Genomic DNA, 231,345 nt, shown 5'->3' on the forward strand with positions numbered 1-231,345 from the left:
CAGCGCCATGGCATAGCATAGTGGGTAAAGCTGCAGTGCCAACATCCCATATGGGCGCTGGTTCGAGTCCCGGCTGCTCTACTTCCAATCCAGCTCTCTGCTGTGGCCTGGGAAAGCAGAAGATAGCCGCCCCCCCCCCCAATTTAAAAATAAATTAAAAGAAAAAGATGGCTCAAAGGCTTGGGCCCCCGCACCTATGTGGGAAACCAAAAAGAAGCTCCTGGCTTTGGATTGGCCCATTGGCCATTGCAGCCATCTGGGGAGTAAACCAGCAGATGGAAGACCTCTCTGCCTCTGCCTCTCTGTACCTCTTTTAAGTAAATAAGTAAGTCTGTTAGGTAGGAAGTCAGAATTGAGCTTATGTGTGTGTGACAAAGGCCTAAGGAGTTGACATCCAGGTCCAGCATCCGCATCTCAAAGTCATCCTGATAACCTTCCAGGTGCAGCCCAGCATCTGCACTTCAAACGCCCTGCCCCTTCCACCCGATAACCATCCTTCCTCCAAGGCTCCTCTAAGGCCGGGGGAAGCCAGCCAGGCTTCCCGCTGTCTGATAACTTCAGGGGGAAAGCTCAGATAGGAACTTTTCATATTTACATCCAGAAAGACCTTTGTTCCAGGAGGAGCAGAGGTGGGGAGGCAAGACCCATCCCCTTAAAAACCCCCGGCCTCAACCGGACTGCACGCCCAGCCCTCTGCCTCTGTGCTGAGCGGCCCACCTGGCCTGCCCAGGCGTACTCTCTCCACTCAACCATGTAACCCCGCTCTCCCCCAGTCTGAGTGGGCACTCTCTCAGGTTCTGTCTGGAGAGGTGCCCATCCGTTCCTACGGATGTCCCTACCCTAGTAAACCTGGCTATTTTGCTTTCCACTACTGTCTCACGCCTGAATTCTTTCTTGCATGAAGACAAGAACCCTGCCTTGTCTGATAACAAGTAGTTTCACAGTTTCAAGTCTTACATTTAGGAAAATCAATTAAAGTTGATCACAGATCTAAGAGTTAGGGGGGGAGGGGACAAATGCCACTAGTCTGCATATGGACATCTAGTTTTTCCAGGACGAGTAAAATTGTATTTTTATTTGTTTGAAAGGCAGAGAAACAGATCGACAAAAACAAATCTTCCATCTGCTGGTTCCTCTTTCAAATGCCTGTAGCAGCTAGGGCTGGGCCAGACTGAAGCCAGGAGCCTGAAACGCAATCCAGCCCTCCCACTCCGGAGGCAGGGACCCATGGACTTGAGCTCCTGCCTGCTGCATCTCAGGGCGCATGTTAACATACAGCTGAACTTGGAGGCAGAGCCAGTAGGCAAACCCAGGCCCTCCACTGAGGGATGCAGGCGTCCCAAGCAGTGTCCCAACCCCGATGCTACATGCCCCTCCTCCCCGTGTCCCGCACTATCTGTGAAGGAGGCTGGCATCTGTCAAACATGAGCTGGCTGCGAATGTGTCGATCCATCTCTGGGATCCCTGTTCTGTTCCACTGTCCTGTGTCTGTCACTGTGTGTCGGTTACAATAGTTCCGCAGAGCATCTTTAATCGGGCTTTGTGAGGGCTCCAGTTTGTTCTGTAAAGCATTACCATGATGCTTTGAGGTCTTTTGGGCTTCCGTATGAGTTTTAGGTGCTGTGGCTTAACAGGCTAGTCCTCCGCCTTGCGGCGCCGGCACACCAGGTTCTAGTCCCGGTAGGGGCGCCAGATTCTGTCCCGGTTGCCCCTCTTCCAGGCCAGCTCTCTGCTATGGCCCGGGAAGGCAGTGGAGGATGGCCCAAGTGCTTGGGCCCTGCACCCCATGGGAGACCAGGAGAAGCACCTGGCTCCTGGCTTCGGATCAGCGAGATGCGCCGGCCACAGCGGCCATTGGAGGGTGAACCAATGGCAAAAAGGAAGACCTTTCTCTGTCTCTCTCACTATCCACTCTGTCAAAAAAAATAAACTCAAAAAATTAGGATTGTTTTTGCTAGTTCTGTGAAGACTCGTGTGTTGTGACAAGGAGTGCATTGAATCCACACATTCACTTTGAATAATGTTAATATTAATTCTTCCAAACCATTTCCTCTAGGCTTTCAAATTTTTTTTTTTATCATTATAGCCCTAGTGATCCTTCAGATTTCTGTGGGGCAAGTTTTAATAGCCTCTTTTTCATCTGATTTTATTTGATTCTCCTTTTTTCTTAATTAGTGTAGCTAAAGGTTTATCAATTTTTTTAAAAAATACTTCCTTTCATTGATTTTTTTGTATTTATTGTTTCAACCAATTTTTGGCTTTTTAAAAATTTGAGATAGAGAAGCAGACAGAGTTCCTAGACACTGATTCACTCCACAAACGCCTACAACACGTGGTGCTGGGCTAGGCTGCAGCCAGAAGCCGGGAACCCAATCCTGGTCTCCCACGTGGGTGGCAGGAACCCACCTACTTGAGCCAACACCTGCTGTCTCCCAGGGTGTGCATTAATAAAGGCTGCAATCAGCAGCAGAGCCAAGACTTAAGCCCAGGCGCTCTGAGACAGCATCTGGGTATCTCAAGCAGCATCTTTACTGCCCTACCAGACACCTGCTCCCAGTCTTTATTTTCCTTCTACTGACTCTGAATTTTGTCTGTCCTCCCTTTTCTGCTGATAGCCTGGGAAAGCCCAAGTCCTTTGGCCCTTGCACCCACGTGGAAGACCCAGAAGAAGCTCCTGACTCCAGATTGGTGCAGCTTTGGTTGCTGCGGCCATTTGGGGAGTGAACCAGCGCATGGAAGACCTTTCTGTCTCTACCTCTTTCAAATAAATAAATGTTGGGGCTGGCGCGGTGGCGCAGTGGGTTAATGCCCTGGCCTGAAACACCAGAATCCCATACAGGCGCCAGTTGGAGACCTGGCTGCTCCACTTCTGATCCAGCTCTCTGCTTTGGCCTGGGAAAACAGTAGAAGATGGCCCAAGTCCTTGGGCCCCTGCACCCATGTGGGAGACCCAGAGGAAGCTCCTGGCTCCTGGCTTTGGATCAGTGCAGCTCGGGCTGTTGTGGCCAACTGGGGAGTGAACCAATGGATGGAAGACCTCCCCCCACCCAACTCTGATTTGCAAATAAATAAATCTTTTAAAAAATTAAAGTAAGGCTGGCGCCGCGGCTCACTTGGCTAATCCTCTGCCTGCAGCGCCAGTACCCCGGGTTCTAGTCCCCATTGCTCCTCTTCCAATCCAGCTCTCTGCTGTGGCCCAGGAAGGCAGTGGAGGATGGCCCAAGGGCTTGGGCCCTGCACCTGCATGGGAGACCAGGAGGAAGCACCTGGCTCCTGGCTTTGGATTGGCACAGCATGCCAGCCATAGTGGCCATTTGAGGGGGTGAACCAACGGAAGGAAGACCTTTCTCTCTCTAACTCTGCCTGTCAAAAAATGAAATAAAAAAAGAGGTGTTGATGCCATAGCACAGTAGGTTAATCTTCCACCTGTGGCTCCAGCATCCCGTGTGGGCACTAGTTCTAGTCCCGGCTGCTCCTCTTCTGATCCAGCTCTCTGCTGTGGCCTGGGAAAGCAGTAGAAGATGGCCCAAGTGCTTGGGACCCTGCACCCATACGGGAGACTGGGAGGAAGCTCCTGGCTCCTGGCTCCGGATCAGCCCAGCTCCAGCCATTGCGGCCATCTGGGGAGTGAACCAGCGGATGGAAGACCTCTGTCTTTCCCTCTCACTGTCTGTAACTCTACTTCTCAAATAAAATAAAAATGATATTGATCTGATTTGAATGTTTGAATTTGAGACTGCTTTGTGGCCCCATCCCAAAAACGTATGTGGTCTATCCCACAGAACATCCTCAGTGCTGATGCAAAGTATGTTTGCAGCTGTTGGGTGGACTGTCCCGTGAGTGTCTGTTGGGTCCGTTTGGTCTATGATGTGGTTTAACTCTGAAGTTTCTCTGCTGATATTTTGTCTAGAGGATCTCAAAGTGGGGTGTCAAAGTCCACTATAATCATTGCATGAGATGATCTCTTCCCCTTAGATCTAATGCTTTACAAGATTGGGTACTGCAGCGTTAGGCGTTTACAATCATCACACCTTCTCCGAGTTGACCCCTTGCTTATTACACAGGACCTCTCTCTCCTTTACTACTTTTATCTCACAGTTTATGTCGTCTGGTGTAAGTACAGCAACTCTGGCTCACTTGCGGTTTTGTTTGCATGAAGCATCTTTTGTTATCCGTTCACTTTTAGTTTGTGTCTTTACTGCTAGACAGTTTCTTGAAGACAGCTCGCTGCTGGGTCTTGTTTTCCTATCCATTCTACCTGGTCTATTATCTTTTAATTAGGGAACTCAGTTCATTTACATAAGTTATTAATAGGTAATGGTTTAGTCCTGTCATTAAAACTTTTTTCTTAGGGCTGCCAATGCTGTGTAGTGGGTAGAGCCACTGCCTGCAAGCTGGCATCCCATATAAGCACCGGTTTGCATCTTGGCTGCTCCACCTGCAACCCAGCTCTCTGGTATGACCTGGGAAGGCAGTAGAAGATGGCCTAAGTCTTTGGGCCCCAGCACCCTTGAGACCTGGAAGAAGCTTCTGGCTTTGGATTGGCCCAGCTCCAGCTGCTGTGGCCAACTGGGGAGTGAACCAGCAGATGCAAGACCTCTTTATCTCTATGCCTCTGTCTCTCAAGTTTAAAAATTTTCTATTTATTTTGACAGGCAGAGTGGACAGAGAGAGAGAGAGAGAGAAAGGTCTTCCTTTTTGCCGTTAGTTCACTCTCCTATGGCCTCCGCGGTTGGCACGCTACGGCCGGCGCACCGCACTGATCCGAAGGCAGGAGCCAGGTGCTTCTCCTGGTCTCCCATGGGGTGCAGGGCCTAAGCACTTGGGCCATCCTCCACTGCACTCCCGGGCCACAGCAGAGAGCTGGCCTGGAAGAGGGGCAACCGGGACAGAATCAGGAGCCCCGACCGGGACTAGAACCCGGTGTGCCGGCGCCGCAAGGCAGAGGATTAGCCTATTGAGCCACGGTGCCAGCCTTCTGTTTATTTTTAGTATCCTTTTATCTTTGTCTACTGGATTTTACTTTCGCATGTTTTCATAATGACAGTTTGATTTGTTTCTCCCTTAGCATCCTCTGTAAGGCCAATCTGGTGGGGATGAATTCAGGTTTTGCTTGTTTTGCAAAGTCTATTTCTCATTCACTTAGGAAAGATAACCAAAAATACTTTACCCAATAAAGCTAACACTTTTTTCCTTTCTGAACTTGGAATGTATCATTCCATTCACTCCTGGCCTAGAAGGTTTCTGCTGAGAAGTTTGCTATAAATACAGCAGAAGTTCCTCTAAAATGATGTTTTCCTCTTTGCTTTTAGACATTTTGAGATCTGATTGTAACATGCTAGAGCGAGGGTCTTTTTTGGGTCGCCTGGGCCTCTGCATTTGGGCATGCTCTTTCTGCAGTCTGGCGTTTCAGCTCCTAGTTCACGAACCAGGATTCCTCCACTCTACTCTTCTCTCCCTCGGACCCCCCACGTGACTGTATGCTCCTGTCACGTGTCCCAAGTCTCAGAGGCTTTTTTCTCTTTTCCTTTCATTCTTATTTTTTGTCTGACCAGGGCATTTCAAAAGCTCTACCTCCGGGTTTGGATATTCTTAGTTCTGTTTGAAATAGTCCGTTGAGGATGCTTTGAATTGTGTGTTTGTGTGTGTGTGTGTGTTTTTAAGATTTATTTGAAAGGCAGAGTTAGAGAGGAGACAGTTCATTCCCCAAATGGCTGTAATAGCTGGGACTGGGCCAGGCCAAAGCCAGGAGCTTCTTCCAGATCTCCCACGTGGATGCAAGGGCCCACGCACTTGGGCTATCTTCTGCTTTCCCAGGAATATTAGTAGGGAGCTGGATTGGAAGTGGAGTGGCCAGGTCTTGAACAGATGCCCATATGGGATGCTGGCACTGCAGACAACAGCTTCACCAGCAATGCTGCAGCACCAGCCCCAAGCAGACATTTTTAGAAGCAAAAATGAAGTGGATTTCAGAAGGCATTTTGAAAAAATAATCCATGGCCAAAGTTGAGGCCAGTCCATGTTTGAACAGAAAGTTGCTGGGCAGATATTCTGGAAAAAAATATTTTTGAATAAGATGTGGTGGGGTCAGCATTATGGCGTAGCGGGTTAAAGCCCTAGCCTGAAGCTCCGGCATCCCACATGGGTGCCAGTTCATGTTCCGGCTGCTTCTCTCCCAATCCAGCTCCCTGCTATGGTCTGGGATAGCAGTGGAAGATGGCACAAGTCCTTAGGCCCCTGCACCCACGTGGGAGACCCAGAAGAAACTCCTGGCTTCGGATCGGCACAGCTCCAGCCATTGTGGCCACCTGGGGAGTGAATCAGCAGATGGAAGACCTCTCTGCCTCTACCTATCTCTAACTCTTTCAAATAAAATCAATCTTTTATAAAAAAAGTGTGGTGATCTCTGTGCAAAGTCGTAGACCAGGCAAAATCTTTTGGGATAGCATTAGGCCATCAAACCTAACACTTCAAAATCTTCCTTCAGGGCTGCCATGATGGTGCAGCACACTAAGCCTCTACCTAAGACGCCAGCATCCTCTATGGGTGCCAGTTTGAGTCCCGGCTGCTCCACTTCCAATCCAGCTCCCTGCTAATGTGCCTGGGAAAGCAGAAGAGGGTGGCCCAAGTGCTTGGGCACCCACGTGGGAGACCTGGCTCCTGGCTTTGGCCTGGCTCATGCCAGGCTGTTGTAGCCATCTGGGGAGTCAACCAGTGAAGATCTCTCTGTATTTCTTTCTCTCACTCTGTAAATCTGCCTTTCAAATAAACAAAAATGCATCTTTAAAAACACCTTTCTTTGGAACTTCAGGCCTTATGAATTAATTTCTTTGTTAGGTTGGATAAGAGACTTTATTTTGACTGACAACTTGCACAACACCCTCATACCCCTTACCCAGATTCATCAATTCTAGCATGCTGTTATATTTGCTTTGCACACAACATACACATGCATTTATGTGTATTTAAATTAGCATACAGTCATGTCCACATAAAGACTTTTTTCTTTGACAGGCAGAGTGGACAGTGAGAGAGAGACAAAGAGAAAGGTCTTCCTTTGCTGTTGGTTCACCCTCCAATGGCCACTGCGGCCGGCGCACCGCGCTGATCTGAAGCCAGGAGCCAGGTACTTTTCCTGGTCTCCCATGGGGTGCAGGGCCCAAGCACTTGGGCCATCCTCCACTGCCTTCCTGGGCCATAGCAGAGAGCTGGCCTGGAAGAGGAGCAACCGGGACAGAATCCGGCGCCCCGACCGGGACTAGAATCCGGTGTGCCAGCACCACAGGCGGAGGATTAGCCTAGTGAGCCGCGGCACTGGCCCACATAAAGATACTTCAGTCAATGACAGACCACACATGACAATGATCTCATAAGCTACTAACGGAACTGAAAGAAATCCTATCTGCTAATGACGTAGCTGTCACGCCTCAACGCACTGCTCCCGTGTGTGTGATGAAGCCGAGCTGCCAGCTGCACAACAGGAGAGCACATACAGCTACATACTGTGCGTACACTCAATACCGTATGACTCCATTACTGATTAGTGTGTTCACTACGCCAGATCGGCTGTGATTATTTCGGAGTACATTCTTCCTACTTAAAAACATTTTAATTTATTCATTTTCATTTGAAAGGCAGAGAAACGTAGATGCAGAGAGATCCACCTACTGGCTCACTTCCCAAATGGGACTGAGCCAGGCTGAGGCCAAGAACCCAAATCTCAATCCAGGTCTCTCACGTTGGTGGTAGACATCTAAGCACTTGAGCCATCACCTGCTGCCTTCCAGGGTGTGCATTAGCAGGACATTGAAACTGGGAGCAGGGGCCGGCGCTGTGGCACAGTGGGTTAAAGCCCTGGCCTGAAGCGCTGGCATCCCATATGGGTGCCAGTTCTAGTCCCGGCTGCTCCTCTTCTGATCCAGCCCTCTGTTATGGCCTGGGGTAACAGTAGAAGATGGCCCAAGTCCTTGGGCTCCTGCACCCACATGGGAGGCCCGGAAGAAGCTCCTGGCTTCAGATTGGCACAGCTCCAGCCGTTGCAGCCATCTGGGGGAGTGAAACCAGCGGATGGAAGACCTTTCTCTGTAACTCTTTCAAATAAACAAAATTAATCTTTCTAAGAAAGAAAGACTGGGAGCAGAGCCAGGACTTGAATCCAGGCACTCCACTAATGAGATGCGGGTGCCGCATCAGCATCTCAGCCACCACCCCAATTGCTTGCCCCCTTCCTGCTTACAAAACCAGCAGAGCTGGCGCCAGCAGCAGCCTCCCAGGTTTCGAGTTTACTGCATCTCTTGTTGGCACCATTTTCTCTTGTGCTTGCAGAATGTTCCCCAGTCTTAGTTTGGCTGATTGTTTCCTTGTTTTTTAAATTCAGGTGAGGGGCCAGTGTCGTGGTATGGTGGGCTAAGCAGCTGCCTGCAACAATGGTATCCCTTATAGGGGCCGGCTCGAGTCCTGGCTGCTCTGCCTCCTGTCCAGCTCCCTGCTAATGGCCTGGGAAAGCAGTGGAGGATGACCAAGTGCTTGGGCCCCTGCACCCACGTGGGAGATCGATGGAGTTCCTGCTCCTGGCTTTGCTGGCCCAACCCTGGCCATTGTGGCCATGTGGGGAGTGAACCAGCAGATGGAAAAACCTCTCTCTCTCTGCCTCTACCTCTAACTCTTTCAAATGAATAAATTTTATAATAAAATATAAATATTCTTATTTATTCATTTGAAAGGCAGAGTTACAGAGAGGATGAGACAAAGACTCGGAGGCTGCTGCCTACAGTGCCAGCATCCCAGGTGGACACTGGTTTAAGTCCCAGCTGCTCCACTTCCAATCCAGCTCTCTGCTATGGCCTGGGAAAGCAGTGGAAGATGGCCCATGTCCTTGGGCTCCCCTCTGTGGAGACCCAGAAGAAGCTCCTGGCTCCTGACTTCAGATCAGCACAGCTCCGGCCGTTGTGGCCATCTGGGGAGTGAACCAGCAGATGGAAGACATACCTCTCTCTCTGCAACTCTGTCTCGCAAATAAATAAGTTAAAAAAAAAACACAAAAACAAAAACAAAAAAACCACTTAAAGAAAAATCTTTCATCTGCTGGTTCACTCCCCAGATAGCTACAATGGCCAGGACTGGACCAAGCAAAAGCCAGGAATCAAGAGATTCATTCTTGTCTCCCATGTAGGGGACAAGCACCCAAGCACGTGGATCATTTCCACGGTTTTTCCCAGACCATGAGCAGGAAGCTGGATCGGAAGTAGAGCAGTTGGGGGGCCAGTGCTGTGGTATAGTGGGCTAAACCTCCACCTGCAGTGCCAGCATCCCATTTAGGCACTGGTTCAAGTCCCAGCTGCTCCTCTTCCTATCCACTCTCTGCTATGGCCTGGGAAAGCAGATGGCCCGAGGACTTGGGAGACCCGGAAGAAGCTCCTGGCTCCTGGCTTCGGATTGGCCCAGCTCTAGTCATTGTAGCCATTTGGGGAGTGAACCAGTAGATGGAAGACCTCTCTGTCTCTACTTCTAACTCTACCCCTCAAATAAGTATATTATATATATATATATATATAAAAAGAACAGCTGGGATCCTAGCTGGCACCCATATGAATTACCAGTGTCACAAGCCATGGTTTTACCCACTACACCACAATGGCAGCCCCAGTAATTTTTTTAAAGCTTTTAATGAATATGAATTTCATAGTTACAACTTTGGGAATATAATGCTAATAACTTTTAAAAAAATAAAGTGGGGCTAGCACTGTGGCATAGCAGGTAAAGCTGCTGCCTGCAGCTCCACCATCCCATGTGGGTGCTGGTTCAAGTCCTGGCTGCTCCACTTCTGATCCAGCTCTCTGCTATGGCCTGGGAAAGCAGAAGATGGCCCAAGTCCTTGGGCCCCTGCACCCACGTGGGAGACCCGGAAGAAGTTCCTGGCTTCGGATTGGCATAGCTCTGGCTGTTGCGGCCACTTGGGGAGTGAACCATAGGATAAAAGACCTCTCTCTGCCTCTCCTGTGTGTAACTCCAACATTCAAATAAATACATAAATCTTAAATTTAAAAAGCACCTTTCCTTTTTCCTTCTTTACATTATTTGTACTAGTATTCATACAAATATGAAATCATATTCTAGTTTTTAATTGAATAACTTAAAGCCATTTATTTTACAACATTCATCTGATATTCAAACTGTACCAAGTTTTACCAATGGCAGCCTCTCAAGCTTACTCCTGGGACCTGTAACATACCATTTTCCACATGCTTTCTTGTTTTCTGTCACAAGATAGATTCCTAGATTCCTTCTTACCTTCCCTGTCCCCATTCTGGACCCCTTTTTTCAAGATCTAGTTCTTCCCATTAACATTTTATTTTAATTTCCCAAAGTGTACACTAGCAGGAAGCTGCATCGGAAGTCGAGGAGCCGAGACTCAAACCAGACACCGGTGTCCCAAGCAACAGCCACTTTACCACACTCACACCCGGACCTGGGACTGCCTAAGTGAAAAACATTCAGAAAGCAGAACCTGGAAGTTAGACAAGTTCAATGCCATTAGAGTATTTTTTCTAGACCCTTTTGGTGGGCAGACTGAAGAGCAAAAAACATGCAATAAGAATTACCAATTTAGAGTGAAGGCTCTAATTCCAGTCGAACACCACAGGGCACCTCCTTGGCGGTATAGGGAATTTCCTTCTGCCAAAGCCACCAGGGAGACTGCTGCAGCTGAGCGCAGGTGGAGGCTTAGCCTATTGCATCACAGTGCTGGCCCCTTGAGCTTTCTTTAAGGTTTTTGTTTATTTGAAAGTTACAGAGCGGGGTAGAGACAGAAAGAGGCCTTCCACCTGACGGTTCACTCCCCAGATGGGGCAATGGTTGGAGCTGCACCAACCCAAAGCCAGGAGCTTCTTCACATGGGTGCAGGGGCCCAAGGACTTGGGCCATCTTCCACTGCTTTCCCAGGCCACAGCAGAGAGCTGGATTGGAAGAGGAGCAGCCGGGACTAGAACTGGTGCCCATGTAGGATGCTGGCTCTTCAGGCCAGGGCGTTAACCCACTGCACCACAGTGCCGGCCCCACTTTGAGCTTTTTTAAAGTCAGGAATGGATGTTAAATTTTGTTGAAAGGACTTTTCCACATACATTTAAAAAACATGAATTATACCAACGGATTTTAAAATATGAGCCCTATCTTTTTTCTCCTACAATCACAAGGTCATGATGATTCATTTCCTTAATTAGTTATTGAATGAGAAGAGCAATATTTTAATTGAGACCAATTTATTGTTTTCATTTTTGTACTAGCTACATTCATATTTAATTATTAGTTTTATATTTACAAAATGTTTTTGCAGTTTTTCTTGCTTCCTTTTTTATCTGAAAGAGAAAGATCTTCCATGCACTGGTTCACTTTTTGGTGAACTTTTTATCCTTTTCTTAAAGGTAGTTTTTTTTCCTCCTTTTTAAAGATTTATTTGAAAGGCAGAGTTACAGAAAGGCAAAGGCAGAGAGAGAATCCACTGGTTCACTCTCCAAATAGCCACAACAGCTGGAGCTGGGCTGATCTGAAGCCAGGAGCCTCTTCCAGGTATCCCATGCGGGTGCAGGGGCCCAAGGACTTGGGCCATCTTCTACTGCTTTCCAGGCCCTAGCAGAGAGCTGGATCGAAAGTGGAGCAGCTGGGACTTGAACCGGCGCCCACATGGGATGCTGGCACTGCAGGTGGCGGCCCAGCCCACTATGCCGCGTCACTGGTCCCATGGTTCACTCCTTAAATGCCTTCAATGGCCCGGGGTGGGCCAGGTCAAAGCTAGAGGCCAGGAACTCCATTCAGGTCTCCCACGTGGAGAGCAGGGGCCCGAGCGCTCGAGTCATCACCAGATGCTCCCCAGGTTACGTGTTAGCAAGAAGCCGGATAAGTGAAGCCAGGATTTGCATCAAGCACTCCGACATGTGACGTGGGAGTCCCAAGTGGCAGCTTCACTGCTGCTCCGAACACCCACCCCGGGTTCCCTCAGTTTTTAATTTCTGGAAAACTTTACAAGTATTAGAATTCCTGGATACTTAGAGTTTTCACGGATTCTCCATAAACACACACACACAGTATATATGTGTATACTTGGAGATGGGTCTGCTAATGCTTTTTATCTCTACGGGTCAATAATTTTGGTAAATTGAGTTTTCCTCTGAAATTATTCTTTTCAAATTTCTTTGTAGAAACATATCAAATAGCTGCATATATTAAATTTTTCTGTTCTAATTCTTATCTCCCCTTTGCCACTTACTTTGTATTTTTCTGCTTTCTTCCCTTTTTAAAATTCAGCTATTGGTCTTAGTTTTTCCCAAAGAGTCTACATTTTGATGTCTTATTACTACCTTTTGACTTCTGCTTCAATTCTTACTTTCCTGCCTTGTAATTTTCATAATTCATACTTTTCCTTCCTTACACTTTTGTTGGTTAACTCGTTGGCCTTTCTCTAGCATTTGGATGGGGCTAAAAATGTACATGAGCAAAGGATAGCCACAGTCTGGCAACTGCTTTTGCGTGAAAACAATGGTTTTCACCTCCATTCAAACCATGGATCCTCAGAGCAAAGTTCTCTCTAGAAAATTTTGCTGCAAACTCTGCTTCCTGAGCTAAAGCTAATGATATCCTTAAATACACCTTGTGAACCTGAGTGTTTCACATGGCAAGTGTGTAGCACTGACCGACCCCAGCAGCCGTCTGTACCCCACACTCCTGACAATCTGTCTGCCCAATTTTTACACTGATTTGAAAGACAGAGCAATAGAGATGAGGCATAGCGGGTGGAGAAACCTCTTGGATCCTCTGGTTCACTCCCCAATGGCCCCAGCGGTGGGGACTGGTCCAGGCAGAAGCCAAGAGCCAGGGACTCCATCAGGGTCTCCCACGTGGGTGGCAAGGACCCAAGCACCCTGGGCCATCACCTGCTGCCTTCCCAGGTGCATCAACAGGGAGCTGGATGGGAAGTGGAGCAGCTGGGACTTGGGGACTCCAACTGGTGCTCAGATATACTGGGTTAACCAGCTCTACGACAATGCCACCCCCTAGCCAATACACTGTAACATTCCAGTTAACAATTTTTAATATAAAATTTCAGAGGGGCCGGTGCTGTGGCAGAGTGGGCTAAGCCTCTGCCTGTGGCACCAGCATCCCATATGGGTGCTGGTTGGAGTCTCAGCTGCTCCTCTTCCAATCCAGCTCTCTGCTATGGCCTGGGAAGGCAGTAGAAGATGCCTTCTACTTGGGCCCCTGCATTCATGTGGGAGACCTCAAAGAAGCTCCCGGCTCCTGATTGGCTCAGCTCCGGCCATCGCATACATTTGGGGAGTGAACCATCAGATGGAAGACCTCTCTCTCTCTCCCTCCGATTCTCTAACTCTGCTTTACAGATAAAATAAATAAATCTTTAAAAAAAAAAAAGTTTCAGGCTGGCACCGTGGCTTAACAGGCTAATCCTCCACCTTGTAGTGCCAGCACACCGGGTTCTAGCCCCAGTTGGGGCACCGGATTCTGTCCCGGTTGCCCCTCTTCCAGGCCAGCTCTCTGCTATGGCCCGGGAAGGCAGTGGAGGATGGCCCAAGTGCTTGGGCCCTGCACCCCATGGGAGACCAGGAGAAGCACCTGGCTCCTGGCTTCGGATCAGCACGGTGTGCTGGCCACAGTGCGCTGGCCACAGTAGCCACTGGAGGGTGAACCAATGGCAAAAAGGAAGACCTTTCTCTCTGTCTCTCTCACTATCCACTCTGCCTGTCAAAAAAAAAAAAAAAGTTTCAGATGATATCTTTAAAGTTAATTCCCTGATCATGGTGTTCCATTTCACGCTCAGAGTTGGCTTAATGATTATCTTGCCATATGGCCTCAGTGGGTCTGGTCCACTCCTGCCAGGAAGGGGAGCGGGAAGCAGGCGGCCAAGGGAGACCTGAGATGCCAGCAGGGAAGACCCCTGGTGGCATGGCCTGTGCTAATGCATCCAGCTTAGGTTGGGGCTGGCCCTGGTGCTGGCTGGCTGCAGGCTCTCCCTGTAGGATTAGAGGCTATTGCCCCAAACAGGTGGAGGTGGGACGAGCAGGTGAATTACCGGATGTGCAGTAGCTCCACAGGGAAAGGGGGCGCTGTGGTGGGTGGGCCAGGAAGGTCCTCTCTCATGGGATCTACAGAGTCTAGGGGGTGCCCATCAAGATTCTCCCTTTAGGCTGGCGCCACGGCTCACTAGGCTAATCCTCCACCTGCAGCGCTGGTACTCCGGGTTCTAGTCCCAGTTGGGGTGCCGGTTCTGTCCCGGTTGCTCCTCTTCCAGTCCAGCTCTCTGCTGTGGCCCAGGAGTGCAGTGGAGGATGGCCCAAGTGCTTGGGCCCTGCACCCGCATGGGAGACCAGGAGAAGCACCTGGCTCCCAGCTTCGGATTGGCACAACGCAATGGCCGTAGCAGCCATAGGGGGTGAACCAACGGAAGGAAGACCTTTCTCTCTGTCAAGGAAAAAAAAAGATTCTCCCTTTATTGTGACTGTGTCACTGTCCACCGCTCCCCTCCCTAACCGGCCCCTCAGACTGGCCAGGGACTCTGGTGTGGGTGTGTTTACATTTTTATTTCATCTCCCACTCACTGGTTCACTCCCTAAATGCCTGCAATAGCTGGGGCTGGGCCAGGCCGGAACCAAGAGACAGGAACTCAATCCAGGTCTCCCATGTGGGTAGCAAGGACCCAAGTACTTGAGCCATCACCACTCCCTCCCAGCATGGCATTAGCAGGAAGCTAGAATAAGGAATGGAGCCTGGACTTGACCCCAGGCGCTCCGATATCAGACGTGGGTGTCTCCAACAATGGTGCAGCTGCTTGCCAAACACCCACCCCAGGTGTGAGCATTTCAAAGTATCCCCAGGGTTCCAATTTGCAGCCTGATGGGGGATCACTGTTGCTAGTTTCATGGCGTCTGCCTCCTCCTGCCGGGGGGCTTGCCGTGGCCGTCACTCGTGACATTGCTTGGTTTGCTTTTTCCACCTGCAGCTTCTCCTTACGCAATGGAGTCTCTCCCCACTGCTCAGTGCAGAGTTCCAGATCGGTCTGCCCCAAGCTTTCCACAGGCCACTGGCCAGTCTGTGGCGCGGCTGTTCTTGGCTCATCCACCTCTCCCAGTTTGGATTGCTTACCCCCGTCTGTCTGGGTGGGGCTCTGCGGCCCTGGGTGTCACCCAGGTGCTGGCCGTCCCTCAGCACAGCTAGCTGGGGGGAGGGGAGGTTCATCAGGAATGGGGTGGCCCTGCAGGAAGCTGGGAACAACGTGCCCCAGGGAGGACTGCAACGGGCAGAGCTACTGCGTGTTTTCCACTGGAAAAGGGAACAGTTTTTAAAGGGAAATCCAGCTCTGAAACATTATCGTCATTCAGCAGTTCCCACAAGTAGCACCCAGAGGAGTGGTTGGCTATCAGGCTCAATGTTACACTATGGACAGTGGATCCATTTCTTCTCCCTTTTAAATCGGCTAAAAAGAAACTTTGCAATCCTCTCCCAACTTGCCTCTTAATTTGAGGGGAAGAATAATCTGGGGTGGGGGAGGAGGTATTTTTTAAAAAGTTCTTATTGGGGCTGGCACTGTGGTGTGATAGGTAAAGCTCCCACCTGCAGCTCCGGAATCCCACATGGGTGCTGGTTCGAGTCCTGGCTGCTCCAGTCTTATCCAGCTCCCCACTAATGCCCCTAGGAAAGCAGTGGAAGATGGCCCCAGTGTTTGGGCCCCTGCCACCCACATGAAGGACCCAGAAGCTCGTGGTTCCTGCCTGGCCCAGCCCTGACCATTGCAGCCACATGGGGAGTGAGCCAGCAGATGGAAGATCTGTGTGTCTCTCCCTGTCTCTGAAACTCTTGACTTTCAAGTTATTTATTCATTCATTTGAAAGGTGATCTGTCCAGGCAGGCTCCTGATCCAGGTGAGCCCATCAGAGGCCTGCCCTTCATATGGCCTGGCCATGGTGACTTGCCACTCTTCAGTGGATGCCAGTCTAGAGGCAGATAGTAGCACTGACCTGCAGGGAGAAACAGCAGATGAAGACGTGACAGAGGCACAGCTGAGCCCCCATCCAACTGTAAGACCCCTGCTAAAAGTAAATATTAAAATAATTTTAGCAAGGGTTTAAAAGTTTGGCTGACAGTAGCCATTCCTTAAGATAACTGTGTCTCCATCTGCCTACAGAATAACCTTGGGAAACTGCCTTGTGAAACTGCTCTAACTGTCATGCGATAACACTTGCAGGAGTCCGGAAAAGAGTTGCAATAAGGTTCTGTGACCATTGTATAAACTTACCCCTTCCCTCACTAAAATCGCAACAAGAGTTTGCCCTTCAAAATAGCCAATCACCAAACGCCCCGCATACATATGTTAATCAGGTGGCTATTGTCTTTAGAAACTGCTGTAACCCCTGCTCGGGGCTCTCTCGCTCTCTGGACTGCCTGAGGTGCTGGGGAGCCCATTTGTGCAAACGTATTAATAAATATCCTCTTGCTTTTGCATCTACTGGGCTGGAGTTTTGGGTCTTTGGGCGACCACCCGAGCGTGTTGGATTCCCAGATTTGGGGTCTTTCACAACCTGCAGCCTGGCTCTTCAACCCTTCCATCCGTAGCTGAGGTGCCCCAGTGTCTGTCCTAATAGTGCATGAACAAGTTATCCACTGCTACTTAAGCATTTGCCCCTGAGGGGGGCCGGTGCTGTGGTGTAGTGGGTAAGGCCTCTGCCTGTAGTGCCAGCATCCCACATGGGCACCGGTTCAAGTCCCAGATGCTCCACTTCCGATCCAGCTGTCTGCTTTGGCCTGGGAAAGCAGTGGAAAATGGCCCAAGTCCTCCTGCTTGGGAGACCCGGAAGCTCCTGGCTCCTGGCTGGTGCAGCTCCAGCCATTGCAGCCAACTGGGGAGTGCACCAGTGGATGGTAGACTCCCCCCCCCCCTTCTGTGTGGCTCTGACTTTCAAATAAATAAATCTTAAAAAAAGAAAACTTCCCCTCCAGGGCTGGTGTTTGGCACAGCAGTTAAGACACTGCTCAGGACGCCTGGAGTGCCTGGGTTACGTCCTACTCTGCCCGCCCGATTCTAGCAGTCTTGCTAATGCGCATCCTGGGAAGCACCGGGTGATGGCTCAAGTAGTTGGACCCTTGGTGCCTACGTAGGAGACCCGAGTTGGGCTCCCAGGTCCTGGCTTTGAGTGGGCCCACCCCTGGCCACTGTGGGCATCTGGAGAGTGGACAGCAGATGAGAACTCTGCCTCCCAGATAAATCTTTAAACTTTTTGCTTCAAAACTTAGTGACTCCAAACACTGAAACGACGAACATTTCAATTTTACGGCTGCCGTTGCTCAGGAACTAGAGAATGGCGGTGGTAGCTCTGGCTCAAGCTGTGGCGGGAGACGCCAGCAGGGCCGCGACTTCCGCGGGCCTGACCCCGGGGGGCTTTCCCACACGCCCCTCGCTGCCGGCTGCGGGTCCGCCTTTCCCACGGACCTCACGCCAGACTGCTGGGTGGCCTCGCAAGGGGGAAGCTGCACACGCGGCCCCTGCCTCCCTCCATTCCTTAGAAGTGGGTGAAGGTGTCAAGCCACCATACAAGGGCCGGAGTCCCTGTGCCAAGCGCGGGGCATCTACCTAACCCTGCGCTCTCTCTGCTCTCAGGGCGCCGCCTTCTCCTCCCTGCCCCTGGGACTCCAGCCTTGGGCGCCTCCTCACTGCCACCCCCTGCGGGCGGGCGCTTGGCACCGCGGTTAAGATGTTTTTTTTTTTGACAGGCAGAGTGGATAGTGAGAGAGAGAGAGAAAGGTCTTCCTTTTTGCCATTGGTTCACCCTCCAATGGCCGCTGCAGCCAGCGCATCTCGCTGATCCGAAGCCAGGAGCCAGGAGCTTCTCCTGGTCTCCCATGCGGGTGCAGGGCCCAAGGACTTGGGCCATCCTCCACTGCCTTCCCGGGCCATAGCAGAGAGCTGGCCTGGAAGAGGGGCAACCGGGATAGAATCCGGCGCCCCAACCAGGACTAGAACCCGATGTGCCGGCGCCACAAGGCGGAGGATTAGCCTGTTAAGCCACGGTGCCGGCCAAGATGCCATTTTTTGATGTTTGTGTTCCAAGTCAGGAGGCCTGGCTCCTGGCTCCAGCTTCCTGCTAATGCACACCCTGGGAATCAGCAATGATGGCTCAAGTCCTTGGGTCCCCGCCCACCATCCATGTGGGAGACCCGGATGGAGTTCCCGGCTCCCAGCTTCAGCCTCTCCCACCCCTTCCTGTTGTGGGAATCTGGGGAGTGAGCCAGTGGATGGGAACGCACGCTCTCCAATAAATCAACAGCAGGGCTGTCCTGGGGGGACGGGGGAGGGGGTGGGGTGTGGGCATGGCGCGGCTCTCTGGGTTTTGCCCCGTCTTCTCAGCTCTGATGGAGAGCAGCTCTACTCCCACAAAGAGGCAGTCTGCCCATACGGGATACCAACCCCTCCAAACTCTACTGTGTAGACAGAATATTCACGGACCACAACACGGGCACAACACGTGCATGGAACATCTGCCACTCTTGCTGCCCCCAAATCGGCCCAGAGCTGCTCTGGCTGCAGACCCTCACTCAGGAGTGACTGGGACCACGGGAGTGGGCGGCCCACCTCCCGCCACCCGACAGGCAGGAGCCACGCAGCCGGAAGCTGGCAAACCCGTCAGGGCGCTCGGCTGCAGGAGGCAGGCTGTGAGCAGGCCATCATGACGGGTTTCTCCTGGGAACAGGGAGGACTCAGGCCCCAGGACTCAGGAGCCCAAACCACGCCCACCCTCCGGCAAACACTGAGCCTGCTGCCACCCACGCCACCAGCCGGCGAGGCCCCAGCTGCCCACGCGGACACCCCACCCCCTCTTCTCCAAGTCCAGGGCAGAACCATCTCGTCGGCCGCGACAAGGCTGGGAAAGCCTCTGCAGCTCCCATCGTGGGAAGCGGGTGCTGCCCCCCAGCAGGACAGAGGGTGGGGGAGCCAGGCAGCCCCAAGTCCTCGGTCTATGCAGAGAAATAGAGGGTCCAGGGAGTCTGCACGGGACAGGAGCGAGCGACCACAGCGACAGCAAAGGGGACCTTTCCTTTCTTGGGCGGGGGGGGGGAGCGGGAGAAATGGGACAAGAGGCGGGCTCTCCCTACTGTCCCCGCAGCAACAGCACACAACTGTGAAGCACGAGACCGCCTGGGCAGAAGGAGGCAGCTCCTCCATCGGAGCACCTGCCACGTCACCGAGGACCCCTCAGGAGCTTCCGACGTCTGTGGCCTTTAATTGACATCTACATAGGGAGCACATCTCCTATAATGATCATCCGGAAAGTCTGAGCAAAACAGATCAACTCCTTGTTTAGGCAGCGGTGGCCGGCGGGGTCAGCGTCTGGGGACCGAGGTGAATATCCGCAAGCCGTGCATCTCCTTGATTTCTTCTTTGAGCGCCTGCAGAGACAAGAGGGCGTCAGGACCGTCACTGCCTGCGTACTCTCACATCGCTTTATAGCAGCCCACACTCGCTGTGTGGAAGCCATCTTCCCTTTCATTGTTGATGCTGGCATCCCATATGGGCATCAGCTCCACTTCTGATCCAGCTTCCCTGTTGATGTGCCTGGGGAAGCAGTGGAAGATGACCTGAGTACCTGGGCCCCTGCACCCACATGGGAGACCTGGAAGAAACTCCTGGCTTCAGCCTGGCTCAGCCCTCGCTGTTATGGCCATTTGGGGAGTGAACTGATGGATGGAATGTCTCTTCCTCTCTAACTCTGCCTTTCAAATAAATAACTATTTTTCCAAACTGAAGAGGTGGGGCCAGCACTGTGGCATAGTGGATAAAGCCACCGCCTACAGTGCCAGCATCTCATATGGGTGCCGGTACAAGTCCCAGCTGCTCCACTTCTGATCCAGCTCTCTGCTATGGCCTAGGAAAGCAGCAGCAGATGGCCCAAGTGCTTGGGCCCCTGAACCCACATGGGAGACCAGGAGGAAGCTCCTGGCTTCGGATCAATTGGGGAACGAACCAGCAGATAGAAGACCTCTCTTTCTCTGCCTCTCTTCTATGTAACTTCTTCAAATAAATAAATCTTAAACTGAAAAGGTATAAAAAGGCATACAGCGAAGTCTCCCCACACCTCCCCTCCATGTCCCCTGTTTCCACGCCGATCCCCAATAGACAACCATTGTGAGTTTCCTGTTTACCTCTGCAGCAATATAAACACACATATCCAAGCTAATATGCATACACAGCCACCCTACCAACCATCGACCTCGGAGACCTTCCCACGAGGGCACACAGGGTGGCCTCACTAGTTTCTGGCACTGTATTCCATTGTATTATTTAAGATTCTATTTATTTGAGGGGTAGAGTTACAGGCAGTGAGAGGGAGAGAGAGAGAAAGGTCTTCCATCCACTGGTTCACTCCCCACATGGCCGCAATGGCTGGAGCTGCGCTGATCCGAAGCCAGGAGCCAGGTGCTTCCTCCTGGTCTCCCATGCGGGTGCAGGGCCCAAGCACTTGGGCCATCCTCCACTGCCTTCCCGGGCCACAGCAGAGAGCTGGCCTGGAAGAGGGGCAACCAGGACTAGAACCGGCACCCATAAGGGATGTCGGTGCCACAGGCAGGGGATTAACCTAGTGCGCCATGGCACCGCCCCCCCCCCCATTATATTATTAAAACTTTCCAGCCTGTCTCTGAATGATGAGCTTTTGGGCTGTTTCAACCACACCAACGAACACAGATTTCCCACATTTCAGTTGTGAGCAGGAAATACAAAGTATTTGCGAGACCTGAGATTGCGACAGTGCCAGGCCCAAGGTGAAAGGGCCATCACAAAGGGACGCTTAGCTCCTGCAGTGCCACGCAGAGGGGGTGCAGACAGCAGGCGCATACTCTGTGCAGAGCAGGAGGCAGAGTCCTTCCAGGCTAAACCCAAATCCAACGGCCGGGACTGGGGCAGACTCGTGTTCCTCCTCCTGGCTGCCACAACAACAGATAGGCCTGACGCTGAGGGAGTGACGCCGAGCTCACGGGGGACCCGGGGCGGCACGTGACCACAGACGGGCCAATCAGAACCACCCCTAGGGGTTCTCAGAGTGGAGCCGTCCCAGTCTCTCAGGTCGCTGTGCTGGAATCGTCAGCTGGAGGTGGCTGGGACCATGTGCCCATAAGGAGAGAAAGCCCGTCTACCTCTTGTAGGAGGAAATGAAGCCAGCGCACAGGAGCTGAAGGCAGAGAGAGACGCAGAGAATGAGCGCAAGCCAGTGAACTTGTTGAAGACCTCGAATCTAGTTACGCCAGAAACCGGATGAGCGCACTCACGGCCCGTTCACTCCCTGTGCCTTGAACTGTCACAACCAGAAGCCAAATCATGTGGTCAGGTGTACAGAGGCAGAAGGAAGGATCCTTAGAGACAGTCCATGCCTATTCTCATTTTATAAAAAGAGTATCTCGTCCAAAGTCAGCACGCAAGTAACAGAACTGAGACCTGGACACGGGTACGCCGAGGTGGGCCACACCGGCTTCCACTGAGCTCCTGACTGGTCCTGGTGCCAGGGGCTGCCCCACCTGGTCTGCATGGCACCCCCAACTCCACCCTCGTGAGCGAGATGTCAGCGTGTCATCACCACCCAAGGAGCACGTAGCCCGGGGTCACCTGCTCTCTGCCTCCTGCCGGGGGCACAGTGCTCCCCCAGAGGCTGTCCCCGCCTCTGTGCCTGGGCCACGGCCAGCCTCCCTGCTGGGCGAGGGCCCGGTCACACCCTCAGGTGTAGGCCCTCGACGGGGGACCCTTCTATGCCTCGGCCCCTTCCCAGCGCGTTCTCCCGGCTCACCATGCACACGTCACAGCATCTCCTAGTTACACAGGACCCGAGACATCACCCAGGCCGCTTTATAGCTGAGGAAACCGAGGCCTTGGTGAGGGAAGGGAATTGGCCAAAGCCCCATGGGTGAGAAGATGTGGCTTGGTGGGGCCGGTGCTGTGGCGTAGCAGGTAAAGCTGCCGCCTACAGTGCCAGCATCCCATGTGGGTGCCAGTTTGAGACCCAACTGCTCCACTTTCGATCCAGCTCCCTTCTAATGTAACAGTGGAAGATGGACCAAGTGCTTGGGCTCCTGCACCCACGTGGGAAGAAGCTCCAGGCTCAGATTGGCCTAGCTCTGGCCATCGCCAACATTTGGCGAGCGAACCAGCAGATGGAAGACCTCTGTCTCTAACTCTGCCTTTCAAATAAATAAATCTTTAAGAAAACAATGATTCATAAAAAAAAAAAAAAAAAGGATGGAGCTTGGATAAACTTATTTTAGAGCGTGGCCGTGCTCACAGCAGTGTCCGGGGCACAGAGGCCTGCAGTGATGGGTGCTGGCACACTGCCAGCCAGCCTGGTCCTTGAACCCTGGAGCCAGCCAGCGGGGGACTATGCACCAGCCCGGTGAGCAAGGTGTGGAAGGACTGGCCTTGAGTCAGGCGCACACAGGGGACGGTAAGCACCAGGCTAGGAAGGGTGGGCCGGACTCGGTGGCAACCAGGGGCCCTAAGGACAAGCTCTGAGCAGGGGAAAGGCAGGGCAGAGGTGTCTGTAGGGGAGAGCGATCAGGCAGCAGATGGAAAGGGGCCGGGGGGAGGGGGGAGGGAGGAGGGAGAGGTAACAGCCGTTCACCAGGCGCCTTCCTGCCCCTGCCGTGCCAGGAGCTGGCGAGACGTCTCTGCCAGGGAGGAAAGTGAGGCTCGGATCCCACCAGGGGAACTTGGCCCTCATGCTACCCCCTCGTCTACACGCGCTGGTGCCTCCCCGGGGGCTGGACCCTAAGCAGCTGTTCAGCGAGTACTGCCAAGGACAAGGCCAGTGAACCGTGAAGCGAGGCAGAGGCTGAGCCCCCGGTCACAGGCTGGCAGGTCCCAGGCGCCCTCTCCTCCAGCCAGCAGGAGGCGCCCCTCCCTAGGGAATCAAGAGGGACTCCAGCCTGAGGGGTTTTCAGGGCCTGATTCTACGGCACAAGGGGGACCAGGCAAGATCAAGGAGGGAAGTGTGACCCTGGCTCAGGCCCCTGGGTGTCCATGCACCTACCAGGGCACCTGTTCCTACTCACCCACTCCCAGGACAGTGCAGGCGACAGTCCCCACCCTACTCCCATCCCGTGGGACTGCAGCATGAGGCTGGCAATGGCTTCCCACATTGTGTGGGGTTAACTGCGCATCCGACGCTGTTCTCGGGGGCCCCTTGCTCTTTATCACTAATTCTTAGAACCCTTTGGGTCAAGCGGGTTACAAATTAGGAAAATGGGTACAGGTTAAGGTCACGCAGCCAGAAAGCAGCAGAGGCCGGAATGGGAACACGGCCGCTGGGCTCTAGAACCTGCGCCCTTAACCTCCTGGAGCTGTGGCTTCAGGCCAAGGGCTGCACCTCGGGATCTGAGCTGCACCAGGTGGCCCGTGTCACTTTGAGGACAAACCCAAAGTCCCATGGGCTAGGGACTGTCTGGGCCAGGTCTGAGATCCCGTGGGGCTGCTGTCCCAGCCCAGCCTCACCCTTCAAACCACCAACTGCGGGTGCCACATCCAAGGTGAAGGGTGAGGACCCGTGAGAAATCCAGTCCACAAAGGGCTAACAGGTCACAAGGGACATGGGGCCGGGGCTGAAGTGTCCGGGACACCAGCAGCCAAAAGAGGGAGTCAGAGTGGAGGGTGCCCTGGCAGGGGCGGGGGGAGTGGGCAAGGCAGCATCTGGGCTGGTGCAGGAGCCTGGAGCTGGGCAAAGGTGCAGGTGCAGAGGGGTCATCGGGCAGCGGCCAGGCGCAAGGCATGCAGAGAAGGGGGGGGGGTCCTGAACAGCAGCTGGGGACACCCAAGTGCCGGGGCCACGGCAGAGACCCTGACAGCCAGAGCAGAGCTTTGCAGGGACCACGCCAGTTCACAACGTGCAGGGGCGTGCAGCAGGGCCCTGGCTAGACACAGGCCCAGGAGTCAAAGCGGTACAGGTTCTGACTAAAATAAGCAAGGAGGAGGAGACAGTATAAACTGGGCCCCGGTCCGGTTAAAGGGGATGTCGCAGGCCGCAGTTGTTCCGCCCTGGGTTTGGGGCAGCTGGTACCACGTTCAGTCACTGCATGGATCGTCTACCCATCGGCCAAGCAGCCCTCCCCCGAAACCTCCTCCAGTCTACGCAAGGGCATCTTTTGGCACTGCCTATGTCTGCAAATACTCTTCCACGTGTGACAGTGATGGCACACACAGGGAATGCGAGACACCCACTGCGGGGCTTGTTTTCGATTTGCAACACAACTCCTGTTTGCCCAGTCTGGTCCTGACCTGGGCTGTACGTGGCTCAGGTCTTGGGTCCGGGTGGCATGAGCATGATGTCGCGTTGCTGTCCCTGCTCAGCGGGCCCTGGGCCCAGGGGCACGGTGACCCCCACTGACCTGATTAACCATCTGGTGCTGCTGGACAGTTCTCTTCTCCTTGAAGTCTTCCGACTCGATTTTGATCTCGTACATGGCCCCACAGCCCCCTAAAACAAACACACGTCACAGGCATATCCGTTCCAGCCGCCACCCTCCAAGGCAGCGGACCGTGGAAAGGAAAGCTGCTGAGAGGGTTAGGAGAGGAGCACAGCTTCCGTTCCTCCCAGGAGGCCGCCGCGGGCCAGAACGTGCTCGGCCCTTCTCCGGGCAGCGGCGCTGACCACGGCTATTGCCTGCGGGCGGGAAAGATGCCGCGCAAAGCAAGGGAAACCTGGGGGACGCACAGTTCGCTCAGCGCTTGGTGTCCATGGGAGACTGGTTCCAGGACCACCCGCCGCCCCTCCACCATCAAGGATACCACGATCCAAGGATGTTTAAACCCCTTGGATAAACCGCCTAACATCTGCAAATAACCCACGCACAGCCTCCTGCACACCTGCCGTCAACTTTCGGAGCAGGTAGCAGTTAAGACATTGGCATCCCGTATCAGAGACCCTGGGTTCAATTCCTGGCTCCGCCTCCCGACTCCAGCTTCCCACCAGGGCTCGAGTAATTGGGTCCCTGCCGCCCACCCACATGGGAGACTTGGACTGAATGCCTGGCTCCCGGCTTCAGCCCCAGCCCTGCCCTACCCACTGCAGGCGTCTGAGAAGTGAATCAGGGAACAGGAGCTCCCCTTCTGTCTGTCTCTGCCCCTCAAATGGATGATAAAGATACTTTAAAGACTCGCCTCTAGCTTACTTAGAACGCCTGGTACTCCGTAAGTGCTACATAAAGAGGAGTCTTATTTAGGGAGTAATGACAAGACAACAAAGCCTGCACACATGCAGCACAGACACTGATTTTACAGGCTTGTTTCGGGGCCCGGGCTGGTTGAATCCAGACGTGGGGCCCTGGATAAGGACGGCTGAGCGTGTGCCCTGCCCTAGGAAGAGGGAGGGCACCGAGCTCCGGCGTTCCAGCTTCCCGAGGCCCAGCCCTGCGCTCATCAACAGGCTAAACTGCTCTCCAGTCTGAGGCTAAGCACAGCCACAGGGAAGGAAAGCAAGGAACAAGGAAGCCTGGGACCCAGGGAGGCTGAGACCGGGCTGGGTGCTCTCTGGCGCCCCCTGTCCACGGTGCAGCATCCAGCATTTAACCCTGGGCCTCGCCAGGCCGGAGCTTTAGAGCTAAGCCCTCAAGGCAGAGCTCCTGGGGAACCCCACACGCTGCCTCCCAGTGGTGGGCGCTGGCAATGACGCCTGGGGCTAAACATGCTGCTTCAGCCTGAACCTACACGGGCAGGAAATGTGCTTTGGGTTGCTCAGAGGGCTCTAGCGCCCAGGCCTCCAGTTCCCTTCTGCACCCCAGCAGAGCCAGGCAGAGCCAGACTGAGGGTCCAAGTTCAGTCCTGCCCAGGGGCCCCTGCAGAGCCCTCTCCTGAGGGTGGATCTGTGTCCAGGATAGAGTCTACTTCCTCCGTGTTCTCCCGCGTCTCCGTCAATGCTATGCTCTCAGCGGAGTCGCTGGGTGCTTATGGCAATGCTGAGTGGCCCACGGGTGTCTGCTGCGGAGCTGGGAGTGGTTCAGGCCCACACCTATCAGCTGCCCCTGGCTGGGCTGGGCCACGCATGAGCGTCTGGATAAAGGGCCTATCTCCCCCCCCGCCTGTGGGTACAGCACCCGGACACAGCCAGCTTGAGCTGTCAGCACCACATGAGACAGGCAGGGCCCAGCACAGAGCCTGTCCCAAGTCCCCGCTCGCAGTCTATTGCTTCCTCCCGGGACGGGATGGGCAGCTCCGCTGGCCTCTCTGGGTCTGGCTCCTCGTGGGGACAACGACAGTGTAGCGCTGACATCCCAGGCCATCAGGAGGGTATGGGGGAGTCGGGGGAGGGCCCACCTCCCAGTCAAGTGAGTGACTGTGCACCTGAACCCTGGCGTGACTGAGCTGGGTGGGAGCCTTCCCAGCTGACCCATTGAAACCTCCTTTCCATCAGAGGGAGGGCTGGGTGCCCGGTGCCCTGTGCCCGAGAGAAGCCCGCCGTGGGAGACGCGGGCAACCAGCCCCCCCCCCACTCCTCGCCCTCTGCCGCAACCCAGGGCAGGACCCGGGCGGGGAGCAGGAGAGGAGCCTTACCGGAGATGTCGGTGACTTTGATAGCTGTGGCTCGAGGGAACTTCTCTCTCAGAATCTGGGTCACCCTGAGCTCCCCCTCAGTCTGCGAAGCAAACGTGCGACGGGCACAGCGAAGCGGAAGCTGCCAGAGAACAGAGGGGAGGGTCACGGCTCAGCGAGGCCGGGCCACGGCCACGGTGCTGGGTGGTGCCAGGCAAGCAGGGACGCAGACTGGACTGTGGAGTGGAAGAGGGATGGCAGCTCCCGGGAAGCATCTGCCCTCGAGTCTAGAAGCAGTGAGGCCCCTGACAAACACAATGGATACCCGACTCTACATGACGAAGCTATGCGAGGCCCTATGCTCCAGGGGAGGAAACTGAGGCGCCGAGGAGTGGCCCAGAGCTGGACCCACCAGGAGGCTGCAGGGCCAGGATGGTGGCCGGGCAGCCTGTCCTCAGTCTGTCCCGCCAGGCGCTCCCGGAGGCCAAATCCCACCCAGCCTTAAGGAACAGGCCGCACACGGCCCAGCCGTGCCCCTGCCCCATGCACTGGTCCTCCCCAGCCGGGAGACGCGGAGTTCTACTAAGCCACCTGAACAGGGTACACCTCCGGCCCCTTCACCACTGGCAAGCCCACCTCTCTCCCACCCCCGCCTACCGTGGGGCATCAGTACTGCTGACAGAACAGGTGCCAACCCTCGGGAGTCAAGGCGCAGGAAGCTGGGCCGGCAGCCACACGGCTGGGTTGCACACATAACTAAAAAGTGAGACCAGCAGGGGCCGTGACAGGTGAGGTCACAGAACCCAGATGGAGCTCGCGGCTCCTGGCTTCAGCCTGGCCCAGCCCCGGCCATTTAGGGAGTGAACCAGCAGATGGCAGATCTCATTCTGTCTCTCCCTGTCGCTCTACTTTAAGTGAATAACAAGTCTTTAAGAAAAAAAGGACACGTGAGGTGATCTCAGGTGACGTGGCCCAGGCTCTTGGTAGCAAACGAAGTGACAGAACACAGTGCCGGGGCCGGAGCCATGGTGTAGCAGGTAAAGCTGCCACCTGCAGTGCCAGCATCCCGGTTCTAGCCCCAGCTGCTCCACTTCCAATCTGGCTCTCTGCTATGGCCTGGGAAAGCAGAAGATGGTCCAAGTCCTTGGGCCCCTGCACCCACGTGGGAGACCTGGAAGAAGCTCCTGGCTCCTGGGTTCAGATTGGCCCAGCCCCGGCCGAAAAAAAGGAACACAGTGCCTTGGGAAGCCAGATGGGACAGAGGGAAGCGGTGCGGGATGCCGACCCCTGACCACACGTGGTCGGCCGCTGACCCCAGGGCCGCCCACCCTTGCAGTGCCATGTGACAGCGTCTCAGAGCTCCTTCTTTAAAACCAGCGGTACGCTGGCCTTCTCCGCACCCAGGCTGAAAGGGGAAGCCAGGCTGACTGTTCCAGCGGCCCCCAGCACTCGGCGACGGCAGACGAACGGAGCACTCGGGGGAAGCTTGGCAGGCAGCCGACGGCAGGCCAGGGGGAAGGCCGGAGTCAGGTTTTCTGTGAGCTACAAACACGGACAGAAACTCGCCATCGTGAGCCCAGGGGGACTGCTGGGGTGAGGTGGGAGTGGGGGGGCAGGGGTAGGGCTACGCTGGGATCAGAGGGCAAAGGAAGACAGGAACCAGGGCAGATGTTTGGCCCAGCAGTTAAGACGCCCGTGTCCTGGGGTCGATTCCTGGCCCTGGCTCCCGACTCCAGCTTCCTGCTACGGCAGACCCTGGGAGGTGGCAGTGACCGCGCAAGTAATGGGTTCCTGCCACCCACGTGGCAGGCCTGGGCCGAGTTCCCAGCTCTGAGTCCCGACCAGGCCCAGAGTGGCCATTACTGTCATTCTGGCTGGAGCAAGGGCGAGTCAGCAGGTGGGGGATCGCTCTCTTAGATACATTAACAACAGCAGCAAAAAACTGAAAAAAAAAGTAGAAGGTGGCCAGATGGCAGGCAGAACTGACACCTTCTAGGGCAGACTCCTCAGGGGAAGCCACGCCTTCCTCTCGCATCGACGGCATCGCCCCCTAACCCAAGAACCGCCTGACAAAAGCCGCAGGTGACCAAAGTCGCCAGCACGGCAGAGCGCCCCTACCCCGCGGGGGACGCAGGTTCCAGACCAGCGAAGGAAAAGGACTGCAGCAAGGGGTCAGGGGGGTCGAGGAGCGCGCCCTCTGCTGAGCGGTCAAGGTCAGAGCCCGCCGGCGTTCCCGAGGACCGGACCCCTGCGCAGCCCCGGCACCCACGCCTCGACTCCGAACCACGACTCCTAGGTCTTCGGGCGCCCCTGTGCCCGCCGTATTTGACTTGTGTCGCGTCTGTGCCCCTGCCCCCGACCTCCGCCCAGCCCCGGAGCGCCCCCCCGCCCCGATCGCCCCGGCTGTCCGAACGCCCGTAGCCAAGAGTGAACGAATGAGTTGAACGAATGAGTGAGTGCATGAGACAGCAAGCGGGGAACTCCGGCCCGGCGCCGTGCACTCCGAAGCCGGCTCCTGAACCCCGACATCGGCCGGCCCCGCGGCCCCTCCGCAGCTCCCGCCCGGGAGGAGCCGCCCGTCCCGCCTGCGCTCACCCCGCGGATCCCGCGGAGCAGACCCGTTGCTGCGGCCGGGCCCCACGCCGCCATGCCCGGCCGACGCCACCCGCGGCCCGAGGTCGCCGAGGTCGCCCGGCAGGCGCAGAGCCGGGGGCCGCGAGCGGCGGCCGCGAGCGAGGTCGCCCCCTGCTGCCCGGAGGCCGCGGGCCCGCTGGTCCAGGACCGGGGATAACTGCACCCCGGAGGCTGTGCACCTGCGGCCTCCGCACCCTGCCCTCCCGGGGAGACCCTCGTTCCCACGCCTCTGCCCCGGCAGCCCGGCTTCCCACCAGAGGGGCTTGGGGAGGACGGGTTAGGGAGGGGAGGCACTTTCCGGTTTGCGAATCAGAAGGCTCGGCCTGGTCCTGCAAGGAGAGAATGCAGGGTCTGACAGCGGAGACAAGAGAAGTTCAGAGACGGCTGCATGGTCCGGGTGAGAACGGAGGAGTGGGTTGGGACACTTGGGAGGTAGCAGCATGGAGTGACTGGATCCGGAGGACGACGATGGGGAAGGCATGAGGTCACTCCTGCAGCTTTGACTTCGACAATGAAACGGACAGAGGGCTAGGTAGGGAGTGACTTTAAGGTGACACAGGATGCGACTCGGAGGCCTAAGTTGAGGGATGGGCCCCCTGCCACCCACGTGGGAGACTGGGATGAAGCTCCTGGCTCCTGAAGTGGCTTGTCAAGATTCAGTATGGTCTTAATCTACATGAAGATTTTTGGGACTGGTGCTGTGATGCAGTGAATTAAGCTGTATGGGCACCAGTTTGTGTCCCAGCTGCTCCACTTCTGATCTAGCTCCCTGATAGTGTGCCTGGGAAAGCAGCAGAGATGGCCTAAGTGCTTTGACCCTTTCCCCATTGTGGGAGATCTGGAAGAAACTCCTGGCTTCAGCCTGGCCCAGCCCTGGTCATTGTGGCCATCTGGGGAGTGAAATCAGCAGATAGAAGACCTCTATCTCTGCCTCCCTCCCTCTTCCTCTCTACCTCTGCTTTTCAAAAAAAAAAAAAAAAGTGACTAAAAATATGCTCATTCACTCCAGTGTGACTTGAATGACCCCTTTGTTCTGACTTTAAAATATTTTGAAAGGCAAAGTTAGAGAGGCAGAGGTTGAGAGTGAGAGAGGTCTCCTATCCTCTGGTTCACTCCCCAAATGGCTGCAATGGCCGGCGCCCATGAAGGATACCAGCACTGCAGGCAGCAGCTTTACCTGCTATGCCACAGCGCCAGCCCCACTGACCACAACTTTTAAGGAATCAGAAAACACAAGAGAGGCTATGAACAGTAACCCAAGAAATCGGAAAGCCAGAACAGACGCCAGCGCTGTGGCGTAGTAGGTAAAGCTGCCGCCTGTGGCACCGGCATCCCATAAGGATACCGGTTCGAGTCTTGGCTGCTCCACCTCCGATCCAGCTCTCTGCTGCGGCCTGGGAAAGCAGTGGAAGATGACCCAAGCCCTTGGGCCCCTGCACTCACGTGGAAGACCCAAAGAAGCTCCTGGCTTCAGATTGGTGCTATTCCAGCTGTTGTGGCCAATTGAAGAGTGAACCAGTGGATGGAAGACCTCTCTGCTTCTCGTTCTCTGTGTAACTGACTTTCAAATAAATAAGTCTTAAATAGTGGCCAGTGTGATTTGGAGTAATTTGTGAACTTTTACATTGTCTGATGTCAACTACAGAATTAAAATTGCCCCAAATATTTTTTCTAGGGATGTAGTGGCGAGCCACTCCTCTGCTGTTCAGACCACATGGGTCCCATGAAGCAGACCCACGCCGCTGACTGTAGGAGTGGACACATGACCCAGGTCTGACCAATCAGGCGTTGGTTTAGGATTGGTCATGTGATCCCAGTCTAACCAATGAGTTGACCCAGGGTCTTAAACTAGAGAATAGTGATCTTTGTCAGTTGGGTCGCCGAGCTGACAATACTGGTGCAGCTGGTCCCGGAACCGCTGCAGACCATCTTTGCCACAGGTGGCCAGAGTTGCTTTAATGAAGCGGATGCCAAGGAAAGGCAAGCTAAGAGGAGAGAAACGCTCGACTTCGCTCGTACAACTGGAAGCTGGCAGTGCTGGAAACAAATGCTAATGCCGGTTTCATTGGGTTCCTCGTTTGTAAACTGAGCGGCCCGCGTTAAACGCGCAGGTTTGTACGTGCAGGATCCCCGCTCTGCTAACACCTGCACTTTGGCTTCTCCCAAGCTTCCTCCTCCCGTACTGACAACTGCCCACACGCCCTGTTGCTGTGAAGCGCAGTCGCTCGGCCCCACAGTCCTCGCGTTGCCTTCTGCTCCCACTCCGCTCAGAGCCATCTGCAGTGCAAGCACGTCCCACCTCAAGGCCTCCAGACCCCCCTCCCCTACAGGCAGAGCCCCAAGCCCTCTGACATGAGTTAACCCTACCTACCTCTCCAACCGTGTCGGACCCTCGCCAGCAAGGGCCCAACAGTCACGACACGGGCACTGTTCATCGCTTCTCAAGGAACTTTTACTTGTGGGGGCAGAAGGAAAGCGGGGAGAGGAGAAAATAGGGACCACGGCGGCGGCCGTGCCGGCCCGCCCAGATCCCAGTGTCCCTTTATGCTGATATCGTCCAGTCAGATGAAAGGGCGCGTATAGCCTCAGGTCATCTGTTTCACCTGGTTCTTCCTAGTTTATGCAGTCCATTCTGTTTCATCCGTTGCACCTGGTTGTTTTCGTAGGCCTTGTGGTCGACTGATTGCTGCAAACTATGTAGATGAGGTTCTCACAGGTGACCAGCCTGCGGTTACCCACAGCTCCCTTTTTTGTTATTTATGGCGCGTAGTTGTGCCCGTCTTAGGTTCCCAGCGACGCTCCACTTGCTTCTTAAGTTGCTAGGGGCACTCGCCAGTGATTACCCGTCTTTGGCTACCGCTCCATCATGCCAAGCCATATCTGTTGCTGAGGGTCAGAGCGATACATGACAAGCATAGCCCGTCGGACCACTACAGATATGATTCTTGTATGAAAAGTGTAAGGAAATTTGAAATTCAAGTCCTCAGGACAACAAAAGTTGTCTTCAGCAAGACCTCAAGTAACAATGTTAATACCACTTACAAAGGAAAAAACTGATACAAAAACAATCTTATTTACATTACACAAAGCTTAGGTGTTAGCCTTGAATGTAACTTTCAAAATACCTTCGATATATCTCAGATCACTCTGCTGATTTGCTGCAGTACAAGTCACGTGCAACGTCTTTTCCTTAAGACAAAATTCTTCAAACAATACTGCAAGTACGCCACTAGACACCATGAACTCAGGAGTTTTGCCACACTTTTTCCTATTCAAAAAACTTATAGTATATAGAGCTATAGCCAATGCAGCGCGATTAGCTACCGTATATTCTCCTATTCCCCCTTTATTAAGGTTTTTAAGTACAGGTGAGTGTTCAATTATTGCCTGCCCTTGGGGATTGTAGGGCACACCTGTAACGTGCTTTATGCTGAGTTCTTTTAAGAATGTAGCAAAACAGGCCGAAGTGTATGCCAGCCAATTATCTGTTTTGATAATTTTGGGCACCCCCAAGCGGCAAAGAACTGTAGACAGTGTTGAATAACCTGTTGAGTTCCTTCTTTTAGAGCCGTGGCTGACAATTCGAGTGTGTCCACCGACATGTGCAAACTGCTCTGGCATTTTTGAATCTGCGTGATTTTAAGGCGTTCTTCAACCTTCTGTAAGATTGCAACTGCCTCTGGGGTCAACGTATGAGGTGAGGCGAGCTGTGAATCGCCTTCCAAGATGTCATCATTGGTTAGTTTACAATAAGGCCGTTACCACATAATTTTTGGAAGTCATTTAAGGTCTTAGGTCCTGCGGTGGATATGACAAAATCTAAAGGGGCCACAGTAGTTGGTGTTAACCTTAGCCCTAGGTACTGGACCACCGTGCCCTTTTGAATCTTTTCTGGTGCAATTTGTAACCCCGCCGTCTGCAAGCATGAGGTTAGCATGGTAAACGCTCTTTCTAGGGTGTCCTCTCACAGCTGCCAACAACAGGTCTGCAAATGAAGTTGCTCTAAGACATCCTTCTCCCATAAAGTTACAGGGATAGCACACACACAAGGTTGTACTTTGCCTGTGGTGCCTTCTTGATCTTTCCAATCTAGCACTTGCTCGCTTCGGGATGGGGCAACAGCAATGCCTAATCCTACCAAGGTGTTATCTCCTTCCTGGAGGGGCCATGAAGGAGGCCAGTCTTGTTTGGAGATAATACTAACATCTGCACCTGTATCTAACAGCCCCTTGATTGCCTTTCTTTTGATAAGAGTCCATAGTGGGCGCTGGCCAAGAGTCATAGTGAGCTGCAAAATGCTTTCCTTGATTACCTCTAGTATCCTTTACAAGGCCTATTATTAGCAGCTGAGCAATGGGCTGTAATGACAACAGCTGCACTATCCCCTTAGATTGGAACATTACTTTGAGCAAGGCAACTGGATAAGCCCCGTTAATGAATTTGTAGCCCTTCCTATAGTAAAACCTAAACCGTTGATATCGTCCATGGGCTCCTGAGGTTCCACATTTATTGCCTGGATTCCCATTTGAGGTGTTCATACTAAATAGTTGGTGGCTCGCAGCTCTGTGCAGTAGACGCTTGCCGGTCCTTTTGAGACGGTCCTACTCCTCACATGGTTTGTTCTCTCATCGAGTTTTCGGGCCCCTGGGTGTGGGGGCTCGCCACTTTTTTGGAGTGTACTATTCTGGCCTTTTAATCTGGTGAGTGATAGAAGCGAATTGCCTGCCTTATCTTGCTTGGAATAGCACTCATTTGCCCAATGGTTGCCTTTACCACCTCGAGGACACAGTCCCGATTGGCGTCCCAATTGTTCTGTACATTCCCTTTTCATGTGATCTTTTCCACACTTAAAACATTTTTATCCTAGCCCGTTCCTTGGAATGGCCTTCCATGCCCTCCGGGCTAGTTCTCTCACTTGCATCAAAACCTCGTTAGGGCAAATAGCCTGAGCCTGTTTGTCATTAAAAGCTCCTAATCCTTGTTCCAGGCTGGCTGACCGTTCCTAGCGTTAGCACGGGCCTGAGCTCTCGAGAGCTCTCTGTAAGCCTAGGACTAGATGAGGAAGTCTCCCCCACCAAGCACTGCCTTAGCTAGGTTCCTCCAGTCCTCTGGGACTAGTCCATTGGTCCATGCCCGGTTGCCCTGCGCGTCCACTATCACAGGGAAAGCCTGGTTTATACGGTGATATTCTTCCCACTTAGGGGGAGTGCCTCGTCCTCCTGCCCGTTTTTCTCGAGGAGGTTCTGGGGAAAGCCCCCGCCTTTTGCCTCTGGTAATAGGGGGCTGCAGAAGGAAGGGGTCTCTCACCCTATCTACCTCTGTCCCAACCCATGTTGGTCCTCTGTCTCCATCCTCTTTGTCTCCGTCTAGGCTCCCAGATTGAGCTTCTGTTTCCTCTAGTAAATCAGCCCCTTCATCTAAGAGGGCTGCTATTTCCTTTGAGTCATTACCGAGAGCTTGGTCGATCAGTTGCCATAACCTAAGGACTACAGGCGATTTCTCTGCTACCCTCAGTTGTCCTAACTCACCGCTTTACAGCGGCCACTTTCACAGGCATCCCCGCTACTTTAAAAGACAACTTGGTTGTCGAGGAATTCCTTTTCTCTGCGGTACCAACCCTAGACTTTACCGCCTAGATTCCCATGTTTTCCACACGTTCTGTTTTTCCCCCCGGTACCAACCCTAGACTTCACCGCCTAGATTCCCATGTTTTCCACACGTTCTAGTTTTTTCCCCCCGGTACCGACCCTAGACTTTACCGCCTAGATTCCCGTGTTTTCCACACGTTCTAGTTTTTTCCCCCCGGTACCGACCCTAGACTTTACTGCCTAGATTCCTGTGTTTTCCACACGTTCTACTTTTTTTTCCCCCAGTACCAGCCCTAGACTTTACCGCCTAGATTCCCGTGTTTTCCACACGTTCTAGTTTTTTTTCCCGCTTCCAGTGACCGGTCCGACTATCCGAGTCACAGCACCATGTCGGACCCTCGCCAGCGAGGGTCCAACGCAGTCACGGCACGGTCACTGTTCATCGGTTCTCAAGGAACTTTTACTTGTGGGGGCAGAAGGAAAGCGAGGAGAGGAGAAAAGAAGAGGGGCCGCAGCGGCGGCCGCCAGCAGCAGCGGCGGCGCCGGCCCGCCCAAATCCCAATGTCCCTTTATGCTGATATCGTCCAATCAGATGAAAGGGCGCGTATAGCCTCAGGTCATCTGTTTCACCTGGTTCTTCCTAGTTTATGCAGAGTCCATTCTGTTTCATCCGTTTCACCTGGTTGTTTTTGTAGGCCTTGTGGTCGACTGATTGCTGCAAACTATGTAGATGAGGAGGTTCTCACAGGTGGCCAGCCTGCGGTTCCCCACACAACCGAAAGCCACTCATCAATAACACTGACCTACCTGAACTTCCCTGCACAACCTCCAAAACTGCACACACATCTATAGAAAAAAGTGTATTATATTTATTTGAGAGGCAGAGCGAGCGTAAAACAGCTTCCATCTGCTGGTTCACTCCCCCAATACTGCAGTGGGGTAGAAGCAGGGAACTGGGAAGGCAATCCAGGTCTCTCATGTGGGTGGCAGGAACCCAAACGCTTGGGTCATCCCATTTGCAGGAAGCTGGAACTAAGAACCAGAGCCAGGAACTCAGGTACTCCGTGATGGGATATGGACGTCCCAACCAGCATCTTCATCACTAATTTAAATGCGCACCTCAGTTACCTATTTTTTAAGCCAGTTCAAGTTGTGTCTTCTCCAGGGAGCTACCTCTGACCACCCCACAGCAAGCTTATGGCCCCAAACTTGTGCTTAACTTTCACTGCACTCATGGGCCTCTGTGGTGCAGTGGGTGAAGCCACCACCTGCAACGCCAGCATCCCATGTCGGATGCTGACGTCGCTTCTGATCCAACTCCCTGCTAATGCACCTGAGAAAGCAGTGCAAGGTGGCCCAAGTGCTTGAGCCCCTGCCATCCATGTAGGAGACCTGGATGGAGACCCAGGCTCCTGGCTTTGGCCTGGCCCAGCCCCGGCTGTTGTGGCCATTTGGCGAGTGAATAACAGATGGAAGATCTTTTTCTTCCTCTGTCCCTCCCTGACTTTTAAGTAAATCTTTTTTTAAAAAAAAAAGTGCATGCACTGAAATTACTGAGCACAACACGACAGAGGTTTAGCAACGTCAGTTTCACAAGTCTACATTCGAACCATTTTAGAAAAAGATTTGCGTGTTCTCACCAGTCTTGGGCTTCCAGATCAATTCCACATAATAGCTGAGGTGTAATATTTTTTACGACAGAAGCAAACAATAGGCAAGTTTTGCTTTATGATTAAAAGTGAAACGTCTTTGGCCTCAGAAATGGTCAATTCTTTCTGCATTTTATTATTTGCTGCAAACCTGAGATTCTCCTATTGTCGTTCCTGTGGATCACTCCATCTTCATATGTGTAACAGATCTGACACAGCTGCAGACGACTCTGAAGGCAGGCTCTCTCTGGGTGTCTCTCTCTTTTTACCACATTGGAACGACTTTTAATTGCACAGTCATTTTCATTTTAGAGCCTGCTAGCACTCGACCATACAGAATTCTTGCAAATGCAACTGATTAGTGTGCCATGTGTTAGCTGTCTGAACTTGTCTGAGCTTTTGTGACATGGTCTAAAAAACACTGAAAAATGCCCAGTGAACTGTGGCCACTTCACCAGGCTGCTGCAAGGATGAGACAAGATAAGCTGAAGAACTCCCCTAAAAAGGTAGGTTCCCCAAGGACGTCATATTCAACGTGTTGGCTGGCCACAAAGTAAGGAGCTTGGCCAGAGTCTAACTCAATAACCTATTTCCTTGAGTTGGCAACGCTGCTACAAAAAGAAAAGAATAATCAGCTGAGCTAAACCCGTGCACCTCATTACCAGCACTCCTGTGAAAACCCCACATCTTCTCAGTGCAAGAACAGAAGCCCACCCGGCAGCACGTGCCGTCTAGCTTCTGGGTTTTTTAAAAAACAAGCTTGCTCCACACCCCCAAGGGAAGCGGAGTCTTTGTTCCTCTTTCTTGTAGCCAGGACAGAAGTGTATGACCTAGGATCTGCCAATAAAAGGCACCCATGCAACTTACCAAGAAGACACACCAGAGGTGGTGCTGGATAAAACCCTTCTCTCCACAGGGCAGAAGCTGCTAGGGAGGCATCGTGGCAGACACTGACATCTAGTGGGCAACAATAACAGTGCAGGCTGCAGTGTCTGTCTCCCTAGATTTGGTCAAGGTTCTGGCTGTGAAGGTTTTGAAGCCTGACCCTGGCCCTCTCAGAGACTGACTGGACTACTGTTTTTGTAAGTTAGAAATAGCTTTCAGGAGCAGATGTTTGGTGGTGCGGTTAAGCCGCCAGCTACAAGGTACACCTCCATTCAGTATCAGAGGGCCTGGGGTCTGGTCCAGCCTGCTTGCACTTCCAGCTGGCACACTCCCTGGAGGCAGATGATGATGGCTCCTGTACTTGGGTCCCTGGCACCCATGTGGGAGACCCAATAGGAGTTCTAGGCTTCTGCTTTCAGCCTGGCCCAGCCTGTTGTTGAGCATTTGAGTAAATCAGCAGGTGAAAGATGTCTCAGATAAATAGTTAACTTAAAAACAGCTGTCAAAGACAGCCATTAGATACCTCTAGAAACCTACCACTTTTGCCATCTCTTTTAAGCCTGAAATTGCAAACAAGCTGAATGATAGCTGACCCATGTCTGACACAAAATGAGTGTCAATCCGGGACTGTTTATCTACATGCATCATTTTAAAACTCTGAACAATTGTCTAAACAATTCTAGCATTATTTTAAATAGACCTAAAATGCATCTGTAATGTGGACCTTTTCTAAAAAGACTTAATATTTCTCCTACTGTAATGACAAAATGCCATTTGAGGAGAGGGCTGTTTTAAGGTTATGTGCTTGAGTAATCAGTTTCAAGGGCAAAAAATTTGTGACTCTTCCCTTTACAACCAGCAATGTTCAAAAAAGGCCAAGAGCTTGGTTGGCGGCATTTTTGTCAAGATGGGTTTCCACCACTACGATCAGAATAACAGTCTGTTCCTTGGGAGATGGGGCCCTAGTATTCTATTTAGTTTATTTAGGAACTTCCCTTTCTACAAGGGTTTTCTTTAAGAAAATGTTAGCTACTAAATGATACACAAAGATAATTTTCCACATTTAAAATGGACTGGAGAACCACAGAACCTACCAAACCTCAAGTTCCATATTTAAATAGAAGATTGATTGTAGAGGGGCAGGTGCTGTGGTACAGCAGGCTCAGCTGCTGCCTGGGATGCCTGGGACAGCTGCATCCTCCATCAGAGGACAAGTTTGAGTTCCAGCTACTCTACTTCTGATCCAGCTCCCTGCTAGTAATGTGCCTGGGCAAGCAGAAGACAGCCCAAGTGCTCAAGTCCTTGCTGCCCACACAGGAGACCAGGGTGGCGTTCCTGGCTCCTGACTCTGGTCTGGCCTAGCCCCAGCTGTTGCAAACATTTAGGGAGTGAACCAGTGGATGGGAGATTCTGTCAAGTCTGACTTTCAATTAAATAAATAAACCTTTAAAAAACAAGGGTGTTGAGACACATACATATTTTTTGCTTCAATATATTTTATTTTGATGAAGTTACAAAAGTAGATACAAAATACTTTTTCAAAAAGTACAGTTAACTGACTTAGAAAAATAGATAAAGCCCCCTAAAAGTTTAAAAATACAACATAACTTTTTATGTAAGGAACATTTAAAAATATTTTAAATGGTAACCAAGACTAACTTATGCAAACTATTTTCAATGCACACCAAATACAGAATGCTGTTCCATAAGTCTATAGCACACTGGTAATCCATTTGGATTTACAGAACACTTGTTTGGAATAGAATCTGATAATGGAGAGAATGTCCAAATGAATTTCAATGCAGTTGCTTCAATAAAATTACAGTTACCACATCTAATATCACCCCCCCAAAGTCTTTTACAGCAATATATCAAACTCAAATGCAAAAACATGAAGATGAGAGGATTACTCTTCTGCTTTGCCAGAATTCTAGGACAGAAACCAAACGCACTTCCTGCAATGGTATCAGGAGAAGTAACAGGCCTGCTGGCAGTGCTCAGTGTTTGCGGTCTGGGCCAGCACTTCTCGCTGACAGGTGGCCGCGCCCCACAGCAAGGCATGGCAGCCCTGGCACCAAGACTGAGGCTGCTGAGGAACAGTGTCTAGGCCTGGCTTGTTTACATTTACGAGGTGATGATGATGCTCCTGAGAGGCTCTACTTCTGGCCTAACTTCACTGCTCGGAGAGAAGCCAACAGTATAATGGAAACCTCAACAATGTTTGCAAAAGTTACTATCACCACCAGGATTGTTCCTCTGGCTTCCACACTAGTAAAAGAACCACCTTTGCTAACAAAGTCATAGCGAACACCGATTTGTATTTCTCAAGTATGCAGCTACAAAGAAAATACTTTTGTTAGTTGGCAGCCCTATAAATCACTTTATTCACAATCTGAAGAAAGGATGCATATGCCCATCACTATGAAAACTGGAGTACAAGAAAGTTTGAATAAACAAAAATTATTGCCCGAGTTGTTTAAGAGGCCCGAAGACTACAGCACCAGAAGATTAGCCACATAATGTAGCTAGTCCTCTCCACCCCATGACTGTAGTAATCACCTCCGAGAAGCAGAGTTCATATACCAACAGCTGACTTCTGACAGGAGTGGGGTAAGGGAGTGCGTGTGGCACAGGCAGATTGAGGGCACGGGGATGAACATCACAAATGAGAGGAGTCCAAGACAGACTGATTTCTTTAGACTCCTATCAAACCTTGACCCTGTGGCCAGGTCCGGAAGGTCCCACCCACTTCCCTGCCTCCAGTCCTCCTCTTGCCCTGGACTCCCTGGCCTTGGAAGTAAACAAATAATGTAAACAGCCACAGTCAGGTGCCCTGCTGGTTATGCCAGTGGCTTGGGAACTTGAGAACGTCTTTATTAAGAGGGAAAAAGGACATTCTGAGTCTCAAATTACCAAAAAGTTTTGATTTATGTCTCATTAATAAGCTGCCTTTATTACTGCCCTAGAACATGCCTGACCGACTTTGGTTTGTTTGGGGCTTTAGTCATGAAGAAAGGGAGGATACCTACCACTGGAAACGAATGGAGAAAAGTGAGGCTGCTGTTGTTTGAGGATGTGAAAATGAAAGCACAACTCTGGTTGAGAGACACCGCTTAACACAGTCCTTGCGACACAAACAGCTGCAGTCACAGGTTTACAGTCAAGGGCAGTTGCATCGAGGCGGCATCCCCAGACCAGATGCCTGCTTCCATCTGCCAGCGGTCAAAGGAGCATGCAGTGTGGCCGACCTCTGCACCTTCCAGCAAGCCCGAGTGCCTCAGGCAGGGTTTTCTCTTTTTATCCTAAGTGACCATCCCATTCTTCAGTTCCTCAAACATTGTATGGTTTCAGCATAATTAGAGCAAATGAAAAATTCTGTATATATTTAAGAATTTATTGAAATTGAATTATTAAAAGGGATGTTTCTAAGTAATTCTTTATGCTCTCGAGAGACTGTAAAAATAAACAATCAAACCTACCCCTTATCAACACATAAAAGAGGTGCTATTTTGGTAAGAATTACAGCTCTGAGACACAGCATGTGACCACTGAAAGCTCTGCCGGTCTGGCAGCTTCCAGCACTCTTGCTACTCCTCAGTACATTTTAAATAGTCAGCTGGAGTTGACTAAATCCTAGGGACCAACTGAAAAATAGATGTTTTCTTCACTCAAGGGGAAGATTCTTTTACCCTAATAGAAACAGAATTTCGAGTTTTGAGACAGACACAATTCAAACTAGATAAAACCCCTGTGGTGGGCTCAATTCAACCTTTGAATAACAATAGGACAAAGTAAATTTTTTTAAAAAATTATTTCTCCCATTTTGTTTCCTTTAGATACACACACACACACACACCCTTGAACACAAACAAGTAGTACACCAAACTAGCTATTATAAAATGTGTACACCTTCAAAGTTTTTTACTGTGGTTTTGCTTAAGTCTTATCCTTATCAGGATAAACTTTGTGTACTTCTGTACTATTCTAAACTAAGTCTCAAGTCACAATAAAAACATAGAATTAAAGAAAAAAAAATAATTAAGCACTGAGTACTTCTTCCACTCTCTTATCCAGAATTACATGGCCTCTGAAAAATAATGTGAATGAAAATAATGGCTTTGAGACCTAAGTCTGCCATAATTTCTTGGAAGTTCTCTTTTTCTCAGCCAAAAGCTACATATTAAACTAACTTTAGTGAAGCATTTCAAAATAAAACCTCAAGACTATCCTTAGAAGTTGTAAAAAAATTATTTAATAAACACACTCCTAATAATTTAGATAGATATGAATAAAATTCCAAATAAAGATTAAAAAATAGTCACTTTAAAATAATTTGGTTAATCCCATTCCATATTTGCCATGTGATTTAAACTGCAATCACAGATTTTGAAAAAATACATATATTCTTATCTATAAAAACACTAGCATACAGATTGAAACTAAAGGATTATTGAAAGTGATGCAAATGTTCTATATCTTAAAAAAAACTTAAAAATATCTTTTCTATTCAAAAACTAAAAGCAGAATAAAATCAATCTGATTGTGCTATTTGGAAATTTGTTCTGGAAACTTACTAATAAATTACTGTGGAATACACTATGCTACCACCTGAAATAGACTCAATCATTTTCCTGAATAAAATAATAAGTAAACTAAATGCGCTACAGATTAGTCACATGTATGTCTCTGACAGTAACAGGAATGGTCATCACACAGTAACTCAGGTTTGGCTGTGTCCTGTGGGTATCACTTTGAAGCTATCAGGCAAACCTACCTTTGGGACAATTTTATCTGTAGACACACAGACAATGGGTGTCTTTTTATTCTGTTCTCTTAAAGTTTGTATCACTAGTCTATAACAGATAGCACTCAGACAGCTCTAGCAGTAGAGGAAGCAGGAAGGTAAATGTGGTCTAAAAGAACCATTTATCTGTCTTTTGATCCAAGCTTCTCAATTAATTCCTGAAGAGGTGCCAACTCACGTCTATCAATCAGGTTAAACTCCTAAAAAGAGAAGAAAAAAATTTTAAATATGTCTACAATTAAACTCTTCAAATATATTTTAGAGAAGGTATTCCCAGCTGTAGTTTTCTGGAAGGATCAAATGATCTCTGTGAACATGTTAAAATAGGACTGTCTCCACTTCCTTTTAGAGAACATAGGCATGATGCTGTGAGAGATACTTGGTCTTCAGTTCTGTTTCCGGGATCCCTGTAGAAATGCAGGATGTGGCATGGTCAGTGAAGAGACCACAGCAGGCTTGATTACAGGGCTGCAATTTTCAGTCCCACCCCGACTCCCTGAGGAGAGGAGTGTGGTGAAATGTGCAGCAGAGCTCCAGTGGCCAAGGACGTAATCAATCACAGACAAGTAATGAAGCCCCAACAAAAACCCAAAAGGATGTAGCCCACGAGAGCGTCTGGAGATCTACCACGTGCTGGTTCTTGCAGAATGTCATGTTTGGTGAAGGCACTGAAGCTCCTTACCTTTTATCCCACACATGGCCCTGAGCATCTCTTCTGTCTGGCTGTTCATCTGTATCCTCTGCAATATCCTTTATACTAACCTGGCAAACACTGTTCCTCTGCGTTCCATGAGCCACTCTAGCAAATTAACCAATAAAAGGCAGGGGTCATGGGAACTTTACAGAGGACAGCTAGGTGGCGTCCACTGTAGAACTGACTGCTTGCTTGGTATGTGGGCAAACCCCTCACATTTGACTGCAGCAAAGCAAAGTGATTTGCTTATATATCCTTACAACAGGGGACTTACTAAGTCAGCAACAGTATGTTTTAGATATGATTCTGTGTTTTCAAACATTAAAATCAAAATTGAATGCATATTTGGGGCCGGCACTGTGGCATAGTGGGTAAAGCCATCACCTGCAGTGCCAGCATACCATATGAGGGCCAGTTCCAAGTCCCAGCTGCTCTACTTCCGATCAGCTCCCTGCTATGGCCTGGGAAAGCAATAGAAGATGGCCCAGGTCCTTGGCCCCCTGCACATGCACGGGAGACCCAGAGGAAGCTCCTGGCTTCGGATCAGCCTGGCTCTGGCCGTTGCAGCCATCTGGGGAGTAAACCAGCAAATGGAAGACCTTTCTCTCTCTCTCTGCTTCTACCTCTCTGTAACTCTGCCTTTCAAATATAATAAATAAATCTTAAATCACCTCAAACTACAAACTGCACCTGCGACTGTGGCCATCTCTGGGGCAGTGGAGATTTTACTCATGCATACATGTACCCATCACGCAGTAACTCATAAGGAGGACCAGTAAGAGTGTAGCACATTCTACTTTGTGTAGTACACAGAACTTTAATACACAATATCTACTACCAATAGCTACCAAATTTTTCTACCATAAAATGATATCTAGAAAGACATTTATATTTTCCATACAAAATTATGTATCTCTAAAGTCAGGCTTTAGGAGTCCTGATTCTTTGATATCCTCCTCAAACAATATGAATATTTTCAAAAGTTCCAAGTCTAACTAAGGGCGCATAAGGCAATAGGCCATATCCCTAAATGATACATCCTAACCAGAGACCCATGGAAGCCACAGGCAGAGGGATCTAAACCAGGGTGATGCCTTTTTACATTTCAATACATCAGTGTAGTTGAAGAGACTCCTGCCTGAACTTAGCTCCAGGTCTATAAATAAGAGTTTCCAATCCAAGAAAGTCCAAGTCACAGGACACAGAAATTAATCTGGTTCAACTCACCTGAACAAAGAAAATAAAGTGCTTAAAGGAGGTGTTGAGGTGGGCCTCCTCTTGCAGCTGCATTACAGAATCAAAGTGCTGGTGGTAAATATGGGCGTAGACCCTGAACAGGCGCTTTAGAATGGTCTTTGCCACAGACATGAAGTTTTTGGGAAACGGGACACCTGTAATCAAATATTCACAGGTATTACTTAGTCTTTTCTCTGACTGAACAGAATGCTTGGATACTGCCATTGGCAATTATAACACATAAATGCACACATGTACAAATACACAAGCCTATTCCTCTGTGTTTTTTAAAAGACAAGGGAAAATAAATCCAAACCGAACTATACCCGTACATACTTTTTTCATTGCCTTAAGACAGGCACAGGCATTAAACTACACAGGACATTGCTAAGTCAAAGTTCAAATAAGCACATTTTTAGTTGTTTCAGTGTTCAGTGTATCCCTAAGAATAAATGCAACAAGAATTTGAGTATTTTAATTATAAATAGAAAATTTTTTGTCATTTGTAACTTAAAAGAAATCACACACTTAATTAGGAAAAGACAAAAGAAAAGGCAAGCACAGCACACTCAGGCATTATAATCTATCAATACAAAAAGTATTTTATCTTCCAAATCACCCTGGAAAGCCAGTTTTCTTTCTGAAAGTAGGAGTCCTAACTTTTTTAAAAAGCTATTTTCATATTCTTCTAGCCTAAAAAGGGAGTATTAAGGGGCCGGTGCTGTGGCTCAGGGGGTTAAAGCCACAGCCTATAGCACCAGCATCCCATATGGGCACCAGTTCGAGTCCCAGCTGCTCCACGTCTTATCCAGCTCCCTGCTAATGCACCTGGGAAAGCAGCAGGTCCTTCCTCCCAGAGGAAGTTCCTGGTTCATGGCTTTGGCCTGGCCCAGCCCTGGTGGTTGTGTCCACGTGGGGAGTAAACAAGCAGATGGAAGAGCTCCCTCTGTCTCTCTCTTTCCCTATATAACTCTGCCTCTCAAATAAATAAAATAAAAAAATTTTTTTAAAAGGGCAGGGATATGATTCTTGGAAAAGCAAGGGGGTAAATGTCTATATCTTTAAAAGAAAATAAACACCTGTTTAGAAAAGAACTGTGGAGGGGCTGACGCTGTGGCGTAGCGGGTAAAACCGCCATCTGCAGTACCAGCATCCCATATGGGCAACAGTTCAAGTCCTGGCTGCTCCACTTCTGATAGAGCTCCCTGCTAACATGCCTGGGAAAGCGGTGGAAGATGGTCCAAGTCCTTGGGCCCCTGTACCCACGCAGGAGACCTGGAAGAAGCTCCTGGCTCCTAGCTTTGGATCAGCCCAGCTCTAGTTGTTGCAACCATCTGGGGAGTAACCAGTGGATGGAAGATCTCTCTTTCTGCCTCTGTTTCTCTGTAATTCTGCCTTTCAAATACATAAGTAAATGTTACAAACCAAAAACAAACAAAAGAAGAACAAAACTGTGGAAGGAAGGGTTCATGACCTCTCTTCAAGGTGTGGAGAATAGAACTGTGGTTGACAGTATCAGTCTCTTAGAAAACAAGGACAGAAAAGGACAATATAACTGGCAAACACATAAAGAGTATCTGTTTTGAAAATAACCTAGATAGGCTGGCCTTAGTCTGTTCCGCAACACTACTCTTGAAACACTTTCTTTTCTGCAATCTTTTAGAAAACAAAGGCTTAAAACACACTTTCCTAGTAACTTGAAATTCAGTGTATTTTGCTATTTAGAGGTTATCTCTCAAGTCCCCCAATCTTGGCTCACTTGTTTTTTTAAACATTATATAGAGTTTATCGGTATGTTCTCCTGGGCAAAATCTGGTATTACCATATTTTAAAATGTAGATTTTGGAATCAAACCCCTTTTCCCTGAGAATGTACAAACGGGTGCCTTGTTAATAGAAGAAACAATAATTCGCGTTAAAAAAAAAAAACAAAACAAAAAACAAAAAAAAAACCAGTTCTAATAAGATTAAGTAACTGGGAAAAGATTTCACTAATGACCTTGTGAGGGGAGAGACAAAGATTCCAGAACATCAGAATAAGTTACTGAAGGATGGGAAGCTGAGAAAGAGGATAAAGTCAAAAGAATTCTTTATCTTCCATAAGAGGGAGACTTCAATGAGTAAAGAAATAATTTGCTTTAATCAATGTATCTTCCAAGCTGGATTGATCAGATATATTTAAGCATAATCAATACATAATAAAGGATCTGAGAAAGGAAATAAAAAGTTTAATAACAATGAAAAAACTGACCAACATCAAACAGATCAAATATAATTCCCAGATATAAATTTTTCTTTCCAAAGAGCCTCTAATCAGGATCTTTCAAAAAGGAATCCAATAACACAATGATCACAAGACATCCTGAATTGAAAAAGACAAAGGCATGCATCAACACTGATGCCAAAATCTCAAAGTATTAGCAAATAAAAAAAGTACTATTTGAGCAGAACACTTTTTTTTTTTTTTTTTGGACAGGCAGTGGATAGTGAGAGAGACAGAGAGAAAGGTCTTCCTTTTTGCTGTTGGTTCACCCTCCAATGGCCGCTGCAGCCAGCGCATCTTGCCAATCCGAAGCCAGGTGCTTCTCCTGGTCTCCCATGCGGGTGCAGGGCCCAAGCACCTGGGCCATCCTCCACTGCCTTCCCGGGCCATAGCAGAGAGCTGGCCTGGAAGAGGGGCAACCAGGATAGAATCCGACGCCCCAACCAGGACTAGAACCCAGTGTGCCGGCGCCGCAAGGTGGAGGATTAGCCTGTTAAGCCACGGCACCGGCCGAGCAGAACACTTTTAAATGAAGAAAATCTTGAGGTCATCAGGACCAGCACTGTGGCGCAGCAGGTTAATGCCTTGGCCTAGGGCGCCGGCATCCCATATGGGTGCCGGTTCTAGTCCCGGCTGCTCCACTTCCGATCCAGCTGTGGCCTCTGTGGATCTCTGCTGTGGCCTAGGAAAGCAGTAGAGGATGGCCCAGCTTTTTGGGCCCCTGCACCCGTGTGGGAGACTCAGAAGAAGCTCCTGGCTTCGGATCAGCTTAGCTCCGGCTGTCGCGGCCAACTGGGGAGTGAACCAGCAGATGCAAGACCTTCCTTTCTCTCTCTCTCTCTCCCCCTCCCTCCCTCCCTCCCTCCCTCTCCTCTCTCTGTGTAACTCTGACTTTAAAATAAAAATAAATAAATCTTTAAAAAAAAAAAATAAAAAGAAAAGAAAGGAAAATCTTGAGGTCAGCAACAGATATTGGAATAGTATCTGATAAAACTCTACGACCATTCCTGATGTTTAAAAAACTTTGCTGGCCGGCGCCGTGGCTCAATAGGCTAATTCTCTGCCTAGCGGCGCCGGCACACCAGGTTCTAGTCCCAGTCAGGGCCCCAGATTCTATCCCGGTTGCCACTCTTCCAGGCCAGCTCTCTGCTATGGCCCAGGAGTGCAGTGGGGGATGGCCCAAGTGCTTGGGCCCTGCACCCCATGGGAGACCAGGAGAAGCACCTGGTTCCTGCCTTTGGATCAGCGCGGTGCACCAGCCGCAACGCGCCAGCCACGGCGGCCATTGGAGGGGGAACCAACCGCAAAGGAAGACCTTTCTCTCTGTCTCTCTCTCTCATTGTCCTCTCTGCCTGTCAAAAAAAAAAAAAAAAAAAAAAAAAAAACAACAACAACAAACAAACAACCTTTGCTTAATAGAAATGGATGGATATTTCATTAATACGTTTTTTAAAAAATCCATAAGCCTCTAACCACAATCAGATTCCTGCTTAATGCTGAAATATGAACTAGGGTACATGCATAAAACAAGAGACAAAAAAGAACATTACTCAGCAATATCTGAAAGCACAAGTTAGTGCGATTAGGTAAGTTTAAAACAAGAAGAAAATGTATCAGAAAAAGAAGAAGCAGGGCTGGCGTGACGGGTTAAGCCGCAACCAACAATGCAAGCATCCCATTTGAGAACCAGCTCATGTCCCGGCTGCTCCATTTTTTTAGGGGCTGGCGCTGTGGCACAGCGGGTTAACACCCTGGCCAGAAGCACCAGCATCCTATATGCATGCCGGTTCGAAACCCGGCTGCTCCACTTCCAATCCAGCTCTCTGCTATGGCCTGGGAAAGCAGTAGAAGATGGCCCAAGTCCTAGGGCCCCTGCACCCATATGGGAGACCCGGAAGAAGCTCCTGGCTCCTGGTTTCAGATCAGCGCAGCTCCAGCCATTGTGGCCAACTGGGGAGTGAACCATCGGATGTAAGACCTCTCTCTCTCTCTGCCTCTTCTCCTCTCCTCTCTCTGACTTTCAAATAAATTAATAAAATCTTTAAAAAAATTTAAAAAATTTTTTAAATGTTTTTTTTTTCTATTTGTTTGAAAGGTATAGCAAGAAGAGAAAGACAGAGAGATATCACTTTCATCTGCTGGTTCACTTAAATGTCTACAACAGCCAGGGCTGGACCAGGCTGAAGGCAGGAGCTCAGAACTCCTTCTGGGTCTCCCATGTGGATGGCAGGCCCCAAGCATTTGATTCAGCTCCCTGCTAATGACCTGGGAAATGCAGCAGAGGATGGCCCAAGTGTTCCAGCCCCTGCCACCCATGAGAGACCAGAATGAAGTTCTTGGCTCCTGCCTTCAGACTGGCCCAGAATTGACCCTAGTACCCATCTGGGCAGTGAACCAGTGAAGGGAAGATCTCTCTCTCTCTCCCCCTCTCTCTGCAACTCTGTAGCTTTCAAATAAATAAATAAATAAATCTTTAAAAAAAATGTAACAGTCATATCACAATGAGGCCATACACTTAAAATACTCAATAAACTGATGCAAAACTAGGACTAAACTTAAGAAACTTGAAGGACTAATATAAAGCAAACTATAGGATTTTACAAGAGGAAATTAGAATAAATAAAAGACATGAATAAATGAAGAACAATATATTTTGTTCTTGCGTAGAAAGACTCAGCAGGAAGAACAAGAATCCTTACGTAATCAACAAAAACTGAATGGAAGCATAATTAACATCTGATTTTTTTCTTTTTAATCTTGAGAATATACTGCTTAGGTGCTGTAGGAGAACAAATATACCAGAATAGATGTGAATACTCTGAAAATGAAGAGATACTAGCCCTACAAGATAATGAAAGATACAGAGCCACAGTTTAAAGAAAAAAAAAGTGCAAAATTTCTACATGAACAGATAGAGATTAAAAAAATCCCAATACATACAACAATTTGTTGAGCCAAACAAGCCTGCATTCAGATTTGGAGAGAATTAAGGTAGCATACAGAAAAACACAGGCCAGGGGCCGGCACTGTGGCGCAGTGGGTTAACGCCCTGACCTGAAGCGCTGGCATCCCACATAGGCACCAGTTCTAGTCCTGGCTGTTCCTCTTCTGATCCAGCTCTCTGCTGTGGCCTGGAAAAGCAGTAGAAGATGGCCCCCAAGTCCTTGGGCCCCTGCACCCGCATGAGAGACCCAGAAGAAGCTCCTGGCTCCTGGCTTCGGGTCAGCACGGCTCTGGCCGTTCTGCCAATTGGGGAGTGACCCAGCGGATGGAAGACCTCTCTCTCTCTCTGCCTCTCCTTTCTCTGTGTAACTCTGACTTTGAAATAAATGAATAAATCTTTAAAAAAAAAAAAAAAAACAAAGAAAGAAAGAAAGAAAAAAAAAAAACACAGACCAAAAAATTAAATGATGTAAAAACAAAACTACAGAAGAATTAAATGATGAAAACATATATTCTATGCCGGCACTGTGGCTCAACAGGCTAATCCTCCGCCTTGCGGCGCCAGCACACAGGGTTCCAGTCCCATTCGCGGCGCCGGATTCTATCCCGGTTGCCCCTCTTCCAGGCCAGCTCTCTACTATGGCCCGGGAAGGCAGTGGAGGATGGCCCAAGTCCTTGGGCCCTGCACCCGCATGGGAGACCAAGAGAAGCACCTGGCTCCTGCCTTCGAATCAGCGCGGTGCGCCAGCTGCAGCGCACCAGCCATTGGAGGGTGAACCAACGGCAAAAGGAAGACCTTTCTCTCTGTCTCTCTCTCTCACTGTCCACTCTGCCTGTGAAAGACAGACAGAAAGAAAGACAGACAGAAAGAAAGACAGACAGACAGAAAGAAAGAAAACATATATTCTTATTTTATTTTTTTAATATTTATTTACTTATTTGAAAGGCAGAGCTAGAGAGAGGAGAGGGGAGGGGAGGGGAGAGACAGTGACAGAGACAGAGACAGAGACAGAGAGAGGTCTTCATCTGTTGGTTCATCCCCAAAATGGCCTCAAAGGCCAGAGCTGGGCCAGTCCAAAGCCAGGCATCAGGAGCTTCCTCTGGGTCTACCATGTGGGTACAAAGGCCAAAGCACGTGGGCCATCTTCCACTTCTTTCCCAGGCACATTAGCTGGATCAAAAGTGGAGCAGCTGGAACCCGGACTGGCGCCCATATGGGATGCTGGTGCTGCAGGCAGTGGGTTTACCTGCTATGCCACAGCACCAGCCCCCAAAACATACATTTTTAAAAAACACTTGAAGCAAAAAGCCACTTTTCTAACCATCATATTGAAACCACAAGGCATGAAAGGAGATGATTAATGGGACAAAATAAGAAAGACGGATATAGTAAAAAATACCATGAACAAAAAAATAAAGCTAAAGGCAACCTGGGGAAAAATACGTAGATGTATGACAAACAGCTAATATCCCCACCATAGACATGAACAAAGGAAATAAACAGAAAACATACATGATTAACAAATCAAAAAATGCTCAATCTCAATATTTTCAAAGTGTACATTAAAACAGAAATATATTTAACTAAATTAGAAAAAAGAAAATGAGTAATAACCAGCATGGGTAAAGAAATTCAAGCAGAGACCACATGGCGGCACAGTGATTAAGTCGCTGTTTGCAATGCTGGCATCCCATATTGGAGTTCTGGTGGTCCCATATATTCCGCTTCAGATCCAGCTTCTTGTTAATGTGTCCGGGAAGACAGCAAAAATGGCCTAAGTGCTTGGGCCCCTGCCATCCAAGTGGGAAACCAGGATGGAGCTCCTGGCTCCTTGCTTTGGCCTGGCCTAGACTTGGCTGTTGTGGCCCTTTGGGAGTGAACCAGTAGAAGATCTGTCTCTCTCATTCTTACCTTGCCTCTCAAATAAATAAATATTTAAAAAAAACAAAGATGGCCGGCACTGAGGCATAGTAGGTTAAGCCTCAGCCTGCAGCACTGACATCCCATATAGGTTCTGGTTCAAGTCCCGCCCGCTCCTTTTCCTATCTAGTTCTCTGACAGTGGCCTAGGAAAGCAGCAGAAGATAATCCAAGTGCTTGGACCCTCCCCCACCTCCACCTGCATGGGAGAACTGGAAGAAGCTCCTAGCTCTTGGCTTTGGATTGGCTAAGCTCTGGCCTTTGCAGCCATCTGGGGAGTGAACCAGCAGATCAAAGACATATCTCCCTGTCTCTCCCTCTCTCCGTCTGTAACTCTGCCTCTTAAATAAATAAAATCTTTAAAAAAAGAAAGAAAGAAAGAAAGAAAGAAAGAAAGAAAGAAAGAAAGAAAGAAAGAAAGAAAAAAAGAAATTCAGGCAGACTCAAACATGACTAGAAGGAGTATATACTGGTATATATTTTTGGACAAGAACTTGGCAGTCTATATCACAGTTTTTTTAAAGTAACAGAATGTCAAAAGTATCATCATTCAAAAAGAAAAATAGTTCTACATTAACTCACCAATCTTAGAAGGAAAGAGAGTTTCATCATCAAGCTGATCCTGAACCCAAGTCATCAAATAGTCAATGTACTTTGGTGCAGAACATTTGATTGGCTTTTTAATATTAGTACCATCTGCCCAGTGATATTCATATCTGGAGAGAAAAATATTTTACCGATGGTCTTCAAAAACATTAACAAATCTACAACTTGTAATCAAAGCAGGTTCATGTTCTGTCAATGAACCTTGTATGTGTCTTCAAGAATTATCTAAAGTTCTGCTGAAGATTACTAAAAATTCCCTATAGAACATTTCTACAACGAGATGGTTACAATCAGCAGAGGAAAGGGGAATTATGTGGCAGCCGGCAGTGCCAGACTGGATGTTTTGTAACAAAGCCCTGGGAAAGATTAAAGATCTGTACTCCTATCTAAGGCAGAAAGTTGCTGAAGACAAGGTAAAAAGCTGACAGATCCACCTCACTCGCAGATCTCTGGCCATCAAGTTACTATCATCAGTGGTGCCAACATTATAAACCTGATGCTTAAAGAGGGTGGTTAGAGAAATACTCTTAGGCATTCATACCTTCCTTGCCCCTTCACCTTTGTTCAGCTGGGACAATTAACATGTACAAAGCATTTAATCCATAAATGAGTTTAATTTTCCTATTTACTTTTATTTATTTTAAAGTTTGAGGAACAAAAATTGAACACAAAATAAAAACATTCCTCCTGAAATACGGTAACAAAAAAAGGACTACGAACAAATTGTGGATCTTTTTTCTTTTATACCTTTAGCAGTGTCAAGAGGACAAACTTTTCTAAGAGGCAAACACCTCGGGAAATCACCTATCATCAAAAAATACTACTCATTTATTAGAAGACAAGACAGGAGGGAAACACATCAAACAGTAATTCCACCATACACTGACTTACAACTGTAGGTGATAAGTTTCATCTCTTTTTCAGTGCTTTCTTTGAAATAACACCTTTTTAGTCAGATAATTACTTCTAAATTGTGCTGCCTTATCAACACTGAATAAGCACACAGAATTAAATGAAGTGTTAAATGGTCAACAAACTCTTCCAAGAAATTGACTTATAAACTAGAAACAAGAACTATAAATGTCAATGAAATTCCAAAAACAGAATTTTTGCTACACAAGATAAACAGACCTCAAATTTCTATACTTTTACTCCTATAACCTAACAGTCAGACTTACTTTGATGCACTAAACATCAAAGCACCTAAGAACTCACATACCAAGGTATTTCATAATTACAGTTTATAGGTGAGTATTCAAAAACTATCAGACTGAATCATTGGCATAAACAAACAGATAATAAAAACAAAAAGACTTTGTTAATCAACTTACTATAAATTAGTGATAAAGCAAAAGTCATCCAAACACCTATGTAACAGGCAATATTTGTACCTTGGCCCAGCAGACATGACTGGACAGCTTGCTTCAGTGCAGAATTCTGTAATAGTTCCATATAACATGTTGATCTGGTTGAAAAAATCCACAGCTGCAGAGAGACCAGAATTGTGTTATATCTGTATAATATGCCAAAACACCAGACTCAGTTGAGGAAAAATTAGATAATACACTTCAATTATTGGCTGAAACCTTAGGAAATCCACTAATTCAATGACACTATAAATTCTCTTAAGTTGTTACACCTAACAAAAGTCAACTTTTTATATACTAAGCTTTTATCCAGCGTGTAACAATAGGAAAGTAAAATAATGGCAATAATTCTAACTTAATGGTAGCTATTACATCTCAGAATATACAATTTGATTATATCCAAGGGAATGAAAAATGCATAGCTCCTTGTCACTGTGGACCAAATAATAGCACCTATGTTAGGAAAGAAAAAAAAAATGTGTTGTGGAATATACTGTGAGGGAGGAAGATGTTATCAGGTGCATTAAGAGGCATTAAAAAATCGAATTCAGCATAAATATTTGACGCCCACAGCACATTGAGGACATAAAAAAAATTTTGGTATAAGGTGCCTTCCCTGGTGTCTCTAGCTAACAGAAGGGTCAAAATTGAGACAGAAACAATACAAGATATAGTAAGACAGGACTCAAAGACCAGCAGTAAGTATGAGAGAGTTCAGGGACAAGACATGAAAAGTGAGGCAGTGAGGGACTACTTCCTAGAGGAGCTTCAGCTAGGCTCGGAGGAAAATGGAAGAGGAGCAGGGTGAGTCATAACTGAGTGAAGTACAATTACTTTGTGCAAAGAGAACCACATAAGCCTCGAGAAGCTTTAAAAAATGCTTTGGTTCCTGCCTAAAGGAGTACCTAAAAAAAAAAAAAAAAAAAAAAAATCAATGATGGCTTTTCCAAGTTTCTTAAAAAACAAGTAGATAAAAAAAATCCCATTGTCAAAAGGAGTTTTATACAAAACTCCCTCAGATATAAAGCTTCCTCTTAATTAGTCATATTTCTAGGAAAGTTAACACTTGGGCCCTCAAACTCACTCGAAACATACAAAGTGCCCAGGTGGTAGGTAGTTTGGTCTCAAAATGCAGTCCAGGAATCCCCGTCTCAGGGTAGATCTATGAGGTCAAAACTATTTCAACTACTGTTTTTCTCTCATTCTCTTAAAAGGGCACAGTGGGGTTTTCCAGAGTCTCTATGATGTGTGATATAACAGCAGATCACATGCAGCCACCAACAGGAGAACCCAACTGTCCATTAAGCTGGTTTGCAAAAACATGAAACAGTGCCATATGTCTCACTAAAATTTATTTTGGAAAATAAGTCATTTGGGGGCTGGCACTGTGGCATAGCAGGGAAAGCTGCCGCCTGCAGTGCTGGGATCCAATATAAGCGCTGGTTTGAGTCCCGCCTGTTCCACCTCCGATCCAACTCTCTGCTATGGCCTGAGAAAGCAGTGGAAGATGGCCCAAGTGCTTGGGCCCCTGAACCTGTGTGGGAGACCTGGAAGAAGCTCCTGGCTCCTGGCTTTGAATCGGCGCAGCTTTGGCCACTGTGGCCAACTGGGGGGCTGAACCAATGGAAGACCTATCTCTCTCTCTCTGCCTCTCTTTCTCTCTGTGTGTAACTCTGACTTTCAAATAAATGAATCTTAAAATTAAAAAAAAGATCCTGGGTGCAAAGTTCACCTCATGCCTCCAGGGGCTAAAACTGAAGAACTCCATGAGAAAAAAAAAATCATTTTGTCACAGTCATGTAATGTGTTTATTACTGCTATTTTTAAATGAATTTTTAAAATAGGCATTTAGAATTTCCTTTAGAAACTGAAACATAGGGCCGGTGCCGTGCCTCAATAGGCTAATCCTCCGCCTTGCGGCGCCGGCACACCATGTTCTAGTCCTGGTCGGGGCGCCAGATTCTGTCCTGGTTGCCCCTCTTCCAGGCCAGCTCTCTGCTATGGCCCAGGAGTGCAGTGGAGGATGGCCCAAGTGCTTGGGCCCTGCACCCCACGGGAGACCAGGAGAAGCACCTGGCTCCTGCCTTTGGATCAGCGCGTGCGCCAGCCGCAGCGCGCCGGCCATGGCGGCCACTGGAGGGTGAACCAACGGCAAAGGAAGACCTTTCTCTCTGTCTCTCTCTCTCACTGTCCACTCTGTCCAAAAAAAAAAAAAACTAAAAAATAGGGCATATTAAAATTTATATAGGATATATCTAGTGATACTACATCATACTGCATCTCTAGACATACCCTATATTAATTCAAAGCTCTTTGGAGGTCTTAATTTTTTAAAAGATTTATTAATTTATTTTGAAAGGCAGAGTTAGAGAGAGAGAGACAAGATATCTTCCATCTGCTGGTTCACTTGCCAGATGGCTGCAATGGCCAGTGCTTGGCCAGGTCAAAGCCAGGAGCTTCATTTGGTTCTCCCACGCAGGTGGCATGGGCCAAATACTTGGGCCAACCTCCACTGCTTTTCCCAGGCCATTAGCAGGGAACTGGATCAGAAGTGGAGCAGCCAGGACATGAATTGGCACCCATATGGGATGTCAGCGTTTCAGGAAGTGACTTTACCCACTACTCTACAATGCTGGCCCTGAAGTTCTCAATTTTTAAGAGAATAATGGGATCCTCGGCCAGCGCCGTGGCTTAACAGGCTAATCCTCCGCCTTGCGGCGCTGGCACACCGGGTTCTAGTCCCGGTTGGGGCGCCGGATTCTATCCCGGTTGCCCCTCTTCCAGGCCAGCTCTCTGCTATGGCCCGGGAAGGCAGTGGAGGATGGCCCAAGTCCTTGGGCCCTGCACCCGCATGGGAGACCAGGAGAAGCACCTGGCTCCTGCCTTCAGATCAGCGAGATGTGCCAGCCGCAGTGGCCATTGGAGGGTGAACCAACGGCAAAAAGGAAGACCTTTCTCTCTATCTCTCTCTCTCTCACTATCCACTCTGCCTGTCCAAAAAAAAAAAAAAAAGAGAGAATAATGGGATCCTAAGACCAAAAAGTTTGAGAACTATTGATCTAGAGCAGTTAAATATTAAAGAAAAAAAAATCTAAGGTTAAAGAAGGACAACAAATGCCTTCAGATAACAAGATAATTTGATAATTTCAGTAAGGTTAATAAAAGGTTTTTTGATTTTGGAATAACTTGTATTTCACATAGATCAAATATCAAAACAATATATATAGAGTGACAACTCTAAATGGCAACCACTCTACCTTCCCCTGCCACACACACTGGTAACCACTTTATTAATCTTCTGCCTCCCAGTTTCTTTACTTTTTCTTACACAAAAGATAATATACTACAGTTTCATACTTTCCTTTTAGCAACATAAATATGGTTTTTTAATGAGTTAAACAAATTTGGCCGGCGCCATGGCTCACTTGGCTAATCCTCCAACTGCAGTGCCAGCACCCCAGATTCTAGTTCTGGCTGGGGCGCCTGATTCTGTCCTGGTTGCTCCTCTTACAGTTCAGCTCTCTGCTGTGGCCCTAGAAGGCAGTGGAGGATGGCCCAAGTGCTTGGGTCCCTGCACCTGCATGGGTGACCGGGAGGAAGCACCTGGCTCCTGGCTTCGGATCGGTGCAGCACCGGCTAGGGGAGTGAACCAACGGAAGGAAGTCCTTTCTCTCTGTCTCTGTCTATAACTCTCTCCCTGTCTCTTTTTTTAATTTATTCTTTTATTTTCTGCCAGGCAGAGTTAGACAGTGAGAGAGAGAGAGAGAGAGAGAGAGAGAGAGAAAGGCCTTCCTTTGTTGGTTCACTCCCCTAATGGCTGCCACAGCCGGTGCTGCGCTGATCTGAAGCCAGGAGCTGGGTGCTTCCTCCTGGTCTCCCATGCGGGTGCAGGGCCCAAGCACTTGGGCCATCCTCCACTGCACTCCCGGGCCACAGCAGAGAGCTAGAATGGAAGAGGAGCAACTGGGACTAGGACCTGGGGTGCTGGCGCCACAGGTGGAGGATTAGCCAAGTGAGCCATGGCACCGGCCCTCTCCCTGTCTCTCTCAACTCTGCCTGTCAAAAAAAAAAAAAAAAAAAAAAAAAAAAGAATAACAAATTTTTAGGGGCCAGTACTGTGGTGTAGCAAGTTGTGCCACTGCCAAATGGGTGCCACTTCATGTGGTTCACGGCCCAAGTGCTCAGGCCCCTGCCACCTATATGGGAGACCAAAAAGCTCCTGGCTTCATCCTGGCCCAGTCCTGGCTGTTGTGGCCATTTGAGGAGTGAACCAACAGATGGAAGAGCTCTCTCTTTTTATCCCTGACTTTCAAATAAATAAATCATAAAAAAAAAAAAAAATGTTTTTTAAATGTGACTACCAGAAAACTTATATTATATATATAGCTCACATTCAATTTCTATCAAACTGTATTGATTAAAGCAATGATTATAGCCAATTTAAAAAAAGACACAAAAGACAACTAAACAAGTGGATGTTAGCAGTCGAGATGCCTGCATTTCATATCCAAGAGTCTGGGTTTGAGTCCTAGTTCTGCTTCTGACCCAGCTTTCTGCCAATGCACACTATGGCAGCAGATGATGGCTCAAATACTTGGGTCCCTGCCACCCACTTGGGCGATCCGAAGTGAGTTTTAGGTCCAGCTCTAGTTGTTGAAGGCATTCGGAGAGTGAACCAGGGGTAGGAAGATCCTTCTCCCTGTGTATCGCTTTCAAATAAATTTTTTTTAAAAAAAGGAAAAAATTTTAAAAAGATACAACACAGACACAAGAGAGAATATATCACTTACATTATTTAAAAAAAACAAAAAAGCTAGAGACAATCAAAATCCCAAGCATGTTAATTGTAGTTATTGACAAACTGGTTTTAAATTTTATATGGAGAAACCAAAAACCCAGAGTAGTGGCCGGCACCGTGGCTTAACAGGCTAATCCTCCGCCTTGCGGCGCTGGCACACCGGGTTCTAGTCCCGGTCGGGGCACCGATCCTGTCCCGGTTGCCCCTCTTCCAGGCCAGCTCTCTGCTGTGGCCAGGGAGTGCAGTGGAGGATGGCCCAAGTCCTTGGGCCCTGCACCCCATGGGAGACCAGGGTAAGCACCTGGCTCCTGCCATCGGATCAGCGCGGTGCACCGGCCACAGCGTGCTACCGCGGCGGCCATTGGAGGGTGAACCAACGGCAAAAAGGAAGACTTTTCTCTCTGTCTCCCTCTACTGTCCACTCTGCCTGTCAAAAATAAAAAATAATAATAATAATAATAAAAAAAACCCAGAGTAGCTACCTCAACACTGAATGAAGAACTAAGTTGGGAGAACTAATACTACTCAATTTCAAGATTTACTCTAAAGCTACATTAATCAAGATAGTATTATATTGGTGAAAGAACAAATTGATCAATAGAACAGAATAATAAGCCCATAAACAGACCCACATAAATACAGTCAACTGATCTTTGACAAAGGAGCAAAGGAAATCTGAGGCAAAGACAGTCTTTTCAACAAATGGTGCTGGAACAATTGAGATATCCATAGACAAAAAAACTCAAAATGGATCACAGACCTAAATGTAGAATGTAGAAGTATAAACATGAGAATGTATAGGAGAAACTTAAGAGAAAATCTAGATGGGGCCGGCACTGTGGTACAGTGGGTTAAGCTGCTGTCTGCAGTGCCTACATCCCATATAGGCACTGGTTGAAGTCTTGGATGCTCCACTTCCAATCCAGCTCCCTACTAATGTGCCTGGGAAAGCAGCGAAGGTGGCCCAAGTCCTTGGCCCTTGCACCCACGTGGGAAAACCCGAAGAAGCTCCTGGCTTCAGCTTAGCCCAGCCCTGGCTGATGTGGTTATTTGAGGAGTGAACTAGCAGATGGATGATTGCTTTCTCCCTCCTCTCTCTGTAACTCTTTTAAATAAATAATCTTAAAAAAATTTACATGACCTTGGGTTTGGCAATGACTTTGATACATCACCAAAGGCCTAATTCATAAAAAATACTGATAAGCTGAACTTTATTAATATACAGTTTTGTTCTGCAAAAGACATGTCAAGAGAAAAAAAAAACTATATGCTGAGAGTAAATATTTTTTAGATTTTATTTATATGAAAGAGTTAGAGAGAGAGAGAGGTCTTCTATCCACTGATTCACTCCCCAATTGGCCGCAACAGCTGGCGCTATGCCGATCTGAAACCAGGAGCCAGGTGCTTCTCCTGGTCTCCCATGGGGTGCAGGGACCCAAGCACTTGGGCCATCCTCCACTGCAGTCCCGGGCCATCACAGAGAGCTGAACTAGAAGAGGAGCAAACGGGACAAGAATCCAGCGCTCCAACCGGGACTAGAACCCAGGGTGCCAGCGCCGCAGGCGGAGGATTAGCCAAGTGAGCCACTGCGCCGGCCTAGACATTTTTCAAAAGAGGAAATCCAAATGGCCAAGAGACACATGAAAAAATGCTCAGGATCACTAGCCATCAGGGAAATGCAAATCAAAACCACAATGAGGTTTTACCTCACCCCAGTTAGAATGGCCTTCATACAGAAATCAATAAACAACAAATGCTGGCAAGGATGTAGGGAAAAAGGTACCCTAATCCACTGTTAGTGGGAACATAAATTGGTAAAGCCACTATGGAAGACAGTGTGGAGATACTTCAGACATCTGAATATAGACCTACCATATGACCCAGCCATCCCACTCCTGGGAGTTTAATCAAGGGAAATGAAATCAGTAAACAAAGAGTTATCTGTAGGGTCCCGTGCTGTGGCATAGTGGATAAAGCCACTGCCTGCAGTGCTGGCATCCCATATGGGCACTAGTTCGCATCCGGCTGCTCCACTTATCATCCAGCTCTCTGCTATGGTCTGGGAAAGCAGTATAAGACGCCCCAAGTCCTTGGGCCCCTGCACCCACATAGGGGATCCGGAAGAAACTTGTGGCTCCTGGCTTCAGATCGGCGCAGCTCTGGCTGTTGCAGCCAATTGGGGAGTAAACCAGCAGATGAAAGACCTCTCTCTCTCTGTGTAACTCTTTCAAATAAATAAATCTTTTTTTTTTTTTTTTTTTTTTTTGACAGGCAGAGTGGATAGTGAGAGAGAGAGAGACAGAGAGAAAGGTCTTCCTTTTTGCCGTTGGTTAACCATCCAATGGCCGCTGTGGCCAGCGCATCTCGCCGATCTGAAGCCAGGAGCCAGGCGCTTCTCCCAGTCTCCCATGCGGGTGCAGGGCCCAAGGACTTGGGCCATCCTCCACTGCCTTCCCAGGCCATAGCAGAGAGCTGGCCTGGAAGAGGGGCAACCGGGATAGAATCCGGCGCCCCAACCAGGACTAGAACCTGGTGTGCCGGCGCCGCAAGGCGGAGGATTAGCCTGTTAAGCCACAGCGCCGGCCATAAATAAATCTTAAAAAAAGAGTTATCTGCACCCCATGTTTATTGCAGCTCAATTCACAATAGCTAAGACACAGAATCAACCCAAATGCCCATCAACTGAAGACAGAATAAAGAAATTATGGGAGGGGCTGGCACTGTGGCATAGTGGGTAAAGCCGCTGCCTGCTGTACAGGCATCCCTTATGGGTGCCAGTTTGAGACCCAGCTGCTCCTCTTCTGATCTCTGCTGTAGCCTGGGAAAGCAGTAGAAGATGGCCCAAGTCTTTGAGCCCCTGCACCTGCATGGGAAGACCTGGAGGAAGCTCCTGGCTCCTGGTTCCTGGCTCTGGCCATTGTGGCCAATTGGGGAGTGAACCAGCAAATGGAAGACCTTTCTCTCTCTCTCTTTCTGCCTCTCCTCTGTGTAACTCTTTCAAATAAATAAATAAAAAAGGCTCACATGAGCCACTTTTTCGAGGGTTAAATGGCCACAGTAATGGTGCCGGTGCCGCGGCTCAATGGGCTAATCCTCCACCTTGTGGCGCCGGCACACAGGGTTCTAGTCCCGGTCGGGGCACCGGATTCTGTCCCGGTTGCCCCTCTTCCAGGCCAGCTCTCTGCTGTGGCTCGGGAGTGCAGTGGAGGATGGCCCAAGTGCTTGGGCCCTGCACCCCAAGGGAGACCAGGAGAAGCACCTGGCTCCTGCCATCGGATCAGCGCGGTGTGCCAGCCACACCAGTGTGGCGGCCATTGGAGGGTGAACCAACGGCAAAGGAAGACCTTTCTCTCTGTCTCTCTCACTATCCACTCTGCCTGTCAAAAAAATAAATAAATAAAAATATTTTTAAAAAATTAAAAATTAAAAAAAAATGGCCACAGTAATGATAAAGAACATTTTCCCGCTGGCACCGCGGCTCACTAGGCTAATCCTCCGCCTTGCAGCGCCGGCACACCGGGTTCTAGTCCCGGTCGGGGCACCGATCCTGTCCCGGTTGCCCCTCTTCCAGGCCAGCTCTCTGCTGTGGCCAGGGAGTGCAGTGGAGGATGGCCCAAGTCCTTGGGCCCTGCACCCCATGGGAGACCAGGAGAAGCACCTGGCTCCTGCCATCGGATCAGCGTGGTGCGCCGGCTGCAGCGCGCTTACCGCGGCGGCCATTGGAGGGTGAACCAACGGCAAAAGGAAGACCTTTCTCTCTGTCTCTCTCTCACTGTCCACTCTGCCTGTCAAAAATTTAAAAAAAAAAAAAAGAACATTTTCATCATTGCATAAAGCTCTGGATCTAGCATTTATAGAAAACAAATGAAGGAACAGAACACGATCATGATGTCTTGGGGGACATAAACAGCAAAATTCACTGGATGGAGCCGACACTGTGGTGCAGAGGGTAAAACTTCTGCCTGCAGTGCTGGCATCCCATATGGGCACCAGTTTGAGTCCTGGCTGCTCAACTTCTGTCCAGCTCTCTGTTATGGCCTGGGAAAGCAATAGAAGATGGCCCAAGTCCTTGGGCCCCTGCGTCTGTGTGGGAGACCTAGAAGAAGCTCTTGGCTCCTGGTTTTGGATCTGCTCAGCTCTGGCCGTTGTGGATATTTGGGGAGTGAACCAGAGATGGAAGATCTCTCTCGGTCTCTCCCTCTCTCTTTCAAATAAATAAAAAACAATGGGAGGGGCAGGCAGTGTGGTGCAGTGGATTAAGCTGCTTACCTGCAGCCCACATTTTGTAGCGGAGTGCCTATTTGAGTCCTGGCTACTCTGCTTCTGATCCGGCTTCCTGCTAATGTGTGGGAAACCAGCAGATGATGATTCAAGTACTTGAGTCCCTGCCACCTTTGTGGGAGACCTAGATGGAGTACTTGGCTTCAACTTGACCCAATCCCATTGTTGTGGGAGATCTGTTTGTCTTTCCCTCTCTTCTCTGACTCTAAATATATTTTTAAAAGATTTATTTATTTATTTGAAAGGAGAGTTATAGACGGCAAGGCTGAGTCAGAGAGAGAGGTCTTCTCTCTGCTGGTTCACTCCTCAAATGGCAGCAAGGCCAAAGCTGGGCTGATCGGAAGCCAGAAGCTTCTTCTGGGTCTCCCATATGGGTGCAGGGGCCCAAGCACTTGTGCCATCTTCCACTGCTTTCCCAGGCCATCAGCAAGGAGCTGGATCATAAGAGGAGCAGTCAGGAAAAGAACCAGCACATATATGGGCTGCCAGCACTGCAGGTGGAGGCTTAACCTACCACGCCACATCATCAGCCCCTCTAAATATTTAAAAAAGATCACAGATTTTGTCTTTTAAAAGATACTAACTGATTTACAAATTAATTAATATGTCAGAAATTTGCTTCAGAATAATCAAGTTGGGATATAGAAGAAGCACAATTGGTCACAAATTGATACTGGCTGAAAGAGGATGACAGATACCGGGAAATTCACTGTACTAGTTTGTCTACTTTTACATTTATAATTTTCCAGTAAAAAGTTTTAAAATCTCCTAGAATATCTGAAATTTCTTTTTTTTTCTTTTTTTTTTTTTTTTTTGACAGGCAGAGTGGATAGTGAGAGAGAGAGACAGAGAGAAAGGTCTTCCTTTTTGCTGTTGGTTCACCCTCCAATGGCAGCTGAGGACGGCACATCGTGCTGATCCGAAGGCAGGAGCCAGGTGCTTCTCCTGGTCTCCCATGCGGGTGCAGGGCCCAAGGACTTGGGCCATCCTCCACTGCCTTCCCGGGCCATAGCAGAGAGCTGGCCTGGAAGAGGGGCAACTGGGACAGAATCCGGTGCCCGAACCAGAAGTAGAACCTGGTGTACTGGCGCCGCAAGGTGGAGGATTAGCCTGTTAAGCCACGGCGCCGGCCTAAATTTCTTTTTTTTTTTTTTAAAGATTTATTTTTTACTTGAGAGTCAGAGTTACACAGAGAGAGGAGAGGCAGGCAGAGAGAGAGAGAGGTCTTCCATCCGCTGGGTCACTCCCCAATTGGCCGCAACAGCCTAAACTGCGCCAATCTGAAGCCAGGAGCTTCTTCCGGGTCTCCCACGTGGGTGCAGTGGCCCAAGGACTTGGGTCATCTTCTACTGCTTTCCCAGGCCACAGAAGAGAGCTGGATTGGAAGTGGAGCAGCCGGGACTAGAATCGGCGCCCATATGGGACGCTGGTGCTTCAGGCCAGGGCGTTAACCCACTGCGAAAAAGTGCCAGCCCCCGAACATCTGAAATTTCTAATAGAGTTAAATTTTATCACCCAGAACCAGTCTCATCTCAGAAATGAGAGACTTGGGGCCAGCACTGTGGTGTAGTGGGTAAAACCACCGCCTGCAGCGCCAGCATCCCATATGGGTGCCGGTTCAAGTCCCAGCTGCTCCATTTCCAATCCAGCTCTCAGCTATGGCCTGGGAAAGCAGCAGAAGATGGCCTAAGTGAGAGACCTGGAAGAAGCTACAGGCTCCTGATCGGACAGTTCTAGCCATTGCACCCATTTGGGGAGTGAACCAGAGGATGAAAGACCTCTGTCTCTCTGCCTCTGCAACTCTGCCTTTCAAATAAATAAATAAACCTAGAAAAAAAAAAAAAGAAAGAAAGAAAGAAAAAAGAAATGACTCACATTGAAATCTCTAGCAGGACTGTGCCATGTCCTGCCCTTGTTCTCTTGGACTCAGCGACTTTCAGCCCACTATTCCTCCATTTTCTCTCAGGTTCTCAATTTCCTTCTGACTTCGCAAGTCACAACAATCAACCATATAAACTACAACTGACTTTTCTGATGAATAGGCCAATGAGTGCAGCTGGGCTTAGGGGCAAAAGAATTCGAATGGATTTTGTATTGTCAGTCTCTCAGGTGACTTTACTCTGCAGTCTCGTCTCCTCAGAAACTTCTAACCCATAGGACTCACCATTTCTCCTCAGGTCTCTACTCAGCACAAGTTACTACCAAGTATTCTGAAGAGAACATTATTGGATTTATTTGTACTTATGTGTTTCTTTACAGATAATCTGCTGTATTACAATAATTATACCTGTAAAAGAAAATTAACAAAAAGATTTTGGCAAAATCTTTTATAAACCAACTGTATGTCATCAAAAACTTAATGTTGGGGTCAGCACTATGGTACAGTGGGTTAAGCAGCTGCTCGCAATGCAGGTTTCCCTTATCAGACCAGGAGTCTCAGCTGCTCCACTTCTGATACAGCTTTCTGCCAAGGAAGCAGATGGTGGCCCATGTACTTGGGCCCCTGCAACCCACACGGGAGACCAGGATGGACTTTCCATCTGCTAGCTTCAGCCTGGACCAGATTTGGCCATTGAGAGTGAACCAGTAGATGGAAGATAGATCTCTCTGTAGTTCTGGCTTTCAAATAAATAAAAAAATCTTAAAAAAAAAAACAAAAAAACAAAAAACACAACTTACTGTTAACAGCAATCCATTCATTGAGGTCCTCTCCCTCTGGCAACATAACAGCTTGTCTCAGATTCCCACTTCCTAGAGTTGCTTCTGCGTGTTTCAAGAGTTCATACTGATGAGACCCTTCTGGGATATTCTTCTTTGGTTTGAATGTCTTCGAAGAACGGCTGCTGCTGTTAGGTTAAAAGTAAAAGCATATGAGTTTTTAGGAATATACCAAAATGACATTATTTTAGGCATAGAAATTGCTCTATAAAACAATTACTCCCCACCCTCAAATGCCAGAATTGGAGAGGGAAAGTGGAAGGATAATGATCACAATAAAAGAATGTTCCAGTATGTTTTTCCCACAACACATAAAAGCAAGTTTAGCAGCACAATTCCACAAATAAGGCAATTTTACTATGTCCTGCTAATAAATTCAGTGTAAAACACTTTAACCAAAGAAAAAAACATAGAGTCTACGCTTTGATCTGCCACTCACTCTGACTGCCTAAGAAATGTATCCTTTTAATCTCAATTTCTACCTATAAGAAATGTTACAGGGAAGGGAGGTAGGCTTAAGGTTCTCATAGTTCAAAAACATCCAGTTTTCTATATCAAAATATTTGGAATGTCATCAAAGCGAACCACAGTAAAATAACTACTACTAACATTGTAGAAGTTTTTAGCAGGGAAAATATATGAGACAGACATAATTATTTAGGGTGGGAGACTAATCTTTATTCCCAAATTACACCATCCATGAGGTCTTCCCAAAATCCAGAAACCTTAAAAGAAAAAAAAAAGCTTGAGGTGGTTAAAGATTGTTTGGGAGAGTTTGTTGTAATGGTTTTGCTGTAAAAGTGTTGCTGACAAGCATGGTGCTGGTAACAGTTCAACAATCCGTGGCTGCTCATTCTTGCCTACTTTTCTCTCCCTCTGAAGCAGGTTAGCATTGAAGGTGGTATGGAAAAGCCTGCATGCGTGTTCAATTCCAAATCATAACACAGCAAAGAAATAAGTAGCAAAAAAAGTACTTAAAACATATAGTACAAAGGATTAGCTGGAGTTTGTTTAACCAGGAAACTTACGCACAACCATATAAAATGTTTTTAGTTTCTTTCTACCAACAAGTTTAAAACATATGATGCAGAGATTCAGGTCACACGAATTAAAATATATCTTTGATTAATTTTAGCAGTTTAAATTTATGGACAATCTTATCTATAAGCCAATTAAAATAAAATTCTTAATAAAATTTTCCCATGTGGACATATAATATGTACACACATATAACATAACATAATAGACCAATATAGCAATTTTAATAATAGCTTTTAAAATCTTTAACTCTTTTTATAGATTGCCAATTGATTTGAATTGCTTTTTGTTTTTAGTAACCTCAGTTAACCATACTTTCTCTCAGTTGGTACTGTTAATACATTATTGGCTTCATCTGTTCACAGAGCCATCCCAAAGTACTGAATACAATAGAGGTGCCTGGAAAAAGTCCATAGGAACCTATAGGAGGACAGCTAAACACAGAACCAACAATGCTTTAGTTTTATGAGCAGCAAATCATATATAACTGTGGATGACAAAAGACTTTAAGTTGCCATGTTTAAAATTATAAACTCATCAACCAACAAGAGGCACTTGCTTACTTCACAGTATTTTTGAAAGCACCTGTAGGATTTTACAAGTATTTAACCCTCTAGTCCTCTGGGGCTTTTTCATTAAGATAACTATCATGTCTAGTAACACAAGATCATTTGACTTTTTCATTCTCAAACATTTGTATTAATAGCATTTTCCATTATAGAAACTTAAAATTTAGTACCACGTCACATCTTGACAGGACTTCTAATATAATCCAAATAGCCTGATTAGTTGGTGTTTCTATAAGATGAGAGACATAGGTCCTTCGATTTTTTCAGTTGGGCCCAAACTGGAAAAACTAAAGTCCAAGATTTACTGGAAATTTTAGAGTCCAGATTGTTTGAAACTTTGATTTTTTGAATGCCTGTCAAGAATGGCAAGAAGGCTCAAAATCCAAAATATCTGGTTGAAATAAGATTCCTTAAAATCATGACATAACATAGACCAAATTTGATCGTTGTTACAAGGTAATTATTCAAATCTTTGAAAATAAGCAAATATTTAAATAACCCATAGCTCTTAATAAAAATTCAGCTGTTTTTGAACAATTAGAATTTAACAGATATCAAGAGAACATAATAGATTACTTTAACACATTGCTTTAACAGAGAATCAGATATTTAAGAGGTGTTCTCAAATACTTAAAATTCTTAAAATTTATAGAAGGCATTGGACCTTCTGGTAAATGTTTTCTTAAGTTGTTATCTAATGGTTGAAACGGTTTGCTAAGTATTCATGTAATATTGCTATTGTCAGCAAGCGATCTAGGACTTGCTCCCTCATTTCTCTATTCTAAGCCCAACTTGTTCTTTCATTTCTCTATTCTCCTCAAGGTAGGAAACTAATTCTATTATGAAGGAATCTGTAGGACGCACAATTTAATCTTTAGACCTTATAAAAGAGATGGCTAATATTTTTCTGTAATAGCATAGCCAAAATAAGAACTTAAATTATAATCTCATAGCTAGATTTACTTCGCCATCATCGAAGTAAACAGGAAGTAGAAAAAACCTCCCTTTCAGACCAAAGGGAAAGAAAGTTTTAAAGTGAGAATATAATTTTCCTCATGGGCATTGTCTACTTTAGAAAAACTACTACAGAACACGCCTGTGACTATAGACTTGTAGTTCAGGCCACTGAAGATTAGAGATGGGACTTGGACACTCCCTTGACTTGCATCCTCTGGTCTGCTTTAACAAAAACCAGGAGGAAAAGAAAGCTAGGCATCAGAAGCAATGGGTGGCAGGCCTACTAATGGCTGATCCGTACAGTGATCTGCCCTCAAGGAGACCCAACAGGCCAGTCCACTGCAGTGGCTTTCAGTGTGGTAAGCCTGGGCTTCAGCAGAAGTCAGCTTGTGAAGAGCCCTGGCAGCTCTGCCAAGAGTTGGATCACTGGAAATGGACCTGCCCTGGAGTCGAAGGATGCCCAGGTCAGAGCCACAGATCTTATTGGCTCTAAGCTGAAAAGCCCTTCACTCAGCCCAGCTTCCAAAGTGACCACCGCAGCTGAGGGGACAGCCAAGTAGGGTCAGCAACATTGAAGGCAGAGCTGTAAATTTCTTGTTAGAGATGCCACCTGCCTTTACCTGGCCAGCTCTCCTCCCAGGCCAGCCAAGTAATGAAAGTCAACAGAGTGCCTTCCCCTAGGAGGTTCACACCTCCCTTAGGATATACCCCATGTGAAGAGATAGATAGGTCTGGGCCTCTTAGAAGGCCTAAAGCCCAACAGATTATTATCAAGCCCCTTCTGTCAGGTTCTATTTGCCTCTCAATCAGAAAACTTAATTGTAGCTTAGACAGCACCTTTCTTAGCTCCTCTAATAATGACTCTGTCCTTTGTTCTAGACCCTGTCTAGTGCACTTGGGCCTCATTCCTTTGTAATCATAACCTCTACTCTACCTCCAATGGCTCTATTCCCAACCTGTGTGTACTGACGGTCCTCTTCCCCACTTAATGCTGTATTATTGTTCAGACCTGGTTAATGCCACTCTTAGGATCATTGGTTACTATCCTCACCCTGTCTTTTATGACCTTGTCTAAATATGATCAGAGTTGGCGAACTTGGAAGGCTTCCATAGCCTTGGCAACTCATGACGACAGCCTAGGGTGGTTACTGGCGCCATAAACTAGAGTGTCAATTTGTTGGGTCAACAACAGGAGTCACTGTGCACTTGCTCCTCATGTAGGATCTCTGTCCTTAATGTGCTGTACATTGTGATTTAATGCTATAACTAGTACTCAAACAGTATGTTTCACTTTGTGTTTCTATGTGGGTGCAAACTGTTGAAATCTTTACTTAATATATACTATAATTGATCTTCTGTATATAGAAAAAATTGAAAATGAATCTTGATGTAAATGGTAGGGGAGAGGGAGCGGGAGAGGGGAGGGTTGTGGGTGGGACGGAAGTTATGGGAAACCATTGTAATCCATAAGCTGTACTTTGGAAATTTATATCCATTAAATAAAAGTTAAAAAAACAAAAGGATTAGCTGGATACTAAAGGACTTCAGCAACTTAGTAAGAATATAAGGAACTCTTAGAAAAGTGGGCTAATGAGATGAATAGCAATTCAGAAGTGCTACAGTCAACAAAGATGTGAAAAACTGTTCAACCGAAGAAAGATATATTTTTACCCTAATCTGAATGTCAAAGATTACATTATTAACTGTGGACTAAGGTATAGAGATTAGTACTCTGATACACTCTCAGTGGAAGTGTAAAGCCATATAATATATTGGTAGAACAATATGGCAGTATCTGCTAACACCAACAACCCCGCCATCTATCCTCCATTCCACTTCTCAGTATCTCGCCTAAAGAGGTTAAAAAAAAACTAGAAATAATCCTAAAGTTTATCAGTAGAGAAATAACTACTTAACATACAAAGTTTGTAATATTGCAGACTCACAGACTATTCATATATAAAGATCTCAAAACATAAATACACTCAGAACCAAATGAACAGTAACAGCCCATTTTGTAAATGACAGAAAGTACACAACAAACTAATGATTACCCTAGGAAGGGAAGGGAACAGAACTGTAGCTATTATTTTACCTGAGTAAAATGACTTTTAAATAAGACTGATTAAAGTAGAAAATTATGAAAACACTAAAAATCAAATGTGAAAGTTTTTAATAGGATAAAGAACTACATTTAACAGGGAAGTAACAAATTAGAAGGAATGGACCTTCACAAATAGCAGTAACGGGTAGGCATGTGGCACAGCAGGTTAAAGCTGTTGCTTGGAATACCCAAATCCCATCTACAGTGCTGGTTCGAGTCCTGGCTACTCTGCTTCTGATCCAGCTTCCTGCTAATGCACCTGGGAAGCAGCAGATGATGGCTCAAGTACGTTAGTTCCTGCCATCCAGGTGGGAAAACCAGACAGATGGAGTTCCTGCCGCTTTGCTTCAGCCTGGATCAGCCCTGGCTGTTGCAAACACTGGTGGAGTGAACCAGCAGAGGGAAGATTTCTCTGTCGAGCTGCTGTTCAAATAAATAAATCTTAAAAGAAGGAAAAAAAAAAAAAAGCTGTGACTGGCAAGAAACTAAATATGGAAAACTAGTACGAAGTGATTTGTCAAGATTCAGTGTAGTCTTCATGCAGATTAAGATTTTGGGGGCCGGCACTGTGATGCAGTGGATTAAGTAATATGGGGGCCAGTTCAAGTCCCAGCTGCTCCACTTCCAATCCAGCTCCCTGTTAATGCACCTAGGAAAACAGCAGAGGATGGTCCACGTCCTTGGACCCCTACCCCACGCCGGAGACCTAGAGGAAGCTCCTAGCTTTGGCCTGGCCCAGCCCTGGCTGTTGTGGTCATCTGGGGAGTGAAACAGCAGATGGAAGACCTCTCCTTTTCTCTCCTTCTCTCTCTGAAACTGTGTCTTTCAAGTAAATAAACTTTAAAGAAAAAAAAATTTTTGTGCTTCAAATGACACCATGAAGACAGTGAAAACAACCCACAAAATGCAGGAAACTACTTGCAGATCATGGATTTGATAATGGACTTGTATCCTGAATGTATAAAAGTCTTATAAATGAAAAAGACAACAGTTTAAAAATGGGTGAAGGATCTGCATAGACCTTACTCCGAAGAAGATAAACAAATGCCAATAAGCAAGGGAAAAGATGCACAGCATAAGTCATCACGGAAATGCAATGCAAAGTGAGAAGATGCCACTTCATGCTGACTTAAGATGGCTGTAATAAAAAAGTCAGATAATTAATAAATGCTAGAGTGGATGTGGGGAAATTGGAACCACCACACAGTGCAGGTGGAGATGCAAAATGATGCTGCGTTTTGAAAAAGTTTGGCAGTTTTTCAAAAGATCAAACACAGTTACCATACCAATCAGCAATTCTGGTCCTTGGTGTCTGAGGATACCCATGCATGAATACATGAGATCCTCCACACAAATGTCAAGTCTCATTTTTGGGTTCAAAAAGCAACTGAGGGGGCCGGCACTGTGGTGTAACAGGTAAAGCTGCCGCCTGCAGTGCCAGCATCCCATATGGGCACTGGTTCAAGTCCTGGCTGCTCCACTTCCGATCCAGTTCTTTGCTATGGCCTGGGAAAGCAGTAGAAGATGGCCCAAGTCCTTGGACTCCTGCACCCACATGGGAGACCTGGAAGAAGCTCCTGGCTTTGGATCGGCACAGCTCCAGCAGTTGTGGCCAGTTGGGGAGTGAACCAGCTAATGGAAGACCTCTCTCTCTCTGTCTCTCCTTCTCTCCCTGTGTAACCCTTTCAAATGTATAAATAAATCTAAAAAAAAAAAAAAGCAACTGAGCACTCGAGCATCCACAAACTAAAAACCATTAATTAAACATCAGCTCAGGGTCCGGCGCTGTGGCACAGTGAGTTAATGCCCTGGCCTGAAGTGCCGGCATCCCTTGTGGACGTCAGTTTGAGATCTGAGACCCGGCTGCTCCACTTCCAGTCCAGCTCTCTGCTGTGGCCTGGGAAAGCAGTAGAGGATGGCCCAAGTCCTTGGGCCCCCCGCACCCGCGTGGGAGACCAGGAGGAGGCTCCTGGCTTCAGATCAGTGCAGCTCTGGCCATTGTGGCCAGTTGGGGAGTGACCCCAGCAGATGGAAGACACCCCCCCCCCGCCTCTCCTTTCTCTGTGTAGCTCTTTCAAATAAATAAATCTTTTTAAAAAAAATAAACATCAACTCATAAGCCTTCCACACAACTCTGGTGGAAATCTCTAATTAAATCTAAACCTTACAGACTTTTTAACATGGTAATCGTACTTTGGAGACTATATATACCCTTAAGAAAATAACCCAAAGGAGAGAAAAATCTAGGCGGGGAGACCCCACCGGGACAGCAAAGGCATTTTCAGTAGTGCTATATTATAACAGCACAATACTGGACAGAATTCGAAATTTCCACAATAAAGGAGTAAACAAAGTCTGGATATGAATTACTGAATTTAATTTAATAAAAGTGTAAGGCACGCTATGTCCATAATCAAAAGTGGGTATTTATTCAGCCGTGCACCACACATGTAAGCGATACACAGGCAGAGGAAGCCACTTGAACAATAAACACGCTGCCAGAGCTATGCTTCTCAAACCTTAAGCATCTAAGGACAGTTAATTCGCAAGCTTTTCCACTGAAGCCTCATTTGGGTCCAGGCGTTCTCTCCGTAACTGGATTCCACAGACAAGAGACATTAGCCAACTTAAAGCCACAGTACAGGACAGAACAGAACAGGAGAGAAGGCTCCGCGGCCAGGCCCAGGTCAGCTCCAAGCTGCTCAAACCACGTTTGCCCGGCGCGGCAGTCTTCCGCGGGGGCCATTTAATACAAAACCCGACAACGCGTGGAGTAAAAGGCTAAGTCAGCAGCGGGTCACGACCGCTACAGGCTCCAGATCAGCGACGCCGCGGCCGCGCTCCGCCCCCGGGGGCGCCGGGGCGGAAAAGTTTGCAGGCGCCGCCGGCCTCGGGGCCTCTCTAGTCCCCGGCTTCCTGCGCCTCGACCTTCAGCTCCCTGGTCTCCACCCACCTCCCCGCCTCCGCAGCGGACCAGGGCAGCGGGAAAGCCGCCGCCAGCCACCTGCCCCCAGGGCCTAGCCCTCGCCTCGGGCGCCCTCCCTGACCTCGGCCCTCGGCCCCGCCGCCCCCGGCCCGGCCTCACTCACAAGAGGAAGCTCATCTTCGGTCGCCGGAGGGGAGGGGAGGGGCCGCTGGCCCCCGCCCCGGTCAGTCCTCGGAGCCGGCTCCGGCAGCGCGAGGGAGCGGACGGTGCTCAGCTCGCGGACAGCGGAAGCAGGGCCGCGGTGGCTCCGAGCCGCTTCGAGCCGCTGCAATCCCTTGAAACCGCGGCGCCTGCCTCGCCTGCCTCCCCCACCTCACAGACCCGAAATGCGGAACCGGCCAAGTCTCGCGAGCCGAGGCTTGCGCCCGCCCCGCGACACAGGACTCGACGCGCCCCTTCTCGCCCCGCCCCTCCCAGAGCTCGGCCAATGAGCGTTCTGCAGGCCGGGGAGGCGGGTCGAGGTGAGGGGGTCCGCCGGAAGGAAGAGGGGCACCCGCGCCGGTCAAGCCTTGATCCGCTGGGCTCCTCTCCTGATTCCCAGGTGGCAGGGGGCGCTTACGAGCGTTGCGTACCCCTGCCGTGTTGTTTTTTTTATGTATTTAATTTTAAATTGAGATAAAAACATATAGTCTCAAATTCACTCTTTGGAAAGCGGCTTTTTCCTGTGTATTCTTAGAGTTGTCCAGTCACCACTGTTAATCTAATTCTGGAAAGTTCCCATGACCCCATTAGCACTGGGTAATTCGTTTCTTTCTGCGGACCGCTATTCTTTCTAGTTCTCCCGACTTGCCTACGCTGCACGTTTCCTGTGCATGGCTGTAGTCCTTACTGACTCGCTTCCTTCGCCTAGCACAGTGTCTTACCCAGGCTGCAGCATGTATCAGACCTCATTTGTTCCTTGGATGATGGGGTTCTGGGTTGCTTTCACCTCTTGGTTTTCTGGAATAACGCTGCTGTGCTGAGCTATGTGTGGATGAGTGGGTCGTGACTACCAGATGACGCTGTGGGGGAGTAAAGGAGGAAGAGGAAGGCCGTGGAGGCTTGCGGCGCAGCAAATGGCTGAGCAGGATGCCCGGTGTGAGGAGCAGGCGTTGCGATGCTGGGCCTCTCCCCGCCTATTCACCTTGTTCCTGATTTCATTCATGCGTCGCTGGTCACATTGGGTCAACGATGTTCGCTTTATTAACTTTGTCATTTTGTTGGCATTTAAGTTATTCATGTGTGATCTGATAAAGCTATACAGAAACGATAGACACGTAGACTTTCATAAAACTGTATATTTTAATAATGTTGGTTGTATTTCCACACTATCATAAGAAAGGAATTCATACACACACACCCTTTTGAGGATATGAAAGCCCAGCCATTTATTAGTAAAACCTTTCGGGACGGGTAGATTTAGGTAGAGTGGCAGGGGGGTTAGGATTAGAAGATTGTAGGTGGCCGGCGCGGTGGCTCAACAGGCTAATCCTCCACCTTGCGGCGCCAGCACACCAGGTTCTAGTCCCGGTCGGGGTGCCGGATTCTATCCCTGTTGCCCCTCTTCCAGGCCAGCTCTCTGCTATGGCCCGGGAAGTCAGTGGAGGATGGCCCAAGTCCTTGGGCCCTGCACCTGCATGGGAGACCGGGAGAAGCACCTGGCTCCTGGCTTCGGATCAGCGAGATGCGCCGGCCGCAGCGGCCATTGGAGGGTGAACCAACGGCAAAAAGGAAGACTTTTCTCTCTGTCTCTCTCTCTCACTATCCACTCTGCCTGTCAAAAAAAAAAAAAAATTTTAGGTGAGTATTTGACCAAGGTGTCAACGTCATCTACTTAGGGATCAAAGATTAGATCTGGTAGTAAGAGAGACAATGTTCATTGCTGCAGGGCAGTTGGTCTCCCCTCCACCCCACCCCAGTAGGGGCTACACAAAGATTGGGGAAGTTTCAGTCCCTTCTTGACTCAGCAGGCCAGAGAGATCACCGCACACCATCTGGTCACAGCAGGTGTGGGAAACAGAAGCCAAGCGACATGTTTTAAAGCTGCCAGTTAATCACTCTCTCTTCTGAAACTCTCCCCACCCGCAGTCACGCAGTCACCCAGTTCCGCTTCTGAGCTCCCTGGGGCAGGATTTGCGACCCTGCATTTTTGCTTTGTGTAAGTAGTGGTGCCATCATTTGCAAAGCTCCTGCTCTCCCCTGACAACCTCACCCGGGGCCCCTGTGGACGGTGGGTTCCTGGCCCTCCCACGTGGTTAGTCCTCGGGTGCTTGTGTTTTAGCCCTTGTCACAAGTGGGTGAAGAAGTGAGCTGCTGAGATGTCCCTGCCCATTGTCTCTGGACTCGGGTCACACGCTGTGAAAGAGAAATCCCAGTTTTTCAGGCACTGAAGTCTCACGTGGCACAAAGTCATGCGAGAGTTTCCACTTGGAAAGTGGTTTTAGGGGCAGGTGGTTCGGGTGTCCACACTCACATCTGAGAGCCTGGGTTCTATTCCTACTTCTGGCTCCTGATCCCAACTTCCCACCAATGTAGACCCTTGGGAGTTAGCAGTGATGGCTCAACTAATTGGGTTTCTGCCACCGGATTAAACTCCTGGCTCCCACCTTTGGCCCAGCTGAGCCCAGCTGTTGCAGGTATCTGGGGAGTGAACCAGAATCTGGGAACGCTCTCTCTACCTCTACCTCAGATGTCTAAAGCCCAAAATCAGACCTCTGTGTCAGCCATATACATTGGTGAATAAAATGTATAGCCTTGACCTTCCAGGAGTTTATATTCATTTGGAGAAGATAATTAATGATTACATCAATAGATGATGTACAGTTACAAACTGTGGTAAGTACTATGAGGAAATGCATGGAACTCATTAAGATTGTGTGACTGCTGGCGGTCTGCCACCTGCAATGCAATGCCATCATCCCATATCTGTTCAAGTGCCGGCTGCTCCACTTCCTATCCAGCTCCCTAATGCACCTGGGAAAGCAGCAGATGATGGCTTAAATACTTGGGCCCCTGCCACCCATGTGGGAGAACCAGATGGAATTCCAGGCTCCTGGGTTTGTCCTGGCCCAGCCCTGGTTCTTGCAGTCATTTAGAGAGTGAAAACTCTCTCTCTGTCTCCCTCTCTCCCTGTCACAGTGCCTTAAAAAAAAACCAGTGTGTCTGACAGGAGAGACCTAAAAAAGACTAGAGTTTTAGAGAGCTCAGTTAAGCCAAGTCCTCAGGAGACAAATTTGCCATGTGAGAGAGAGAAGTGGTCTGCATAGAAAATAGCATATGCAAAGCTTTGAAGCCAGTGAGCCTTTGTGGTGATCAAGGAACTGAAAGAAGCCAATGTGATGGAGGAAGCCAATGTGGTAGGCAAAGGGGGAAAGTAAAGGAGGTGAAGCCAGCCGTCAAGAACCTTCGAAGCAGGGTGACCAGCTGTGAACAGATCTCCAGGAGCTGTGTGACACCAACTCCTGTATAAAAAGTGAAGACAGTTAAGAAGTTACTATACTTGTCTGGGCAGGAGAGGAAGTTGACCTGCACTGAGTCAATGGAGAGAGGTAGAGGGAAGTGAGACATACTACGAGCAGCCAATAGCTGATTGTCCCCATGGACTGAGATGGAAAACACAGGAAGGAAATGCAGCTTTTGGGCATAGAACAGAAGTCTGTTCTGATTGCATTAACTCTGAAATGTCAGCTAGACAGGTACCCACAGGTCTGGAACTCAATAAAGAGACCCAAGTGGAGATGAACTCGCGAGTTAACAACATAGAGGTTTACAGCCATGACAGTGGTTAAAATAGCTGAGGGCAGGGTGGAGAGTAAGAAAGGCCAAGACAGAACCTCGGAACTCTGATATATACACATTTTATTTTACTATTTTCCCCCTGTAATTATGATAGTGTATTTTTTTGGGGGGGAGATTATTTGTTTTAAAGATTTATTTATTTACTTGAGCGGCGGAGTTACAGACAGAGGGAGAGACAGGTCTATCATTGCTGGTTCATTCCTCAAATGGCCACAACAGCTGGAGCTGAGCTTATCTGAAGCCAGAAACCAGAAGCTTCCTCTGGGTCTCCTACGTGGGTACAGGGGCCCAAGCACTTGGGCCATCTTCTACTGCTTTCCTAGGCTACCAGGAGGGTGCTAGTTCGGAAGAGGAGCAGCTGGGACTCGAACCGGTGTCCATATGGGATGTTGTCACCGCAGGTGGATGCTTAACATACAGCGCTGGCCATGGAGCTCTGATATTTAAAGGCCATGTAGAGAAGAAACTTGCAAAGGAGTTTGAGGAGGAGCAGTCAGAGAAGTAGGTGCCAAACAAGAAGGGAGTGTTAATGATATAGGCAGGCAGACAGGATAAAATGGATTAGATTTGTTGGGGCGCGTGGCCTTCGTTTCGGGCCGCCCGCGCTCTCTCGCTCTCTCCATCTTTGCTTTGCTGCTTCTGCTAAGCTGCGTGTGGCTGCTCATAACTAACTGCTCACTGCACCTGGTTCCTGGCCTGCTCTCTGCTTGTTGCATCCACTTGTCAGCTAAAGTAGAATATTACAAAGACCAGTGACAGTCACACATGAACTTTATTGCAAATGAGAGGCAAGAGCCAGCGACCAATCGGGACCAACACTCCTTACCAGAATGCGGCCCCAACAGCGAGTTACACAGTTTTTTATAAGTATTCTGTTCACTAGGGCTCACAATCTCGAAACCCTGGTATGCGGTGAACAATAAAAAATCCAGAATATGGTTGTAAGATAACAGTTAACAATAACAAACCCAGGAACAATAATAAATCCAAGATATGGTTGTAAGATAATAGTGCAGGGTGCATTTCTGTCAAGTTAATTCCTTGGAATTTGGGCCCACATAGTTTCAGAAGATACACCCTTAGCCTTTAGCAAGCAAAGCTGATATGTACAGAAGCAAGAGATCTGCAATTAGCTTTTAGCTACACTCACTCCATTCTGATATTGACTCTACACCCCAACTTAATTTCCGGACTTTTATTTCTCCTTTAAAGCCCTCACTCCCTGATACATCTCTCTCACTAAATAAAAGGCTTAAAAAAACTGACCCGACCATGCTGCCTGGTCTATTTGAGCCAGTACGCAGAATTCTCTGAATTTGTGGCAAGAACTCACACAGCTTATTAATTTCAGAAATATGGATAAGCAGATCGGTTTCATTATAAAGGCAAAAATCTGTTTAAGAAGAGAGCAGATCAGCTCTACCAAACGACCTTGAGCGTCCTGGAAGACACAAACTATCCATGTGGTTGTTACGGGTGAAACCACGGCGGCGGCATCGGAGACACCGTTATTACCTCAGATCTTTGTCTCACATGGACGACAAGCGAGAGATTTACGAGCAAGATTTATTAGAGTCAAAGACCCCCACCCAGAGCAGCACCGAGGGGAGCTCCAAGAGGAAAAGACCCGGAGGGCCGGTGATGCTGGGGTTTTTAAGAACAATTTGGGGGAAGAGAAAAAAAAAAAAAAACCTTGACATTCAGTTACAAGGCAGGGACAAAACCCATGGAAAGACCTGATTTACAATCCCATCTGGCTCGCTCCTGATAAAACAGCCAGAGTGGGATGGGTAACTTGTTTCTACAATAAACTGTGAGCTCAAGAGGGTGGAATCTCCACTCTTTTTTGCTATTCTCATGGTAAAATGGGAAACTTTCAAGGAGTAGGCAGGCAGTTTTGATTTTGCAAACGACAACCCCTGGGGGAAAGCAAGCACTCTGCACCCCTGTTAACCTGTTAACCTGTTAACCTGCCTGACGCCTCACAGGGTGACCTTGGGAAGGGCTTCTGACTGTTCTCGTTTTCAGGCTCTCCACAGCCTCCTTCAGTGCTGTCAGGGTGGAGCCGGTTTGGCAGGAGCCAGATGAACTGGTGAAAACCCACTATCTCTGCAGAGCCTCCCCCTGAGGTGTAGTGACAACAGATGGCCATAATAACAGGTGTAGATCCATTGGCTGCAATTGGGATTTTCTTGTTTTCTTTATGTTTCTCCTCGCAGCCCCCTCCCATCCCCTCTCTCAGAAACCCAGCCCCATCCCCTACCCTATTGTTAGTTTCAGAAATGGACTTTTGCACTGTTGACTTCTTTCCTTTTCTCTTAAAGTTAAAAACTAATGTTTTGGTGTCTTAAAAAAGGAAGGAAGTTGATTTGAAAATTACATTTGCCATTTACTAGCCTGAGATCCTGGGGAGGTTGCTAACCTATGTCAATTTTTTTTTTTTTTTTTTTTTTTTTTGACAAGCAGAGTGAACAGTGAGAGAGAGAGACAGAGAGAAAGGTCTTCCTTTTGCAGGGTTCACCCTCCAATGGCCGCCGCGGCAGGCGCACCGCGCTGATCCGAAGGCAGGAGCCAGGTGCTTCTCCTGGTCTCCCATGCGGGTGCAGGACCCAAGCACTTGGGCCATCCTCCACTGCCTTCCCTGGCCACAGCAGAGAGCTGGCCTGGAAGAGGGGCAACCGGGACGGAATCCGGCACCCTGACGGGGACTAGAACCCGGTGTGCCGGCGCCGCATGGCGGAGGATTAGCCTATTGAGCAGCGCCGGCCCTAACCTATGTCTTAATGAGGATCATAGTAGTATCCTTCTTTATAGGATTATTGTGAGGATAAAATCAGTTATTAAGCATAAAACACTGGGGCTGGCGCTATGGCATAGCGGGTAGAACTGCCGTCTGCAGTGCTGGCATCCCATATGGATGCTGGTTCAAGTCCCAGCTGCTCCACTTCTGATCTAGCTCTTTGCTAGATGGGAAAGCAGTAGAAGATGGCCCAAGTCCTTGGGCCCCTGCACCTGTGTGGGAGACCTGCAGGAAGCTCCTGGCTTCAGATCAGCTCAGCTCTGGCTGTTGCGGTCATTTGGGGAGTGAACCAGCGGAATGGAAGACCTCTCTCTCTGGCTCTACTTCTCTCTGTAACTCTGTCATTCAAATAAATAAAATAAGGAAAAAAAAAAAAAAAGGATGACAATCAGTGTTTTCCACAACAGTTTTTTGGTGCTTCTGTCAATCATTTATTCATTTATCTTTAAACTCTTTGGTAAAACAGCATCTCTTATATTTAAAACAATCACCACAAATTTTTTTAAATGGTAAACATTTAATAAGAGCTTTTTAAAAAAATATCTTATTTATTTTATTTGAGACGTACAGTTACAGAGAGTGAAAGGTAGAGACAGGCTGGCGCCGTGGCTCAACAGGCTAATCCTCCGCCTTGCGGCGCCGGCACACCGGGTTCTAGTCCCGGTCAGGGCACCGATCCTGTCCCGGTTGCCCCTCTTCCAGGCCAGCTCTCTGCTGTGGCCAGGGAGTGCAGTGGAGGATGGCCCAAGTGTTTGGGCTCTGCACCCCATGGGAGACCAGGATAAGCACCTGGCTCCTGCCATCGGAATAGCGCGGTGCGCCGGCCGCAGTGCACTACCGTGGCGGCCATTAGAGGGTGAACCAACGGCAAAAGGAAGACCTTTCTCTCTGTCTCTCTCTCTCTCACTGTCCACTCTGCCTGTCAAAAATAAAAAAAAATAATAATAATTAAAAAAAAAAGGTAGAGACAGAGAAAGATCTTCCTTCCATTGGTTCACTCCCCAATTGGCCGCAACCATCAGAGCTGGGCCGATCTGAAGCCAGGAACCAGGAGCATCTTCCAGGTCTCCCATGTGGGTGCAGGAGCCCAAGGATCTGGGCCATCTTCTACTGCTTTCCTGGGCCATAGCAGAGAGCTGGATTAGAAATGGAGCAGCCGGGACTAGAATCGGTGCCTATATGGGATGCCAGTGCCGCAGGTGGAGCATTAACCTAGTGCACTTCTGCGCTGGACCCTAATAAGAGTTCTTTTTAGAAAGCATACCAAAAGAGGAGGAAAAAGAAGAAAAGGAAGGAAGATGAGGCTGTCCAGTGGGGCTCGGGGTCTGTGGGCCCCTTCAGACAGAGGCAGAATGTCCTTCACAAACAGGCTGCCAGCTGTGGCGGGAAAGCCTGTCTCCAGACCAACTGGCGTCTCCCCCACTAACAGCATCTTGTGCCTCATGTGTGACCTTGCAGTTTTAACTCACACCTTCAGGTTGGGTGCCAGCTTTCACCCACAGCTGGCAAGGGAAGGGGCTGAGCCCCTATGGAGACAGTCTCCAGGAGACCCCCGCTATCTCCATAAGCCCCAAGCCAATCAACATAGGTATGTGAAGCCCCCTATCCAATGGGCACCCCCAGTAGGATAACTCAATGAACAGCCTTAAAACCCGGCCCTTCCTCAAAGCCAGTGTCTGCTCGGGCACTCCGCCTGCTCTCCTCTCGGACCAAACGCTTTCTCTGTCGCTTGCCAATCAAAGTTTCTGCCTCTTTGCAAATTGTTTCTGGGCTTTTTATTTCTATCCTAAGCTAAGGAAAAGAACCCACGGGACTCGCTTCGGCGACTGGTAATAGAAAAGTTAGGTTGGTTGGAGGGCGAGGGAGGCAAGCAGGGAGGGATGCAGGGGAGGAAAGGAAGGCTTGTTAGAGCGGAACCTTCAGGAAGCACTCTTTCCTCAAGTGTTCCGTGGCCTTGGCAGGGGTTCCTTGTGCTGCACCCTGGCCAACACACTCTGCCAAACACCCTGTCTTCAGTCACAATGCGGTCATGTAAGCGAATGTACAGTACTTGCTGTTAGAGAGAAAGGGACATTGTGTCTGTGACTTACATTCAAACGGTTCAGAAACAAATAACAATACACACTTGTAGGCATGAGCTTCCTAGGGCTGCCCTGACGAGACACCACAGGCCGTGTGGATTAAACAACAGAGATTCATTTCCTCACTGTGCTAGAGGCTGAAGTACCAGGTCAAGGTGCTAGCGGGATTGGTTTCTCGAGTCCCTGTCCTTGGCCTGCTTTCTGTGTCATGACCTTCCCTCTCTATCCTTTTTCATATCCTTTATAATAAACTGATTACAAGTGTTTTCCTGGTTTTCACCAGCCATCACAGCCAATGTAAGTGAACCCAAAGAGACAGTGTGTGCCTTGACTTATAGACCATTGATTAGAGGTATAGGTGACATCTTTGTGATTGGCATCCAAAGGAGGGGGCAGCCTTGTGAGACTGAGACCTTAAGCAGTAGGATGTGATGCTATCTCCAGGTGGCCCTGTTGGAATTGTCTGGGGGAGAATTGCTCGGTGGGGGAGCGTGTGGGTAGGGAGTAGACAATTTTGTCCTCTTATAAGCATTTGTGTGTACGTGTTCCTGTTTAATTCTTGTCACAACTCCATGAAGTAAGTTCTGTTATCATCACCATCTCACAGATGGCGGAACATTGGCACAAGAGATTTAAGGAACACGGGAAGTGGAAGAATGGCGCCTGGACTCAGTCTGGCAGGAGAGCCGTGTGTTAATATGAGCCGCCATCCATTGGCAGACACGGGATCAGCACCATCTCCTCTAACCCAGTAGTGCTGTGAGGTAGCTATTACATCCCCAGCTTGAGAGGCACGAACAGACTCAGAGAGACTTGGCCATCTGCCCAAGCTGGATGAGGCAGGCTTCACCTTGGCTTACAAGTCAGCGTCTCTAACCCAGACATCAGGAGGGATTGGGACCTCACGGGTGCAATAACTTACACATGCGAATGGCTGAGAGCGAGCAGCTGGGCAGAGGAGTTGGCAGCTAAACTGTGAGAGCATTCTATATTTGGAAAGAGCCATTCTATATTTGGAGGAGCCACAAAGCTATGAACTGCAGCTCATCCCATGACTGGTAGAAATGCTGTCGTGAATGACTTACCCCAAGAATCAAGGGTGCCTTTGGGGCCGGAGCTGTGGCGAGTTGTGTAAGGCTGCTGCCTGCAGTTCTGGCATCCCATATGGCCACCAGTTAAGCTGCTCCACTTCCGATCCAGCTCTCTGCTATGGCCTGGGAAAGCAGTGGAAGGCAGCCCAAGTCCTTGGACCCCTGCACTCGGTGTGGGAGACCTGGAAGAAGCTCCTGGCTCCTGGCTTCAGATCGGCACAGCTCAGGCCGTTGTGGCCATCTGGGGAGTGAACCAGCGGATGGAAGACCTTTCTCCCTCTGCCTCTCTGTAACTCTGCCTTTCAAATAAATAAATAAATCTTAAAGAATAATAAAGGGGCCGGCGCTGTGGCTCAATAGGCTAATCCTCCGCCTAGTGGCGCTGGCACACCGGGTTCTAGTCCCGTTTGGGGCGCTGGATTCTGTCCCGGTTGCCCCTCTTCCAGGCCAGCTCTCTGCTGTGGCCCAGGAGTGCAGTGGAGGATGGCCCAAGTGCTTGGGCCCTGCACCCCATGGGAGACCAGGAGAAGCACCTGGCTCCTGCGCCGGCCGCGGCGGCCATTGGAGGGTGAACCAACGGCAAAGGATGACCTTTCTCTCTGTCTCTCTCTCTCACTGTCCACTCTGTCAAAAATAAATAAATAAACAAATAATCAAGGGCCCTTTATCATCTCAGAGCATTTTCTAAGTAAGGATTATATTTTTTTTTGCTTGTTTCCCACCCAACTTTCACCCAATTATTTTGACACCCATTGATGATCCTGAATCAATTTCTACTATGATTTGGCCAAGTGATGATTTTATTTTATTCCCGTCATTGTACATATTCATAAGGTGTAATGTGTTAATCTGACGTTTGTATACAGTGTGCCAAATAACTAACTCCATTCTCCATCCACTGGATATTTATGTATTTGTCGGTATCCTACCTGGTTCTTATCCTCTCCTCACGGTGCCTGGCACACTGCCTGGCTCGCAGGAGGCGCTCAGATGTCTGTTCAGAGAATGAATGAACCACCTCTTGCTCCTGCGGACCCAGCTCCGGTGACGTCAGCTGCATCAGGCAGGGGCTTGACTTCCTCAGCCAATCACCGCATGCTACTGGGTCTTCCGCGCCTCCCGGAGCCTTGCTCCTGGCTCTTCTTGCTCCAATCACGAGCAAGGCCCTACGGGGCGTTGCTTACGTTCGATGAAGATAACCGATTGGCTCTTTCTGCGCCATCGAGGCCAATGACAGCCAGCGAAGCCGGGCAAGGAACCAACGGGTGCTGGCAGAGGGCGGGGCTTGCCACGCGGCGCCGGTATAACCGAGCGACCCGCGCGCGCGCGCGCTTCCTCCCGGCCTAGGCACCGGTGCGGGCCATGGCTGCGGGTTCTCTGTGGTGCGTGCTGGCCGCCCGGCTGCTCCGGCCCGCGCAGAGCCGCCACCTCCGCCATCGCCCCTTCCACCTCGCGGCAGTTCGGTGAGTGGGTCCGGGGCTGGGTCCGCGCGGAAAGGCGGGAGGGGCGGCGGCCGCCCGGGCTCCGCGGAGCGCCGAGGGATGTCCTTGCTGAGCATCCCGGCCCGGCGGTGCGGCGCCCGAGGGGGTGTGGCGGGGGGCGACGCTCGCTCTGCGGCCGCGGGCCCGGGGTTCCGAGGGTCTCCCGCGGGCTCGGGGCGGCGCCCGGGCTCGGGGCCAGTTCGCCGGCGGGCAGGGGCCGGGGGGCGCTGGGACGCCCCGGGGGGCGTGGGAACTTAACGAAGGGAGCCCACCGGAACCCGCCGGCCGAGCCGGGGTGTGCAGCCGAGCGTCGTCCCAGGGGAAGCAGGAGAGCCTGCTGGGCGAGCGCGGGCGCGGGTTCCCCCGAGCAGCCTCGGGCGAGCCGCCCCTGGCCGGGACCCTAGCGGCCGCCGCGGTCGGTGCAGTCTGATGAAATCCCCGGGCCCGCTTGCTCGCCGGCACCCGCGCTCCCTCCCCCGGGGGCGTGGCTCGCGCTGCTCGCCCTCTGGCCACCCGGGCGTTGACTGCAGCCCACCCCGAGCTGGCCAGTGCCAGGCTGAGGTAGCCAGGGCCTGGGGGAGGGGAGAAGAATGGGGGCGTTATTGTGCCGTAAGAGTTTCAGGTTTACCAGACGCAGGGTTCTGCAGAGGGTCAGTGATGCTGGTGGCATGCTTTTATGAATATGTGCAGCTGAAAGTGGTTAGGATGGCAAATTTTATGTTATTTGTACTATAATAAACAACAAAAAAAAAGTCTAGGAGGAGATGACTGAAAGCTTTCTTTGCATTTCTTTGGACGGGGTTGGGATGGGGGGTGGAATCTTTAGGTTTTCCTGAACTTTCTGGTCCTCAAACTCCCTTCTATTTTTTTTCTCTTTCCTTTCCATCTTATTTGAAAGGCAGAGAGGCCGAGAGGAACACAGAGATTTTCCGTCTGCCGGTTCACTCCCCACAGGGCAGTGATAGGGCTGGATCAGATGGTGGAAGCCAGGAGCTGGGAATGAAATTTGGGCCGGCGGCAGGGGCCCAGGTACTTCTGCATTAGCAGGAAGTGGGCTGGATCGGAAGCAGAGCAGCTAGAACTTGAACCAGACACTTAGCGCTGGGATGCAGGCGTCACAGATTGCTGTGTCGGACGCTCACCCCTCACCCCTCACACTCTTCGTTTTTGTTTTGTTTTGTTTTTAAGATTTATTATTTGAAAGGCAGAGTTACAGAGAGAGCAAGGGAGAGATCTTCCATCTGCTGTTTCATTCCCTGATAGGCCACAATAGCCAGGGCTGGGCTGGTCTGAAGCCAGGAGCTTCTTTCAGGTCTCCCATGCCCATGCAGGGTCCCAAGCACTTGGGCCATCTTCACTGCTTTCCCAGGCCACAGCAGAGAGCTGGATTCAAACCAGTGCCCATATGGGAGGCTGGCATGGCCTGCTGCGCCACAGTGCCGGCCCCTATCCTCAGTTCTGTCTTCTGTACAACAGTTATTATCGTAGCTTACAGGTAGCCTTGAGAATAATGCGGCTAAAATTCTTAGCAAGATACCTGGTGTTTACTAGATGTTAGTGCTATTCCCCTTTGTGTCTTTATTCAACATATCAGAACTCTTGCCAAGATAACTTGAGTTGTGAAATACTAACTTTCTCCATGGAAAACGACAGTACTGAAAGCTACTGAATTAGGAAAATGAAGATGCTACTGACTTAGATTTTCATCTTGAGTTTTATTTAAGTAGTCCTCTTCTTCCTAGTCTGTTGATTCATTATTTTAATTCAAAATTTTCCAAGTGCATCTATGAAAGCATTTAATTCCTAAATAAATGCTAGCTAGTAGAATTACAGTTTTACTGGTCTCTCTCCCAGTTTATTTGGGGGCAGAAGAGGTGATGGGAAATTAGTGACTCAGTTGTGGGCTGTGTGGTTTTGGAGAGTTCTGGGGAGCAGAGGAGGGCTGGGCCACAGTTACACTATGAAATCTGGTCATTGCATTGTGGCTTTGTTTTTGGCTTGTGTTACTCTTGGATACTTTTTTTTTTTTTTTTTAAAGTAAATTGGCATAACATCCAGAACTTGCCTTTGGTAGCAAAGATTGGGGCTTGGAACATTGGCTTCTTCCAGAACCCTGTGTCCTTAACTTTAGTGTATCACTTTTAGTCCAAATGTGCTGCTACCATTTTCCTTAAGTTTACTGCTTCCAAAGCAACTTTGCAAGAGGGGCCAGCTGAGTCCTGCTCACTGAATATTTTACATATACACACAGTCTGTCTTCTTGTGAGTATGTATAAATGTATCTCTTGTGTGTTAAGGATATGTGTATGTGCATCTATGTGTGTATGTGTGTGTGCATCTTGTGAATGTATGCAGTTGTCCCTTAATATCCATGGGGGATTGAAATCAAAAACCCTCAGATGCCCAAGTCCCTTGTAAACAATGACAGTAATATTTGCGTATATGTACGCACATCCTTTCGTACACTTTAAATCATCCCTAGGTTACTTATAAACCCTAATACAGTGTAAGTAGTCCTCTTGCTGTATTATAGGGACTAATCCTAAGAGAGAAGGGCTGTATGTGTTGAGTACAGTTATGTACATAAAGGACATGGCAGCAACAAGGTAACATTTTTTTCCAAAAATTCTTGACCCCCGGATGGTCGGGTCTGCAGAGGGGAAGCCCTGACCGCAGCCAGGAGGAGCTGGTTTTATTGAACGGACGTGCCTGACCCTCTTGAGTTCCATTCCATTCAGGGAGATTGGCTGCCCGAGCCCTCTCCGAGTAATCCTGCACTCCATGGTGCTCCGGGGCGAAACATGTTTCTGACCTGGGCAGAGTATTCTGGGTACTAATAGATCGGCAATGTTGCCAGGGTTACTTATACAGGCAAAGGCTTTTTAACTCTGAAATGGATTTGTAAATACTAATATGTTTTCAGTTTTTTTTTTTTTTTTTAGGATTTTTTATTTATTTGAGTCAAGTTAGAGAGAGGGAGGGAGAGAGAGAGAAGTCTTCATCCGCTGGTTTACTTCCCAAATGGCCATTATACCCAGGGCTGGGCCAGGCCAAAGCCAGGAGCCTCGAGCCTCCTCCAGGTCTCCCACATGGGTTCAGGGGCCCAAGGACTTGGACCATCCTCTGTTTTCCCAGGAGCATTAGCAGGGAGCTGGATGGGAAGTGGAGCAGCCGGAACACAAACTGGCGCCCATATGGGATGCCAGCGTCAGAGGTGGTGGCTTGACGCACTATGCCACAATGCTGGCTCCTCAATTTCTCACTACCATTTCTTGTCATTATTCCCGAAACAACACAAAGCAACAAGCATTTGTATAGCATTGACATTGTATTAGGTGTTGTAAGTAATTTAGAAATGAGGAGGATGTGTCTAAGTTATATGCACATTTTATAGAAGGGACCTGAGCATCCGGGGATTTTAATAACCATGGTGGGGTGGGGAGAGTCTGGAACCCTGGTGTCTGTTCCTGGAGATATCGAGGGACAGCGGGTCTCGTAGGGGCAGGTGTTTGTTTGGCCCAGTGGTTAAGTAGTTGCTTTGGACTCCCGCATCCAGGAATGCCCGGTTTGAGTCCCTGCTCCTCCATGCCTACCCAGCCTCCTGCTAATGTGTGCCTTGGAAGGCAGCAAGTGATGGCTCCTGTACTGGCGTTCTTGCCACCCACACAAGAGATCTACATTGATTTCCAGGCCTCTGGCTTCTGCCTGGCCCAACCCTGGCTGTTGCAGGCTTTTAGGGAATAGACCTGTGCATGGAAGACTCTCTCTGTTTCTGTCAGTCTGCTTTTGAAGTAAAATGAAAAAAATAATAATAGAATTAAAAACTCTAGGGGCCGGCACTGTGGTGTAGTGGGTGAAGCCGCCACCTGCGGCGCTGGCATCCCATATGGGCACCGGTTCGAGACCCAGCTGCTCCACTTCTGATCCAGCTCTCTGTTATGGCCTGGGAAAGCAGTAGCAGATGGCCCAAGTCCTCGGGCCCCTGCTGTCATGTGGGAGACCCACAGGAAGCTGCTGGCTCCTGGCTTCCGGTCAGTCCAGCTCTGGCTGTTGCAGCCATTTGGGGACTGAACAGCGGTTGGAAACCTTTCTTTCTGCCTCTGCCTTTTTAACTCTGCCATTCAAATAAATAAATAAATATTTAAAAATAAAATAAAAACTCCATTAGAAATATAAAATAAAAAAGTCAAAGCACCCTAAAAACTAAGAGGCAGTCAGCTAGCTGAGAAATGACTGGAAACACAACTGAATGCTGATGGCATGAGCAAAATTAAAGTGCAAATGAATATAAGAGAAACTCAAACATCGTATCGGCCTGGTGACTGGGAGACAGTGGTGTAGAAGGTGGCGCGTAGACGCTGCCGCGAGAGCCAGCTTGGCCACGCACGAGCCGGCAGGAACTTAAACTCCTGCGCTTTGGATTCCAGATACTGTCTATTTCCATCAACTCTGTCCCACTCAACATGAGGCTGGACACAGACTGGCCCCTTGGAATCTGCCCTTCCGATTTCAGCTGTACTCAGATTGGGCACCAGGAATTTTAATCCAAGTGTTAAGTGTTGGCTATTCAATAACAGCTTCTTGTAGTCTTTGCTTGGCCTTTTACAAAACTTCCGGTTATTTGGTTTTGTGACTCCGTCATTGCCTTCTGCAGAAATGAAGCTGTGGTCATTTCTGGGAGGAAGCTGGCCCAGCAGATCAAGCAGGAAGTGCGGCAGGAGGTGGAAGAATGGGTGGCCTCGGGCAACAAGCGGCCACACCTGAGTGTGGTCCTGGTGGGCGAGAATCCTGCCAGCCACTCCTACGTCCTCAACAAAACCAGGGCAGCTGCTGACGTGGGTAGGTGTCACTGTTAGACCCTGACTGCTGTCCATCCAGGTTTGCCTGAGCCCAATGCCATTGCCATGTGCGGTTCCTTTTCCTAATTTGAAAACCTGAGTGGAGGCGGCCCGTGGGGTTGGAGTTGATGCACCGTTTGCCGGGAGGAAGCGCGCTGGCTCTGCCGGGGCTGCTGGCCTGCGCTGGGAGGAATGTGCTTGGTATCCGGGAGGTCTCCCGGGTATAAGCTCAGTTCTGGGTCTTAACACTGAACAGGGGGCCTTGCACCGATTGCCACCTGCCTGCCTTGAGCAGTACTGAGCGACTGCGACGTGGGGACGTCTGCAGTGTGACGGGCTGGGGGCGGGGTGGTGAAGCTTGCACAACAGGCTGCTGGGAGGCCTCCGAGACGGCTGACACCACAGACAGATGTGAAGGAAATGACTGAGACGTCTGGGAAATAGCTGTCTCTCTCTTCGCTGCTTCCAAAGCCAGGCGTGCAGGTGGGCGGTTTGTGGTGCCCGATTGCTGGGACTGCAGACCGGAGGTGGGTAGGTCGGGTGTGCCTCTGCCCGCTCCTCCCTGGGCCGGTGGGCTGAGCCCCCGGTGCCTCCCCTCTCCGCGGAGCTGGGCAGAGCTGTGGATTGAGGCATCACTGAACACCGTAAAGACCTCTAGACCAATAGGAAGCCGTGCCTTTTTTAAAAGACACTGGGAGGTGGCATGGTGGAACCAGAAAGCCTGGCCGTGTCAGCACTGGCTGGGGGCCCTGTCACCTGTAAGATGTGGTCAATGACTGAGGATTGCGTGGAACCGTGTGCAGCCGGTATTTTCTAGGGGATACATTTGTGCAGTTCCTTTTAAGCTATTTGTGGGCCGGTTCGGCTTTTTAGCAACCAGGGCGGGGATGATAAGAAGCCTGTCTGAGCAAAAGCATGACCAGCACCATAGCAGTGCTCATGGGATGCCCTAGTGTTTAAAACCTCGACATTGTCGTAGGAATCAACAGCGAGACGATTGTGAAGCCAGCTTCCATCTCAGAGGAAGAACTGTTGAACTTAATCAACAAGCTCAATAACGATGATAATGTAGACGGCCTCCTGGTTCAGCTGCCTCTTCCAGGTGGGTTGTGGGTTTGGGGTCCTAATGATTTCTGAGCAGTGGAGAGGCTTCGTTACATGCAGCCCCTCATGTGGGGTTCATCCAAGGCAAGGCCAACTCGGGCGAGTGAATATTTTTTAAGAAATGAGATGGGGGCCAGTGCCTGCGGTGCCAGCATCCCACGTGGGCGCAGGTTCAAGTCCCGGCTGCTCCACTTCTGATTCAGCTCCCTTCTATGGCCTGGGAAAGCCGTAGAAGATGGCCCAAGTCCTTGGGCCTCTGTGCCTGTGTGGGCGACCCACAGAAGGCTTCTGGTTCCTGGCTCTTGGCTCCAGATCAGCTCAGCTCCCTGCCTCTGTGGCCATCTGGGGAGTGAACCAGCGGATGGGAGACCTCTCTGCTTCTGCCTCTGTGGCTTGGCCTTTCAAATAAATAAATAAATGGGATGGACTCATTCTCCACTGAGATCTTGAGACAAAAGGGCAGTGGGGGGAGCCAGCTGTGAGAGAGGATCTCGCTGGGTCTTGCAGGGTGTGGGTTCCTTCTGCACAGTGAAGAGACAAATCAGGGTGGTGCCCGGAGGCAGGGGCGTGGATTTGCGCGGGAACCCAGGCAGGCTGGGGTCGCAGTGCCGAGTCGGCATACTGACGGCGGGCCCCTGCCTTGTGTTTCAGAGCACATCGACGAGAGGAAGGTCTGTAACGCCGTGTCCCCCGACAAGGACGTGGACGGCTTCCATGTGATCAACGTAGGGCGCATGTGTCTGGACCAGGATTCCATGTTACCCGCCACCCCCTGGGGGGTGTGGGAAATAATTAAGCGAACGGGTAGGTACGGCCCAGAACTGTATGTCTGGGTTAGAGTTAGAACAGATGCTCTTGCAGGCGGTAAGAATGCCTGTGGTCCGGGAGTGGAAACCCGCCCCTCCTCCGATCCCACTCCCGGCAGCGGACCTCTCCTAGCAGCTCCCTGGACAGGTTTCGCCCTTCAGTCCAGAGCCTCAGTGAAGGAGACTCGAGTCGCAGAACGTTTCGTAGCTGACACGGTGCTTACTCCTGCTCTCTGTGCCCTCGCCATGCGTAGAAGTGCTAGCCCAGGTGACCGGGCAGGCAGGAAGCGCAGTAGCTCCTCCACTGGCACCTGGGGCCGGGGGTTTGGCACCGTTGCTGGGATGTCGCATGCCACTTGGGGTGTCTGGGCTCAAGCCCCGGCTCTGCTCTGCAGGCCAGCTTCCTGCGCATGCACATCTCGGGAGGCAGCAGGTGCTGGCTTAGGTGCTTGGGTCCCTGCCACCCATGCGAGAGGCCCAGATTGTGTTCCCAGCTCCTGGCTTCAGCCTGTGCCAGGTCTGGCTGTTGAACAAATTAAATAAAGGAAAGTTAAGTTCCCTGTCCTTGTGTCCTCGCTACAGGACGGCTGGTCCCTAGCCCAATGCCCATATACTTAAAAAAAAACAACCCTGAATTTATATCCTGGGCCACCTTCCTCTTCCTTTAGTGCGCATCCTAAGACAGGCTGGCACTGTTGCTAATGGACATATTTGAATATTTTCGTAGGCATCCCTACCCTGGGGAAGAATGTGGTTGTGGCTGGAAGGTCGAAAAATGTGGGCATGCCCATTGCAATGCTGCTGCACACGGACGGGGCGCACGAACGGCCCGGCGGTAAGGAGCCTGGCCCCGCAGCGCAGTCTTCGCGTCCCTCCTGGGAGAGCCTCTGTGGCCTTCCCGGGCAGGTCTGGATGTTTTAACCTGGCTGTGCTTTGTGTTTGCTGTGATTTCTTAACAGATACCTAGACAGTAACCTCTGGGGAGAAGCGTTTCTTTATTCTTCATTGGTTGTGGAACTAGCCTGAGAAATAAATTTCGAATATAAGTGTGGTTGTACATGATTAGACTTTTTCAGTTAATGACTTTGGTAGTTGGAGCTAAGAAACAGTTCTCAATTTGAAGTTAGTATTTAGTAGCAAAAACATCTTGGGCCATTGCAGAGGAGTAATTGATGATTGTAATATGTAGGTCATATTTTTCTAATTTTAGCTGAAAGAAAGCCTCGTAAGTCAGTTATTACATGTGACTACTGTAATTATGACCTTACATGATTATGTTGGAAATAAAACTATTTTCCAGAAATCTTTTACTATACTTAAAAAAAAAAAAAAAAAAAAAAAACTTGAGTGATTCTAAAGATATTAGAAAGGTAAAATTCTTGAAAGTCTGCTTAACAGGAAGACTGTTAAAAGTTACGTATGTTTCCAGAGGCCAGAGCTAGCTAGGACCAGTGGGTGAGAGCTATAAGAAACCGGGTATTAACTTTAAGATGTAAAGGACATTCCGCTGTCCAGAAACTGCAGCGCAAGCTTTATCTCAGTTTTGAGAGATGCGGAATTTCGGCAGGGATTTGACCATCTTGATTCAGCAGTCAAGACGACTATTTTTTCCTTCCTAGGCGATGCCACTGTTACAATATCTCACCGGTACACTCCCAAAGAGCAGCTGAAGAAGCACACCATTCTTGCAGATATTGTAGTAGCTGCTGCAGGTAGGAACGCCGGGTGAGGGGAGGAAGGGCTTCGCCTCGGACGACTGAGGTCCCACCTCTTGTCTCAGAGCTGCCCGCTGCCATTCCATCCTCACTCCCCTGCTATTTACAAAGCCGCTCCCGGCTGCTCCACTTCCCATTCAGCTCCATGCTAATGTGCCTGGGAAAGCAGCCTAGGATGGGCCCCTGCCACCCGTGTGGGAGACACGGAAGAAGCTCCTGGCTTTGGCCTGACCGAGCCCTGGCCATTGCAGCCTTTTGGGGAGTGAACCAGAGGATGGAAGATTGATGTCTCTCTGTTAACTCTGACTTTCAAATAAATAAATCTTTAAAAAAAGATGCGCCTAGAATAGAGGCTGGAATACTGGTTTCTGGCATTCCACTGTGGACTGGGTGTTAATAACTGACCTCACAATATTTTATGCACCGTGTGAAGTTTCAGTGGTTTCTTGGTGAACAGTTTCCATAGGTTTTTAATAAAATTACGCTAGTTCGTCCAGGTCTGTTGAAATTGATGTAAGGAAGCACATGGCAGGTGGGATCTCCTTCCCAGCCCAGTCTCCCACCCTCTCTATCTCCAGGCATCCCGAACCTCATCACCGCAGATATGATTAAGGAGGGAGCAGCAGTGATTGACGTGGGAATAAACAGAGTTCAAGACCCCGTAACCGCAAAACCCAAGTTAGTTGGAGATGTGGATTTTGAAGGTAAATGGCTTCATTTTTAAAAATATAAAACTAATACATGCTGTTTTTAATGGACACTTAGGACATTTTTTTGTATTTAACTTTTAAACTTAGGTTATCCCGGTAATACCACTGAAAATGTTTAAAGTTTTTCATAAGAATTGAGAGAAATCCTTTTAAAATTTTAGCCATTCTAGGATCATTTAGGTATATCATAAAATTATTGAGAGCAGGGATAAACTTTTTGGGAGCTTTTTTCCTAGGCTTATGCCCTAATTGAAATGGATTTGTTAGTTCTGACAATTCCGAATGCTTCATGAAGTGATCTTCTGTTTTAAACCACCAAGTCTCCTAGAAAGTGTTACAGATCTCTCATTTTCATTTAGAGGAGAGATCACAAACCTGGAATGTTAAAATGGTCCAAGAAAAAGCCATATTTCCGTCATTTAGAACATGTTAGATTCCTCCTTTCTGTTCGTCAGACGTTTGTATGAATTTTATGCTGACAGTCCTATTTCTAGCTTTTTGTTTCTGTTAGAGCAGGGAGACTCAAGTCTAGGTATCTAAATGTTTTCCCGTTCAGATCTGGCTTTAAAAAAATGTGACTTCACACTCAGTGTCCAGAAAATCACTTTGCTTGCTGCTTCGGGCAGATTATTTTTTAAGATTAAGCAAATGTAGGCAGGTGTAATGTTCATTATTATAGTTATACCTCCCACGCAGTTAACCTACCAAGATGATTCTTTTAAAATCTATTTCAGATGGAGGGAAATATGACTAACAATTTACAGGTTATTTAGATTTACAAATATTCATTCAGCAGTCACATATTATGTGCATGTTATTTCTTCGTGCGTTCAAAAACCGTTACTCCTGGGGGTGGTGGGCATTCGGCCTAGCAGTTCAGATGCCACCTGGACTGCCCGCATCCCGTACTGTGGTCCCTGAGGTCAAGCCCGGCTTCCTGTTAGTGCACACTGTGGAAGCAGCCGTTGCTGAGTCCTTGTCACCCATGAGGGAGACCTGGGTTGAGTTCCTCCCAGATTTGGCCTGGCCTAGCTCCAGCTGTTGTAAGAATTTGGGGAGTGGACCAGTACAGGGAAATCTCTGTCTTCCTGGCTGTTTGTGTGTCTGTCAAAATAAATAAAAATTTAGAAGTAACAAATTCTTACCCTTGAGTAATGTGAATGTGATTTTTTAAAATGAATTTGAAGTTTCTGAAGGTGCTTGTGCACACTGTTGCTCTTTCTCCGCACACGTCTTTCATCTTATGTCAAAGCACACTCATGCCCTTTGCCGTAAGCAGACTGCCTGTCTTTGTTTCTGCGCAGGCGTCAAGAAGAAAGCCGGTTACATCACCCCAGTCCCTGGGGGTGTTGGTCCCATGACTGTGGCCATGCTGATGAAGAACACCATTATTGCTGCAAAGAAAGTACTGAGGTCTGCAGAGCAGGAAGTGCTGAAGTCTAAAGAGCGGGGAGTGGCCACCAATTAACTGTTGAATCTGCGCGCTGGCGAAGCACTCCAAGCCAACCCAGGGAGCAAGCGGGCCAGCAGAAAATGCAATACTTTTATTTATTCTCCTGAGATGGTTTAAAATGATGCTGTGTATTTATTCAAGGCTCAAGTGGGTGGATGTTTGCGCATATGGCTCTACAAAACCTCACCGGGGAGCGTTCCAGTGTCCCGCTGGGTCGTGTGCTCCAGCCCAGAGAAGCCAGTGACCTCGTGATTAGCTTGGGAGACCCTGTCACACTGATAATGGATGCCCGACTCTGTCAAGCCACTACAGTTGAAAATTTGCCTTTTCTTGGATTGCATTTCCTAAGTGCTATTCCAGTAAGAGCTGATCTCATTTTAGGTTCCAAACCTTTTGAGTTCAGCTGGTCAAACCAAAGGAAAAGTGCTGCTACGGAGAATTAGGGCAAAGGCGAAATTTAGGAAGTCATGGCAATTAAGTCTAAAACACCCACATTTCTGTACACGTTGACTGATCACTAGATTTGTGTAAAGAGAACCAAATTGGATGGGGAAGAAGACTACACGTTGGTGCTCCTGAGCTGTCTCTGTGGCCTGGTCAGACCCTGGGGAAGCGGGTAGTGTTGCTCTGTTTGCTGTCAGCCCTCCTCCTGCGTATGTTATCCTTCTGCGCCCCTCCTCCCCGTTTTTGTTTTCTAGGTTGAAAGGCTTGTTTTATAAATTATTCACGTTTCTTCTCATATCTGGATTGGCTGTGTCCTTTGGTAATTCTTGAAACTGACTTTTGGAAAACAAAACTTGGGCTTGATAATCATGAGGGCAGCTTGTACAAGTATGCAACTTCCTTGTCCACCAAAGACACGCCAGCAGCGGCCTGCTTCTTCGCATGTACCCTGTTGGCTTTCCCAAAAGATTTTTAAGAGCTCGAGTTAATACTGAATTTAATCAGACTTTCTGATTAGAGGGTGTTTTTTTGTGTGTTTTCAATAAAACACATCTGTGGTGTGGAATGTTTCTGAAATCCTGCGTCTTCCTCCTGCTGTACCTAACCAGATACAATTTTTCCCACTGGATATAATGAATCTAGATATTTGGTAATACCCATTCCTACAACAGATTGGTTTATTTTATTTTTTATCTTGGCATGAATTTTTTTTTTTTAAGATTTTGACAGGTAGAGTTAACAGACAGTGAGAGGGAGAGACAGAGAGAAAGGTCTTCCATCTGCTGGTTCACTCCCCAGTTGGCTGCAATGGCCAGAGTTGGTCCGATCCAAAGCCAGGAGCTGGGAGCTTCCTCCAGGTCTCCCACATAGGTACAGGGGCCCAAGGACTTGGGCCACCATATACTGCTTTCCCAGGCTGTAGCAGAGAGCTGGACTGAAAGACGAGCAGCCGGCCAGCGCCATGGCTCACTTGGTTAATCCTCCACCTGTGGCACTGGCATCCCACATGGGCGCCGGGTTCTGGTACAGTTGCTCCTCTTCCAGTCCAGATCTCTTCTGTGGCCTGGGAGTGCAGTGGAGGATGGCCCAAGTGTTTGGGCCCCTGCACTCACATGGGAGACCAGGAGGAAGCACCTGGCTCCTGGCTTCGGATCAGTGCAGCACCGGCTGTAGCGGCCATTTGGGGAGTAAACCAATGGAAGGTAGACCTTTCTGTCTATAACTCTGTCAAAAAAAAAAAAAAAAAAAAAAGAGCAGCCTGGACTAGAACCGGCGCCCATGTGGGATGCCAGTGCCACAGGCGGAGGATTAACCCATTGCGCCACAGTACGGCCCCCCAAATTGCTTTAAAGACCTATGAAGAAACCAGCATAGTCCTTTCAGTCTTACATTCCAGCAGGAGCTAGGAATTTGGTCAGGAAGATTCATCTAAGGGATTACGCTTGTTCTGAGGGCTTGCTAAACCATGAGTTCAAGCTACACGTTGCTACCAAGGATTCCTGATGTGCTTGCCAAGTTCACACCCTCATGTCCTGGTGTGTCAGCGTTAGTCTGACATTAGGTGTCTGCTGTGCATATTTTGAGACTGGGATGGGTCCTCCCCAGGTTCTTAACCAGAGCTGTGTATCTGGGCTTCTGTGTGGGCTGAGGTGGCTCCAGCTCTAGGCAGCTTGAGGCAGAAAGAACAAGAACCATCCAGAACTGACCCACTGCCTCCTTCCTTGCTCTAGCTGGTTTATCCTTTCTGGGAGATGAAGGACAGTGTGCTGGGATATTTTTGTAGGTGAGCTACAGCTCACATCTATGAGCCAGGCTTGCTCACTCACCTCAATTACTAAGCATGGGGTGCGAGTGGCAGACAGGACGAAGTTTTATTGAATGAGTTATATCACAGGTGGAAAAAAATTACCTACTTCCAGTATGTCTACCTCTTAAAAACTATGGAAATTAAAATGTTTGTGTATATACAAAATATAAATGCCGTTTAAGGTAAAAATTACAGTGATCAATTTACATCAACAAATTAACATGGTAGTTTTACAGTTTGATTAATCACGCACATTTACTCCTGAATCCGTAACACTTCTACAGTTTGGACAAAATGCTATTCCCAGTCAGTCAGGCTCTACAACAGATGTTCCAGGTAGATCGTTAGCTCTCCCAGGATTGGTGCAGAGGAAGGCAGAGAATTTAGACATAAGCTCAGGTGAAGTTCCTGGGTTCACGAACAGCTAAGTAAACCTGCTGCTATCGCGGAGGGGCGGAGGTTTAGAGCCATGGCTCTTGGCAGTATCCCTCGGGAGGGCGCTCCGAGAGGAATTGAAGTCAAGACCACTCAAGGACTTTATGAACTGAGCACTCTACTAGGCTCTGAGGATTACACAGATGACTATTTACCTGTTCTGCTACTCAAGGAATTCATGATCCAGGGTCATCTGTCTTTGAAAACAAAAAGCACCTGCATTTGTCGTCTTGAATAAATGCGGTGATCAAAATGATTTACTCAAAACTCAAATCCATAGTTGTTTTGGAGATGCCTGCTGCTCATTAAAATATAGATTGAAGCTAAAATGACTGATGTTAAGTTTCGTGGGAAAAGAGTTTGTTTCTATAATGACTGGCTTTGGTGTACCTGAATTGCATTTAATTATTCTTTTAAAGTACTGGTTTGGTTATTGTTGCAAAGTTATAATCTTCTAAAATAAGACATTAGCTTTACCTAATGTGGGATGTTCATGTGAATGGAAGTTTAACTTTGAGAATCAGCCCTTGAAAATTTGTAGCAAGGACCCATCCAAATGCCAAAAGAAACTTGACTTCAGGTTTGCAAAACCAGTCATGCGGATTTAAAGAATCATATTGTTGGTCCAACAAGTGCTTTGAGATTTCTTAAGAACTGTTCTATTTTAAAAACGCTGATTCACTTAGATGTGTTGGTTCTCCCACTAAGAGACTTTGGGACTGTTTTTTCAACCTGGGAAAGCCTCCATCACCCATCATGTTTCTGGAACAAGGCCCACAATACAGGTGGTTCACACTTAGAAAACCCGGTGAGACGGACAGAAAAGACAGGACCTTTCAAATACATAAGAGTGTTCTAAGAATTCTTTCAAACCATCTAGATTTAAATCTAACCTTTTTTAGAAAATTGATATTTCAAATACAAATGGGCTACTGCTCCTTTAGTCTTAGCTACAGTGTTGGGAGACAAGCATTTTTTCATTTCAAAAGAATGTAGCTTCTACACTGGACTTCATTTTAAAATAAGATATAGTATCTAGGTATTTTAATAACTACAATGGGGGAGAGGGGGACGTTGCACCTAAGGAGAACGCACAGACAGACCTCCAGCTTTCTAGCAGGTACGAGTCCCTCTGGTACATGGGAGACAGGCACAGAGAAGTTGGGGGTTCACCCAGGCCCTCACTCTTCCCAGTCTGGGAGCTGCTGTGTCATCCTAGAGCGTGGTCTCACCGTCAGCCTCTCTGCCATATTTGTCCACGTCTGTGAAGTCATAGTCTGACTCCATCTCTATCTTCACCTGTGGCACCATGAAGACAGGGTTCCGGGAGTAGTTGAAAGCAGGTGAAGCTGGACAGGAAATTTTGAAGTGCAAGGTGATGCTGGACGAGAGGTGGGAAGGAAGAATGATTTATCTGGTTTTGGACTCTTCCCCCCAGCAGGGCTCTGATGACAGTAGTCCTCGCTATGCCTTATGAGAACTGTCTTAAGTGACTTCACATTCCGCCACGGAACTGGTCTCGCCCCGCCTCAGCCTATCTTCACATACTGCCAGGGCGTACTCTGTCACACTTCTGAATCCAGCTCTAGTGGGTGACCCAACAGGACCTTCTGTGGTTGGCCTCTACTGAAGTTTGATTACCCTGTTCTTGTGTTTGATCCCCATCTTCTTGGCTGTCCTGTGTGTGTGCAAATGGTCCTCAAGCCTGTTCACACCCCTTTCTCCCCCCTTCTGGGCCGATTCTCACTGATGTTCCCTAGATTCTCCAGAAGGCTAGTCCTGTGCAAGCCCTGGCCTTTCCCTCCCACGTGCTCCGTGCTGTTTCACTCGCAATGCAGCCTTGGTTGACATGTCTTCATCCCCAGGGCTTAAGCACCGTGCCTGGGAGTTCTCTGATGCTTAACCTTCATTAAACTGGGTCCTGTTGCTGGCCTTTTCTTTACTAAAATGGAATCTTGGCTACTTAGTGATCTTTCCATCCATAGATTTGGTAAAACACCAGTGTAGTTGGGCGGTGCCATCTCCACTGCTAAATTATCTGCACTTCTGATCTTGTCACATGGCCTTATATAATTTTAATGGGTTTTGGGAAATGCCACGTCCTGGGGTCCAAATTCTCTTTCCAGTGCCCGAAATTGGGGGATTAAAATTTGATTTGGTGTAAATTATTTTTAAATGAAAATAATTCAGGATAGCTGCTTTCCCCTCGTGTATGTAAAGCTCAGTGGCAATGAGGGCATGGGAGCCCTGGCTGTGGATGTGGGATGGGAAGGAAGCAGAAATGTAATTCAGCCACCTGACTCCCGGGCTGCGGCATCTTTGGGGGGAGGGTTGCCTCTGTGCTGTCTCCTCCTCTTGGCATTGTGATGTCAGCTTTGCCTCGTCAGATGATCTCATAAGTGTTTCCTTAGACACTTGGGTGAGCGTCATCTAAGTCAAGGTTTCCTGCCTCTAGACGCAGGATGCCCGTGCTCTTGTGCCTGTTCCAGCTCAGAGCGAGTCCTGTCGGTTCTAGGGCACAGGGAGGAATGGGGCTGCCTCTGCCATCTTCCCGATTTTCTTTTCTCTGAGCTCCCCTTTCCTGTGTTTGAGCCCGTGTGTGTGTAATCATCAAGTAGTCCCATTTTGTTCACAAGGCTTCTCATTCAGAACACCTAGAGTCCCAGTGGGCCTGGGGTTCCTGGCATCTGGGCCTTCAGTCTTGACTCTTGCTCCTACTTCTACCCAATCTTTGCTATTCAGTTAGCTTTCTGGATGCCTGGCTGACCTTCCCTGGGATTTATTCACAGATCCTTAAGTATCTTGAGCCTTAGTGTTCATCCTGGCTTCAATAGATCTTTAAGCCATGTCTAGTTTTGTTTTTTTTTTTTTTCCCAACATTTACTTTCAATTGTTGTCCTACCTGGTATCTTGTAGTAACTTCCTTTTCTAGAGTTGAGTACTTTGTGGGCTATACCCTCATTGTTCCATATCAGAAAGACGACACTTTGTACTGGGCCCCTCAGCCCTCATCTCTCAGCAAAGGCCTTTTACTGCGACATGGGCCAGCCTGGGACATCCCAGTGCCTCGCCATCCTGGCTAGTGCCGAGTCTAATCCCCAAGGAATCTATCCAGTGGCTTTTACCTGCGATCGAGTTCTGAGCCAGTGAAGGAAGCATCAGAGTGAGTAACTCCAACTGGAAGATCTCTTTCCTGGCGTGAGAATCAAAGTGTCAGATGGGGAGCAGGCCCGGACAGCGCACTGGAGGACGTCCTGCCTCCCTGGGGCTTCCTCTACCATCTCTGCTTTCCTCTTCTGGGACCCTAGGGCCAACACTGCTGCCTCCCAGAGACAACCAGGTAGGGAGGGTGTGAGGCAGGAGGAGGACCAAGGAAGGAAGACAAAGAAGCTGTGGGAAGTACACACCTGGGGTGCGAGAGCCAGAGAACCTGTGCTGGGGAGTGGTGATGGGAAGCCCTCAGGGCCTGGGAGGGTGCTGGCGGGCTCCCCTGGCCACCTGCCCCGATCTGCCTCTTTGAGGAACATGGCAAGGCCTATAATAAAAGCACCAGGGCCAGGCTGGGATCCTCAGGAGACTCCCAGGGTGGACTGTGGTCACCAATAGGGAGCTGAAGCTGGGAGGGGTTAAATAGAGGCAGAGGCAGAGGCTCCCGCGATGATAAGCAGAGCCCAATCCCGCCCAGGCAGCCACCCTCCCCGTGATGGAAGGGACTTTGTGATTCATACAGAATCACAGCACAACCACTGGGCCCCTCAGTTCCAACATATTTACCTGCAGGTGCCCTCCTGTTTCTCTAAACGGGAAAACTAGGCTCTGATTTGCACTCCATCATCTCAACCACAACTGAGAAACACCACGTCTGGACTGACGTGTTCTCAAAGAGCACAGGAGAGGACCAGGCAGTGCCATGGGCCTCTGGGAGCAGCAAGGAGAGAAAGGAGGGGCTTGGCCTGAACGCAGGTAAAGACTGGCCACTGGAGTCTGCAGGGTTTGCTCTGGGGTCTCCGGGGGGAGTCCAGGGCTCGTGGCTCAGTTCTCTTCGCGCCCTGCCTAGCACAGGAGTCCCCTCACATGCACAACGCTGCAGATGGAAGTTCCTTAGAGGAAGAGCTGCAGGATTAGCAGAAAGCAGAAAGGAGAGAAACCCACGTATTTTACTTACTGGCAATGCAGTGGATACCGTTTTGGGGATCTGACTGGACACTTTCCATGGGAATCTTTATAACTGAGGGAGGAGGGAACTGGGGCTGGAGAGAGACAGTAGGAAACGCTGATAAACACCACCAGTCAACAGCTTTGGCTTTCCTGCCAAGATGGGAGGTGCACGCTCTGCAGTGCAAACCACCATCCTCTTCCACACAGCCTGGACAGCGAGGGATGCACGAAGTGCCCTGGGATGCAGGGGGGGAGGGGGCCATGGGCACAGGTAGGTGCTGTTCTAAACATGCCGCGGACAGGATGGAACTCTCTCAAGAGTGCTACTCCTCGGAACAGTTCCATCTCCCATAACCAGTCGCTGGGGACTGAATCCACACAGTAGCCATGCAGCTGTAGATGTGTAAAGTGAATTTGTGCAAACCAAGTCCTGTTTCCCATCGAATAGGTCACAGTTCAGAGATGCTTTTTCCCAGCCCTGGAACAGTTCCTGGCACACAGAAGTCACTCAGATATTCACTGGATGAACCAATGCTCTTGGCTCCTGGCTTTGGCCTGGCTCGCCCTGACTGCAGCTATTTGGGGAGTGAATCAGCAGATGGAAGATCTGGGTCTCTCCCTCACTCCCTGTAACTCTGCCTTTCAACTAAATAAATAAGTCTTCTCAAAAATTGTCCTTTAAAAGCCCTTAAACTGTGGTCAGCAGCTATCTTCACAAGTCACCTAGAAGAAACGGATGCACAGTGATGGGCTCTCTCCTCCCGGGAAGCAGGAAGTAGTTAGGGCTGCTCGCTACCCTCAAAAGCCAGCAAGGATCTGCACAGCAGGGCAGGGGGGACGCGGGGTGCCGGAGATGGTCTGGGCAGCTCGGTACACTGGAAACCAACAGGGTCCAAGTCAGGAACGGTTTTCTTAATTCCCTCAGAGACATGGAGCGCTATGCCAAGCTGGAGCACATCGCTTCCCTATGGGGGACAGTTTCATCCTCTGTTATGAGCACCTGAACTAGACAATCTCTCCACTTAACACTTTGCTGTAATTTCCAGACTGGCTCCTTGTCTGTGGGTCTTGGAGAGCTTTGGGGGTGGGACGGGAAGGAAGCACAGAGGGGAAAGAGGCAAATGGGGCCAGTGATGGGAATGTGCCCAGTGTCAGGAGGACTCCTCCCCCGCCCACCCCTCGTCCCTAACATCTCCCTGGCAGGCCAAGCCAAGCCTGTCCCCAGCCCCTCCTCACTGTCCCGGAGCCCAGGGAGCTTATGCATTCCCATCAGAGCTTTCCCCCAGGCCTGCTCCATCCTCTGGAGGTCACTCCTCATGAGCTCCTGGCAAGCTGGAGCCATTTCCCAACCGACTCCCTCAAGCACCTGACTGCTGTTGACGGCCGCCCAGCCATGAAAGAGGGGGGCCCAGCCAACTGGCTTCTACCTGGGCAGAGAGCCCTTCACTCTGGCCCACCTGGAGGGTGGTCCAACCAAGGGATAAGCCCTCGGCTGGACTGGCCCCAGGCGTGGGCCACCGGAGAAGCCACCCCTGCTCCCTGGCCCCCGTGGAAGTGGAGGGAGGGGCTCTCAATGTCTCCCCACCGTCCAGGCCTCACATCTCCCCCACCTCCTCGTCACTGTCCTCGTGGGCCCCCTTCTTTTTCTTCTTCTTGTCTGTCTCCTTCTTCTCCTTCTCGGGCAGGATGTTGTCAATCCAGGCCAGATCGTGCTGGGAGAAGATGAAGTCCAGGAGCCTTCGGACGATGATGAGGCCCAGGATCTGAGGAGGGGGAGGGAAGCGCAGCTCTCGCAACAGCCGTGGGCTCAGCGCCCCAGAGTCTCCCTCAGCCAGCGTGACCGGGGGACTTTGCGGGGCCAGTGTTTCAGAGCCATCCCAAAGCTCCCACAAACCTTTAGTCCCCACCCTGGTTTCCCTCAGCTGGCCTTTACTTCAGGCGAGTGACCACGCTTACCAGCGACCAAGAGGGAGGGAGCTCGTGACAGTCAGGAGGGGAGCCGGGGGTGGGAGAGGAGAGATCACGGGCCAGAAACTGCAGTTATCCTTTAAATCAGTGCTTCCCAAACTCCAGCGGCCATGAGAAGCACCTGGGAGGCTTGAGCGGGGCTTCACCTGGAGTCTGATTCAGCAGGTGGGGGAGGGGGCTGGGGATCTGAGGCCCTAACAAGTTCCTCAGGTGCTGCTGCTGCCACCAGCCCAGGACCACGCTTGGAGACTCACCGTAAGCCCTCATTTCTGAGAGCTTCCGATCTGTGTACGAAAGCTGGATATCGTATAGTGAGATAGTTGGAATTTTAAAGGGCAGTTTAGACAATTTGCTTTTGTTCACGATGAACAAACTCAAGGAGAAAACAAGTGCTCTTTGGGGGAGAGTAAAAGCTGACCTCTTGGAAGTTCAGCAGGCCCAGGTGGCATTACATGTACTGCCCTTTCACCACCGAGAACTGGCCCATACAGGTCGGCAGGAGCCGCGCAGTGTTTGGAGCACAGGTGCTTCACTACCACTGCTTCTTGGAAGCAAGCAGAGATGGAGACAAATCTGAGTTTTAAAAATGCTGGCTCCAGGGGCTGGCGCTGTGGCACAGCAGGTAAAGCCACTGCCTGCAGTGCTGGCATCCCATATGGGCACTGGTTTGAGTCGGCTGTTCCATTTCTGATCCAGCTCTCTGCTATGGCCTGGAAAAGCAGAGATGGCCCAAGTCCTTGGTGTCTCCACCCTTGTGGGAGACCGGGATAAAGCTCCTGGCTTTGGATCGGCGCAGCTCCAGCCGTTGTGGCCATTTGGGGAGTGAACCAGCAAATAGAAGACCTCTCTCTCTCTCTGCCTCTATGTAACTTTGTCTTTCAAGTAAATAAATCAATCTTAAAAAAAAAAAAAAATCCTGGCTCTGAAAACAGAGCAGTAGTTGCTAGGGGTAGAGGTGGGGAGAGGCACTGCTCACCCAGGGTTGGTGGCAAGAGGGACTTTTTGGGGATGACAGAGCCGTTCCGTATCCTGACTAAGGTGGTGGAATCACCATTCTGTATAGTTGTCAAAACTTAGAACTGCAGAGGGAATGTCACTGTGTGCCGTTACAGGCTGACAGGGATTCTGATCTCGCTCTTCCCACCCTGGCACGCCCTCATGCTGTCTCATCTGCTCATCGGTGAGGCAGGTTACCAGTAGTGCTGCCGGGCTGCTGCGGCCTCGAGGGAGCAGCTCAGTAAACAGGGAGCGGCCTCCCCGGTCAGCGCTGAAGTCGGGGTGGGGCTGCCAGAGAGGCCCCACTGCCCTGGCTCCAAGAGGTGCTTCCCAACCCTGGCCGCACACCTCGGCGCACCTGCGGCTTCACTAACAAGAGCCCAGCTTCCCTCAGATTCTGATTTAATTCATCTGGCTTGAGCTTAATCAGCTGCCAAGGTCAGGAGGCCCCTGCTGGAGCCCTCCCGGGAGCACACAGGTCAAGTCTCACCTGTGCCTACGTGGGCCCCTGCCCCAGGCCTCCAGGTGCCTCCACCCTCAGTTCGGTGCTCCAGTCCTGCAGCAGGGCTGCATGGTGGTCTTATCTAGGGGGCTGCATTGAGGGCTTATAACTTTATTTTGAAGTAATTTCACACTTAGGTGAAACTGGCAAGAGCAGTCCAAGAAGCGCTGCACACCTTTCTGCGGCCCAAACTTCCTGCCCTCGCTGGGTTCCGCAGTTCCTGATCTGATCTTGGCTCGTTCCCTCACCAGTTCCTTGTCTGACTCTGTTCTTTGGGGCTGGCGAGATTTATACTTCCTTATTTTTTTTTTCCCAAGTTAAACAACAATTTTAACCAAAACTTTAACCCCAAGGACTCTCACAAAAACATATTACAAATGACAGCATGAAAAAATAATCTTGCACAGTAACTCAAAGTTTCTGAAATCTCAAGTTAGACCAACTAGACAACCTCTGCCCAGGGTAAGACTAGCTGGGTTTTTCCAAAAACCTCTCACCTAGGCAAAGGTAAACTTTTTTTTTTTTTTCTTTTGAGATTTACACTTCCTTGAGATCTGCTTCTGAACCTGAAGTGCCAGCGTCTGGTAGCTGGGAAGGGCTTCTCCAGGCCCCCCAGAGCCTGGGGGCTGCAGGCTTTCATGGGCTCCTGGGCCCGCCCACCACACCCACGTCCTCCCACCCGGCCCCTCCTGCTCTGGGCCTGTCTCTGTGGCCCGCCCGCCCGAGGGAGCCAGGCCACAGGTGAGAAGGCGGAAGGCAGGTGGGGAGGTGGGTGCTCCCAGCTGAGGAGGGCCGGGAGCCCACGGCAGCCTTACCATGACCGGGAAGATGATGGCGGCCACCGTGGACTTGAGGATCCAGAGCACGGCCAGGCAGAGGACCTGCACCAGCGTGAAGAGGTGGATCCGGCGCAGGGGCACGTGCCGCAGGAAGGCGTGGTCCGGCTGGTGCTTGGCCGGCATCAGGAAGAGCTTGCAGCGCTCCCAGAACTGGCGAGGACAGCGCGGGGCTCAGCCAGGCAGCCGGGCCCTGGGCCCTGCTGGGGCTGGCATGGGGAGAAGGGATCCCGCTACGGTTCTTAGAGCGGGGATGCCCTGGTCAGAACTTGAGGACACGCAGGAGCGGGTGGAGATGTCTAGGCAGATACTTAACGGGGGTCTCAGGGAAAGGTCCAGAGCCCTGGGTGAGGACCATGGCTCTGGAGTTGACCACAAGATGAACAGTGTACCTATCCGAGGGAAATGCAACTTACATACAAAACAAGCTATCTACGACATAGGGTAGGTAGAACAAAATGTGTTCTGTGGAGTTGCCTTAGGGAAGAGAGAGGAGGGGTAGCAAAAAGCTCACTGGAGTTAGTTTGACCTAGGTTTGACTTCAGTCTCAGTTTCTCCATCTGTAAAATGGGGACCAGAGGAGCTAATTATAGAGGTTAAATCAGATGCACCCGTAAAGCACTTACGATAGCTATGTTGCCTGGCCCATGGTACAAGTAAACAACAGCATCATTACTAACACTTCCAGTGCACTGGGGCAGCAAGCATTTGGGGGTTTGATGACACGGGACCAAGTGGGGAATGTTGACTCCAAGCCCTATCAGCCTGGGCTGGGAGAGCCTTACCTGGATGCCATTCAGGGAGGCCACGCCCATGTAGAGGAAGACTCCGTAGAGCACCGGCATGGGGATGTACTGAAACGAGAGCACAGCTCTAGACTGCGCCTCTGCCTGGGGTGGGCCCTTGGCCACCCTGTTCTGGATGGCAGCGTCTGCCAGCAACAGAGGTGGCTGAGGGGCTCTGTGTTTGGAGGAAGGGAAGGCCTCAGCAGGGAGGAAGTGGGGGTGCTGGGGTGCTGCTGTTCCCTTCTCGCCCAGCCTGTGGCTCCTCTCCTGGCCCAGCCCCTCTTTGGGCTCTGCAGAAGCTATGGGTCTAGTTGGAGTGGATTTCTGGAAAGTGGGAATGGCTCCATAGACTGCCCTCTGCTCCTGCCAGCCCCTTCCCACCCCCAGCCTCAGCTGAGGGCCCCCCACCAAAGCTGCTCAGCCTGCAGGATGCTGGGGACCTCTTGTGAGCTAAACTACACCACCAGGGAATACCAAGGTCACTTAACAAAATGCATGCATCATACATAGATAAGAAAAAACAGACGTGTAGAAGATAACCCCCACTAATCAACGCGCCATGAATGAACTGGTGGGTACCCTGTCTTCCAAATGTGCACGCAGGTAGTTTGCTGCTTTAGGTCAGATAATTCATGCTGCTCTGCCATTGATTAGTCCAGATCTTTGAAAGCCTTTCAAGACATTTCTCCGCCATCTAAGTCATGGGTTTTTTCTTTTCTTTTCTTTTCTTTTTAAGATTTATCTATTTGAAAGGCAGAGTTGGGGGGGGGTGTCTTCCTTCTGCTGGTTCAGCCCCCAAATGGCCCCAACAGCCAGAGCTGGACCAGTAGGAAGCCAAGAGCTCCTTCCAGCTCTCCCACGTGGGTGCAGGGGCCCAAACACTTTGCCCATCCTCTGCTGCCTTCCTGGGTACATTAGCAGGGAGCTAATCAGAAGTAGAGCAGCCGGGACTCAAACCAGCACCCATTCGGGACTCTGGCGCTGAAGGTGGCAGCCTTACCTGCTAAGCCACAACACCGGCCCCAACTTCTGCTCCTTTTATTCTCACTGTCATCTGCACCTGTGGCTCCCTGCTGTCCCCAGCGGCTCTGCCTTGGTCTCAGGGTGGTCATGTTGGGGCACTCTGGCCAGGATGAAACACTACCCCAACATGGGCTGTCCAACTCAGAGACCCCACTTAGAATGTCAATCAAGTCAATCAAATAAACCTTTTTAAAATACCTAGGCCGTTTATTTCTAAATACAAAGCATGATGTGGACCCGTATGTTGTGCACTTCGAGATATTTGAACTAAATGTAAAGAAAAGAAACAGAGGGCCATTGCATCATTCCATTAGTGTGCGGCTTAGGAGATTTTTGCCCACTTTTGGCACATGCTAAAAATGTCAGTGAACAACACTGTCCTAATCACCCTTAATTGTAGGAGCAATGGGTGTGAAAACCACATCAAAGGGGAGAACTGGGGTAAGTCTTAGATAATTTCTGGTTAGCCTGGCTGATCACAAAGTCACTTCTTTATCCAGCTGAAGACATTGTCTCCAGTCTAGCCACTTTCAGGCTCCAGCAGATTTCCCAACAAATCACAAAGCCTAAGACATCGCCTCCTACTGGTGATAGATAGGGCTGTGACCTAGGATTCTGTTCATCAGTACCACGATTCCTCGGGTCCCCAGGAGGAGGCCCTTCCCAAACAGCAGTGAAATGAAGTGGCGCAGCTCTATACCACCAGTTAAAGCTCTCAACAGTGAGCACAGCCACAGCCGGCAGGACAGTATGGTCCTCAGACCAGCATCATTGGCATCACCTGTGGGCTTGTTAAAATTGCAGCCTTCCTATGTAACTTGAGACTGAAAGCATGAGAACAACACAGAACCCAGAGTGGGGTGTCTGACAGTCCTAACAAGACATGGGACAGTGTGAGCAAAAGACAAAACAACACTTTGGGGAGGCATTCGGTGCAGTGGGTGAGAGGCCACTTTTTACCCCCACATCCCACATCCGAGAGCCTTCATTCAGATGCTGGCTTTGTTTCCAATTCCAGCTTCCTGCTAATGTGCACTCTTGGAGGCAGCAGGTGATGGCCTAAGTGTCTGCGCCCCTGCTGCCCACTGCCCACGTGGGAGGCCTGGGTTGAGTTTCTGACTCCTGGCTTTGGTATGACCCAGCCCTGACTGTTGTAGGGATCTGGGGAGTGAACCAGTGGATGGAAGATCTCCCTCTGGCTCAGTACTGTACAAAACAAAACACAAACACAAACCAAGAGCAAACTTCACAGCCTTGGGATAGATGGGAATCTGCAGGGCTAAGTGTGGGAGTGTTGGCTGCCCACCGAATGCATGCCCTCAAGCTCCCCGACTTCCCTCACACTTGACAAGAGGAACAGATATTTGCAAGTTGGTGATGGAAGGACTGAAGACAATCACTGATCTTCTAAGAATAAACAGTGCTGTATCTAATCATTCATTGATAACACGAGAGGGGAGGGAAAGAGAGGAAAACAGAGAGAAGAGAAAGTGGGGGAGGGAAAGAGAAAATTTAGTTCTTTGCTGCTCAAAGTATGGTCCTCTGACCAGCATCATTGGCATCACCTGTGAGCTTGTTAAAACTGCAGAATGTTGTCCCCTAGTAGAATTGGTACCTGCTTTTAACAAGATGCCCAGGTGACTTTTATTTACATTAAAATTTGAGACACCCTGGAGCAAAATTCTATTGGAGGAACTGGTTAAAACCAGATGTAGTTGTTAATAAGTAATACATACATTAGTAAAAATAGAAACACTAGCAAGTAGTTTTCAATTTACAGCCTCTAAAATTGGCAGCCTCAGGGAGACCTTCCCTCTGTGGGCTACAGAAACAAGAGTTAGATTTCAGCTAAAGTGCAGTCTTGGATAGACAATCTCCAGAATAAATTCCCTATACGCCTAATTCTGAGCATGCCTAAATTGACAGGAACAAACGTAGAGATGCAGAAAGTTAAACAAATTTTATGGAAAAATTCTCTTGATTGGAAATAAATGGTGAGTTTACATCTAGGATCTCCAATTTTGATTATTTTTCTTGAACTGGCTATACCACCTATCTTTTCTCTAACTTAAGATCAATCCCAGGGCTAGCACTGTGGCGTAGCAGGTAAGGCCACTGCCTGCGGTGTCAACATCCCATAAGGGCACCAGTTTGAATTCCGTCTGCTCCACTTCCCATCCAGCTCCCTGCTAATGTGCCTGGGAAAGCAGCAGCAGATGGTGCACATGCTGGGGCCCCTGTCTCATGTAGGAGACCTGGAAGAAGTGCCTGGCTACTGCCTTTAGATCGAATCAACTGTGTCCATTGCAGCCATCTGGGGAGTGAACCAGCAGATGGAAGATCTCTCTTCCTCTGTCCCCCCACCCCCATAACTCTGCCTTCCAAATAAATAAATAAATCTTTAAAAAATCAATCCAGCACTTACTGATAATGCTTTAATCATTTAATAATTTTGAAGGCCTATCATCATGAAAACATATATACTTTCATACAATCAACTCAAACTCTCAATCTTAGGATCAATTAAAAAAATCTAGATAAGTCTGAACCTGCTACAACATTTATCAAATACATTCTTGCTTAAATAAAATGTATTTCTTTCCACTCTCATTGTAAAAGAACATGGGCAGGTAGATTTTTCTAATCCCTTTATGATCAAATGCAAGGACAATATCATAGCATTTGGAGCTCTGTAGACCCATGAAAACTTTCCATGATCGCAGAGCAGTAGTTAACATTTCCCCATATCTGGCATCTTTCCCTATTATACAGCCCATTTATTTGTTTCAGATGAATGCATTAATACTGAAATACAATCCACAGCATAGAAGGGTTATAATTCAATCTTTGAGCCAAGAACTGCAGTAGAAGGAAGTTTCCATTATTGCTCAAAGTCTGGGGCTCACACATCTCATCCAAGAGCAGGCAATGCAATGGCACCACATTTAAAGGACAGCTACCACAGGCTTTGCCAATGTCAAATCCAATGCACAGAACTCCTTCCATTTTAATTGTTTTAAGTATCGTGGGCTTGCTACCTATATTAAGTATATAATATTAGTGGGCCGGCGCCGTGGCTCACTTGGTTAATTCTCCACCTGTGGCGCTGGCATCCCATATGGGCTCCGGGTTCTAGTCCCGGTTGCTCCTTTTCCAGTCCAGCTCTCTGCTGTGGCTCGGGAAGGCAGTGGAGGATGGCCCAAGTGCTTGGGCGCCTGCACCCGCATGGGAGACCAGGAGGAAGCACCTGGCTCCTGGCTTCAGATCAGCGCAGCACTGGCCATAGTCCATTTTGGGGATGAACCAATGGAAGGAAGACCTTTCTCTCTGTCTCTCTCTCTCATTGTCTAACTCTATCTGTCAAATAAAAAAAAAGTATATGATATTAGTACAAAAGCAAGAATTTACTAAAATCAGAGGCCAGAGCTGTGGCAAAGTAGGTTAAGCCTCCGCTTTCAGCATCCACATAGGCGACGGTTCCTGTCCCAGCTGCTCCTCTTCCGATCCAGTTCTACTCCGATCCTGCTCTCTGCTAATGACCTGGGAAGTCAGTGGAAATGCTCCAAATGCTTGGGCCCCTGCACCCATGTGGGAGACCCGGAAGAAGCTCCTGGCTGCAGGCTTCGGATCAGCTGAGCTTTGGCCACTGCAGCCATTTGGGGGAGTAAACCAGAAGATGGAAAGCCTCTCTCTCTCTGTCTCTCCCTCTGTCTATAACTCTGCCTCTCAAACAAATAAACACATTTTAAAAAAGAGTACTAAAATCAGATGTAAAAAATGAATGTAAAAACCTAGAAGATATGTACGCATTATATAACAAATGTGTCCATAAAATAACTGATCACACTGTTCAGTGGAACGAAAGACCCTGTAGTGGAGTTCTCTAGCTGCTTTGTGTTCCATTCACATATAAATGAGAGTTGGTGTGAAATGACTGCATCGCTGAATGGGCTCCACAGCTGGGGCAGCCCTGGGATTGCCTGAGACTGGCTTCCATATCACAAGGATGCAGACTGCTGCTGGCAAAGCGGTTGTAGGAACTTTTGGCCCCTCAAGCACGCAGCTCTTAGATTTGAGCTTTTTCTTTTTTGGAAGATTTATTTCCTTATTTATTTGAAAGATAAAGAGAAGGAGAGACTATCTATCTAGATATCTATGTAGATGGAAGATTCTCTATATATAGATATATCTATATATATAGATATGTATATTAGCTATATCTAGATATATATCTAGATATCTAGATGTATATATATATATATCTCTCTCTCTCTCTCTATATATATATATATTATCTCTCTCTATATATATATATCTATATATATATATATAGAGAGAGAGAATCTTCCATCTTCAGGTTCACCCCCTCAGATGGCCACAGTAGCTAGGTCTGGGTCAGGCTACAGCCAGAGACAGGAACTCCACCTGGGTCTCCCACATGGGTGCAGAAGCCCAAGTACTTGGGTCATCTGCTGCTGCTTTTCCAGGTGCATTAGTAGGAGTGCCGTATTGGAAGTGGAGCAGTCAGGACTTGAACCAATGTTCGATATGGGATGCTGGTGTCACAAGCTGAGGCTTAACCCACTGCACCACAATGCTGGCCCCAAATTTGACAGGCAAATTAACGGACAAATCATTGTCTGTTAAATAGTTATCAGGACTCACATACACAACGGTTCTTTGGAATCCTCTTTCCACAGAAATAAAAGATTCTTTGGCCACTTAAAATACACTTCAAAAAAATAAGGTGCCTGCCCACCTGTGTGCAGTCTGTTTCCTGCAGGATGCAAACATCTGTTAAAGAATGGCCAACCTCAAACCCACTGCTCAGGTTTGCCCAGCACCTGATTCTCAAGCCAGAAATATTTACCGTTGTAAATAAATCAATTAGCATCATGGTTCCTTAGCCTCTGTTTTATACAAGGCCACCTCTGAATGAGCTGTCCTGAGCTATTCAGAGGGAAAACATCTGCAGAAGTTTAGGGTAATTTTGGGCAAGCTTAGTTCAAGAAGGAAAGTCTTGTGGGTGCTGATCAGGCAAATGGGTGAGCAGCTTCAGCAGAGAAAGCTGGGAGGAACATCTGTTCCTGGCCAGAAACCACTCTGGGGGACACCTGTCTCCAGTGGACCCTGTTGGATTGTGTATCTTCCAGCTGGCCTGGAGGGACATGAACAAGAGGAGCTTCAACCTGTGTGGGTAGAGGCCCTTCTGTGTCCAAGACATGGAGGAGCAGATAACAGGCCTGGAGAATGGTGGGGGAAGATTCCCCCTGCAAGTTTGAAACTTCAGGAGATGGGAGAGCAAGGAGGCCTGAACAAGGCCCAGACCCACAACAACATGGACACGCCTGGCTCTGGAGCTGCTGATCCAAGTAGGGCTAGCTAGAACTCGGCAGGACTTTTGTCCTCCAGAAAGGGGATCCTGGGCCCTGGGAGGGGCGGGAGAGAGCAGTGAGGATTGGAGACAGTGACAAACGGTGCACTGTTACAGAAAACAATGACAGTGTTGAGACACCACTGTGACCTAATAAAGTCCTGCATTTGGGGAGGCCCATGCACCAGAGATTCCCAGGGCTTGTGGGGGATCCCATCCCCTCCCTGGCTCTCAGGCCGCAGCTCCATGCTTTCTCAGGCGGGGAGCCCCTGGGTGGGGTGCAGAGCCTCACCTTCAGGATGGGAGCCAGGAAGACGGAGATGCCCGTCAGGATGAATACGATGATGCCGGTCACTCTCTGTTCCCTGGAGAAGAGCAAAAGTCAGGGTGTCCGGGAAGATGCTCAGGGACCACTCCCCATCCTCCTGCCCTCTCTGTGGGCCCTGAAGACCGTCCAAGGCCATGGCCTTGTTGCCTGAGGCCCAGGGAGAACAGGGAGCCCCTGGCTGAAGTGAGGGCATCTAGTTGGGGCCTCGGGGAGGAGTCCTGGGCAGTGGCTAACTGCTAGGTTGCTTGAGCCACATGGACTTGGGCTGAGTCCCAGCTCTGCCCTGACTACCTGTGGGTATCAGGTGTGGCCCCAGGCATCCTGGGCCTGAGCAGAATGAAGGTGACAGTGGCGTGCCCCTGGGGAGGGTCTTGAGAGGATGCAATGTGATATGAAGAGTTATACACCCTCACTGGTGCGAAGCATGGCAAACAGGGATGCCAAAGAAGGTGGCCTGCTTGCCAGCACAGCCGGTGTAAGGGGCTGGAGGGCAAGCAGGTTTCCCTGAGTGCCCAGGCCCAGTCCCAGCTTGGGCGGAGTCTGGGCTTGGAAGCAGAGGACTCAGGGGTCCAGGAGGAGATACCGCTGAGGCCAAGCATCCAAGGCAGTGAGAGAAGCTCTCAGGACGATCCCTAGGAGAAGGCCAGGGCCTAATGCAGGCTCTCCTGGGCCCTAAGGGGTACAACACGCGCTTTTCTACCAGAAACTGTTCAGGAATCTTCCTCGAGACCTGAGAGGAGGGGCAGGGGAAGAGAGAGTGACAGGCCAGGGCTACAGCCCAGGGAGGGGGTGATGGAGAGTTGGGACTGCAAGCACAGGTGGGGTTGGGGCATGGCAGGAGCAGGGCCCTGGGCGCTCTTGAGGAAGAGACAAAGGCAGGGCAGGAAGAGGTCCTGTGGCATCTACAGAGACCCATGTGGCGAGAGCCAATGGCCTGCCTGCATGTGCCTGGGTGCGGGTGTGGAGCGTGTACTCCTTTAGATGACCAAGGAGAAAGTGCCTCTTAAAACTGCATGTTCATCTCTCTCCTTCTCTCCCTTCCTTATACTTGTAGTCCCTGGGCTCTTGCCAACATTCCTTGATGAAAAGCAAGCTCACCCCACCCCCACCCCAAGCCAGCCACTCCCATTCAGGTGATCTGGGCCCTGCCGCCCCCTACCTGACCCCCAGGAACTGAGGCTGCTCCCCAGGGGCGCTGGTCTCTGTCTCCATCTTGAGGCTGTCGATGTGGGCGATGGAGATGACGGTGGCAGCCACGTACCAGGGCAGCCCCGTGAAGGAGCACAGGGCCATGAGGACGCCCACCCAGAACAGGTCCAGGTGGTAGCCAGCAGCCTTCTGCAGGGGCAGGGGCAGGGGGAGGGAGAGGCGTTGGAGGGGCTGCCCTGGCCCTGAGGTGGCTTCCCCAGTCCTCTCCTGGTCTACAATGGCGAGCCCGGTAAAGGACACAGGTGAGAGGAATGCCCAGGCTCAGAGGGGTCTGGGCTTGGGTCCCTGGGGAGAAGGATGCCCACCTAGGGGCTCAGCCCCTCTGCAGTTCCAGAATGAGGAGCCCCGGCTGGGGCAGCCCTGGGCCTGGCTGGAGTCATGCAGACGGGTGGGGAAGGGGGACCTCAGTCTTCTTGGACACAGGTGCAGGGAGGAGGGAGGCTAAGGACATCTGTGCTTCAGGGTTCCAGGCTGAGCCCCCAGTTAGAATCTACTCAGACTCCCAGGTTCACCATCAGGAGGAGCCTCTGCTGTGCCCAGTGTCCCTGATCCTCACAGCAAGTCACCCCTGCCCTGTGAGCCTTCTGCTGTCTAGAAGTCATGTACCCCCCCCCCCCAACAAGGCGGGGTAGCTCCAGGGCTCGCCCAGCAGGCTGCTGCAGGCACCACGCCCCCTCGTGCCATCCTCCTGACTCTGCTCCCAGCAGCCCTACCTTCAGCTTGTTCTCCTTCCGGTTGACGATGACTGCTGTGATCTGCTGGTCCATGAAGATCAGGATGGTCACCAGCAGGGCAGGCAGGATGCTCGCCGGGTACACCCACCACGGGTTCTTCCCAAAGGGAGCCACGAACCAGCCTCGGTCAGGCCGTGTGGGCTGAGTGGGAGCAAAGGGAGGGGGCCTTTCTTCTCTCCCTTGTCCCAGAGTACCCACTGGTGACCCACTCTCCCCCCTTCTCACCGTCCCCGACCTGGGGTACTTTTCAAGCAATCTTTTCCCTTAGACATTAGGCACCTGCGGCTTTAGAGAGTGTGGAGGCAGACAGAGGTGGCAAGGCGTGTAGACACAGACAGGGTAGGAGCGGATCAGAGGGACGCTGGCACAGCGTGTGGTCATTCATGCAAAGTAACAGGAAGCAGAAATGAGGCCTGACAGGCAAGAAGTGCCTGACACCTGCTCCTCTTCCAAGTCACCTGTCTGGGGAGCATTACGGAATTGTCTCTAACACCCAAACCTCAGTTCAGACCTGTGTGCTGAGAAAAGGGACTATCTGTGCAGAAATCAGGCTTATTGAAGAGAAAGTGGTACTTAATTTCCACGCCAACAAGACGAGCTACCTAGGGGAACCCTGTTGTTAAGGCCAAGAGTGCACAGGCAGGGTGGGGGAAGTTCTGGGACCCGGGCTCCCTCCCTACCCTGGTTACATGGCGTCCTTGGGAGGGAGCAGGGCGGAAGCTCAGCTGCCAGCGAGGGCATCGGCTCCAGACTGACAGGGGACTTGTGAAGCGGTGATTCTCCACCTTGGGCATGCCCACAATCTCCTGGAGGGCTTGCTGAGATGCAGATCCCTGGGCTCCAGCCTGTGCTCGAGATAACACAGGTCTGGGAATCTGCATTCGCAGGTGATGGTAAGGTACTACTCCGGGGACCTCGCTTAGAGAATCAGGGTCTCAAGGCATCATTTTCAACAGATCTCCTAGTTGGCCCAGCTTCTAGACAGCCAGGGGCCATGGAACTGGAAGCCCTCAAATAGAAATGTAGAGGCTTTAGCTGGGCTGGAGGGCGGCCACACCAATGTTTCCTGGTGAACATGTCCCCACCTGACACTTTAAAGGACCAGCCCCTGGGAGACTGTGCGGGAGGGGGTGGGGCACACACAGAGAAGCAAGGAAGTCTGCTGGCTGAGAAGAAGGAAGTTATCTCAGCTCTGCAGCTGCCCAGAGGGCAGAGCAAGCGCCCTGAGCAAGGGAGAGGCAAACCTTGATGACACTGGGCACGTGCAGCTTGGGAGTTTCCAGGCCAAAACAGGCATCGATTCCACAGAACAGCAGGATGGAGAAAACAATGGAAAAGTCAGCCACCAGGGCCCGGACCTGCAGAGGTGAGAGAAGCAAGTGAGTGAGCCTCCCAGCCAGCTCCAGACAGACCGGGGCCTCTGGAGTACCGAGGAGAACCCGCTGAAGTCTGGGTTCTGAAGTCAGCAGGCCTAGGTGCAAAGCCTGCGTCTGCCCTTTGCGGGCTGTGTGACCTTGGGGGAGCACATCCTCTCCCCAAGCCTCAGTTTCTTCCTCAGTGAGATGGAGATGACGGCAGCACCTAGCTCAGGGGTCTAAGTGAGCTGTGGCACATTCACAGGACTTGGCATACAGTAGTCAGAGTGGGAGCTGCTCTGAGCCCTGTGGCCACAGCAGCCCTTGCTGAAGGCATGTTCAGGATCATGACTGATCCAGGTCACCCAGCAGGTGTGAGGAGGGCCAGGGTTGAACTCTGTAGGAAATTCTACCTCCTAGAGGGACAGGTTGTTGCCCCCTACCCTTGGACTGGGAGGGAGGTCCCCAGTCCCACTGGGGCCAGTGGCTACTCTCAGCCTCCTTGCTTGTTTGCAGGAAGCCCTTCCTAGGCCCAGTTCTGGACCGGACCTCCTTGCCCTTGACTGCCCCTCCACACCAACTCATTGTCTGGGAGTCTCAGGGCAGAGGGTCCCCCAATGTCTACCTTGCCACTTCCTTACACCTTATCAGGGATATTTCAATTCAAGGGCAGGAGCAGCTACCAGCCCACTGGCTGCAATGCCTACGCCCTCATCTCACCTTTAAAGCTGTTAGAATGTAATTGACTAAAAACTCACAGAGTACTTAGAGCAAAAAGACAAAATCCCTACTTCCTTTCCTCACTCCAGCTCTGCTTTCAGGTTATACCACTGGTGTCTGCCTGATTTGCAGGTTTCCTCCATGTAACTTATATGTGGAAAGTTGTACGTTTTGATTTGCTAATGAAAGCCATTATTTGTTGATAAGGATTTAGATTCATTTATGTGAACCCCCTGCCCAAAGCTCTGATAGTCTTTTTTTTTTTTTTTAAAGGCAGAGTTAGAGAGAGAGAGGGAGAGACGCGGTTGGAGGAGGAAGGTTGGTCTTCCATCCACTGGTTCACTCCCCAAATGGCTGCAACGGCCAGGGCTGGACCAGTCCAAAGTCAGGAGCCAGGAGCTTCATCTGGGTTTCCCATGTGGGTGGCAGGGGCCCAAGGACTTGGGCCATCTGATAGTTATTTTTAAGTTCTGGCGACGGGCTTGCTTTATACTTCCAAGTTATATAATTAAACATTTGCCAGTACCCCTTGTTCTGCATCACTTGAGGTAAGGGTCCCTGTCTGGATTCTTCCTACTCCCTGCCCCCATCATTCTAAGTCACCTTCACTTTGATCTTCACATTGTCAAAGCTGAGAACACTCATTTCCCATTCCCTTTTGTGTTTTATCCATAAATTGATTCTAAGAGTTATAATGTTATAATCATTTAGATACTGATCACAGAAGTAGTTTGCTAGGCCTACATTTTTCTATATTATTCTTAGCATCCAAAAGAAAAAGTTACTAAGTTAAACCATATGAATTCACTGTTTTTGTAGGTTAACATGGTGAAATACAGGCAATTTCATAGTCCCGACTAATAGAAAAACAGTAGTAGGAAACAGCTGTGAGCTCCCTCCCACCTTCAGAAAGAAGGATTTATCCATTCAGTAAATTCCTTTTCAACTAGCCAGTGGCATGCCTGTTCTGCTCCCTGGTCTGAATCTGGAGGTTATTCTCACATTTACTAAATGTGCATACACCCCTCAACAACAACATGGCACTGCCTTGCATGTTTTTAAGTTAGATAAGTGGCAGTGTGTTATCTATAGCTCCTGCAACTTTGTTTGCTCAACATTGTGCTTGTGATGCTTTTCCTTGTGGATGGACATAGCCATTGTCCCTGTAGAGTGACAGCCGCTTGCTGTTTGTGTGGTTATTTTCCATTTGCTTCTTCATTTCTTTGTTAACAGATAAATTTATTTTCATTTTTTCCCCTCTTAGAATCAATGTTTCCATGTCATTCTTCTACGTGTGTGAGAAGTCTCTGGGGTGCACACTTGGGCATAGATTTGAGGGTCTTTTTAATTTTTAAAGATTGATTTATTCACTTCAGAGTTAGAGTTACAGATAGAGAGAGGCAGAGACAGAGAGGTCTTCCATCTGCTGGTTCACTCTGCAATGGCCACAGCTGGGCCAATCCCAAGGGTTAGGGTTAGGGTTAGGGTTAGGGTTAGGGTTAGGGTTAGGGTTAGGTCCAGGTCCTCCCCTCCCCTCCCCTCCCCTCCCCTTCTGGTCTCCCATGTGGATGCAGGGGCCCAAGACTTGGGCCATCCTCCACTGCTTTCCTAGGCACATTAGCATGGAACTGAATGGGAAGTGGAGTAGCCAGGACTCAAACTGGTGCCCATATAGGATGCCAGTGCTGCAGGTGGAGGCTTAACCTACTTAGCCACAGTGCTGGCCTTTATCAGAGGGTACAAATTGCTTTCTAAACTCCTCCAATCATTTTTCATCCACAACACCTGATATTCAAAGCTTTTCTATGTTTACCAACCTGATGGGTGTGAAATAGTGTGGCCTCATTCTTTTCTGCACCATTAAATCCCAGGAGGCAACAAAACAATTTGTAAGCAATTTGAAGGGGAAAAATGTTGGTGGTACAATAATTTCATGCCATGTGTTTTATAATTTTTTTTTTTTATTTTTGACAGGCAGAGTGGACAGTGAAAGAGAGACAGAGAGAAAGGTCTTCCTTTTTGCCGTTGGTTCACCCTCCAATGGCCACCGTGGTAGGCGCACCGCGCTGATCCGATGGCAGGAGCCAGGTGCTTCTCCTGGTCTCCCATGGGGTGCAGAGCCCAAACACTTGGGCCATCCTCCACTGCACTCCCTGGCCACAGCAGAGAGCTGGCCTGGAAGAGGGGCAACCGGGACAGGATTGGTGCCCCGACCGGGACTAGAACCCGGTGTGCCGGCGCCTCAAGGCAGAGGATTAGCCTAGTGAGCCATGGTGCCGGCTGCCATGTGTTATTTTTAATCCTACAGGGAACAGATAGACATTACTCCAGGATTTTTATACAGGAGGAGATTCTGGGATAGGATCTGGTTGAAAATGGGATGGAGAGGGCACATGTTTTGAGGATATATCATTGTTGCTGGCTCACTACATTTTGCTCAGTTAAATATCCAAACTGCAAGCCCTCCTAAGAGCCTTTTACTGGGGCCAGCACAGTGGTATAGTGGATAAAGCCACTGCTTGCTGTGCCAAGGGCATCCCATATGGGTGCCAGTTCCAGTCCTAGCTGCTCCACTTCCCACCCAGCTCCCTGCTAATGTGCCTGGGAAAGCAGTGGAAGATGGTCCAAATCTTGGGCCCCTGCACTTATGTGGGAGACCTGGAAGAAGCTCCTGGTTCCTGGCTTCAGATTGGCTCAACCCTGGCCATTGCAGGGTGAACCAGCAGATGAAAGGTCAGTCTGTCTGTCTGTCTCTCTCTCCATAACTGCCTTTCAAATAAATAAATATTTTTTTTTAAAAAAAGAGCCTTTTACTTGGTCTTTACAAGCTACTGAGGAAAAATCAACTATTCATACCAAAGATTTGATTATTCCTATTATTTAAGAAGGCTTTACATATTTAGGAATTTATTTAAGGTTATATGTATCCAGGAATTTATTCATTTGTTCAAGGTTTTCTAATTTGTTAGCATATAGTTGTTCACAGTAGTTTCTTATGAACCTTTGTATTTTGGTGGTACTGTGGTGTAGTGGGTTAAAGCACCAGTCTGCAGTGCCGGCATCCCATATGGGCGCCGGTTCGAGACCTGGCTGCTCTTCTTCTGGTCCAGCTCTCTGCTACGGCCTGGGAAAGCAGTAGAAGATGGCCCAAGTCCTTGGGAGACCCAGAAGAAGCTCCTGGCTCCTGGTTTCGGATTGGCACAGCTTGGGCCATTGCAGCCACCTGGGGAGTGAACCAGCGGATGGAAGACCTCTCTCTCTGTCTCTACCTCTCTCTGTAACTCTTTCAAAGAAATAAAATAAATCTTTAAAAAATAAATAAATCTTAAAAAAAAAAAAAAAAAGACACAGAAAGACTACAGGCCAGCACCGTAGCTTAACAGGCTAATCCTCTGCCTTGCGGCGCTGGCACACCGGGTTCTAGACCCGGTTGGGGTGCTGGATTCTATCCCGGTTGCCCCTCTTCCAGGCCAGCTCTCTGCTATGGCCCGGGAAGGCAGTGGAGGATGGCCTAAGTCCTTGGGCCCTGCACCCACATGGGAGACCAGGAAAAGAACCTGGCTCCTGGCTTCGGATCAGCACAATGCGCCGGCTGCAGCGGCCATTGGAAGGTGAACCAACGGCAAAGGAAGACCTTTCTGTCTCTCCCTCTCACTATCCACTCTGCCTGTCAAAAAAAAAAAAAAAAAAAAAAAGACTACAGAGAGGAGCAGTCTGATGATGTTAAACGTCATCAAGGGGATTTGACAAGGGGACACGGTTCTCTCTGACTGCAAAGTCTATGCCCTTAGCTTGAAGAACCCTATGGTCTGGTGCTCCCATGGTGTCCATCCTGCCCATGGACAGAACACCTGGGGAGACTCAGCAGGGGCTTTCCATAACAACATCTGACTGTAGGTCCCGCCTACTGGCAGAGTGCACTTACCTTGGTAGGGAAATAGCGGCTGAACTTGAACTTCTTCAGGGTTAGTGTCATGGAATATGTCCCAAAGAACAGAATGAAGGACATGAGTGCCAGGTCTGGGATGAACTGGCAGGAATTCCCAAGTAGGCGCCCACCATAGCTCAGACACTCCTTCTTGCTCAGCAGGGACCAGTCCAGCGCTGTGAGGTTAAGGGGGTTGTACTTGGAGACCAAGCACAGGAGAGAAAGGGTCAGGGCCCTCCTGTCAGGCCAGCTGTGTCCTCCCACCTGTAGTCCCCAGGTGACCCGTTATACTCTCCTAGCCTCTAAGGGGGCCCAGACCTTCTGTCCACGGTGCCTTCAGCAAGACAGTGATGTGTCTAGGGACAAGCTGCTTCAAGGAATGACAGGCAGAGGGCTCTGAGAAAGGTTAGGCGTGCACACAGGTTTCTTGCTGTGTGCTAGAACACAGTGCTTTGCTAGCAAGGTGGAAAAGTGCAGCAGGCTCCTGTCTTGTTTGATCACTCACAGGTCCTGTGATCACCTCCGTTCTGGAGTCTCCTGTTAATTCTCTCCCTCCTTTCCCTTTTTAACACCCTTGTCAACCTCTTATTGGGTTATTCAGCCACCTCTCCCCTTGGCATCCCAGGTCCTAAAATCCAGGGCATCCAAAATAAGGTCCATCTCTACAAGCATATGAAGGGCAAGTGTCAGGACCGGGACCACCCTGGATCTGTAGTGCACAGCACTTTGCCCATAATAGATACTCAGAAATGGGCACCAAGAGATTCCATTTTCCCCCTCGGATCTTAGGTCAAATTGACAGCTGGGATGTGCGTAGGCAGACCAACTAACTGGGTGGATTTAACTTAAGAAGCAACCTCAGGGACGCTAAAAGCCACACATCTCTGCTGAGGCATTCCAGGCTCCGCCCTTCACCTGGATTTGAACCTCCCACTGTGACACCCACTTAGGCTGGTGTGCTGGCTCCACAGGCTACTGCTCATTAGTATTGGGAAAAGCCAGCCAGACCGGGGGGATCCCAGGGCTACAGAGGGCAAAGTAGAGATCAGGTTCATTGTGGTGGTGGTGGTGGGGCTAACAGACTCCCTGGGGCTGGAGGGTGTCATTACCGCGTGGGAAGTAAGGGCTCTGGGTAGAAAGGGAAGGAAAGAAGGTAGAGCAGTGAACAGGAAACTGTGTGCAGCTTTGCTTACGCAACCCTTTCCAGCATTCCTCACCTCTATCTCCCCTTCATTGTGGAGTTTGTATCATTTGCACACATGGTTTCAATAGAATGAGGCCCCTGTTCAATGGGATGTTTAGCGTGCACTTGCAAAGCTCGGCAGGTGACCTGCTATGTGGCTGGCATCGCCACAGTTCGCGTCAGTTTCCCAGCCCCTTCAGAAAACAGCAGCACTTGCATGTCTGACCCGAGAGGAAGGGACTTACCAGAGAAGTGTTGGTGTTTGGTGCCAGCGGGGCTGAGGCATTGAACGCGGTTGTATTCACTGCAGATGAGCACACGACATGGGTAGGGTCAGCAGCTGCTGGGCTGCAGCCTGCAACCCTACGGGGGCCCCCACCCTCCCCTGCCTCCCTCCAGTCCCTGAGAGCCAGGGATTGGCGTCCATGGTGAGGGCAGCTCACCGCACCACAGCCTCATCACCCTCCTCACTTTGCCTTGGTGAGGGAAGTCTTGGTGGGACAGGAGCCAGGCCACAGCCAGGGCAGTCCAGCTGGGCCAGCATAGGATAGCTCCTCCCTGATGATGAGCAGCTGCTTTCAAAAATGGAAATAAGGAATCTGGTGGAATACAAGTTGGTGAATAATGTGCTGTGTGAACCCCTAATGGTCAATGGGCCTACTTCTGTGTTGGTACACTTAGAAACCATTTTCAAAGAACTCACTCTGTGCTGTACACATTGCCAAGCCTTCACACATATTCATGTAAGTTGCCAAATCTCCATGACGTATCCCCATTTTACAGATGAGGGAACTGAGGCCCAGAGAGGTTAAGTAATTTGCCCATTGCCCAGCATCACACGGCCCTTGCTTGGAGGCGCGGTACCGGCCCAGGCAGGCTGGTCCAGAGCCTGTGAAACTCCCAGCCCCGGGACCCTCCACAGATGCCTCCCTTCTCTCCTGTCCGCTCCAAAGTGCTTTGCTCTGGTCAGCTGGGCTGGTAAGGATTTACGAGCTTTCACACTATCTTCTACGATCTGCCCCTGAAATGCAAACTCGGGAAAAGGAGACCCAGGTCCAGGACCTATCTGGGAACCAGGAAAACACAGGTCCAGCTCCAGCTGTCCATTTGGTTTCCCTTGCCAGGCACTCCCCTCCCTAACTGGATGTAGAACAGACAGGGGAGTCCCTTCAGGGGCCAGGAGATGGTGGAGAGGCACTGCTTCCCCTCATCTCCCTTCCATGGAGTCCTGCCTCCCTTGCTCCTCCGCCGGGGGAGAGCTCAGCACACACAGGGCCGGGCTCCCCAGTGGGTGCTGCCGCTCGTTACCTAGTGGACAGGCAGGCTTTGGAGGGTGCTCCTTCCTCCTCCCGAACTGCACAGGCTGAGGTGAAGGCCAGGTGCTCTTTCCCCTCCTTCTCCCAGTGAAGGTGCACTGAGCAGTCCCTCTGTAGCAGGTCTGGGGAGAGGGGAGGAGGCCCCTCAGCCAGCCCGCTGGTGGTTAAGTCTGAAGTATGTGGAGGCCCCCTTGGCTCCTGCTGGCTGCCTGCCGCTGGTTAGAAACCCAGAGAGAAGAGGTTTGTCTCCAGGCCTCTCCTGGCCGCCTGCAAGCTGCCCACTGGGCTGGATGTGATTACAGGTGCCCACATCTGGGGCAGCTGAGGCTGGTGGCTAAGAGCTTCGGTCTGGACCAGGGCAGAATATCCCAGATCCACAGACCCACAGGCTTGCTGGGAGGTTCAGAAGAAAGCTTTATGTATTAGAAATCTGGGACACTGTCTTTTCTTACTGACCAAGAACGTGTGACACCCATAATAGGACTGATGGAAGCCAGCAACCAGGCTGACGCAGGGCCACCCACTTAAATGCTGAAGTTTGGGTCTAGGGAGCTCAGGCATTTTTCCACTACCTAGGGTTTTCAGGCCAGATATTCCTTTGATGTCTTCTGCTTAGGCTTATTAATGCTTTCATACTGAGAACTCTGTAGAGTTTTATCTGAAAGCCACTTGAGATAAAGTGGGCAGAAAAATAACATGGTAAATTCCAGAAAGTCTCCAAATATCAAATATCTTAAAATTCTAGTGCTTACAAAGTGGTACTCACTTGGGATTGGAAGCAGCCAAATCAGTGTGTGCAGCATCCATAAACAGAATACAAATCAGTTACAATGGAAACAAAATGAAATAGAAAGAGAGTTCCCCCAAATGAGATTTTATGATGAGGAGTGACTAAGACTGACAGTGTCAGGCTGGATTTGCCATGAAACTAGCGCTATGCAATGACAAGTAAGCAGGTGACCCACGGACTGGGAAGTTAGTTCTCCCTCCCTAGGCTCCCAGAAGCCTAGAACTTTCCTTTCCATATTCTCCTAATCAAGTCTGCCTTGTCCTGACTTCAGTTCCTGGACTTTCTGTGAAGAAACTGACACTCTCACCTTCCTGCGGTTAGCAGGTAACAATGGCCCGGGATTACTACTCAATAGTTCAGCAGGGCACCTGAAAGGCTTGCTAATCCATGGAAGGCTGAACCCCGCCCTGAGGTTCTGCAGAGCAGGCGTGCAGTGGCCCTGAGAACGAGCAAGTCTAACAACTGCCCTGACAGAGCTGATGCTGCTGGTCCAGGGACCACACTTTGAGAACCATGACCCAAAAGCATGAGGCACCATCAGGCACGTGTACACTTTCAAGTCCGAGAACCACTGCTCTGTTGAACTGTTCATCAGTGATCCTGAGCCGTTGTTAGCTAGGAGCTCCATCCAGGAAGATCAGATCTCCAGTTTATTCACCGAGAGTAAAGGAGCTGGGACCAGGACATCAGGCACTTGGGCAAGGCCAGAGGGGAAGGGTTTTAGACATGGGGGCTTCATTATGTTCCTCAAGCCCCCCAGAATTTGGACTGTTTCTAAAAGAGATCAAAGACATGGACTTCTGACATCACGTTTATGGGAAGTTTAGGCTCAGTCCCACGAATCCGGGCTGGAAGGCGACAGCAGCACAGGTGAGAGCCCTGGCGGTGTTGGCCGGAGAGGCGGGACCTGGCCTGCAGGTAGGATCTCAGAAGTACTCTGGGCAAGAGGCACGCCTGAGTGCAGGAGGAAGGGGAGCTTTCCCTGGCATTGACTTTAACGGCATAACTCAAAATTAACAATGGAGAAAAATGAAAGAAGAAAAATTAAGTCTAAACTTTCTTACCAACTCAGTTCAGTGACAGAGGGAGAATCAAAACTAAACTCAAAGGCAGGACATCTATCTTCCCTAGAACCGAATATAAGTAGGGCACATGATATTGTGCAGCAAGTATTTTTGATGGACTTATGATTAATTTTTTATCCACAGTAATATATGAAGGGGCTGAATAACCCAATATCTACTTATTTTCTCCGTCCCAATCTGCTTACATATCTAAAAACCTCCCAAAAGTCCCATGAGATTTGCAGGGCCAGCAGGGCCAGCAGGGCCACTTTTTCTTCCAGCTAGTGAAACTGAGGTTTGGGGTGATCTTGGAGGGGTCTCTGGACCTCAGTTTGCTCTCTGTGACTCCTGAGTGATGGAGCCTGGAGATGTGTGGATGGGGCTTGACACCCCAGGCACTCCAGGCACATCCCACTGATGGCTCTTAGGGAGGCCAGCTGTTCAGACTCTGTGGGATATGTTAGCTTTATCAGTGACGGTTTTATTGGATTGCTTCCTGAAATAACTTCACAGGAATTTGACTATTATCAGGTTGACTAGCTGACTGATGGAGCCTCCCACTCAGCACAAGGATCCTTACTGCAACACCTCAGAACATGGATCCCTAGAGAGTGTTCAAGGAACTCCCTCCCAACTGAGGGGCGGAGGCCTCCCATGTGGCGACCCCACCATTGCTACGTTCCTCCCTAACTCCTGGTGCATCTGCTCCTCACTCCTCTTCTGCTCTGCATCTGATGGTTGCAGAGGGTGAACTGGCCCCACCTGGGCACCACAGTCCCTCCCTGACCCTCTCATATCCCCAAGGGGCTGAAAAACTCCAGGCTCTCCAAACATGCCTCAAATGGTGTTGCACCCTGGATGTATTCCCATTTGTAGGGAGGCTCATCCTTCTGCTGTAAGATTTTTCAAGGATTGTGGCCACACAGGCAACAGTGCTGGGACAGTTCACTGCACCATGCACCAATGGAGCTGGGAGGGACCTAGGCACCACCAGGTCTCCCTCAGGCCGGCAGCAGGAACACCTGGGCAGCATTCCTGCCAGGTATGACTTCCACATAGCCCCATACGAGGCAGAGCATCTCAGTCCTCCTGAGGGATCCCCGTGCCCTCCCGACTGTAACCCCAGACACTGGTACTTGACTTCTTAGAGCTACTATCCTTTTGGTTTCCCTCCCACATTTGCTCCTTTGAAAGAGTAAATCCTTGGGTGCAAATCCCCGCCCCCCACCCCAGCAGGCTCCCTCTCCTGCATTTCAGTAGAGAGCTATGGTGTGTGTCGGGGAGAATGGGGGTGGAGGGGGGCCCAGGTCACCTGTGTCAGGGGCGACGCACTCGCATTTGTAGGTGGTGATGGAGTCAGGCTTGAAGTCCATGTTGATAGGGTAATACTTGAAGGCACCGATCATCTTCTTGATGGCATCATAGATAAAGATGAAGCTGATAAGGGTGGAGAAGCCCTCCTCGGTGAAGCGGGTGATATACTTGATGATGAAGCTGGCATCTGTGGCCACCAGGATAAGGCACTGGATGGCTGAGTGCAGGCCAATCCAGAGGCGGAACTCCATGTAGTCCAGGCCGTTGCCTCTGAAAGGCAGAGGGAAGGCAAGGCCTCCAGCCTGGGGCTTCTGGATGTGCTTAGCTCCCAGACCCACCCTATGGAGCTCATCTGCCTCTCCTGTGGCACAGATGCCCTCCTAGGGACAGTAAGAGGGCTGGGAACAGGGATGATTGCTGGGGTGTCTGGTCTCTGAGAGTTCTAGAAAAGATCTCAGTGCGCATACACAGGAAACAGACACCCAGATGAGTGGAAAACAGGGGACTTGAGACTAATAGGGCTGGAGCAGGCCTTAGAAATGGTCCAGCCCAAACTGTCATATTGCTGACGAGGCAACTGAGCCTGGAGTGACCACAGGAGCTGCCCGGGTTCAGTGCAGCCATTGCATGCCCTGCACTAACCTTCAAGTCATAACTGCTCGCGAGCACACTAGTGTGAATTCTGTCCTCTGGCCCCGCGGGCTGTGCTGATACACACTGAGATGGCCCGAGGCTGGCAGCTGGCAGGAGTCAGGAGGTACCACCTGGCAGGGCTCCCCATGCTGAAGATGGTTTCAGCTCCCCTCACACCTGCCTTCCCTCTGGGCCCGTTCCCCTGCCCTTCCCTGAGTGCAAGAGCAGGCCCTGGGGGCCAGCCCGGGGAACCTACTTGCTGAAATCGAAGAGGAGCTTCTCGAAGATGAGGATGGGCCCCGTGCTGCTGAGGATGATGAGAGGCTGCCCCGAGAAGAGGCAGAACAAAGAGCCCGCCATGGCAGTGCCCAGGAAGCTCTCCATCACTCCCTGAGGGCACGAGGAGAGGAAGGCTTAGCAGAGGCAGGAGGCACCTCCCCACACAGCCACACAGGCTGCAACCCACCTCTCTTTCCAAGGGCCCTGGCCAGTGCTCCTCCTTTGTCCTGGGCCCTCCCCTCCCCAAACCTGCTCCCCACCTCCTATTCCACAACTTGCAACCATGGCCAGTGTCACCCTCTCCAATTCCTGCATGACTTCCTTTTGGCACCCTGGAAAAAACTGGCGTGCTTGCCACTGTGGTCATTCTACTCTTGGATAACAGACTATGCAGCCATGAATGATTCCTTCATTCAAAATCTTTTAGGGGCCTGCTATGTGCCAGGCCTTGTGCTAGATTTTGTGCACCATCTAGTGGGAGACATAAATAAGTAAGCAGGAGGTGTCCACTCTGCAGGGTTTCCCACTTTGGCACCATTGACATTTCTGGCTCTAGAATTCTTTGTTGTGTGGGTCTGTCCTGTGCCTTGTAGGACGGTGAATGCATTCCTGGCCTCTGCTATCAGATGCCAGTAGCACCCTCTCCCCAGTCACAACATCCAAAATTGCTTCTAGATATTGTAAAATGTCTCCTGAAGTCAGGATCAGCCCTGGCTGCAAGCCACTGCCAGAGTGTGATCCTCTGGGTAGCTTCCGATGTGGCAGGACCACACAGCAGGGGTGAAGGGTGGTCAGGGAGACTGGCGCCACGGTTCACTAGGCTAATCCTCCACCTGTGGCGCTGGCACCCTGGGTTCTAGTCCTGGTTGGGGTGCCAGTTCTGTTCCGGTTGCTCCTCTTCCAGTCCAGCTCTCTGCTGTGGCCCGGGAAGGCAGTGGAGGATGGCCCAAGTGCTTGGGCCCTGCACCCACATGGGAGACCAGGAGGAAGCACCCGGCTCTTGGCTTTGGATTGGTGCAGTGCGCCAGCTGTAGTGGCCATTTTGGGGGTGAACCAATGGAAGGAAGGACCTTTCTCTCTGTCTCTCTCTCTCACTGTCTAACTCTACCTGTCCAGAAAAAAAAAAAAAAAAAAAAGTAGATATGTGGAAGCTGAGACCCAAAACAGGAGCAGGAGGCTGACAGGAGAACAGGGTTAAGTGGCATGATGAGACAGTACCCCAGGAGGAGGGTCTGTAAATATACACACAGGCTCGAGTTGCAAGGCAGCTTGTCCTTGGAGAACTGAAAGATGATCAGGACTATCATGGCTGATGAGACACAGAAAGCAGAATGGCTGAGGAGGGCAGGAATGCCCGGAAGGAGACGCAGGGAGATGAGGCCTGAGAGGTAAGCAGGGCCACGTCTGAGGGCCACGTGGGGAAGCTGGGGTTGGGGAGTTCAGAATGATGCGAGTTTCTGGTGTGGGTAGCTGGGGGAACGGTGGTGTTACTTGCTGTGCTGGGCGAGGCCCAGGAACAACAGATCAGGAGGGAAGGTGATGGATGCAGAGGAGCCGTATGAGGTGGGAGATCCCAAGGTGCAGCAGTGTGCACATACCCACGAGGCAGTGGGACATTGGACTTGAAGGTCAGGAGAGAGGTGTAGGCTGCAATAGGCAGTCATCTCAAGTTATCTGCAAAAATGCATCTTCTCCTTGGTGCTCTGAGCTTTGGGTATCAATGGGAAAGTGCCAAGTAACAAAGTAGACGACTCATCCCAGAAGTCTTATTTACAGCATCCTTAAATTCGGTCTGTTGTTATGCAATATAGCTTTGGGTCTATTGTTATTTGAGAGGCACAGAGAGAGGGAAAGAGGGAGTGAGAGAGTAAACCACCGCTGGTTTACTCCCCTGAATGTCTGTGAAGGCTGGGGACTGGGATCAAAATCCAGGTTTCCCACAGGGTCTCAGGAACCCAGTTATGTGAGCCATCGCCTGCTGCCTCCCAGGTCTGCACTGCTGGCCAGCTGGAGACAGATGCCAGAGCCAAGAGTCAAAGGCAGGTACTCCAATGTGGGATACAGATGTCTTAACCACTAGGTTAACACCCATTTTACATCCTTTCATATAGTCAGGTTATCTTTTTCTTTCTCTCTTCCTCTTCTTTAAAAAAATGTTTTTTAAAGGTAAAGGATTACAAAAAGCAATGGTCTGAACCTGGATGGTGGATGAAGCACCTTACTGCCACCAGGTGGCGGCAGATTTCACTGAGGTTCCCATTCACTGCCCCAGCTCCCACACACCTGGTAATTGTCGGTGGCATCCCCTAGAAGGCCACCGAAGGTGATGGCGTTGGTGATACAGCCGAGGTAGATGAATAGGATGGCAGAGATAGACTGGATGTGGAAGCCGTCGTAGAAGTCACTTGGGAACCAAGGCAGCTTCCTCTTGATGTCCAGACGTAGTCCACCAAAGAACCTGCTCAAGACAGGCCCAGGGGCTGCTTTCTCACCACAGACACAGGGAAGGGCAAGACTACTTTCAGGGCCCCCGGAGTCTGGGGAGAGGAATGGGATTTGTCCAGGGGTGTATGGGGACAAGGATCTTTCCATCAAAACATCTAGGATCAGAGACTAAAAGTTTATAGTTGGCACCATCTGCAGGAAGAAAAGTAGACGTAGTATCCTGCTTGGGAAAGGGACCATCTGACGGACTAGGTCCTAATGTGGACCTAACATCCCATCAGGAGGGGGAGTCCCGGGTTCACAGGTGGTGGTCCACCCCATGTGGTACTGCACTAATAAACATGTTGTATCCAACTCTAGGAGTCAGACACACTCCAGCCATAACAGATCCATCAAGGGCAGGTTCTGAACCTTATTACTGGTTTCTTTGCTCTCTGGAATAACTGAGTCAGGAATCTTAGGGTTGGGGACAGTGGGGATGCTGTTCCCCATAGCTCCTAACATTGTATATCTATTTAGCATGGAGCAGGATTTCTCAACCTCAGGGCTACTGATATTTCATCCTTTGTTGGAGGGTGGGTATCCTGTGCACTGTAAAAGTTTAGCAGCATCCTTGGTCTCCACTCACTAGATGCCAGTGCACCTCCTCTCTGGTTGGGAGGGAGGAAAATGTCCCTTGACATTGCCAAGTCCCCTGGGCAAGGGAGATAGACTAGGAGGCAGTGAGGGAATAAGGGGACAAGTAAAGTTGCTTCTCACTGAGAACAAGGGCTAGAACCAAGGGCACAAGAACACGAGTTCACGTTCCAAGTCATGATTCACCCTTGTTTGCACAGTCATCTTCTTTCCCATGTCTACAGCAAGCAGGGCTATTGTGAGAGCTGGCAAAAGAACTCAGGCCAGGAGAACTTTCTCTTGTTTTGCTAAGAGGCAAGTTTTTGCATAGGTAGCCCTGAGTGGAAGGAAGGCCATGCTGAATTGTCCCCTACAAAAGATACATTAAAGGCCTGGCCCCTAGTACCTGTGAATGTATGCTTATTTGGAAATAATCAAGATGCAGCCATCAACAAGGGGCTAACCCAACAGGACCGGTGTCATAAAAAGAGGAAGAGAGAGACACATAGAAAGAGGCTGTGGCAGCAGAGGTAGAGGTTGAGGTGTGCCAGCACGCTAAGGAACACCAGGGCTGTCGGCCATCACCAGAAACTATGAGGAGGCAGGGAAGGGTTCTGCCCAGGGGCTGTGGGGAGCTCAGCTCAGCAGACACCTGGACTTGGAACTCCTGGGCTCCAGAACTGTGCGAGAACCTACGTGGTTTGTGTGCATTGTTTGGCAGTCCTGGGAAATGACTGTCTAGAGGAAAGTTGGGGTTCCTCTGCTCTCATGTGGGCTCTCCCATTCCCCTCTCCTGGGACCACCCTTTTCTAGGACCCAGGAGGGGCTTTCAAGTCACACATGGGAAGGTAAGCAGGGGTCAGATCCCATGGCCTGAAGTGGGCACTACATGCAGTGACGGGGAGGTCCCCCAAGGGCTGGTGAGGTGGGGACGAGTGGAAAGAGCAGCAGGGTCACTGTCAGGCCAGGGGTGGGCACCTTCCAGTCCAGACAAGCTCCTCCCCAATTTCATGCACAGCTGGCATCTCTCCATCATCCCCGCCACTCGCTCCGGCTGCCCCTCCACCACCAGCACCGCTGGCACCGCTGCCTCCTCCAGCTGCGCTGCCGCCGCCTCCTCCCACAGAGCCGTTCATCTGGCCTAGCTCCATCAGGGAGAACACGGATTTCCTGCAACACGAGGCACGCGGTGAAAGAAGGGCTGCCGGTCCTGGGAAGGGCCCAGCCCCTCCAGCACTGCTAGAGAGTAAGTTACAAACTATCTTAAAAGAGAAAAATGATCTGACAGCACCCACACACAGGTCACCCAGAATTTACAAATGCTCACATGTAGCTGTATGTGATTCAAAAAGAGAAAATGAGGGGCTAGTGTTGTGGCACAGGTTAAGCTGCTGCCTGCACACCAGCATCCCATTACTGAGGGCTGGTCTGAGTCCTGGCTGTTCCACTTCCAACCCCGCTCTGTGTCAGTATACCTGGGAAGGCAGCAGAAGATGGCCCAAGTGCTTGGGGCCCTTCCATCCACGGGGGAGACCGGATGGAGTTCCAGGCTCCTGGCTTTGGTCTGGCCCAGCTTTAGCTGTTGCGGTCATTTGGAAAATGAAGATCTGTCGCCTGTGTGTGTGTGTGTGTGTCCCTCTCACTCTATCACTCTGCCTTTCAACTAAATAAAATCAATCTTTAACAAAAGAGAGAAAATGATGCTCCAGAGCTGGAGCCCTGGCTGTCCTGGCTGCTCCTTCCCTCCCCGCCTCCCCGCCCCTGCACTCACTCACACACACCTCTTGTCTGCAGAGGGCACCTTCTTGGGGGGCTCAATGCGGATGTTTGGGTCCCACTCTCCAGGGGGGAGGACAATGACCTCGTCCAGGAACTCGTCAATCCCGGCGATCAGATCCTCCCGGCTGCGGGCTTTGTAGGCCACGTCACTGAAGAGCTGGCGAGGAAGGCGCAAGAAGGAAGATCAGCTTCCCGTTCTCTCTCTTTTTTATTTTTAAAAAATATTTATTTGTTTTTACTTGAAAGAGTTTCACACACACACACACACACAGAGAGAGAGAGAGAGAGAGAGAGAGAGAGAGGTCTTCCATCCACTGGTTCACTCCCCAGATGGCCTCAACAGTAGGAGCTGAGCTGATCCGAAGCCAGGACCCAGGAGCTGCTTCTTCCAGGTCTCCCACATGGGTGGCAGAGGCCCAAACACTTGGGGCTCTCCCACTGCTTTTCCCAGACCATCAGCAGGGAGCTGGATCGGAGGTGGGGCAGCCAAGATGCTCTGGTGTTGCAGGCAGCGGCTTTACCTGCAGTGCCACAGTGCCCCCTGCCCCCCTTCTAATCCACCTCTCAGGAGCACATCATGTCTAGTCACACTTTGAACTGCTGCTCCAGCTGCCAGTTCCCTCTGTTTGGGGGACGAGAACATAGCAGGGCAGGGAACACAGGGCCTGGTGTTGCGCAGGCACCACGGAAAGGCAGCCACTGGACAGAGCCCGCAGCTCGGAGCCCCCTCGACTCCCAGGACAGCTGGCACGGGTTAGACCTCATGACATTGGACCTGCCCTCCTGAAGGTCAGAGACACCTTTGGCACCCTGCACAGGCCCGGTACACAGCAGGCACCCAAGTGTGCCTGTCAGACGTGGGAACGGAGGACACGCTTCTCGTCACCACTTACGTCATCTACCATGAGGGTCGCAATGGCACGGCCGATTTCATTGTAGGATTTTGCTCTCCCAGATGGTCCCAGCAGTATGAACAGAAATCTGCAGAGAAGATGAAGAGGAGGATGAGGGCTGAGATGAGAAGGCAAAGGAGAAGCAGGTGAAGACGTACATGCCCTAAGCAGCACGTGGCTTTGGCTTTCTCACTCCCCTCCTTGGCATCCTGGACTTGTCCGGGGAAGCCTTTGCTCTTCACTCGCTCCCACAAAGCTCCTCCGCCTCCAGCTCCCTCCCCTTAGTCCTGCTCCCATGCCTGCCCAGCAGCTTCCCTCTCAGCTTTGCTTCCTTCTCTTTTGGGAATGATCTTAAATAAAGTTGCTAACTCATCCCTTGTCAGAGTTCCCTCCCTAGCAAATCTCCAAGCTCGGGGGCATGTCTCCCAGCACTGTGTGCTGCCTGCATGAACAGCTGGCTCCTGAGGGACAGGCATGGGGGCAGCTCTCCACGGCTCTCACCTGGTGGGGACGGGCACCTCGGTCACCCCTCCCAGCATGGCAGACTGGATGAGACGCACGAAGGCGATGAATGGCTGATCCAGGAAGTCCACCTCACCCACCAGCACGTTGGAGGCCTCCGAGTCCTTGGGGATCTTCTTCATGAACTTGTTTTTCCGCTGGTCAGGGAAGGCAAACAAGATAATCCTGGGGACCCCACAGTGCCCTCATTCCCTCACCCCTCTTCTGATTGCTCTGGGGGTCTAACTTTTAAAAATCCTCCCAGAGTTTTTAAAGAGACTGAAAGAAATAACCAGTTTACAAATGAGAAGACTCAGTGTTGGTTAACCCTAGAAACCAATTAGCCTTTGCAGACGACCCCTAAGACATGCTTGAAAACTGCCTAACCGCAGTGGGGGTTTGCTGGATGCCAGCGGCACTGGTGCAGGCCGGAGTCTCAGCACCCACACGGCAGCTGCCGCCCAGGCCTCCCCTCAGCCTGCACCTTGGGTGGCCGTGGGAAGAAGGGGCCTGTTCTCACAGAGGAGGTGGGTGGGCTTTGTTTTCTCTTGGCCACCAGCTTTCTGGCTCACAGGAACCCCTGGACCACTCTCCAAGTCTGCAGGAAACTTCTGTGCCCCCGAGTCACCCCCAGGAGACCTCCTAGGAAACTCAGAACTTAGATTTCCACCTGAGACTGTCGAGGTGGCCCCCCTCTCTGGTCCCCCTGACTGTTGTCCGTCTAGGGCAGGAAGGCCAAAGAGGCAGAGCAAAGAGGTTGGCTTTATGGTGCAGAGGGTTAAGATGCCACCTGCGAAGCCGGCATCCCATATTGTCCAAATCTTGGCTGCTCCACTTCCAATCCAGCTCTCTGCCAATGCACCTGGGAAGGCAGCGGAAGATGGCCCCAGTTCTTGCGTTCCTGCCATCTAGGGAGACTCAGATGGAGTTCTAGGCTCTTGGCTTTGGCCTAGCCCAGGTCCGCCAGGCTGTTGCACCCATTTGGGGAGCAGATCATGGATGGAAGATCTCTTTCCCTCCCTCCCACTCTGCCTTTCCAATAAATAAAATAAATCTTAAAAAAAAAAAAAAAAAAAAGAGGCAGAGCAAGCAGGGTCTGATGTGCCCGCCTCTGCTCAGACTTACTCCTGGCTGCCTGCACTTATGACTTGGTTACCTCTGAGTCGTCTTTGACAGTGACAACACCCCAGGGCTGGACACTGAGGAGCTTTTTGTAGTCCTGAACACATCAGAATGAGCTGCTTTTCCACTTTGTGCCTCCTACTCCCCACCAGGGGTGGTAAGGGGAAGGATAAGAGAGAAATAACTTTGCAGGGAGTAGAAGAGGGAGCATCTGAGGAGAGTAAGGCTGGCTGGAGCCCGCGGTGGCTGACATGGGGTACAGGCAGGCACCCTGAAGAGCTCCTGGGGATGTCACCTTTTCCTACCAGCCCCGCCGCACCCCCACAGCCCTGCCCCGGAGCCTCTCCTGTGGGCACAGAAATGTCTATTTTCTGCAGGACCCCTGTGCCCACAGCTGTTTCCTGATTCGGCTCCTGGGGAGAGTGACACACGCTGGGCTGGGTGTGTAGCAGCACAAGGGGAGGCTCATGAGCAGGGGCTTCACCCTTATAATCTTTTAAATCCAATTGGAAAAAAAATGGAAAACTCTCCACAATTGCCCAGGCAACTAGCAATAGCTCCAAAGGCTCCTAATATGGTAAGAATAACCCAGGGCAGGAGTTGGGGGGAAGGCCAGAGTCCCCAAGGCTCAGAAAGTCCCTTTGTCTTTGGCATAGTCAGCTGATTAATAATAACCAGTGTTCTCTAGGATGGAGGGCTGGGTGTGCCAGGCATCCACCATCCCCATGCCAGTGCCATGTCCCTGAGGAGGAAGTGGGTCCAGGAGAGAGGAGGAAGAGTGGGGTGGGCAGGAGCATCCCAGAGAATGAGGATTTAAAAGCAACAATGGGGGCCGCTGCTGTGGCATAGTAGGTTAGGCATCTGCCTGCTGTACCAGCATCCCATATGGGCACCAGTTCAAGTCCAGGCTGCTCCACTTCTGAACTAGCTCCCTGCTGATGGGCTGGGAAAGCAGCAGAAGATGGCCCAAGTGTCTGGGCCTCTGCACCCATGTGAGAAACCTGGAAGAAGCTCCTGGCTCCTGATCAGTTCAGCTTCAGCCATTATGGCCATTTGGGGAGTGCACCAGCAGATGGAAGACCTCTCTCTCTGTCTCTCCCTCTCTTTGTCTGTAACTGCCTTTCAAGTAAATAAATAAATCTTAAAATAAATAAATAAATAAAAGCATCAATGCTTTGGGGTGGCCCAACCAGCACACTTATAGGCCAGGAGAGAAAAGGAGGCCTTGGCCCTTTCCTTGCAGGTTGGTCAGAAGGTTGGGATGGTGGCATCCCAGAAGTGGGGGCACACTGGCATTCTGGCCACTGTGGCTTGGCCACAGTCTGCACAGTCTGTTGGGCTTGACCAACAGGGCCCTGCATTCCCGTTTGATGAGCCAGTGGGGACTCTGATCAAGCTTTGCAGTATGGCGATGCTGCCCGAATCCACTGTTCACTGGGAAGCTGCTGGCTGAGGGAGGGCAGGGAATTTAGCTTTGCACACACCTATGAGGAAGAGAGGCCCTGCAGAGCAACACCTCTGCGCTTGCACCTGAAGGACACCACAGGCCCACAAACCACTAAAGCTGCCAGCACTAAGAAGCAGCCGTGGGCTTTGGTCAGGAGAACCAGACACTGGCTCCAGAGGCTGGGTTCCAGACCCTAAAGCAAGCAAGCACACTGCCTGGTGAAGGTGACAGCTGGCAGTATTATTACCACCTGTGCATTTATTAAAAGAGGGTATGAAAGCCTTTTACTAGGCACTGCTTTCTTATCACGGGTCCATTGTGTGTACGACTGCAATAAGAATAATCCAGAATACTGACTGGTTCCTAAACTACTTCCAAATTGAGAGCTCTGGAGTCGGACTGCCTGGGTCAAATTATGGCTATGCCACCTGCGGCAGTGTAGCCTTGTATGTTACAAGGCTGCTTCAGGCCTCAATGTCCTTTCTCCAGGGAAATGTGAGTGACAAAAGCACCTTCAGGACACACAGAAATCCCTTGTGATGGTGTAGCACATGCAGCGTGAGGACCTCCAGTGTTGACGCACATTGCTATTTTGGACATCAAGGACCCTCAGGGCGGTGACATGAGACAGTGATTTTCTTTTGTCTTCCATCAAACTGGGGGGTGTCTAAAGGCCTGAAGGTAACCTAAGCTTCCCCATGCTTCACAGCCCTTCCTACTCCTGGGGTACAGCAATCTTCTGCCTTGAGATATGCAGGGACTGGGATCAAGAGGGTCCCCTCTGGGCTTCCCCAGGGGACACAGCCACAGGTGTCCTGGGTTCTGGGCCTTAGAACTCCGACTCTACCAGTTTGTAGGATTCTGATCTCATCAAGAGGGTTTCAGCCAAGGTGGAAGAGACCAGAGTGGATGTTCTCCTAGCCTGGCTGAGGATGAAGACTCACTATTGGGCCGTCCAGTTCACTAACTCTCATCACTGTTCTGCCCCAGGGTGGTCTCACTTCCTGCTCTGCCAGCCTCAGTTCCCATCTCACCTTGAAAGCCACTGTGGGTCACAGGAAAGGTGAAGCTACAAGGGCTGGCCTCTCCAAAACATCCCAGCGCAGGGACACCTGGCATGTCACCTGACCATGTTCTCCCAGAGCCTGGGACTCAGTTGGGACCTGAGGATGAGCTGGGCAGGGTCACCCAGGCAGCCCAGAGTCTCCAACGGGGTCCTTTCTGGGGACTCCTGCCCTGCCCTGGCCCTCCACCATAGCCAAGTGCAGGGACTTCACTACCTGGTCTGTGTTTGGGGTGTGAGAAATGTCATTCATGCTTCTGCTCTGGGCATGACCTAGGAGAGAAGGAAAAGGAGGTCGTCAGAGGAAGCCAGGCCTCCCCAGGTCCTTTTCTCTTGGCTCCCACTCTTGCCTCCCCCATGTCCATGACCAAAGCAAGACCCCCTTGCCCTTAATCCTGCAGCCCCTTCAAGACCACGTCCTCTCACTTCCCTTCCTTCCACTTTCTTGAAAGAGCAGACAGACTCCATGCTCCACCCCTTCCTCCTCACTGCTCCGCCTGCTGCACCCTGGCCTCTACCCCTCAGCCCCATCTTTTTGGGCCTCATTGCTGAGTCTTCTCCAGGTGCTGCCTCTGGGCCAGGCCCAGATCAGGGGCGGGAAAGAGGTGTGTTATCTGATGAGGTGCCAGGTGTCAACGAGCTTGGGGTTTGTTGGAGACAGACAGAGACAGAGCAGCCTCACCTCTCCCCTCTATGACCCATGAGACTAAAGATGGCCTGAGGATTTAGACGGAAAGGAAGCTCCTCATGGGGAGAAAGTGACAGTGCCTCATTTGATATTCCTATCCTGGTTACAGCACGAAAAAGCTCTCATTTCCCACTAGCAGCCCACCACAGGAGGCACTCTCAGACCTACATTTCTCCGCTTTTAGCCTATGACAACAAGCTGCTTCCAGAACACTTTGTGGCTTAGCTCTCTTTGGCTCTCCTCCTTGTTCTTCTAACCCAGGATACTCTCCTGCTTGGGTCCCCTTGGAGTCTCTCATCCCCTCCAGGGGCTTCAGCCTGTCCCTCCTGCCAATGACATCCACTCCTCTTGCTTCCATTACACGTTTGGGCTGAGGACACCAGGAAGGATATCCAGTCCGACCTCTCCCCTGGGCTCCCTTGGAACTGCCCCACCTGGCACCTCAAACTCAGCTCATCATCTCCCATTGAATCACACACCTGTCCCACTCAGTGCCCCTCACTGGCACCCCTTAGCATTCACAGAGAAGCGGATCCTCCCTCTCCCTCCCCTCCTACTTCTCACCAGCCATGAAATCCTTTCCTCTCCCATCCTGAACGTGGGCTCAGTCTCTCACTTCCAACCTTGCTCCTTTCTAGTTTACCCTTTCTCAGATGGCATGCTCCTGTGCCCAGCTTCTTGGGAGACCCCGTTACCTTCAGAATGAAGTCCGAGTTCTTTTCCTGGGAACACAAGGCCCTCTTGGATTTGACCTCTCTTCCCCTTACCCCTCGTAGTTCTGGGAACTCAGCCAGTGTTCCCTCCCTTCCCCTGCTCCTTGCAACCTTAACTTAAGACCACCCTCTGGCCCCTCCATGTTCCTGGAAAACTCCCACGTACTCTCCAAGACTCTGCTGCCCACGTCCTCCTCTGAGCCTTCCCTGGTAGGTTCTGTGCTCTGGGCCTCCTTAGGGTGGTGCACACCTTGACTATCAGCTGGTTCACACAGGCTGCGCTCTCTTGTTCACACATCACACCTAGGTTCCCACCACCATGCAGTGTTGAGCACAGAGGCTGCTCACACACAATGACTGAGTGGAAGGCCTTCCCTCTGCCTGCTGACCCGGCCACTGGCATCCCCACAAGGATTAACAAGGCCAGGGGAGGGGAAGCAGGCAGAGGGAAGACCCTGGAGCAAATGCTTGCTGTGGTGGAGGCCATGGGCGCCTTCTCCCTGAGTCACTCCTGGAACCTGGCCAGGGGCCCAGCCCCGGGCTGCGCTTGTTCCTGTCCTGGCATTTTAGTGAAGGTATTTAAAGGAAGGTGCTCCCCCACACCGTTCGCTCTCCTCGCTCTCCTGTTCTCCTCATTGTCCAGGTTCTGTCTTCTTCTCTCACAGCTCATCTGCTTGTTAACCCTTGTGAGCTGCCTAAAAAAGCCTGTCTGTGACCTTTCACCTCAGAAGTCCCCAGTCCAACCCAGAGCGGCTGTGGCTCTGCCCACATTTCTTCTTTACGCTGGGAGGAGACTGTGACCCAGTGATGGGGACATTGTCTAACCCTCCTGGGGGGGAAGGGAGGGCCTTAACTGTTTCAAATCAGGTTTCTGGGAAATGTTTTCCACAAAAGGGGATGGGGAGTGTGTGCTAATAACAGGGTTAGTGAAAGCAAAGGGGGAGGGAATGTTCTTTTCTGCCAAGGACCATTGGATATCTACAACATCATTTGAGAGCCATACGAAACTGTCAGTTAACAATAAGTCTGCTACAGACCTATTGGATTTTGAGTCTCATCTGTGGTTGCCCTGACAGGGCCAAACCAAATGATTTTGCAGGGTTTATATGACCGACGGGCTGGACATTCCCCACCCCTATTTGAATGTCTACAACACAGGACGGGGTGCTGATTATGGCGGGATTTGAACCAGAGCCTCATCTTTAGAAGAGTTACTTGGGATATCTGGATAGTGTATCGGGCCGTGAGAACAGCCCCGGCTCTGGGCAGCAGTTGCAGTTCTCCTGTGCACGCCTCTCTGCCTGGGCAAAGGAGCACACCCCGCCGCAGTCCCAGCCGGGACGAAGCTGTGGCGGGCAGCAGGCAACACTCACACAGACGTCCGTAATTCGCACTTTGCCGCAACCTCAGGTCCTCAGTGGAGCGGTGCAGACTTGGGCCGGTGGCAGGGCTCCGGGCGGGGCTGCGATCTGGGAGGAAGAACAGAGGCACCTGATTTCGGCAGCCGGGCTGGCACAGCACAGCCTCCGGATTAGCACAGTCTGGTCACTTTAGCTAAACAAAGCTGGGCCGCAAGACACATGTCTTCCCCTTATGGGAAGAATGTGGTGTGTGGAAGCAAATTAATAGTCTGAACAAGATTACAGAGAAATATCTGAACTGTTGAAAATGAGACAGATACACATCTGATTAAATAGGCAGCAGATACGGCAGACTGCCTGGGTTCATCCCTGCTTCCTGGCTGTGTGGCCTTAGGAAAGTTACTTAACCTCTCTGTGCCTCATCTGTAAACAGGGATGACAAGAACTGTGCCTAAAGCCATGAAATGATGATGAGGATGAAATGAGTTCTCACAGGAAGCCACTCATCTACCTGCTGGTATTAGGACACACTCAGTGCTCTCTGTAAACAATCCATTTTAAGAGGTTCCTTGAGGGTGTTTACTTAGTGACTTTGTCAGCTTTGTTCTGGTGACTGCATTTCTCTGACAGGTTCAGCAGGGCTGGTGTCTCTGGGCTTCTCCACTCAGATCCTGAGGAGGGTGGGGTTTGAGCTGTTTCCCCGGGACCATGCAGTCTCCCTTACTGGCACCAGGCTCTGCCAATCACACAAGCCAAGGCATCCTTGGGATGAACTCGCTCCTTCTACTACCTCCATGTGGCTTCTGCCAAGGCTCGGCTCCTCTTGGGGTTCATGGGGAAACTTTCAGGCCTTTTCCTAAGTGAGTCATCGCTAGCAGCATTTCCCAGCTGCGTGCACTTGAGGATCCTGTAGAGCTTTCCAACCACCGTCTCTGTTCCTGGGCCACAACCCGGACTGTCCCGGACACGTTCCAGGCACGTGTGATGGCACTGTGCATTCCAGGCTGAGAACCAACTCTCTTCCAAGCAATCGTTCTGCCCTGGCGCTGGGGACAGCATTGGAGTGTGACCGGGGTCCCGCAGCCCTGCCAGCAGAGGAGGCTGAGGGAGCCCAGACCCTTAGGACTTCTGCAGGTAGACCCAGCTCCCTCGGAAAGCCCCCTCGCCACGCTGGCCCACGAGCCTGCCGCCCCCAGCAGAGAGCCTGACTCACTTGTGGTGGAGGAGACGGACTTTCCAATGTCCACTAGGGAGCGGTGGATGGGCTTCTTGGTTTGGTGACGGTGCTTCCGCAGGAGGACGTAGCTCACCCTCTCCCGGAGCTCTGGCCGCAGGAGCCCGTCCTCGATCTGCTTCTCAATGACATCATCTGAATGGGAAACAAACATACCTGGTCCGCGTGCCACAGAACGGCCCCGGGATGGGGGGCAGTGTCTTCATCTGTTACCAGCAGGATTAGGAGTGAGCTAAAGGTGGCAGGTGGTGTGGGAAGGCCCTGGCTTTGCCACTAACTGGAAACCTGGACGTCTCACAGACCCTCAGTCTGCTTGTGTACAAGGGCACGTGCATGTCTGTGTGTGTGTGTGTGTGTGTAGAAGTCTCTGCTCTATAACTCAATGTTATTATGAAGGGCAAAACAAACAGCAACTAAGAAAGTGCCCCAGGTAGCATAAAAATACCATGTTCAATATCTTTTCATCCTAAAATGTATTCTTGGGCAAAATACTTCTGGAACATTGAATGTGCTAGTACAAGACTCACAAGACTCTGTAGGTATTTTAAGGCAAGATCTGTCCCTGTCTTTGAGGGGATAGCAAGAGCGCTGTGCACAGGGGCCCCTGCCTCACCTATGATCTGGGGCAAGGAGCCGCTGTCCAAATCCAGCAGTACCGTCCCCGTCTGCAGGCAGGTGCGAAGCTCGAAGAGGCTGTGCAGGGACAGCGTGGACACATGGGGCTTGCTCCAGCGTTCACCTCCTTCCTCTACCTTTTCTTCAAACTTTATCCACCTGGAAGGGGGTGAGGATGGGGCTCAGTGTGTGGCCAGTGCCCTCAGGAGGCCCCGCCTGGATCTCTGTAGAAGAGGGCATGTGCCTGTGGGTTCGTGAGGCAGATGTTGTTCAGGTGCTGGTCCTACACTCACAAGCAGAGGGTCTCTTGAGGGATCAGGGATTGGGGGAGGAAGGAGTCCTGGCTGCAGACCCGTGGATTACCGTGTCAAGATGTCAGCCTTGTGGCTGGCACTGTGGCACAGCAGGTTAAGCTGTGGCCTGCAATACTGACATCCTATTTGGTCACCGGTGCAAGTCTCAGGTGCTCCCCTTCTGATCCAGCTTCCTGCTAATAATCCTGGGAAAGCAAAAGATGGCTCAAGTGCTTAGGCCCCCGCCTCTCACGAGGGAGAACCAGATGGAGCTCCTGGCTTCGGCTTGGCCCAGTCCTGGCTGTTGGGACCATTTGGGAAATGAACCAGCTGATAGAAGATCGATCTCTCTCTCTCTCTCTCTCTCTCTCTCTCTCTCTCTCTGTAACTCTGCTTTTCAAATAAATAAAATACTTCAAAATGTCAGCCTCACCTCAGTGAGTAACTTCCATCTATGGTAACTGAAATCCCAAGGGAGTATTTTTGGCTCATGACTAATTCTAAAGTTCCTCTGAGAAAGTAAATGCCTGAAACACTTAGGGGCAATTTAAAAAGAAGAGGAGCAGGAAGGGGACCTGCCCTAGCAGATAGGAAATCTTGCTGAAGATCTCGAGTGATTAAAACAGTATGATTCTAACCCAGATACAGAAAAGGGGACAGCAGGACCACAGAGCAGACACAGCCCAGAGCATCCCTGAGACTCGGCTTTTAATGTTTAAAAGATGATCATCCCAAGAATTAAAGGGTAGGTTCCTACTTTTTGCCAAACACACACCAAGCCCTTCATGGATTAAAGTGTAAACATACAAATAAATTCATAACCAGAAATGCAAATATGCCAGAAAAGAATATGGGAGAGTACTTGCATTCTTGGAGATACATCCTAAATAAGATGTAAAACTATCAAGGAAAAAACTAACAGATTTGACTACACAAAAATAAAGTAAGTGCAAACTTCTATATGATGAAGTCAGTCATAGGCCAAGTTCAAAGAGAACTGAGTCCTGGGGAACACGTCTGCAGCGGAGCGCTAGAAGGACGGTATTTATAACACGGCACCAAAAGCTCCTTTGAACTGGTGAGAAAAAGTCAAATCACACAATAGAAAGTAAACAGTTCTAGGGCAGGCATGATGGCACAGCGAGTTAGGCCACCACTCGGCAGCACCTGGTTTGAGTCTGGCTACTCTGCTTCTAGCCAGCTTCTTGTCAATGTGCCAGGAAAGCAACAGAAGATGGTCCAAGTACTTAGTTCCTGCCACTCATGTGAGAGACCCAGATAGAGTTAGCTTTGGCCTGGCCTAACCCTGCCTGTGGCAACCATTCCAGGAGTGAAGCAGAAGGAAGATACATTCTCATTCTCTCATTCTCTCTCTCTCTCCCTCCCTCCCTCCCTCTATCATTCTGCCCTCTATCATTCTGCCTTTTAAATGATCATAAAACAAGAAGGAAAGTGGATTATTCTGGAAAACAAAAAACCTGAAGAGAGCTAGTAAACACAGGAAAGCTGCTCAGTCTTACTAGTAATAACGACAAGTGAAATCACTTCTCCATTTAAGACTGACAACTTCCTGCGTCAGGGAAAATCTGAGGGGTGGCCACTCTCACACAGGCCTGCTTCACGTGGGCAGCCTCTCTCAGCACTTGGTGTGCACAACTATTGACCCCGTGGTTCCTTCTCCAGGAAATTATCTCAGGAACACAAGCACACACCTACACCCAGGAGTGAGTATACCAGGACGCTCACTACTTTCCGGTAGCGTGAAGACCTGGAAACCACCAGTTTTTCAGTAGAAGCATGGTTACAGTCATTGCATATGTCCATGCTGTAGAAAGCCCCAGACTAAACAAAAACGGGAGGGACACTGCCACCCCGTTTTATTGTGTGTGTGTGTGTGTGTGTGTATGCGCGCGTACTTGTGTCTGAAAGTGTTGCGGCAGGATTTAAGAGAGCTTCTGCTGGGGACAGTTAGTGCAGAAAGAGCACAGTCTGTGGGGCAGACTACTGGGTTCTGAGTCTCCTGCGTGGGCCTTGGGAAAGTTACTTGAGAGCACCGCCTTTGCTTCCCTCAGGAGTAGTAGCGGTATACAGCAAGCAGTGCGGCAGTGGCACTCAAGGTGCACTGCGCTGGTGTTGCTGTTACGTTAAAAGTAAACACTATTACTTTCGTAGTTTTAGAAACAATTTAAAAAACAAGGCCAAGTCCTTCAGAACTCTCCCAACCATAAGATGTCATGGTTGACATTTTGATGACTATCATGTACACATGTGTGTGTGTGCAGGCGCACTAACTACCTTAATGGCACCACAAAGGACCTTGAGGACATGATATCCAGTGAACATTCTTTCATGTCTACAAGTGGTCATATAATTTTAAGTTCTTTTTGGTATTCTATTGTATGGAGGTCCCATCATTGATATGAACAGTCTTCGTAAACTTTTAGTTTATTTCTAATTATTCTTTATAATAAACAAGGCTGGTTTGAACACCCTTTGCTCCTGCACAATGGGTGAAATTGTGGTAACTGCATTTTTACATTTATAACACACAATGCCAAACTCTTCTCCAGAAAGCCTGTGTCAAGGTACACTCCCACCAATGTGCATAAGACTTCTTATCTCCCTAAAGCCTCTCAAATGCTAGTATTTTCATTCTTCTTCATTATTCATGGTAATTGAAAACTGAAACACCATATCACATTTGCATTCTTCTGGTTACAAGTGAGGCCGAACATCTTTTTCTTCAATTTCTCCTTCACATCATGGAGTTCTCTGCATTTTTGGTGTTCAACATAGTAATTCCATACATTTAGTTGGGACTTTTAACCAGGTACCTGGACAGGCCTAGAGGGATTAGATGGACACAGGGTGGTGAGATTTGATGAGAGGAGGCATGGGAGGTGAAGACCTGAACCGAGGAGGCTAGAACCAGAGACCACACTGGCTTTGGAGACTTACAAAATTGCTGTTGGCTTGCTTCATGGGGAAATCTGTTTGGGGGAACATCATTTAAATTATGGTAGATCAGGGGCCGGTGCTGTGGCATAGCGGGTAAAGCTGCCGCTTGCAGTACTGGCATCCTATATGGGCGCTGGTTCAAATCCCGGCTGCTCCTCTTCCTATCCAGCTCTCTGCTATAGCCTGGGAAAGTAGTAGAAGATGGCCCAAGTCCTTGGGCCCCTGCACTCATGTGAGAAACCTGAAAGAAGCTCCTGGCTCCTTACTTCAGATCAGCTCAGCGCTGGCTGTTCCAATCAGCTGGGGAGTGAACCAGCAGGTAGAAGACCTCTCTCTCTGGTTCTACCTTTCTCTATAACTCTGTTTTTCAAATAAATAAAATAAAAGACTGAATATTTCTGACAAGTTCCCAGGGGGCATCGAGGCTGCAGATCTGGCGACTGCACTTTAAGATCCGGCCCTAGCAGGGCTGACGTTCTGGTACATCGAGTTAAGCTGCCACCTGCAATGCTGGCATCCCATATGAGTGTCTGTTGCTGAGACTCCTGGCTGCTCCATTTCTGATGCAGCTCCCTGCTAATACAACTGGGAAAGTAGCAGAAGATGCTCCAAGGACTTGGACCCCTATCATCCATGTAGTAGACCTGGATGGAGTTCCTGGGTACTGGCTTCAGCCTGACTTAGCCCTGGCCTTAGTGGCCATTTGGGAGAGTGAGCCAGCAGATGGAAGATCTCTTTCTCTCTGTCTCTCCCTCTCTCTCTGCAACTGTGCCTTTCAAATTAATAAAACAAACCTTAAAAAAAGATCCCGCCCTAAGGTGATGAACCTTAAGCATAGCAGTTGTACATAAGAACATCACATCCCAGATGCTTTAAAATCTTAGTGGTTAGGTCATATCCTGGGTCAATTTACATCATAACATCTGGAGTTGGACCTAGGAAACTGTCCTAACATTTTTTTGTTTTATTTTTACTTTTTTAAAGCTTTTTATTTATTTGAGAGGTAGAGTTACAGACAGTGAGAGGGAGAGACAGAGAGAAAGGTCTTCCTTCCATTGGTTTACTCGCCAAATGGCCACAAAGACTGGAGCTGTGCTGATCTGAAGCCAGGAGCTTCTTCCTGGTCTCCCACATGGGTGCAAGGGCCCAAGCACTTGGGCCATCTTCTACTGCTTTCCCAGGCCACAGCAGAGAGTTGGATTGGAAGAGGAGCAGCTGGGACTAGAGCAGCACCCATATGGGATGCTGGCACCACAGGTGGAAGGTTAGCCTACTGTGCCACAGCGCTGGTCCCCAGGGAACCGTCTTATAGACTGTTCTGGGTAAAGTTCTTAACTTCAGGCTCAGAGCCTAAAATAACAATTAATTCCAGTCAATCTTGTTCTCTGTTTTAGTACACAACAAATATCAAATAGGTGGGGCTGGCACTGTGGCTCACTTGGTTAATCCTCTGCCTGTGGCGCCGGCATCCCATATGAGCTCCAGGTTCTAGTCCCGATTGCTCCTCTTCCAGTCCAGCTCTCTGCTGTGGCCCTGGAGGGCAGTGGAGGATGGCCCAAGTGCTTGGGCCCCTGCACCCACATGGGAGACCGGGAGGAAGCACCCGGCTCCTGGCTTCAGATCGGCGCAGCTGGCTTCAGATCAGCGCAGCGCCAGCTGTGGTGGCCATTTGGGGAGTGAACCAACGGAAGGAAGACCTTTCTCTCTGTCTCTCTCACTGTCTGTAACTCTACATGTCAAATAAATATCAAATAGGCATTCAGCTGCCTGAGGACAGTGCCACTGTTTCCCCTCTGGCACCTCCTCATGGTCCCGTGCCCAGATCAGCCCTCACTAAGTACTTGTTCCCTCTAGCTGGAGGGCAAGGAGACCACCCCAATCACTTGGGGTGAAGTTTAGCTATGAGGAAATGACGGGAGGAAAAAAGAGCTTGAAACACATTTAAGTAGACTTTAAATACTCAGAAGGGTTTAAGTAATGAGCATCCCAATCCAGTAAAATCACCAGCGCAGATGCAAAGACCGGCAGGGAATGAACTGACCTGGTAGAAGTAAATATACACTATCAACTATGAAATAGTCTTGTAAAAAAGTCAGGAATCAGATAAGCCTGGACCCAACTATCAGTTTATAAGAAAGACGGGGGTTAGAGGAATGTGTTAACACTGAAGAGATGCAATGAGCAAAATTCAGAGGGTAGGGCTGGGTGTTCAGCACAGTGGTTAGGCTGTCACTTGGGACATACCTTCATCCCACACCAGAGTGCCTTGGCTCATGTCCTGTCTCCAGCTTTCCGTTACGGTGCACCCTGGGAAGCAACGGCTCAGGAGCCGAGTCCCTGCACTTATGTGGGAGACCAAGATTAAATTCCTAGTTCCTGAGCGCGGCCTGTTTTGGGCATTTGGAAAGTGAACCAGAGGATGGAAGAGCTCTTTCTGTCTCTTTCCCTTTCAAGTAAATAAAAATAAATTTTAAAAAGTTTAAATTCAGAGGCTAGTGCTGTGGCATAGCAGATAAAGCTGCTGCCTGCAGTGACAGCATCCCATATGGGCAATGGTTCGAGTCGTGGCTGCTCCACTTCTGATCCAGCCCTCTGCTATGGCCTGGGAAAGCAGTAGAAGATGGCCCAAGTCCTTGGGTCCCTGCACCCACATGGGAGACACAGAAGAAGGTCCTGGCTCCTGGCTTTGGATTGGTGCAGCTCCAGCCATTGCAGCCAATTGGGGAGTGAATCAGCAGATGGAAGACCTCTCTCTCTCTCTGCGTAACTCTTTCAAATAAATAAATAAATAAATCTAAAAAAGTTTAAATTCAGAATAAATAAATCTTAAAAAAAAAGTTTAAATTCAGAATGTAGAAAACCATACAAAAAAAAAAAAACCATGAAATTTCTTCAATAACGACAACCACAAAGAAAAACAATGTAGATTAAAAGCAACTGGTGTGTGTGCAGCACTGTGGCACAGAGGGTTAAGCTGCTGCCTGTGACGCCAGCATCTTATATGGGTGCCGGTTTGAGATCCAGCTGTTCCACTTCCAAATTCAACTTCCTGCTAATGCACCTGGGAATGCAGCAGAGGATGGCCCCAGTGCTTGGGCCCCTGCCACCCAAGGAGGAGACTCAGATGGAGTCTCAGGCTCCTGGTTTTGGCCTGGCCCAGCCCTGGCTGTTGCAGTCATTTGGGGAGTAAACCAGATGATGGAAACTCTCTACTCTTTCCCTCTCTTTTGGTCATTCTGCCTTTCAAATAAAGAAAACAAATTTTTTTCAATATTATTTAAGGGAGTAGGCATTTCGCCTAGTGGCTAACATGTTCCACATCAGAGTACCTGGATTCAATTCCTGGCTCTGGCACCTGACTCCAGCTACCTGTCAAAGCAGAGTCTGGGAGGCAGCAGTGTTGGCTCAAGTAATTCGGTTCCTGCTGTCCACATGGGAGACGTACTGCGTTCCCTGTCCTGGATGCTGCAGACATTCAGGGAGCAAACCATCGGAGAAGAACACACGTTCTCTTTCTCAAATAAACACCAATTATTTTTTTAAAAAAGTGACTTAAGAGGTCTATCCCTCAAATGTAGTGACTGGATCAACTGAATAGAAAAAATATATATGAGGTGATCTGGAAAATATAGATACTGCCTATATAATTTGAAGAAATTAAGGAATTCCTGCAATTCCTTTTTAGATGTGACAGTGGTACTGTGCTTTGTTAAAAAGAAAGAGGCAGGCTGGCACCGTGGCTTAACAGGCTAATCCTCCGCCTTGCGGCGCCGGCACACTGGGTTCTAGTCCCAGTCGGGGCACCAGATTCTATCCCGGTTGCCCCTCTTCCAGGCCAGTTCTCTGCTATGGCCGGGGAAGGCAGTGGAGGATGGCCCAAGTGCTTGGGCCCTGCACCCGCATGGGAGACCAGGAGAAGCACCTGGCTCCTGCCTTCGGATCAGTGAGATGCGCCAGCCTCAGCGGCCATTGGAGGGTGAACCAACGGCAAAAAGGAAGACCTTTCTCTCTGTCTCTCTCTCTCACTATCCACTCTGCCTGTAAAAAAAAAAAAAAAAAAAAAAAAAAAAGAGGCTTTATCTTTCAGAGATGTATACTGAAATGTTATAAATGGAAGGATATGGTGCCTGGGGTGTGTGTCAACCTGGTCTAGTGTGTGTCCAGCACGATGGGTGGGTTTCCAGGAACGAGTTTGGCCATAATTAGCTGGCAGCTGTTGAAGCTAGGGTTCATCCCACTACACACTAACACACTACTTTCTATAAGTTTGAATTTTCCATAATTAAATGCTTAAACATTTTCCAGATTAGATAAAGGAATAGGTTCTCTAAGAAGGTTCAGGCTGGGGCTGGTGTTATGGCATGGCAGGTTAAGCCGCTGCCTGTGACACCAGCATCTCAGATGGGCACCTGTATGAGTTTTAGCTGCTCCACTTCTGATCAAGTTCCCCATTAATGTGCCTGGGAAAGCAGCAGAAGATGGCCCAAGTGCTTGGGCCCCTGCACCCATGTGGGAGACCCAGAAGAAGCTCCTGGCTTCCGCCGGGCCCAGTCCTGGCCACTGTGGCAATCTATTGCAGCCATATGGGAAGTGAACCAATGGATGGAAAATTCTATCCCCGCCCCCTCTTAACTCTGCTTTTTTTTTTTTTTTTTTTTTTTGATAGGCAGAGTTAGACAGTGAGAGAGAGACAGAGAGAAAGGTCTTCTTTTCCGTTGGTTCACCCCCCAAATGTCCGCTATGGCCGGCACACTGCGCCAATCCGAAGCCAGGAGCAGGTGCTTCCTTCTGGTCTCCCATGCGGGTGCAGGGACCCAAGCACTTGGGCCATCCTCCACTGCACTCCCAGGCCATAGCAGAGAGCTGGACTGGAAGAGGGGCAACTGGGACAGAATCCGGTGCCTCGACCAGGACTAGAACCTGCGGTGCAGGCGCCGCAGGCGGAGGATTAGCCAAGTGAGCCGCAGCACCGGCCCAACTCTGCCTTTCGAATAAATAAATTAAATAAACAAATTAAAAAGAATGCTCAGGCCAAAGGTTTAGAAACTCTTGGGAAGCTGGATGAAATGGTTAATGTGTAATCCCAATCAACTCACTGCAAAATGACCTTTACACCACGGTTGGCTTCAAAAAGTAGGGAATTAGAGTTGAAGAAGCAGGTCAAGTGGAAAGAAAATCTCCAGGTTGTGGAAGAGGACTTGCAGGGATTTGGCCCAGACTGGGGCCGTGGGAGAGCCTCCCGCTTAGTGTGCCAGAGGAGGGCGCAGCTGCCTCTCTCCGTGTTGGGATGGAACTGGGCCTCTGAAAGTCACATGGCACAGAAAGCAGCTCTTGGTCACGCAAAGGGGGCTCCAGAACTGAAGCCTCTTTCTGTGCCTGGTAACTCGGTCACAGAGATGATTAGAGGCCGCTGCTGCTCCATTAACAGCAGGAGCAGCAGAGCGCGTCACAGGGCTGGATATCCGTGCAGCCACAGAATCCAACATTCACCACAGCACATGAGAGGCGGCAGCTCTTCTTCAAGAAGGATCTGGAGAGGGCTGAAATCCTCAGATAGAAACTTAAAATGATAACCCCCACTGATGCTGCACAGATTCGGGTAAGTACGAGCCACTGTCAGCCTTGGCTGCATTTGGAGCATCTGAGAGCTTTTGACAGATTCCCAAACCCAGGCTCAACCTCAAGCTGATTCCTTAAGAGTCTCAGGGGACTGAGCATCAGACACCTGCATTTATAAAAAAGGAAGACACCAGGGGCTGGCACTGTGGCATGGTGGGTAAAGCTACCACCTGTAGTGCTGCCATCCAAGTCCTTGGGCCCCTGCACCCACGTGGGAGACCTGGAAGAAGCTCTGATTCCTGGTTTCAGATTGGCGCATCTCTGGCCATTGCAGCCAATTGGGAAGTGAACCAGCAGATGGAAGACCTCTCTCTCTCTGCCTCTCCTTCTCTCTCTGTGTAACTCTGACTTTCAAATAAATAAATAAGTCTTTTAAAAAAATAAAAAAGGTAGACACTGATCTCTTGCAAAACAAGGAGGCCACTGTGGTGTGTGGATAGATAAGGGTAAAATACGGAGAATATAAACATTCTGACTGGAAGGGACATCCTTTTGTTTATACTTATTTTATGTATTTCTCGTTAAAGTTTTAGAAACATTTATTTATTTATTTGAAAGAGTTATAGAAAGAGAGGGAGGGAAAGAGATCTTCCATCTACTGGTTCACTCCCCAGATGACCACAATAGCAAGGGCTGGGCCAGGCCAAAGATAGGAGCCAGGGTCTCCCACGTGGGTGGCAGGGGCGCAAACACTTGGGCCATTTTCGGTTGCTTTTCCCAAGCCATTAGCAGGAAGCTAGACTGGAAGTGGGGCAATTGAGATACAAACCAGCACCCATGAGATGCTGGCATTGAACACAGTGGATTAACTGCTACGCTACAACGCTTGCCCCATATCATTAAATTTTTAAAAATTCCCCCAGGACATCCTAATTTTAAAGATTTTTTAAAAATGTAACTTCTGGAGAATGCAACATTCAATATTAAGGCTATGTTGCCTCCAAATGTTTAAAGATTTTATTATTTACAAGATTTATTTGAAAGGCAGAGTGAGAGAGATAGAGAGATAGAGGGAGAGCAGGAGAGAGATCTTCCATCCTCTGGTTCACCACCTAATAGCTTCTGGCTTCTGCCTTCAGATCGGTGCAGCTTCAGCTGTTGTGGCCATTTGGGAAGTGAACCAGTCGATGGAAGACCTCTCTCTACCTCTGCCTCTCTATAACTCTGCTTTTCAAATAAATAAATATATATATATTTTTTAAAAACTACATTGTGGAAGCCAACATCACAGCGTAATGGATAGAGCCACAGCCTTCAATGTCAGCATCCCAAAGGTGCTGGTTTGAGTCCCAGCTGCTCTACTTTTGATCCAGCTCCCTGCTAATGTGCCTGGGAAAGCAGTGGAAGATGTACTGAGTGTTTGGGCCCCTGCACCCATGTGGGAGACCAGAAGAAGCTCCTGGGTCCTGGCTTCGGCCTGGCCTTGCCCTGGTCATTGTGGCCATCTGGGGAGAAAATCAGGGGATGGAAGACCTCTCTCTCTCTCTACCTGTCTCTCCCTCTCTCTGTGACTCTGCCTTTCAAGTAAATAAATCTTAAAAAAAAAAAAAAAAAGGATGTATTTTTTTTTTAAAGAATTACATTGTGTACATTTGCTTCTTATATGAAGTTAGGTTTACTCACCTAAAACTGTGAAGTACAGATACACACTAGGGTCTCTCTGTGGTATCACTGATAGTGTTTTGTTATTTTCTCTTCCTACTCCATCACTCATTGCTGGAAAGCTTACAAAGTACAAATACATGTTTTGCTTTCTGTCTAGGGTCTGTTTATAATACAGATTCATTTTTTTAAAGATGTGTTTATTTATTTGAAAGGCAGAGTTACAGAGGAGGAGGATGCGATAGATAGAGATCTTTCACCTGCTGGTTTATTCCCCAAAGGCTGCAATGGCTGGTGCTGGGACAGGCTGAAGTCAGGAGCTTCTTCCAGGTCTCCCACATGACTGCAGGGGCCCAAGCACTTGGGCCATCCTCCACTGCTTTCCCAGACACATTAGCAGGGAGCTGGATCAGAAGAGGAGCAGTGGGGCTGGCACTGTGGTATAGTGGGAGGAGCCACCGCCAGCAGTGCTGGCATCTCATGTGGGCACTGGTTCAAGTCCTGGCTGCTCTTCTTCGAATCCAGCTCTCTGCTGTGGCCTAGGAGGGCAGTAGAGGATGGCCCAGGTCCTTGGGCCCCTGAACCCACGTGGGAGACCTGGAAGAAATTCCTGGCTCTTGGCTTTGGATCAGTGCAGCTCCAGCCATTGTAGTCATCTGGAGAGTGAAACAGCCAATGCAGGAGCTCTCTCTCTCTGCCTCTCTGTGACTCTGCCTTTCAAGTAAATAAATAAATCTTAAAAAAAAAAAAAAAAAAAGAAGAAGTGGAGCAGCTAGGACTTGAACCATTGCCCATATGGGATTCCAGCATCACAGGAGGTGGCTTTACTTACTACAACACAATGCTAGCCTCAGATTCATTTCTTTTCTTCTTTTTTTTTTTTTTTTTTTTGACAGGCAGAGTTAGGCAGTGAGAGAGAGAGAGAAAGGTCTTCCTTCCGTTGGTTCACCCCCAAAACAGCCGCCACGGCCAGCGCGCTGCACCGATCCAAAGCCAGGAGCCAGGTGCTTCCTCCCGGTCTCCCATGTGGGTGCAGGGTCCAAGGACTTGGGCCATCCTCCACTGCCTTCTGGGCCCCAGCAGAGAGCTGGACTAGAAGAGGGGCAACCAGGACAGAATCTGGCGCCCCAACCGGGACTAGAACCCAGGGTACCGGCGCCACAGGCGGAGGATTAGCCTAGTGAGCCACGGCGCCGGCCCAGATTCATTTCTTAAAGTCAATTTTTCTCCATTATCTAGCAAAGCTATTTAACTTAACATTGAGTCCTATCAGGACCCTGAATTTCCCAGCAGAAACATAAGGCCAGTGATAATACACATTTGAACCAATTAAGAATTTCCCTAGAGATATCTGAGGAATCATTAGATGTTCTCTAGTTGACACGGGCATCAAGAAATCACCTGTGGGAGGTAAGTCTTTCAAAAGGGAAACTTCAGAAATTCTGGCTCATCCTTATAATTTATTCCATTAATTCATATTACATAAAACTGAAAAAAATGTATGAAATAATGCAATAAGTTGTTCTACCATTGATTAAAACTACATATTTGGGGACCAGCACTGTGGTGTAATAGGTTAAGGCTTCACCTGCAGCACTGGAATCCCATGTGGGCACCAGTTTGAGTCCCGGTTGCTCCACTTCCAATCCAGCTCCCTGCCAAAGTGCCTGGTAAAGCAAAGGAAGATGGCCCAAATGCTTGGGCACCTGCACCCATGCGGGAGATCTGGATGAAACTCTTGGCTTCAGATCAGCATAGCTCTGGCTATTGCAGCCATTTGGGGAATGAACCAGAGGACGGAAGATTCTCTGTCTCTCTGTCTCTGTCACTCCCTCTCTGTAACTTTTTTAAATAAATAAATCTTAAAAAAAAAAGCAAGCAAAAAAAAAAAAACTACACAAACCATAACTTCGAAAGATGATGAAGCATAAAAGACTGAGTAGGGGCTGGTAATGTGGCGTAGCGGGTTAAGCCGCTACCTGCAGTGCTGGCATCCCATATGGGCGCCGGTTCAAAACCTGGCTGCTCCATTTCCCATCTGGTTCTCTGCTATGGCCTGGGAAAGCAGTGGAAGATGGCCCATAGTCCTTGGGCCCCTGCACCTGTGTAGGAGACCCGGAGAAAGATCCTGGCTCCTGGCTTTGGCCTCTGGAGGTAGCCAACCCAGTCCAGACTCAGAAATTTGCCGTTTTAGTGTCCTAAATGTGATTATGTTGAGGGATGCTAACACTGAGTTCACAAAGGCTAATATAGAAATCCCAAACCAATTTATCTTATGGTGAAATTTACGATGGATCATTATAGGGGTGGCTATCATCCTCCAGCCCTTGCATATACAGGTAGGCCAAATTGTCATCACAAAGCTACTAAATATAGAATCAGAAGGAGGGGAGAGCGGCAAGATGGTGGAATAGGAAGGGAGCACACTGAAAGTCCGGGAAGAGACAGTTTAATAAAAGTGGAGATACTGCAGGTTCAAGGAAGAGCAGGGGAAGAAACAGCAGAGGAAACTCTTCCGGAACTAGTGATTCACAGTGGACCTGCGTGGAGAGCATGGGAGCCCACAGTTCGGGACACTAGCAGCAGAAGCAACACACCAGTGCTGGAACACGAGGTGAGCCGAACCTCAATAGCCCAAGACACCGGCGGGCAAGCGGAAAGAGGAGACTAGAAGGAACAGGCTTGAAACCCGGTGGGGAAAAGTTCACCAGGCTATCTAGTAGAGAGGGGAGAAAAAAAAAGTGACCAATACAGACACGAGTTTCTCCGCTCACCTCTCAAAGGTGAGCAAGACAAAGAGCAGGCGCCATTTTGGACATACGTCATAAGTGGGGCAACCTCAGTCAGGACTGCACCCGCCCTCAGCCAAGCAGAAAAACTGACCCTGGGGTGTGTGTGTGTGTGTGTGCAATAACAGGAGATTAGGACCTAGTGAATGTGTGTGGTACTAATGAACTGAGACTGTGAAAAAAGAGACAGTGGGGGAGAAAACTCATGGAATTCATGTGAGTACTCTCCAGAGATGCTCCAATTCGGTAACCTTGGCAACCCAGTGGGAGACTGCAGGAGAATTTGAGCCCACACTGAGGGCAGCACAGATTCCCTGTGTGGTCCTTGGGAAAGATCGCTGGCTCGTGTGGGTATATCATTCGCCTGCTAACTACCTCCAATTCCACTCAGCTGTGCGGAATTACTTTCCTTTTGAATCAAAAGAAAGAAAGAAAGAGAGATTTACCACGCCTAACCTGGGAGTGTCACCTTTGGCACACCATTAACCCTGAGGAAATAAACAGAACTCTCAGGCCACACCCATCTCAAGCCTCTAAGGCTCCATCAAAAGTAGACAGTCCACTTAATACAGTCATAGTATAACAAGAAAAAACACCACAGAGAGGGAAGAAGAATCCAAAGCTCTACAATGCCAAGCAACAAACGCAAAAACCGAGGAAACAAGAACAAGGAAGACATTATGACACTCCCAAATGAACAAGACACCCCAAGCCAAGATTATGAAGATGATGAGATGGAAGAAATGCAAGATACCGATTTCAAAAAATTTATGATAAAAACAATTAGTAATTTTCAAAAACAAACGCTGAGCTAAGGAAATCCTTACTGGACAGGATAGAAAATCTCCTTCGAGAAAATGAAATCTTAAGGAGGAATCAAAATGAAACGCAGAAACTAGTAGAACAGGAAAGCGTGATAGTGAAATCAAAATGAAATGAAGAACTCAATAGATCAAATGACAAACACATTAGAGAGCCTTAAAAACAGAGTCAGTGAAACAGAAGAGAGAATATCGGACTTAGAAGACAGAGCACAGGAAAGTATACAGTCAAACCAAAGAAAAGAAGAGGAAATTAGAAATCTAAAAAATATTGTTGGGAATCTACAGGATACTATTAAAAAACCCAACATTCGGGTTCTAGGAATTCCTGAAGGCATGGAGAGAGAGAAAGGATTAGAAGGCATTTTCAGTGAGATACTTGCAGAGAGCTTCCCGGATCTGGAGAAGGACAGAGACATCCTAGTACAGGAAACTCATAGAACCCCTAGTAAACATGACCAAAAGAGATCCTCACCACGACACGTAGTAATCAAACTCACCACAGTGAAACATAAAGAAAAGATTCTAAAATGTGCAAGAGAGAAATGTCAGATTACTCTCAGAGGATCTCCAATTAGACTCACAGCAGACTTCTCATCAGAAACCCTATAAGCTAGAAGGGAATGGCGAGACATAGCCTAGATACTAAGAGAAAAACTGCCAACCCAGAATATTATATCCTGCAAAGTTCTCATTTGTGAATGAAGGTGAAATAAAGACCTTTCATAGCAAACAGAAATTGAAAGAATTTGTTGCCACTTGTCCTGCCCTGCAAAAGATGCTTAAAGATGTGTTACACACAGAAACACAGAAACACAGAAACATGGTCATCAATATGAAAGAAGGTAAAGAAAGGAAACCTCACAGCAAAAGATCACAGGAAGTTCAAAGTATATATTAGAAAATATCTTTGGCAAATGGCAGGGCAAAGTTACTACTTATCAATAGTCACATTGAACGTTAATGGCCTGAACTGTCCAGTTAAAAGACACAGATTGGCTGATTGGGTTAAGGAACAAAACCCATCTATTTGCTGCTTACAAGAAACACATCTTTCCAACAAAGATGCATACAGACTGAAAGTGAAAGGCTGGAAAAAGATATACCATGCCAACAGAAATGAAAAAAGCTCAGGCTAAAATTTGTGTTATCTTATTCAAAACGTTATCCTAATTTGGAGATTTTTAACAGTTTATTTCAAAATGTAAATCAAGGACATTGGCAGATGGAAAATGTTACAAGTATACTAATCTATTTCTCTTTGACATAGAATTAAAATCTGATTCTCTGTTAAAGCAATGTGTTAAAGTAATCTATTATGTTCTCTTGATGTCTGTTAAATTCTAATTGTTCAAAAACAGCTGAATTTTTATTAAGAGCTATTTAAATATGTGCTTATTTTCAAAGATTTGAATAATCACCTTGTAACAATGATCAAATTTGGTCTTTCAAAAATACTGTGAAGTAAGCAAGTGCCTCTTGTTGGTTGATGAGTTTATAATTTTAAACATGGCAACTTAAAGTCTTTTGTCATCCACAGTTATATATGATTTGCTGCTCATAAAACTAAAGTGTTGTTGGTTCTGTGTTTAGCTGTCCTCCTATAGGTTCCTATGGACTTTTTCCAGCCACTTCTATTGTATTCAGTACTTTGGGATGGCTCTGTAAACAGATGAAGCCAATAATGTATTAACAGTATCAACTGAGAGAAAGTATGGTTAACTGAGGTTACTAAAAACAAAAAGCAATTCAAATCAACTGGCAATCTACAAAAAGAGTTAAAGATTTTAAAAGCTATTATTAAAATTGCTATATTGGTCTATTATGTTATATGTGTGTACATATTGTATGTCCACATGGGAAAATTTTATTAAAAGTTTTATTTTAATTGGCTTATAGATAAGATTGTCCATAAATTTAAGCTGCAAAAATTAATCAAAGATACATTTTAATTCGTGTGACCTGAATCTCTGTATCATATGTTTTATACTTGTTGGTAGAAAGAAACTAAAAACATTTTATATGTTTGTGCTTAAGTTTACTGGTTAAACAAACTACACTATGTTAGATATTTAAGAGGTGTTTCCAAATACATGATTCTTAAAATTTATAGAAGGCATTGGACCTTCTGGTAAATGTTTTCTTAAGTTGTTATCTAGTGGTTGAAACTGTTTGCTAAGTATTCATGTGATATTGCTATTGTCAGCAAGCGATCCAGGACTTGCTCCCTCATTTCTCTATTCTAAGCCCAACTTGTTCTTTCATTTCTCTATTCTCTTCAAGGTAGGAAACTAATTCTATTATGAAGGAATCTGTAGGATGCACAATTTAATCTTTAGACCTTATACAAGAGATGGCTAACATTTTTCTGTAATAGCATAGCCAAAATAAGAGCTTAAATTATAATTTCATAGCTAGATTTACTTCGCCATCAGCGAAGTACACAGGAAGTAGAAAAAAACTCGCTTTCAGACCAAAGGGAAAGAAAGTTTTTAAGTGAGAATATAATTTTCCTCATGGGCATTGTCTACCTTAGAAAAACTACTACAGAACATGCCTATGACTATAGAATTACAATTCAACTACAGTTTAGGCCACCAAAGATTAAAGATGGGACTTGGGCACTCCCTTACTTGCATCCTCTGGTCTGCTTTAACACAAACCAGGAGGAAAAGAAAGCTAGGCATCAGAAGCAATGGGTGGCAGGCCTATTAATGGCTGATCTGTACAGTGATCTGCCCTCAAGGAGACCCAACAGGCCAGTCCACTGCAGTGGCTTTCAATGTGGTAAGCCTGGGCTTCAGCAGAAGTCAGCTTGTGAAGAGCCCTGGCAGCTCTGCCAAGAGTTGGATCACAGGAAATGGACCTGCCCTGGAGTCGAAGGATGCCCAGGTCAGAGCCACAGATCTTATTGGCTCTAAGCTGAAAAGCCCTTCACTCAGCCCAGCTTCCAAAGTGACCACCGCAGCTGAGGGGACGGCCAAGTAGGGTCAGCAACATTGAAGGCAGAACTGTAAATTTCTTGTTAGAGATGCCACCTGCCTTTACCTGGCCAGCTCTCCTCCCAGGCTAGCTAAGTAATGAAAATCAACAGGGTGCCTTCCCCTAGGAGGTTCACACCTCCCTTAGGATGTACCCCATGTGAAGAGATAGATAGGTCTGGGCCTCTTAACTTACAAGGCCTAAAGCCCAACAGATTATTATCAAGCCCCTTCTGTCAGGTTCTATTTGCCTCTCAATCAGAAAACTTAATTGTAGCTTAGATAGCACCTTTCTTAGCTCCTCTAATAATGACTCTGTCCTTTGTTCTAGACCCTGTCTAGTGCACTTGGGCCTCATTCCTTTGTAATCATAACCTCTACTCTACCTCCAATGGCTCTATTCCCAACCTGCATGTACTGATGGTCCTCTTCCCCACTTAATGCTGTATAATTTTTCAGACCTGGTTAATGCCACTCTTAGGATCATTGGTTACTATCCTCACCCTGTCCTTTATGACCTTGTCTAAATATGATCAGAGTCGGCGAACTTGGAAGGCTTCCATAGCCTTGGCAACTCATGACGGGAGCCTAGGGTGGTTACTGGCACCATAAACTAGAGTGTCAATTTGTTGGGTCAACAACAGGAGTCACTGTGCACTTGCTCCACATGTGGGATCTCTGTCCTTAATGTGCTATACATTGTGATTTAATGCTATAACTAGTACACAAACAGTATGTTTCACTTTGTGTTTCTATGTGGGTGCAAACTGTTGAAATCTTTACTTAATATATACTAAATTGATCTTCTGTATATAAAGAGAATTGAAAATGAATCTTGATGTGAATGGAAGGGGAAAGGGAGCGGGAGAGGGGAGGGTTGTGGGTGGGAGGGAAGTTATGGGGGGGAAGCCATTGTACATTGGAAATTTATATTCATTAAATAAAAGTTTAAAAAAAGGGAATCAGAAGGAGGTTCATTAGCTAAATTATTCAAATGCTTAATAGGCTCAGCATAAGAGGTCTGGAATTTTCCATCTATGCAAATGAGCTCTGCCTGGAATTGGACCAGACAGGTGAGTCTCCTTGATTTAGACAGTTCTGGAATGAATCCCACACTAACTCCCTGTGATTCAAAGTCATACTTGGGGCTGGTGTGGTAGTGTAGCAGATAAAGCTGCCACCTGCAGTGCCAGCATCCCATATGGGTGCCGGTTTGAGTCCCTGCTGCCCCACTTCTGATCCAGCTCTCTGCTATGGCCTGGGAAAGCAGTAGAAGATGGCCCAAGTCCTTGGGCCCCTGTACCCATGTGGGAGACCTGGAAGAAGCTCATGGATCTGGATTGGTGAAGCTCTGGCCGTTGCTGCCATTTGGGGAATGAACCAGCACATGGAAGACCTCCCTCCCTCCCTCCCTCTCTCTTCCTGTCTCTCCTTCTCTTTCCCTCCCTCCCTGCCTTTCAAATAAACAAATAAATCTTTAAAAAAGAAAGAGAATTGGGATGACAAAGAGCTATCTGCTGTGGGATGGTCTCTTGATTTGAGAGATTTAAACGTCTTTCTGTTGAGGTCTGGCCAATGGTGAGGGACAAGCAGAGGAAGCCAGCTGCAAAAAAGTAAGGAACATGCCTTGAGAGCAGCAGAGAAAAGGGACAAGCCCACTTCCCAGGGTCAGCCCTGGCGATCTGACTGCCCCTGTGCACCACAAAGTCACCTCAGTATTCTGCTGATATTCCTCTTAAATAAGGTAGCTTGAATGGGCTTCTGTTACTTGCAACTTAAAATATCTTGACAATGACAGTGGCATTTCTCTCCCCTTTGAGCCTCACACATGGTTCCTGACAGCTCACCTGAAAACAGGCTGTGGGAGGTAGAGCTGGACAAAGCACATGGGGACATTTGACTTTAGCACAAAGTGCTGGTGCCAAAGCATTCTCAAAGGGGAGACTATTCTTGTGGCATCTTGGGAGTCTGACAGCTCTGATCCTAACAGGATGTGTTTTGATTCTGCGTTGTACAAAGAAGCAACAGAAAGATGTTATTAAGACAGTCTGAGAAATCTGAATCTATACTGAATTCCCAAACATACATAAGGAATTATTTTCAATTTTTTAGGAGATAAAAAGGCATTGTAGTTGTGAAATCTAATTTCATAGAGGTGAGTGCTGAAATGTTTACAACATCTTAGGATTGTCTTCAAAGCACTCTAGGGGTGAGTATTTGGTGCACAGCTTGGGACACCCACATGCCACATTGGAGTGCCTGGGTTTGGGTCCTAGCTCTGCTCCAAATTACAGCTTCCTGCTATCGCATACCCTGGGAAACAGCAGGCAATGACTCAACAAGTTGTGCCCCTGCCACCTACTTGGTAGATTCAGATAGAGTTCTTGGCTCCAAGCTTTGGCCTAGCCCACTCCCAGCCACTGCGGGCATTTGTGGAGTAAATCAGCAGTTGGGAGCTTTCTCTCTGTCTCTCTAATAAATAAATATTCCAGCAAAAGTGAACAACAAAAGGAAACCCCAGAAAACAAGCAAAAAATGTAGAGGATGATAAAACATTCATTACTGGTGAAGCTAGGTGATGGGTGCATGAGGGTTCATTGTACTATTCTCTCCACTTTTTGCATCTGAAATTTTTCAGAGGTAAATCAAGTGAGGGTCTTGGCATGGAGGCAGCCTGATGGTGGCTTCCTCTCCTCCTGGTAACTGCAATTGATGGAACGCTCCAAGAAGGCCTTCCACTGCAGCAGGGTTGGGGGATGGTCCCTCGTGCTGACCACCCTTCTGCAGTTCTGAGGAGCTTCCAGCCAGTCACGACTTCCAGCCATCTGAGAAGAGCTCCCCACCACCTCTCCTCACTTCACTACCTTTCCTACCACACTCACTGCCAACTAACCCACTCTTAGCTCCTGCGTCAACCATGTAATAGACTTGCGTTATTGCCCGGCTGAGAGTGTGGCTGCTGCTTCCCCAACATGCACAGGTCTCTCACGCAGCAATTACTAAGTCTCTGGGGGCTGGAAGTGTCTAGCCCATCTGCATTCTGTGTTTACACGGCTACTAGATGAGAAGGCCAGCTGGAACCCAGGGCTTCTGAGGCCTCAGGGGAACCTTGTTCTCTTTTACTTGGACTTCATCCAGGTTCTGATCCCTATTTTTTATAAAAACAACAACAACAACAACAAAAACCTTTTTCCTGCTGTCCAAACATAAGCCTCAGGTATCAGTGCTTGACTAGTGGAAAGAAAGGGAAGGACCAAGTTAGATACCAAACGCAAAAGCAGTTTGATAATGACAAATAGTGTGATTACTCAGATCAGTAGGTCACAGCAGGTGGAAGTCAAACAACCTTAAAAAAACTTTCATCTGACTACAGAACCCATGCACAACTATGCTGCATAAAACAGGATGGCCATGGGGCCTGGAGCTGCTTCCCTGGCTCAGGTGTACCAGCAATCCACAGTTCCTCCAGTCTGCACTTCCACTCCCATCTCTCCCCACATCAGAGAGCAGCCCCGAACTCGCTCAACTCCCTGCTAGGAGCCCCTGCATGTGCCCCAGGGCCCTGCTCATCTAGCAGCCTCTCTCAGTTTCTTGGTTCTTTAACCCACTCTCTTCTGCTTCCTTCCTATCTCTAACAATCAGAAACAGAAACTGAGGACCTCCCTTGACCCAGGTTCCCCTGGGAAAGGAGTTCGGAAGAGTCTGACCAAAGCCACCTTCTTCCTTCTTTGACCCTTTCCTCAGCCCGCTGCCGCCTGGCTTCGGCCCAGTCCTCCTGAGACGCCTGGCAGAGCCCCATCCCTGGAAGCTCTGCAGTGCTTCCCCCGTTCATGGGCCACTCCCTGCATCTTGAATGTCCCTCTGCCCCTGTTTCCAGAAGAAGCGCTCTTGTTCCTTAAAGGCTGGAGTTTCTGGGGAGTTCCGTCCAAGGCTCTCTTCTCACCTCAGCAAACTTACCCTTCTCTGTGAGTTTCACTTCCATCCAGATGCTGATGCCTCACAGATGTTATTTATTTCTCAACTGAACTCCAGAACCCTCTGGCCACTGCATATCCCCACCTGGGTTTTCCTCAAATACAACCTGTCCAAACGGAACTCTTCATCAACTGCCCTCAAGACACAACAAAATACGCCCCATACAACAAGACCTTACTACCCTTTCTGTTTCCCAAACTGCTACCAGGCGGTACCCACTTCTCAGGCTGGAAAGCTGAGTATTCCCTCAACTATCCTTCTCCCGGACATGCCATTTGTCATCAAGCCCTGTCAATAGCACCTGCTAAATTATGCCTCAAACCCACCCACCCTTCCTTCTCTCCCCAGAGCCAATATCTGAATCCTGGCTTTCATCTCCCCTGGACCAGCCTCCAAACCAGCCAAGTCTTATCTCCTTTAACCACCCTACACACTAAAACCAGACCATCTCTCTCAAACACATTATCCTGTCCTTTTCCCACCTCAAACAATTCAGTGGTCCTCTGAAGCTCTCCACATCATATCCAAGACCTGTAGGGTGGGCCCTGCCACTCCCTGACTCTCACTCCATAGCTTGGCCTCAGGAACGTCTGTGATTCCTCTTTGTGTCTGGCCAGTTCCAAGCGTCTCCTCCCTCCCTCTCTCCCTTCCTGCCTCCCTCCTCTGCCTCTCTCCCTCCCTCTCTCCCTTCTCCTGGCTACCTCTGACCCATGCTTCAGGTCTCAACCTCAACACTCCTTCCCCCAGCAAGCCTTCCTGGACACCTCCTACCTGGGGGAGGTGCCTCTGCTCTGTGCTCTCATAGCCCCTCCGTCACCTCTGTGCCCTGTTGGACTGGGAGCACAAGTGAGCAGGGACAGCATTCGCTGTGCTCCATTCTTTTTCCACCTAGGGCTCACAGCTTACAGACAGGAAGCATTTGGTAAATATGAGTTGAATTAATGAATGAAGCTTGTTGACTTCTTCACTGGGAGCTGTCAGTTGCCTACTCTGCTTTATATAGAGAATGAGCAGCTCTGGCCCCATAAGCTTGATTCCTGATGGGTGGTGAAACCAGAAGGCTGGGGGTTCATTCTGCCCCATGCCAAGAGGGTGTGCACAGGATCTAAATGGGAGCCTATTTAGGGCTGAGCCAGAAAATTCATGCTTTCTCCTCTCTCCTTCCTGCAGTGAGAAAGCATCGCTTCCTACTTGTGGAGAAAACGCATTGATCTGGTCTGAGCCAAATAAGCTGACCCACTTCTCATGCCCTCTTTCTGTCCTGTCCTGGTCACTGCAGGAATGTTCTCAGAGCATGCACATCTCCTAAGCAGCTTCTGGCCACTGTGTGCTTTCTTTCGGTCTGCTCTGAGCTGAGACCAGAGGTGGCTTGAATTTGGAATTTGCTTTCAGAGCTCTTGGAAGGCACTAAGCTCTAGTTATTTTTGAGTGACCCTAAAGGGCCCTCCACACTGGGATGGGTTCCAAACTGTGTCATTGTCTTTCCCACCCCTCCCTTTGTAGTCAGGGGGTAGTGGGCTTGAGAGAGCACAGACTTTTCTGGATGGATTGCTCCCAGCGAGGGGTCTCCTCCACTGCTCCTGACCCAGCCCTCCCTTTCGGCAAAGTCATTAACAGGACACAGTCAGCTGCATTTCCCTCGTGGGAGCTCTACAGAGACAGAGTTAATAAAAATCTATCTTGCTAACAGCCTGCCCTCCCAGCATTGATCACATTAGAAACGATGCCACACACACAGTCCCCATTATGTGCACGGGGCAAGGCTCAGCAGAGCTCAAAAAGCCATTTAAATCCGCCCAGGAGTGACTCCTCCAAGGGCCTGAAACATCCCCCAAACTAATAACCCCCGACAAAGCACCGCCGGGGAAAATTCCTTGCGGATTTGAGATTTTCACTCTGTTAATCTCCTAACTCAATAAAGCAAACACTCCCTGCGGCAAATTAAATACTTTTATTAAAGGGTCCTCTGCCCCTTTCTCCTTGATATGGGTCTTGCTGGACCCACAGCCTTCCCCTGGCTGAGTGTCTGCGAGGGGGTTGTCCCCCATTCCCTGTCATCCTCTCCTGTTACTTCAAGGAAACTCAGAACCCACCAGGGTTTGCTAATTTTTAGGTTTTGGAAACTTCTGAGACCTATGGCTGCCCTGAGTGGCTGCCACAGTCCAGGCCAAGGGAAAGGCTTCCCTTTCTTGTATGGGAGTGACACCCCCAAACGAGTGGACCCAGTGTTTGCTGCAGGAGGGCCCAACAAAACTGTCTCGGCCATGTTGGACCTGGCCAATCCCTTCTTCCAACTTCACAGCAAGCCTGCTGGTCACACTGTGAGCAGCTGGCTGGAAACCAGATGGGGCTGGCTGCAAGAGGCTACAGGAGTGCAGGAATGTAAGGCAAAAGACCCTCAATCTCCTCTCCTCTCCTGTTTCCTGCCCCCAGGTTGGCCTACAGCTGTTCTTCTCTGGGCTGCCTGGAATTGGGTTCAGCCATTGTAACTTTCAGGATTAGTTTGAGCAGACTACCCCAAGGCCCTCCCAGGACTCCACATGCTGATCTCAGAAAGCCTGCCTTGTAGAGAAACCTATTACCTCATGCATAGCAATGGCCCTGACCCCCTTCATATTTAAGGAGGTGCCTCTCTCCGGAAACCCTCTCATCCACACGTCATCAGTGTCGTCTCTGTGTCTAGTGCACAGGGCCCTGTGGATACACAGCCAGAGAACAGAAACAGGTGTGTTTTGTCTCTGGTGACTGAGGGTTCCGGGGCCTCGCTCCACAAGGGTTCCATTTGTGCATGATAGGCTCTCATCTTGGGTCTGGCCTTAGCGATTATTTCCAGAGGTTCTGGTGCAGATCCTGCCCAGGGTCGGGAGAAGACACGCTTTTCCTTTTGAGCCTCTGAGAAGCCCCTTTCCAGTGGTCCTCTTCTCTATTCACCCCCAGGGCAGGTAGTGGCTTCAGACCCCAGCCTCTAAGGGACATTAAGCCATGGGAGCCCAGGCTGGCCCTGGTCATTTGAAATGTCCTGTTCCATTGGGGCTGGCGCTGTGGCACAGCGGGTTAACACCCTGGCCTGAAGCACCAGCATCCCATATGGGTGCCGGTTCAAGACCTGGCTGCTCCACTTCCAACCCAGCTCTCTGCTGTGGCCTGGGAAAGCAGTAGAAGATGGCCCAAGTCCTTGGACCCCTGGACCCACGTGGGAGACCAGGAAGAAGCTCCTGGCTCCTGGCTTTGGATCAGCACAGCTCTGGCCGTTGTGGCCATTTGGGGAGTGAACCAGCAGATGGAAGACCTCTCTCTGTGTAACTCTGACTTTCAAATAAATAAATAAAATTTAAAAAAAAAAAAAAAAGAAATATCCTGTTCCATCTTGTCACCTCTAGACACATGTCCTGGGCTCTACAGCTGTCCTTATTGCTCTCTAAAACCAACTTAATCACCTCCAGAGCTATGTCCCCCCGCAGAAGTAAAAGCAGAGTCCCTGGAAGTTGGAGGAGAAGGGAAGTGGCTGAGAAAAGTGGGGGAAAGCATGACAAAGTACATAAGCCTCAGGCAGGGGAAGCAGACAGGCCTGGGCTGGAACCCAGAACTCAGTTGCCTGCATGCTTTGGCCATAGGTATCTATACCTCAGTATCCTATCTGTAAAATGGGCACAATAGTCCCTGCCTTCTCTGGGACACTGTGCAATTTGAACAAGATGAAACTGTGAATTAGTTAACATGGTAAGGGTCAACCAGCAGGCTGATGGGAAGAGGCTCCTCAGCTTCCACACAGGCACAGGGCCCAGCTGCGGCCTACAGGGATTTGCTGGTCTGCCCAGTGGCCTTTCTCCAGAGAGCCCTGCAGAGGAATGGATTCAGAATCCTGGAGAGGTGCAAGGAGTCAAGTGCAAGCTCGTCTGGCTCCGCACAGCAGATGGGTGGAACCCTGAGGGAGGTGGGTGAGGGAAGAGTCCAGGCCACACGGGGGTCAGCTACCAGGCTCTGGTGTCAGAGTGGCCCTGGACATCACCGGTGCTGGGTGCAGCCAGGAGTTAGTCCATGCATTCTCAACCAAGGCACTAGCTGCCCCGAAGGGGGCCAAAACGGATCCTTAGGGGAGTGAAACATTTTAGCCACCACAATGGCTTGAGGCACTCCAAAGCTCGACCCTATCTGACAAATCTTATTCCTCAGCATTTAATTTCTCTGATTAGAAAGATATTAAGTCTTAATTTAATAAGTTACTTTAAATCAAAATTATTTTTTATGTAGGGGGTAGGGTGGGGCACAATACAAAAAAGGGTGCTGTCTTCCAGACTCGGGGTCCTTCCAGGACCCATTCCACCTCCTGTCCTCCTCCTTGGGCACTTAGAAGGATCTGGCAATTCTGCCCAACCCAGTTCAGTGCAGAGGCCACTTTGTCACAGGCCCTGGGGGTGTGGGCAGCACCAACCACTCCTTGCCCTGACTCCAGGTTCCGCTCCAGCCTCCCAGCCCTCCTGATCCTTTACCATCCCTACTTAGGGAGCTTTCTGCCCTCCCCTACCCCTTTCCTCGATGACTGAGTCTGCAGCTCCACTCTGCCTGCCCAGCCCTAAACTCGCCAAATCCTTGTATTCAGTGGCCTTAGACCTCTCCATCACTTTCTCAGACCCAGTGTGCCTGGCACACATTCTTCCTCCTGCAGGAAGCCCTCCCTGTCTACTCCCAGGCTGCTGGTACTTATGGTTAGAACCTCGAGACACTGAAGAATATATCCTTATATTATTCTCTGAGGGTCTCAAGGTAGACTGTTCTGCCTTCCCACTTGGATTTTAATTTCTTTGAGGATAAAGACAAAGTCATATGCTTCTGTCTGTCCCTAAGTGTTCAATATAGTACTGGATGCCAAGGATGGCAAGTGGGAGGGTCTCTGAACCAGGAAGCTCCCTGGCAGAACTCAAGGCATGAGGTTCCCTTCCCAGCAGGAGGGCCAGCTCAGTCCTCACCCCAGAGAGACTGCACCTCCCTCCTGGGGTTCCGCCTCACCTGGCTGACTCCTTCCACTCCATCTGGTCTCCGTCATGCTGGAGAGTGTCCATCTCTGTGAAGAGGGTGGGGTTGGGAGCCTCATCTTCCTCCCCCAGGATGTCCTGGAGCTGCTCAGCAGCTGGAGACCCTGCAAAACAAGGGCAGCACAGTCTGTTGAGTGCACTGTGGAAGGCGGGAGGGCCACCAGGCCAACAGTAATGGAGCAGGAGTCAAGTGCAAGGGAAAATATTTCCTGGTCCAGTGAAACTACATCAGGCATCTGGGTGAAGTTAGACACACATCACTATGGGTTGGATGTGGGCAAGATCTCCTTTAAGATTAAAGAGATAAGGGGCCAGCGCTGTGGCGCAGTAGGTTAATCTTCTGCCTGAGGCGCTGGCATCCTGTATGGACACCGGTTCTAGCCCCGGCTGCTCTTCTTCCTATCCAGCTCTCTGCTGTGCCTGGGAAAGCAGTAGAAGATGGCCCAAGTGCTTGGGCCCCTGCACCCGTGTGGGAGACCAAGAGGAAGCACCTGGCTCCTGGCTTCAGATCGGCGCAGCGCCAGCCGTAGCGGCCATTTGGGGAGTGAACCAGCAGATGGAAGACCTTTCTCTCTGTCTCTCCCTCTCACTGTCTATAACTCTACCTTTCAAATAAATAAATGAAATCTTAAAAAAAATGATGAAAGAGATGAGAGGATTTGGTCTGAATTCAGACTCAGGTCTTAACAACTATCAGTGAAAATGGGTGGAAAACGGCCAAAGCCAGGACAGCAGCAAGATCAAGGAACAGGGGGCTGGAGTTGTGGCACAGCAGGTTTAAACCACTGCTTGTGATGCAGGAATCTCATCTGAGTGCAGGTTCAAGTCCTGGTTGCTCCACTTCTGATCCAGCTCCCTGCTAATGGGCCCGGAAAAGCAGAGGATGGCCTGAAGGCTTGGGCTCCTACTACCCAGGTGGGAGACTTGGATGGAGTTCCAGACTCCTGGCTTTGGTCTGGCCCAGCAGATGGAAGCTCTCTCTGTGTGTCTCCCTCTTTCTATAACTCTGTTTTTCAAATAAATAAATAGATCTTAAATGAGAGAGAGAGAGAGAGAGAGGAAATGAATGAATCAGGAACAGACAAGTGAGAGGAGAAACACTCCGACCTGAGTTCAGCACAATAAACCTACAGTAATCTTTTTTCTCCCCACTGGGCCCCAAACCAGTCAACTCAAAGAGGAAGCTGGCCAAGCAAATGGACAGTATGCATGTGTGTCCCTCTTATTCATGGGCTTCCAGGCTGCTTTCCAGTTATCCACTGGACATCACCTCCTGAATATCTTGCAGGCACCTCCAAACTCAGCATTCCAATACTGGACATTGCACACTTTCCCAAACACATTTCTCCAATGTTCAAACATTCATTACTCTTTTCTCACTCAACATTTAATGAACAACTACTATGCGATGGGCATGGTTTTTGGTGTTGGAAAATAAAGCTGTGATGGAGCTTTATTTGTGTCCTTGCTCTCCTGAGCATACTCAGAGCCAGACATCAACAAGTAAACACATCTACACATGACCATTTCAGGCAAGGAGAAGTGTTCTGAACCAAGCAAAGCAAACACAGGAGCCACAGGAGATGGTATGATCACCAAAGGCCGCTCAGAGGGGACATCTGAACTGAGATGAGTGATGACAGCCGCCACTTGCGCACATCTGGGAGAAGAGGACTCAGCGTTCCACTCAGCCTGAGGTGGGAATGTGCTGGTCAGCAGTGAGCAAGGACCAGAGGTGACCAGTGCCTTAGCTAAAGACATCCCTGTCTGCCCCATGGCACAGGCTGGACACCCGGGAGTCATCATCACTTCACCTCTCTTTCCCTCACCTCCAACCCCATATTAGAGTTTTCACTAATGCCATTGCCCTGCCTGGTTCAACCCGTCATCAACTGCCTCCTAGCCCCTGTATTTCCTCAGTTTATCATTCCTTCTGTCCACACCCATTGCTCCCTGGATCTCCAATGATCTACAATCACAACTCCTCTTTTACCACCCCCTCCAGTTTCTTCCCATTGACCTTCCAATAAAACCAGAAAGTCAACAACTAAACCAGAATCCTCAGTCTAGGCTTCGTCTCTGCAGGTGGTCCGAGAGGTACCAGGGAAGGCAGTGCTGTTATGAGCTGGTATGGTGGAATCAGGGTGCACAACGGGCTTCCAATCCAGCCAGACGTGGTGTGACTCTCAGAGCTGCCACTTATTCATGAGTGAACTCAGTCTGGGTGAACAGAATTATTGGGCGGAAGAAAGCAGGTAAGGAGAATAAAACACTTGACACAGGGTTTGGAATGTTAACGGGTGCTTAACTGCCCTCACCACCAACCCCAGCACCCAGGCTCATGAGTCTCACAGTGGAAAATCACCCAACCACAGCAGGTCTCAATGGTAGCAACTTCCCCTCATCCTCTCAGTCCCCTGCCCGGGGTCCCTTGATGCCATTCCTAGCCGTTGATCCTCTCTTCAAGCTTCTTGATCCATCTCCCACTCCACTTCCTCAAAACAAAACAAAGGCCCCCAGGCATGAAATCCACCGAATTCCTCGCTTCTGATCCTTCTGTGCCTTCATCCCCAACCCATCCATCTCAGAACAAAGGAGTCCTTCCTGCAGCCCAGTCCCTGCTTCCATCCTCCCCTTGTGCCTCCTCCAGACCTTTATCTCATCAGCCAGCCTTTCCTCACCCAAATCCTCAGCTTTGCCCTCTCCACCCTCTTTCTCTCCTCTAAACAGTTCCTCTGACCCCCAAACCTCCTCCCCTGACCCTTCCTCTCTTCCAAGCTCTACTGCCTTCATTTACCCTTGACTTCCTAGAGAAGTGGCCCACACTCACTGTCTCTACCCCCTCCCTGCCCAGGCACTTTCCAACCTGCTGCCAACTAAGGCACAGATTTCAGACTGGCGGCTCAGAGAGGAGTTAGGTTCAGCCTTCATAGAGTGCAAAAGTTTCCTGAAATAAGTGCTAATACTTGTGAGGTGTCATGTGAAAATCCACATCTCTGACTTTCCTGGAAAATTTGGAGGCTCTGATGACTGTGCCTGTGTTTATGCTTCTAAACCATCAACTGGGACAGGGTTATGGCTGTCTTGCTGGTGGGTAGTTTCTCATTTGCCACTGCCTCCACCACTCTCTACTTGTACTCCGCTAATTCATTTACAGTACACACCCAGGTTTGCAACTCCTGTCCTCAGATCCCTCCTGCTATCCTATTGTGAAGCCACTATATTAAAGAAATGAATCAAACTAATGGCACTGTGAAGCTAGGTCTAACTTAGCCTTCTGGGATGTCAGTGGTGCTGGCGGCTCCCTCTGAATTGAAATGTTACTCTTGCCTTGCACAACCTGGTACTTGCTATTTTTCCTCAGTCTTTGAAGATTCTTTCTCAATAGCTTTCCCCAGCTCCTCTTGCCTAGCTAACACTTAAATTTCAGTCATCCCTAGCATTCTTCCTTGATCTCTCTTCCCAGGACGGCTTGTGTTCTTTATGCTGTCGTTTATAAACCAGCTCACCCGTGTCTCCAGGCCCTGTGTTAAGCATTCCAACTGCCACCTGGGAGTTCCAGGAGCCGGCCTCAACAGTCAACGCAGCTCTGCGTCCCGTCTTCTAACATCCCAATGCTGCTGTCCTCTATTTTGCTTAAACATCCCCTTAATTACCCAGCCATCCAGACAAGAAACACTGGATTTGCTCCTGAAGACTTCTCTCTCACTATCCACATCCAATTGGACACTAACTTCTTCCATTTTCAATCTGATGCATTTTTACCCCTTTCTTTTCCCTAGCCCATTGCCACAATACTGGTTCAGGCTCTCCTCCTGCTCCTGTCGCTGCACTAGCTGCTACAGCCCCACTGCCTCCAAATACTCCCTCCTTCCCCACCCCATGCACAGCAACAGAGCTCTTTTAAACCATTTCAAACACATTCAGGTGGCGGACTCCTGGGAGTCATGGTGCACTGGGCAGTAAGATAAAATATTGTGCACATCAGTTTTAAATAATTTTATTAACAGAAAACATTCTTAACTTATCTCTATGTAGATCAATGAATTTTACCAAGAGTCTTCAAAGAATTCATGGAGAATACGTGTTACAAGAAAGACTGCAAGAATTTCAAAATAATTTCACATCAAAATAAGTTTATATTTTAATTCATTTTCCATGACCTTCTGGAAGTACCCTCCTATTCCTGCACTTTTCTATTCCTTTTCATCTATATTCTTTCCTTTGGCTTCTTGAATGCTGACACTTGCTAGCAGACACCAAAGGTTTAAGAAAATTTCATAGAAGAAAACTCAATAAGTGGGAACATAACCTTCTTCTCCTTCATATTGGGAGAAAAATATGACTGCTTGATTCTGGAGGGCCACACCAGTTTTCCCTGGGATCAGATTTCAAGAATTACTCCTTAGAATGTAGATTTAGTCACACTGCTCTCCAGGGGAAAATCTTTCAATGCTGTCTATTTCTAAACCCTGGGGTCAGAGGCCAGGTCTCACAACATCCCTTGTGGTCGGGCTCAACCTGCCTTGCTTGGTCCTCAGTGTCCCTTACCCAGTGCCCAACTCCAGCCACACCAGACCACACGCGGTTCAGAGAAGAGGCAGGCACGCACTGACTCTGTGGGCCTCCGTGCCTGCTGCCTGCGGTGCCTGGCAGGCTCTGTCGAGGGCATTACCTGCTCCCTGGAACGGCTGAGCGCTGGGGTCTCTGGCTTTCAGCACTGCCTCTGGCCCCAGCCTGTTTCTGCTTCTGCCACCCTGGTGGCTGCCTTCAGAGTCCTCTTCCTCCCACAACAAACTCACTCTTGTTTCCAGTTAAGCACCAGGAGAGAGGAGGGGTGGGGGGAGGGGGGAGAGAGGGAGGGAGGGGGAGGGAGGGAGAGGGAGAGAGAGAGAAAAAAAGGAATGTGTGAAAGACTTGGGAGGTAGAAAGAGAGGTCTATGTGCAGACAGTAAAGATGTGATAAATGGGAGAGAGATTGTGTGAAACTGTGTATCTGAAAGAGGAAAAAACTATACTAAGAGTGAAATAAAGACACACACACAGAGAGAGAGAGAGAGAGAGAGAGAGAGAGAGAGAGAGAACGAGAACGATGGAGATCTCAGGTGTACTGGAGAGAGCGCTCCGTGGCTGCTCAGGCAGGAAGCTGGGTCTCCAAACAGCAGGGGTGGTGGCAGCTGAGGACCTGTGAGAGGACTGGCAGAACTGCCCCTTTACCCTCCCCCAGGAGCCCTGCCCTCCTGCCTGCCTGCTGGGGGCTCAAGGAGAGCCCAGACGCCTCTCCTGGGTCCCCTTTATAAAGGCAGAGGTAGGATTTGCCTTGAGACTCCCTGGGGCCTCCTTAAGAGCCTTGGCTGGCTGGACAGTGGCCTGGCAGGGCCGCACAGCCCCAGCGGTGGAGGTGGGTGCTTGCTGTGGGGCCTCACGGTTTACAGCAAGCAATACTTGGTTCTAATGTTCCATATAGCCCTTTAAACTTTAAGCCCAGACTCCCGATCCTCTTTCTGTTTGTGCACCTCCAAGAGAAAGCCCCCAGTGTCATCACCCAATGGGTGCTTTTCTGAGAAATCGTGGCTAGGGGGAGCTAGTGACTTCATGGCATGTGGTGAACCCCACAGGGACTTATTCTGCTCTTTGGAGAAACTTCTAATCTCCTGGGTTTGGGCCAACAAGTGCTTGCTGAGTACTTAGCATGTGCCAAGGTTGATCAGAGGTCACTGAGCGGAGGCCACTCCAGGGAGCTCCGAACTCTGAATCCACTAAGTCTCTGAGCTGGAAGGGAGCTTAGCAATGGTTGAGTTCAAACCCTCTGTTCCACAGATGAGAAAATCAAGACCAGTTTACGCCACAGAGGGTATCCCCAGGTCACAGCGCAGGTCAGTGGAGCCTGAGGAAGGGCTAATGCCCCCCAACATCCTCCACCCTACACTGCCCCATTGGATGACTCCACTGATCACAATTTCATATCTACAGGCTTGAGGGCCAAGCCAACTCATTTTACAGCTGAGAAAACGGAAGCAGAGGGCTGGGCTCTAAGCAAAGCCACCATCATATGGACCCCTGTAGTGGGCATCCCAGGAGTTTCTACCTTGGTGGGGAGTCAGGGGCAGGGCGACCCTGTTGGAGAACCTTGGGCTGTCCAGCTGGCCCTGCACTGTGGCTGAGGTTGGCCCAGCCCTCCTGGGTGCTGCTGAGCAGGGATACTGAAGGCTACACTAAGCTGGGGGCTACCGGCGAGCTCAACACCCACAGACGGATTGCCAAGGACGCTATAGGGTTCTGTTGATATGCTTTAAGAGCCCAGATGCAGGTTCGTCTCTTGTCTCTACTTAATTACTAGCAGCAGGATCTTGGCAAGGCTTTAGGTCTCTGAGCCTTACTTTCCCTACTCATCAAGTGGGAATAATCACATGTAGCTCCCTATATTGCAGTGGGGATTAAATGAGACAATAGATGCGATATGGGTGGCACAGCACTCCACATATACCAGTCCCTCAGTAAACAAGATTGCTATTCCAATCTCACCTGCCAGCAGGTAGATCAGTCTGTCCCCCTAAACATTCCAAGGCTTGGTCCTCTTCAGCTTCTAAACTCCCAGGCTTCCCTCAGCGCCTCCTCCCTCAGACCCCCTCCCTCTCCCTGCCCCTCCCTTCTGCACACAGAAGATTTAGCTTACCACACGCTGGGCTATTGGATCAGGGTCTCTAATGCGGGTCCCACCAGCATGCAGCGTGTCACAAGTTAATCCTTGTAATGAGAATCACCACAGGCCACAGCCTTTCTACTGTAGCTAATAGCAAGTCACACAGTGTGGCCCAACTGTAGGAACCCATTCAACCAGCGGTCACTGGGAGAAACACAAGGTTAGCAGACATGAGTTTCAGGCAGTGCACTAGAAAAACACACAGACGCCTGCTTTCACTGGGGGCCACTGAGCATTCACCCGACAAGCGAAGCACAGACTGCTCTAGTGGACTGCAACTGGGCAAACAGCACAGACTTCAACTACTAGTAAAGACCCAGAGGCATTGAGATTACCAGGAAGCCAGCGTCAGGACACAATCCTGTGTCCCTTTGCTCTGGGTGAGTCTGTTCAGAGAGTCCCTCTCTCTCAAGCTTCACAAGGAGCCGCCAGACAGTCAGCTTTGCAAGGTCAGGCTCTGTCTTGTTCAGAAGCTGCTGGCCCCTGACTCGGGCTCACACAGCAGGAGCACTCAATAAATATTTGCTGGGTGAGTGAATTTGCCTGATTAACCCTCATGAGCACATCAGCTGGGATTAGCCTCAGCAAGAAAAGAGCCAACAAGAAGTCCCCCCTCCCCTCCTCTCCCTCCTCTTCTCCTCCACCTCCTTCCCCCTCCTGCTCTCCCTCCCTTCTTGCCTAAGCCAAGTTTCTGACACTGTGATAAATTACCTTTTTAATCATGAATCCCCCTTATATGAAATTCTTAATATGGAGAATCTTTTTGAGAACTCAAAGTTATAAAAGAATGTGGAGTCCCTGTAATGAGCACAGAGTGAGAAGGAACTGGTGATCGTTAAGAGACGGGGCATGAAGCTAAGGCAGAGCAGGCTAAAGAGAGAAAGGAAGGTCAGTGAGAGAAAGCTGGGGCCGGCGTTGTGGCCTAACAGGTGAAGCCACTGCCTGCAACGCCTGCCGCCATCCCATATGGGCGCCTGTTTGAGTCCCGGCTGCTCCACTTCCCATCCAGCTCCCTGCTAATGGCCTGGGAATGCAGAGGGAGAAGGCCCAAGTGCTTGGGCCCCTGCACCCATTTGGGAGACCTGGAAGAAGCTCTTGGCTCCTGATTTTGGCCTGGCCCAGCCCCAGCCTCTGGCCATCTGGGGAGTGAACCAGCAGATGGAAGATCTCGCTCTCTGCCTCTCTTTCTAACTCTGCCTTTCAAATAAATAAATAAATCTTAGAAAGAAACCTGGGCCTGGAGGAAGGGAGGACATTCCCCTGGGTCAGAGGGGCTGGCAGAGCCAGGTTGAGGGCACCAGAGCTGGAGAAGATGTCGGTGTGTTGGGAGCTGGGGGAGAGACTCAGTCGATGCTCCATGAGGAAGTCAAAGAAGACAACCCTCAGCCTTTGCTCTCCGAGTCCCCAGGCCACTCTGCTCCACTGAGCCTGGGAAGGGCAATATCCACTGTGTGAAATCAAAGGGGCCCACGTCTTTGTAGGAGACCCTGCAGAGAAGAGAGAATGACGACACCCATCTCGTTGGAGCCTCTGCGGTGGGGACTCTGACATTTCTGGAGAGCCAGAAGAGTAAGAGGCAATCAGTTGTACTGTGGGGGTTACTCACAGCTTAAGAGTCAATGCATCAGCAAGGCTTTAATTTGCATGTTGTCCTCATTGCTTTGTTTTAGTGAATAGGAATGCAGTAAAGCGAAGAAATCAGCACTTATTACTCAAACAGCTGCTGCTTCCTCCTTCCAAGCCGAGAGGGCAGCCTGACTCAGTCACTGGGGGAGGAAGCTGAATCCATCCTGATCCTGAGTCCTTCTTTTCCAAGGCCAGTGGGGAGGGAGAGGAGAGAAAGGGGGATTTCGAGGCCTCCTTAGGTTCTTCTGTGCTGCTAACGGGCTGGACTTAGAGAAGCTGGTCACTGGGCCTACTCAATACATCACGTCTTTAGCTGTTCAAAAGTGGGGCAGATGGAAACCACAGGACAGATAAAGTTAGCGGAGCAGGTTACGGGGAGAGCGGCTGAGGAGACAGGGCTCAGAAACCCAACGAGGAAGTGTCAGGAGACGCAGGAGGGCAATGAGGGCGGGGTGGGAGCTGCCACCTGCGACTGCAGAGAAGGGTGGCTGAGAGTCCAGGGGCCAGAGGATGTTGAAAGCCCTCTGGGGGCCGGCACTGTGGCACAGTAGGTTAATCCTCCGCCTGCAGTGCTGGCATCCCATATGGGCACTGGTTCTAGTCCCAGCTGCTCTTTTTCCAATCCAGCTCTCTGCTATGGCCTGGGAAAGCAGTAGAAGATGGCCCAAGTCTTTGAGCCCCTGCACCCATGTGGGAGACCTGGAAGAAGCTCCTGGCTCCTGGCTTCAGACTGGAGCTCTGGCAGTTGCAGCCATTTAGGGAGTGAACCAACAGATGGAAGACCTTTCTCTCTGTCTCTCCCTCTCACTGTCTATAACTCTACCTCTCAAATAAACAAATAAAAATCTTAAAAAAAAAAAAGTCCTCTGGTAAGGGCTATCTGATATTTCATTTTGAAAATCGTCTTCTCTCTGCAGTGTAAAACCCCTCCACGGTCCCAAACCTTCAGCGAGGTCTGCTGCTCACATATATGCCTTAAGTGACCTCATCTGGGGAAACCCAAGAAGGACAGAACTCCTGGGGACAAAAGATGTGAGACCAGGGACAGGATGGGCGGGACTTAGGGCCAGTCATTTAGGCAAAGGCAGAGACCTCGCCCAAAATATGGCAAGGAGGCCACAGTCTGTGCCAGATAACTCTGCAGGAACAGGTTACAAACCCTTGTGTCTATCAGGACTCCTCTGGGCTCACTTGCCACCACAGGCCCTCCCCTGGGTTTCCCCCTGCTGTCCCAGGGTTCCTGTTCACACTTCTGTCTGTGTTTTTAGGTGAACTGCATTCATGGCTGGGGACGGAGTGCTGGAGATGCTGGTGATTCCAGGAGATCCAGCTTTTAAGGTATCAAAGGACAAGAAAAGGGAAGAGTAAATACAGCCTTATTTGGGGAGACTTTGATTTGCTTTCCTGTTCCCCCTCCCCAGGGGTGGGGCTAAACGGTCTGGAATGATCCTCATTCTTCATTCCTCTCCTTCCTCCTCTTCCCCTTCCTCCCCAGAACTCCTCCCTCCAAGATCCAAAGTGTTAAGTAGACAAAAGTGAGGAAGCCTCCCCATTTTAAAGCTCCAAGCTCTAAAAGAAACCCATTTGTCTCAGGTCCAATGTTTGAAACAGCTTGCCTCAGAACTCTTTAGAGAACTCTGTCCTCTTCTTTTTAAAATGTATTTATTTTTATTTGAAAGGCAGAATGACACAAAGAAAGGGGGGACAGAGAAAGGGAGAGAGAAAGGGAGGGAGAGAGGAGGAGATCTTCCATCTGATGGTTTACTCCCCAAATGTCCACAATGGCTGGGGATTGGGCCAGGCGGAAGCCAGGAACCAGGAACTCCATCTGGGTCTCCCACATTGGTACTTGGGCCAACTTTCACTGCTTCCCCAGGCACATTAGCAGGAAGCTGGATCAGAAGTGGAGAAGCCAGGATTGGAACCATAAGATGTGGGTGTCTTCCCCAGCAACAGCTTAACCCACAGAGCCAGCACTTGAGATGCCATCATTCCATTTTGGAGCAGTTCTGCTTCTGATCTGCTTGTGACCCAGCTCCCTGCTAATGCACCCGGGAAAGCAGAGGAAGATGGCCCACGTACTTGGGTTCCCGCCACCCATGAGGGAGACCCAGATGGAGTTCCTGGCTCCTAGCTTTAGCCTGGCCTACCCTCTGTCTTGTATCCCAACCTGCTCCCTCCTCATCAGAAACAGAGAACAATGGAAAGATGAAACATATCTTTGGTTCTGAGACCCTGGAACCATGTGAGGTTCCAGCTTCTGTAGACAAAAGAGCCTTTTATTTTTTTTTCTTTACCTGCTTTATCTGGAGGTAGTTTTGCTCTTTTAGTGACCCCAGAGATGTTCAATACCTAGCATGTTGAAGAAGGCTTTAACTTTTTTTTTTTCCATAGCGCTCCCATCAGGAGGATTTCATAAGCTTCTCAGCACCAATGGGAGCAACAAAACCAAACAAATGTCCACTTGCAGAGGAAGATTTGAGTTCTATGCTCTTAGATTGAGCTAATGTGTACAAAGTGAACCAACGGCATGCTAAGTGCCTGCCATAAACTATATGAATTAATATCTCATTTAGGAATTTGTAAGAACTTAGTGTGACTAACCATCCAATTTGCCTAGGACTGACCTGTTTTTAGCACTAAAGTTTCTTCTTCCTTTGTACCGGGTAAGCCCCCAGTCCTGGGCAGACTGAGGTGGTGGTTACCCTACAATAACCTTTCCCTCTGCTGATGAGAACACTGAGACTCCAGGGTCTGCCCACACAGGTCGGGCTTGCTTGATCTTATTGGTCAGTGACTCTAGTTCTTGTGAATACCTTTGAAAAGCAGAAGTGCAACCATCTTTCTACAGCTGCTCCTAATCCTCTTACTCCTACTGGCCTCTTAAGAGGTTCTCAGGACCAGAAAATACATTTTCCTCCTGGGTAGAAAACATAGCTCTCATTGAGTCCCTGCAGTGCTTACTGATTCTGTTCATCATATGTGATCTGTACTGGGTCCCTAAATCATGTTAACATTGGAGGAGGCATGGAAAGGAAAGATAAGAACACGTGAACCAGTGATATGGCATATTGTTCCCTTCCTACCTACCTCTGTCACTATAAGGAGCTTGGCTCCTTGGAAGGACAAAATTCTCAACCATGTCCAGCACAGCAGCCAATCAGTTTTCTCCCTTCTGTTACAAAGGAAAGGAGCTTGGTGGAAGGGTACAGGCTTTAAAGCCAGCAGACCTCATTGTCCAGCTTCACTGGTTATCAACCAACATCCTACATCTCGTTGAACCTGGTTTCCTAATCTGAAGACAGGATAATACTATCTCCTTTTTGGTGTTGGTATGAAAATTAATTGAGATGTGTTTTGCCAGATTTCAAACTATTACAAAGCGACAGTGATTGGGGTGGGTATTTGGTGTGGTGTTTAGGAAGCCACTTGGGGTGCTCTCATGCCACACCAGAGTGCCTGGTTGGAGTCCTGGCTCCTCTGCATCAGACCCAGCTTCCTGCTATCTGCACCCTGGGAGGCAGCAGATAATGACTCAAGTTCTTGGGACCCTGCCACCCATGTGAGAGACCTGGCTGGAGTTCCTAGCTCCCGGCTTTGGCCTGGACTAGCCCCAGGGTCACAGTCATTTGGGGAGTGAACCAGTGGATAGAAGATCGATATTCTCTCCCTCCCTCTCTCTGTCACTCTGCCTTTCAAATAAATAAATAAATCTTTAAGACTTAAATAGAAGACATAAAACTGTAAAAATCCCAAAAAGAAAACTAAGGACAACTCCTCCACATTATCTTGGCAATGTTTTTTGGGTATGAGCCCAAATGCACAGATTAAAAAAAGCAAAAATAAGCAAATGGGACTATATCAAAATGAAAAGCTTCTGTACAGCAAAGGAAGTGATCAACAAAATGAAAGCCAACCTTCAGAATGGGAGACAATGCTTGCAAATAATATATAAGATAAATTATTAATAGCTGAATTGTATGAGGAATTCATACAACTCAATAGCAAACAACAACAATAAAAACAAAAAATCTGATATAAAAGTGTACAAGAGACCTGAACATAAATTTTTCCAGAGAAGACACATAAACGACTAACAGGTACGTGCAAAAGTGCTCAATATCACTAATCAAACCATAATGAGACATTGCCTTATACCTGTTAGGATGGCTATTCTCAAAAACACAAGAAGTGGGGTCAGTGCTGTGTTGTGGAAGGTTAGGCCTCCACCTACAGTGTTGGCATCCCATATGGGCTCCCATTCCAGTCCCAGCTACTCCACTTTCAATCCAGCTCCCTGCTAATGCACTTGGGAAAGCAGAGGAAGATGGCCCACATGCTTGGACTCCTGCACCCATGTGGGATACCTGGAAGAAGCTCTGGCTTCTGGCTTCAGCCTGTACCAGCACTGGCCATTGCAGCCATTTGGGGAGTGAACCAGTGGGTGGAGGATGTCTCTCTTTCTCACTCTCTCTGTATATCTGTCTTTCAAATAAATAAATAAATAAATCTCTTAAAAAAAAAAAAAACACAAGGTAACAAGTGTTGGTGAGGAGAAAAGGGAATCCGTTTGTACTGCTGGGAAGAATGAAAATTGGTCCAGTCATTATGGAAAACAGAGAGAAGAATCCTCAAAAAATTAAAAACAAAAACTGCCATATGATCCAAAAATCCCACGTCTGGGTATATATCCACAAAAATTGAAATCAGTGTGTCAAAGAGATAGCTGTCTGGTTTACCAGATGAACTGTCTCAGAATCATAGTGTTTGTGTTCAAGCAACTCCTGAACAATACCTGTATCGTTCACCTTACTCCCATTGATTACCTGAACACCATATCATATCACATTATGGCAAGAAGAGTGAGGAAGATACCATGAGAGATTGTGAGAGAGATCACACACACGTGAGTTTTATATCAGTATGTTGTTATAATTTTTCTGTTTCATTATTAGTTATTGCTAATCTCTTACCATGCCTTAGTTATAAGTTAAACCTTATCATAGGTATGAATGACAGGAAAAACACAGTATAGATAAGGTTATGTGCTCTCTGTGGTTTTAGGTGTCCACTGGGGATCTTGGGATTTATCCTTCACAGGTAAGGAGGAATATTATATAATTTTTTATCAATTATATTTCAATAAAGCTAGAAAAAAGAGAAAGGTACATTTTCTTTATTTAATTCTCTCAGTTGTCTTCCCTAGATAATTTTTAATTAAGACTTCACCCAGGTGTTACCTGCTCCAGGAAACCTATGTTGCCTCCACCCAACACCACTTACCACCTTGGCCTACATGCACGTTCTTTTGTTCCTCCCATAGTTCCCTGTGAGCCCACCGTGTCTGCACCTCACACCACAGCTTATCTGTATGTGGGCCTATCTTCCCAGGTATGAGAGGTTTTCTCCAAGGGGTTCTGAGATGACCCAGAGGGCAACTCTGAAACAGGGCTCCATGTGTACATCATGGAGGCAGGAGAAGGACCAGGAGGCCTGGGCTGGCCTCCTTCCTGCCCCTGACCTGTTGAGGCATTGACAGGCACCCTAGAGTGTGTATTAAAGGTACCCTCACAGATCTCTCTAAAAGGAATAAAAGTTACCTGGTATTTGCTTCAACTTCCTAGTTATGAGTATTAATAGCATACATTTCCTTAACCATAATAGACAATCACTGGCAGAGTGCTTTCGCAGCTGCAAAGCCCTTCACTCGCGCATAGTCTTGGTGGTTTTGTGAGACAGGACCTTAAAGCATCTCCTCTCAATCCTTCATCTGCACAGCCCATCTGATGCTCAGGTCCAGCCACATCTGGCCACCCCACCCCACCCCAGTCAGACCCTACATGCCGTGGGACGCCCCTCTCCTCTGAAGTCAGAGCTTCCACCTGGGCTATGTGGCCGCGCCAGCTAGGACTCCTGCCTCGTCCATTCAGATGGATTAACAGAACAGGGAAGACACATGAGAGGAAAAGCACATGTGGCCTGGTGCCCCCCAGCAAAGGAAAGTGGGAGATTCAGGAAATTATCCAGATGCTACAAGTGACTCCAGCACGGTCTTATTCTCCCTTCCACGGGACATTGGCACTGATCCTCTGATGTGGCAGGAGCAGGGCTTATATCTGCATCACACATACGACACCTGTTCTGCTTCGAAGAAGTGAATGAGGATTGAGCCTTCGATGACCCCATGGAGCCTGGCAGAAGCCAAGCCAGCTCCCACAGGCTACAGAAAGTTCTCTGCAGCTGTTGACTGCAGCAGCAGGCTCTGTAGGGTCAAGGAACCAGGGTCTGGAATGTATTCTTGGGGGAAAGTGGATTCTATTTAAGCTTTTAAATGCTGTATTTCCATTTTGATAATCACACTGTAAAGACTTAGATATAAGGGAAAACTTTTCTTTGTTGCAAATCACAACTAGAATACATTTTCATGGAATAAAACATTAGTTACTTAAGATATTGTTTCTCAATCTGGGATATGTGGCTCCTTGGAGCAGTACAAATATAAACTATGTTATCATGGGTCCATAAGAATTAACTTTCCCTTTAAAAGGCCTGGACTGGGGCTGGCATTGTGGCAAAACAGGTTAGGCCACCACCCGAGATGCCAGCATCTCATATGAGCAGAGTTCAAGTCCTGCCGCTCCTGGCTTTGGCCTGGCCCAACCCTGCCTTTGTGGCCATCTGAGGAGTGAACCAGCAGAAGGGAAATCTCTCTCTCTCTCTCTGTCTCTCCTTCTCTCTGTAACCCTGCTTTTCAAATAAAATAAATGAATCTTTAATAGTAATAAAAAAGGCCCTGACTTTATTTTTTTTTCTTTTTTGACAGGAGGAGTGGATAGTGAGAGAGAGAGACAGAGAGAAAGGTCTTCCTTTTTGCCGTTGGTTCACCCTCCAATGGCCGCTGCGGCCGGCGCATCGCGCTGATCTGAAGCCAGGAGCCAGGTGCTTCTCCTGGTCTCCCAGGCGGGTACAGGGCCCAAGGACCTGAGCCATCCTCCACTGCCTTCCTGGGCCATAGCAGAGAGCTGGCCTGGAAGAGGGGCAACCGGGATAGAATCCGGCGCCCCGACTGGGACTAGAACCCGGTGTGCCGGCGCCGCAAGGCTGAGGATTAGCCTATTAAGCCACGGCACCGGCTGAAGGCCCTGACTTTATGAGACACAGCTTGATGTTCTGTGGCCCCCAGGCTCTCGCATTCTTCTCTCCCCTGTTCCATAACCATGCCAGGCACAAGCCATTAAGGCACGTGGTATGGGAAGAGTAGGCAATGAAAGAAATGTACCAAATGTACATCTATGCCAAAGAACTCAACACTCTCCGTGGGTCACCAGTTAAAAAAACTGTCTCCTCAAATGCACCAAATATCACCAAAGCAATGTCAAGTCCACCATACGTAGCCAGTCCTGTGACGTGTGCTGTCAGCTCCTCCTGACCCTTCTAGCAGAGAACAGCTACTCTAAACCGATTCTTCTCCTCCAGCTCAGCAGGGACTTAGCTTTCAAAGGACAACCTCAGCCCTGCCTGTGGGAGAGGCAGTGGGGTGAAGGGAACACCCAGAGACCATGTCAGTATGTGTGAGGCACCCAGAACCCACATGGGGAGCAGGTCTTCCAATCAGACCTTTCTCCTGGTCTCTGATGTTCCTGGCCCTGAGCACGTGTGCACTCATGTGCACATGCATGTGTGCATCGTGCTGTATTTTATTTGGAACCCACTTCTTATACTGGACTCCTCCAAAGGACCCCATCCCCGCCCCAGTGCCCCAGTCCCACAGAACTTCATAGACTTGGTGCTAATGCAGGGGTGCAGGGGTGCAGGGTTGAGGTGGCTCCAGTGGCCTTGGGTGGAGGGGCATCAGGGTTCCTGCTGGGACACCAAGACACAGTCACTGCCTCTGACCCTCCTTTGAAGGTGCAAATGGTAGAATAAACTAATTTTGCCATGTTCAAGGCAGTGAAAATATGGCAGGTCTTCAAAAAGTTCTTGAAAAAATACATACTATGAAAAAACTATGCATGGATTTTAAAGAATTTTTGTGCAAAATAAACAATCTTCTAATTTCCATGCATATTGTGAAGTCCCCTTGTTTATGGTAGAAACTGATTAAATATCATTTATTAGGGAGGTTTTGGATATGCTGGGAGTGAAATCATGCCTTCAGAGACATCAGTAAAGTCTAGGAAGAATAAAATGTCACAGCTCTGCTCTAGGGATCCCAGTCTTCTTTTCTCCTCTGAAGACTGATAATTTTCTTTCCATAGGAAAGCCCAGAACTGATTTCTACAGGTGAAGAAGGTAGCGTAAGAGGTCTTTGTTGTCCCGGGGGAAAGCTTCCAGGGGTCTCAACAATGTAGGATGACTGCAAAATTCTGCACCATTCCTTTAGGCTCAGGTGAGGAGAGGGTGGAAGGTAATGAAATAAGGCATTCAGCTTACTGAGCACAGCTCGTGCTGAACAGTCACGTTAGCTGTTTCTTAGGGCAATGGTCATGTGGCTCCAAGAGTTTGGAAATGAGGGAAACAATTCTGAGGATTACACCATGAAATCAACAGAGTCGATCTGAGTGGAGGTCTCAGAGTTACCAGTCAGGCTGCCTGAGAGTGTCCACAGACAACAGGAGCACTGCACCTGGGGCCTTGCCCACATTCTCCAGAGAAGCCCCTCTGCCCTGCCAGGCTGGCAGGACCCCACCAGCTGAAGATGGCTCCCCAAAACGTGCCCGAGAAACTTACGAGTCCTGCTGATAAGATCCACGCTGCTCTCCTGGCTGCCGGCCTCACTCCCGGGGCTGGTCAGCTCGTGTTGTTGCTTGTCTGGCTGCACGCTCCAGTGGACTTTGTGCAGACCTGAAAGATGTCCCTTCTGGTCACTTTTTCTTTGAGAGTAACTAGGGACTGGAAGCCCAAGGTGGATGGAAGGGCAGCCTGTGGGCACAGCACAAAAGGGAGGGAAGGCAGAGTCACTGAGAATTGGCGTTCCTCCAAAACATCCATCGGTTACAAAGAGAGGAAAGACCTGGCGTGCCTGGATGGAGCCACTGCCCCAGGCTTGGGCTTGACAGAATTCCATTTCTGAACCAACTCAACAGTTGCTGGGAGGGATAGCCTTGGTGCCATGATTAGAATTTTGCTAGCATGAGCAGAACTCCTGTCTCTCCTTCTGCTTCTCCAGAGCGGTGATGACTAGATGGATACAGCTTATGACACATGGCCCAGAAGCAAGTCCCTCAGTGGAACACTTGGACACAGTCCAAAACACCATGTCCCCTCTTCTGTTGTTATGGTAGAAATCAAATGCATTTGCACTGATTTTTTTTTTTTTTAGATTTATTTTATTTATTTGAAGGGCGTAGTTACAGAGAGGAAGGGTTGGGGGAGAGAGAGAGATCTTCCATCTGCTGGTTTACTCCCCAAATGGCCACAATGGTCAGGGCTGGGCCAGGCTGAAGCTGGGAGCTTTTTCCGGGTCTCCTATGTGAGTGCAGGGGCCCAAGCACTTGGGGGATCTTCCACTGCTTTCACAGGCACATGAGCAGGGAGCTGTATGGAAAATGGAGCAGCCATGACTGGAACCGGTGCTCATATGGGAGGCTGGCATTGCAGGAAGTGTCTTTACCCACTATGCCACAATGCTGGTCCCCTCTGAATCATTTTTATAGCACTGTGTGGCTACTTAACAGAAAAGTACTTCTCAGAAAATTGAATTATTAAGAGTTTCTCAAAGCTGTCTGTGTAAACTAAAATTTTCAAGAACTAGAGTTACCAATAACCCTAATTCAGAATGCCACTGTGAAGCCAGATTGCAGGGCTGGTGCTCTGGCACAGCGGGTAAAGCTGCCTCCTGCAGTGCTGGCATCCCATTTGGGTGCCGATCCAAGTCCCCGCTGCTCCACTTCCAATCCAGCTCTCTGCTATGGCTTGGGAAAGAGCCAGAAGAAGCTCCTGGCTCCTGGCTTCGGATTGGCCAGCTCTGGCCATTGTGACCATTTGGGGAGTGAGCCAGCAGATGGAAGACTTTTGTCTCTCTTTCTTCTCTGCCTCTCTGGAATTCCTTCAAAATAAATAAATAAATCTTAAAAAAAAAAAAAAAAGCAGTAGCAGCAGCAGCCAGGTTGTCAGGGGCAGGCATTTGGCACAGTGATTAAGAGGCTATTTTGGGGGAAGGGAGTGGCATTGTAGCATGGTGGTGTAGCCAGTAAAGCAGCTGCCTGTGACCCCAGCATCCTATGTGGATGCCTGTTCAAGTCCTGGCTGCTCCACTTCCTATCCAGCAGCTTCCTGCTAATGCACATGGGAAAGCAGTAGAAGATGACCCAAGTATTTGGGCCTCTGCACCTATGTGGGAGACCTGGAAGAAGCTCCAAGCTCCTGGCTTCGGCCTAGCCCAGCTCCAGCTGTTGCAGTCATTTAGGGTGTGAACCAATGGATAGAAGATTCTCTCTCTCTTTCTCTCTCTCTCTAACTCTACCTTTCAAAAAAAAAAAAAAAATGCCATTTGGGATGCCCATGTTGGAGTGCCTGGTTCAAGCTGTAGCTCCTCTGATCTTGACAGAGCTTCCTGCTGATGTGCACCCTGAGAGGCAGCAAGTGATAGCTCAAGTATTTGGGTCCCTGCCACCTGTGTGGGAGAGCCATACTGAGTCTTGAACTCCTAACTTCAGCCTAGCCCTGCCCTGGTTATTGTGGGTACCTGGGGGAGTGAACCAATGGAACCAATTCTCCGTCTTTGCCTTCCAAATAACATGAAAATAAATAAATATTTTAAAAAGCCAGTTTTCTATGTAACACTGGGTAACGGGCACACAGAGGCAGCTGGAGCTCCTTCGGCTCTCAGTGAGGACGTGCTGTCACCAGGTTAACATCAGTGTTGTCTTGACTCAGCCAACAATTTGTAAAATAACAGAGTATTTTTAGCACAGCTTTAGATTTACAGAATAACTGAGTAGACAGTACACAGAAATCCATGTATCTACCCTCATCTCTACCCCACCTCCATACCTAGAAAGTTTCCCCTATTACTAACATCTTGTATGGGTGTGGCTTGTGTGTTACAATTAGTGACCCAATGTTGACACATCATTATTAACTATAATCTACAGTTTACATTGAAGTTCACTCCTCCTGTTGTACAGAACTCCTATGGGTTTGGACAAATGCATAATGGCATGCTTCTACCACTGCTGTGTCATACAGAAAAGTTCCACTACCCTAAACATCGTGTTCAACCTATTCATTCCCCCTCTCTTCACCCAAACTCCTTTTTACTATCTCTATAATTTTTCCTTTTCCAAAATATCATAAAGTTGAAATCATGCAGTGTACAGCCTTTTCACACCAGTTCTTTTAATTAGCAAAATGCATTTACACTTCCTCCCTGTGTTATCAGGGCTTGATAGCTCAGATTACATTCCTTGGATAGATCATAGTTTGTTTATCCACCGTCCTACTGAAGGACCTTTTGGTGGCTTCCAGTTTGGATGGCTTAAAGCAGCTATGAACACTTAATGTACAGGCTTCCACGTGGAGACAAGTTTCAACTCAATTGGGTAAATATCTAGGAGCATGATTCTTGGTTTTTACTATGAAACTATGTTTAGCTTAGTAAGAAACTGCCAAACTGTCTACCACAAAGCTTATACCACTTGCATTCCTGCTAGTGATGGGAGAGCATTCCTGTTGTTCTGAATCCTCGCCACCACCTGGTATTGCCAGGTTTTTGTTTTTATTTTAGGCATTCTAATAGGTGTATAGTGAATTTCTTTGTTGTTTAATGTATAATTCTCTAATAGTGCACAACCTGGAATCAGAAGCAGAGCTGGGAGTCAAATGCAAGCACTCTGAGATTGGACGCAGGCATCCTGAACAGCATCTCAACTGAAGTGTCACACACCTGACCCAGAGCTTTGATTTCTTTTATCAGTCTCACAGTTTTCCTTAAGCAGATCCTGTATATATCTTGTTAGGTTTATGCCTAAGTATTTTTCATGCTAATTAAAATGGTATTGTGTTAAGATAATGTAGTTATCATTTTTTAAACATTTTTATTTACTTGAAAGGCAGAATAATTGAGATAGATTAGGTAGATAGATAGATAGATAGATAGGGAGATTCCATCTGCTAGTTCATTCCTCAAATGCTGGCAACATCAATCAATGCCAGAAGCCCAGAACTCCATCTGGTTCTGACACATGGATAGAAGGGACCCAACTACTTCTGCCATCACCTTGGTGTGCATTAGCAGGAAGCTGGAATAGGAGTGGTGAGAGTACTCAAACCTAGGCACATTGATATGAGATGCAAGTGTCCCCAGGCAGTATCTGAACCATTGTGCCAAAAACCCACTCCAGGAAACAATGTACTGATTGATTATGGCATATAGATTTATTTATTTGAAAGGCAGAATTAGAGAGAGAGAGAGACAGACAGAGAGACAGAGAGACACAAAGAGAGAAAGAGAGAGAAAGAGATCTTCCATCTGCTGGTTTATTCCCCTAATGGTTGCAATCGTCAGGACTGGGCCAGGCCGAAGCCAGGAGCCAGAAGTTTCATCTGGGTCTCCCACGTAGGTAGCAGGAGCCCAAGCACATGGGCCATCTTCTGTTGCTTTCCCAGGCACACTGGCAAGGAGCTGAATTGGAATCAGAGTAGCAAGGACAGAAATTGGCACCCATATGAAATGCTGGCATCGCAGGTGGCAGTTTAACCTGCTGTAACACAACGTCAGCCCCTAGAAAAACTTTTTTAAAGAGGTATACTTGGGGGCTGGTGCTGCGATGCAGCGAGTTAAAGCCCTGGCCTGAAGTGCCGGCAGACCATATGGGTACTGGCTCTAGTCCTGGCTGCTCCTCTTCTGATCCAGCTCTCTGCTATGGCATAGGAAAGCAGTACAAGATGGCCCAAGTCCTTGGGCCCCTGCACCCATGTGGGAGATCCAGAAGAAGCTCCTGGCTCCTGGCTTTGGATTGGCACAGCTCTGGCCATTGTGGTCATCTAGGGAGTGAACCAGCAGGGGGAAGACCTCTCTCTCTGTCTCTATCTCTCTCTGTAACTCTTTCAAATAAACAAAATAAATCTTTTGTTTGTTTGTTTTTGTTTTTCTTTGACAGGCAGAGTGGACCGTGAGAGAGAGAGAGAAAGGTCTTCCTTTTCCATTGGTTCATCCCCCAATGGCCACTGCGGCTGGCGCACTGCGGCTGATGCACTGCGCTGATCTGAAGCCAGGAGCCAGGTGCTTCTCCCGGTCTCCCATGCGGGTGCAGGGCCCAAGCACTTGGGCCATCCTCCACTGCCTTCCCGGGCCATAGCAGAGAGCTGGCCTGGAAGAGGGGCAACCGGGACAGAATCCGGCGCTCCGACTGGGACTAGAACCCGGGGTGCCGGCGCCACAGGCAGAGGATTAGCCTATTGAGCCACAACGCCAGCTAATAAAATAAATCTTTAAAAAAAATAGGTGTACTTGGGTGGCAACCCTTGGTACCCCTGCGAACATGGCACTGCAAGTGGCGCTGAGTGTGCAGGCCACGGCCTGCAGCCTGCTTGCATCTGCTGGGCCTGCTGCACTCTGCTCGCCTCTGCCCTGGTGACTACAGGCGGGCACCGTCTGGATGCTATGCACAGGACCTGCTCTGCTCTCGACATGTAAATTCACAGAGAAACATAAATGGATAACAACAGAAAATGGTATTGGAGCGGTGGGAATCAGCAATTTTTGCAAATAAGATGTTTTTGCAATAAGATGTTGCTTATTATAATCTGCCTGAAGTTGGGACAAAATTGGAAAAACAAGATGAGTTTGCTGCTTTGGGAAGTGTGAAAGCTGCTAGTGAACTCTATTCTCCTCTATCAGGAGAAGTAACTGAAATTAATGAAGCCCTTGCAGAAAACCTAGGACTCGTCAACAAATCTTGTTATGAGGATGGTTGGCTGATCAAGCTGACACTGAGTAACCCTTCAGAGCGAGATGAACTAATGAGTGAAGAAGCCTATGAGAAATACATAGAATCTGCTGAGGAATGACAGTGGGACCCTTACATGAACTAGTATGGAATAACGTAATCCAGCACAATTATCTTAAATTAGTGGCAGATAGAGCTTAAAATAGCAACTTTTAGCAATATTGATGGGAAGACATATTACTTTCAACTCTGCCACTGGAAGAAAATATCTGCTAACTTTGTAATGATGAACACAATATGCATAATATATGGCAGTGAACATAATATGCATATTTTCCCACAATACGTTGTGATTTTTACACTAGGCTCTAGGCACTAGTATTCAGAACACATGAATTTATCTGTGGTAAAAACTAGTTCTACACATAATGTAATTCAAGGATACCATTGTTATCTTAAGCCTTATATAATATTGTCACTTGCTTATAACCATCCCTGGATTGGGGTCAAAATATGTAATGATCTTTCCATCGGAAGTAACTGGGAATGCAGAACAGTTTTTGTTAGTTGTACAGTGCCAGAGAAAGAACAATACTATCTTAATTTTGCAATATACTGCATTTGCTGGTGCCATTTAATACAGTGGAGCAGCAGCTCTGCAGCAAAATAAGAAACATAATAAAATTTGCAACTTCCTCATTAAAAAAGAGGTATACTTGGTATGTTAACAGAAGAGAGAAAATGGAATGATATAAAATGCTGAATTAAAATGAATGGAGTGGAAAATTTTTGGCCATGGTCTAGAGATACCACACAGAAGTGGAGTGTCAGTTTACCCAGACATTTGTGTCCAAATGTCTCTAAAACCACAGCTCACCCATTCACGTGCTTTTCTGGACTCCTAGTCTCTCCTGGGTGTAATGAGGATGAAGTACATGGAAATTTTGATGAAATGCAGCCTCCCTTCCCAGGGGACCAGTATCAGAGTGACTGCTGTTCTTCCTTCCTGCACTCCATTGCCCCTAGTAGGAGGGGACTTCCTTCCCTATGCTCATCCTTGAAGCAAGCTGTAAGTTGAGGGAAGCAGCGATCATCAGTATTGAGAGAGAAACAGTTGCACTCTAAGGGCTCAGCATGCTTGGGTCTTCCAGTGAAGTGTTCCTATTCTTTACCCTTGATTGAGGGAATGGAATGAGAAGCAGCCAGTATAAAAGAAAGGCTTCTGCCCAAGAGACAGATGCCCTGGGTGCTCCCTGGTGTGCCCCTGACTTGTTTGTGGCCGTCCTGCCTCCCTGGGACTTGCTGTCTTCATCTGTAATGCAGGGATGAAAATCCTCTGAGAACATTAGAAAGAGATCTTGTATGGGAACATAATTATGAAAATCGTGATTGGGGCTGTACTCAGAAAGAATCTGGTTATTAAGGCAATTGGGGGAGACATCAGTCAGGGAAATATTTTACTTCCTGTTCTGGATCTAAATGGTCCCACCTTTTCCCGGCTCTGATCCTAATCAACAAAGCTAATGAGCCGCCTCGAGGAATGGTTTGCCTTTCCCCCAAGCCTAGACTCCTTGCTGTTTCTACAGCACCCACCTCTCACTGTGAGCATCTTGCAGAGGTTAACTCAGGACACGCTCGCCTAGGCAATCCTTACTACATTCGTTTCAGTTAAGAGTTCCAGAATGGTTCTACCCATTCCACAGCATCTTGCTGGGCAGCAAGGTTAGTGTTTGCCTCAAAGTGGGTCGGGGGTGATGGTGGGGGCAGCACCCTGTCTGGCTGCCTCTGCAGAACCCCTGTGGCTGCTTCTGTCAAGTGAAGGAGACTTGGAGCCTCTGAGTCAGCATTTCTGGAGCAGGAGAAATACCCTTCTCAACATCATCTTATCCTGCTACCAACTGAGGTTTGCAGAATCTATAAGATGCTGACATCTGGCATTTATTAGTTTGTAGATCTTATAAAATGAGGTGAGTTTAATTTTGTATTGGGGGAAGAAGCTATACCCCAACCCATACAGGCAAAATGGCAGTTTCTTGTCTCCAGCCTGACCACATGGTCCCTTTAGGACATGATGAGTGCTGGTCCCACCAGTTTCAAGGAGGCACTGTGGGTGAGTCAGGACAAGGGAATGGCCCTTCAGATTCTCCAGCTGGAAGAGCTGTTGAAAGGACACTCCTCAGTCACTCCAAGGATTTGCATCAAGCTTTCAAAGTGGTCTTACCTTGGTCCCGACATCTACTCCTGTAGTTGGTGGGGTCCAGCTTTCCTACCCCAGCCTTCTCCTCCACCTTCATGACTATAAAGTAAAAGATGAACATAGCCTTAAAAATGTATGTGGCAAACAAGGATTTCCAGGAGAAATGATCAAATACATAAAGTGGAAGGCCTTAGCTAATACAAAATTAAAGCAAAAGAAGAATCTCATGGATCTCCAATGGCAAACACAACTCTTTTTCAAGTACAAATGGAACATTTACAACAAGAGCACACATTCTAGGTCACAGGAAAACCTAGATAAAATTTAGGTCAGTAAATTTACCATACTTTTAATATATACTTTCTGAACATAGTTTTTTTTTTTTTTTTAAACAGGCAGAGTGGACAGTGAGAGAGAGACAGAGAGAAAGGTCTTCCTTTTCCATTGGTTCATCCCCCAGTGGCCGCTGCAGCCGGCGCACCGCGCTGATCCGAAGCCAGGAGCCAGGTGCTTCTCCTGGTCTCCCATGCGGGTGCAGGGCCCAAGCACTTGGGCCATCTTCCACTGCACTCCCGGGCCACAGCAGAGAGCTGGACAGGAAGAGGGGCAACTGGAACAGAATCCAGCGCCCCGACCGGGACTAGAACCTGGTGTGCTGGTGCCGCAGGCAGAGGATTAGCCTTTTGAGCCGCAGCGCCGGCCCTGAACATAGTTTTAACAGGAAACCACAACAGAAATTATTAAATATTTAGAATTCAACACTCGCAGCTACTACATATGAAACTTATGGAATGCAGCATATCAGAGGAAAAAGGGAGGGAAGAAAAGGAAGAACAGAGGGAGGGGAGAGATGGAAGGAAATACATGTGATAAATATTCACAAGAAGCCAGAAAAACAGGAGAGAAAACCCCAAGAAAGTAGAAGAGATAAAGAAAGTATAAAAGATAAAAGCAAAAACTAATGAAATAGAAAATAATCAGGGGCTGGCGCTGTGGTGCAGCGGGTCAACTCCCTGGCCTGAAGTGCCGGCATCCCATATGGGCTCCGGTTCTAGTCCCAGCTGCTCCTCTTCTGATCCAGCTCTCTGCTATAGCTTGGGAAAGCAGAAGAAAATGGCCCAAGTCCTTGGACCCCTACACCCACATGGGAGACCCAGAAGAGGCTCCCGGCTCCTGGCTTCAGATCAGGTCAGCTCTGGCCGTTGCAGCCATCTGGGGAGTGAACCAATGGATGGAAGACCTACCTCCCTCTCTGTCTCTACCTCTCTCTGTGACTCTGACTTTCAAATAAGTAAAATAAAAAAATTTTTTTAAAAAAAGAAAATAATCAAGCATAGACAGCATTAGTAAATCCAAAGGCAATTGTTTGAAAAAGTTATTAAAAAGACAAGCTATATAAGACTAATGAAGAAGAAAAGAATATTCACAAGTAATCAACATAAGGAATAAAAAAGAGACATCAGTAAAATATAGCAGAGAATTAAAAAAATTATAAGAGAATCCCATGAGAAAACTATATGCCAACAGGTTTTAAAGTGTAGATAGTAAGAGCTACCATGGCTATGTTCCATGCTCAATTTTAAGTGTTTTGAAGGCTGATTTAATTGAACCTTCTCAACAACCCTATGAAGTAACATTATTCCCATCTTACAGATGAGGAAAATGAGACAGAGATTAAATTACTGCCTAGAGGGCCAGTGTCATGGCATAGCAGGTTAAGCCACAGTCTGAGATCCTTGCATCCCATATAAGTGCTGGTCCGTTTCCAATTCACACACCTCTAATGGGCCTGGGAAAGCAGTAGAAGATGGCCCAAGTCCTTGGGCCCCTGCACCTGCATGGTAGACCTGGAAGAAGCTCCTGGTTCCTGACTTCAGATCAGTTCAGCTCCAGCCATTGCAGCCATTTGGAGAGTGAACCAGCAGATGGAAGTCTCTCTCTCTCTCTCTCTCTCTCTCTCTCTCTCTCTCTCTCTCTCTCTCTCTGTAACTGCCTATCTCTGTAACTCTACCTCTCAAATAAATAAATAAAATCTTAAAGTTTTATCCAAAATGTCAAGCACTAGATAGCCTTTCTTATGAAAAATAGTTCTCAAAAACAGATAAAGAGTAAGTCAAGAGTGGATAGGTACATCTGAAGACAGGAAGCAGCGAGGGGCTGAAAACAAGTTTGTTGAAAATCACAGTTAAATCCTCAGATGTCTCTTCTGGGCTCAGTCTCCAGAATACCCTTGCTATTCCAGAAGATGGAGGGATTAACTCAGAAGGCCTTTGGATAGCTAGGCTCCTAGAACACAAAAGCACCTTAGACCCTCAGGCAGGAATTGGGGAGATTTGCAGATTCTGACATTTTGGGAACTTCTAACACAATGGTGAGGGCCCATCCAATTGTCCACTGTAAATCTTTTTTTTTTTTTTTCTTTTTGACAGGCAGTGTTAGACAGTGAGAGAGAGAGAGACAGAGAGAAAGGTCTTCCTTTCGCTGTTGGTTCACCTCCCAAGTGGCCACCATGGCTGGCATGCTGCACCGATCCGAAGCCAGGAACCAGGTGCTTCTTCCTGGTCTCCCATGTGGGTGCAGGGCTCAAGGACCTGGGCCATCCTCCACTGCACTCCCGGGCCACAGCAGAGAGCTGGCCTGGAAGAGGAGCTACCGGGACAGAATCCGGCGCCCCAACCGGAACTAGAACCCGGTGTGCCCGCGCCGCTGGCGGAGGTTTAGCCTAGTGAGCCGCGGTGCCGGCCCCACTGTATATCTGTCATTCAGCAGATCCAGCTCATCCACATGGACAGTCGCACTCCAAAATATGAATGGCTAACCAAGAACTGCCAGAATGACAGAGACCAAAACAAACAGGAAAAGAGAAAATCCAATCAAGGACATTGGAGCAATCTAGGCAGGAAAAGAAACCATTAAACTGCTTAGCATTTTCAAGGAGGCATGAAGAACATTGTATCCATGACAAAAACAACAAGGCAGACTACTACAACCTGAGACTTTCAAAGAATAGGAAGGGACTCTTGGAAAGTTAAAATGTTAGAAGACAGGCAGGAACTTAGTGGTTAAGATGCCACTGGGGATACCTAGCTCCCACACTGGAGTGCCCGGTTCGAGTCCTGGCTCCACTTCTTTGTTTTTTTCCTAAAAGATTTATTTATTTATTTATTTGAAAGTCAGAGTTACACACACACAGAGAAGGAGAGGCAGAGAGAGAGATATGTCTTCCATCCGCTGGTTCACTCCCCAGTTGGCCGTAGTGGCCAGAGCTGTGCCCATCCAAAGGCAGGAGCCAGGAGCTTCCTCCGGGTCTCCCACATGGGTGCAGGGGCCCAAGGACTCAGGCTATTCTCTACTGCTTTCCTAAGCCATAGCACAGAGCCAAATTGGAAGTGGAGCAGCCGGGACACAAACCGGCGCCCATATGGGATGCCGGCACTTGTTGGCAGCTGCTTTACCCGCTACATCACAGCACCGGCCCCCTGGCTCCACTTCTGATCTGAGCTTCCAGCTCATATGCACCCTGGGAAGGGAGCAGATGATGACTAAAAGTACTTGGATTCACGCCACCCACATGGATACCAGTTGGAGTTCCTGATCGCTGTCTTCATCCTGGCCCAGCCCTGGATGTGGCCACCATCTGGGGAGTGAACCAGTAGATGCAAGACTTCTTTGTCTCTCTTTCAAATTAAGTAAAAATAAATAGATAAAAATTTTAAAATGAACATTTAGAAGAAAAAATTTCAATAAACAAGTTGGGACATAAAGTTGAAAGAAAATGCCAGGGCATAGAACACAAGCACAAAGCACAGAGACATTTTCAAAACAGTAAGACAGGGGCTGGTGCTGTGGCATGGCGGGTAAAGCCACCGCCTGCAGTGCCGGCATCCCATGTGGGCCCCGGTTCAAATCCTGACTGCTCCACTTCCAATCCAGCTCTCTGCTGTGGCCTGGAAAAGCAGTAGAAGATGGCCCAAGTTCTTGGGCTCCTGCACCCATGTGGGAGACCCGAAAGAAGCTCCTGGCTCCTGGCTTTGGATGGGTGCAGCTCCAGCCATTGCGGCCAACTGGGGAGTGAACCAGTGGGTGGAAGACCTCTATCTCTCTCTGCCTTATCTCTTTGTGTAACTCTCTCTGTGTAACTCTGACTTTCAAATAAACAAATAAATCTTAAAAAAAATATTAGTACAAGGGGCTGGTGCTGTGGCATAGCTGGTAAAACCTCCGCCTGAGGTGCCAGCATCCCATCCCATATGGGTGCCAGTTCAAGTTCCAGCTGCTCTTCTTCCTATCCAGCTCTCTGCTATGGCCTGGGAAAGCAGTAGAAGACGGCTCAAGTCCTTGGGCCCCTGTAGCCATGTGGGAGACCCAGAGGAAGCTCCAGGTTTCTGACTTCAGATTGGCCCAGCTCTGGCAGTTGCTGCCATCTGGGGAGTGAACCAGCGGATGGAAGACCTTTCTCTCCCTCCCCCTCTCCCTCTCCCTCTCTGCCTCTTTAACTTCACCTTTCAAATAAATAAATAAGTCTTTTTTAAAAATAGTAGGACAAGACAAAGTAATCAGAGCATCAATCCAGGAAGAACAAGCATCAAAGTAATAAGAGTTCCCTGAAAGAGATGAGAGGAACACAGTGGAGGGAAGTGTTGTGGCACAACAGGCTAATCTGCCGCTTGTGAAGCCAGCATCCCAGAGCCCACATCAGAGCACTGGTTTGAATCCTGGCTGCTCTGCTTCTCATCCTGCTCCCTGCTAATGTTCCTGGGAAGGCAGCAGAAGATGGCCCAAGTGCTTGGGCCCCTGCACCCATGTGGGAGACCTGAACAGAGTTCCTGACTCCTGGCTTCCATCTAGCCTAGTCCAGCCCTGACCATTTCAGCCATTTGGGGCTAACCTAGCAGATGGAAGATCTCTCTCTCTCTCTCTCTCTCTTTCCCCCTCTCTCCTTCTGTCACTCTGGTTTTCAAATAAAACTCTAAAAAAGGAAACAATAGTGGAGAAGAAATTATCAAGGAAGTAACATGAGAACGTTTCCCAGAACTGCAGAATTTGCATTTCCTTATGGAAAGAGCCTGCTGAGAACCAAGAAAAATGAATGTTTTAGAAATCCACTCCAAGTCACATCATCGTAACATTTTAGAATATCAAAGAGAAAGAGCCCTTAAAGGTTCCATAAGAAAATAAGTCACCTACAAAGAACGAAACTTAAGAACTGTCATATTTTTGCAACTGCGTAGTAACTGTGGAAGCTACAGGACAATTGGCGCTATGCTTCTGAAAGTAGGAACAAATCTTGGGGCCAGCACTATGGCATAGAAGGTTAATCCTCTGCCTGCAGTGTCGCCATCATATGAGTGCCAGTTCAAGTTCTGGCTGCTCTACTTTGGATCCAGCTCCCTGCTAATGTGCCTGGGAAAAGCAGAGGAAGATGGTCCAAGTACTTGGGCCCCTGCAACCATGTGAGAGATCTGGTAGAAGCTCTTGGCTCCTGCCTCCCAGCTCCCAGCTGTTGTGGCCAACTTGGGAGTGGACCAGGAATGGAAGATCTTTCTTTCTCTCTCCTTTTCTCTCTGTTTCTCTGACTTTCAAATAAATAAATAAATATTAAAAAAAAGAACAAATGTTTTCCAATTTAGAATTTGTCTTAACCAAGCTATCAATCAAATGTAAGGGTAGAATAGGACATTTTCTTTTCTTTTTCTTTCTTTCTTTTTTTTTTTTTTTTTTTTTTTTTTACAGGCAGAGTTAGACAGTGAGAAAGGTCTTCCTTTTGCCATTGGTTCACCCCCCAAGAGGCCGCTATGGCTGGCACGTACGGCCAGTGCGCTGCACTGACCCGAAGCCAGGAGCCAGGTGCTTCCTCTTGGTCTCCCATGTGGGTCAGGGCCCAAGGACCTGGGCCATCCTCCACTGCACTCCCGAGTCACAGCAGAGAGCTAGACTGGAAGAGGAGCAACTGGGACAGAATCTGGCGCCCCAACCAGAACTAGAACCTGGGGTGCCAGCGCCGCAGGCAGAGGATTAGCCAAGTGAGCCGTGGCGCCAGCCCAGAATAGGATATTTTCATACATAAAATGTCTCAAAAATTTACCTTCTGTGCACCTTTTTCGGGAAGTGATTAAAGAAGGACTTCTACCAAGATGAAGGAGCACCTAAGAAAGGAAAAGAGGATGTGGGATATGACACCACAAAGGGCTAGCTAAGGGAACTGCTAGGAGAAGAGCTATGCAGCAGCAATAGAGAGCAACAAGTGCATCTTAGAGTGTGCTTGGAACAGGATGCCTTCAAGAAAAAACTGGAACTGAAAAGTTATCTTGATGTGTTGAACTGTTTGAGAGAAAAAAAAGTATGTCTACCGGGAGGGAGGGTGGGTGTTTGGTGTAGAGGTTAGGATCCACTTGAGATGCCGGTGTCCCATTTTGGAGAGCCCGGGTTCCAGTCCCACCTCTACTCTTGATTCCAGCTTCCTGCTAATGCAGGAATCTCTATGTATCTCCACATATAAATCTCAAAAACATAATGAGTTAAAAAAAGGAAGTTGTGAAAAGATACAAACAAGATATTACTTACATAATGCTTTAAAACACATAATGCCAGGGCAGACATTATAGTGCACAGATTATGCTGCTGCTTGGCATGCAACTCCCATACTGAGTGCCAGCTCAAGTCTCGAATACTCTGCTTCCAGTCTGGCTTCTGCTAATACACGCCTGGGAGGCAGTAAATAATGTCTTAGGAACTTGAGTTCCTGCCACTCCATGGGGGACTAGGATACAGTTCAGGGCCGGGCGCAGCCCTGGCTCTGGCAGGCATTTGGGGAATGAATCAGCGTGTGGAAGATCTCTCTCTCTCTCTCTCTCTCTCTTGCTCTTGACTTTCTTTTCTTCCTTCCTTCCTTCCTTTCTTTTTTTTTTTTTTAAGATTTATTTATTTATTTGAAAGGCAGAGTTACAGAGAGGCAGAGGCAGAGGCAGAGAGAGACAAGAGAGACAGAGAGGTCTTCCATCCGTTCGTCCACTCCCCAGATGGCTGCCATGACAGGAGCTGCACAGATCCGAAGCCAGGTGCTTCTTCCAGGTCTCCCACATGAGTACAAGGACCCAAGGACTTGGGCCATCTTCTACTGCTTTCCCAGGCCATAGCAGAGAGCTGGATCAGAAGGTGGAGCAGCTGAGACTCGAACTGGCACCCACATGGGATGCTGGCACCGAAGGTGGAAGCTTTACTCACAATGCCACAGCACTGGCCCTCTTGACTTTCAAGTGGATGAAATGAAACACACACATAATACTACCAATATTGCTTATGGCCACCTTTATAAGTAGTGAAAGCACAGAATTGTGCAGGGGCATGATACACAGTAACTTCAGGCTACCCCTGAGGGAGGCAGAAGGTTTAATGGCAATGTTTTAGCTGTATTTTTGGTATTTTTGGATAAATAAAGATATGAAGCAAATATTTTAAAAATTAAATGTTAGGGGGCCAGTGCTGTGGCGCACTGGGTTAACACCCTGGCCTGAAGTGCCAGCATCCAATATGGGCGCAGGTTTGCGTCCCGGCTGCTCCACTTCCCATCCAGCTCTCTGCTATGGCCTGGGGTAGCAGTAGATGGCCCAAGTCCTTGGGCCCCTGCACCCACATGGGAGACCCAGAAGAAGCTCCTGGCTCCTGGCTTTGGATTGGCGCAGCTCTGGCCATTGCGGCCAATTGGGGAGTGAACCATCAGATGGAAGAGTTTCTCTCTCTCTCTTTCTCTGCCTCTCCTCTCTCTGTGTAACTCTTTCAAATAAATAAAAAATAAACCTTAAAAAATTAAATGTTATTTCTGATTATGGATATGTGATGTCTATCATATTATTCAAATTTGAAGTATCTTTTAATTACAATTAAAAATGTTTATAAAAAGAAAAAAGATAACTCCCCAATTCTATAAATAATAGGCTTAGATAAAATGGGCCAGATACTCTGCACAGAAAATGGAGGGAAATCCTCACACTGCAATATATTATTATGAAATTTCAGGATACTACCTGTGAAGAAAAGAAAGATCCTAAAATCCTCTCGAGGGAAAGAAGCAGAACCAAGTACCTGGGCCCCTGTTACCCACGTGAGAGACCTGGATGCAGTTCTTGGCTTCTGGCTTCAGTCTGGCCCAGATTTGGGTGTACAGCCTTTTGGGGGAGTGAACCAGCAGATGGAAGATATCTCTCTTTCTCTGTCACTCTGCCTTTCAAATAAATAAGTAATTCAATCTTTAAGTAACCGATAATTTATCTATTTGGGAGGATATAGAAGAGGTCGATGTGGTTTGAGATAAGTAAATATTTACCTGTAGGTGATTGATATCTAGCTTAACAAATAGCAGGTATTACTATTATTATTATTATTATTATTATTATTAGAGGAGTACAGGTGACCAACAGGAAGAGCAGTAAGAACTCCTGGTGGTTGTCTGGGAAATGGAACTGTGGAGTATGGGGAAGCTGGGACGGGATTCCAATGCTTTTTAATCAAAGACCTTATATGTATTAATTGATTTTAAAATCATGGTTATATACTATGTTAAACATTTTAAAACAAGTAATTTAATATGACACACATGTTCCCACTTCATGTGGGAACTGTATCCCTGAAAATTCATGGTTAAACATATATGTTCAAAGTGGATAATGTTTACAATACTTAGAAGTACAAAACAAAGAATGCTTTAAGGCAGTAACCCGATGCCTTTAGCATGGATCAGTCACCCAAGGGCTTCTTAAATTGCAGATGGATGGACCCCATTCCTGCAATTTCAGATTCAGTACTCCTTGCAGGGTGGGGCGGGGGGCAGGACTGGGAATTCGATCTCCAACAAATTCCTGGTTGATGTTGATGCTGCTGATCCAAGGACCACACTTTAGAACCTGCTGTTTAGGGGCCAGGGTTGTGGGGCAGCAGGTAACGCTGCCAGCATCCCATCTAATCACTGGTTTGAGTCCCTACAGCTCCACTTCTAATCCAGCTCCCTATACTTCTGCCTTTCAAATAAATAAATTAATCTTTTAAAAAAAATCCCTAATACAAATGAAACCGTTTTCAAGCATGTTTTTAAAAGTGTGTTCTTTTCCACTTGAAGTCATATGGACACTCAGATCAGAAAATACAAGTGAATACAAAATGACACTACAGAGGCACATAGAGATGAGAACTCTACAAAACTACAGAAGTCAGGAGCTAGAACATGGCTGACATACAGGTTAAGGCATACCTCCTGCTTCTGAACTACATGAGAACATCCCCCTCACTTGTTCTGTGCTGGTTCCTGCTTCCTCGCAATTTGAAAGGAGCTCCCTCCAGGAGTATGCAGAAGTGAGAGGAAAACCCAGACTACCCCAGATCATCTTCCAAAGAAGCCATGCATCTGAAATTGAGTGTCAGCCATATGGAAAGTGTTTGCCCTGATCGGCCCCTAGGCTGCCCCATAAAGATCCTCAACCAAACCCGCGACACAAAATTTCCATCTTCAGCATTTCACACAATGTCTATTAACTGAGGGTCAGATACTTTGCTTTCAACATCTCATTCAATCCTCACCACAATTCAGTGAGGAACACAATTTTTACTGCTGAAGACTAAGAGGATGAAGTAATTCATTCTGGATCATAGAGCCAGCCATGGTAGAGTTGGGATTCAGACTGCATTCTTCTTGATCCCCAAGCCCAGGGAAAGAAGGGAGGGAAAGTGGGGGAAGGAGAGAGGGAGGCATGGAGGGAGAAGGGGAGAAGAGAGGGGAAAGGGGGTCTGGTGCAGGTTTCTGACAGCCTTCCACTTGTGGGTTCCAGGCTCTTCCTAAGGTCCAGCTACAAGACTCCCCCCACCAGCAATGGCTTCATAATAAATTCCCCTTTGCTCTTTGGCTAGCTCCAGTTATCTGAGTTATTTGCATCCAAAAATTACTACCCAGTACAACCATCCACTACAATATGTTGCCATAGGAGTTATGCTAGTGGCGTGCCCTCCCTGGCATGTATGCAGCAAATGGAAGAACAGCAGTTTCTCGTATCTGCATTCCCTCCATCACCAACTGCCTCACCAGTATTCTCCCATCTATCTGTTTTTTTTAATTGAAAGAGCTTTATTTAATATATAATCTCCATACAATTGAGTACAACAAGTTATAAAAGCTCTTTGTAAAATTTTATCCCTAGGATGCTAAAAACAGAAAAATCAATTCCAGCAACAAAGTCACTCTCTGATCTTTTGACAGGCAGAGTTAGACAGAGAGAGAGAGAGAGAGAGAAAGAAAGAAAGGGTTTTCCTTTTCCATTGGTTCACCCCCCAAATGGCTGCCACAGCCAGCACTGGGACTAGAACCCGGAGTGCTGGCGCTGCAGGCAGAGGATTAGCCTAGTGAGCCACAGTGCCAGCCGCTCTCTGATTTTAAAAGCTTTGTTCTTAGACAAGCACTCTCTTGTAGGCCAAAAAGTTATCACGAATAAAGCAAGATCTATGATCTGAGGAGATGTTCATATATTTCTATTAATTCCAAAGTTTGAATTAAAGTTTTAAATTAAATATCTCTATGTTAATACAGATAGATTTTGGCCAAAGATGAACTACAATTTTTACAACTTAGAGAAAGTTTGGAGTCAGAATAAACATTTTTCTTTTTAGTTAACTGTGAAATAAAGCTGCAGACTAGATGTAATATCTACATGTACCCTGTCACCTGGTAACAGCCACCCACATGCACACACATGCACACACACAAACATGCCAAATTGAATTCACACGGGTCAGGAAAACAGTCTTTAAGGGACAACCAATGGCCTAGATAATATCTTATTATGTTCCCGACTAGCATATCTGAAATGAATCTCTATTCTTCCAAAACCTGGTCTCCCATCCATCTTTAGACCATAGATCATCTTGGCATCGGGCATGGCTCTAAGGTGAAGGATCAGACCAAATTCTTCTCTGTCCTTAGTCATTTGATGGACCCTGGGATCCCTGAGAATCCAGAACCCTAAGCCAATAAGACTAAGGACCAGGATGCCACTCTGGTGAACAGACATCCAGGGCTCCCTGCCCACACAGCCTTCATGTGCAGCGCAGCAAGGAGAGAGTGACACACCCGCCCTTGAAGATGCACAGCTCTCTACCGTCTGAGCACCCCTGTGCCCCACCTGCACGGGCTCATCAACCCAATCCACAAGTCCACACTGACTACCCACTTTGCTCCAGATCTTGGCACTAGCCACTGGAAACAAAGGAGACAAAACAGTTTAATTACTAAGGAAGAAAGGCAAAATATGGCAACAAGTCCTCAAGGATAGACATCCATGTCCCCCAAAGAAAGCTAAAACAAATAAATAATAAATAAATAAATAGCTGTGCCACAGTCACAGGTCAGCTGTTTGAGAGTCTCTCTTTCTGCTCTGTCTTGTAAGCCACTTGATCTTTATCTCAAAGAACTCTAGACCAGCCCACATGGTGTCTAGTGAACCCCTCTGAGAGCCTGAAGTAGTTCAGAAAAAGACCTGCCCAAGGGCATTTGTGGGATTAGTGAGAGAACTAAATTGACAAGAATAACACTGAGTCACTGGGCTTTAGACCAGACGCCAGGGAAAGGCCACCCTCCCAACTGATGACTTGTCCATTGCCTCGGGGCCCCGCAGACCAAACACCCATGCCTGTCCCAGGAAAGAAAGGACAAAACAAGCCAACAGAATGCCCCCAAGAAAAGCAGCAGTGAGAAGGCCAGGTTCTGTGTCTAAAACCTAAAAAGAAAAATGTGTAATGAACAGAGGCCAGCCATTTTCCAATGTTACATTAGCACATGCCATCAAATTTCCCAGCTTTCTGGGAAAGAAGCAAGGCAGGTTTTGCTTACTTTATCAGTATTTAAGCTGCTCTCACAGATGGGTTAAGACAACAGACATTTACATGCCTCGAAGAGAAACATCCAGTTCCATGGGATGAGAATAAGAGAGAACTAACTCACCAGGCTGTCAGACAGCAAGGGTCTCCCGTTGTTTCTGTTCATTTTGAGTGGGGTTTTGTATCTGGAACTCGAGAACGCAAGGCACCAGGGTGATGAAGACAGTGGAATTTTTAAAAGAAAGGCAAATATCCCACGCTCGTTTGGAGGATTTATCTAGCCTTCCTCATATTCTCTTCCTCAGTGCGTGTGAAGCTCGCTTCTAAATACTGTGTTCCTACTATGAAGCACATTTTCCCTTATCTGCATAGCTTTGTCTAATCTCCCTGAAACTTCAAGCTGCAGACTTACCTCTGTGTTCTAGCACTGGATCCAAAACCAGGGAAGGCCAGGGCCACTCACTCAGTTCCTGCTGGGTGGCAAGAAGGGCTCTCTGTGGTTTCCAGGCTGAACAGTATTTGGGGCATGGGAGATTGACTTCTGGGGCTCAGTGGCGGCCAGCCATGTGATCAGGGTGGGGGAAGGGACACTCCTGCATGGTCAGGGATGGATGCCTGGTTGGCTGACAGACAGGGTAGAGTAGGCTCTGAATAGAACCGGCCAGGATAATAGGCAGACATCTTTGCTTGGAATTTCTTCTTGGATTTCAACCTGGTTATTTTTTTTTTTAATGGAGAGATAGGCTTCAGCCTTGAGTTTTGAAATGCTACATGGTTTTTATTCCAGATCCTTTTTGGATCTGTCTTGGAAGGAAATTAGAGCTGGAAGAGAACTTAGAGGTCCTCCAGACCTACTCCAAGAGGGAAACCAAGGCCTAGAGAGGGGTGATGGCATTTCCAGGAGCCTGCGGAGGCCTGGGCCTGTGGTTACATACTGGGGTGACCCCAACTGGCACAAAGTCACAGCTCCCCTGAATGTCTTCACCTTTCAGGCTACTCGAGCTTTGAAGACTGCTGGGATGCTGGTGATGGATTTTATCTTGTTGCCTATATGTACCCATATGTGCAGCTGTCAAGTCAGGGCATGGGTTAGAAATGGTAGCGGTCCATACTTGCTGTCAGTGAGTCTTTGTAAACACGTGCACTTAAGTTTAGGAATCTCTATCTCAATCTACATAAAAATGACCTTTTTGGAGGGCTCAAAAGACAGCAAAAACTGGAGACATCTTTGATCTCAAAGACCTTGGCGACCTAGAGCTAGACTAGAGCCATGGGGGTGACCTCCTAGTTCTCACCTGCTTCTCTGCCCAAACAGGATGACTGCTGGTTGCCTGCTGATGAGAGGGAAGGTGCTAATGATGGTAGAGATGACAGAGGGGAGCTGTTGGCTGTAGGAGTAGCAGGGTGATAGCGGAGGTGGGGTGCTGGTTTGGGTGCAGATGGCGAGCTGCAGAGGAGGTGGTGAGGAGTAGATGAAGGTGGTAAGGTAGGGATAGGGAGTAGAGGCAGTGGTGGTGATGGAAGAAGGAGTTAGAAGTCCTCCTGAATGAGGGAGGAGATATTCTCATTACTATCATGTTGATAATCCTGGATGGCCTGACCTGCTCTGATTCTATTGTGAAATGGGAACATCTTGCCATCAGGAGCTTGCAGAATGCTATCTTGTTCCCAAAGCTGTGTGACCTTTTTTTTTTTTTAAAGATTGTATTCATTTATCTGAGAGGTAGTTACGGACAGTGAGAGGAAGAGACAGAGAGAAAGGTCTTCCATCAGCTGGTTTACTCCCCATATGGCTGCAAGGGCCAGAGTTGGGCTGATCGAAAGCCAAGAACCAGGAGCTGTCTCTGGGTCCCCCATGTGGGTGCAGGGGCCCAAGTGCTTGGGCCATCTTCTACTGCTTTCCCAGATCAAAGCAGAGAGCTGGATGGGAAGAGTAGCTGGGACTAGAACTGGTGCCCATGTGGGATGCCAGCACTGCAGGCAGAGGATTAACCTACTGTGCCACAGCACCAGCCCCTACAGCTGTGTGACCTTTAGGAAATCAATTTACCTCCCCAAGCCTCAGTATTGTTGGAGCAGAATTTGCACTTGATTGAATAGTGGTTGTTAGGAGAAAACCTCTCTCTCCCTCCAAGCACTTTTACCTTGCACTACAAAGCAGGAGCTTCTGTCCCATGTGATGTCTTGAGAAAAGCACTCTCCACTTACTTCTCAACCTCCTCACTTCCTACCCAGCAGAGGCTGAGTGGCTCATGTGCTTGGAGTTTTCGGGAGAACAAAACGAGTGCATGTCAGGTCTCAGATTCTTCCGAGCTTCATCCTTCTGAAAAGTGCGTGCCCCAGAGAGGCCCATCCTCCTCTCCTCTCTTCTTTTCACAGGAAACTCCCCAGGCAGGCTCTAGCTCTGAGACAGGGGAGTCTCCCAGCTCTGGGTAGATATGTTTGATTCTGGGAAGAAAGAATTAGGAAGCCCAATTGTGCATTCAAAACCTTTTCCAATTGGATTTATCTGTTATGAATTTATTTTTGGTTACAGCAGCTTCACTTCTGTATCTTATTTCTCATTTGGTTTCAAGCACAGAGGGAACTTAAAGATTATGAACCTGTATTGTCTCAAAGACAGCGTGATGAGTTAACAAAAGAGTTTACACAATACATGGAGTGGGTTGGACTCAACGCTCCCTAAGTTCCTTCAGGCTCTAATATCCTGTGAGTCTGGCAGTCTAGGGGCTTCTCTGGAGAACATCACACTTACGCTCATGGAGCTGGGTCAGAGGAGATGTTGAGACTCTTAGTGTGGACAATTCCCTAAGCTCTAACTCCCTTCTTTCCTGCTCTTCAACCAGATGGAGATCTTTCGTCTTCGCACATCTTCCTCTTCTGCACATACACCAGCCCCTGAAGACTCCCTTTACTCCCCCCATCACCTGCATCTCATGATTAATACCTACTTCTCTCCCTTCATTGATACCAACAACCTCTCATTACTGCCCCACCAATCTCTTACTCAAAAGCAACTATCCATTAGCCTTCTCCTCCTGCATTAAGTTCTCTTTCTTCTCTAGAGAAAGTCTGCCGTCAATGGGAGAAAACACAAATACACAGAGTGGCAGACAGTGTGTGTGTGTGTGTGTGTGTGTGTGTGAGAGAGAGAGAGAGAGAGAAATAGTGGAGTTGGGAGGGACAGAGACCTCATCCCCTAATGCCTGTGACCAAACCCATTCCTGCCCTTAGCTGTGGTTTAGTTTTGTGAGCCAAAAAACATGTTTAGAGAAGATCTTGCCATACCTTTCCTCCACTAGCCCTGCCCTCTGACCTCCTACCCAGGATGCTGGTTCACCCTGTTGGCTTTAGCACTGGAGTAAATGCTAGGGATGCTTTCAATTCTTCCTCAGCACCAGCATGGTGACAGCCGAGACTGCACATTGGCTTGGGGGAAAGGGATAGGACTGGCCCCTGTGGTCCTTGGCCAGAAGTGCTTTTCCTCCTTGGAACACAAGACAAGTCTGGAGACATTTGTGGCTGCTCTGGCAGAATGTTTGCTACTGCAGAGAGGGTTCTATTGGCTTCTAGTGAGGAGAGGCCAGAGATGCTGCTAATATCCTACAACGCCCAGGATAGCCCCCACAACAAAGAATTATCTGACTCCAAATGTCAATAATGCCGAGGTCACAAAATCCTGGATTGGACTCTTTAGGCTCCTCTGGTCCAGTCCAAGCAAGAATAAAACTCACAGGCCCACCTCACTCATCACGGCTCTACCAGGAGGGGAAGCTAAAGACTCTTAGTCATTTGCAGCAATGGACTTCCATGCCTCCATTTCCTTGGGATTCGTGGAGGACAGCGTGGCTGCTCACTGGGACAGAGTCTCTTCCATCTCCTGGCTAAATGCCATCTGAATCCCACCTAGGTTTAGTATCTGGCGGGGTTTAAGCAGGTTTGACATATCTCTGGTTTGTAGGTGAAGTTCAACAAAGAGAGACACCTGCTATCCTAGAGGCCTGCAGGCGTAGGCCCTTGCTTGTGAGACAAGGATTCATTTGAGGGTCCTAGCAGACTTTTCTAGAAACTTTACCCACAAGAAGTTTCCCGTGAGCTGGGCAACAATCACGGCAGAATGTGCAATTTCTGGCTTCCAGATTGTTTGTATCAAGCTTTGGCAGGTGGTACAATAACTGGCTGCCCCAGATTCTTCTGGGCTTTAGCTGCTTTTGAACCATATCCAGGGCTGAGGAGGGAACATACTGTGATGGTATCAGAACTCTATGGAAAGGCAAAAAAAAAAAAAAAAAAAAGATGAGCGATAGCTTAAAGAGAAGTCTAGAAACAAAAAGCAGCCAAGCCCAGGTCACACTGTGGATGAGCCCTCTCCTTCCCTCATGCCTACCTACTCCCTGATCACTGCTATGGCCTGGGGCCTTGGCACACAAGACACTAACCACAGGTGTATCCTGCTGCTCCTTTAATACCCTGAGCTCACTCCTACCTCAGGACCTTTGCATTTGCTGTTTCCCAGCCTTAAGCATGGTTTGCTCCCTTGTATATTAACTCTATGGTTAAATGCCATCTACCAAAGAACTTCCTGAGGCTAGTGCTGTGGCGTTATCAGGTAAAGCTGCCGCCGGCAGCACTGACATCCCATATGGATGCCAGTTCGAGTCCCCACTGCTCCACTTACAATCCAGCTCTCTGCTATGGCCTGGGAAAGCAGAATGGCTCCAAGTGCTTGGGCCCCCGCACCCATGTGCTCCCACATGGAAGAGGCTCCTGGCTCCTGGCTCCTGGCTTTGGATCAGCACAGCGCCGCCTGTTGTGGCCAACTGGGGAGTGAACCAGTGGATGGAAGACCCCCCCTCCTCTTTTCTCCCTCTGCTTCTCTGTAACTCTTTCAAATAAATAAATAAATCTTACAAAAAAAAAAAAAAGCATCCTGACCAGCCTGTCTCAAATGCCCCATGCAGTCCTTAATTCAGCTTTATTTGTATATGTGCATTTCTATCCCCCAACATATTATATGCTGATTTGTTTATTTTTTCCTCTGTTCTTCTAATATGGCCTGGACTTCGTTTTGCTCACTGATATATCTCTGACACCTAGAAGAGACTGGTTTGCTGATGGTTGGGTTCGAATCCCAGCTCCACTGCCGGTGGGATCTTAGGCGGGTTATTTTGTTTGTTTGTTTTGCCCAACTGAAAAGATGGGAAGGATCCTCACTTCTCCCTCCAGGGTTGTTGTCTGAGTGAATCAATGTATGTGAAAAGGTCAATGGCCCATAAGCAACAGCACCCACTAGGAACATCATCATACTTATTATGCTCCCAGGAAATTGCCAACATGTCAATTCTGAGAAGCTGAGGAGGGTGATGAGAGGTACTCCCAGCACCTGGCACGGGTGGAGCTGGCTTTGGGGCTTCTCTGCGAACTGGCAAGACCAGGGGCCTGCGCTCCTCTTTTGCTTGCTCTCTGCTGCCCTCTGGAGGCTGGCAGTGATGATAGTCACACAGGCTGCTGCACAATCTCCACAGACAGCATGGTTTGCCTTGGAAAGGAATGAGACTTTGCCTTATGACAGTCCCTCTACCTGGGCATCCAAACCACCATCATTTATAGATGAGATGAGGAAACTAAAATCTCAAGAGGATAAAGTGGCTTGTCCAAGTCTTCAGAGCAGGCAAATGGCTGAACTGGCCTTGGGAACAGGAATAGGAAGGTTTGCCTACAAGCTCTAAAAACTGTAACATCACGAAAGACAGAAAGCACACATTATGTAAGACATTTATACATGCCTTGCACAGTGAGGTTCTGAAGTGTTAGCCAGTGCCTCCCCCGCCCCTGATATCTCCTTCACCTTCTCTCCCTTCCCCCGCCAGTCAGGCCATTGCATGATCACTGCCCCTGGGAGAACGTGAGGCCGGAGTTGTGGGCACAGTGCTGAGTCCCCACTGCTCCACTTCCAATTCAGCCACCTGCTAATGTACCTGGGAAAGCAGTGTTAGATGGCCTAAGCACTTGGGCCCCTGTCAGGCACAGTGGGAAAGATGGAGTTCCAGGCTCCTGGCTTCAGCCTGGCCTAGCCCTAGCCATCGCAGTCATTTGGGAGACATTGGGATGGAAGATTCTTTCTCTGTAACTGCCTTCAAATAAATACATACCTCTTTAAAATGAGAGAGACTGTTGTCTTGACTGGTGCACAACAGTTTTTTTCATACTATTTGTTGAACTCTTAACATAGAGTTAATCATATGTGTATAAAGTTAATTGAAAATAGGTCTTAGTAAAAAATAGGGGGGGGGGGGCTGGCACCTGCCGCAATGGGTTAAAGTTCTGGCCTGAAGTGCCAGCATCCCATATGGGCTTCGGTTCTGGTCCTGACTGCTCTTCTTCTGATCCAGCTCTCTGCTATAGCCTGGGAAGGCAGTGGAGGATGGCCCAAGTCCTTGGGCCCCTGCACCCGCATAGGAGACCAGGAAGAAGCTCCTGGCTCCTGGCTTTAGATTGGCGCAGCTCCAGCCATTGCAGCCATCTAGGGAGTGAACCAATGGAAGAAAGACCTTTCTCTCTGTCTCTTCCTCTCACTGTCTGTAATTCTACCTTTAAAATAAATAAATAAAATCTTTTTTTTTTTTGACAGGTAGAGTTAGACAGTGAGTGAGAGAGAGAGAGTAAGGTCTTCCTTCCGTTGGTTCACTCCCCAAATGGCTGATACTGCCGGCGCTGCGCCGATCCGAAGCCAGGAGCCAGGTGCTTACTCCAGGTCTCCCATGCGGGTGCAAGGCCCAAACACTTGGGCCATCCTCCACTGCCTTCCCGGGCCACAGCAGAGAGCTGGCCTAAAGAGGAGCAACCTGGACAGAATCTGGTGCCCCAACCGGGACTAGAACCCGGGGTGCTGGCGCCGCAGGCGGAGAATTAGCCAAGTGAGCCTCGGCACCAGCCTAATAAATAAATAAACTCTTTTTAAAAAAAAAAAAAGAATAGGAATAGGAGAGGGAGGAGGAAGAGGGGTGGGAGAGTGGGTGGGAGGGCAGGTATGGTGGGAAGAATTGCCATGTTTTACAGTTGTAATTATGAAATGTATGAAGTTTGTATTCCTTAAAAGATTTATAGAGAAAACATAAAATAACATAAAAAATGAGAGAGAAAAGACATCAAGTAGCCTCTTCTCTTGGGGGAATTTGCTAGACTCCTGGCCTAGGTAGGCCAAAGTATGGAGGAAAAGTGCGAAGAGAAAGATCAAGGCCATCCCCTCCCCTTCATCCTAGAAGTGTTCCCCAGCGCGAGGATGAGAGCTGGATGGGAGTCAAGAGACATAAATATGCTTGGTTCTGAGACGGCTCATCCTGCTCCCTGCACACCAGAGAGCAGGCAGCATCTCTATGGATACGTGGGTCTGAGACAGAGAGGACCTCTGACTTGCTTCTCAGAGAGAATGACTGCAAGGTGTGTCCAGGCCAGGAGGGCCCTAGGCAAGCTTGCCGAGGCAGCATGAAGAGGCAGAGGGAGAACTATCTGCATGGTGACCTTCAGGCACCAACCATGTAGAACCAGACAGGACAAGGACAGATGGCATCAAAGATGCCTTTGTAGGTCCCTAGCAACCTGGAACCCTGTACTCTATCCCACCCCAACTCCAAAATGCAAGCTGTGAAGGGAACTCAGAACTGACTGGGACTAAGTGTCAGCACTTTTTTAAATATAGGGGCTCAAAATAAAGATGGAGGGTTTTAGAAATAAACTGATTCTTCTTACATGACTTCAGGGGCTGAAACTGGAAGAATGTGTCTTTAAGAAAACAGTGTTGAGTAAATGCATGACTTAAAGATTAATTTGGATGCCAGTGCTGCGGTGTAGTGGGTAAAGCCACTGCTGGCATCCCACATGGATGCCAGTCCGAGTCCTGGCTGCTCCACTTCCCATCCAGCTCCCTGCTAATGTGCCTGGGAAAGCAGTGAAAGATTGCCCAACACCTGGGCTCCCATGTGGGAGACCAGAAGAAGCTCCTGGCTGCTGGCTTTGGCCTGGCCCAGCCCCAGCTATTGAGGCCATTTGGGGGGTGAACCAGGGGATGAAAGGCCTTTCTCTCTCTCTCTCTCTCTCTCTCTCTCTCTCTCTCTCTCTTCTTTCCCCTTGTCTTTCTCTGTAACTCTTTCAAATTTATACATAAATCCTTTTTTAAAATCAGTTTAGGAGTGAAGCATGGGCAGTGGACAAAGGCAGCAACATCGTCACGTGCTGGGCTCGGTACGCGTTATTTATGTCTGCCCTGAAACAGGGTGACTGCTCCTTAGACAGGCTGAGCTTGTCTCCTGGTTGGCCCTGCACAATCACCATCTGCCCTGTCATCTTGGCTTCACCCTTGCAAGGGTTCCAGGCTGGGCAGTTAAGTTGTTACTCTGCTAACTCTGCTTGAGATACAAAGACTGAGTGGCCCCAGGGGCGGGCCAGCTCTGAGCCAGAAACAGAAATAAGGTTTTTCCAGGCAGGTGGGGCAGGGGGCCTGAGGGCCAGGAAGTGGAGCCTGGGGAGGGGCTGAGAACCTCAGGGAGACGGCAACTGAAAGGTAGCAAGGGGCAGGTGCTGTGTCTTGAGAACTGAAGATCGGACACTGGGTGGAGCTGAGAGGACACAGTGGAAGGTTTACACTTAGTATTTCAGATGGAGCAGCTCAGGGGCACAGCGAGGCCCAGGTTATAGGCACAGGGGCCAGAAATGAAGATCTGGTTGAGTTTGGAGACCAGAGAGGAACTGAGTGGCTGCACAGAGACACAGAAGGGGCTATAGTCTCTACCCACTTTGTCCTTTTGAGTTTTGAAACTTGTGTCTAAATTACTTATTCTTTAAAAAAAAAACTATAAATAAAACTAAAATTTAAAGGAATCCAGCCTATCTTGTCTATACAGTTTCCTAGATCAACTGTAACACCATTTTGTTTTTAAAACCTCATTACAAAAACAAATGGCCTGTAAATATTTTTGAAAAAAATGGTCAACGCACTCATTTAAAGAAAAAAAACGGAGACATAATGAGGTGCCAGTTTCCCCTTTCACAACAGTGACAGTGGAGGGTGACAGGCCTCATACTTGTGTGTACGCTTGCTTGTTAGACTAAAGAGGAGCACGGCCTCACATGGGCCACTTTGGCAACATCTGTATAACTTTGAAACGCACATACCTTTTGGTAGCAGTAATCCTTTGTCTGGAAAGTTATCTTACGGATACACCTGTGAACAAAGACAGATAGATGGTTTGGGCCAGTGACTCATTTCACTGCACTCCTATCAGAGGGGCATCATGGGAATTAAATGATATAATACACAGAAGTTTAATGAGGTTCTGGCACACAGTAAATGTTCAATAAATGCCAGAAGTTATTATTACAACATTGCTCATGGAAGAAGAATATTAGAAACAATCTGGGTGTCTATCAGTGGAAAACTGATTTAAAAAAAAAAAAAAAAACGAAAAAGCTTTGTCTTTATTTTGTAAAACCATGAAGGTTTTAAAGAGAATGAAGGCCGGCGCCGTGCACACCAGGTTCTAGTCCCGATTGGGGCGCTGGATTCTATCCCGGTTGCCCCTCTTCCAGGCCAGCTCTCTGCTATGGCCCGGGAAGGCAGTGGAGGATGGCCCAAGTGTTTGGGCCCTGCACCCGCATGGGAGACCAGGAGAAACACCTGGCTCCTGGCTTCGGATCAGCCCGATGAGCCAGCCGCAGCGGCCATTGGAGGGTGAACCAACAGCAAAAAGAAAGACCTTTCTCTCTCTCTCTCTCTCTCTCTCTCTCTCTCTCTCACTATCCACTCTGCCTGTCAAAAAAATAAATAAAAAATAAATAAAGAGAATGAAGAAACTCAGAATGATCTTTTAGAAATATGGTTGGGTGGGAAAAAGCAGAGTATAGAATGGTCTTTTTTTTTTTTAAAACGATTTATTTGAAAGAGTTACACAGAGGAAAGGCAGAGAGAGAGAGAGGTCTTCCATCCGATGGTTCACTCCCCAGATGGCCGCAATGGCCAGAGCTGTGCCGATCCGAAGCCAGGAGTCAGGAGCTTCCTCCCAGTCTCCCACGTGGGTGCGGGGGCCCAAGGATTTGGGCCATCTTCCACTGCTTTCCTGGGCCATCACAGAAAGCTGGACAGGAAGTAGAGCAGCCGGGTCTTGAACCCGCACCCACATGGGATGCTGGCACTTCAGGCCAGGGCGTTAACCCATTGCGCCACAGCGCCAGCCCCAAGAATGGTCTTAAGGCTCGCCATTACTCATGTGTGGAGCGTGCCTATGAGTACAGGGTCTCTCCAAGTAGGAAGTTACAAAAACTGTTGCAGTGATGTCTGCTGGGGAGGGAACTGGGAGGGAGGGGCTCAGGGGTCACTGTATGATCTTTGTATCTCTGATATTGTCCATCATGAGAATGTATGTATTTCCTATTCAAAGATAATTAAATAAATTCCCTTCTGGGTATACCACCAAAATTGAAAGCCTCTCAAATGGATACATGTATGTCAACATGCATAGCAGCATTCTTCAGAGTAGCTAAAAGGTGGAAACCACCGGAATATTCATCAACAGGTGAATGGATAAACATAGTGAGGTGTATACATACAATGGAATATTATTGAGCTTTAAAAAGGAAGGAAATTCTGACATGTGCTACAATGGGAGAATCTTGAGTACATTTTTCTAAGTGAAATAAACCAGGCACAAAAAGACACTGTAGATTCCACTTACATGAGATGCACAGATTCTCAGAGAGAGGGTGGGTTAAGGGACATCAGGAGGTGTGGTGTAGGGAATGGGGGGATTAGTGTGCAAGTGGCACAGAGTTTCGGTTGGGGATGATAAAGAAGTTCTGGACACAGACAGTAGTGACAGTTGTACAGCAATGTAATTGTACGAATACCTCTGAATCATACACTTAAAAATGGTTAAAATGGTAAATTTTCTGTTACATTTATCTTACCACAAAAAGAAATAATTTTTTAATTTTGACTGGTGTAGTGTTAAACGCAGAAATTAATCACAGGGAGCTGTATTGTATGAGACACAGAAAAGAGCCGTCCTAATGGAAAAAGGGCCCTGGATCTCTAAATCTAGTCCACCTGCTCTGCTCTTGTGGCTGGCGTCTGGGGGCACTGAGAGTCAGAGCAGGGGTGAATGGCTGAATCAGGGACCAGAGGAGGAAGGCAGCGTCACCCAAGACTGGGGAGAAAAAGAGAGAGATGACAGGTGGGGGCAGGAGAGACATTCCCACCTGACCACGCCGTTTCTTCTGGGATGGGAATGGGGGAGGGATTCTGACACAGGCGGGGATGATTGATCGTTGAGGGGCATAACAGAGGGGTCATTCAGGGCACTGAATCACCACATTCCACTGAGGACCCTGGCGTGGCTGGAGGCCACATCTCCTTTACCTCCTGGACTCAAACTCTGAAGGGGTTGGAACCCTTATTTGCTTAACACGTTGGTGGGGGGGGGGGCAGAAACCAGCTCCCCGCCCCCCCCCGCCCCAGCCCTCTGTCTGCCATAGGCTTCCTTCCTTCAGCAGCACCAACCTGGGGGTGGCAAGAGGCCTCAATTTTACATCAGGATTGAAGTCCGGAGTATTACCTGGGACAGGATGCTGTAATTACTGAAATGAGACTGACACCAAGGGTGACCAGAGCAACCACGGGACAAGCCCTAAATTTCATTCGGAGACACAGCAAGATCTGCTCATGAGTAGGGAGAGGAAAACTCAAGTGGCTTCCTGATTTTACCCCAACCCATGTGTGTTCAGTGGGACAGGTGCACAACATTATGCTCAATTATTGATTAACATGCATATATCTTGTGGCTCCCTCTAGCCTGTAAGCTGAGGGCAGGGCCATGTCTCCCTATCCTGCTTCCAGTGCCTACTGAAATACCGTGCACGTATGTGCAAAGCAGGCACGGGGATGGCTGCTGATTCAATTACTGACCAAGGGGGAGAGGTCCACATTGGACAGCATGGTTTTGTTGCTGTGCATACACCATGCCTTAGGCAGGCAGCCGAGTAGTAAGTCCTGGCTAAGTTGAGCTGACTCTTCCTAAAGAGAGAGACTGTGTTCCAGGAACATGATGTAAAAGCGATGTTGCAGGTTGCCCAGGCTTAGGGTAAGAGGGGCAGAAGTGAGGTAGATGCAGACTGCCGTTTTCCGTTTCTCTGCTAAGGCTGTTCTTATTCTGGAGTAAGGAGAGGAAGACTCAGACATGACACTACATGTGTCCTGTCGTACCAGAAGTGAGTACTGCAGTCACCGATAAGACCTCACCCCAAGCTCAATGCATTTACGAGTGAGAGACTCTTAAAGGGCCCCTTGTCTTCATCCTCCAAGCTATGTACTCCTAAGACATCCAACTAGCAGAAGCTGCTCAGAGTCCAATGCTCAAGGTATGGAAGTCTATCTGAAGTAACTCAAGAAAAATTTTTCCACAAATGAAAGCCGAGAACTGGAAACACAAGGTCAGCTGAGAACACACTCGACCAGCCATGTCTCACGGCCACCACCCCCTGTTCAGAGGACTGCAGAGGTAAGAGATGTGTGAGCATCTCCATTGCTGACTGGTTCCTTACTGCCCCTCTGGGAAGATAAACTGGACAGGAGGGAGGGTGCGGTGAGTCAAGCAACAAACCCCTCACTGAGTGTCCTCAGTGCACAGAGAAAGATGTCGCTCTTCAGACTGGTCCCCATGCCCAAAGTGAGTGGGGGAGACAGGGGAGGACATAGCTGGTGGTCTTCCAGGTACTCCTGGGACCACCCCTCAGCTCATGAGCTCACAGTGGAATGCCAGATCCCAGCATGCCTACTTGGAGGGAGGCTAAAGGACCCTTTCTCAAGAACAGAAGTCCACAAAGCTAAGGACACTGGGTTTCTAAGTTGGACGCCTATGAAGGGCTGGGTGACCCTTTCTCAGAAAAGCCAACTGATTTACAGGTGTCCTGACACGTAAGGCCTACACAGCCTGTTACTTTCAGGGGCAGACATGTGGGTTAGCTCGCTGGCCTCTCACTTGTTCCCGCCCTCTCATTCCCTAGAGACCCCAAGAAGCACACTTGGTAAATAAATGGCTTCCTTGGGCCAGAAAACCTAGTTGAAATCGGGATTGTTTTGTACAAGTCCCCTGTTTTCTGGACTCCCAGGAGATACTAACAACCCATACAGAATTGGAAGAGGTACGAAATAAGCACAAGACCACTGTGACTTCCATGGCTCAAGAGCATGGATTTAAGAGGGGTCGTTAGACCTCTGTGCAGAGAATAGAACCGAGTACAGGTTGCAGCCACTCACTTCAGAAGTCTGACATTGCACAGAGGTGCACATGAATACATGCTCTCTTCACCAAGGAGGCAAAACTAGAATAGGGACAGGGAGGGCATGTAAAATAACAACACTACTGCAGGGCAACCTCATCATTCATTCTGCTATCATCCTTTCCTATGTTGCAATATAGATTATATAATCGATTGCCCCTTAGCTTAGCTCTCTGTCTTGTATAGGTTTTTAGCAAAAAGCTATAAAATTCTCATTTGAAGCTCCAAGGACTGGGGATTCTTGCCTGTCCTACTCCATTTGCTCATGCACGTCCCCAAACCAGAAGCTACAACCAAGCTGTAACTCCAGATATTAAAAACCCGCTGTACTCACCTCTAGGGCAGTGGCCCGTGGATCCTGGCCCTTGAATCCAATCCCTTGTAGGTGGGCCTTGTGTTTGGAACCTTTCTTACCTCTGCTATTAACATAGCCCCTCCTCTATTGCCTCACCAACCACTGTGGAACCAAAAAGTCTTTGTCTATTCATAGAACTGTAAGAGTAACACTTGTTTTCTATTTTTTAATCTAATGTCAGTCTTCAGTGGTTCTCATTGGCTTATCTAATCAGTGTGTTCTAGGGAGGTCTATTACTTGTCTGTTTAGCTTGCTCAAGCACAACAGAGACCAGGCATAAACGGAGGAGAACCAGCTCCTTTAAAACAAGCAGTCCTCTGAAACTATGTCAGAACTTTACTCCATGGGCTCGAGATTAAGGAGAACATTCCACATTCCATTGTCACTTCAGCTCTGCAAACCCCAAATCCTAACTCTTCAGAGAACACACCAAACTGCAACAAAAACCTTGCATACTTCGTGATTTTCTAGATTTTATACTTTAATTTTTGGTGTCCTTTAAAAAAAATAATACTTGAGAGATAGCAAGAGAGAGGGAGAGAGGAAAAGAGAGTTAGGCAGAAGAGCTTCCATCCACTGGTTCACTCCCAAAATATCCACAATAGATGGCCAGGACTGGGCTGGGCCGAAGTTGGAATCTGGGAGCTCAATCCAGGTCTCCCATATGAGTGGCAGCAGCCCAATTAGTTGAGCCAGCACCACTCTCTCCCAAGGTCTGCATCAGCAGGATAATGCAGCCAGGCGTGGAACTCAGGTACTCTGATGTGGGATGCAAGTGTCTTTACTGGCTTCTTAAACACTAAACTCAAGGCCTGCCCCTGGCCTCATTTCTCATTAATTATTTTTTTTAAGTGGAAAAAATATGAGGGAGAAAGAAATGGAAAACAGGAAGTTTTGAGGGAGATGGGAAGGGAGTAAGAAAGTTCAAGCAGAGGGGATGGGGACACAGCACTAGGAATCAGGGAAGAGGAGCATGATTGGGGTCATAGCATCTCCAGGCACCAGGCATTGGACTTGGTACGTACACATATCTTCTCTCACTAAACTCTCAATAGTCCTGCAAGGACAACATTCTCATCCCCAGTCTTGCAGATTTGGAAACTGAGGATCATGGACTCACAGACAGGAAGAAAAGTAGCGGTTTCAGGCTCCATTTAAAGAAAGAAAAGAAAAAAAAAGAATTCTCTGGGGCCGGTGCTGTGGCACAGCAGGTTAAAGCCCTGGCCTGAAGTGCCTGCATCCCACATGGGTGCTAGTTCAAGTCGCGGCTGCTCCTCTTCCGATCCAGCTCTCTGCTATGGCCTGGGAAAGCAGTAGAAGATGGCCCAAGTCCTTGGGCCCCTGCACCCACGTGGGAGACCTGGAAGAATCTCCTGGTTCCTGGCTTCGCATCAGTGCAGCTCTGGCCTTTGTGGCCATCAAGGGAGTGAACCATCGGATGGAAGACCTCTCTCTCTGTCTCTACCTCTCTCTGTCACTCTTTCAAATAAATAAAAGAAATCTTGCCAGTTCAAGTCCCAGCTGCTCCACTTCCGATTCAGCTCCCTGCTAATGCACCTGGGAAAGCAGCAGAAGATGGTCCAAGTCCTTGGGTTCCTGCCACTCATGTGAGAGACCTAGATGAAGCTCCTGGCTCCTGGCTTTGGTGTGTTGTGGCCATCTGGGGAGTGAATCAGCTGACGGAAGACTTTTCTCTCTCTCCTTATCTCTCTGTAACTCTGCCTTTCAAATAAATAAAAAATCTTTTTTAGAAGTCAATTTTAAAAAAAGAACTCTGGGAGTGGGTGTTGTACAGTGGGTTGGGCCACCACTTTTGACACCATTGGAGTCCCAGCTGCTCTGCTTCTGATCCAGCTTCCTGCTGGTGCGCCTGGGAGGGCAGTGGAAGATGGCCCAGACTCTTTGGCCCGTGCTGCCCATGTGGAAACCTGGATGGCATTTTTGGTTCCTGATATTGGCCTGGCCCAGCCCTAGCTATTGCAGGCATTTGGGGATGGAGAATTGATCTCTTGCGCTCTTTCTCTCTTTTGCTCTCTCCCTCCCTCTCCTAGTGTCACTCTTTCAAATAAATAAATCATTAAAAAAAAAAAAAAAAAAAACAACTCTGTTTTCTGCCATTTCCCCACAATCCCTTCCGTGGTTTCTCGGAGTATCTTAAGCTTCCCTATTTCAGGGTTTACTTTGTCTTTCAGGTAGGAAATTTATCTTGGTTTGAAGTCCTCATTTTATTTTATTTTATTTATTTATTTATTTATTTATTTATTGACAGGCAGAGTGGATAGTGAGAGAGAGAGACAGAGAGAAAGGTCTTCCTTTTTGCCGTTGGTTCACCCTCCAATGGCCACTGTGGCTGGTGCATCGCACTGATCCGAAGCCAGGAGCCAGGGGCTTCTCCTGGTCTCTCATGCAGGTACAGGGCCCAAGCACTTGGGCCATCCTCCACTGCCTTCCCGGGCCATAGCAGAGAGCTGGCCTGGAAGAGGGGCAACCGGGATAGAATCTGGTGCCCCAACCGGGACTAGAACCCAGTGTGCCGGCGCCACAAGGCGGAGGATTAGCCTGTTAAGCCACAGCACCGGCCTTGAAGTCCTCATTTTATTCCCGGACCATGTGGAGTTCTCCCTCAGTGGAAAAGCCACATCCCTGGACCCAGGCCTGCCTGAGGCAGACGTGTGGAAGGATGCACTCCAGAGGCTATCACCAGGCCCACACAGTAACTCTACAGCCCAGTTTCTCTTAATAATCCATGGAATCCCTGGTGGCCAAGACCTGGGAGGTCAATGTGTTGTGGGTTGCCTAAGACCTTCCAGGTTTTAGCAAGAAAGGTTCTGACCCAGGAAACCCCCTAGTCCTGAGCAGACCCAGAGCAGTCTAGGCCAGAAACATACCCTCAGCCCTCAGGAAGCTTCCATTCGGTTGGGGATTAGACAACAGCACAAGCAGGAGGGTATGAGGCTCCAAAAAGAAGCACAAAGGGAGGGGGGGTTCAGGGAAAGAAAAACCATGGGTGTTTGGAGCAGTCATTCATTTCACAACTGTTCCACGCTTACTAAGAGCCAGGCCCTAAGTTCAGCCCTGTCTGCTCAAGAAAAGCTCTGTGGAGAGAACAGCCTTGGATATGCAAATTGAAGGGGTAGGACTTAGAAAAGCAGAACAACAGAAGCACATCTGAGGGGAAAGAGACACAAAAATAGACCTGAGAGGCAGAAGACACAGCGGACACCTCTTGAGAACTGGGAAGCCATTTCCCTGGGTTCAGGGCAGGTCGGAGGAGGCAAAGTTCCGGGCCTGTGAAGATGCTGGGCCCGTCTGCAGAGACGTAAACAAGGGTGTCTGAACTCCAGGGACTGTGCAGTGGGCTTCAGAGTGGACTGTCGCACAGGTGGAAAGATTGGTTGGGACGTTTTTGCCAAATGCTTGAATTCTACCTACTCATGTTTTGTCCAAATTGTTTGGACATTTCATATAGTTCAGATTTTTTTTTCCAGTCAGGAATATGAGGATGAGATTTACCTGGACTGGTGAACAGATAGGAAGATATGGATTGAGGAGTTTTTCCTTCAGGGTGCACAAAGGGATCAAGTTTGCAGGCTGAGGATCCTTCCTGAGGGAAGAAATAGGGAGGGAACCACCCTGGCATCATTGTGTCCAGTGTCCACTGGGGAGTTGGCTGGCACACTGCCTGTTCTCTGTCCAGCCCTAATGCCATGAGTTAGCCATTAACCAGTCCCTTTGAGAGTCTTTCTGTTTGTGCTCTGAGGACAGCCATTTGACTGTTCTCTCTGAACAAAGGGAGAGGTGGGTAGAGGGAAAGGGAGCACAGCCTGAAGTCCCCCAATTACCATGGCTGCTCCCCACTTCTCCTGTCTCTGAGCCTTACAGTTTCCCACTCTACTTCTTAGAAGACTCCCTCATTTCTGTGCGTCAGAAGGCAAATTTCTCAGCAAAGGTATGTTTCTTGTTGGCAGAACCCAGTTCACATCCAGAATGCCAACAGCATGGGATTCTGGGAAGTAACACTATTGGCTTTCCACTTTCTGCAGCTAGAGGGCTGAAAAAGGAGGTTAGAGGGCCAATCCAAGAATCTCCTGCAGGGTTTCTAACTCTACCAATTTATCTAGGTTTTATGTGGTTTACCATTTTATGATTGTGTGTTGGTTCCATAAAACAGGACCCAAGCGGAGGTGGTGAGAGGCATTCCCGGCTCTGTGGCACAAAATGGATATTAACTCTGTAAGGACACTGGAGTCCCACATGAACTCCAAGACCGGAATGAGGACAGAGGGCTTTGCCACAGAAGGGAGAAGTGCTGGGCAGTTATTTATCATGTACTATCATGTATTATTTTTGGTATCTGAGGAGGAATGATTCCAGGCCCCCTGCTTCTTGAAAACAGAAATCCAAGAATGTCCAAGTCTCTTATATAAAATGGCACAATATTTGCATATAACATATACAGATTTTCCTGAAATCTTTAAATCATCTTTACATTACTTATAATGTATTGTTTATATTTAGAATGTAATAATTATTAGACTGGGTGAGTATTGTTTAGGACAAGAAAAGAAGTAGAGGTGCAAATTTTTTTCAAATATTTTCCAAGTTTGAATCTGTGGATGTGGAACTTGACAATAGCGAGGGCTGACTATATTGTAAATATTTTTCTATCACTTGTTATTCAATTTTGTTTACAATCTTTTTTCTTCTAGAAGGGCTGAAAGTGTATGAATTTTGATAAAATCCAATTCATCTATATTTTCCTTTAAGGTTTCCAGTTTTGTTGCCCATCTTAGAAAAGCTTTACCCATCACCAAGTTTGTATGTATGTATATAAATACAAAAATATATATAATATGTATACACACATTTTCTTCTAGTTCTTTTCTGTTTCTTCTAATATGTAAATATTCATCTGAACTTTAATTCTGTAGGCAATCAAGGATAAAGATTTAGCTTTATTGCTTGTCCTGAGTGTCACATCACATTTGTCAAATTATGTGCTCAGTGTTTTGAAATGCTACCTTGATCACATAGTGAAAGTGCCTGTATGCGTGAATCTTCTCACACTTTCAGACTATAGCCCCAGAACTGTTTCCCTTCCCTTCTATCCACCTACTCCTCAAACCACTGATTTCTGTCCCTGCCAAATCATACTCACACAGCTAAATTGCCAGTCAGTGGACACTTTCCAGGTCTCTTTTTGATAGACTTCTCTAACACATCTGACACTATTGATGGTTCTTTCCTTCTTTTGTTTGCCTGTTTGCTTTGCTTTAGTATATTGTGGGATTTCTGGGCCACTGGGTAAGTGCATCTTCATCTTTGCTAAATAATGCCATGCTGGGGCTGGTGCTGTGGCACAGCGGGTTAACGCCCTGGCCTGAAGCACTGCATCCCATAGGGAGGTCTGTTCGAGACCCAGCTGCTCCACTTCCCATCCAGCTCTCTGCTATGGCCTGGGAAAACAGTGGAAGATGGCCCAGGTCCTTGGCCCCTGCACCCGCGTGGGAGACCCAGAGGAGGCTCCTGTCTCCTGGCTTCGGATCGGTGCAGCTCCAGCCATTGTGGCCAACTGGAGAGTGAACTATCAGAAGGAAGACCTCTCTCTCTCTCTCTCTCTCTGCCTCTCCTCTCTGTGTAACTCTGACTTCCAAATAAATAAATATTTTTTTAAAAAATGCCATGCTGTTTTGCAGAGTGGCTGTAGCAGTTTATAACTGCACCAGCAGTGTGTAAAAGTCTAACTGGATTATTTAAGGGCAAGAGTTGGTAGATGTGGTATATGTGTTCCAGTTCTCTTGTCTCCAGTTATCACCCTTGTGCCCTCTGCTACCAACTTCCTTTGACCTGTGAGTTTGGATCCCACTGCTTGCCTAAGCCAACCCTACCACCATCACCATCCTCTTCCAAACACAAACCAATAAAGAATTTTAAAGACTCAACTCCCTAAAACCCCATTTTTGCATTTTGCTCCCCATTCCACAACTACTAGTAGCTTCCCAGTGCAGTCAAATGAAGTTTGAACTTATTGGGTTGGCACTAAATGTCTTCCCCTACCTGGCTTCCTCATTCCCACCCTCCCAAAGGGGCAGATTTGAATCCAGCCAAAGGGACCCATCCTCTGCTCAGGGTACAAACCCTAAGCAGTACAGCCTCTGTGCAAAAACAATGTGGCAATATTTAATAAAGATGAGGATACAGGGCCAGCGCTGTGGTGTAGCAGGTAAAGCTGCTGCCTGCAGTGCCGGCATCCCATATGAGCACCGGTTTGAGACCCAGTTGCTCCACTTCCAATCCAGCTCTCTGCTATGGCCTGGGAAAGCAGTAGAGGGTGGCCCAAGTCCCTGGGACCTGGAAGATGCTCCTGGCTATGGATCAGTGCAGCTCCGGCCATTGCAGCCAGTTGGTGAGTGAAACAGTAGATGGAAGACTTCTCTCTCTCTCTCTACCTTTTTTTCTCTCTCAGTGTAACTGTGACTTTCAAGTAAAATAAATAAATCTTAAAAAAAAAAAAGATGAGAATATACACACCAAATGACCAGCCAGTTTCATTACTTTGAAAAATTTCTGCATATGTAACAGGACATTGCGAACAAGGAAAAATGTTTATATAGAATGGATTGTACGTGAAAGAACTTGGAAGCAACCCAAAAGTCCATCAAGAGTAGAATGGTAAGTTTCACTCCCTTCACCATTCTTCACTGCCTCCTGCCTACCACCCACTACTAAACTGAGGTGAGCATATTACTTTTTTTAAAAGTATATCTTTATTTAAAATAGGAGCCCAACTACTTACTTTCCAAAATAGAGAGTTGGGATTTTTCTAGTAAAAAAATGAATTTCCACTGTGTTACTGTGTATGTAAACTCTGACAAGGTGTTGTAATGTTTTATCGGGTGTTAATCTAAGTGCTCCTGTTTTTTCTTATTTACTTTTTAAAATTCATAGATGGTAAAATAAACCTTTTTTCTTTTTTGGTTTTCAGTTCTGTGTCAACAAATGCATACAGTCTGATCCTTGGCTTTTTGGTTTTTCACAAAGGAGGATCAAGATGGATTAAAAGTAACTTATATTAGATTTTTTTCCCTGAGGCTCTGGTAAACAAAGTTGGATTCCACAACTCTGTAGGCAAGTTGTGTTTACTCTATGCATTCAAAGAAGTTCAGTTCTGTCTATTGGTCCTCTCTCAACCCCTTACTTGAGTGGGCCTCGCTTACTGCCAGGATGGCCAGTGCTGGGCTGACCCTTTCTGCTTTATACTCTTTTTGGTTTATCCTCTCTAAACAAACTTCATGAGTTAGTACTGCAGCTAACAGACCCAAAGAAGGAATCTTCTAAACTGCTGCCTTTGCCTGTCAAGTATGAAGGCAACCTAGTGCTCCCATCTCAGCGAGAAGGGGGTCTGCCATATCGGGCTACACTGTTTCCTAAAAAGTGTCAAGAGTTGGCAGCCAAGTCTTGTGGGAGAAGTGAATGCTGCTCATCTCACTTCTCTGTGAAAGGCAGGGAACCCTACCATTAGTAATGATATAGTTTTTAAAGCACATCAAACCAGCCAAGTTGACTGTTTAGCCATAAGTTCACCATTTCATTTGTTCTGACATTATGCAAAAAAAAAAAATCAAATTTTTGCAGTTATAGAAAATAGTAACAGAAATACCAAAGATGTCAGCCTATTATACAACCAATTATTACCTCACTCAAAATTTTGCCCTCTCCACCCCAACTGCTTGAACCCTTCTAGTTTAGTGAGTGACTTCACAGCAATGGGATGCTGGGCCTCCCCTAAACAATAATCTTTACTGCCAGCCTCTGTGGGGTGGGTGGGAATTAGCATTTCCCATGATACTAATGCTGGTGGTTAGGGATCTGCAGTTGAGAATCACTGCTCTAAATATAGTTAACAACCTACAGGAAATAATGTAAAGGAGAGAGGAATGTGTTCATACCCTGAGCATGCAACTTTTTGTTCAGACTCTGAGAAATAGTTCCTTCAACAAATAAATTATAAGGAAAAAGCAAGCAAGTAAAAAAAGAACCTAGAGATTAAAGGAGACTTAATATGCCCAGAGAGCAGGGCCAAGATGGCAGCCCGATCAGAAGATAAGTCTGTCCTATGCAGAAGCTGGATGTCGCTGTCTGCCAGTCTGCCCCAGGCCTCTAGGAGTGGCCACAGGCTGGCATTTGAGCCAGCCTGCTTAGGCCGATCACCTCCAAGTCATTCAAAAGGAAGCACTGCCTACGCCTACTTAAGTAAAATATTAGCTCATGCACCCATAGAACATATCCTGATATTGCTGAGGAGACAGAGATAGATTCCAGTTTCTACTCTGTAATGTGGTTCCAGAATAACACCGAGAAGGGCACAATGCTTTATGTGACAGTGGCTTCATTGATCAGGATGATGTCTTTGACTTTAATGTCTCCTTGCAAAACTGCATTAAGCAGATAAAAGCATGTATCTGAGATCTCAAGAAAGGTACATTCATCCCAAATTGGATCTGAGCTTCAAAGAACAGACTACCAAGTTGAATAATGGGAACATCACAACCAAGAGACATGTTTCTAAGTCCAGGACTGCAAGGGACTGGAGCTTTAAGTCTACTCCCAACTTCACCTGGAGGCAAGTCACTATTCCCAGCAATCCTCTGAGGAAGCTACTAGCAATCATGTTGCCTCACCAGCCTTTCCAAATCTAACTACTGAGGCAGTGATACAGGTATCCTTTCAGGCTAGGATTCTTTTGCTTCTTCCAACCAACATCACAGTCATCCAAATGAATCTAGTTCTAAATAGCATTGGCAGGACATCAAGAACAGACTTGAGAAGCTGGCACTGTGGCACAACAGGTTTAGCCATGACCTGCAGTGTTGGCATACCATATAGGCACCAGTTGGAGTCCTCGCTGCTCCACTTCTGATCCAGCTTCTTGTTAATCTGCCTGGGAAAGCAGTGGAAGATGGATCAAATGCTTGGGCCCCTGCCACCCACATGGGAGATCAGGATGGAGTTCCTGGCTCCTGGCTTTCACCTGGCCCAGTCCTGGCTGTTGTGGCCACTAGGGAGCAAATCAGCAGATGGTAGATTTAAAAAAAAAAAAAAACAGTTATTCATTTATTTGAAAGTCAGAGTTACATAGAGAAAAGGAGAGGCAGAGAGAGAGAGGTCTTCCAACTGAGGGTTCACTCCCCAGTTCGCCACAACAGCTGGAGCTGTGCCAATCTGAAGCCAGGAGCCAGGAGCTTCTTCAGGGTTTCCCATGTGGGCGCAGGGGCCTAAGGACTTGGGCCATCCTCTGCTGCTTTCCCGGGCCATAGCAGAGAGCTGGATCAGCAGTGGAGTGGCCAGGACTTGAACCACTGCCCATATGATAGGATGCGGGCACTGCAGGCGGTGGCTTTATCTGCTACACCACAGCACTGGCCCTGGAAGATCTCTTTCTCTCCCTTTGTAACTCTTTCAAATACAATAAATAAATCTTAAAGAAAAAAAAAACTTGAAGAATAAAAATGACCTTGAAAAGATAAAAATCACACTCTGAGAAGAAAAGTGGGGGGTGGGGGTGTGGAGAAGCAGTACAGAAGGTACTGGAAAAAGAGTTTTTATCCCAGAGAATTACAAGGCATGATGTATGGGTTTGGGGATAATCAAAATCCTTTTGCTGAGCCAGGAGATATTCTTGAAGACTTTGTTATGGAATCCATCAATGAAATGATGAACTTCTGATATTAACTGGATGGCAAGGTCAAGTACTAGGTGAAGATACCATCTTCTTGATTTGAAAGGTCTCAAGGAGGTTTGCTAGGTTTAGAGACAACGAGGTATTGAAATGAGCTAGAAAGACATTGGACGAAGCCAACTATAGATTTTGAATCCTTCTGTGCTTTCTGGAGCTTCATTATCTTTTATTTTATTTTATTTTATTTGACAGGCAGAATTAGACAGTGAGGGAGAGAGAGACAGAGAGAAAGGTCTTCCTTTCCGTTGGTTCACCCCCCAATGGCTGGTGCGCTGCGCTGATCGAAAGCCAGGAGCCAAGTGCTTCCTCCTGGTCTCCCATGCGGGTGCAGGGCCCAAGCACTTGGACTATCCTTCACTGCCTTCCCGGGCCACAGTAGAGAGCTGGACTGGAAGAGAAGCAACTAGGACAGAACCGGCACCCCAACTGGGACTAGAACCTGGGGTGCCGGCGCCGCAGGCAGAGGATTAGCCAAGTGAGCTGCAGCGCTGGCCGGAGCTTCATTATCTTCTGAGGCAAACATATTAAGCAACTGAGTATTTTCTACAACAGTATCCTGATATCTGACCATGTAAAAAAAGAGAGAAACATAACATTTCCTGTTTTTGAATGATACTTGAGACTTCCAGGTGCCTGCCTTTGTTATCAGATGTAAATTTTTTTTTTGGGCTTTTAATGGCCACATATAAGTTAAAGTCCTGTACCTTGAAAACCAATTCTTTTTGACTTCTGATTATCTAAATGATGATGTAATATTTGTGTTAGGCGTCTTGCTGCCATTGTAGACTATCCTATGACTGCTTAAATGTGAAACCCAAGTGGCACCTTTAACTTATCAGAGTTAATTTATTTTTTATTTATTTTTTTAAATTTTTTTGACAGGCAGAGTGGACAGTGAAAGAGAGAGAGAGAGAGAGAGAGAGAGAGAGAGAGAGAGAGAGAAAGGTCTTCCTTTGCTGTTGGTTCAGCCTCCAATGGCCGCCGCGGCCGGCGTGCTGCTGCCAGCGCGTTGCGCTGATCCGAAGCCAGGAGCCAGGTGCCTCTCCTGGTCTCCCATGCGGGTGCAGGGCCCAAGGACTTGGGCCATCCTCCACTGCACACCCGGGCCATAGCAGAGAGCTGGCCTGGAAGAGGGGCAACCAGGACAGAATCCGGCGCCCCGACCAGGACTAGAACCTGGGTGCCGGCGCCGCAGACAGAGGATTAGCCAAGTGAGCTGCGGCGCCGGCCCTTATCAGAGTTGACTGTGTATTCTCTAGTTTCCAGACACACCAATCTGCAAGATGTTTAAACACAATGAACTGGTTGTGTTTCTCTTAAGTGGAATATAGGAAAAGTCTTTCCTAAGAATTTTTATTAAAATATAATGTTTTAATATTCATGGGGCTGGCATTATTGCATAACAGGTAAAAACCACCACCTGCAATGCTAGCATCCCATGTGGGCACCAGTTTATGTCCTGGCTGCTCTACTTTCCATCCACCTCTCTGTTAATGGCCTGGGAAAAGTAGTAAAGGGCCCAAATATTTGGGTCCCCACCATCCATGTGAGATTCCGAATGAAGCTCCTGGCTCCCAGCTTCAACGAGGCTCAATCTTGGCTGTGGTGGCCATCTGGGGAGTCAACCAGCAGATGGAAGATCTCTGTGTGTCTCTCCTCTCTCTGAAACTCTTTCAAATAAATACACAAATCTTTAAATATATATATATATATACACACATCTATTCTTTTTCTCAGATAGCAAGTGATTTTCTAGAGAAGCTAAGTTTCCTATGAATGCTTCAGTGTTGGAAAGTTTTTGATTTATATATTTGGGGCTTATACATACTATCTGTCAAGTTTTAGGAGAAATGTATTTTTCCAAATCAAAGAATCTAAAATACATGTTCTCAGTAGTAGCTAGAATCGCACTGAGAGTCTTTTTTTTTTAAGAATTATTTGGAACTGGCACTGCGGCTCAATAGGCTAATCCTCCACCTAGCGGCGCCGGCACACCGGGTTCTAGTCCCGGTTGCCCCTCTTCCAGGCCAGCTCTCTGCTGTGGCCCGGGAGTGCAGTGGAGGATGGCCCAAGTATTTGGGCCCTGCACCCCATGAGAGACCAGGAGAGGCACCTGGCTCCTGCCATCGGATCAGCGCAGTGCGCCGGCCGCAGCGCACCAGCCGCGGCAGCCATTGGAGGGTGAAACAACGGCAAAAGGAAGACCTTTCTCTCTGTCTCTCTCTCTCTCACTGTCCACTGTGCCTGTCAAAAATTAAAAAAAAAAAAAATTAAAAAAAATTATTTATTTCAAAGAGTTACAGAGAGAGGCAGAGCCAGAGAGAGAGAGAGAGAGAGGTCATCCATTTCACTGGTTCACTCCCCAAATGACTGCAACAGCCAGAGCTGAGCTGATCTTATGTCAGGAGCCAGGAGCTTCTTATGGGTCTCTCACATTGGTGCAGGGGCCCAAGGAGTTGGGCCATCTTCCACTGCTTTCCCAGGCCTTACCACAGAGCTGAATCAGAAGAGGAGCAGCTGGGACTCGAACGAGCACCCATATGAGATGCTGGCACTGCAGGCTGGTGCTTTAACCTGCTGCACCACAGCACCAGCCCCAAGAGAGTACTGTTTTATTAACTTATTTGTTAAGACTGTTCACTGTGGAAATGTGTACTTGACTAAAAGCATACGATCACTTTTGTAGATCAGGATATACAAATTTTGTGTGTATTTAGCTACATTGGACTAAATTATTACATTTAGCTTACAAAAAGGATTGAAACAGCCTTTAAGGGGATAAATGAAAGTTACTGTTGTGAATGTTTCATGTGTCACTAACAAAAATTACCTAAAAATGAATACTTGGGAAAATTCTACTTTATTAACCTACTGATACTAGGAATAAATTAAACAGGGAGGGGAAGACCTCAGGAGCATCCATCTTTGAGGCTGGAAACTTCTTTGACCTCCTCAGAAGTAAAATTATGGACAACCTCTTAGTTTCCACATTCCATTCAGGATGGTTATGCCGTCCTCTTAGTGGTTTCTTGCTGTGGTGCCAAAAGAATATGTGCCATCTCCTATTCATTATCAAGATAGAAGATGGAGGGTTTTCATGGCCGTACTCATGGCTATGAGGGGCTCAGAAGGCCAGTGGGAAATGATGCCCAGCCTCTGTGAAGTTCTTTTCCACCTTTTAAGTTCCTCAACTTATTTCAGTCTCCTCATGCCCCTGTGTGTCCTTTGTGAAGTCCTATTTAGCAGTGTCAGAGGACAAAGAAAGAAAACATTGCTACTGCCCTCTCCACTAAGCCCTTGCTGTTTCTAAGTCCAGAATTTTGACAGGAATGGATGGGCATAAGGACCCCTTTCCTGGTCCTTGTTACACACCCCTCCTCTTCACATTCAGTGCTGGTAACAGCTCCAGCACCCTCTGTGTGTTCCCACGTTCTTATAAGAGGTTTGTGTTGGAGATACCTCCAC

General features: G+C 48.7%; 4 protein-coding genes and 1 pseudogene across 5 annotated transcripts; 2 read left to right on the top strand and 3 right to left on the bottom strand.

Annotated features, from left to right (window-relative positions):
* Positions 1-19,260: 19,260 nt before the first annotated feature.
* Positions 19,261-29,255, bottom strand: BOLA3 (bolA family member 3). 2 transcript variants are annotated; one of them, XM_062208714.1, is made up of 4 exons: positions 29,156-29,255; positions 26,582-26,702; positions 24,421-24,509; positions 19,261-19,446 (listed from the first exon to the last, which is right to left on the bottom strand). In XM_062208714.1, the coding sequence occupies exons 1-4, from the start codon at positions 29,207-29,209 to the stop codon at positions 19,381-19,383; spliced, it is 330 nt and encodes a 109-aa protein (XP_062064698.1). In that variant the 5' UTR covers positions 29,210-29,255; the 3' UTR covers positions 19,261-19,380. The 2 variants fall into 2 exon arrangements, with proteins under 2 accessions (XP_062064698.1, XP_062064697.1); XM_062208713.1 differs by lacking the exon at positions 19,261-19,446 and adding an exon at positions 19,476-19,612.
* A 9,551-nt stretch (positions 29,256-38,806) lies between these two features.
* On the bottom strand, positions 38,807-72,901 carry MOB1A (MOB kinase activator 1A). The gene is made up of 6 exons (XM_062209680.1): positions 72,703-72,901; positions 64,907-65,073; positions 53,173-53,266; positions 51,758-51,891; positions 44,042-44,205; positions 38,807-42,320 (listed from the first exon to the last, which is right to left on the bottom strand). The coding sequence occupies exons 1-6, from the start codon at positions 72,714-72,716 to the stop codon at positions 42,243-42,245; spliced, it is 651 nt and encodes a 216-aa protein (XP_062065664.1). The 5' UTR covers positions 72,717-72,901; the 3' UTR covers positions 38,807-42,242.
* Positions 72,902-83,696: 10,795 nt separating this feature from the next.
* On the top strand, positions 83,697-95,492 carry MTHFD2 (methylenetetrahydrofolate dehydrogenase (NADP+ dependent) 2, methenyltetrahydrofolate cyclohydrolase). The gene is made up of 8 exons (XM_062209681.1): positions 83,697-83,811; positions 88,484-88,668; positions 89,647-89,769; positions 90,423-90,575; positions 91,305-91,412; positions 92,197-92,289; positions 92,871-92,996; positions 94,307-95,492. The coding sequence occupies exons 1-8, from the start codon at positions 83,711-83,713 to the stop codon at positions 94,468-94,470; spliced, it is 1,053 nt and encodes a 350-aa protein (XP_062065665.1). The 5' UTR covers positions 83,697-83,710; the 3' UTR covers positions 94,471-95,492.
* A 2,326-nt stretch (positions 95,493-97,818) lies between these two features.
* SLC4A5 (solute carrier family 4 member 5) lies at positions 97,819-213,665 on the bottom strand. Its single transcript, XM_062209682.1, has 27 exons — positions 213,629-213,665; positions 192,626-192,700; positions 185,243-185,434; positions 168,158-168,287; positions 142,111-142,271; positions 141,477-141,632; positions 140,276-140,371; positions 137,719-137,774; positions 133,870-134,027; positions 133,369-133,456; positions 132,478-132,632; positions 131,675-131,866; positions 129,920-130,094; positions 127,614-127,747; positions 126,723-126,994; positions 122,486-122,544; positions 121,055-121,255; positions 116,299-116,412; positions 115,034-115,195; positions 114,271-114,449; positions 113,076-113,148; positions 106,387-106,455; positions 105,581-105,754; positions 102,910-103,062; positions 101,307-101,391; positions 100,267-100,334; positions 97,819-98,522 (listed from the first exon to the last, which is right to left on the bottom strand). Exons 2-26 carry the CDS (start codon positions 192,696-192,698, stop codon positions 100,300-100,302), a joined length of 3,342 nt encoding a protein of 1,113 aa, XP_062065666.1. The 5' UTR covers positions 192,699-192,700; positions 213,629-213,665; the 3' UTR covers positions 97,819-98,522; positions 100,267-100,299.
* On the top strand, positions 189,997-190,525 carry LOC133772282 (glycine cleavage system H protein, mitochondrial-like; annotated as a pseudogene).
* Positions 213,666-231,345: the final 17,680 nt, after the last annotated feature.

This window comes from Lepus europaeus, chromosome 13, assembly GCF_033115175.1.
Source record: "Lepus europaeus isolate LE1 chromosome 13, mLepTim1.pri, whole genome shotgun sequence".
Taxonomy (NCBI): Eukaryota; Metazoa; Chordata; class Mammalia; order Lagomorpha; family Leporidae; genus Lepus; species Lepus europaeus.

Coding starts and splice junctions, on each gene's coding strand:
- BOLA3 (XM_062208713.1), bottom strand. CDS start 29,209: ATGGCGGCGTGGGGCCCGGCCGCAGCAACGGGTCTGCTCCGCGGGATC. Junction 26,703..29,155: donor TGCTCCGCGGGATCCGCGGG/GTGAGCGCAGGC, acceptor GTTCTCTGGCAG/CTTCCGCTTCGCTGTGCCCG. Junction 19,613..24,420: donor AGCACCAGATGGTTAATCAG/GTCAGTGGGGGT, acceptor CTGCTTCCCCAG/GCACATCAACAGGGAAGCTG.
- MOB1A (XM_062209680.1), bottom strand. Junction 51,892..53,172: donor GTCATGTCTGCTGGGCCAAG/GTACAAATATTG, acceptor TTTTCTCTCCAG/ATATGAATATCACTGGGCAG. Junction 44,206..51,757: donor TCTCTTTCCTTCTAAGATTG/GTGAGTTAATGT, acceptor ATTTGATTACAG/GTGTCCCGTTTCCCAAAAAC.
- MTHFD2 (XM_062209681.1), top strand. CDS start 83,711: ATGGCTGCGGGTTCTCTGTGGTGCGTGCTGGCCGCCCGGCTGCTCCGG. Junction 90,576..91,304: donor GGAAATAATTAAGCGAACGG/GTAGGTACGGCC, acceptor ATATTTTCGTAG/GCATCCCTACCCTGGGGAAG. Junction 92,997..94,306: donor TGGAGATGTGGATTTTGAAG/GTAAATGGCTTC, acceptor GTTTCTGCGCAG/GCGTCAAGAAGAAAGCCGGT.
- SLC4A5 (XM_062209682.1), bottom strand. CDS start 192,698: ATGAAGGTGGAGGAGAAGGCTGGGGTAGGAAAGCTGGACCCCACCAAC. Junction 132,633..133,368: donor CGACCCTCATGGTAGATGAC/GTAAGTGGTGAC, acceptor CTTCCTCGCCAG/CTCTTCAGTGACGTGGCCTA. Junction 103,063..105,580: donor CCATCATCTTCCCGGTCATG/GTAAGGCTGCCG, acceptor CCCCCTCCTCAG/ATCCTGGGCCTCATCATCGT.